The 261,218-nt window shown below is 51.5% G+C and overlaps 4 protein-coding genes across 4 annotated transcripts; 3 read left to right on the forward strand and 1 right to left on the reverse strand.

The window, feature by feature from the left end:
* Positions 1–12,987: 12,987 nt before the first annotated feature.
* LOC118079525 (homeobox protein not2-like) lies at positions 12,988–18,061 on the forward strand. The gene is given in 4 exon segments (XM_060279109.1): positions 12,988–13,116; positions 13,118–13,294; positions 14,929–15,162; positions 17,894–18,061. Coding segments are annotated over 4 exon segments (708 nt in total).
* Positions 18,062–74,519: 56,458 nt separating this feature from the next.
* Positions 74,520–131,016, forward strand: RAB11FIP5 (RAB11 family interacting protein 5). Its single transcript, XM_035103746.2, has 6 exons — positions 74,520–74,993; positions 102,940–103,382; positions 105,068–105,809; positions 115,820–117,841; positions 125,737–125,911; positions 126,820–131,016. Exons 1-6 carry the CDS (start codon positions 74,608–74,610, stop codon positions 127,033–127,035), a joined length of 3,984 nt encoding a protein of 1,327 aa, XP_034959637.2. The 5' UTR covers positions 74,520–74,607; the 3' UTR covers positions 127,036–131,016.
* Positions 131,017–133,485: 2,469 nt separating this feature from the next.
* SFXN5 (sideroflexin 5) lies at positions 133,486–221,268 on the forward strand. The gene is made up of 14 exons (XM_035103695.2): positions 133,486–133,584; positions 140,572–140,640; positions 160,477–160,554; positions 169,319–169,345; positions 170,266–170,320; positions 172,956–172,981; positions 176,447–176,500; positions 180,695–180,751; positions 181,327–181,392; positions 183,832–183,922; positions 185,588–185,703; positions 190,168–190,253; positions 198,000–198,117; positions 215,436–221,268. Exons 1-14 carry the CDS (start codon positions 133,528–133,530, stop codon positions 215,511–215,513), a joined length of 978 nt encoding a protein of 325 aa, XP_034959586.1. The 5' UTR covers positions 133,486–133,527; the 3' UTR covers positions 215,514–221,268.
* Positions 221,269–226,890: 5,622 nt separating this feature from the next.
* On the reverse strand, positions 226,891–243,394 carry EMX1 (empty spiracles homeobox 1). Its single transcript, XM_035103731.2, has 3 exons — positions 243,010–243,394; positions 234,392–234,576; positions 226,891–227,058 (listed from the first exon to the last, which is right to left on the reverse strand). The coding sequence occupies exons 1-3, from the start codon at positions 243,392–243,394 to the stop codon at positions 226,891–226,893; spliced, it is 738 nt and encodes a 245-aa protein (XP_034959622.1).
* Positions 243,395–261,218: the final 17,824 nt, after the last annotated feature.

A 261,218-nucleotide genomic window follows, 5' to 3' on the forward strand; every position in this document is an offset into this window, starting at 1 on the left:
GACCTGGGTGGCAGCGGGCAGGGGGTGCGTGTGTGTGTGCTGTGGATCTGGACCCATTACAACTCAGATCTGGATCCTGCCTCTTGCCGAAGGCAGCATTTGGACTGTGCAAATGCTGTTGCTACAAGCTTGTCGCGAACTCTGGCTAGAACAATCAACGTATGAACTAACTAAAAACCACTTAGCCGCCTTTGCCTGGTTCTCTGTTGTGGAGGCAGGGAGGAGTTGCTGCCCCTCAGTGCTGGGGGGCCTGGGAAACTCCGGGTGCTTGACATCCCATGGCTGCCACCTTTGTGGTACTTTGTGAGACAATCACTGACATTCTCCTTTTGAAACCCAGCACCCCCCCCCCCAACCACCTTTGGCAGCAATCCCTCCTGGTCAGGAGCAAAAGCAGCAGAGGGGACCCCCTGGCCACTGAAACAAGACTTGGGCAGCGTCACAGCTCTCTCAGCTTTGGGTTTCCTGCACTGCAGGGGGTTGGACTAGATGACCCTTGGGGACCCTTCCATGGTTTGCTTTGCCGCTCTCCCTGCCACCTGCATTTTCTCCTTCCCTGTCCCCCTCATCCCTGGGACCTAGTGAAACCCAAGCCAAGGGGACACTGTGGGGCTCAATGTGGCTGTCCTCCCCCTCCCCCCAATATCCAGCCTGGCCTTCCAGATGTTGTAGGCTTGAGGAGGCTGGTCCCTCAAGCCCCATATTCCCTCCCCTATAAAATGGAGACCACTCTGGAGCAGGAGCAGCAGAGGGAGCTTCACCCCACTTCCTCCCCCCCCTCAATACACACAACCCCCCTCTCCCTCCCTCCCTCCCTCCCTCCCTCCCTCCCTCCCTCCCTCCCTCCCATGGCTCAGGGGCTGAGGTGTGACTTTTCCCAGATCATTACATTTTTCTAAGGCTGCAGAAAAGGAGCAGCCACCTGAATCCCATCCTGATGGCCTCCATGGAGGTGCAGAGGGCTGCCCTTTGTGATGGGGAGGAGGTCTGGGTCCCACAACAGAGTCCAGATGGAGCCCAAGCAGAGCCTGGCTCTGAGAGAGAGGGCCCCCCCCCCGAGAGGGAGCCTCCTACTAGTGTTAAAAGTGCAAGCGAAAAGTGTCCAGGCAACAGTGCCTCTGGGCCTGCGTTGAGTGCTTGAGCCTCCCCTGGAGCTTTTGCCAGCACACCTAGGACCACGGAGGGGGGAGGGGGAATCAGAGGAGCACATTGATGCATCTCTTTGGGGCATTTTCTACCCTGCCTTTCTTCCACCTGAAGGTGGCGTAAGTGACCCTGGCCAGAGCTGGGTGGGTTTCGTTTTGATGGATGGATGGATGGATGGATGGATGGATGGATGGATGGGCTTTCTCCCAGGGCAGAGTAGAGGGGCTGCATCGTACCTGTGAGAACCATCTGGCTGCTGGAGGGGTTGAACCCCAGCACCTCTTTCCAGGGGGAGCTGCCTGTGTCTCAGAAAGAGAAAGCCAGCGTCTCAAAGGAGAAGCCTCCCCAAGGAGCAACTAAAGATCTTCTTAATTACCCAAGGAGCAACTAAAGATCTTAATTAATTACTTAATTGCTGCTAGATATTGTGACCCCAAGGACTGGCTAGGACAGGGGTCTCTCTCTCTGTGAGTTTCACCCAGGTAGTCCGTGGCATGACTGTGAATTGGTGGCTGAAAGTGGGAGGTGGCGGATCTATCGTGCTAGACATTTCTGCTTTTGTTTCCTCTTCTTCTTTGACGATCACTGGTAGCCGAGTCAGATTGTCTTCCATAAACACGGTTATGGAAGTGAATCCGTAAGTGACTGTGGAGGCCAGTTCTGGATTCATCCTTCCACAGTGGGGACACTGGTTTCCGGGCAGGAGTTGATCACGGTGAGGGTTTGCCAAGCGTGCCTTCCTCTTAGCGCATTTATCCCTTTTGTCCTGAGTTCGAGTGTCTTCAAAGCCCATGACACCTTTGGTCAAGGCTGTTCTCCAGTTGGAGCACTTACAGGCCAGTGTTTCCCAGTTATCAGTGCTTATACTACATTTTTCTAAAAAATTGCCTTGAGAGCATCTTTAAACCTCTTTTGTTGCCCACCGGTATTTCGCTTTCCATTCTTGAGTTCAGAATAGAGTAGTTGTGTTGGAAGATGATAATCAGGCATCCGCACAACATGACCAGCCCAACGAGGTTGATGTTTAAGAACCATTGATTCAACACTGGTGATCTCTGCTTCTTCCAGTACACTGATTTTAGTTCACCTGTCTTCCCAAGTGATGTGAAAATTTTCAGAGACACCGTTGATGGAATCTTTCGAGGAGTTGGAGATGGCGTTTATAAGTGGTCCATGCTTCACAAGCATACAGTATTGTACAGGTAGGACAATAGCTTTGTAAACAAGCATTTTGGTTTCCCTGCGAATGTCCCAGTCCTCAAACACTCTGCACTTCAATCGGGAGAAAGCCACACTCACAGAGCTCAGGCAATGCTGGATTTCGGCATTAATGTTGGCCCTTGTGGAAAGATAACTGCCCAGGTGGGAGAAGTGATCGACATTTTCCAACGTTACACCACTGAGTTGGGTTTGTGACGCTGCAGAGGGGTTATTTTGTACTTGTTGGTGCAGCACTTTGGTTTTTTGGATGTTGAGTGATAGGCCAAGCTTTTGTAAGCTTCTTCGAAGATATTTAGGATGGTTTGGAGGTCATCCTCTGAGCGTGCACACACTACGTTGTCCTTTGAGCAGCCTTTGGTGATGCTTTGAAACAGCCATCATCCACCTGGCCCCCCTCCCTGGATGGGGCTGGTGGCAATTGCAGTCCTACAATGTCTGCAGGGTGGCTAGTTGGCCAAGGCCGCTCTCAAGGCACAGCTCAGTGGCAAAGCATCTTCCTTGGAAGGGGAAGGTCCCTGGTTCAGTCCCCACTGGCGTCTCCTGGTGGGAGACAAGCCTGCCTGAAATCCCAGAGAGCCATTGCTGCCAGTCAGAGCAGGCAATCCTGAGCTAGATGCACCCAGTGGTCTGGGCGTTCCCTGCTGCCGCTACCCAGCCCTGGGGGACTGTCTGAGCCCCATGGCATGTGCACCCCTTGGTGGAACTGGCATGATTGGAGATTACACCCTGGAGCCTGTAGGGAGCTGCTAATCTCCTCTATTAAACCGGGAGGAAGTGTCCAAGCGGAGCAGAACAAGGCCCTGGCAAAATAATCCCCCTGCCCTCATCAAAGGGGAGAGCGGAGGCAGCGCAATTGGATTACGTGAGCGGCGGGGAGCCCGGTGCAGGGAGGAGATCTTTGGGCAGCCCGGCTGAAGCGGCCCCTTTGTTCCTGCTGCCCTCTGAGCCAGGATTAGCTCCGGCCTCAAAGAGCCCAAACAGCGCACATGTCTTCAGGTGTGGTAGCCGGACCAATGGCACTCTGGGAGCGAGGTTTTTGGGGGTGCCGGGAGATTGACTGCGCTCAGCCGGGGGTGAAGAGAAGCCACTTCGGATGTCTTAATAAAACTCAGCTGGGGACAGGAAGGGCAGGAGGAAAGCAGGAACTGCCTGGGCCTCGCATGGGGAACCACAGGCCAGCACCATTCTGGATCCCTGGCGCTTTGGGTCGCTGGACAAGGGGATTTGCACAGACGATTTGAAGCGCAGCACACCACAGAGGCCCCTATAAAATGCTTTGCGAGATCCAAGCGCTGTGCGCATGAGCCACAGAGGCGGCCCGCGACTTCTGGGGTGGAGGGGGGTCCTGAGCAAGTGGGGGTCTTCCTGCTGGGTCAGGCAGGAGCGTCAGGGCCTGCTAGTTAGAGAACTCCCCTCCATCTCTCGGGGAGGGGCTTTTAAAGGTCCCTTTGGCTGCTATAAAAAAATGTTGGGAATGGAGCAATTCCCCACATGGATTTCTTTTATAGTGTGCAGCTTTCCTTTCGCTGTGGGGGAATGAAAGCAAAGACGTGGCGAGAGAGTTCTCGTTCCTGCCATGTGTGACCGCCTCTCCCCTCCTCAAAACAGACACCTGTTGTTATTATTGTTGTTGTTGTTGTTATTATTATTATTATTATTATTATTATTATTATTATATTATGCCGCCCCTCAGCTGCTGATCTCAGGGCGGTTCACAACATAAAAATACAGTATAAAAAAACCCACCAAATGCATGATAAAAACAAGAAGAAGAAAAACCCGAACAACAGCCCCTCCCATCTAAAGGGCGAGAGGACCCAGAAAAGCAGCCTCTGCCAAGCCTGAACGGGGAGAAGGACTTTCCTCCCTTCCGCCTCCCGTGTCTGCAGGGGGGGGGGCATGGCCAGCCCCTCCTTGTGTCTTATTTTACTCCATGCGGGTGGTGGGTCATCGACGCGCAACAAGCGTCTAACTTTCTACCTCCTCTGTAAGAAGGCGCTATATCCCCAAATACCAGTTGCCGGAAACCTCGGTAGGGGAGAGAACATACAAAAAAGCCTGCTGGATCAGGCCAGTGCCCCATGGATCCTGCCCTCAGCAGGGAGAACCAGATGCCCCAAAGGGAAACCTGCAAGTGGGATTTGAGTGTGAGAGCGACTCCTCCTCACTCCTTGGGTTTCTGGCAACTGGCATTGAGAAGCATCGCTGCCTCTGGAGGCAGAGCAGAGCCATCCTGGCTGGGAGCCATCCATAGCCCTCTCCTCCTCCGTGAATTTGTCCAGTCCTCTTTTAGAGGCATCCAGGTTGATGGCCATTGCTGCCTCCTGTGGCAGGGAGTTCCGCAGGTTATCCATGCTCTGCGTGAAGAAGGGCTTCTTTCCATCTGTCCTGAATTCCACAAACAGTAAGTGTTTGTGTAATGCAGAGTGGCAGTGTAGCACAGCTGGATCCACCCCCACCACAGAAAAGGATATAAGGTGGACCACAAGCTGAACATGAGTCCACAGTGTGATGCCGCAGCAAAAAAGCTAACGCTCTTCTAGGCTGCATCAACGGAAGTCTAGTGTCCAGAGGAAGTGAAGTCAGAGTCCCGCTCTCATCTGCCTTGGTCAGACTACACCTGGAGTGATGAGTCCATTTCTGGGCACCCCGATTTAAGGATATGGACAAGCTGGAAGGTGTGCAGAGAGGGGAGGGCGACTGAGGTGATCAAGGGTCTGGAGACCAAGCCTGATGAGGAATGGTTGAAGGAGCTGGGTATGTTTAGCCTGGGGGAAAGGAGACTGAGAGGTGATATGAGACAAGAGCCATCTTCAAATATCTCAAGGGCTTCAAGTTACAAGGAAGAGTCTCCAGGTAAACGTCGGAAAGAACTTTCTGAGGGCAAGAGCTGTTCAACCGTGAAACGGCCTCCTTCGGGAGATGGTGGCCTCTCCTTCCTTGGAGGCTTTTGAGCACAGGTTGGATGGCCATCTGCCATGGATGCTTGCGCTGAGATTCCTGCACTGAAGGGGGATGGACTAGATGACTCTTGGGGTCCCTTACCATTCCATGAGTCTATGATTCTAACCCCCTGTGTGTGCGCAGGGGAGGCCCAGAGCTCGGGGCTGCTGGGCACATCCTTTACACATGTTCAGAAGGTCCCAGATTCATCTGTCCGAGTTCCCCAGTTGGCAGGATCCACCCTCTCTGCGGATGCCGGCAGGGACTGGACCTGGAACCTTCTACATTTCAAACAGGTGTTCTGCCCCCAAGCCAGCCACAATGGGGCAGCGACCAGCCCCTCCGGCCCCACAGCTGCACCTCTTGATTTAATAAGCAGGCGAGGACTAGCAGTGGAAGAGCATTAAACGAAGGGAAGGCAGACAAAGGACTCGCCCGGCCGACAAAGATGCGCCGGGGCGGCTCTGCTCTCCCGCGGCCCCTTTGCTGCAGCGATTAAGAGCGCACCGTCATTGTTGGGGCCCACAGATAAATCCCTGCACAGCCCCGCCGCTGATGCGATTGATTCCCCCCGCAATTGGTGATCCTATTGTGGCCGCTCATTTGCCGGGGAGGGGGGAGTCTGGGAACCCCTTTGGGAACTTTCCTCTGGTCATTAGTATCCCAATTAGATGGGGGGGGGATGCGGAGAGGGAGACAGAATGGAAGGCAGCCCTGGGATTAGCGCCCCCACCCCACCAGCCGACTGTACTCCTGCCAAATCTGCAGCCATGTTGGACATTCCCAATTAATTCCCCCCCCCCAATTTAATCAAGTAAGTTCCGGAGGAGGGGCCTGCTCATCTCCCAATTTTGTACAGTCCCATCAGCATGGGCGTAGCCAGGATTTTTGTTGTGGGGAGGGGCAGGCCTTCTGTTGGGGGGGGGCAGAACCTTAGTTTGCTATGCATTTTTATTGATTTTTATTGATGGGAGGGCTGCTCCCCCTTGGAGCGTAGAGGTGCAAGGAAGCAGGCATGGGAGGGGCCGGAACACTTAGAAACCTAGAATTGTAGTGTTGGGAGGGACCCAGGGGCCATCTAGTCCAGCACCCTGCAATGCAGGAATCACAACTAAAGCATCCCTGACAGGTGACCAGCCAACCTCCGTTTAAGAACCTCTGATGAAGGGGAGTCAGTTCCACTGTCAAGCACCCCATAAAGGTAAAGGGACCCCTGACCATTAGGTCCAGTCATGACCGACTCTGGGGTTGCGGCGCTCATCTCGCATTATTGGCCGAGGGAGCTGGCGTACAGCTTCCAGGTCATGTGGCCAGCATGACAAAGCCGCTTCTGGCGAACCAGAGCAGCACACGGAAACACTGTTTACCTTCCCGCCAGAGCAGTCCCTATTTATCTACTTGCACTTTGACATGCTTTCAAACTGCTAGGTTGGCAGGAGCTGGGACCGAGCAACGGGAGCTCACCCCGTCGCGGGGATTCGAACTGCCGACCTTCTGGTCGGCAAGCCCAAAAGGCTCAGTGGTTTAGACCAGGCTTCCTCAACCTCAGCCCTCCAGATGTTTTTGGCCTACAACTCCCATGATTCCTAGCTAGCAGGACCAGTGGTCAGGGATGATGGGAATTGTAGTCTCAAAACATCTGGAGGGCCGAGGTTGAGGAAGCCACCCGTTCCCCCATACCCTCAGAAAGCTTTTCCTAGCATTTCTGCCCCTGCCTGGCTGGCATTAGGAGTTTCACTGAATTCTCCCCAGTGGGACTTGAGTGGGTGAGCAGGAACCCCCCCCCCCATTAAATCAGGAGCTATTTCATGCTTCCTTCAATATGCCCCCACAGCCGCCTTATATGCTGAGGGTTTGGTGATAACCTGCAATCACTAAATTAATCAATCTGTATCAGTTGTCAACCAGAGCGAGAAAGATTCCATTTCCACCCTGATCTCTAGCGGGAGGGATCCCATCTCAAGAGTTAATGGATTTAAGTCTGTGGCCCAAGATGCCAGCTCCTTTATTCCAGGGCAGGCTGCCAAGGGAAGAGGGAGAGGTCAGAGATTTCTGGCCTTGAATTAACTAACCAGCTAACTTAATTAACCAATTAATTAATGGCTACCCACACCCTTGCTCCCAGAGGATCCCAGGAGAGCAAAGAAAGGACAAGAGGAAAAGGGCCAGGCTATTGCGGGGGGGGGGGGGCCTTGTTTTTCAGCCCTACAGACCCAGACAGGCAATACACAAACCAGGCAGCTTTGAGAAATCCATTGTCAAGGCTGATGGCTTTGGATGGCCTGGGAGATCTCCTTTCCCCCCTCCCACCTGCTGGTCTCATTAGCACCTGATAATCAGAGCATCCTGTGAAATAATTCAATTGGGAGGTGGGGCAGGAGGGGAGGAGAGAAGCCTCCACTTTTCTTACAATGCAGTTTAAACCCACTGTATCCTTATAGCAGGGGTGGCCAACTCCCAAGAGACTGCGATCTACTCACAGAGTTAAAAACTGGCAGTGATCTACCCTCTTTTGGGGGGTTTAGGTCAAAGTTGCTGAGCTTTTTAAAAGGGGAAGCCCCATTTGGGGTCAAAGTTGTTGAGTTTTTTTCAGGGAGGAGGTAAAATGTTGAGCTTTTTTTAGGGGAGCCACAGTTGTTCAGCTTCTTTGGGGGGGAGCCAGTGATCTACCAGTGATCTGCCACAGACGTCCAGGAATCTTTCACCGAACATGGGACTTGAACCCATGACCCTGAAAGTCTCATGCTCTACCAACTAAGCTGTGCCTGAAACCTTGTCATATCCAGGCTCAATTGCCGAGATCACCTGCAGAAGCATCACTGATCGTTCTCCGTGTTGGCAACAAAGAGAAACCGGGCCTTTGGGTCATGGGCCCAGTCCTGTGGAACTCCCTGTCACTGGAGATTCAGCAGGCGCCTCCTGAGCCAACCTTTTAAATGCCTGCTGACAACTTCTCTATTCCGCCTGGCCTCTGCTGGCAATTAAGAGCATGCCCCCTACAATTGTCAACTGATATCTGATTTAAATTTTGTTATGGTTTTTATTGTATGGTTCTATGCATTATTATTATTAACCACTTTGATTTTTTTAATGGCACAGTTGCATACTGTTTTTTAAATAAATACATTCTGGTCCTTTCTACTCAGTGCGGTGAGATTTTATGTCATATAGTTTCAGATTTACAGGTCTCTCTCCCAGCGCTGTCTAGAGAAATATGGATGCCATGATCTTAGTTTGGGTGCTATTATTTAATAAGTATAGGTTTTGTACAACCTGCCTTTGATCTGATAGATTATGAATTGTTCTTGCTATTGATCATTTGTCCTTAGGATTCTATAATGACATGAAAAGGAAAAAGAAAGTTATGACTTCATTCATTGGCTGAAAATGTTGAAAGGGTGGATTAATTAAATTAATTAAAAACTATTCACATGCCACCATGTCATAGAAAATGATTAAACTGGTTTAGAACAAATACATAAAACAACACAATAACAACAATTAAAGAAAGTAAAACCAAACATCAATTCATCATGGTGGAGGACGTCCTCTTAGTCACCTGCAATGGCCTAGGCAGGCTAGAAAAGCTTTCAGCAGGCCTGTAAAAGTTGGCACAGAAGGCGCCTGCTGAATCTCTGGTGGCAGAGAGTTCCTAGGGACTGGGCCTATAGCAGGAATGGCTCAGCTTTTCATTGTTGTCAAATGAGCCTCACCAACTCAGGCAATAACTAAGGCGGCTCCTGCAGGTGATCTCAACGAATGAGCTGGGATATTAATATTATTTTTAAAATTTTGTATACTGCCTGTCATCCGAAGTCCCCAAGGCTGTCTTGGGCCAGCTGGGGGAAAGGAACCTTATGGGGAGGGTCCGCTGCTGTTAAACTTTCAAACTTTGCTTTATTGAGCTGGAGAGATACCTAGAGGCCGCAAGCGACTCCTGCCCCCCCCCCTCCATACAAGCCAAAGGTTCTCCCTCCTGGGCTGATTAATGAGCCGCCACCCCCCCCCTCAAATTAGTGTTGTGTGCTTGGCTAATGTGTCCTTTTTTAAAAGCTGGGGATTTTCACCCCCTGGTAATGATGTGGGAAATCTCACAGTAGCCAGCAAGCTGGGCCACCTGCGCTGGAGAGATGGGGCTGGAACCCAGGGGGGGGGCTTGTCTTGCTGCAGAAGGAGGGCCAGGCTTGCCCCCACCCCAAGACCCTGCCCCTTCATTCTCGTCATTTGGAGAAGTGGGGGGGGGGTTAAGGGAGCAGAGGAGACCTTCAAGCAACAAGTCCCGCTTTTATAAACAACAACACCGCCGGACCCCCCCCCCCCCCCCGCAAGCAAAGTGTCCAGGAGTGAAAAGCATTTCCTGGTGGTTCAGCTGAAAGAATAGGGGCGCATTAACATTCCAGGCACCTTGACAAGAGATGAAAGGGCCGGGAGGACCAAGGAAGCTGGCTCTCCTGCCTCCAGATGTTATGGTGATGGGATGCCTGAAAGGAGCGCTGTTTTGCTGAAGGAAGACAAAGATGCTTGGCCACTTCAAACGCTTCTAATTGATGCTAATGACTATTAGATGGAGCGGGGTCTTGTTCCCCCGTTGAGGAAAGGAGAAGAGAGCATTTTACAATCCCCAGCCTACAAAGCCCTATTTGGTCCACCTCCCCAAGAATGTGCCCCCTCATCCCAGATTTTGCCTTTGCCTCCCCCCAGCGAGGCACCCAGCTGGTGGCATCCACCTTCTTGGCCCATGAGAAATTTCACACCTAGCCTTCCCCCCCTCCTTTCTCTCCATCCTCCCAGCCCCCAGGCTCCCCACGGAGAAGGGGCAGGGAACAGGTCCCCTCAACTGCCAGGAGGAGAAAGATTTCCTTGCAGGGGATGTGTTTGTTGGGGAGGGGGGGGGAGAGCTTCCAGGGCATTTCCGCAGCCTCCCAGCACCTGCACCTTGTGACCTATAAGAAACATTCTGGAAGACGCTGGGATGTGGGGCACATCTCAGCTCGGGACAAGGGTCCCTGGCACCCCTAAAATAAATATTGGTGCTCCAAGCCATCGCCTGAGGTTGCTTCTCCAGTTGGGGCAGCTTTTGCATGGAAACTGTGTGTGAGAGAGATCAAAAGGGGGGGGTTCCTAAAGTTCTGCTCCTTTAATTTACTATCATAACGTTGATATATACTGCTTGGTTGTAAAATGTGGCTTGTATGAAGTTGTATATAAATAAAGAAAGAAGAATTAATAACCCCACACAATGTTACTACTGCTACTTTCCAGGAACACTGCAGAACGCAGGGTAAAATCCAGCACTTCTCTGGGCTAGTAACAGGCCTGGGGGAGCCTGGTGCATCTTCCCAGGGCAGTACCAAATGTGGGTGCCTGAGGTTTAATGGGCCTTACTCCCAGCTGAGTAATAATAATAATAATAATAATAATAATAATAATAATAATAATATATTATATCTGGATTGTGCAGGATTGGAGCCTTGCATTCTTGTCAAGGGACAAAAAGGTTCTGAACTTAAATACAGTATAGACAGCCCACAATGTTGACAAAAAGGGGGCATAAGACCAAACAACATAACACAATTAATTTCTTTGTAAGATTACTCTATAACCATTTAAAAAAAACCCTCTGTGGTTATGCTATTGGGGCAGAACACAGAAAAGTGGGAGATGTTCTTTTGGTTAGTTTTTGTTACTGAGCGATTAGGAAAAAGACTGACCTCAAAAGCAAAAAAGAATGAAGAAGCTTGCAGCCATTTCTACCAACTTCCTCTATCTTCCCAACAGCCCTGTGAGGTAGGATAGGGTGGCCCAAGGCTGCAGGGGAGCAAAAGTACTTATGCATTGAGTCTTGAATGTGAAACTGCACAGTATTTTTGCAGCGCATGAAAGCTTGTGCACTATGGTAATAAATTTGTGAGTATTTAAAATACTGCCGGTCTCATTTTGTGGTGCTGTTTTCCACGTGTTCCTTTTTGTGGGAATCAGGGGCCCTATTTGGGGAGCTGCACCAGGGCCCCCACCCTCCTTAATCCAACCTCCATTCATTATCTTCCTGCAATCCCTTTCCCATAAGCTGACTCTTTAATAGGATCACTATGCAGATCTAAAACCTTGAAATTCTGCTGATAGGCCATTGATGCCTGCAATTCTCAAATGTTAAATGGCTAATTGGCAAACAGAGATCAGGTTTTTGTTTCCCCCTAATGCACTGCAAAGCTTTAGTTATGTGTCTTAACAGGGGAGTGGAATGCTTCTTTCAGCATTCCTGGTGTAAAAAACCAACCAGGTTATGAAACTTATTTCGGTGTGAACACACCAGCATTTAAAGCCGCAAGCCAGTGCATATTTTCCCGGGAGTAGGAAACCCCATTGAATGCAGAGACATAAAAATCTGAATAACTAGATACAACATTTCACCACCTGCCTTGCAGTTCTGGGCACATTTACTTAAGAATAAGTCCTATTCAGCTGAGCCAGAGGCTTTCATAAAGGCTACATTGCCCTCAAGGAAAAATGTCCTGGCCGATTGTGGAAAACAAGCTGTAGGATGCTGACACCTTAATAACCATTTTTGTGACCTCATTGGTTTTGGCTCATTTCTTTCTAATATTCCTAAATTGCCAACAAGGACGTCACTGGGGTGGCAAAGAACAAAGAGGATGGCAAGAAACATGGATATTATTTATTTAATGTGTTATCCTGCCCTTCATTCATAGATCTCAGGGAGGTTCACAACCTAAAATTACAATATAGAAAACACAAAATGCATAATAAAAATTAAGAGCAAAAACAAAACAGTAAACCCCACCCCCCAGGTATGAATCTCCTCGCAGCAGCCTCCATACACCTACACGTTGGGCCCTTACAAAATCCGGATTAGAGCGCAGCGCCTGCATGCTTTCGTTGTGATTCCTGCACTGCAGGGGGTTGGACTAGATGACCCCTGGCTCCCTTCCAACGCTACAATTCCGTGATTCTAGGAAAGGCAACTAGGGTGCCAGGTGCCAACCAGGTGGGTGCAGTTAGCATTCAAAGGCCGACTGCTCTGGTCCCAGCCCTTGTTCTGGGGGTGCCACGGGGGCGCAAAGCGCTTTACAGGGCAACTACTCCGGCGTGCGTTCCGCCAGCGCTTACTCGGAGTAGACCCATGGAAATGCATGCCGTGAGCGCAAGCTTTGCAACACGGGACGCGACAGCCACAACATCCAGAGGACAGCCCTCCCTTCCTGACTCGCTTCGGCTCTGCCCCCCCCCCCGGGGGGGCTGGAGAAGGGGAAGCAGGTCCCTGCCCCGCGGAGCCTACAGTCTAGCGGGTGCCCGTCCGGGAAACGACGGGGCAGCGGAGGGCCGGGAGAAGCAAAAGCCCAGCGAGACGCCCAGGCAGGCAGGGCCGCCGTCGGGCGAGCCGCTCGGGACGGAGAAAGGGGGTCTGTCGGGGGCGTCGGGCTGCTGCCGGATTTGCGCGCCAGAGGCGTCTTCTCCAGCCGCCCCGTCGAAGAGAGGAAGCCAAGCCCGACGGCGCGGCAGGGAGCAGCCGGGGGGGGGAGTTTTCCTCGACGGCGCGGCCCCCGGAGGCTTCATCCCTGGCCTGGGCCACGCCCTCCTTGTTGGGACAGGGCACGCCCTATAAAGCCCCCGTCGCCTGCGGCTGGGCTACCTCCCCTTGTCCGCCCCGTCGCCAGCATGTTGCAGAGCCGGCCGCTGCTCTTCTCGGCGCTGGGAGAGCCGGCCGTCGAGGCCACCCGGGACCCACCGCCTCCGCCGCGGAGCCGTTTCGACATCGAGTCGCTGCTGGCCAAGCCGGAGCCGCCCCGTCGGAGCGCGCCCGGAGCCAGCGTCTGGGCCGCCGCCGCCGCCTCTCCGGGCGCGCTGCGCTTTGGCTGCGCCCTCCGGTTCCTGCCGGTCCCCGCCGTCTGCTTGGGCGAGAGGCCCCCTGCGCTGCTCCCGCTGCAGCCCCGCCAGTGCGCCCCGACCGGCTGCAGGAGGCCAGGTGAGAGCCGATTCGGGGAACCCGGGCAGGGGGGCGACGGGAGTGCGGGCGGGGTCAGGCGTGCACGTGGGAACAGGCATAAGAGCGAGCGAGCATCTCGCGGGGGCATCTTGTGGGTGGGCGCCTTTCCCGACGGGGTGTCGTCTTAGGACCGTGCTCAGGTGTAGACTGCCTCTGACTCTGGAGGCTCAACATTGAGCCGTCCTGCCTGTAGCCTCTGAGGGCCTATTGCGTAGCCGTCCTGACGAGGGATTTGGAGCGAGGTTAGAGAAGGCTGCATGGAAGCAACGACTCTCCCAGGGCAATTAATTGCCCCTCACTTTCCTTATTGCAAGAAAGGGGGAAAGCCCAGGTGTTTCTGAAAAGTGTTTCTGGTGCAGGTATGGTTTAGCGGTTTGTGTCAGACAGGGACCTGGGAGCCCAGGGTTCAACGTCCGGCTTGCAGGGCAACATTTGATTTTCCCAGCCTAACCTCCCTTCCAGTGTTGTTGGCGGGATTAAACAAGGAGGGGGGAGGACCATGTATAGGGCAGATCTACTCAGAAACTAATAAAGCGTCAGGGCCCCAATCCTGGAGGGGGCCTGAGAAGCAAATTTAGTCCACATTGCTTAAATTTTTTGGGTTTGGTAAACCCAATACGAGTCCCATTTTTTGTTGTATATACTGTATTATTGTATATATTCCCCAACTCTCTATAATTACGTAGCATACATTTGCTGGTGTGCTTGAATCTGCTTTGGAAATAGATAGTGTCTACTCCAAAGTATTGAACCGAAGGGGGCTTCCCCCAGGTGAGTCCATGACTAGCAAAAGCCCAACTGGGACTCATTGGGGAAAAGCAGACTCTGCCTCTGGCCCGCCTTCCTGGACTGCAGAACAAGGCGTTGGGGTCCAGGCAGGCAGATCAAATTGCACCAATTCTGCTTCAGTAGTGCTGGCTGCTCATTCCTTCCCAAGCTCGTAAGTCAGGCAAGGAGTTTAATTGTTCTAAAAGGCCATGACAAACTTGGCTCAAAAGGTCCTCAAACCCTAAAGACCTCGAAAGCCCTGAACGGTTTGGGACCAGTTTATTTGAACGCTGTCCCCCTTCCATGCCCCGTATGCCCACAGGAGCCAGTCTCCAGCCCCTAGGATCATCTGAGAGAAATCAGGTTCAGGGGTGCCGAAGGGATTCTCGGGGGATTCTAGAACACTGTATGTGGATTGGGCCCATATGCAGATTTGCATCCTCTTTGGCAGGTGGAATGGAGGGTCCAAGAATAAATCCGTGGCCATCTAGCTCAGCATTGCCTGCACTGACAGGCAGCAGCTCTGCAGAGTTCTGGGCATGGCTATGCTTTCTTCTGTCTTGCCCAATTCATTGTCCCGCAAGCCGCCTTGGTGTTGCTTAGAAATGAAAGCTAGCCTGCCAATGATTTTACAACAAAGCAGCAAATTCCTTGCTGCCATGTGAATGCGGGGGGGGGGTTGCGGGGGGCCACAGCTTGGATGTCCAGTGTCTGTCAGGGCTCATTGCAGGGCTCTACAAGTCTGTGGTTCTATGACCTTATTTCCCTCCCCCCCCCTACGCTTCTCCCAGGCTAGTCGCTAATCTGGCTTGTAGTGTATTTTCCCTTGACACCCGTGTCACAAGGATGTCTCCCCCTTTGCCGTTCCAGAGCTGGAGTTTGCTCACTGTGCCCTTGCTGGTTCCCTGGGGGCTCCCCTTTCGTGGAGATCAGGGGTCCCCTGCAAGACCAAGAGGGTGCGGACCGTCTTCACGCCAGAGCAGCTGGACCGGCTGGAGAAAGAGTTCCTCAAGCAGCAGTACATGGTGGGCAACGAGCGGGTGGACCTGGCCACTACCCTGCACCTCACAGAAACCCAGGTAAGCAATGCCGCCCCCCACCCCCACCCCGAACTCACACAGCAAGGCCAGGAGCAAGCGCAGCATCTTAACAAACAGAAGGACATCCCTCTTTCTGTGCTCCTCCCAATGGAGCTGGGGACAGGTATACCCCTCCCTCAAGTCGTTTACGTACATACTGTCTTCTCTTGTATATTATTTACTACGAAGCTCTTTAGTGTGGGAATGTTCAGGGTGGCAGGAGAGGACATATTGTTTATTAATATCCTTCCTAACTTGCGCTAGCAAGTTCCTTTACTTAGCAGAGTTTCACATTCCCCCTTTTTTACATGCGCAGCAGATAGCTGGTTGCAGGCTCGTGTGAGCCTCTCGCTATTACACAACTCAATCTGTCTCAGATTGAATTGTATGTTTCTATAAATTCCCTTGAATCCCTCTTAAAAGAATGAAGACGCCAGCATCTTTTTCAAAGTCAATACAAGAAGTTGACCTACATCAGTTCACAGTTGGATTCCTTAAGGCAGACTTAGTTACAAATATGTGGATGTGGACCTACCCCATATGGGGGAATAATCCCAGTGCTTCTGCTAGCTGAGAGCCAGCAGAGCGGTCCTAGCTAAAAGCTGGTCCAATGAAGAAGTCGAATTTGCTGCCAAGGAGTGTGGTGGAGTCTCCTTCTTTGGAGGTCTTTAAGCAGAGGCTTGACAGCCATCTGTCAGGAATGCTTTGATGGTGTTTCCTGCTAGGCAGGGGGTTGGACTGGATGGCCCTTGCGGTCTCTCTTAACTCTATGATTCTATGATTCTAAGAAGTAAGTAAAAAAGAGGGAGGTGTGCTGTGTGACCCATCCTTTAGTTACCTGCACAGGTAAGGTCATGTCCACCTTTAAAAAGGTAAAGGGGCCCCTGACCATCAGGTCCAGTCGTGTCCGACTCTGGGGTTGCAGCGCTCATCTCACTCTATAGGCCAAGGGAGCTGGCGTTTGTCCGCAGACAGCTTCCAGGTCATGTGGCCAGCATGACAAAGCTGCTTCTGGTGAACCAGAGCAGCGCACGGAAACGTCGTTTACCTTCCCGCCGGAGCAGTCCCTATTTTTCTACTTGCACTTTGACGTGCTTTCGAACTGCTAGGTGGGCAGGAGCTGGGACCGAGCAACGGGAGCTCACCCTGTTGCAGGGATTCAAACCGCCGACCTTCTGATCAGCAAGCCCTAGACTCTGTGGTTTAACCCACAGCACCACCTGGGTCCCCACATGCCCGCCTTTAGTCACCTGCAAAGGAAGGATGCTCTAGCCAGGAGGAACATGAAGTTTCAACTGGCTGGACCAAACATTCCCTTGCATGTCTTCTCTGGCATTACAAGCAATGTTGTACTTGACTGCTTCCAGTGGGTTACATCCCACATTTAGCGACAAAACGTCGGATTACTGGAGCTCTGAACCACTTATATGTCACAGAAGGACTCTTTATTACTGTGTTTGCAATTATTCAAGAAAAAACCTATTTTGGAACCTACTTTTGCCATTTTTATGGACGTTTAGTGTTTGTTTACCAATAGTTGCCTTGGTGATATGATCTTGTGTCGACCGCAGTAGTCATTGTATCACCACCCTGCTCCTTGTTTTATTGTTAGAATCATAGAATCATAGAGTTGGAAGAGACCACAAGGGCCATCCAGTCCAACCCCCTGCCAAGCAGGAAACACCATCAAAGCATTCCTGACAGATGGCTGTCAAGCCTCTGCTTAAAGACCTCCAAAGAAGAAGACTCCACCACACTCCTTGGCAGCAAATTCCACTGCCGAACAGCTCTTACTGTCAGGAAGTTCTTCCTAATGTTTAGGTGGAATTTTCTTTCTTCTAGTTTGAATCCGTTGCTCCGTGTCCGCTTCTCAGGAGCAGCAGAAAACAACCTTTCTCCCTCCTCTATATGACATCCTTTTATATATTTGAACATGGCTATCATATCACCCCTTAACCTTCTCTTCTCCAGGCTAAACATACCCAGCTCCCTAAGCCGTTCCTCATAAGGCATCGTTTCCAGGCCTTTGACCATTTTGGTTGCCCTCTTCTGGACATGTTCCAGCTTATCAGTATCCTTCTTGAACTGTGGTGCCCAGAACTGGACACAGTACTCCAGGTGAGGTCTGACCAGAGCAGAATACAGTGGTACTATTACTTCCCTTGATCTAGATGCTATACTCCTATTGATGCAGCCCAGAATTGCATTGGCTTTTTTAGCTGCTGCATCACACTGCTGACTCATGTCAAGTTTGTGGTCTACCAAGACTCCTAGATCCTTTTCACATGTACTGCTCTCAAGCCAGGTGTCTCCCATCCTGTATTTGTGCCTTTCATTTTTTTTGCCCAAGTGTAGTACTTTACATTTCTCCTTGTTAAAATTCATCTTGTTTGCTTTGGCCCAGTTGTCTAATCTGTTAAGGTCATTCTGAAGTGTGATCCTGTCCTCTGGGGTGTTAGCCACCCCTCCCAATTTGGTGTCATCTGCAAACTTGCTCTACTCTTAAGAAGCGGCATCCTGTATCAAGGACAGACCCAGGTGATCAAGGGCCTGGAAGCCAGGCCTGATGAGGAACGGTTGAGGGAGTTGGAATCATAGACTCTTAGTAGAGTTGGAAGGGAGCCCAAGTCAGACGGGCAGGGGGCATCCTTGCGCACTGATGCTGTTGGGGTCGGGACAGGATTGGTTCCTGGCTTGGCCTCCTTCCACTTTCTGCCCTTCTGCCTTGCAGGTGAAAGTCTGGTTCCAGAACAGGAGGATCAAATGGCGAAAACAGAGCCTGGAGCAGAAGGCTGCCAAGCTCTCACAGTTTGGGGGTCCACAGCCCATCCCCCAGGGGCTGCCAGAGGAGGAGGACAGTGGCGAGAATGAGGAGGGGGACGTGGACATCGAAGTGTAGCGGTTGCTGCCCCAGCCAAGGACACCACTTTCGTTTTATTTCAGCAGAGTTGGCACCTGCCTCCTCGGGAGGCCAGGACTTGATGGCGCCCCCGTGGACACCCCCAGAGCCACCTTGCCTGATCCACCTGGGGGCCTTTGGATGCAAGGCGTGGTCTTTCTTCGTGTGCACACTCATTGCCTGGCTCCATCGGGTGGCATTCAGTGAAGGGCTTCTGCTAGGACTTTGGGCTGTGAGACAGAACTTTCTCTCTCTCTCTCTGCACCCCTAAATCTGTTCTGGGGATTCCCCAGTCCCTGTGGACCAGAGCTGGGTGGGGGCAACAGGGAGAAGAGGCAGGGGGTTTTGCATTGCGCAACCAGAAGTCCTTGCACTAGTGGAAGCTCTTGGTTGCATTCCACCCATTGCGTCCTGCTCACTGCCTCTGGGCACTAATATGGCACCAGGGAGCTGGTCAGCAGGACCCACTGGAGCATGGAGGTTCTATTTAACTAGCCAGCCCATATCCAGTGTCAGGATCGTCTTCATGAATCCATGAAATGATGTATACATTAATCCTGTGGCAGTGAGTTCCATAGGTCAGTTATATATTGCTGTTCTTTCGCCACGAAAGCACATGCTTTAAAGAGCTTAGTTTGGTATTCTGAATGGGCAGGCCTTGTGGCTGGATTTGGTTTGCTCACCCAGAGCTTTGAATTATATACCAAGCCTCCTGAATCCGGTGCCAGAGCAGAGGGCAACAGGGCAGACCTTTGTCCTCCAGGGCAACAATTGTAGATTTGGCCCCGGAGCTTAATGCAAACCTTGGTGAATGTTTGAAATCTGAATCTAATATCTCAAAGTTGTAGCCATTAACATTACACCAGGTCCAACCATTTTCCTTACGTAGCTCAGGTTTGTCTGCACTGACCGGCAGCAGCTTTCAAGGATTTGAGATGGGGAAGATTCCCAGTTGAACCCGTGACCTTTTCAAGCTAGCAGATGTTGTGCCACTGAGCCGCAGCCCTAAACGTTCCCTTCCTTGCTAAGTTTGCCACAGAGTCCGCCGTTTCCTCGGACTGGTGATTCAGAGCTTCTCGGCAATCTCAGGGTATAACTGATTGTGCCTCTTCCTTTCTTGAAAAAGCAGGACATTTTAAAACGGCTGGTTGCAAATCATGGTATTTATTTATATAGCAGTAGCTGCACTTTTTAAAGTAGAAAAAGATATAATTTAATTTATTTTTTCCTCTTGTGGTTTTTGTGTGTGTGTTTGTGCCATTGATAAAATCTGGTTTTATAGGAAAGCAGAAAAATAAAAACTCTATATGCAAATCCTGTTCTGTCCCAGAGGCAATGTCACGGGAGTCTGCTGCGCTCATGGCTATGATCCGTGGCAGCAGTCCTGCACACACCGCCAGCAAGACCTGAGGTCCGCATGCCAGACCTGACTGCCCCATGTTGCTCAGGGCTCTTTCTCCCCTGTGGGCCAAAGTCACAACAAGCATCGGTTTCTGTGCGACTTACGGGCTGCATCAAAGCCTTTGGAACATGTGAAGATGAATGGAGGTTATATCTCCCGCTAGACACATACCTGGTCATGCCACCTGGGACTGAACTGGGCACCAGGCAAAGCAGGTCTTCTGCGCCCGAGTTAATGGTCCCACCTGCCCACCCACCCCAATCAGGAAGAGGCACATTTTTTGCCTCTCTGACCATTAGAGCTCTCCAGGAGCTCTTGGGAAAGAGAAGGGACCTTTCACAGCTCTTGCTACTTCACCCCCTAACTGGAGGTGGTGGGGCTTGCACCTTGGGCAGGCATCACACAACTTCTGCCTTTGGGCTTTGCCCCTCCAGGGTGCCCTAGGGAGCCATTGCCCCAAGTCAGCTGCTGCCCCGTTGTGGTGTCCGGGTGCTGCACGGACCTGGAACAGCCATGTCTCTGCCTCCTGTCCATCTGCACCTCAATGGACCGTTGGCTCTCCAGCTGCTTTGGGACTACAATTCCCATCATCCCTGGCCACTGGTCTTGCTAGCTAGGGATGGTGGGTGTTGTAGTCCAAAAGCAGCTGGAGATCCAAGTTTGGGAAACACTGAATCCTGGGAAGCCTTTATGTGCCTCCTTCCCATCAGAAATCCCAAAAGTGGCTCTCATAAAATAAATGTTGGGCATTTTTTTTAAAAAAGAAAAAGTTAGCCCTTAGCAGTTTTAAGTGCATTGTCTGCTCAGGAGGCCTCTGCCCACTCCTGGCTGGGATGACCTTGCGCCAGGAGTCTCTCCGCTGCGCATCTCCCAGCTGCATTCCTGCAATGTGCTGCTGTGTGCGGGCCTTTCTTTACAGTCTGGGAGCTGCAGCTGGCACAGAATGCTGCGGCTGTCCCTGTGATGTGCTGAGGATCAATAGGCAGGGTACTCAGCTGGAAAGCAATGCGCAGACTGCCAATGGGGCACGGTGCCCAATTCGAGGTGCTGGTGCCACTCTACGAACCCCTCAACACCTTAGGACAGGGGTTGGCAAAGTTTTTGTGGCTTGGGCTGGTTCACGGTCCTGCAGATGCTGCGGTGGGCCAGAGTGTGCGCGGATGCATGCGCAAATGCTATTTCTGGTGCTCCTGGCATGGAGGAGGCGTGCACAGCTTCCCATTGGCTGCAGGAGCTCTGAGCAGGCGGCGGGGGTCCATGGGCCGGTTAAATGAGCCACTTGTGGCCCATGGGCCTTAGGTTGCTGGCCCCTGGCTTAGGACTTGAAGGAGCCCCATCTCCAGCCAACCTGAGTTTCGCCATCTGCAGGGAAGGTGCACCACAAGAGGCAGGGCCTTCTCAGTGGTGACTCCCCTGCTATGGAACTTCCTTTCTGCAGAGATGATCCGGTTCCCCACAGTGTGTTCATTCAGGCAGCAGCTGAAGACGCATTTATTCTGACAGGCCTCTGGAGCAGAACAGAAGGATTTTTGGGAGTTTTTTGGGTAATAGTTGTGAATTGCGTTTGAAATGGTTCTTATACGGTTTTGTTGTCACTGTTGATTTTGTTAAGTGCTTTGGGACGCTTGGTGTTCAATGAAATGGGGGACCAGAGTTCAAAACGCCACCTGGCCACAAAGGCCACTGGGTGATCTCTCAGGCCAAGTTACCTTGCAGGGTTGTTGTGACGGTCGAGTAGACCTGGGGGAGAAGGCATGTTTGCCACTTTGAGCTCCTTGGAGGCACTGTGGGATAGAAACGTGTAAGAATAAATCATGCTGATTATTACGGTGTCTTGTATTTTGAATTGTGGCTCTGTTTCCACTTTTCATGCTGCCTGTGTCTTGTCCCAGTATGTCCCAGTTGCAGCCACTGCCCTCCCACACTCCTGCCGGCTCATGGCAACTGGTCAGGATGCCCACGGTGTGCAGGTGCCCATTTGGGGGGCAGAACAGCAAGGGCAGGCAAGTGCCCTCAGGTCCTCCTGCTCAAGGCTTCCCTCTGGCCTCTGGGAAATGGGATGAGGGTCTCATCCAGCCATCAGGCTCTTCCTTTGTTCTTTGTATTATTAATTTTTATTGCACTTTAAAATTTACAGATAAATATCTTTTCTCCTACATTTACGTACATAAGTCTATTTTTCTATACATGTTCATATCCTTAATATAATAAATGACTTTCCCCTAACTCTTTTAACAGCTTCACTATCTCTCTTTATTTCAATTTCTTTTGTACTGTGTTCTAGTATACTTTCAACCTTCTCTTTATATAGGATACCTCCTCTAATTGTCTTTTATTTTGTGAAATTTACTCTAGGCACACCCAAGTTTTGATTTGGGAACCGTGTTTACACACATAATTTTTGAAACAATCCCATTCTTTTTTAACCCTTAAGTTCGAGTGATTTCTTCTTGCTTCTGTCATTTTGGCCTACTCTGCATATTTGCACACTATCGAATCCCCTTTGCAATATTTGGCAATTAACACTCGAGCCGCACTCGTTTGCTTTCTCTTGGGGTGTTTATGGTCATAATAATCCTGTGTTCTTATGCTGTTATTCTTACGTTTGTTTTTACCCTGCCCTTTTCCAGAATGGCACGCAAGGCGGCTTGCAACACATATAACATACCAAAAACAAAACCATGATAAAATTATCTTTCATCTTGAGAGCACCTAAATGAGGATGAGGAACCCATGCCCGCCCTGTGTGCATTTCTTTTCTCCTGCCAGAATATTCAGGTGAACTCACCTGCAGACTGGCAGCGGAGCCAGCATGCAATTGGCTGCTCTTCCATCCGTCATGTGAGCCGCAGAGCTAGGAGGAGGCGGTCTGGTCTGAGGGCTGGGCTGTGGAGACACCTGCTTCTGTTATCTGCATCTCCTCCCTCAGGTGTCCGAGACGGAATTGCAATTTTGAAAAACTGCATCTGTGGCGTTTATTTTTTTTTTTATGCATCGTAATAGCCAGAGCGGTGTTATCATCTCGGATCGTGCATTTATTTTTTAAAAAGCTCCAGGGATTTGTGCCTTTGGACTTCCATCTTTAACGCTCGGGCCCATCTGACAATTCTACCTGAGCGTGGCTCCGTTGTGCTGGCTGGAACAGAAATGGGAGCTCACCTGAAGAAGGAGCACTTTGGTTTGACGGCAGAGGTGGGGTGATGGTGGTAGGAGCCAGCCTTGCCCTCCCTAAATGGCAGCCCCAGAGCTGGGGGGGGGGGGAGAGAGAATAATCATTGGGACAGGCAGGCTGGCATGATGAACCCGCTGGGAGAGGTTAGGGAGCTGTGGGGTTGCCATTTAAACCAAGTGGATGCCCAACTTGCCAGGGCTTCTTCACTTGTGTTGCAGGGGGTTGGACTAGATGACCTTTGGGGTGCCTTCCATATCTACAGTTCTGTGATTCTGTGAGTGAGGGCCCAGGAGGAGAAAGTGCAGGCTCCTCAGGCATCTCTGAGAACATAGAATCATAGAGTTGGAAGAGACCACAAGGGCCATCCAGTCCAACCCCCTGCCAAGCAGGAAACACCATCAAAGCATTATTGACAGATGGCTGTCAAGCCTCTGCTTAAAGACCTCCAAAGAAGGAAACTCCACCACACTCCTTGGTAGCAAATTCCACTGCCGAACAGCTCTTACTGTCAGGAAGTTCTTCCTAATGTTTAGGTGGAATCTTCTTTCTTGTAGCTTGAATCCATCGCTCCGTGTCCGCTCCTCTGGAGCAGCAGAAAACAACCTTTCTCCCTCCTCCATATGACATCCTTTCATATATTTGAACATGGCTATCATATCACCCCTTAACCTTCTCTTCACCAGGCTAAACATACCCAGCTCCCTAAGCCGTTCCTCATAAGGCATCGTTTCCAGGCCTTTGACCATTTTGGTTGCCATCTTCTGGACACGTTCCAGCTTGTCAGTATCCTTCTTGAACTGTGGTGCCCAGAACTGGACACAGTACTCCAGGTGAGGTCTGACCAGAGCAGAATACAGTGGTACTATTACTTCCCTAGATCTAGATGCTATACTCCTATTGATGCAGCCCAGAATTGCATTGGCTTTTTTAGCTGCTGCATCACACTGCAGACTCATGTCAAGTCTGTGGTCTACCAAGACTCCTAGATCCTTTTCACATGTACTACTCTCAAGCCAGGTGTCTCCCATCCTGTATTTGTGCCTTTCATTTTTTCTGCCCAAGTGTAGTACCTTACATTTCTCCTTGTTAAAATTCATCTTGTTGGCTTTGGCCCAGTTGTCTAATCTGTTAAGGTCATTTTGAAGTGTGATCCTGTCCTCTGGGGTATTAGCCACCCATCTCAATTTGGTGTCGTCTGCAAACTTGCTCAGGATGCCCTCAAGCCCATCATCCAAGTCATTGATAAAGATGTTGAATAAGACTGGGCCCAAGACAGAACCCTGTGGCGCCCCACTAGTCGATACTAGTGTCATTCTGTTCTTGGGGACAAAATAGGGCAGGACTCAACACTTTCCTTTCCCAATGGGGAGCCAGGTGTGGGGGGCACCGTTGAGGGAGGGTGGCACAAGCTATGTGTGGCAGGAGCTACAGCAAACACAAACAGGGTGGAGGAGGCACAGCCTCCCCTGGTTGCTCTGCTTTGATGGCAAAGACATCACAAGTGATAACTTGACAGTTAAATTCCTTCCTTCCTTCCTTCCTTCCTTCCTTCCTTCCTTCCTTCCTCCCTTCCTCCCTTCCTCCCTTCCTCCCTTCCTCTCTCTCTCTCTCTCTCTCCCCCTTCCTTCCTTCTCTCTTTCTCTCACCCTTTCCTCCCTCCCTCTCTCCCTCCCTTTTTGAAATGTAAAGGTAAAGGGACCCCTGACCATTAGGTCCAGTCGTGACCGACTCTGGGGTTGCGCGCTCATCTCGCATTATTGGCCGAGGGAGCTGGCGTATAGCTTCCAGGTCATGTGGCCAGCATGACAAAGCCGCTTCTGGCAAACCAGAGCAGCACATGGAAACGCCGTTTACCTTCCCGCTGTAGCGGTTCCTATTTATCTACTTGCATTTTGACGTGCTTTCGAACTGCGAGGTTGGCAGGAGCTGGGACCAAGCAACGGGAGCTCACCCCGTCACAGGGATTCGAACCGCCGACCTTCTGGTCAGCAAGCCCTAGGCTTAGTGGTTTAACCACAGTGCCACCTGGGTCCCCTTTTGAAATATACACATATATATATTCATTTAGAATGCAACAAATGTAATTAACAGGTGCCAAATAAAGGGGGGGGTCAAACACAATAATTAATATGGCAAGGTTCTAAGTAACCCAAATGGGTTTACACTGCTGTAACTTATTATTCCAGTATCTTATCCATTTCTCAATCAACCCACTGTCTTGTCTGCCCTCTCCGCTTCTCATACGATGTCCCAGATTTCAGTTACCCACCTCATGGATGGTGGCATTAATTCCCTGTCCTCTGTTCTTTAACATAGCCAAATACTTTATTGTGGGTAAAGTATAGCCAGTTCAGTGAAATTGCAATCCTCTGGGCTGGGGATCGACCTCTCCTGGGAAAGACGAGGCATGTTTCTGTTCCGCGCTGGCACCAGCAGAGGGCTCTCTTTACCTGCGAATGCTGTGCAAGTGAGCCTTTGCAGCTGGATAGCCTCTCCCACAAGCTTCCACCAGGACAGATGCCATAACTCTGGAAGGGGGGGGGGACACGGCTAGGAACTGGCCGGCAAATGTGTTTGACACTCAGGGGGCTTTCTAACCACCCGCAATATCTCAAGGCCGGCCTCTCCCCATATGAACCTACTCAGACCCTGAGATCATCATCTGAGGCTCTCCTTCGTGTGCCTCCTCCTTGAGAGGTCCAGAGGGTGGCAACACGAGAACGGGGCCTTCTCTGCAGTGGCCCCCCGTCTGTGGAATGCTCTCCCCAGGGAAGTTCGCCTGGCACGTTCATTGTACACCTTTAGCAGGCACCAGGCAAAAATGTTCCTTTTTAACCAGGCCTTTGGCTGATTTGATTGACATCCAACACCCTTTTAAAATGTGGATTTTTTTTTGTAATACAGTGGTACCTCGGTTTACAAACACAATTGGTTCCGGAAGTCTGTACTTAACCTGAAGCGTACTTAACCTGAAGCAAACTTTCCCATTGAAAGTTCTAGTTACAGGTAGGTAGCCGTGTTGGTCTGAGTCGAAGCAAAATAAAAAAATTCCTTCAGTAGCACCTTAAAGACCAACTAAGTTTATATTTTGGTATGAGCTTTCGTGTGCATGCACACTTCTTCAGATACACTTGAAACAGAAGAGTCAGGCCCTTATGTATATACAGAGGGTGGTGGGGGTGGGTGGGAATGGGTGATGGGCTGATGGGAGTGGTAAACCTGTAGATGGCTGTTAACGACTGCTGATGACTGCAATTGGTCATACCAAAATATAAACTTAGTTGGTCTTTAAGGTGCTACTGAAGGAATTTTTTTATTTTCCCATTGAAAGTAATGGAAAGTGGATTAATCCGTTCCAGACAGGTCCGTGGAGTACTTAAACTGAAAATACTCAAACCGAGGCGTACTTAAACCGAGGTATGACTGTAATAATGATGATGATGATACCACTCTGGGCAGCTCACAACAGATCTTAAAACATCACAAAAGCATCAAGCATTAAAAACTTCCCGACACAGGACTGCCTTCAAATGTCTTTTGAAAGGCAGATAGTTGTTTATTTCCTTGACATCTGATGGGAGGGCATTCCACGAGGAGGTTATTGGGTTGTTGTTTTTATTTTGATTATGGCTTTTGTGGTTTTATATTTTGATTTCATTCTGTGAACCGCCGCAAGTCCTCCGGGTATAGGGAGGTATATAAATTCTAATGGGACCATTAATTCTAATGGGACCATGGCCACTGGTCCCATCACCTCCTGGCAAATAGAAGGGGAAGAAATGGAGGCAGTGAGAGATTTTACTTTCTTGGGTTCCTTGATCACTGCAGATGGTGACAGCAGTCACGAAATTAAAAGACGCCTGCTTCTTGGGAGAAAAGCAATGACAAACCTAGACAGCATCTTAAAAAGCAGAGACATCACCTTGCTGACAAAGGTCCGTATAGTTAAAGCTATGGTTTTCCCAGTAGTGATGTATGGAAGTGAGAGCTGGACCATAAAGAAGGCTGATCGCCGAAGAATTGATGCTTTTGAATTATGGTGCTGGAGGAGACTCTTGAGAGTCCCATGGACTGCAAGAAGATCAAACCTATCTATTCTGAAGGAAATCGGCCTTGAGTGCTCACTGGAAGGACAGATCCTGAAGCTGAGGCTCCAATACTTTGGCCACCTCATGAGAAGAGAAGACTCCCTGGAAAAGACCCTGATGTTGGGAAAGATGGAGGCCACTAGGAGAAGGGGACGACAGAGGACGAGATGGTTGGACAGTGTTCTCGAAGCTATGAACATGAGTTTGACCAAACTGCGGGAGGCAGTGGAAGACAGGAGTGCCTGGCGTGCTATGGTCCATGGGGTCACGAAGAGTCGGACACGACTAAACAAATTAGAATCATAGAATCATAGAGTTGGAAGAGACCACAAGGGCCATCCAGTCCAACCCCCTGCCAAGCAGGAAACACCATCAAAGCATTCTTGACATATGCCTGTCAAGCCTCTGCTTAAAGACCTCCAAAGAAGGAGACTCCACCACACTCCTTGGTAGCAAATTCCACTGCCGAACAGCTCTTAGTATCAGGAAGTTCTTCCTAATGTTTAGGTGGAATCTTCTTTCTTGTAGCTTGAATCCATTGCTCCGTGTCCGCTTCTCTGGAGCAGCAGAAAACAACCTTTCTCCCTCCTCTATATGACATCCTTTCATATATTTGAACTTGGCTATCATATCACCCCTTAACCTTCTCTTCTCCAGGCTAAACATACCCAGCTCCCTAAGTAATAATAATAATAATAATAATAATAATAATAATACAACTGCATAGGCTAATTCAGAACATTTGCTACAAAGATGAAAGCAGCCTCCCTTAATCTGGTGACCTTCAGATGTTTTGGAGGACAACGATTATCCTCTTCCCCGGACAGCAGAGCCATATGGCACTGGGGCTGATGGGAGTTGTAGTTCATAGCATCCCGAGGGAGCCTGATTGAGGTTGGCGCGATTCAAGGGACCCAGTGCCAAGTGGGAGGAGACCCCAGGGGTTGGGGGGTCGGAGGCTCCTGTCCTCTGAGCCACATGCAAAAGGCTGGAGTATTTGGGTCTTTCTAGTTTGCAGAAAAGGCGAGGCAGAGACAACATGACAGAAGTTGATAAAGTTGTGCGTGGCCAGAGAGAAGTTTTCCTCCCTCTCTCGTAACACTAGAAGTCATGAGCATCTAGAAGCAGGAGTCCTGGCGAAAGGAGAAAGGGTACCAAAACTCATGGGCTATGCAGAAATGGCAGAACTTAGCAGGGAAAAAAGAAACCAAGGCAACAAACTCTTTATAAAAGAATGGAAATGGTTTATTGAATATGTACAAATAAATTGGAAACAGACATGGGCAGGATCATTGCAACAACCTGCAGCTTCAGAAAAGTAAATAAAGCAGATGGATAGAAGAATAAGTTGATTTAGAATATGCAGGAAATGCTAAATATGAATTGAAGGAACTGCAGAAAGAGGAGGAAGGAAGCCGAGGTTTGAAATGTTGAAAAGACGGTAAAACTATCAAAATGTATATAAACTGAAAATAATAAAAGAAGAAGAAGTCGTGAACATCGAATGGAGCTGAATGTTGGAAGATCCAGGGCAGGTACGAGAAAGACCATCTCCAGGCAGGGCAGAGTTTCCCTGTGGAGCTCCCTCCCACCTGGGGTGCCTTGGAAAGAGGATTGGAGGAGAGGGTCTGGGGAGGGAGCGTGGCTTCTGAACACCAGTTGCTGGAGACCCCAGGAGGGGAGAGGGTTCCTCGGGTCCTGCTTCTCCCTTTGGGGCGTCTGCTTGGCCCCTGTGAGAACAGGATACTGGACTAGGTGGGCCATGGGCCTGATTCTGCAGGACTCTTCTTACATTCCTGTGGGGCCACCTGTCCCTGGATGCTTTAGTTGAGATTCCTGCGTTGCAGGGGGTTGGACTAGATGACCCTCAGGGTTCCCTCCCAATTGTATGATTCCGTGATCCTCTTTGCACTCAAAGCTCTCCAGCCTTGCCATTGCTTTCAATGAGTTCGCTTCGCCCAGGCCTGGAAGGGGGTATGGGGGGGGTCTCACCTTTGTCCTCCTGCATGAGCCCCCCTGCCCCTAAGCAGGGCTCTTGGGCCTCCCTGCCTGCCTCTGGGGCCCCTCCCTTCCCCTTTGTGCCCTTTCCACGGCTCCCGGGACACCAGCTGGGCCGGACGGACACGGAGGGGCTGGAGGGAGGGGGCACCCGGTCCATCTGTCCGGTCTGGAAAGTCATTGCCAAACGTGGCGAGGAGACGCCCTCAGAATTGAGAGCTGGGGATTTCCAGGCTTATTTTTCAACAGCTGCCCCCCCCCCTACATTGCCGCTACATTGCCCCTCTTAATCTTGGCTACAATTGCAGTTTGCTGTGCAAACAGATCTGGGCGCAGCATCATCCGAAAGAGGTCATTTAAAGGCACCCAGAGGAATGCTGGGTAATCTGGCGAGTGAATGATGGCATCACTAAAGCAGGATTGAGGCGATTTTCAGAGCAATTGCCCTTCAATATCCCTAATCCTGGGCTCTGAATGGGGTCCTTAACTCTCTATATTATTCCAGCGTTATTCTCTATTGATTGACTGTTAGGAAGGGTCAGAATGTAAATAAGAATTGTGTGCAGGAGAATCGCCCAGCCTGATTGCTTTCCTCCAAGGGGCTACGGCTCCTGTCAGTCTGGCCAGGCCAGCTGCGGCCGGAAAACCACAGAGGGGGCCAGTGCCACCCCTTGCCCAGCTCTCCCATGGCAGGCCAAGTGGGGCAGGGTTCAGGTGCCTCTGCTGGGCAGAACAGGCGGGTGGCCTGATGGCAAGAGGAAACAGAAATGCTGGCCTGGTTTCCGCAAGCCCACCCTTCGCTGGAGATGCCCCCACTTTTGATCAATGTGCCTTTTCATAGAGTTGGAAGGGACCCCCAAGGGTCAAGTAGTCCAGCCTCCTGCAAGGCAGGCTTGTTTCCTGCTGCTTCAGAGGGCAGGACCCGAGTGGACGGATTCAAAAAGCAATGATGCAAATCTTTTCTTGCCATATGCCGCCTTGAGCGGGGTCTGAACTATGGAAACTCACCAGACCCATGGCGGCAGCGGTGGCACCCCCTCCAACATGAAAATAGGGACACCCTAAGGAAAAGGGACACGGGTGGCGCTGTGGGTTAAACCACAGAGCCTAGGGCTTGCTGATCAGAAGGTCGGTGGTTCAAATCTCCGTGACGGGGTGAGCTCCCGTTGCTCGGTCCCAGCTCCTGCCTACCTAGCAGTTCGAAAGCACGTCAAAGTGCAAGTAGATAAATGGGGACCGCTCCAGCGGGAAGGTAAACGGCGTTTCCGTGCGCTGCTCTGGTTTGCCAGAAGCGGCTTTGTCATGCTGGCCACATGACTTGGAAGCTGTCCGTCGGCTCCCTTGGCCAATAACGCGAGATGAGCGCCGCAACCCCATAGTCGGTTGCGACTGGACCTAATGGTCAGGGGTCCCTTTACCTTGACCTTTAAGGGAAAAGGGGACATTCCGGGACCAAATCAGAAACCTTGACGGCTTCTGTAAATCTGGGACTGTCCCTGGAAAACGGGGACGCTTGGAAGGTCAGTGGTGGTGCGCACCAGGAACCCAACGTGCATTTTTCCCGCCCCAGGGGTCAGGCAGCTCATGCCCACCCTCCCCACCACCTCTGGCCTGGCAATCTCCCTGCCCCCCCCCCCGCCACCTGCCACGGATGCCCACCTGCCCAGCCATCCATGCCAGCCCTCGCCTGGCAGGTATCTCTGCCCACCTTCCCAGCTGTTTCCTCTTTGCTTCCCATTAGACGCTCATGATCCATGCAATGAGGCCTCATGAAGCCCTAAAGAGCCGTTTAGAAGGGAAAGGGAGCTGCCTCCATCTCTTTCGAGGTCAGAAGCCAGGCAGGAAGCTTCACTGGGAGGAGGGGGCCGAGGCGCCGTTTGTCCCCTGGTGAAACAATCATACTAATAAAAATATTTCCTCCATTTCCCTTTGCGAGATTAATGATAAACTGTCCATCCCCTAAAAGAAAATGCTGATAACACTTCTAATTTTACTTCAAGGCTAGGAAATGCCATTTCTACGCAAAGCAGGTCCGGCGGGTGGGAAGGGGGGGGGGGGACACGACAAAACTGCCACAATGAACAGAGCGCCTTTTCCCTCTTCTTCCCAGGCAAGACTTTGATAGAATTTTCTCTCTGTTTTTTCATATTATTATTATTTTGTTTTAAACTGGAAAGGCCCCCGGAGCTACAGGCAGGGGCACAATAAAGCAAAATCATATTTTAGTCAAAATAGGCAGGACGGCGCTTGCAGCCAACTTCCAAATTAGCATTTTGAGGGCAAATAGGCAGCCAATTTGAGATAATGAGGCCTGATTATTCAATCCAATGAATGTTAAATAGGGAGACGGGGCTCTGACGCCTTATCTCGGCCGCCTTCGATTTAGGTTAGTTTATTTTTAATCGTTTCACATTTTGAACTCTTCATTTGTTCTCCAGCTCCCCCCCCCCCGTCCCTTTGTGAACGGAAGAAGCTGGGGGTTTACTGAAGCGCAGGTATTTTGCATGGGGAAATTGCTACAGAAGGACCCTTCCGGCCAAGGATGGAGATTGAGGGCCCCCCCTTCTGTCCTCCCTACATCCCCCAGACCCCTTGGCACTCTGATCATCACTCAGTGGGAGCAGATAACTTTTCACCCATCATTTTTCTCCGTCTCCCTCTCTCTCTCTCTCTGCAACTTGGATTCCCCCCTGAACCCGACCCCGTAGAAATCCTCTCCACCCAAGCTTCTCTCCTCGCCTCTTGGTACCCAACACCCACCTGCCTGGAGCTTCTTCACACAGGTGTCCTTGGGAAGTGAGACATCCCCACCACAAGGCACCCCTGAGCTGAGCTGCAGATCATCCTGCCCAGGCGGAGAGCAGGGACCAGTCGGAGTCTCTGTGTGTGACCCAGAAGGAAGGGCCCCTCGCAATGACCTGGGTGGCATCTTTGGCCAGGGAGGAGGGTGTCAGGACCTAAGAATACCCCTGCAGGATCCGGCCAGGGGCCCATCTAGCCCAGCATCCCGGGAGATATAAATGCAATATATACGTAAATCAACAAAGAGGAAGCACAAGCCGAAAGGGCACGGCAAAGGCGGGTTTGGAGATGGCGCAAGAGGAGCAGAAGACTCCTTCCTGGCTGTCAGAGAAGTCCGGCCAAGAAAGGTGCCCAAGAAAGGTGCCCAATGGCACGGAGGCCGGACAGGCGCCTTCCAAGAGACCTTTGCAGGTAGAAGCAGCCAGGTGTCCAGCTCCTGAGGACGTTCTGTAGGGGCTGATGCTGACCTCTCCCAAACGGACCCCCCCAAGATCCTCCTGTGCCCTTGGATTGCGTTCTTTGAAGCTGCCCTGGAGTCTGGGAGGGGCACCTCAGGCCTTTGCAGGATGAATGGAGGAATCTGGGACAGAAAGAGGACAAAGGGTTCGCCCCAACCGGCAGCATCCACATTGCCCTCCTCCCTGCCTCTTTCCTGCCCTTCCATTGCTCTGTGTTCGAGACCTCTCATTCCACTGGCGAGAGATGAGCCCCCATCAAGGGCAGGCCCCGTGCGAGGGACATGCCATGGCCGGCGCCAGCTGTGCTCGGCTGACCTGTCAGGGATATGCCAACGCCTTGCAGTGATTTTAATATCTGCTGCTGGAAACCTCTGGAGGGGAGAGTGCTGCTCCTGTGCTTGAATCCCGCTTGCACCTGGTTGGCAACTGTGAGTACAGGTGGCAGAACTGGATGGGCCCCCACAGGTCTGATCCAGCTGGCTCTTTGGAGGTTCCTATGTTCTCAATGTGCAGCCAGGCTGGGAAAGGGCTGTCTGGTCTGCACATTGCATTCCTCCTTATCTTTCCAGATCCTGCCATCCCTTTGATGTGCTAATGGGGAGGAGGCCTGTTATTCTCCCTGGCAAAGCCTGGGCACCAAGGGGCGTCTCCCCCCACCCACCCACCGCCGCCACCTTCCTTGGTCTTGCGGTCAAATGCCGCCCCCCCATCTCATCAAGCCTGGGTTAATATTCAACGACAAATGACCAAAGTGATGTTGCAACAGCCGACGACCACAGTGTGATGCAGCGGCAAAAAAAGCTAAGGCAATTCTAGACTGCATCAACAAAAGTATAGACAGGGGTCAGCAAACTTTTTCAGCAGGGGGCCGGTCCACTGTCCCTCAGACCTTGTGGGGGGCCAGACTATATTTTGAAGAAAAATATGAACGAATTCCTATGCCCCACAAATAACCCAGAGATGCATTTTAAATAAAAGGACACATTGTACTCATGTAAAAAATGCTGATTCCAGGACCGTCCGCGGGCCAGATTTAGAAGGCGATTGGGCCGCATCCGGCCTTCGGGCCTTAGTTTGGAGACCCCTGGGTAAGAAGGTAAAGGTAAAGGACCCCTGGACGGTTAAGTCCAGTCAAAGGCAACAATGGGGTGTGGCCCTCATCTCACTTTCAGGCCAAGGGAGCCAGCGTTTGTCTGCAGACAGCTTTCCGGGTCATATGGCCAGAAGGACTAAACTACTTCTGGCACAACAGGACACTGTGACAGAAACCAGAGCACACAGAAACACCCTTTACCTTCCTGCCACAGTGATACCTATTTATCTACTTGCACTGGTGTGCTTTTGAACTGCTAGGTTGGCAGGAGCTGGGTCAGAGCAACGGGAGCTCACTCCGTCGTGGGAATTCGAACTGCTGACCTTCTGATCGGCAAGTGCAAGTGGCACAGTGGTTTAGACCACAGCGCCCCCCCGCGTCCCTTTCAACAAAAGTATAGTGTCCAGATCAAGGGAAGTGATGGAACTGGTCTATTCTCAGCCACCCTACCTGCCCCCAGGCCTAGAAGAAGAAGAAGAAGAGTTTGGATTTGATGTCCCGCTTTATCACTACCCGAAGGAGTCTCAAAGCGGTTAACGTTCTCCTTTCCCTTCCTCGCCCACAACAAACACTCTGTGAGGTGAGTGGGGCTGAGAGACTTCAGAGAAGTGTGACTAGCCCAAGGTTACCCAGCAGCTGCATGTGGAGGAGCGGAGACATGAACCCGGTTCCCCAGATTACGAGTCTACCGCTCTTAACCACTCCACCACACTGGCCTATCCCACAGGTCCCAGAAAGTAAGAGACTGGAGTGGGTGCCTCTGGGATCCTATTCACTATATCTTCCATGTGACAACCCTGTAAATATTTGAAGATGGCCATTGCATCATGGGATGCCTGAGCTGAGATTCCTGCATTGCAGGGGGTTGGAATGGATGACCCTCAGGGTCCCTTCTGCATCTCCTCTTCTCCAGGCTAAACATTTTGATGCAGAAGCTGCCTCTGACTTAACAGGTCTCCATCCTCCGCACACAGCCTGGTAAATTAGACTTGCAAATATAATTCTTGCAGAAGCATGCCGCTCTGGCGGGCAACTGACAGCATGCAAGGGCAGGCAGAAGGCGAGGCTTTCGGCAGGGCGGGGGGGGGGGGCAGAGGCAGGTTCAGGACCTCTACCTTGATGCTGGCCCTGCCCTGACCCTGACGCTGAGCTGGTGGCCCCAGGGGCAAGGCATTAAGTGGTGGTAACATCATCACCAAGGAGACCTGCACCCCTTCCACGCTCCCCTCTCTCTCAGCAAACAAAGTGGGATCAATTCAGAGTCAAATGCAACCCTGGATGATATCGGCCTGACTTTGGGAGGAGTTGCTGGGTGGGTGGGGGATGGGGGAGTGGGGGTGGGGGTTCCACCCACCCACCCACCATTCTGGAGTCCTGCCAAGAGAGCAGCAGTTGCAGACTACAAAGAGGGGTTGGCGTTCTTCCCCAATGGAGGGTTTTTTTACCCAGATGCCAGGGAAGGAGGAAGAGGAGGGAAGGTGGAAAGAGGTCCCACGGCAGCAAAGTACACTTTGAGGCCTGAGTCGATGTCCTTCCCTCCCCAAGTCATAAAAACGTAATAAGTGCCTGCAGGATCAGGCCAGCAGCCCATTTAGACCAGCAGCCTGTTCTCCCAGTGGCCAACCAGGTGCCAGCAGGATTGGAGCACAAGTGTCCCCTCGCCTCCTCTGGTTTCCAGCAACTTTTCAGAAGCGTTGAAAATGGATAAATGAAATAAGTAGGTTGGGACACAGACATACGCTCCTGGTTGCCTAATACTATATATTGTTACCACACCAACCTCTGAGCGCCGAGAAATTCCAGGGCTTCCAGGCGCTTATGGAGGGCTCGGTTTCCTTGGAATGAGGGACAGCCGAGAGCGCTGGCTTTGGGCTTTGTGGTTGATCTACACATATAGACAACCTGAGCCTAGGATGGAGGGGCTCCCAGCATCAGCACCCCAAAAATGTCTTGCTTCTCCCTTCGTCCCAGCCATGGCTTCTAGCAGAAATCCAGCATGGCTCTGTGTCTCCGCTAATGCCTGCTTCTAGCTCCGCTCTCACACCACCTTCTTAATGGCTTCTGTTCTTTTCGACTCCCAGCCAGGTGAGGCGGGGGGCAGGCCCATCCATTTACCTTCTGGCGCAGAGCAACTTCTTTTGTGATACTCAAGTGGCCCCTGAGAAAACTGCCATAGACTCCTCCATTGGATTTCAACCCTTGCTGGATCCAACGTTGCGGAAATTACAAGGGACGCACCCCCAAACTCATAGCACCCCCTCCCCACACACCAGATTTTCTGTGGAAGGAGTAAATCTGGATTAAATGGGGGCAGGAGAATGGGCTGGTGTTTTGGTGCGGACATAATCATGGACATGATCCAGCCATACGCTACTCCATCTATGATTCTCTAGCCCCAGTAGGAGAGCTCCTGGCTTCTCTTAAACTTATTCGGAAAGTAAGTGGAGCAGAGAGCTATCCTTTGGCTGGATTGTGACCTCCCCCCTCCCCGCCCACCTGCCCGGTTTCAAGGCATTTTAATTAGTCCTATTTTACGCCTCCTTGTTAGTGGTTTCAGGCACACTGACTGATTTCACTGCATTGTGTTCTCTCGAGAGATTTAACATATATTTCCAGTATGTCACCCTGAGCTCAAAGTGAAAAGGCGACTGACACGTTTTTTTGCAGAGAAACCAAGAAACAGAATCCTTTGCAGGGGATGTGCAAATGGTTGATGGGCGTGGGGGGTGGGGGGGATGACAGGCAGAGGCATGAAAGCAGGTGGCCCAGGAATCATGGGACTGTAGAGTTGGAAGGGACCTCAGGAGTCATCTAGTCTAGTTCAGGGGGCCCAGGGCAGGTCATGTGATGCCCTGGCAGCATATTGCCAATTCTCCTGCCTCCTACCACCTGCCACGTGTGGTCCCTTGAACTGAACAGAATACTTCTGTGGATGCAGCCTAGAATAGCGGTAGATCCCCCCCCCCCCCGCTGCATCACCCTGTTGACTCACATTAAGCTTGTGGCCCTAGTTCCTTTCCACATGCACTGCTAGTAAGCCAGTTGTCCTCCATCCTATATTTGCACATCTGGTTCTTAATGCCTAAGTGCAGAGCCTGACATTTGTCCCTATTGAAATTCATTTTGTTATCTTGTGCCCAGTTCTCCAATCCGTTAAGGTCACCTTGAATCCCGATTCTGTCTTCTATGGCATCAGCTACCCCTCCCAGTTTGGTGTCATCTGCAAATTGGATGATCGTCCCCTCAATTCCTTCATCCAAGTCATTTATAAAGACATTGAATGACAATGGGCCCAGGACAGAGCCCTGTGGCACCCCACCAGTCATTTTTTTCTAGGGTGATGAGGAACCATTAATGAGTCCTCTTTGGGTTTGGTCAGTCAACCAGCTACCAATCCACCTAACAGTTACCTCGTTCAACCCACATTCTACCAGCTTCCTTGCGAGAATATCATGGGGGACTTTGTCAAAAGCCTTACTGAAATCAAAATGCATTATGTCCACAGCCCTGAGGAGTGAATCTTAGGACTCTGGTGGGAAATAGAGTTCCTGGGCCTTGGAAATTTAGGACTATAAGGTTGGAAGGTGTGGGATGCCACATCACCATAGCAGTCAAGTTCAACATTTCCTGTTTGCCCAGAGTGGACACGCAGGGGGATGTTACTCCAGGCAGGAGGACTTCCTGTCACACCTGGTCTGGAGCATCCTCCCCCTGCGTGTGACCAGGTAGATGGGCCTGACCCTGGGAGACTCCATAAAAGGGCTGGTCACGCAGCCATCTTCCCTTCTTCTTCGTTTTATTCCATCTTGATGCTTTTGCTGTCTGCTGGCTCTCAGCCAGCAACACATGGGCTCAATCCCCATATGGGATGAATCCACACCCTCTTCTGTAACTGCCTTCAGGATCATACTGCGAACTGAATGTAAGTAAACTTCTTATCATTACTTTTGAACGAAGACTGCTGTGCCTTTATTCTTTTTAAGAGGAGACAAAGGGGATTTACCAGGAACGATCCATTCTGGGCAAGCCAGACTGACTCGCTTAACTCAAGAGATTCAAACAAATCTACCAGCTAGCTCCCTTCAACATACAGGGGGATGTATTCTGGTTCAAGCAGACATGACAGGGTGGCATGAAAAGACTCCTCCGCTCCTTGAGTTCTTCCTCTTCTTCTGTTGCCTGGCCAGTGCCAGGGACGGGGACCAGTCCAGGAAAACGTGGGCACCGATTGTTCTCGGAACAGGCCTCCTCGAAAGAGTTAAGGCAACGCTTCCGCGGAGAATATAAAAAGACAATGAGGAGGCAGGCACAGGCGGCGGCGCACAACCCTCCGCCATCTGGTGCAAAGAAAGCCAGGAAAGGATAACGATCCAATTAGCACTTGGAGATGCCACTTTGCAGACTACAAATCAGTTGAGCAACAGCCTCAGGTAAGAAGCTCTCGCCAAGGAAGTAGCAACATTGCGGGAGCAAGGAACACTCTCCGATGAGCCGAGGAGAGTGGCTCCGGCGCATGGGCGGGCGAGGGCTGAGCATGCCCGGGAGCACTGCAGGGCCTCTTGCACCAATGCTTCTGGCTGCCGTCCAGAGAAAGCCGCCTTGAGCCTCAGGAGGCCGCTGGTCCATCTCAGCTCTGGGATGTCTACTACACGGACAGGCAGCAGCTGCCCAGGGTTCAAGGATTGAACCCGGGGCCTTCTGCGTGCCAGGCAGATGTGGACCCCTCGGCCACAGCCCTCTCAGCCTGTGTCTCTCTCATGGATGCTTCAGCTGAGATCCCTGCATTGCAGGACTGGATGACCCTCGGGGGTCCCTCCCAGATCTGCAGTTCTATGATTCTATGGCTGAGCCCTGCCAGAAGCAAAGGCCTTGGGGGGGGGCAGTGGGAATGTGCGCCTTCCCTGCTGCTCTCAGGTCCTGCTGGTGGGCTTCTTCCCATGTGGGAACAGGCTCCTTTGACCCAGCCGCAGCCACAGGGATATTTTCATGCTCTTGGGAGCTCAGCGCCTGCCACCTTACAAGTTGCCTCATTTGCTGTGGTTGGTTTCGCCTGTTTTTGAGGAGGTACTTTGTCGTTCATTTTAAAAAATAATTTTTATTGGCTTTTGTATAAAATAGCATAAAGTAGAGAGCAAGTGTAGTGTAAGAATTAGAGCATTGCACTAGGGGCCTGGGAGACAAGGGTTCGGATCCTCCGCTCATGCTCTTTATTCAGCTCATATTCATCAAGGAGAAGAAGAGAAGACGAAAATGGCTCTTTTCCCAAAACCATCTGCTTATATACATTATTTACACAATGGGCCTTGCGTGATTGGCTACTTCAGGGCTACACCTGTGGGCCAATTATATTGTGGATTGACTTCTGCCTGCAGCCTGATTGGCTGCTCCTACAGGCCAATCAGGTAGCAGATTCACTTCTGCCAGCCGCCTGATTGGCTGCTCCAGCAGGCCAATCAGGTTGCGGATTCACTTCCACCTGGAGTTGGATTGGGTAGCTCCCGCTGATTCTGAATCCTATTGTTCTAGGATTCAGCTCAGTACATAACACCCCTCCCCTCTAAGTTCCAGTCCTGCCCGGGAAGTTGCATTCGTAGTCCCCAAGGTCTGCTGGCCGCCTCCGTGTGCGTTGTGGCCTGGGGTGTTCCTTGGTCAGGGGTTCTGGTTCTGGCTCGTGTTCCGAGGCTGCTGGCTGTGCCGGGGCTGTCTGGTCTGGCGCCACTGAACCACTAGGTTGTGACTCTGGTTCCGGTGTCCTTCCAGCCTCGGGGCGCCCCTCTGTGCCTACTGCTTCTGCTTCCCCTGCCCACCCCTCTCGCTCTACAGGCCTCACTGCCCTGCTTTCCCCTTGGGACCCCTCTGTCCCGCTCTCCTCCCGGGTTCCTCCTGGGAATCGTCGCCGTAGCTGGTCGCAGTGGCGGCGCCAACATTGCCCCCCTTCCGTTAGTACCTCGTACGACACGGGACCGGTCACCTTGGTGACTGTGGCGGGTACCCATGCTGGGCCTGCCCCAAAATCCTTTGCATACACTGGGTCCTGGGCCACAAATGTCCGGGGGTTCCTGCCTTTCCCCACCACTACCTCATCCTGAGCTCTGTCGGGGTGAAGTCGGTCCAGTCTAGTTGCAAGGCGCCGGCCCATGAGTAGTTCAGCTGGGCTCCGGCCCGTCGTTGTGCTTGGGGTGCTGTGCTGTGCTAGAAGAAATGCGGCAAGGCGGTATTCCCAGTCCCCTTGTGTTATGCGGCGGAGGCTGTCCTTGGTGGTCCGCACCATGCGCTCCGCATGGCCATTGGTGGCAGGGTGGAATGGTGCTGAGCGGATGTGGCGGATGGCGTTCTGCGCTGTGAAGGTCTGGAACTCCTCTGACGTGAATGCGGTTCCATTGTCCGAGACGAGGGTGTCAGGGAGCCCGTGGGTTGCAAACAGCTTACGTAGTACCCGGATGGCTGCCGCCGTAGAAGTGGACGGTACCAGTGCGACCTCCAGCCATTTGGTGTAGGAATCCACCACTATGAAGAATGTTTTTCCCTGGAAGGGGCCAGCGAAGTCCACGTGCAAGCGTGACCATGGATGTCGGGCGGACTCCCAGGGCTGGACTGGGGCCCTTGGGGGATCCGGGCGGGATTCTTGGCAGGTCTGGCAGTTTTGGACCCAGGCCTCTATCTCTCTGTCAATCCCCGGCCACCACACATAACTCCTGGCAAGGGCCTTCATCCTCACTACCCCTGGGTGTGTCTCGTGTAGGGCTGTGAGGACCCTTTTGCGGAGGGGCTGGGGAACAACAACCCTGCTTCCCCATAACAGGCACCCCTTGTGGGCCGACAGTTCATGTTTGCGGTTTGTGTAGCCAGCGAATTCTGGCCCGGGGCTGCTGCTGGGCCATCCTCGCCACACCCAGTCCAGGACCCGGGAGATGACCCTATCTTTTGTGGAATGGTGCGCAACTTCTTGTGCCTGAATGGGTCGGTCGGGAAGCAGCTCCAGGGTCATAACCTCTTGCGCAGGCGCTGGGTCGGGGCCTGTTTCTGGTAGTGGTAGCCTGCTGAGTGCGTCTGCGTGGCCCATCGCCTTCCCAGGGCGGTGGATTAGTGCATACTGGTAGCCGGCAAGGAAAATTGACCACCTGAGGACACGTGGAGACAACACTTGGGGGGTCTGCTTCTCGGGGGCAAACAGGCCAAGCAACGGCTTGTGGTCAGTCACTATGGTAAAGGGCCGCCCGTACAAGAAATCATGGAATTTTTTTACGCCCTTCACGATTGCCAGACCCTCCTTGTCAATCTGTGAGTAGTTTCGTTCGGCTGCAGCAAGCGTCTGGGAGAAGTATGCCACCGGCACCTCTCTTCCATCCGGGAGTTGGTGTCCCAGGACAGCGCCGATGCCATAGGGAGAGGCGTCGCATGCCAGCACCACTGGCAGCCTCTCGTCGAAGTGTGCCAAGACCGAGTTCGAGACGAGCAAGTCCTTGACTGCCTGGAATGCGGCCCTTTGTCGCTGGCCCCACACCCAAGGGGCCCTTTTATCTAGGAGTCTGTGTAGGGGCTCCGCTACCGCTGCCTTATGGGGAAGGAAGGCATGGTAAAAGTTCAATAGTCCCAAGAATGACTGAAGTTCGGGCTTGCTCTTGGGCGCTGGGGCCTCACAAATGGCCCGTACCTTGTCACCGGTTGGATGGACCCCTTCTGCGTCCACCTTAAATCCCAGAAAGTCCACCTGCGGCACTCCCAGTAAACACTTTTCCCGCTTCACCTTGAGGCCCGCCGTCTGGAAACGGTGCAGGACGGAGCGGAGGCGGTCCTCAAATTCCTCTGGTGTGGGCCCGGCGATCAGTACATCATCGAAGAAGGGGGTGACGCCAGGAATCCCTTTAAGGAGAGAGTCCATTAGATTCTGGAATATGCCTGGTGCCACGCTAACGCCAAATTGCAGCCGCTTTACTCTGAATGCCCCTCTGTGCATCACAATCGTCTGAGCCTCTGCTGTGGCTTCGTCCACAGGCAACTGTTGATACGCTTGGGCCAAGTCCAGTTTGCCAAAGATTTTTGACCCAGCCAGGGTGGCGAGGACATGGCTGACCACTGGCACTGGGTATGCATGGGCCGTGAGAGCCTTGTTTATGGTGCATTTGTAGTCTGCACAGATGCGGACCGAACCGTTAGGCTTGACGGGTGTGACAATTGGAGTTTCCCAGGGGGCGTTGGGCACCGGCTCCAGCACTCCTTGCTCCACGAGCCGGTCCAATTCCTCGTCTATGCGGGGTTTCAGGGCGAACGGGACCCGGCGGGCCTTGTGCCTGATGGGTCGTACAGCGGGGTCTAGCTGTAGGGCAATGGGGGGTCCTGTATATCGTCCCAATGCCCCATCGAAAACCCCTGGAAACTCTTTGCATATGGCGTCCACGTCCACTTGTAAGCTAGTGCGGTTCACCCCGGTAACGGCTAGCCCCAGAGGTCCAAACCATGCCAGTCCCAGTAAGCTAACGTAGGGGCCCTTAACTACCAGCAAGTCCAATTGTTGCTTTCGCCCTCGATATTGCACCCTGAAGGTCCCCACCCCCATTGTAGGGACCTTACGTTTCTGGAAGTCCCGGAGGGTGAATGGGGCCGGCCTTAGTTTGGGACCCCCATTAGGGCACAGTTCCCTTAATGTTCGGGCCGAGATTATGGATAGAGTTGAACCCGTGTCCAGCTCCATGCGGCATGGGGCTCCCTCTATCTGTACCTCTATATAAATTTTCTCTGTGCTGGGATGGGGCAACTGGAATACCTGGTAGTCCGTGATCTCCGTCGAGTTGCCTTGGTGCATGGTGCCGTGTGACCTGGGGCTCCTGGGTCGGTCATCTGATGCTTGTCGACGGGTGAGTCGAGCCCGACACACCCGGGCGATGTGTCCCAATTTTCTGCACTGCCTGCACTCTGCGTTGCGGAAACGACAGGTCCTCCTCTCGTGGTTCTCCCCGCAGCTTGCACAGTTCCCTCCTTCTCGTCGAGGCTGCTGTGGTGTGTGTGCTGCTTGAGTGCGCCGCTGTACTCGGTGTACTTCCTCCCTGTCAGATTCGGATTCGTCGGTGAGGTCTTCGTGGTAGACCCTCGGTTGGGATGGCGGGGCCGGTCGTGCCTCTTGCGTTGACCTCTCGGCGGCTTCGGTTGCCAGGGCTTCCTCCAGAGCAATCTGGAACGTGAGGTCTTTTTTGGCGTAGAGGCGTCGTTGCAACATCTCGTCCCTCAGGCCACCGACGAGGCGGTCACGAAGCATGTTCTCCAACTCTGAGAAGTTGCATAACCGGGCGGCTTGGCGGAGGGAGGTCACAAACCCAGTTATGGTTTCCCCCGGGGCTTGCCGCTTTGCGTAGAAGGCATTTCGGCAAGCTACCACCGAGGGCTGTGGTGAAAAGTGCTCCTTCAGCCGTTCCATTATTGTTTTGTAAGAGACGGTAGCGACATCTCTAGGTGCAAGGAGAGCCCGGGCGATTTCAAACGTCTCCTCTCCACAGACGCTGAAGAATGTCGCCCTCTTCATGGCATCGTTGGTGACTTCTTTCGCTTGCAGGAGGAAGTTGAAACGGGCGGCGTACCCTTCCCAGTCTCCTGATGCTGGTTTGAATGGCAAGAAGCTGCTGTCGGTTGCCATTCTGGGTTCCTTGGGTCCTGGAGCTGAAGCCTGGATGCACGGTGCGATGCAGCGGTGCAGCAGGTGGCGGTGCTGCGGTGCAGTGCGTGGTGGCGGTCAGCTCAGCAGGATCCCACCTTCGTCGCCAGTGAAATATACTCGGAGTCGAGAGTGAATTTCATGCTCTTTATTCAGCTCATATTCATCAAGGAGAAGAAGAGAAGACGAAAATGGCTCTTTTCCCAAAACCATCTGCTTATATACATTATTTACACAATGGGCCTTGCGTGATTGGCTACTTCAGGGCTACACCTGTGGGCCAATTATATTGTGGATTGACTTCTGCCTGCAGCCTGATTGGCTGCTCCTACAGGCCAATCAGGTAGCAGATTCACTTCTGCCAGCCGCCTGATTGGCTGCTCCAGCAGGCCAATCAGGTTGCGGATTCACTTCCACCTGGAGTTGGATTGGGTAGCTCCCGCTGATTCTGAATCCTATTGTTCTAGGATTCAGCTCAGTACATAACACTATGGCTGAGCCCTGCCAGAAGCAAAGGCCTTGGGGGGGGGGCAGTGGGAATGTGCGCCTTCCCTGCTGCTCTCAGGTCCTGCTGGTGGGCTTCTTCCCATGTGGGAACAGGCTCCTTTGACCCAGCCGCAGCCACAGGGATATTTTCATGCTCTTGGGAGCTCAGCGCCTGCCACCTTACAAGTTGCCTCATTTGCTGTGGTTGGTTTCGCCTGTTTTTGAGGAGGTACTTTGTCGTTCATTTTAAAAAATAATTTTTATTGGCTTTTGTATAAAATAGCATAAAGTAGAGAGCAAGTGTAGTGTAAGAATTAGAGCATTGCACTAGGGGCCTGGGAGACAAGGGTTCGGATCCTCCGCTCAGTCACGAAGCTCGCTGGGTGTGACCTGGGGGCTCAGTCGCTGCCTCTCAGAGCAACCTACCTCGCAAGGTTGTTGTGGACGTTAAATGAGGACTAGGACCCTGGAGACCGGGGTTCGAATCCTCCAGGCAACCTTGGGAGCTAGTCACTGCCTCTCAGGCTGACCTACCTCGCAGGGTTGCTGCGAGGAGAGGGAGAACCACATGCCCCACCTTGAGATGGGTCGCTGGCCTGATACAACGAGGCTCCTCTGAGCTGGCTCTGTGAAATTCTGCTTGCGGAGAAGGATTGATCCAGAAATATTCCCAAATAACTCTGCCCACACCAGTCACCCCCCCCCCCCTTGGGCATTTCAGAGGTCTCAGGGACCATGTTTACAGGTGCCACATAACCCCCTTTCTGCGCTGGTAAGGACTCGGTTGTTTAGTGTGGCAGCCTCTATCTACCCTGTGGAACTCCCTGCCTATTGAGATTTCTGCACCTGCAAAAAACGTGGAGGTAATTTTAATCTGTTTTGGTATTTTAACTTTGGCATGTTTTTAAAGTGTTTCATTGTGATTTTAAGTTTGGTTTTCTTGCAGCATCTTTCCGCCAACAGCTTTAAGGTTTGTTTGTCTGTTTATTTACAATCAAGCGGTGAGTAAATTTTACGAGACAAGCAAACACAGAAGTCCCTGGCGTGAGCAAACAGTCCTCCAGCTGCTGGGGTCCATTTCTCTGGGGATTTGGGGGGGTTGTTGTGGGTTTGTTTGCGGTGGAAAGTGGAAAGCGAAAAGGCGCCTGTTGGACGAGGCGAGAGGGAAGGAGGAGGAAGGGGGGAGACGGTGCCTGGCAGGCGGCAAGGGGCAAGTCGAGGCAGGGAGGGAGAAGAGAGAAAGAATACAATTACCGGGAGAATAGCAGAAAGCAACAGAGAGCTTGAGATACGGGAAGGAGAAAGATAATCGGAAGAAAGAGAAGGAGGCGCAATCGGAGGAAGGAGAAATCAAAGGGAGATCATGAATAAAGATAGAACAGGACGGCAGAGGCTGAATGCATAATGGGATCTCGGTGCAAATGCCGATAAGGGACTCCAAGGACCACTTTGGGATGCCCCCCCCCCTGTGGCCGCACCATTGCAGCCCCTCGCCCGCCCATTCCCATAGTGCAAGGGCACCTGGCAGGAAGGTGTCAAACGTTGCCTTCCTGGGGGCAGAGTGGGGGTCACCCCCCTGAGCCAAAGGGATCAGGCCTTCCATGCGCAGTGGGCGCCAAGTGGGTAGCAGCAGGCGCGGAGGAAGGGGGGTGCAGTGGGTGCAGGCCGCCCCGGGTGTCACCACTGAGGAGGGTGACAAAATGCAGTGCACCCGAGCCACACATCACTCCTAGAAGAGGCGCGGTGGCTTGGGTGCATGCAAGCTCCGCGCTGCCCAGACGGTCCCCCCCCCCCAGCTGTAGGGCGGCTGAGTGGGAGGAGGCAGGCAGACTCCAGAAGCCCCGTGGTGTGCCCCGCCCCCCTATGGGCAACTCGCCCCACCCCTGGGTGTGTCGCCCCAGGCGCCCAAGCGGCTTCCTCCGCCACTGGGTGGCAGCACCTGCTGGAAGCGGTGGGATTCCCAAGAGGCGGGGGGGCAGCGGGTGGGGGGCACTGGAGGTGCTAGTGACTTCCAGATTTTGAAAAGCTGGTCTCACTGGATCGAGTCTGTTTCACTGAACCAAACTAAATAGTTTTAATTGGACTTAAAGTGGAAGGAATGTACAACTAATTGTTACTGCTTTGAATTTTTTTGGTTGGATTATTATCTTTCTTTGTGGGTCATCCAAACCGCTGTTCTAAATAATGCCTTTTGTGGGTTAGGGTAGGGAGCCCTGGGGGTGAGTTCCTGGAACTGAAGGCGGCAGGGGCCCAAAAAACATTTGGGAGCCCCTGACCCAGCCGCATTTTTATGCAGTGCCCTCTCACCTCCCAGGCAAGAGCTAACTCTGTTGGCTGTTTCGGGGCCCAAAAGAGTGTAATAATAATAATAATAATAATAATAATAATAATAATAATAATAATTTATTATTTATACCCCCCCAATCTGGCTGAGTCTCTCCAGCCACTCTGGGCGGCTCCCAATTGAATATTAAAACAATACAGCATTAAATATTAAAAGCTTCCCTAAACAGGGCTGCCTTCAGATGTCTTTTAAAATTAGGATAGCTGCTTATTTCCTTGACATCTGATGGAAGGGTGTTCCACAGGGCAGGCGCCACTACCGAGAAGGCCCTCTGCCTGGTTCCCTGTAACCTCACTTCTCGCAATGAAGGAACCAGCAGAAGGCCCTCGGCGCTGAACCTCAGTGTCCGGGCTGAGCAATGGGGGTGGAGACGCTCCTTCAGGTATACTGGACCGAGGCCGTTTAGGGCTTTCAAGGTCAGCACCAACACTTTGAATTGTGCTCAGAAACATACTGGGAGCCAATGTAGGTCTTTCAGGACCGGTGTGATGTGGTCTCGGCGGCCGCTCCCAGTCACCAGTCTAGCTGCCGCATTCTGGATTAGTTGCAGTTTCCGGGTCACCTTCAAAGGTAGCCCCACATAGAGCGCATTGCAGTAGTCCAAGCAGGAGATAACCAGAAGGCACCTGCTGCTGGGTAGCAATAGGCAGGGAGTTCCACAGTGTAGCTGTTGCCACGCGAAAAGATTGACTTCCTACAAATATAGAGCAGGTATCATGTGGCACCTGTGGCACCGATTCCTATGACTGAAGTGGTTGAGTGGGAACATGTGAAGGAAGGGAATCTTGTACCGTGTTTCTCACATTTTAAGACACCGTCTTATATTTATTTTACTCAAGAAAATAAGCCTATGGCTTATTTTCGGTTGTTGTTGTTGTTGTTGTTTAGTCGTTTAGTCGTGTCCGACTCTTCGTGACCCCATGGACCACAGCACAAATTTTTTTACTAACCGGTAAGTTGCTGCTGCTGCTCAAGCGCCGACAAAGCGCCTGGCAGCGCTGCGCAGAGCGCCCCGAGCCGCTGGAGGAGGATTCAAAGTGCTACAGAGCACTGCTGGGTCCCACTGACTCAGGGTGCTCCGCGTGGCGCTGCTGGGCGCTTTGTCGGTGCTTCAGCGGGGCCCGCAGCACGCACCGCGTGGAGTCCCGAGCCAGCGGGACCCAACAGCGCGCACCACTGAAGCGCCGACAAAGCGCCCAGCAGCGCCACGCGGAGCACCCCGAGCCAGCGGGACCCAGCAGTGCTCTGTAGCACGTTGAAGCCTCCTCCTCCTGCTGCGGCTCGGGGCGCTCTGTGCGGCGTTGCCGGGCGCTTTGTTGGCGCTTCAGCTGGGTCCTGCTGGCTCGGGGCTCCACACGGCGCACGCTGCTGGGTGTTTTGGCGAGGCCCTCCAGAATTGCACTTAGCCCTACGGCTTATTTTCGGGGTATGTCTTATATTTTTTCAACGCATGAAAATCGTGCCATGGCTTATTTTATAGGCATGTCTTAAAATGTGAGAAACACGGTAGGTAAACTTTTTCTCGTGGGTAAAATTCTATTTAGATATCTAGAATGCTGATGAGCTCTCCCACCCATGTTTATTGCTGGTTTTAAATCTCTCTCTCTCTCTTTCTCTCTCTTTCTCTTTCTCTCTCTCTCTCTCTCTCTCTCTCTCTCTCCAGTGGTACCTTGGTTTACAAACTTAATCCCTTCCGGAAGTCCGTTCTTAAACCAAGGCGTGATTTCCCATAGCAGCGGGGGACTCAATTTATGGAGCACACTCAAGAGGAAGCGAAACATGTTCTGCTTCCAAGGCAAAGTTCAGCGGTCTTAATCCAAGTTGTTTATAAGCTAAGCTGTTCTTAAACCAAGGTACCACTGTATATATATATATATCATAATTTCATTGCTTTGTGCTTTGTGAACTGCTTTGAGGGTTTTGACAACCAAGCGGTAGATAAATTTTATGAAACAAATCCAATAAAATAAAAGTTTTACATGGGGATGGGAGCGGAGGAGGAGGGGGAGCTGCCTTGCCAGACCTAGACCATTCTTCCTCCATCTTCTCAGGTGTTGCCTTCTAGAGCTGGGCGATAAATCGATACATCGCCCAAAACTGCTTTGAAATGTGATACTGGTTTCATAAATTTTGGCCTGGGAATATATTGCAAATCATGATGTGTGTGTCTGTGTGCTATGCAAACATCACAATATGGGGGGGGGGGAATGTGAAGCCAGCCAATGATTCTGCATAGCTCCATGCTTATTTCAGACATTGTGATACATTTATCACTATCTTCAGATGTTGAAAACCAGATATTGCCCAGCGCTGCTGCCGACCCACAGATGTTGAAAACCAGATATTGCCCAGCGCTGCTGCCGATCCAACCGTCCTGGATAGCTCAGTCGGTGAAGCGTGGGACTCTTTATCTCAGGGATGTGGGTTCAAGCAAGCCCCACACTGGGCAAAAGATTCCTGCTGCATGGCAGGGGGTGGACTAGATGACCCTCAAGGTCCCTTCCAGCTCTGTGATTCTTTGATTCCAGACAGGGGCCTGGAGCTGCCCTTGGGCATTGGATAGGGTGCCTTCTGCAGGTCGAGCAGGTCTCCCCCTGACCCTCGCAGCGTGAGCCACCCTAGAGGGCAGCCCCCTCCTCCTTCTCCTCCCCCCCCTTACACAGGCCGGGCTGCAGATCCCCCCCCAGCTTCTCCCCACCCTCCCTGCCATGGGGTGCCAAGGACACGGCCTTTGCTGCAGCCCGAGAGCTCAGCTCGGCCCAGGCATTTGAATTCTGTCGGTGGAGCTTCATCTGGCATTATGGAAGGGATTATAGATTACGAATGCAAACAGGAGGCAGGAGACCTGGGCCAGCGCTCTGAATAAAACATGGCGTGTCCACCCGCCTTTGTCTTAACGGCGGCGACATGTGCTAATCCCGGGAGGGGGGGGGCTGCTTAACTTTCAGGGGAGTCACCTGTGTCCTTGAAGGCCCGTCACTCACTCTCCCTAAGCCTCCCTCGGTCACCCAGGGAAGGTGGCTGGCCGTGAGCTAAACATCCCTATAAAGATGACGATGGAGACCAAGGACCAGCCTCCTCCAATGCTCTCCATCGCCCCCTCCCAGACTTGGCTCTCGTTGCTGCTGCCAGGTGAGCACAGCTGAAGTGTTCAAGAAGAGCCCGGCGGCTGCTGGCCCTGCGCAGGTGGCTCCCTCAAGGCCAGCATCCTGCACTCCCCAGTGACCAAGTGGGGGCTGCGGTTCGGGAAAGGCCCGTGGGGCTCCCCTGCCCCAGGCTCCCTCCTCTGAAGCCCCAGAGAGCCACTGCTGCCAGTCAGAGCGGACAGTACTAACCTAGATAGACCAACAGGTCTGAGTTTTGCTGCAAGGCAGCTTCTGGTGTCCCCCAGCCAGCGTGACGTCCACAAGTAGGTCATAAGAACACAAGAAGAGCCAGCCGAATCAGACCGGGGGCCCATCCAGTCCAGTCTCCTGTTCTCACAGTGGCCAAGCAGATGCCTATTAGGGGAAAGTGGCAAGCAGGATTCAAGCACTAGAGCAACTCTCCCCATATTCAGAGGCATATACCGCCCCACAGAGTGGAGGCAGAGCACAGCCATCGAAGTTCAATTTCAATTTATTATTTATACCCCGCCCATCTGGCTGGGTCTCCCCTGCCACTCTGGGCGGCTAAGTTAGGGGCCATCCATCACTCCTCCATCCATTTGTCCCATAAAGAGAAGGTTAAGGGGTGATAAGGTGCTACACCCAATATGCCAGCAAATTTGGAAAACTCAGCAATGGCCAGAGGATTGGAGAAGATCAGTCTACATCCCAATTCCAAAGAAGGGCAGTGCCAAAGAATGCTCCAACTACCGCACAATTGCGCTCATTTCACACGCTAGCAAGGTTATGCTTAAAATTCTACAAGGCAGGCTTAGGCAGTATGTGGACCGAGAACTCCCAGAAGTGCAAGCTGGATTTCGAAGGGGCAGAGGAACCAGAGACCAAATAGCAAACATACGCTGGATTATGGAGAAAGCTAGAGAGTTCCAGAAAAACGTCTACTTCTGCTTCATTGACTATGCAAAAGCCTTTGACTGTGTCGACCACAGCAAACTATGGCAAGTTCTTAAAGAAATGGAAGTGCCTGATCACCTCATCTGTCTCCTGAGAAATCTCTATGTGGGACAAGAAGCTACAGTTAGAACTGGATATGGAACAACTGATGGGTTCAAAATTGGGAAAGGAGTACGACAAGGTTGTATATTGTCTCCCTGCTTATCTAACTTATATGCAGAATTCATCATGCGAAAGGCTGGACTAGATGAATCCCAAGCCGGAATTAAGATTGCCGGAAGAAATATCAACAACCTCAGATATGCAGATGACACAACCTTGATGGCAGAAAGCGAGGAGGAATTAAAGAACCTTTTAATGAGGGTGAAAGAGCAGAGCGCAAAATATGGTCTGAAGCTCAACATCAAAAAAACCAAGATCATGGCCACTGGTCCCATCACCTCCTGGCAAATAGAAGGGGAAGAAATGGAGGCAGTGAGAGATTTTACTTTCTTGGGCTCCTTGATCACTGCAGATGGTGACAGCAGTCACGAAATTAAAAGACGTCTGCTTCTTGGGAGAAAAGCAATGACAAACCTAGACAGCATCTTAAAAAGCAGAGACATCACCTTGCAGACAAAGGTCCGTATAGTTAAAGCTATGGTTTTCCCAGTAGTGATGTATGGAAGTGAGAGCTGGACCATAAAGAAGGCTGATCGCCGAAGAATTGATGCTTTTGAATTATGGTGCTGGAGGAGACTCTTGAGAGTCCCATGGACTGCAAGAAGATCAAACCTATCCATTCTTAAGGAAATCAGCCCTGAGTGCTCCCTGGAAGGACAGATCGTGAAGCTGAGGCTCCAATACTTTGGCCACCTCATGAGAAGAGAAGAATCCTTGGAAAAGACCCTGATGTTGGGAAAGATTGAGGGCACTAGGAGAAGGGGACGACAGAGGACAAGATGGTTGGACAGTGTTCTCGAAGCTACGAACATGAGTTTGACCAAACTGCGGGAGGCAGTGGAAGACAGGAGTGCCTGGCGTACTATGGTCCATGGGGTCACGAAGAGTCGGACACGACTAAACGACTAAACAACAAACAACAATGATAGCCATGTTCAAATATATGAAAGGATGTCATATGGAGGAGGGAGAAAGATTGTTTTCTGCTGCTCCAGAGAAGCGGACACGGAGCAATGGATTCAAACTTCAAGAAAGAAGATTCCACCTAAACATTAGGAAGAACTTCCTGACAGTAAGAGCTGTTCGGCAGTGGAATTTGCTGCCAAGGAGTGTGGTGGAGTCTCCTTCTTTGGAGGTCTTTAAGCAGAGGCTTGACAGCCATCTGTCAAGAATGCTTTGATGGTGTTTCCTGCTTGGCAGGGGGTTGGACTGGATGGCCCTTGTGGTCTCTTCCAGCTCTATGATTCTATGAACTCTCTGTGGGTCCGTTTGCCACGAGGCCCCCATGGATTGCAGCCGGTTGGCATCCTTCTGTCTTGGGAGACAAAGGAGGAGGGGGGTCTTTGGGGGGTGAAGTCAAACTGCGGGGAAGTTGCAGCCCCTGCTGCGGCTGCAGAGGCCGATGCAGGAGAGACATGTTTTGTTGCAGAGGAAGGCACCCGGTTGTGCTGCCGCAGATGCGCCAGGGCGTCTCTGCTCTCGGCACTCCTCCCAGCGGTTCAAGATGCCCCCCTCTTGCAAAAACCGGGTCATCTCAGCCTCTCTTGCAACCGCTGTTTTGCTCTGGGAAAGAGGGGCTGCTCATCCTAGACATGCTTTGGGGTCAATGCAAATAGGGTAGAAGAATTTACTGCCCGCCCCCCCAGTGAAGGGAGAACTTGGACACCATGGCTGGTAGCCATTGAGAGCCCCTTTCTCCGTGAATTTCTCCTGTGGCAGTGAGTTCCATAGTTTAACAATGCACCGCATGAAGAAGTCCATGAAGCTTTGTGTCTTGATAGAGCAGAAACCAGGGAGTTCTACCGGTGTTTGTAGGCAAGGGAGAATTTTGGGGGAAGGTCCATCCATGACCCAAAAGCTGCAGGAGCTGCTCTGTCTCCTCAGAGTCACAATGTTCCTTTGCTGTTTGCTCCAAGGTGTCTCCTATCCTGTCCTGTCCTGTCCTGCATTGCAGGACTAGATGACGCTTGCAGAGGAAAATATTGCCATTTATCTTTTGGTGCTTGAGTTTGGTTCCAGCTGGGGCCAACAGGTACCTAAAACGTGGGTGTCTCTCCTTTGCAAAATAAAAAAAAATCCTTCCAGTAGCACCTTCGAGACCAACTAAGTTTGTCATTGGTACGGGCTTTCGTGTGCATGCACACTTCTTCAGATAACTGTCTTTTGCAGTCGCTGAAAATCTCTGTGTGTGACAAGGTGGGTGCTAGTGCTCAGTAGAAGCCTCTTGGGAGACAGGCACACACACACACACACACACACAGAGAGAGAGAGAGAGAGAGACAGACAGACAGACAGACAGACACACACACACACTCCGAAGCTTTTTTTTTTTTTTGCACAGAGAAGCCAGCAGGTGGCAGCAGCCATCCACCTGACACCCTCCTTGGGTTTCTGCTGGGGGGGGGGGCAGGAGAGAGAAGAGGGAACTGGCCATCAGCAAGAGGCGAGAGCTGAACAATCAGCACCTTGCAGGTATTGGCTCAGCTTAGGTAGCAGTCAGGGAGCATCACCACAATTCATTTGTGTCCGCAGAACAGCTCTGAGGCTCCCAAAGCTCACCGACTGGTCTTAGCAGAAGCAGGTGCAACTATTGCTGCTGTCTCCCCTTCCTGGCGGGGGGGGGGGGGGGCAGAGGAAACAGGTGTAGGTGGTTGGCACAGGTGCTTCCCCCGCCATCAGATTGCACTGCCAAGCAGGATGAGTCTGGACCCTGCAGACTCCCTAGCTAGCTCCTGGGGGGGGGAGGGCTGCCCTGATGGAGGAGCCCCTCCCTTGCGATGATGCAAAGAGAGTGCTGTGTTTAGGGGGTGGGGGTGGAGAGCTTCTGCTCCCAGCAAAGAGTCAGGAGGAGCCTGGTGGTTTGCCTTGGGGGGGGCTTGGCTCCCAGCCCCTCTCGGCACTCAGAGAAAAGGGCGCAAATGGATACGCAAGCCTTTGGGCACCTGGGGAGGGTTTGCAGCTGAGTGGGGGGGGGCAAAGACATGGGTCCTGGCCGTGATGGAGCCAGCGAGGCTTCCGAATGCCAGTTGCTGGAAACGGCAGGAGGGAAGAGTTGCTCTTGTGTTCGAATCCTGCTTGTGGGCACCTGTCTGGCCACCGTGAAGACAGGATGCTGGACTCGATGGGCCATTGGCCTGATCCTGCAGGCTTCCCTTATGTTCAGCTGCAGAAGTCTAAGCCGCAGCCTGATTTCTATCCACGTGAGGGGAGGGAGGCCTCACCCTCGCTGCTGCGCCCCCACCCACCCACCCCCCTGCGCAATCCCCAGGCACCTTTTCTGGGGCTCCCGAGTGGAACAAACGTCCCGCTGCCCCAGGAGATGCAAGAAAAGGGCAGCAGGGGACATTAGGCCCCCAATGGCTCGGTCGAGGGAGATGGCCGAGATAGGGCAGGCTCTGCCATTAGCCGGAGCCCAGGAAATCGCTCCCAAGCCCCGGCCTATCGCACTGCCATCAGGCCTCTCCCCTGGGCGGCAGCCCATTTTTTCCATGGAGCAGAGATGAAGGCCCGATAAGAGCAGGAGCCCTCCATGCACATTTAGCCAGAGAATGACCTCTAATGAGCGGGACCTGGGGGGGGACCCCGTCCTGCCCGTGCTCTTAGGGAGGGGGCACTGAGCCCGGGCTGCCTGCTGGGCTGCCTTCTCCAGTGACCTTGCAGGGGGGGGTGCCTGCACCAGGCTTGGACGTGCCAATGTCCTGTTCTAAAGGATTCCATTATTTGCTTCATGAGCCTCATTGGGGACGCTTAACATTCCTTAATCAGGCTCTCCTGGCTTAGGTGTGGCTGTTCCTTCTGCGGGGACAGGTGCCACCAAGTGCCGCCGGCCCAGAAGCGAGGCCTCCCCCTCCTCCCTGACCTTCAGCCGTGTCCTTTATAGGGCAGCGGCTGCTGGTGGAGTGGGGTGGGGTGGGGTGGGCACCCCCTTGGGACGAAGGCTAGCTGCATCTCCAGGGCAAGGCGGGCAAGGCATTCGACAGGAAGAGAAAGCCCTTGCTTGCTCAGTGGGGCACGGTTGAGCTGCGGAACTCCCTGCCGCAGGACGCAGAGACAGCCACCGTCTTGGAGGGCTTTGAAGGAGGATGGGGCAAATTCATGGAGGGGGAGAGCATTGTCGAGGGGGAGAGCATTTTGCCGCTGGAGGCAAAAAAGAAACGGCTGCCCCACATGGCCTCCTGCCCCACCCCCTTGCGTCCTGCACACTCACGGCGATGATCGTTTTCTTGGCTTCTCAGTTCAATTTTGATTGTGAGCTCCTCAAGGTCTTTCTTTGTTTATAACGTCACGTTGTCGCTCGCACAAGGAATACAAGGATGTGACCGTCTGGCACTATCACCGTCACTGATATGAATTAAAAGCCCCCACTTGCCATCAGGAGAAACTGTGGAGGAGAATCTGGCCCCTCTTCTCTTGTGAGGGTAATGGGACAGTTTACAGCATGATCCATACATGGCCAGGGGGGAGAAAGAAAGCACCACTGAGCTCAGCTGGGCTTAAAGGTCAAGGTCAAGGTAAAGGGACCCCTGACCATTAGGTCCAGTTGTGACCGACTCTGGGGTTGCGGCGCTCATCTCGCTTTATTGGCCGAGGGAGCGGTGTACAGCTTCCAGGTCATGTGGCCAGCATGACAAAGCCACTTCTGGCGAACCAGAGCTGCACACGGAAACGCCGTTTACCTTCCCGCCAGAGCAGTACCTATTTATCTACTTGCACTTTGACGTGCTTTCAAACTGCTAGGTGGGCTGGAGCTGGGACCGAACAATGGGAGCTCACCCCGTCGTGGGGATTCGAACCGCTGACCTTCTGATCGGCAAGCCCAAGAGGCTCAGTGGTTTAGACCACAGCGCCACCCGCGTCCCTCAGCTGGGTTTACTCAGGGGCAAAACTAGGCTTTATTTCACCCGCTGGGTCAAAGACCCAGTTCGGCACCCCCACATTTGCATAGACACACCCACACAGGCCGGGAGCCTCAATGGGACCTCTCTGGAGGCTTTGCCCAGGGCTAAAAAAACCCAGCTATCCCCCCCCCCAATAGCTTACTCCCAGGGAAGCAGGTTTGGATTGTGGCCTAAAGGAGCCCAAACACACTCATCTCTCAGAAGAATGGCAACTTAAACTGATGGAATATGTGCAGCATTTTTACATGAGTAGAATGTGTCCTTTTATTTAAAATGCATCTCTGGGTTATTTGTGAGGCATAGGAATTCGTTCATATTTTTTTTCTTCAAAATATAGTCCGCCCCCCCCCCCAAGGTCTGAGGGACAGTGGACTGGCCCCCTGCTGACCCCTGGAATAAGAGGACAAGAAGAACATTCATTTAAAGAAGAGTGGAAAATGTTTATTGGAAATATGGGGGGAAATTGTGTACACTTGAAAACATTGGTAGCATTAAGATAAATTCAACAGTGTAAATAAGTTTCGATGGATGTAATAATGGAATACAGAATGGTTTGGTTTATATAAAATATGCAGGGATATGATATGTAAAATGAACCATGGGAAGAGAATAAGGGAAGTCACTGACATTTTAAGGTTGTATAAATGAATATTCTAAATTGTAAAACAGAAAATTTAATAAAAGATCTATAATCTATCTATCTATCTATCTATCTATCTATCTATCTATCTATCTATCTATCACACCACACACTCGTCTGTCTGTCTGTCTGTCTTTTCCCGAATTTGCCACAGTCAGTTGGCAAAAGGTTAAATGGCTCTCCACTTTGTGTTCCTTGATCTGGAGTAACTTCCACCCAAACTCCCATTTCTCTGATATGCAAGCATGGAAAGGCAGATATTCTACCCTTTTAGTTAAAGGTATGCCGGGGGGTGGGGTGTTCGAAGGTGTTAAAGGGGAATGAAGCCCACGAAGTGACTTTGGATACAGAATCATGGACTTGCAAGTTGGGGCCCAAAGTGTAATTCTGTCCAGCCCCCTGAGCTCCTTGGAGGGAGGCTGGGGTGGCTCTGGCTCAGCCCGGCTGGGTGGCTGGGACTTCCCTTCCCTTGTCAATTTCACCCACTAGAGGTCCCTCACGCTCTTTGAAGACCAGCCGCCACAGAAAGCCACACTCAGGGATCCACTCGCTCTAGGAAGCTGCCTTGTATTCAGTTGTGACAAAAACAAACCCGTGTGGCAATTCAGAATAATCTGCTCAAATATAGCTGTAACACGTGGCTAGTGAATATAGTAAATGTGTTGTTAGTAGTAGTAGGATGTCATCCAAAATTTACAATTCATCAACTTCAAAATAATATATATGTCAGTCCATAACCAAGAAGTAGTCAACGAAATGAAGAGCTGGCGGGGCGGGAAACACCACAACCCCTTTCGATGGATCATGTCCAAGATAGACAGCTCTGTATATCCAGATTGAATCAACTGTTTTGAATAAAAATCTTTGACAGCAAATAGTTTTAGATAGAATATCCATATAGGTAAATGTAGTAGTAGTAGTAGTAGTAACAACAACAACAACAACAACAACAAATATATACCCCACCCATCTGGCTGGGTTTCCCCAGCCACTCTGGGCGGCTTCCAACAAAGATTAAAAATACAATAAAACATCAGACATTAAAAACTTCCCTGCCTTCAGATGTCGCCTAAACTCTAGATAGTTGTTTATTTCTTTGACATCTGATGGGAGGGTGGTCCACAGGGTGGGCGCCACCACCGAGAAGGCCCTCTGCTGTGGATACTGTGGATCAGAGCTCACTAACCAGTGTAGCTAACTGGTTAGTGAGCTCTGATCCACATTTACTACTTCTTGGTTATGGACTGCCATATATATTATGTGATCATAAAAGTCAGCATGGGTTTCTGAAAAATAAGTCATGTCAGACTAATCTGATCTCATTTTTTGACAGAATTACAAGCCTGGTAGATGAAGGGAACGCTGTGGATGTAGCCTATCTTGATTTCAGCAAGGCCTTTGACAAGGTGCCCCATGATATTCTTGTAAAGAAGCTGGTAAAATGTGGGCTAGACAATGCTACCATTCAGTAGATTTGTAACTGGCTTACTGACCGAACCCAAAGGGTGCTCATCAATGGCTCCTCCTCATCCTGGAGAGTAGTGACTAGTGGGGTGCCACAGGGTTCTGTCTTGGGCCCAGTCTTATTCAACATCTTTATCAATGACTTGGATGATGGGCTTGAGGGCATCCTGAGCAAGTTTGCAGATGACACCAAATTGGGAGGGGTGGCTAACACCCCAGAGGACAGGATCACACTTCAAAATGACCTTAATAGATTAGACAACTGGGCCAGAGCAAACAAGATGAATTTTAACAAGGAGAAATGTAAAGTACTACACTTGGGCAAAAAAATTGAAAGGCACAAATACAGGATGAGAGACACCTTGGCTTGAGAGCAGTACATGGGAAAAGGATCTAGGAGTCTTGGTAGACCACAAACTTGGCATGAGTCAACAGTGTGATGCAGCAGCTAAAAAAGCCAATGCAATTCTGGGCTGCATCAATAGGAGTATAGCATCTAGATCAAGGGAAGTAATACTACCACTGTATTCTGCTCTGGTCAGACATGTCCAGAAGAGGGCAACCAAAATGGTCAAAGGCCTGAAAACGATGCCTTATGAGGAACGGCTTAGGGAGCTGGGTATGTTTAGCCTGGAGAAGAGAAGGTTAAGGGGCGATATGATAGCCATGTTCAAATATATAAAAGGATGTCATATAGAGGAGAGTGAGAGGTTGTTTTCTGCTGCTCCAGAGAAGCGGACACGGAGCAATGGATTCAAGCTACAAGAAAGAAGCTTCCACCTCAACATTAGGAAGAACTTCCTGACATTAAGAGCTGTTCGGCAGTGGGATTTGCTGCCAAGGAGTGTGGTGGAGTCTCCTTCTTAGGAGGTCTTTAAGCGGAGGCTTGACAGGCATATGTCAAGAATGCTTTGATGGTGTTTCCTGCTTGGCAGGGGGTTGGACTGGATGGCCCTTGTGGTCTCTTCCAACTCTATGATTCTATGATTCTATGATATTATTTTGATGAAGATTGTGTTCAGTTGGACAGGTGGTCCAACTAGTTCAGAATTATCTTCACTGGCTAAAAGCTGCTCTCAGTGTCTCGGGCAGAGACTTCTCATCCCCAGAAGCCCCTGGAGAGGCAACCTGGGGCCTGCTCTGAGCAAACCGGGACTCGAACTCGTGGTGATTCCAAGAAGCTGGATGTTGGAAGATTCAGGACAGAGAAAAGAAATCCCTTCTTCACACAGCGCAGTTAAACTGTGGAACTCCCTCCCCCAGGAGGAAGTGATGGCTGGCTTTAAAAGAGGAGGAGATGAATTCATGGAGGAGGAGAGGACTGTTGGTATGTAGCTACTAGCCCAGGTGGCTACGGTAATTCTCTGGCTCCACAGTGGGAGGCTGAAATGTTTTCTGATTCCACTTTCTGGACGCCACAGGAAAGGCTTTGGGCTTTTGGTGCAGGTTTCCCATCACGAGCATCCGGTTGGCTACTGTGAGAACAGGATGCTGCCCAAATGGGCCATTGGCTCTTCTGAGCAGGGCTCCTCTGAAGCTCTAATGTTCTCCAAGCTCTGCCCCTGAGCTGCATCTGATGAGGCCTCGGGCCAGTGTTGAAAACTGAGGTATGGAAGCCAGGAGCTCCATGGCACCTTGAGCCGAGGTTATGGGCGCAACAACGGAACATCTGGATGCCCCTTTATTTTTAAGAAGAAGAATACAAAGCTGAAAATGAACTGCAGCTAAAATATTATGTCCATTTTTCACATGGTCTAGTCCTTCTGCTGCCCACCCCCCTAATACTCTTAAGAGGGTCTCTTCTCCAGTCTTCAGAGAGTAGCTGGAAGTGGGGAGGCATAAAAAGGTCCTCCTTTTCTTCCAGCAGCGGCCGTTTTAATCTGAAATCTTAGGTGCAGGGCTGCGCCCAGGGCTCAGAAACCTCTGGCGCCGATTAAATTCCCTGTCGCAAAATGCGCCTAGAACAGTGGGAGTTTCGAGCAGTGCTCTGGGCGTGGATGGCATGGCGAGGAAGGAAAACAACCAGCCACATTTTAAATGCTCTGCTGCAAAGCAGCACTTGTTTGGCTGCAACTGAAGAAGCCTCAGGGCTGGGTTTGCTAGCTGCCGCCCCCTCCTGGGGTGGAGTTGAAGAAGGGGAAGCCTCACCCTGGGGTTGGTGGTGGCTGTGTTTCAAGGAGATCACCTGCTTGAAGGTTTAAGCCAGGGGTAGGAAACCTAAGACCCGTGGGCTGGATGCGGCCCAATCACCTTCTCAATCCATCATGGACGGTCCGGGATTCAGCGTGTTTTTACATGAGTAGAATGTGTGCTTTTATTTAAAATGCATCTTTGGGATATTTGTGGGGCATAGGAATTCGTTCATTCCCCCCCCCCCCAAATATAGCCCAGCCCACCACATGGTCTGAGGGATGGTGGACTGGCCCATGGCTGGAAAAGGTTGCTGACCCCTGGTTTAAGCAGAAGAAGGGGAAGAGACCCCAGGAGGATGGGGAACCACCAGAAGTGCCCCATCAGAGCATCTTGGTAAGAGGCCGTGGAACATAAGGAATCCAATGGCCTTTACACAATTAGGGTGTGTGTGTGTGTTGCACAGTACACCCTTTCCCTGCCCCAAGCAAGACTTTTTGCAATAAAAGCACCCATCGTTCTTTGGTTGCCAGGATGGGGGCGCATCAAAGCAAGTGGTATCATCACCCACAGCATCTCGCCGTCACTTTCATTGGCCTGATCCAGCAGGCTTTCCCTATGCTCTCATGAAAGCAGTTGAATGACCCCGGCCTGGATCCCTCTCCTCTCCCTCCCCCCCGTTCTTTTTAGGGACCCTCACACACACCCACACCCTGGGAGAGCGGTGGGAGATTATCTGCAGGGCCCTGTGGGCTCCTCTCAGCTAGCTGGACCCTGTCAAGGCCATGGGGGGGGTCTCCCCTCCTTGCCTCCCTTCCGTGAAACCCCCTGGACTCATTTCAGCAAGCGAGGAGCATCTCTGGGACTCCCCTCCCTTCCCCTCCCCACCCCCGCCTCTGACTGACAGGTCAACTGCTGATGCTGTGATAACTAAGCCCAGCCGCCTGGTGCAATTATAAAACAAGCCCCCTCCCCAGGCCCTCAGGGGCATGAGACGACCCCCCCCAGCAGGTGCTGCAATGTGGGTGGGTGCAGGGAGTCACCTCTATTAACCTCTTTCTGGCCAACTAATTCTCTGATGTAATTGAAGCGAGGGGGGAGCGGAGAGGGAGGGCTCAGTTACAATCCCAGTGTGGGGCAGGAGCGAGGCAGGTGCCCCCTGGCCTCTCAGCAGCCCCGACTGGGGTTCCCATAGGGCCATTTCCTCCTCTGGGACACAACCTGCCTACTTGCAAGAAGGGCAGTTGCCTCGGTGCTTGCTCCCTTCCTAGGATTCATTATTATTATTCATTATTATTATTGCAAATTGCAGCAGAAACACGGAAAACTGAAATTAAGAAACCCAGAGGGCAAAAACTGAGCAGACTTGGGGGTATATTTGATTCACTTATAAACTTAACCTTTCCTGAAAGGAAACTTGGACTCGCTTTATAAATAGTGACAAAACTGCTTTAGGGAGAGAGTGTGTGTGTGAGAGAGAGAGAGAGGGGGGAGGAGGAGAGGGGTCTTTGCGATGCCACGGATGCCCAGCCCATTGGCACTGCCCACTGCCGGCTTCTGCCGGGAAGTGGCAGCAACAAACAGTGTCTTCTGAGCTAGAACTGGAACGAGAAAGAAAGAGAGAGAATGGAGAAGGTCTGGGGCAGATCTGCCTTTTTATCTAATTCACTTCTTAAAAGAAATCAGCAGAATTTATTCAGTCATTGTTGGAAACAATGTGGGAGAAGAAACCAACGTTTTATTTATTTTTTATCGCGGTGTTTTTAATCTTGTCTTTTTATCTCGTGAACCGCCCTGAGATCTTTTGATGAAGGGCAGTATATAAATTTAATTAAATAAATTAAAAATTAAAACCAGCCTCCCCCGCCTTACAGAAGACCCACTTGTCGTGGGAAGAATTCTGCACTGTGCAGTGCTTGTGGAATCTTGGCTGGAATGATTGCCTGCCATTTATTTCACTAGTTAGTTGGTAGAACAGCACCTGCTGAGTGACAAGGCCCCAACCGACGGGTGCCTTGGGTCGTCTGGCTGCCTTTAATTGACAGTTTGATTTCATTGCAAGGAGTCCCTGTGCAGGTTTGGGGAGATGGCTTCCAAGCCTTGCTGTTGTCTGTGGCACCCACCCCTATGGAGGTATAATTGGGGGACGGGAAGAGGAGAGAAGGCATGGCTGTATGGGCAGAGGGGGGGCCCATGACGTGGGGGAAGGGAGGGAGCGGAGTTTGGTGCCAGCAGCCCAAAAGGTGAGTTGTCGGTTGCCCCTCCCCCATGGGCCAAGGGGCCAGATGAAGAGGAGCCACAAAGGGCTTGGTGAGCAGACCCCCATCCGCGTCAGGGAAGGGAATATTGTGGCTCGCCAGGGAAATGGGGGCCTGGCAGCAGAGGGTGCTGTTGGACTTCCTGCCTGAATGCGGCTTGGTCAGAGCTCAGAGGATTGGAGAAAACTGGGCTGCTCTAGAATTTCAGCAGGACAAGACCCCTAAGTCCAGCTGTCCTCTTATTCCCACCCAATGCCTAGGGGGGAATTTCTCCAGCTGCCCTTTGTGGTGGCAGTCGCTGAGCAGGAGGGCAAAACCTGTCCCTGTATGAAGTGGGGGGGGGCTTCCTTGCACAACCCCAACAGGCGAAGCTGTGGGAACACCCTTGAAAGCAGCTGCACCCAAACATTGCATAATGTGGTTTGGGGGGGGGCAGAGTAAGTCAAAGCAAAACAGTAAAAATAATAATTGTTGTTGTTGTTTAGTTGTTTAGTTGTGTCCGACTCTTCGTGAGCCCATGGACCAGAGCACGCCAGGCACTCCTGTCTTGCACTGCCTCCCGCATTTTGGTCAAACTCATGTTCGTAGCTTCGAGAACACTGTCCAACCATCTCGTACTCTGTCATCCCCTTCTCCTAGTGCCCTCAATCTTTCCCAACATCAGGGTTTTTTCCAAGGATTCTTCTCTTCTCATGAGGTGGCCAAAGTATTGGAGCCTCAGCTTCAGGATCTGTCCTTCCAGTGAGCACTCAGGGCTGATTTCCTTCAGAATGGATAGGTTTGATCTTCTTGCAGTCCATGGGACTCTCAAGAGTCTCCTCCAGCACCATACAGTGGTACCTCGGTTTATGAACACAATTGGTTCTGGAAGTCTGTTCATAAACTGAAGCGTTCATAAACTGAAGCGAACTTTCCCATTGAAAGTAATGGAAAGTGTATTAATCCGTTCCAGATGGGTCCGCGGCGTTCATAAACCGAAAATTCATAAACCGAGGTGTTCATAAACTGAGGTTCCACTGTAATTCAAAAGCATCCATTCTTCGGCGATCAGCCTTCTTTATGGTCCAGCTCTCACTTCCATACATCACTTCCGGGGGAAAATAATAATAGCAGAACAAAAAATTGTTCCCAAATTTTGGGGGGCTATTGCCCCCTTGGTTTGATTAATTCCTCCCCAGTGCCCCCCTTCCAAAATTCCTATTCAGACTAGCGGTTTGCATGACCCACTAATAAAGGTGATAACGCGTTACAATTCAAAACAGAAACAATTAATTGCAATGCATTCAAAACCCAGTTAAAACTATGTACTGTACTTTAATGGATTAATTCAACAAACTGGATGAACCCAATCTAGTGATCCCCAAGATCTGATCATCATTTGCACCTGCAGTGAATCCCTGCCCCCCCTCTTAGCACCCACCCACCCACCCACCTGGTAATTCCTCCACCCACTCTGGGAACCACGGTTTCAAAGTACATTTGAAGCACACTCTGTCCCCCTCCAAGAAGTCTTCTTCTTCATCATCATGATCATCAATACCATGGGTGGGCAAATTAAGGCCAGGGGGCCGAATCCGGCCCAATCGCCTTCTCAATCCGGCCCACGGACGTTCCAGGAATCAGCGTGCTTTTACGTGAGTAGAATGTGTCCTTTTATTTAAAATGCATCTCTGAGTTATTTGTGGGGCATAGGAATTTGTTCATTCTCCCCCCCCCAAAAAAGAGAAATATAGTCCGGCCCCCGACAAGATCTGAGGGACAGTAGACTGGCCCCCTGCTGAAAAAGTTTGCTGACCTCTGATCAATAAGTTTATTGTACTTGCCAAATGCCACAACAATTTCATAGAATCATAAATCTAGTTACAGGTAGGTAGCCGTGTTGGTTTGCCGAAGTTGAAACAAAATTTAAAAAAATCCTTCCAGTAGCACCTTAGAGACCAACTAAGTTTGTCATTGGTATGAGCTTTCATACACGAAAGCCCATACCAATGACAAACTTAGTTGGTCTCTAAGGTGCTACTGGAAGGATTTTTTTTTTATTTTGTATAGAATCATAAAGTTGGAAGGGACCCCAAGGCTCATCTAGCTCAACCCCCAGCAATGCAGGAATATGCAGCTGCCCCATACGGGGATCAAACCCACAACCTGGGCATTTTTAGCACCCCAACCAGGCGACAATTTGCCGGGCTACAAACCATAATTTAAAACATACAGCAATAACATAAAGCAAACAGCAGTAATAGGAAGTGAGAGAAATTGGAGAGAGCACCCACTAAGCCCAGACGTGGCTCAACTTCAGATGAAACCTCCGGGTCTCCAAAACAATTTATAGCAATGACATCTCTCTCTTTCTTGAGAGAGATGACATTGCTGTGAAGCGCCACTTTGCGTGTTGCAAAGCTATTGGCGTCGCTCAAGAGAAGCCGAGCCGTTTCTGCCGGAGTGCACCTGCTTCCGTACGTAAGCGAAGATTTCAGAAATGCAAAAAGAGCTCTGGGCCCTTTCGCTTGCTCAGGGCTGCCGGGAGTTGCAACTGTGGGAGGGATGAGCTGAAGTGCCCAGAATCCTTTGAGGGGGGAGGAATGTGCTCCTGCCAGCCAGAGGCAGCATCCCGGCTGCACAGGGAGCAAGCCCTGCATTGTCCAAGGCCAGGGCTGCTCCCAGTGGAGCCAAAGAGCTGAGCACTGCACACTCTGGAGGGAAGGGCAGGCAGGCACCCTCCTGCTGGGTCGGCACCCAGCCCTGCCTGCCTCCTCCTGCCTTTTGCTTTGCCTTTCAGCCAGGGGCGAGGGGCCAGCCAGGCCCCCACAGAAAACCCACCCAGGGCCATCAGGTTCAGCCTGCCTCCTTCCTTGGCTGAGCTCTGTCAGTTAATTATGCAACTAAGGTAAAGGTAAAGGGGCCCCTGACCATCAGGTCTAGTCATGTCCAACTCTGGGGTTGCGGCACACATCTCGCTCTATAGGCCAAGGGAGCCGGCGTTTGTCTGCAGACAGCTTCCAGGTCATGTGGCCAGCATGACAAAGCTGCTTCTGGCGAACCAGAGCAGCGCAAGGAAACGCTGTTTACCTTCCCGCCGGAACAGTCCCTATTTTTCTACTTGCATTTTGACGTGCTTTCGAACTGCTAGGGAGCTGGGACCGAGCAACAGCTCACCCCGTTGCAGGGATTCGAACCGCCGACCTTCTGATCAGCAAGCCCTAGGCTCTGTGGTTTAACCCACAGCGCCACCTGGGTCCCTATAATTATGCAATTAACGGCTGCTAATTCACACTCTGCTGCTGAGTGTGCCTCTGCAGACTCCTTTTGCATGGTGAGCAGGGGGGGAGTAGCTATAGAGGAAGCTTTCAGGCGCCCGCTTTTGCAGGCTCAGAGCGTGGCTGCGCTGCATTCGCTTCAGGGCTGGGCTGTAGCGTCCCTGCTTCGCAAGAGAACAGGCAGCCATGGCAAGACTGCCCGACTTTCCCTTTTGTGAGCTTGCCAAGACCAGAGCAGTGCCTCTCGGGATTTCCTGCCCACCGGACCAATTGCACGGACCAGCTTCTATTAGGTATAAACCAGGGGTTAGCAAACCTTTTCAACAGGGGGCCGGTCCACTATGCACCACAAATAACCCAGAGATGCATTTTAAATAAAACGACACATTCTAACGACACACACTGATTCCCGGACTGTCCATGGGCCGAATTTAGAAGGTGATTGGGCCGGATCCAGCCCCCGGGTCTTAGGTTGCCTACCCATGAGCCTCTTGGGCTTGCCAATCAGAAGGTCAGCTGTTCGAATCCCCGCAACGGAGTGAGCTCCCGTTCCAGCTCCTGCCAACCTAGCTGTTCAAAAGCACGCCAGCGCAAGTAGATAAATAATAGGTACTGCTGTGGCAGGAAGGTACCGTAAACGGCATTTCCATGCGCTCTGGTTTCTGTCACGGTGTTCCATTGTGCCAGAAGCGGGTTAGTCATTCTGGCCACATGACCCAGAAATCTGTCTGTGAACAAACATCGGCTCCTTTGGCCTGAGATGAGCGCCACAATCCCAGAGTAACTGTCAGGGGTCCTTTATCTTTACCTTTAGATGCAATAGGTGAAGAGCTACCAAGATAAGAGAAAATACTTTTTATGTATGCAACGACGGCAGCGAGAATGCTACTAGCCCAGAGGTGGAAGGAAGGAGAAGGACCAACAGAAGAAGAATGGCAGAATGAGTATGATATATTTATACCCCCCCCCAAAAAATAATCTGGTTGGGTTTCCCCAGCCACTGGGCGGCTCCCAATCAAATAAATAAATAAATAAATAAATAATAATAATAATAATAAATAGGGTTGCCTTCAGATGTCGTGTGTGTGTGTGTGCGTGCGTGATCCCCACACTGCAAAACACAGGAGCCTTGCAAGTTTCTAGGCCTCTGGGCCAGAAACCCAGGAGCAAAGGAACACCGCCCTGCTCAGAGTACCTGCAATGGCTGGATCTCACCTGAGCACAGCAGGTTAGACCTGTAAGGATGAATGTCCCTCTACCTTGAAGGGCACCTCCCTTGCCTAGTTTAGGAGGTGAGGACCAAGCGAGAGGCAGTGGCCAAAAAGACCTGCTGTGCAGAGTTCCTTTGAACAGAGAATCACAGAGCTGGAAGGGACACCCAAGGGTCCTCTAGTCCACCCCTCCCCCCACAAAGCACCACTCGGCACCTGATCCACAAGGTCGCTGTGGGCGTAGTGGTGCCCTCCCTGGGCCTCTGCTCCTCTCCAGGGAAAACATTCCTGCAGCTCCTTCCAGTTAAGCAGCTGTCAGCAACAAGGAATGTTTTTCTAGCTGAAAATGCTAATTTAGGCTCTTCTTCTCATGTCAGCAGCAGCAAGGGAGGGGGCTCAGTGGAGGGAAATAGCTTCTTCTAGCTTTCTTCTGGGCATATTTGGGAAGTAGTTGAATATTAACTTCTGCCCTAATACCCTTTTCTCAAGAGTGAATGAAACTTCGTTTAAAGTGTATCCGCTGGAAATTTGGCTGTTCCTTGAATTCACCGAATCATAGAATTGAAGGGTTGAAAAGGACCCCAAGGGTCATCCAGTCCAACCCCCTGCAATGCAGGAATCTCAGCTCAAGAATCCCTGACAGATGGTCATCCAACCTCCGCTTATACCCGAAGGAGCGTCTCCACCCCATCATTCAGCCCGGACACCGAGGTCCACTTCCAAGGTTCTTCTGGCGGTTCTCTCACTGCAAGAAGCAAAGTTACAGGGAACCGCCGAGACCACATAACACCGGTCTTGAAAGACCTGCATTGGCTCCCAGTACGTTTCCGAGCACAATTCAAAATGTTGGTGCTGACCTTTAAAGCCCTAAACGGCCTCAGTCCAGTATACCTGAAGGAGCGTCTCCACCTCCATCACTCTGCCCGGACACCGAGGTCCAGTGCCGAGGGCCTTCTGGCAGTTCCCTCCCTGCGAGAAAGTGAGGTTACAGGGAACCAGGCAGAGGGCCTTCTCGGTAGTGGCACCCACCCTGTGGAACGCCCTCCCACCAGATGTCAAAAAGAAAAATAACTACCAGACTTTTAAAGGACATCTGAAGGCAGTCCTGTTTAGGGAAGCTTTTAATCTTTAAGAAATTAGTATATTCTAATATTTCTGTTGGAAGCCGCCCAGAGTGGCTGGGGAAACCCAGCCAGATGGGTGGGGTATAAATAATATATTATTATTATTACTATTATTATTACCAGCCTTCTCAGTGGTGGCACCCTCCCTGTGGAACGCCCTCCCATCAGATGTCAGGGAGATAAAGAATTACACAACTTTTAGAAAACATCTGAAGGCAGGGAAGTTTCTAATGTCTGACATTTTATTATTTTTTATATTTTGCTGGAAGCCGCCCAGAGTGGCTGGGGAAACCCAGCCAGATGCACGGGGTATAAACAATAAAAGTGTTATCGTTATTATTATTAAAAAACCTCCAAGGAAGGATACTCCATCACCTCCCGAGGGAGTCAGTCCCACTGTCGAGCAGCTCTTACTGTCAGAAAGTTGTTCCGAATGTGAAGTGAGAATTTCATTTCTTGTCACCGGTATCCATTAGTTTGGGTCGTCCCCTCAGGGGCAGATGAGAAGGGTCCTATAGATCCCCCTAGATAAAGACATTTTGGTCCCAACTAAAGAATTAAGCATTAAGCATTAAGGCAAATTCAATGGTGGATATATAGAACAGGCTCTAAAAATGTTGGAAGTGTAAAGAAAAAGAGGGTATGTTTTTACATATGTGGTGGAATTGTAAAATAATCAAGAAATATTGGGAAATGATATATAATGAAATGAAAAAGATGTTTAAGATAACCAGAAGCTTTTTTATTAGGCATTTTATTTGGCGTTACAGGTCAAGACCTGCCCAAAGAGAAGAAGAAAATTTTCATGTACGCTACAGTGGCGGCTAGGATCCTGCTCTCCCCAAAGTGGAAAAGCGATGAGATATCAACCAAAGAAGAATGGCAAGACAAACTTATGGACTATGCCGAAATGGCCGAATTGACTGGGAGATGAAGAGACAAAGACAATAGAGGCTTTGAAAAGGAGTGGGAACCATTTACAATGTATTTACAGAAATATTGTAAAGAAATGAACTCACCAGCAGGATTTGACTAAACACTTGCAATTACCAAACAGAATAAAGGACCTAATTTAGAGAATAGAGTATTAAGGTATAACCAAAAAGCAGGGAAATGATTATGCAAGTTTTGATGGATGTAATAATGGAATACTGAATGGTTTAGTTTATATAAAATATGCCGGGATCTATGGCATGCAAATTGAACAGTAAGAGCTGTTCGGCAGTGGAATTTGCTACCAAGGAGTGTGGTGGAGTCTCCTTCTTTGGAGGTCTTTAAGCAGAGGCTTGACAGGCATATGTCAAGAATGCTTTGATGGTGTTTCCTGCTTGGCAGGGGGTTGGACTGGATGGCCCTTGTGGTCTCTTCCAACTCTATAATTCTATGATTCTATGAACCATGGAAGGAGAAGGAGGGAAGTCACTGATATTTGTAAATAAGTTTTTGGATGCTATTTGTCCCTCCAATCCCCTTGTTTCCTTGGAGGCTTCTGGCATTTTCCTCAAGTGCCACCCTCTCTCTTGACTCTCTCAAACCTCCTTCTTAACCCTCGCCTTCCCAATGACTGTTCAGGACTGCCTTGTGCTTGCAGCTGCGGACAAGGGCTGCTTCCTTCCACCTGTGAACAATCTCCAAGCAATCTGCTGTGAGGCTGCTCTGCTCCCTGCCTGGAGAGGGAGGGGCGGTTGCTGGCTGCTCCTAAAGGGCCCACCCCTGGCTAAGGTGAGGAGGAGGATGGCACTGCCTAGTGGTTGGAGCTGTAAGCAACATTCTGCTCCCGGGGTCCTCTTTCCCCCAAGCTGAGTGTCGCACAGCACTCCATGGAATAATGCAGAGCTGCGTTTGGTAAGATCCCTGCAAAAGTGGCCGTGCAGAATTGGTGCAGGGATTCAGAAGCTGCAAGGCTCCCTCCTCAAAAGCCACCACATTGGGAGAGAAGGGAATGTGAAAGCAATTTTGAAGAGGAAGCCTGCAGGCCAAGCGCCCGTCAGGCAGACCTGCCCATTGCAGGCAGCTCCCTCTCAAGTCTTCCCTGCTTCAGAAAATGCAAAGGAAGCATTGCTTAAGCAAGGAGGTTCCCCCCCCCCCCAAAAGCCTGGAATTTTCCGACGCCCACACTTTACTTTAAAAGCACCCCAGATTTATTTCAGGTCCACACCAGCCCCAAAGCGATGGCATAGAGCAGGCATCCCCAAACTTCGTCCCTCCAGATGTTTTGGACTACAATTCCCATCTTCCCTGACTAGCTAGGGATCATGGGAGTTGTAGGCCAAAACATCTGGAGGGCCGCAGTTTGGGGATGCCTGGCATAGAGCCAGTTTGCTTTGCACAGCTAGGAGCCAAATATGTTTCTGAGTGGGCTTTTGGCAGGCCTCCGCTCCTGAAGAAAACACCTTGCAGTTCGAATGAAGGTCGCCAGCAAAGGAGGCAGGAGTGTTGGCTTCCCAGAGGGGTGCCATGAGGCAGTGAGTTCCCTGGATTATTTTTTGGGGGGGAGCCATCCAGGCTCAGCTAGAACTTCCTGCAAGTGAAAGGGTCTCCGTTTAAAAAGTGGGCTTTGCTCGTTAGTTTGGAGAGGGGAGCCTTTTTTTTTAATGGGGGAGACCTTTTGAATTCCAAGCTCGAATCTGGCATCACCTATAAGGCAGCCTTGCTTCTGTGGAGACCCACAACCCTCTCCTCCCTTCTGAACCCCAGGCCCAGGGGCGGGGAGGCTCTTGTGTTCGAATCCTGCTTGTGGGTTTTCCCCTGGGGCATCTGAGGGGCCCCTGTGAGAACAGGATGCTGGACCAGACGGGGCACTGATTTGATCCAACAGTTCAGAGTCAGGAGCTGGTTGGGAGGAGCAGGTTCAACCACCGAGCAAGAGAGATTGGAGGGGGAGGAAGAGGACCCTCTATGGTGAGCAGGCCCCAGAGCGCTTGTTGGTGGCTCAAAATGCCTCTTGTTCTCCTGAACCCGCTGGCTGTTTGGAGGAGGAAGACATCTGATCCCTGTGGCAGGTGCCCCTCAGCTGATCGCAGGGGAGCTGGACATGTCCTTGCCCGAGAGAGGCAGCTGCCGCAGAGATGATCCTGTGTGGGATTTGCCCAAATTGCTTTCAGCTGGGCCAGGGTGGGGGGCTCTGTGGGAGAGGCAGGGGGGGTGGCCCCAAGGCTTTGCAGCTTGACAGCGGCATCCGAGAGAATGGGGCTCCTGCAAGGCTCCAAAGCCAAGCTAAGAACGTGGGGGGGGGGAGGCCTCCTCCCTCCTCCCACCCAGCTTATTATATACATTTGCCCTTGGCTCGAGCCACACTCCTTGGACCAAGACTCACGGCTCCAGAATTTGCACCAGGCATTTCTCCAGCTGCAACACCCCCGGAGCGAAGTGTATGTATGTATGTAGATGCAGCATCGAGGATCCACAGCCCTACGCCTTCCTTCGTTGTGAGTGGCAGGCCGCTCCTGTCCAGGCACGTTGTCCAGGCGCTGGTCACCTCCAGGATAGATTGCTGCAATGGCTCAACTAGGGGCCTGCCCTTGGGGGTCAGTCCGGAAGTGGCAGCCGTTGCAAAATGCAGCTGCTTATCTGCTCACCGGGGCAAACTATGGCCAACACGTCTCCCCACTGGGAAGAGTTGCCTGGGCTTCTAATGAGCTCCTGGGCTAAGTTCAAGGTGTCATTTTGGGTGCATAAATGGGCCTTAGAAAGCATTGCTAATAACAAGGCCAGTGGAAGTGATGATATTCCAGCTGAACTATTTAAAATTTTAAAAGATGCTGTTAAGGTGCTACACCCAATATGCCAGCAAGTTTGGAAAACTCAGCAATGGCCAGAGGATTGGAGAAGATCAGTCTACATCCCAATTCCAAAGAAGGGCAGTGCCAAAGAATGCTCCAACTACCGCACAATTGCGCTCATTTCACACGCTAGCAAGGTTATGCTTACAATTCTACAAGGCAGGCTTAGGCAGTAAGTGGACCGAGAACTCCCAGAAGTGCAAGCTGGATTTCGAAGGGGCAGAGGAACCAGAGACCAAATAGCAAACATGCGCTGGATTATGGAGAAAGCTAGAGAGTTCCAGAAAAACGTCTACTTCTGCTTCACTGACTATGCAAAAGCCTTTGACTGTGTCGACCACAGCAAACTATGGCAAGTTCTTAAAGAAATGGGAGTGCCTGATCACCTCATCTGTCTCCTGAGAAATCTCTATGTGGGACAAGAAGCTACAGTTAGAACTGGATATGGAACAACTGATGGGTTCAAAATTGGGAAAGGAGTATGACAAGGTTGTATATTGTCTCCCTGCTTATTTAACTTATATGCAGAATTCATCATACGAAAGGCTGGACTAGATGAATCCCAAGACGGAATTAAGATTGCCGGAAGAAATATTAACAACCTCAGATATGCAGATGACACAACCTTGATGGCAGAAAGTGAGGAGGAATTAAAGAAGCTTTTAATGAGGGTGAAAGAGGAGAGCGCAAAATATGGTCTGAAGCTCAACATCAAAAAAACTAAGATCATGGCCACTGGTCCCATCACCTCCTGGCAAATGGAAGGGGAAGAAATGGAGGCAGTGAGAGATTTTACTTTCTTGGGCTCCTTGATCACTGCAGATGGTGACAGCAGTCACGAAATTAAAAGACGCCTGCTTCTTGGGAGAAAAGCAATGACAAACCTAGACAGCATCTTAAAAAGCAGAGACATCACCTTGCCTACAAAGGTCCGTATAGTTAAAGCTATGGTTTTCCCAGTAGTGATGTATGGAAGTGAGAGCTGGACCATAAAGAAGGCTGATCGCCGAAGAATTGATGCTTTTGAATTATGGTGCTGGAGGAGACTCTTGAGAGTCCCATGGACTGCAAGAAGATCAAACCTATCCATTCTTAAGGAAATCAGCCCTGAGTGCTCCCTGGAAGGACAGATCGTGAAGCTGAGGCTCCAATACTTTGGCCACCTCATGAGAAGAGAAGACTCCCTGGAAAAGCCCCTGATGTTGGGGAAGATGGAGGGCACTAGGAGAAGGGGACGACAGAGGACGAGATGGTTGGACAGTGTTCTTGAAGCTACGAACATGAGTCTGACCAAACTGCGGGAGGCAGTGGAAGACAGGAGTGCCTGGCGTGCTATGGTCCATGGGGTCACGAAGAGTCGGACACGACTAAACGACTAAACAACAACAACAACAAAAGCCCCCTGCAGCTCACGAGACCCACCGGGAGACCTGAAAGGTTGTCTCCCCGCTGCTCTGGCCAGTCATTCGCTGCGCTCTTCAGGTCCTGTCTTCTGCTGTGCACAATGCTGAAATTGGGCCTTTCTCTTTTTATAGTATTTTTAATTAATTTTCCATTAAAAGCATCCTATCAATAACAAATCAAATCAAAATCCAATTCAAGAAAAAAACACAAAAACACACACACAAAAATTACCAAATTACAACCCAGTTACAATTTGTGTTGTGTCAGCTACCCTTTGGAAATACTACTACTACTACTAATAGTAATAATAATAATAATAGATGCACTGCACCTGAAAATTCAAGGCTGTCACATCAGTGGTTGGCAGTCATAGAATCACAGGACTGTACAGTTGGAAGGGACCAAAGGTCATCTATTCCAGCCCGCTGCAACGCAGGGAATGAGCTTGCATTCTATTTTTCTCTTGCTGATATATAGGCAACATGTATTTGAGCAGGATTTGACTGCCACACATCTCTGGAGGCAAGGAGTGAGCTGGTCTCTTAAAGGGGCTGCAGCAACAGTTTTAAGTCTGCTGCTGGCTCTGCAGATAGGGAAAAGGGAAAAGGCTTGCACTGCCCGGGGACACCCCCAGGAATGTGTAGCCCCCGCTTGAGAAGTGCAGCATGAATGTGTTTTCTGCGACCTGGCACTGGAGCTTGGGGAAGTTCTCTGCTGCCATGAACACACTCGCCCGAGGGAGCATTGCCCAATGGTTTCTGCTTTCCCACTGAAATCTCCTCCTCTGGGCTGAACTCAGTTCACTGCCAGCAGCCCCCCCTCTTGTGGTATAAGATGGGGGGTCATGTCACAGATCTACCATTAAAATATTTCCCCATAAGCAATTTCTCCAATGAATCCCCCACCTTGGATAAGAAATAGCTTAAAAGAGGAATAGTGTAACTGTAGAGTGGCACAGCAGAGGAAATTTCAGCTTCAACTCCCAAGACCCTGCATATAAGGGAGGGGCCAAATTTGGGCTGCTGTGGTGTGTGGCATGTAGTATTAGGGCTGGGGTTGTTGTTGTTGTTATTTTATTTACTATTACTATTATTACCTTGCCCAAGGCGACTTACAACCAAAGGCAGGGAGGGAGATATATTGATAAGCTGGAAGATATATTGATAAGCCTGATGAGGAACAGTTGAAGGAGCTGGAGGAGACACGAGAACCATCTTTTAAGGAGATGGCTCCGTCAGTAGAGCACGAGACTCTTAATCTCAGGGTTGTGGTTTCAAGCCCTGCATTGCAGGGCGTTGGACTAGATGACCCTGGGGGTTCCCCTTCCAACTCTGTGAATGGTCCTGTTATTCTGTTATAGCTGAAGGGCTGCTCACAGGGAAGATGGAGCGAACCTGTTTTCTGGTGGCTTCTCCAGACTGGAAGACACGAACCAATGCATTCGATTACAGGTAGGTAGCCGTGTTGGTCTGGGTCGAAGTAAAATAAAAAAATTCCTTCAGTAGCACCTTAAAGACCAACTAAGTTTTTATTTTGGTATGAGCTTTCGTGTGCATGCACACTTCTTCAGATATCTTCAGATATCTTCAGATATCTTCAGATATCGAGCAGAAACTCGATGCATTCGAGTTACAAGAAAAGGGAAGAACTTTCTGACTATGCGCCAGCCATTCCAAAGTGGAATGGCCTTCTTTGGGAGGTGGTGGCTTCTCCTTCCTTGGAGGTTTTTCCACATAGGTTGGATTTGTGAGAGATGCTTGAGCTGCAATTCCTGGACTAGAGGACCGGGGAGGGGGGAGTCCCTTCCAACCGCCCAGTTCTACGATACTATGATTAAAATATTCCAAGAAATCAATAAACGGGCCTCTCTGTGGCAGTCACTGGAAAGGGCTCCGGGGGCGGCCATCCCACAAGAAGTCTGGTCTGTGCCCCGCCAAACCTCCATCTAGGCTAGCCCAAGCTGCCATTCACCAGGCGAGACCCGAAGGAGCGCTCCGCAGTACCAATGAGGCTGCCCAGGAGCGCTTGGCTGGGGGTCGTGTCCCCCCTCCGAGCTGCTGCTCCTGCTGCACCCCCCACCCCACCCCCTCCCACGACAGCCCTGCTGGGCCAACCACGCCGGGATTGGGGAGGGAAGAGCTGGCCGCCTGCCAGGGGCCCATGGGATTCGCGGCGCCGAGCCCGGATTCTGCAGAGGCGCACCAGCGGAGGTCCGCGTTGCATTGCCAGGGTTGTTGCAATTGCAAAGGCGATCGGGGCAACCCGTCATTTGCATCTCCCCCTCCCCGGGGGGTGGGGGGTGGCGCTTGGATCCTGCAACGGGCTCCTGGAAGGGAGGGGGCGGTGGAGAGAAAGAGCAGAGGCGTTGCCACTCCAGCAGCCCCCTCGGCTTGCAATTGCAAGCGCAGCAGGAGCGGCGTCTGCAGCAGCTGCCGCCGAGTTGCCCGCGCGTGCGGCGGCGGGGCGCGAGGAGGAGCCTGCGGAGGAAGGAGGGAAAGAGGGAGGGGAGGAAGGAGGGAGGGGCGCGTCTTGGCCAGCAGCGAGCCGAGGAGGCCGGCCCGGCGCCCGGATAGACCGACGGACGGACGGACGCGGAGCCGCCGCCGCCGCAGAGGCCCCGACCTTGTCCGCCTTCTCGTCCTCCTCCTTCGGCGGCGCCCGCGGGGATGAGCCGGGTGTCGTCGTCGGTGCCGGGCGGGGCGGCGTCCCCGCCGTCGTGGCTGCCCAGCCACGTCCAGGTGACGGTGCTGCAGGCGCGGGCTCTGCGCGCCAAGGGCGGCCCGGCGGCGGGAGACGCCTTCGTGGCTCTGCAGCTGGGCGGCCAGAAGTACCGCACGCCCGTGGCGCCGCAGCGGAGCGGGCCGCGCTGGGCCGACGAGTGCTTGCTCCAGCTGCCGCCCACGCCCGGCCCCGACGACCACGCCGACGACCCGGCCCTCCTGCTGCAGATCACCGTGTGGCAGCGCGCTCTCGTCGGCACTGACCGCTTCCTCGGACGCGCCGCCGTCCCGCTGCGCCAGCTGCTCCAGCGAGGCGGATCCCATCCGGACCAGTAAGTGGGGCTGGGAGGCGACTTGGCGAGGGGGCCTCTGAGCCCGCACAGAGGGCGACTCTCTCGCCCGGGGACGGGGAATGGCTCACCACCAGGACCAGGAGTGGGGCGGGTGCTTTCTTGGGGGCTGCAAGAGCGCCCCTGAGCCCGTGCAGAGCGCCCCTCCGGCGCCCTGCGGGGTTTTGCCTGGGGGCCTGCCGTACGCGAGCATGGGCCGAGCGCCGCGGGAGCCGAGGGCGAGGCAGGAGCGCCGCTCCGCAGCCGCCGTCGAGTTGAAGTTCTGCAGAGCAGACTGCATGCAGGGTTGAGCTCCGGGTGTGCAGATGGGGCGGAGGAAAGAAAGGGGGCAGAAGGCCAGGTTGGAGGAGGCCGGGGGGGGGGGCGTTGCTTGGACGCCCAAGGTCTCCAAGGCCAAGCAGGGCGAAGTCGACAGCAGCTGCCCCAGCAGGAGATGCGCCCGCCCGGATTGCTGCCTCCTCGCTTCCCGGCGGAGGAGAATTGCAGAGTCACGCACGCTTTTTGCGTCCGGCCCCTGCAAGGAGAGCTCCTTGCACCTCGCAGCCCCATGGCGGGCTCTCCCCCCCCCCACCTGGGACCCTCCGGGTGCAACTTTTGGACTGCAACTCCCATCAGCCCCTGCAAGCACAAGAGGCAGCGGCGGCGGGGGGGGGGGGGCGGTAGTCTGCCATAGGGGTTCGCTGGGACGCACAAGGCGCCTGGCCCAAGCCAAATGCTGTTTTGCCTGTGACCCTCAGCACACCTGAGCTTTGTGCGTCCAGTGTTGGAACATTCCGGACAGAGAGAAGAAAGTCCTTCGTGCAGTGCGTAGCTGAACTGTGGAACTCCCTCCCACAAGAGAGGAGGCAGCGGTGGCCAGCAACCGCTGTAGATGGCGTGAAAAAAAGAAGATGAGACAAATTAATGGAGGAGGAGAGAGCTATTGACGGCAACTAGCCACAGGTGTAGAACCTCCACAGTCCGAGGCACTGATGCCTCCAAACTCCAGTTGCTGGGATTTGCATGGGCAGAGTGCTGTTTGGCCTGTGTGGAGACCAGGATGGTGAGCCAGAGGGGCCGTTGACCTCGTCCGGGAGGGTCTTTGGATGTTTTCCCAAGGGGTGTTGAGGACGGGACTGAACTTTCCTGCGTTTAAGGAGCCCAAGTGCAGGATTCCGCTCGCCCAGTTTTTGTTCTCTCCCGCAAGCGCAGCAGCCCCTTCCTTCCCCCCTTGTGGTTCTTCAGGTCTTCAGAGGGATGGTGGAACATGGCATTGACATCGTGAGAACGTAACAACCTCGGAAGAGCCTGATGGATCAGGCCTGTGGCCCGGCCAGCCCAGCACCCTGTTCTCACCAGAGGGAAACCTGCAAGCAGGATTCGAACACAAGAGCAACTCTCCCCTCCTCCTGGGGTTTCCAGAAACGGGGATTCAGAAGTATGGCTGTCTCTGACTGTGGAGGCCAAGCAGAGCCATCCTGGCTAGGAGCCATTCATAGCCCTCTCCTCCTCCAGGAATTTGGCCATCGCTGCTTCTTGTGGGAGGGAGTTCCATAGTCGAACTGTGCGCTCTAACTATGCAACAGACCAAAGCAGTACCAAAGGTCCAGCCAGCCTCGATTTCCCGGGGTGAGAAGGGCTTCCTGCAGCCTTCGAAAGGCTTGTTTTGGGGAAGGAAAGCAGGAGGTTAGCACTTCTCCCCCTCCTGCTTCCTGAAGCAAGGCCCTGTCCTGGTGAGGCAAAGCTCTTCTTGCGGGGAGGCCTAAGCGTGTCAGCCAAGTGGGGCTCCTGGTGCGCCCCCCATGCCGGGAACCTTGCATGGGATCTCTTGGGGTGGGGGAAGGGAATGGACTCTAGACATTCTCTTGTGGCAACCGTCACCTAGGTTTAGGGTGCCTGATGACTGGCTTCTATGTCTGAGTTTCTAACCCTGGTATGAATGTGTTGCAAACCGTTTAGAGACACCCCCCCCCAAAATAAAGCAGCATAGAAAGGAAATTAATAACAACACCAACTGCAAATTTCACAGGGGAAGAACAGGGCCCAGACATTCCGTTGTGGCGACAGTGATAACCTACGTTCAATATGCCCTTGGGCGATTAGCTCCTTTCTGGTGTGGAAGAGCCCTTTGAGGGAGCCTGAGAAAGGGCCAGAGTGGCGCTGCCTGCAGGGCCCAGATAGGACCAAAGGGAAGGACCTTCTCCTCAAATACAGGATGGGGGACACCTGGCTTGAGAGCAGTACATGTGAAAAGGATCTAGGAGTCCTGGTAGACCACAAACTTGACATGAGTCAACAGTGTGATGCAGCAGCTAAAAAAGCCAATGCAATTCTGGGCTGCATCAATAGGAGTATAGCATCTAGAGATCAAGGGAAGTAATAGTACCACTGTATTCTGCTCTGGTCAGACCTCACCTGGAGTACTGTGTCCAGTTCTGGGCACCACAGTTCAAGAAGGATACTGACAAGCTGGAACGTGTCCAGAAGAGGGCAACCAAAATGGTCAAAGGCCTGGAAACGATGCCTTATGAGGAATGGCTTAGGGAGCTGGGTATGTTTAGCCTGGAGAAGAGAAGGTTAAGGGGTGATATGGTAGCCATGTTCAAATATATAAAATGATGTCATATGGAGGAGGGAGAAAGGTTGTTTTCTGCTGCTCCAGAGAAGCGGACACGGAGCAATGGATTCAAATTACAATAAAGAAGATTCCACCTAAACATTAGGAAGAACTTCCTGACAGTAAGAGCTGTTCGACAGTGGAATTTGCTACCAAGGAGTGTGGTGGAATCTCCTTTTTTAGAGGTCTTTAAGCAGAGGCTTGACGGGCATATGTCAGGAATGCTTTGATGGTGTTTCCTGCTTGGCAGGGGGTTGGACTGGATGGCCCTTGTGGTCTCTTTCAACTCTATGATTCTATGATTCCTGAGTCAGGCCCCTGGCTCCATCTAGCTCAGTGCTGCCTACCCTGGCTGGCAGCAGTGGCTCTCCCTGGTTTCAGGCAGGCTCCTTTCCCAGCCCTGCCTGGAGATGCTACCAGTGCGGATGGGAGATGGACTCCCCCTGAGGCTGTGGCCCCGCCCCACTCTGGGGCTCACATCACCAGCCTGTAGCCTTCCTGCAATAGGGGCTGTTTAAATATCCTTTGCTGGTGACCAGCTGAGTTTCGGGAGGTAAAGGAGCTTCCTCTCGCTTGCCTGTCAGCTGTCTAATATTTAAAATTAAAATAATATTTACTATATATACCCCGCCCATCTAGCTGGGTTCCCCAGCCACTCGGCGGCTCCCAACAGAATACTAAAAACACGATAAAACATCAAACATTACAGACTTCTCTTAACAGGGCTGCCTTCAGATGTCTTCTAAAAGTCAGATCGTTGCTTATTTCCTTGACATTGATGGGAGGCCGTTCCACAGGGCGGGTGCCACCACCGAGAAGGCCCTCTGTATTGGGAGCACCTGTGTTTTGCAAGGGAGATCCGTTCCTCTCCCTCTCCCACCTGAGGAGCCGCCTTGATCCGAAGGGGTGTTTGATGTGCAAAACGGATCGTGGGAGACAGGAGAAGGCGGCTCTGACATCCCTTCGGGGAGCTTCTCAAAGACCTGGCATAGCTCAAAGGAAGTTCTTGTGACCCAAATACTTTGTGCAGGTTTGCTTCACTCGCACAGCTCTGCCCAAGGCTGATAGAAATTCTACGCAGCGATTTCTTCTTAGAAAAAGTAATGCTGAATTCTGTGCCCGGTGCCAAATGTTGGAGCTGTGTATACGTACGCACATGACTCCCACCATAGTCCAGGTCTAGGAGGTGCTTCTGGAGCTCAAGTAGCCAAAGGAAGTTGACTCCCTATGGGGCAGGCGTGTGGGCCATTTCTGCTCCTGCCCTGTGCCTGCTGACGCTTTTAGTGAGACCCTGCTTTTGCCCTGGGCACCTCACTGCAGGAACGTTGTTAATTTGGCTAGCAAACTGCAACGTGCAACCTCTTTGGGTCTCTGTGTGCCCCCCCCCCCAGTGACGTGTGTTAATAATATCTTAAGGGTCAGGGGCTTCCAGGCTCCTCGTTTGTTTCCCCAAGAGATGTGGAAAGGCCTGTTTGTGGGACCCCCATGGGAAGGTTTGGGAGTTTGCAAGGCCCATCTTGCCTTCATCTGATTGGGGGCTCATTGGCAGAGCACCCAGCTTCAGTCCCCAAGGCCCCCCTGCCTGAAACCCCAGAGAGCCTCTGCCAGTCAGTGCCTGGAGGCAGTTGGAGGATGGATGCTAGCTAATGGATTGAGGTTGAATCCTGACAAGACAGAAGTACTGTTTTGGGGAAACAGGGGGCAGGCAGGTGTGGAGGACTCCCTGATCCTGAATGGGGTCACTGTGCCCCTGAAGGACCAGGTGCGCAGCCTGGGAGTCATTTTGGACTCCCAGCTGTCCATGGAGGCACAGGTCAATTCTGTGTCCAGGGCAGCTGTTTACCAGCTCCATCTGGTACACAGGATGAGACCCTACCTGCCCGCAGATCTTCTTGTTATAGTGGTGCATGCTCTGGTTATCTCCCGCTTGGACTACTGCAATGTGCTCTATGTGGGGCTACCTTTGAAGGTGACCCGGAAACTACAACTAATCCAGAATGCAGCAGGCAGACTGGAAACGGCTGCCGAGACCACATAACACCGATCTTGAAAGACCTCCATTGGCTCCCAGTATGTTTCTGAGCACAATTCAAAGTGTTGGTGCTGACCTTGAAAGCCCTAAACGGCCTCGGCCCAGTAGACCTGAAGGAGCGTCTCCACCTCCATCGTTTTGCCCGGACACTGAGGTCCAGCACCGAGTGCCTTCTGGCGGTTCCCTCCCTACGAGAAGTGAGGTTACCGGGAACGAGGCAGAGGGCCTTCTCGGTAGTGGCACTTGCCCTGTGGAACGCCCTCCCATCAGATGTCAAGGAAATAAGCAACTATCTGACTTTTAGAAGACATCTGAAGGCAGCCCTGTTTAGGGAAGCTTTTAATGCCTAATGCTTTATCGCTTTATTATTATCATCATTAATTCTGTTGGAAGCTAGGGAAACCCAGCCAGATGGGTGGGGTATAAATAATAAATTACTACTACCGGTACTCGGTGTGCCAGTGGCCTGACTCTGTATAAGGGTGCTTTGTACGTTCAGAGTCAGTTGTGTTTCCTCTGCCATTGTGGAGTCCCTGGTGCCTCAACTCTGTGTGTGACTGTGAGAGTAGACCTGAGGGCTTCCTCTTGGAACCCCGAATGCCCTGGAGCCCACCATCTGCCTTGTGCTTGCAGCGAGCATGTTGTCTGTGGTGTCTCCTGCACCAGAGATGGGGGGGGGGGCTCGTGTTGATGGGCTAGCTGTGGCCCTTGCCCTGAGCTCATGCAATTCCTCTCCGGCCTGGGCTTCAGTGGGAGGAAGGGTGTAATCCTGGAAGCCATTGGTCAGTGGCCTGATCCAGTCCCACAAAACCTCTCCTTCCTTGGAGGTTTCTAAGCAGAGGTTGGATGATTTAGCAGAGTTTCCTGCATTGCAGGGGGCTGGACTGGATGACCCCCGGGGGTCCCTTCCAACTCTTAAGATTCTATGATTCTATGTCCGGCCATCAGCAACAAGCGTGCGTCAGAGCCAGTGCCCTGCTGAGTAAGCAGCCAGTTGATCTCTCTTCCCTGACTTGCACCTGGGCTTCCTGTCTGGAGGGAGAAACTTAAATTGTCTTTAGTCCTTCAAAAGGCTTTAAGCTCACTTCCTGCCTCCCCACCTCTAGCAAGTATCTCATGGCAGCTATTAATTGGAGGAATGCAGACAAAAACATAGGAGGAAAACGCCATACTTGACAAGGCAAACCCGTAAGCAGATTAAAACACTAGCTTCTGTTTGTAATGTCAGGCATGTTCTCCACTTGGGCGTGGGCTTTTAGGAAGGGGAGTGCCTGCATTTTGCAGGGTGGTGCTTGGGGAGCCTGGGTTGAGCAGAGTGGCCCTGCAAAATGCACCCCCCATCCATGCCCTCACCCACAAGTTCGTAGAACTCCTGGCTGCTTTGGCATCAGCAGACTGGGGTGGAAAGAGGCATGCTTGCTTGCCCTTGCAACCAACCCCTGTTCCTCCATTTACTCCTGACTCAACAAAAACAGCTTTCCTGTCGGGTTGGCCTCCCTGCAAACCAGTCAAGGTTTCCATGCGACCAGATGTAAACCTCCTTCATCCTTTGCAAGCAGGTTTCCACCAGCTCATCTGCCTGGTTCGGTTTTGCGTTCTCTCCCTCAAAACATACCCTGCGTGTGTTTTCCTAGCATGCGACCTGTTCCTTTCCTGCCTTGGTAGCGCAGGAGTTCGTCTTGGGTCCTGCTTGCTCTATTATAATAATAATAATAATAATAATAATAATAATAATAATAATAATAATAATTTATTATTTATACCCCGCCCATCTGGCCGGGTCTCCCCAGCCACTCTGGGCGGCTTCCAACAGAAGAATAAAACACAATAATCTATTAAACATTAAAAGCCTCCCTGAACAGGGCTGCCTTCAGATGTCTCCTAAAAGTCTGGTAGTTGTTTTCCTTTTCGACATCTGTTAGGAGGGCGTTCCACAGGGCGGGCGCCACCACCCAGAAGGCCCTCTGCCTAGTTCCCTGCAACTTGGCTTCTCGCAATGAGGGAACCGCCAGAAGGCCCTCGGTGCTGGACCTCAGTGTCCGGGCAGTGTCCTTGGCGTGGACCCAGTGCATCCCTGGCATGTGGCTGCCCAGCTGACGTGGGCCTGGTGCGCAGCCTCTGCCTCTTGCCCGCCTGCGTATGGAGAGGGGCTCGTGGTGGGAGTAGCAGTGCCACTCGGGGAATGCATCTGTGTCAGGTGGGGGGTGGGTGGGCAAGGGAGCCCTCGGCTTCCATCACAAAAAGGTGGGCTTGAGGGCCCCAGCCGGCATGCCTGTGGTCAAGGGGGATGGCCGGTGGAGTCCAGCAGCTGGAGGGCACCAGGAATTTATTGCTTTGGTTTTTAATTCTGCCTTTCGTCTGTTAAGACGCAGAGTGGCACACAGCACATAATCCCATAAAATACAAAAGGCCCCCTAACATGGAATTTGAAACCCATGCCGAAAACATCCTATGGTGCAGAAAGTCTCCCCAACTCCTGCGTGTGGCCCCCACCCTCCTGCAGCGGCCAAAGCCTGAGTGAGTAAAAACACTTTGAGCTGGTGATGGCAGGATGGGGGCCTTGTTCTAGGAACCGCTTCCGTTCAGCAACAGCAATGGTAGGTTGGCGGAGAGGGGAGAGGGCTCTTGCGCTCTGGTCCTGCTTGCGAGTTTCCCGCAGAGGTATCCAGCTTTGAAATTTGCCAAGCGCATTATGCACCCGGCTATCGGCCGCTTGTGACCACGCAAAGAATGCCCGGGCGCCCAGCGTCCCCACCCTCTGGAGGCGCATCCCTGGGGATCATTGGATTCTAGACTGTTTTCAGAACCCCAACACCCCATCCTGTAGAATTCTATCTGCGATGTTTCATCTGCACAATCAGAATGAACTTCAGGAACCAAAAAGTCACCTGAAAAATACGACTTTCCAGCCGTCTGGGCCCAAAATGGCAACGAGGCCTTCTGCTTTGGCAACTGCCACCCTGGCGTAAGGTGCTATTTGGCACCCGGCTGCTATATACGAGGTTCGAACACGGGTGTCTGGTTGGCCACCATGGGAGCAGGCCCTGATTCCGCAGGTTCTCCTCGTGTGCGCATGCCATTCCTTGGAGGGGCTTCTGCTCTGACAAAAGGCTTTGAGGTTGTGTGTGTGGGGTGTGTGTGTGATTGTGAAGGCTCAGTTGTGTTTGGCCAGGAGGCTGAGGCCTTGGCATTTGGGCAAAGCAGGCTGGCGGCTGGCTGGCTGCTTGCCGTCTCTTCCAGCTGCCCCCTGGCCTGTGCTGCTGCTGGGGGCTCCTCAGTGGGAGGACTCTGGCCAGGCCTGCTTGTGGGTCAGGATGAAGCTTCCAAGCCGTGATGCTCAAGAGTTCTTCCCTTCTGCAGCCCAATGGGCTTTCAAGGTCTGCAGCTCCTGTCTGGCTCAGCAGCTTCCACAGGGATTGCTGTTCTGGCATTTTTGCAGTCAAAAGCACAGGAGCTGTTCCTTGAGACCCCCGGGTTGCCCACCACCAACTGATTAGCTCAGGGGTTCCCAACAAAATTTTCTCCAGGACCCCTCATCGAGCCGCTATTGTGACAAAGACACCCCCATTAATTCCTAATCCTAAAATTAAAAAGTGAGAGCCAAATTAAGAGTCTTTTTATATTTTATATTTATACGTTTTTTACAGTTACAACAGTGTACTCCATCAGTATACAGTTAGTTTTAATTTTCAGTTCTTAATGAGATGAGTTAAATCTGTCCTTTGAGTCCATTATTTCTGAAATATTAGGTTTGTTTACAAACACTACTGTTTTGCAAAGAGGCAGCGTGCGCCAGGGAGGAGGGAGGGGAATGGAGAGGACAGGGTACCTGCGCAGTAGCGCACAAATGAAGCCGACGCGCGCAAAGCATCTTGGGGAGGTGAGCGTTAGTAGAATGCGTGCGCTGCCTCTTTGCAAAACAGTAGTGTTTGTAGAGCGCCACCTAACGGCATACAGCAGAACTACTGCCTCTATCTAATTCTAGTTTTGCGCTAGACTCTGCTCATGCAGGAAGCGGCCAAAACAAAAAATCTGTTATCATACGAAATATATTTAATATATTTTTTATTCTAATAGCATCTTGCGGACCCCTCTGGCATAGCTCGCGGACCCCTGGGGGTCCGCGGACCTCCTGTTGGGAACCACTGGATTAGCTAATACGCTGGCCTGATGGGTTGAAAAAGTGGTGATCCAAGGAAGGGGTTGGACCAGATGACCCCTGGGAATCCCTTCCAACTCTATGCCCCTGTAGTAGGTATTGTTGGGGCTGGGATATTGTTTAGGGATTTTTGTTGGGGGGTGGTTGCTGTTAATATTTTTTGTATCTTTGTTTTATATCATTATTTATGTGGAAACCTTCAGTTTGGTTATGGAGTTTGTGATGTTTTATTTATTGTTTATGACTACTTTCGTCATGCGTTTCTGTAAGTCGCCGGGAGCACGGCTTGAACTCTGGAAAGGCTGCCTACAAAAAGATGTTTGTGTGTGGCCACAATCCATTTCACCAGATGACTCTGGTCTAGGGAAGCTTCTGCTGTGACACATTCCCTGCTCTCTTAAGGCCCTGCCCGGGACTCTGGGTTTGGTGTGGCTGCGATTCTCCTGACTTCCTCAGTGGGCTAATGGATCCGGTCCAAATCTTTCCCCAGCCTGTGTACCGGGAAAGTGGGGCATGCCCCTCCCGGCTCTCGCCAGCCATCGATTTCCCTTGGCACACATGCAATGCAATGCGGAATATTTTCTTGGCAGGATTTGCACTCGGGGGAATCCCTTGCACTTTAAGTCTCCTGACCGGCAAGGCTCCCGTGGAATGTGGAGGGTGGTGGTTGCCTTGAGCTGGGGGGGGGGATGACTGAAGTAGCCCCCTCCCCAAATGTGGCTGGTCTCTGCTTGCCTCCTTGCAATTTCTTGCCCCCCCCCCCAATGCGTGAGCATCATAAGCCAAGTATTGATGTGCCTTTGAGTGCTGCAGTTGATGGCGAAGTCCACCAGACCTGCAGCTTGTTTGCGTTTGGGGGCTCCAGAGAGTCTTAGGCTGGCTCTCTGACCATCATCTTGCTAGGCTGGGATGTGCGCACATGCGCTCCTTGCAGGGTGGATTTGATTTAAATCAAACTGATTTAAATCACGATTTAAATCACTAGTCAGTAAGGCTTGATTTAAATCATAGTTTTCTACATAAAGACTAATTCTTGCTGGTATAACTTGAATATGCAAGTAGATGAAGATTTTTAGAATAACAACTTTTCATATTAGTTTTTTATCCCCAGTTTAATGGGTTATTCATATTTGGACAACTTTACTGTTGTACTTAGGAAGGAGAAAAATAATCGTCACCTTAATAATAACAATTTAAATAGATTTATTCAACTGAAACAATAACATTACAGCATATGTTATTTGCTTAAACAAACATCCATGTTTGTTAACTAATTTGGCTAAACAAAAACAAAATATATATATTTTAAGAAACTTAGACTGTCAGCCCAGCCTACACATGAAAAACTTAAATACTGTCCACTCCAAACAATCAGAAAAATATTGTTTCTATTCTATTCACTGAACTTCTTGAAACTTAGCACTGAAGGGGTTGATTCTGTATTCATAGGTTTGTAGAACAATAGTATTAAGGTCTTTTTCTCAACTCTGTTCATGTTATAACATTTTTGCTGTGAAGAAGAGGAATGTGATCTCTGCTGAGTCAAATTCAGTTTTGAGAACTGCAAAAGTAAACCAAGCATCTGTGATAATATCTTGTAGGCAGAGAAACTGCCCAATAATCTTACAAAAACCTCTGGAAGAGCCTGACATTGTGAATGGATTAATGGAATTTATTTACCCCCAAAATTAAACATATATAACCTTATTCTACATAATTAAAAAAACTAATCTTTATTTCATGATGGAATAACCTTTGGGTGGTAATATATTTTCCTCGAAAAGCATTTTATTTTAAAAAATCCAATTTAAATCAAAAAAATTGATTTAAATCAAAAAAATCTGATTTAAATAAAAAAAATCCATTTTTTTATTTTTTTAAAAAAATCATTGATTTTTATCCACCCTGGCTCCTTGCAACCGACCTTGTGGCCGACTGTAGAGACAGTGCGACCCACTTGCAATCATTTGTGAGCAGAAAGAAATGGGCCTTTTCAGCTTCCTGGACCGGCAGCCGGGAGGCCGTTCTGGCCAGAGGCTGAGGCACAACTTGCAAGCCGGAGTTTCAGCCCACCGAGGTTGCTCTTTGAGGAGTGATGAGTTGTGCATAAGTCAAATAAAGTTAACCCCTTCCTATGGGGTGAAGAATCAATATTTAATTAATATTTATGGTATCTGAGGAAGTGTGCATGCGCACGGAAGCTTATACCCAGAACAAACTTAGTTGGTCTCTAAGGTGCTACTGGACAATTTTTTTAATTTTAATATTTATGTGTTATTAAAAGGTGTGTCTTGCACCTTTCCCTTGATGTTATAATCGAACCTAAGTAACAGCAAAATGCTGCTAGCACTAAAGGAAAGCTAGAGGGTTGGGCAGAGGAGTAATAATGATTCCACCCTGAATTCCTTCTTAAAGGCCACTGATGCTTGAAGACAGGACGGGTGGGCCTCCTTGCGAGGGCATTCCACAGTTGGGTGCCACTGCCCGTTGTTCCTACCCATTGCCCTTCAGGTTGCTGCGGCTGTGAGCCCAATTTCGCTTGGTGTGGGTAAGTGCGGAGATCGGTCAGGGATGCTTAATTTGATGAGTGATGTAAACACCCGCTGCATAATGTTACGCCGAGCTGAGCTGAACTGACTTATTGCAACTTAATCAACTTGTGCATTCAGCCAAGACGGGACTAGTACAGTGGTACCTCGGTTTAAGTACACAATTGGTTCCGGAAGTCTGTACTTAACCCAAAGCGTACTTAACCTGAAGCGAGCTTTCCCATTGAAAGTAATGGAAAGTGGATTAATCCGTTCCAGACGGGTCCGCGGAGTACTTAAACTGAAGCGTACTTAAACCGAGGTATGCCTGTACACGCGGTCTCTGCAGGTGTGCCATGGACCCCCTTCATCCCACGTAGCCTGGCTGGTGGGTGGGGGTTTGAGGGGGGAAGCTTTAGTCCAGCAGCTTCCAGGGGGCACCATGTTGGCTCCCCCTGAGCTAAGATGCATTTTGTACCCCTCCTGAGTCATGGCTGCTTCTCCATAGGCTGCTGGTTTGTGTTTTTCAAGACATGTCTTTTATGGTTGTGTTATCTAATCGACAACGGGGCGATCTCCTGCTGCTCTGTCCCAGCTCCTCCCAGCCTAGCAGTTTGAAAGTACACCAGCTCAAGTAGATAAATAGGTACTGCTGTGGCGGAAAGGTAAACAGAGTTTCTGTGCGCTCTGCCACTCGTCACAGAAGCAGTTTAATCCTGCTGTCCGCATGACCCAGAAAACTGTCTGTGGACAAACGCCGACTCCCTTGCCCTGAAGTGAGATGAGCGCCACACCCTCTAGTCGGTCACCTTTGACTGGACTTAACTGGCCACGGGTCCTTTACCTTTCTTTTACCTTGTTATCTAATACCTGAATCCTGAGCATTTCCTATGAAATGAGAAGGTGGGACTAAAAATTAACCATAAATAATGCTTCCAGAAATCCTATTGAGGGCATTTGCTTGGTGGGTCTGATGTGGTTTCTACCCAAAAAATGCATTATCCATTTTTTTCTGTTTACACATCATACGTTTCCCACCATACAAAATTTCTCTACAGACTTCCCAACCCAACAATCTGTGGCATTCTAGATGCACCTGATTTTGCTGCACATCCGTTAATTTTCTCCTTCCAACTCCTTTGTTGGCTGCCCCTCGCCTGGGAATGGAAATGTCCTGCTTCTGAGCCATCCCTCTGCCTGGTCCCTGGCCTTGGCTGCTGCTGGCGCTGGCGCTGGCCTGGCCGCCTCCTTGTTTTGACCCAGCGTGAAAGATCTGCAAGGGCTGGAGCTTGGCAAGCAGAGCCAGGCTGTGTCTGCAGGGAGGACGAGTGGCCTTTCTGGATTTCGATCTCCTCCTCCTCCTCCTCCTCCTAATGGGGCCGTTGGGCAGACTAAGGTGCTTCCTGTGTGTGTTCCTGTTTCTCATTTTGCAAAATGCGTCTGGCTGGCAGAGCCAGAGAAGTGGCAGAAGCCCGGTCTTGGAGAGCAGCTCGCTTATTCCCCTCGCGTGGCGAAGGGCTTTGTCTGAACTGTCAAGAAGATGGATTGAGTCTCCACTGGTAGGGAGCGCTCCCTAAGAGCACTTTGGAGGCGAGAGAAGCAGCCTTTGCAGCCTCCTTGGGGGGGGTTCCGAAGGGACCCCGGACAGGGCTTCTCCCGAGCATCGGGGTCCCTTCAGAATCTGAGAGCCCAAGGCGCATCAAGGTGGGCCCAGCCTTGGAGAGGGACCACAGCCGATCACATCAGTTGGCAATTGATGACCGCAATAGTCCTCTGGCAACGAGGACCACGTGGAGTGTGTGGGGTGTGTGTGTGTGTGTGTGTGTGTACCCCCATTTGCCCCTTGCTCTTGCCCCTGTGTTGGCAGGAGCAGCTGATCCTTGCAGAGTCCTGGGTGTGCCTGGACTCAGCTTCCTCATCCTGCCTAATTCTCTGCACCAAAGTTGGGATTGAGGAACGGAGGGAGATGATTTTTGCAGCATCCGACCATGCGTCCATCATGCTCAGGTCTCACCCCTTGACTGCCAGTGGCTCTCCAGGAGACACTTCTAGCACTGCCAGCAGATGCTTCTGGGGACGGAACCAGGGCCCTTCTGCATGCAGAGCAGGTGTTCTGCTCCTGAACTACAGGGGGGGGGCTCCCCTTATCCAGGCACCAGCCTCTTGGTCGCCCTCCCCCAATTGGTTTGCACACTGAGGGCACTAATGCGCAGAGGGCACCCCAGTTGGAGGCAGAAATGCTTCTGAATACCAGCTGCTGGGAGGCACAGGAGGGGAGAGTTCCTAAAACCAGAGAATTGCAGAGTTGGAAGGGACACCAAGAGTCATCTAGTCCAACCCCCTGCAATGCAGGAGTGGCTCTTGTGCTCGGATCCTGCTTGCAGGTTTCCCATAGGCATCTGGCCGGCCACTGGGAGATCAAGGTGCTGCGCTCGATGGGGCCTTTGTCTGATCCAGGAGACTCTCCTTATGTTCTTTTTTGGTATAATTTTTTTCTATTTTAGAATATTCATTTGAACAACCTTAAAATATCAGTGACTTCCCTTCTCCTCCTTCCATGGTTCAATTTGCATGCCATAGATTCCTGCATATTTGACACATACTAAACCATTCATTGTTCCATTATTGCAGCCATCAAAGCTCATTTACTCTGTCAAATTTATCTTAATGCTGCCCACGTTTTCAAGTGTACACAATTTACACCCATATCTTCATTAAACATTTTCCAATCTTCTTTAGAGATACGGTATTCTTGTTCTCTTATTCTATATGTTAAGTCTGCGAGTTGTGCATATTCCATCGGTTTAAGTTGCCATTCTTCTTCAGCTGGGACCTTGCTTGTTTTCCGTTTTGGGGCTAAGAAAACGCCGGCCACAGGAGTGGAATACATAAATAGCCTGTTTTTGACACCTGGAAATTTCCGTCTGAATTTTCCCCAGCAAAAGGGACTCTCTCTTTTTTTTTTTTTTTTTGAAAAGTACTTTTCAACATTTGTTTCCGAGTTCTTCTGTTCTTATCCCCAAGTCCCCCAGCCTTCACTTGTTTTCGTCCCCATGATCTGTTGACCCAGCGCTGAACGGCTGCATCAAAGAACACCCCCCCACCCCAACACTGGGCTCCTCTCCTCTCCATGTTCCCCCTTTCAGCCCCTGGGGGAGATGCCTCTGGGGGAGATGGAAGGCAGCGTCTCCCTGCATTTGGGGCCAGGGAGTCTGGCTTCCACTGCGGGAGGCAGTGCAAGACAGGAGTGCCTGGCGTGCTCTGGTCCATGGGGTCACGAAGAGTCGGACACGACTAAACGACTAAACAACAACAAAGTCTGGCTCAGAAGAGCCTTCAAAGCTGCGAGAGGAGCCTGCTGGGCGATGGGCTGCTCCCCTCAGCCCTGCCTGCCTGCCTGGGGGCACCCTCCCTCCAGGGCCCCTCCTGTTCCTCTTTCCTTCCTCCTGGGGTCCCTGCAGGAGGATCCTGTGGGTGTCGCCATCGCCCTCTTCCTTGCCCCGCTTGGGCGGCTGTGGTGCAATCTTTGCACGGGTGGCGGAGGCTGCTGTTGCTGCAAGACCTCCTTTCCGACTCTGCGGAGGGATTTCCTGGCGCTGTCGAAACCCACAATCACCCAGAGAGATCTTGGGGCGAGGGAGGGAATCGGCACTCGGAAGCCTTTGAGCCGCTTTCTCCCCCCCCCCCCAAATTATTTTTATTTATTTTTCAGCAATACTTTTCAGTACAATCTCTCTTCATATATAATACATTTTGGCTTTTTAGGGCCATTACTTACAGAAAAATGAAATAAAATAATCTATTAAACATTAAAAGCCTCCCTAAACAGGGTTGCCTTCAGATGTCTTCTAAAAATCTGGTAGCTGTTTTCCTCTTTGACATCTGATGGGAGGGCGTTCCACAGGGCAGGCGCCACCACCGAGAAGGCCCTCTGCCTTCAAACCTTCCTTATGATTTTCTATTTTCCCATTCACATCTCTGCGTTTTCACTACTTAACCATTGCATTTATACCATCACTTTTAAAATACCGGTATATAAATTCCATCACTGCAAATATTTTTATATCTTTACTTACAAAGCTTCTTACAAACCTGCTAACGTGTTTAATTGAGTATGATTGTCAAATATTTACAAATTTAATCCAGTCTTTGATGAACTTCTGGTCTCGCTGTTCTCGGATTCTTCCTGTCATCTTAGCCGGTTCCGCATACGCCATCAACTTTGTTAACCATTCTTCCTTTGTCGGTAATTGCATCCACTTCTGTGCTAGTAGAATTCTTGCCGCCGTTGTTGCATATTGGAATAATTTAATATCCTGTCTATTAATGTCAGTACCTACAATTCCCAATAGGAGAACTTCTGGTTTTTTAAAATATGTATATTTCAGCATTTTCTTAATTGCATTATATATCATGCCCCACAAGCATTTCACTTTCTTATATTCCCACCACATATGAAAATAGGTTCCTTCCTTTTCCAACATTTGTTATCTGACTTGTAAAGCCTTTGAGCCGCTTTCTGCCCCAGGACGGCTCCTGGGATTGCTGCTATCACGAGGGCCTGGAGATCTTCCAAATGGGGACATTTTCCTCAGCTGATGCTACAAGTAAGCCTGAGCTAGGGTGGCTATCATTGCTGAAGGGTTAACCCTCCCCTCCCCTCCCCTTGTGGGGGGGACTTTTTGTTTATTTTAACTTCAAAAAGAAGCTTTTAATTCATTTTGGCAAAAGAGCTGAAGGGTTAACTTGAGCCAAGGGGCAGCTGTGTCAGCACCAGAGCTCCACCTGAATATTCCTGCATTGCGGAGGGTTGGACTAGATGACCCTTGGAAACCCTTTGGATGCTACAGTTAGTTCTGTGTCCTCCCCATCCTCATTTCCTGGCTCCCTGGAGTGGACAGTGCTCTTGACTAGGTGCAGCTGGCTTTTTCTGAGCCGCCGAGTATTGTTTCTTGCACGGGGGTTCAGTTCTGTGGGTTCCACAAAAACCCCATATCCCCAAACCTTTGGAGCCCCATGGCTAGTGGGTGAAGAGGGAGAACCCGTTTCTCTCCTCCTGAGCATGGCAGTGACGCCTAGGAGGTGGAGTCGGGGCTGCTCCTCCCACGCTCCCTTCTCATAGGCAGCAAGTCGTCGCTTGATGTTGCAGCCGGCTGGTGATGGCACAGACCTGCCCTAGCTTCTCTGGGGAGAAGTCTCCGGCTGAGACTTCTGCATTGCAGGGGGCTGGACTAGATGGTCCCTGGGCTCCCCCCCACCTTTGAAATTTGATGATTCTCTGCTCTTGATTTGCGTTCTGCCTCCCTGCCAGGGCATTGAGTAGATCTCAGTTTAGGAATCCTTGGATATTTTCCTCTGATCTTTTGGGATGTTGACTTCCTTGAGCACATAAAGCCCCCCCACAAAGGCAGGACAAAGGCCTGTGGTGCGGGGGGGGGGGAGGGAACCTCCACCTGCAGGGCCAACCTTTAGCAAGTCCTCTTGGGGGCAGGTCCTGAAGAATCATAGAATCATAGAGTTGGAAGAAACCACAAGGGCCACCCAGTCCAACCCCCTGCCGAGCAGGAAACACCATCAAAGCATTCTTGACAGATGGCTGTCAAGCCTCTGCTTAAAGACCTCCAAAGAAGGAGACTCCACCACACTCCTTGGCAGCAAATTCCACTGCCGAACAGCTCTTACTGTCAGGAAGTTCTTCCTAATGTTTAGGTGGAATCTTCTTTCCTGTAGTTTGAATCCATTGCTCCGTGTCCGCTTCTCTGGAGCAACAGAAAACAACCTTTCTCCCTCCTCCATATGACATCCTTTCATATATTTGAACATGGCTATCATATCACCCCTTAACCTTCACTTCTCCAGGCTAAACATACCCAGCTCCCTAAGCCGTTCCTCATAAGGCATCGTTTCCAGGCCTTTGACCATTTTGGTTGCCCTCTTCTGGAGACGTTCCAGCTTGTCAGTATCCTTCTTGAACTGTGGTGCCCAGAACTGGACACAGTACTCCTGGTGAGGTCTGACCAGAGCAGAATACAGTGGTACTATTACTTCCCTAGATCTAGATCAGGCACCCCCAAACTGCAGCCCTCCAGATGTTTTGGCCTACAACTCCCATGATCCCTAGCTAACAGGACCAGTGGTCGGGGAATATGGGAATTGTAATTCAAAAACATCTGGAGGGCCGAGTTTGGGGATGCCTGATCTAGATGCTATACTCCTATTGATGCAGCCCAGAATTGCATTGGCTTTTTTAGCTGCTGCATCACACTGCTGACTCATGTCAAGTCTGTGGTCTACCGGGACTCCTAGATCCTTTTCACATGTTCTGCTCTCAATAGTAGCCCCTCTCTCTGCAGGGGCTTGTAGGGAGTGTTCAGAGTCAAGTGGATGCCACAGTTTTCTCTGAATGCTGGGGAATTGCAAGTGCGGAGAGGTCTCTTGTGCTCACGTCTCGCTTGTGAGTTTCCCCCAATGGCATCAGAACCAGGTGCTGGACCACAATCTCTCTCTCTCTCTCTCTCTCTCTCTCTCTCTCTCTCTCTCTCTCTCTCCCTCTCTCTCCCTCCATTTCTTCCAGGCCTCAGGTCCCCTCTTTGCCTTGTGTGTGTGTTTGTAACTTGAAGCCTGTCAAATCACCGGCTGCCAATGCTGAACGAGGGTTGGCATCCTCTTCAGGGCATTCCAGGCCCACCAGGCCGGACTCTGCTTCTCCCTCCCCCCCCCCCATTCCTGGCATTTCCTCTGGGGGCTCAGGTCTGGCTGCTGTTTTGCCTTCTGCAGCACCTTATTCAACAGGTGCGTCCCGGTTCCCACAGTGCCCCCCTTCTTCTGGTGCTTGGGGGGGGGGGTCATGCAAAGCCTCATTTTCCCACGGCGCTTCTCCTCCCGGTCATATTTGGTGCTAAGCTCCAAAGCCCAGGCATGTGAGCAGACAATGGGCGGCTGTTCAGGGCTTAAGGCACTTGCGCCTCGGCTCTGGCGGGGTGGGGTGTGGTGGGGGGAAGGCCCCCCCGACTCCGAAGGGGGAAGCCCCCCGCCTGCGCTCAGATTCTGTGTGTGTGGCTGTGAGCCCCTGGACGTTGCAGGAATGGCCTTGACGCTGCTGGGGGGGCAATTGGACCCTAGTCTTCACCCTTGTGCACCTTTGGGAGAAGAGTGTGCCTGTGTGTCTCTGTGTGAGTGTGTGCATGTCGTATGGGCTGCTGCTGCTGCTGCTGTAGACGTGATCTCTGCTGGTGGCAGGAGAAGGTTTGCAAACTGCAGGAAAGAGGCAGGCCAGAGCCCCACTCTTGCGAGGAGGAGGAGGAAGAGGAGGGCCAGGGGGGCTGCTATGGCTGAGGAAGGTTCTTCCTGTGAGGCTTGAGAGAGGCTCCATCAAATCTTCTGCTGAGCTCTCCAAGAGCGGCTCCCCCCGTCCCCCCCCCCGGCTGCCCTGCCCCACCCAGCATGTGAGAGTTTGTGTGGGTGTTTGCAGAAAGACTCCCTGGAATGCCCTGGAGGCCGTTTCTGCTGCCTTCCTTCGCCCCCCCCCCACCAGCTGCCAGTTGGGTGTGTTGCAAGCAAGCACCCCTCCCTTCCTGCCCCCCTTTAATTTTTTTGCTTGGACTATCTGCTCACCAGCGTAAGGAGCCTGCGCACTTTGCTCTGAGGTCAGCGGTTGGTTTTTTGCTGAGAGCAGCCTATTTCGGCAAGGAGGGGCCCAGAGACTGGAGGGAGGGGGGTGGGCCAGCTAGCGGCCAGCTGCTTCAGCTGCTTCACCACCCACCCCACCCCAGTCTGCCTTCGGACTGAGCAGTTGTGGAGCTGCCCCCTTCGGTTTCAAACTTCTCCCACTGTTTGAGAGCACAGGAGAAGGCTTTCGAGGTGGGAGGGGGGTGTATTTGAGGACGCAGGGTTTGTTTCCGAACTCTGGCTGCGTTCAGATGTCAGGCTAAAACCACGGTTCATCACAGGGGTTTGCCCAGTCCCGCATGGGGTAACTGGAAGAAACAAAGATCACCAGTGTTGAAGCAATGATTCTTCAACCTCAACTTCGTTGGACTGGTCATGTTGTGCAGATGCCTGATGATCGTCTTCCAAAGCAACTACTCTATTCCGAACTTAAAAATGGAAAGCGTAATGCTGGGGGTCAACAAAAGAGGTTTAAAGACTCTCTCAAGGCAAATCTAAAAAAATGTACAGTAGTATAAACACTGACAACTGGGAAGCACTGGCCTGTGAACGCTCCAATTGGAGAAAATAATAATAATAATAATAATAACAATAATAATAATAATAACAATAATAACAACAACAACAACACCATGCCCATCTGACTGGGTTTCCCCAGCCACTCCAGCCAGAATATTAAAAACACAATAAAACATCAAACATTAAAAACTTCCCTAGACAGGGCTGCCTTCAGATGTCTTGTAAAAGTCCGATAGTTGTTTCTTTCCTTGACATCTGATGGGAGGGCGTTCCGCAAGGTGGGCGCCACCACCGAGAAGGCCTTGAGGAGGAGGAGGTGCATCTGGCCCTTGACCTCAAGAGGATTCTGGACCGGCCACGGCCCCTTCTCATGGGGAAGATTTCCTCTTCTGCAGCATTCAGACCTGGCAGGCGGTGGTTAATCTTAATTATGGCTTGAAATGCGCTGAATTAGTAAACAGCTTCTGCCGGGGCAAACCACAGCTTGCTGCGCTGTCCAAATGCAAGAAGTCTCTCTCGATAGACCACGGGCGGCTTCCCATCGTGTTCAGTGGGTTGAGTAAACGAAAATTGGCAGTTTCCGCTCCATATTCCGTTTTTGCTGGACTCCTCCGATATCCCTACTCTTAATGCAAGATCCCTCATTGCTTGTTTGTTTCGGTGACAGAAAGTTCTTTAAAAATACATATATATTAGGTTTTACAATTTTATCAGCATCACAATCATCATTTCAAAAACAAGATAATCACGAATCCTAAAAAAACCCCCAAAACCCATGACTTCCCTCAACTTTCCGTTTCTGGTTTTTTGGCATATTGTCTACCTGCTTGTTGGTTAATTCTGATTCTTTAACGTTTTAAAAAAATAATTCTTCTGCTCATCGTTTTAACATCCTATTTCTATTCCTAAGTTATTTTGTTAATTGCAAGTGTTTGATCAAACTCTGCTGGTGAGTCCATTTCTTTACATTGATTCTGTAATCCTATATAATAATGTCCAAGTTGTCCCTGCGTCCAAGCTGTCCCGTGTGTCCCTGGGTCACTGCGCATGTGCCCCAGAGATACAGGGATTGGACAGCAGAGACTGCGCGCGCGCACTCTCCCCCCCCCTCTGCCTCCTCCAACCGCCGCTCCCGCCGGACACCGCCTCACTGCAGGGCACGTCAGGGAAGCGAGGGTGGAGGCCGGCGAAGGCCTCCTCACAACCCTCCCTGGCCGTGAGGAGCGGCGGTTGGAGGAGGCAGGGGGGGAGAGTGCGCGCGTCCTTCCTGTCGGCGGCTGGGGGAGAGGAACGGAGGAGGAGAACGCAGCGCTTTCTCCTCCTCCGTTCCTGTCCCCCTGCCACCGACAGCAAGGACAGGTCCCAGGGTTCGGAGAAGCGCTGCGCAAGCGCTTCTCCGAACCCCAGGATGTTCTAGCGCCCGTTATTAAACGGGCTGAAATACACTAGTTATAACATAAATGGTTCCCAGTCCTCTTTAAAGTCTCTATTGCAGCGGTGTCCAAACTTCTTTCAAAGAGGGCCAGATATGATGAAGTGAAGGGCCGTGAGGACTGACCAAAGGGCCACCATAGTTGTTAAGCTTTGTTTAGGATTGAAGTTGAGGGTTGTTGGTTTTTTTAGAATTTTACCCCAGGAAGTAAATTGCCACGGGGCCGCATTAGGCCCCTGAAACGGACTTTGGACATGCCGGGTCTATTGTCTTTATCTCGAAGTCTTCCCGTTAATTTTGCCATTTCAGCCTATTCTATCGGTTTTCCTTGCCACTCTTCTTTAGTCTAATTTCAGTACTTTTCCATCATTGCGAGAAGTGAGGTTACAGGGAACCAGACAGAGGGCCTTCTCGGTAGTGGCACCCGCCCTGTGGAACGCCCACCCCCCCAGCAGATGTCAAGGCAATAAGCAACTATTTTACTTTTAGAAGACAACTGAAGGCGGCCCTGTTTAGGGAAGTTTTTAATGTTTAATGCTGTACTGTTTTAATATTCAGTTGGAAGCCGCCGAGTGTGGCTGGGAAAACCCAGCCAGATGGGCGGGGTATAAATAAATTATTATTATTATTATTATTATTATTATTATTATTATTATTATTATATGTCCTTGCCGCAGTTGTAGCAAAAACAGTTTTTTCTTCTCTTTCGTGATGGGAAGGTCTGCAAGGTGCCGTCATTCCGTGGCCAGGGCTGTCTTATCTTTCTGTCTGTCCATCCGTCCGCCTGTCTGGCTACCTTCCCCTGCCTGCTTGCCCACCCCCTGCAAGGTGTGCCTTGCAAGGCGAAGGGGCAGAGGGCGGACTTGAGAGTTGGTTGTGGGATCACCAACCTGCCAGTCTCCCCCGGCTGCCTGGCCCTGTGCTGTCCTTTGTCCAGGCTGGGGGCCAAGATGCCCCAGGGACCTCGGGGCGAAAGAGGAGCTCTGGGTGTTTATGCCAAGCAGAGAAGCGGGTGCAGGGAGGGGGCAGGGAGGAGGACCCCCGCAGTGCTGCTCCTGCGGCAGAGGGAATCCACAGAGGGGCGCCTGCTCCTGCCTCCCGCGACCCAGAGCTCTGCAAACAGATCTGTTCCAGGGTGGATTGGATTCAGATCGATTTAAATCATGAGTCAGTAAGACTTGATTTAAATGAATTTGTTTTGTTTTGTTTCAGAAAGACTCATTCTTGCTGGTATAATCTTAATACTGACAAACAGATGAAGGTTTATTATTTTTGGAATAATAAATTTTCTGCGTAGTTTTTACAGTGATATCCAACATTACCGATTTGTTTAGGGTACAGTGGCCCCCTTGGTTCTCAAGCACCTTGGAACCCAAACACTGCAAACCCGGAAGTAAGTGTTCCGGTTTGCGAACTTATTTTGAAAGCTGAATGTGCTCGGTTTTGAGCGCCACACTTCCGTCTTGAGTGTTACACTGAGGTCTGTCTCTTTTTGCTATTTATTTTGCATTTTTGTTTTTGTAGCTCTTTTTTTTGTTTTGTTTTTGTGACTGTGTGGAACCCAGTTCAGCTACTGATGGATTGATTGTGGGACTGCAGGACATTCTTTATTGCTTTCATTTTAGGGATCAGTGGTCTCGTTAGATAGTATAAAGTTCATGTTAAATTGCTGTTTTAGAGGTTGTTTCTAAAAGTCTGGAACGGATTAATCCGCTTTGCATGACATTCTGTGGGAAAGCACGCCTTAGTTTTGGAACGCTTTGGTTTTGGAACAGACTTCCGGAACGGATTAAGTTTGAGAACTAACCATTACATAGACAGATAATTATGAAATTATCGTGAGGTTCAATCAGCTAACTGTTTGGACAGCTTTTCTGCTGTACTTTATTGGAAGGAGAAAAAAAAATCATTTCCTTTATAGCAATTTATTTAACTAAAACAATAAACATTATAGCATATGCATCCATGTTTGTTAACTGATGTGGTTAAACAATTAAGAAAAAACTTTGATTGAGTTTTAGCAAACAAATCCTTCTTTCCTGATGAGTAGCCTTTGGACCATAATGTAACTTAAATAGAAAAGGATCTTTAGAAAGATTTTTCCTCCAAAAGCATTTTTATTTTAAAAATGCGATTGAAATAAAAAAAACCCTATTTAAATCAAAAAATTGATCCCCCCCCATCTGTTCCCAGGAGCCCAGTGACAGAAGCAGACATCCTGTTGGAGCCAAAGGGGAGGCAACAGATGCTCTGAGTCAGGATATGGCAGGGGGGGGGGAAGATAAGAGAAAGAGAATCGCCCCCCTGCCAGACAGGTGGTTGCCTCTAGGCCTGGAGGGGAACCTCTTCCAAGCACCGTAATTACCCCCCCCCCCTTTGCTTTTGCAGGAAATGCAGCCAAACTGTCACATATGGAAAGCAATTTCTTTGCAGGGTTTTATTATTTATTTGCAGGGGTTTGCGGTTTGCTTGGGGGGGGGGAAGGGTTGTCGATTCCCTTTCAAGAGCATGTTTGCCTTGTTGGGGCATCTGAGCTGGGCCAAAGTTTCTGGGGGCAGCAGGCCAAGGATCCACCCATCCTTTGCCGGGGGGGGGTGGGGTGGGCAAAAAGGTCAGGGGGGATGACGGCGGGTTTTCTTAAATAAAACAAATACCAGCCTGACTTTGGTCTGCGTTCCTGCTGCTGGCTTCTCGTGGTTCTGCTTGTTTTTCGAGGGGACGGAACCTGAATCTAGTGTGCGTTTTGCATGTGGACAGACCTGAGCTCAGTCTGCAATGAAAGAAAAAGAAAAGGGGGACGGGCGGATTTGGTGTAGCTGCTCTTGGAGAGACCTGTGTTTCTGCTGGTCAAAGATACACAGCCTGGCTGAAGCGGACAACATGTTTGTTTTGGCAGCCCAGGGTCTCCACCCTCCTCGGAGTGGAAAGATTTTCCCTGACTCACCGGCTGCCCCTGTTCCTGGCAGGCTTTTCCATGGGGAGGGGGGGACTCCTCTGGGCAGCTGCTGCCCTGTTTTCGCTCTCCTGGGTCCCTGTTTTCCCCGCCTCCGTCTTGGGCTGCCGCAGATTTCTGCAACGGGGCTCCCTGTCCTTGGGGACAAGCGAAAGCCGCCTGGAAGGGTGGGTGGTGTCTGTGTTGGGAGCTGGGGATGAGTCTGGACGGCTTCAGATCTAACCACTAGGTTAGATTGCTGCAACGCATCCTATGTGGGGCTGCCTCTGGAGACGGTTCAGAATGCAGACGTCCGATTACTCACCATTGCAAGACGGCTTGAGCATAGAACGCCAGTCCTGGCCCGACTGCATTGGCTGCCGACTGGCTTCCGGGCGCAATTCCAGGTTCTGGTTCTGACCTATAAAGCCTTAAACAGCTCATGACCGCAATACCGTGAGAAGGGCCTCTCCCCATATGAACTGTCCTGGGCTTTGCATTCATCATCTAAGGCCCTTTTCATGTGTTCATTCCACATGAGGTCCAGAGGGTGGCAACACAAGAACGGGGCCTTTTCTGCAGTGGCTTCCTGTTTGTGGAATAATAATAATAATAATAATAATAATAATAATACTTTATTATTTATACCCTGCTCATCTGGCTGGGTTTCCCCAGCCACTCTGGGCGGCTCCCAACCAAAGATTAAAAACACAATACAGCATTAAACATTAAAAACTTCCCTAAACAGGGAGGTGTGCCTGGCGCCGTCATTATATTGTTTTAGGCTCCAGGTGAAAATGTTCCTCTTCTCGAGGCCTTTGGCTAATGAAAGAATGTGTGTGTGTGTGTGTGTGTGTGTGTTGGGGAGTTGTTGTTTTGCGGCTGTTATGTTATCTATTTTGTGCTTTTGTACTTCAAAGCGCCCTGTGATATTCAGGTGGAGGTTGGTATATAAATGTAATAAATAATAAAAATAAAAGAGGATTCATGGAAGGAGGGAGGGGGCTATTGGGGGCTCCCAGCCACACTTGCTCTGCTGTGTTTCCACAGCGATGCTTCTGAAGATCAGCTGCAGGTGGGAATTGCAGGTGCTCAGAGATGCTCCTGGGCTGGAATCCTCCTTGCTTGTTTCCCGCTGGGGCCCCTGTGGGGACAGGATGTTGGGCTAGATGGGCCATGGGCCTGATCCAGCTGGCTCTGACTACCTTCTTATGTTGTCTGTGCTTCTGGCCTGCAGCGTGCTGACCCCTGGAGGGGAGCTGGGCGGCCCTCGCTGTCCATTGCCTCGAGTCATAGTCCCAAACAGCTGGAGGACGTCAGGTCTGTGTGTGTAGGAAAGGAGAACTTGCTGAGAGCTGGAGGCCATTTGAAGGCCCCCTGACTGTGGCGGCTGGACTGGGGAGGACTCTCCTGCCTCACAGTCCTTTCGGGGGGGGGGGTTAAAGGCCTCTTGCAGTCTGTCTTCTGCTCCCCTGGAAGGCTTGGAGTCCCTTGGTGTGATGGCCTTGGTGAATGAAATGGATGCTCTCCTCTGCCCTGACCTTGGCTGTTCCCACCTGTCCTGACCTGGCCTGAAACTGGATCCAGTTCTCCTCTGCTCAAACAAAAGCTGAAGAGCTCCACTTCTTTGGCAGGATATTTGGCCCCACAGCTGGAGGCAGGAAGGCTTGGGGCTGCCAGTTGCTGGAGACCGTGGAGAGGGGGGTCCTGCTTGCACACTTCCCAGAAGAGACAGCTGGTTGTCTACCATGAGACCAGGATGCTGGGCTGGATGGGTCCATACATTATTCTGTCTAGGATTCCCATGGCAGCTCAGAAGCTCAAGGGGGGGCGCATGTCTTTTGCTGCGCACGATGAATCAACTGGCCTGATGGCCACATCCGTTGCCAACCTGGCGCCCAAAAATTTCCATGTGGTCGCAGTCGGACCTGCGCCCTAGCAAAATGTGCCCAGGGAATTTCAAACACTGCAGGGGGGGGGGGGGAGAGAAGAAGCTAGAGCCTTGGCTCTCCCAACTCCCAACTGTGGGGTCTCCAGCTGCACTAGAATTCCCATCATCCCTGACCATCTGGTCCTGCTAGCTAGGGCTGATGGGAGTTGTAGTCCATCAACAGCTGGCGTCCCAAGTTTGGGGGATCCTGCCGCAGAGGAACCTTGTTTCAAAGAGCTCGCTGCAGTCAACTGTGCTGGGAGGGGGGGGGGGCAGCAACTGCCAGGACCTCTGGGGCGCTGCGAGGTTGGCGTACGTGTGTGTCTTGGGTACCCAGGTTGGCAAGGGTGTGTCCCAGCTGCACGGTTTGCGTAGCAGGACCTGGTGTGCCAGGGGAAGGGGACTTCCTTGCGCTGGTCCCAAACCTCTTTGAGGGGTTTTTTTGGGGGGGGGCTGGCTGGCGTGGGATTCAGGAAACGCCTGGACAATTTGCCAAAGCAGCCAGGCTTCCAATGAGCCAACAATGGTCTTTGTAGCAAGGAACAAAGGAATGATTTCTACAAATAATCAAACACGGGAAAGGCTTCAGGCCTCCCAGATCAGCGGCGAACCAGTTGTGGAGCGCATCCTGCCTTTGAGCAGACCATGGAGCATGCAGGGGCTCACGCAGCGGCCGTGTCCCTCTTCTCTTCCACCCCACACCCCCCCCCGCTTCCTGTGTTTCGGAGGTGCTGCTTCAGCATATTTTGTTCCTGGAGCTTTGGGGTGAAAACTGCTTGCCTTGCACCCTGGGAGGAGCAAGAGGCTGCTGGGGCTTGTGGTGTTTTTGGGTTGTGAAGGACGTGGGGTTATCTCAGGCAACACCCAGAGGAGAACTTGGGGGGGGGATTTGGAAATGGGACACACGAGAGCAGAAAGGGGGGCTGCATTCTCACGAGAAATCTGAAATGGGAATTGGTCTCCACTAAGCGACAGCAGTCCAGTAATTCAGCAGGTCCAGTCGGGATAAAAGCAGCGGAAGAAAAATGACAAAATAATTGCAATAGAGGAACTTTTTGTAATGAATAAAGATGTAACGCAGGAGAAAAGGTTTGAGTAAAAACACGGTGGTGAGGGTAGGAAGTCAGCTTATGAAATGATGTAATTACTTGACTTGAAGGTTGTTGTGAAAATATTTGGAAATTTTAATAACAGTTACACACACACACACAGAGAGAGAGAGAGAGAGAGAGAGAAAGTTTTGTTTTGTTTTGTGCGTGTGTTGCAATTTTCATTGCTTGTTTGTGTTTACCACATTGCACTTTTAAAATCTTACCTTACAAAAGAATACTGCTTCTAATATGCTTTTAATATTGAGCTTTAAATTCTTGTGACCCGCCCTGCGACCTTGGGGTAAAGGGTGGGTAAGAAATCGAGTGATTCTTTTTATTTGGGTTCCCAGGGCTAGGCAGTCAGGTGGGTCTTTCTGCCTTTTGGAATGTGCTGCCACATGAACATTTATTTGTTCATTTCATCAAATCAATACCCTGCTTGGTTGTAAGAAAAACAACAACCTCAGTTTGCGAAAAAGAAAGAGAGATAAAACAATAATTTTAATCGAGAGGCATTGATAACGATTTGAGACTTTTAAAAAGCTAAAATAACCATAGACTAAAAGAAGGTGGAAACTTCCTAAACATCTTGGGTGGGCTTGACAAAAGAAGGGTGTTTGTAGCAAGCTCTGAAAAGAGGGACAGTGAAAGTTCTTGGTGTCAAGAGGCAGGGAGTTCCAGAGGGCGTGTTTACGCTCAGAGATTTGAGTTCTCAGTAGTGGCACCCGCCCTCCCACCAGATGTCAAAGAGAAAAACAACGACCAGACTTTTAGAGGACATCTAAAGGCAGCCCTGTTTAGGGAATCTTTTAATGTTTAATAAATTATTGTATTTTAAAACTTCTGTTGGAAGTCGCCCAGAGTGGCTGGGGAAACCCAGCCAGATGGGTGGGGTATAAATAATAAGTTGTTGTTGTTGTTGTTATTATGGACGGATCCTGGGGGGATAACCGGCGTCTGTGAGTACGGGATGGCAGACTAGGCGGGCCCCTGGCCTGCCACATTTCTCATGAGTTTCTTGCCCCTTCCCCCCTCCCGCAGGTGGTACAAACTCCAGTCCAAGCCTGGCAAGAAGGAGAAGGAGCGTGGGGAAATTCAGCTGAGCATCCAGTTCACTCGCCACAGCCTGACGGCCAGCATGTTTGACCTGTCCATCAAGGACAAGCCCCGGTCGCCCTTTGGGAAGCTGAAGGACAAGCTCCACGGCCGGCAGAAGTACGACCTGGAGTCGGCCTCGGCCATCGTCCCCAGCAGCAGCGGGGCCCTCGATGAGGACTTTGGCCTGGCAGGCAAGAAGGCCAAGGCCAAGGGCGGCTTCTTCTTCAAGAACAAGCTGCGCAAGTCCTCCCTCACCCAGTCCAACACCTCCCTGGGCTCCGACAGCACCCTCTCCTCGGCCGGCAGCCTAGTGGGCATCGGACCCTCCGAGGCGGGCATGGTGCCCTCGCCCAGCCGCCACAGCAGCTTCTCCACCGACCGCTCTGGTAAGAGGGAGGGGGGCTGGTGGGATATCTGGTCGAGGGCGATTCCTGCATTGCGGCGGGTTGGGATAGATGACCTTGGGGGGGAACCTCCCGATTCTGCAATTCTGCGATTAAGTAGAGCCTAGAAAGGTGCGGTACTTAGCTGAGAAAATACAGCTACAGTCGTACATCAAGTTGCAAATGGGATCTGTTCTGGAGGTCTGGCCGCATCCCGAGGAATTCACAACTGGAGGACTGCTTCTGCGCATGCGCACGCCACGGTTTAGCGCGTCTGCGCATGCGGCGAAACGTTCGGGTTTGCCGCGTTCACATCCCGAAGTTTACGTATCCAAAGGGATACGTAAATTAATTATTATTATAATAAAATACGTATCCAAAGGGATACGTAAGCGGAGGTACGACTGTACTTTAAAATCACATTTTAAATAAATAAATAAATAAATTGATATAGTGCCCTTCTTCTTCCAAAATCACGGGGCTGTTTACGACATAAAAACACAAAATGCATAATATAGTATTTAAAAAACAATAGTCCCAGCTCCCAGACATGTGAAGAAGGCCATAGATTGAATGGCAATGTTTTCACCTGGCACCTAAAGAGATTTAGTGTAGGCTCCAGGTGAGCCTCCCTGGGGAGAGCATCACCCAAGCAGAGAGCCACCACTGAAAAGGCCCTGTTCTTGTGTGGCCTCCCTCCAGACCACTCTGTGAGGAGGGACATGGAGAAAGGCCTTTGATGGTGATGGCAGGGCCAGGTCAGGTCATGTGGGGAGAGGCATATTTGAGAGAGAGCATAGAATCATAGAGTAGGAAGGTACCTCAAGGGTCATCCAGTCCAACCCCCGCAGCTTAAAAATCCAGGACAGAGGGCCACCCAACCTCTGCTTAAAAACTCCCAAGGAAGGAGAGCCCGCCACTCTCCGAGGAAGCCCTTTCCGCTGTTGAACAGCTCATACAATCCAAAAGTTCTTCCTCTTTAGTTGGAGGCTCCTTTATTGAGACTTAAATCTATGGGTTCCGGTCCTGCCCCCCAGAGCTTGCTCCTCCCGACAGCCCTTCAGGTATTTGAAGAGGGCTCTCATCTCTCCTCCTAGTCTTCCAGGCGAAGCATGTCCAAGTCCCTCAGCAGTTCCTCACAGGGCTTGATTTCCAGACCCTTGGTCATCTTGGAAGTAAACATGCAATGTGACTTTGTAGGGAGCGTAAGGAGAGCCTGGCCAGAGCTGGATCAGGCCACAGCTTCTGGGAATCACAGGTGGCAAGAGTCCTGCTTTGGTGCTTGCCCTTTGGGCATCGATTCGGCCAACGTGAGAACAGGAGGCTGGACTAGAAGGGCCACGGGCCTCATCCAGCAGGTTCCTGTGCTTCTGTGGCACTGGGCTCAGCCCCTGTGGGAATGAGAGGCTGGACGAAATGGGCCCCCTTTGGCCTGATCCTGCTGCTGAAGGGCTTTTTGTAGGTTCTTACCCGAATGCTCCATGAGGCCCCCTCCCAGACGTTGAACAGGGCCTGGAAGAGGGTCTCCTTAGGGGTTTTTTGGTCGGTGCCTCGAGCCTCCTTCCGGGATCTGTTGCAGCTCAAGAGCCGGGAAGGGGCAGCCCCAAAGGGGGTTGGGGGCCTTGTGCAATGCAGGCGGCTGGCCCCACCAATGACCCTTCCTTCCCCTCCTCTGTCTTCCTCTCCAGTCAGAGACTTCCTGCCCTCCCCGAAGCTGACCCACAAGAGGGCCTTCAGTGACGAAGCCTCCCAGTCGATACAGAGCCTGAAGCCGCAAAATGACCCCCTCTCCCGGTCCTCTCTCTGCATCAATGGGAGCCATATCTACTGCGAGGAGCCTACGCCAAAGCCTTCCTCCCTCTCCGCGGCGCCTGTCCCTCAGGGCATCGCCGCCAGCAAGCCCCATGAAGAGGCCTGTGGATCCGAGCCCCCGGCCGCCCCCGAGCCGGACCTGCCGCCGTGGTCCAGCGGCATCTTCCCGAAGGGGCCCCCCAAAGACCCTCCCCGTTTCATCCCCTCCCCTCCCATCCTGGCGGCCCAGGAGGAAGACAAGCTCTCGGTCAAGACCATCGCCCTCAACAAGCACCGCGTCAGGGCCAGGAGGGAGGAGGAGGAGGCGGCGGCAGCAGCGGCCGCGGCAGCCCTGCACGCCGAAAGCAAGCCCATCCAGATCGCCACGCCCATGGTCTTTTCCGGGGACGTCCGGAGGGTGAGACCCCAGCAGGAGGAGGACGAAGCGGAGGAGGAGGAGAAGAGGCTCTCCAAGACCGGCTTCTTCCGCCGGGGGAGCAGCAAAGAGGGCGGCGGGAAGAGCGGGGAGCCGTCCCCCCGGGTGGTGGTGGCGGCCGGAGAAGAGAGGGGCAGGAGCAGGAACAGCAGCAGCAGCTGGTTCAGCCTCCAGGATGCCAAGGAGGTGCCCCCAAAGCCCAGGTGAGAGGTGGGCCAGGGAGCGCAGCTTGTTTGTCCGTGTCGCTCTAGAACCAGGAGGTTGTGGGTGGGGGGAGAGCTTCTGTCCCGCCTCTGTTGTTGCCTGTGTCTGCCAGGGAGGAGGGTGGGGCTGGGAGGGGCAGGTCTGTGGCCCCGCTCTGTTTGCCGCTGCATCTTGGCCCTTTGTGCCGTGCCCGCTGGGTGCTGTGCGCTGTGCAGGGGGCGCAGAGCCTGTGGAAGGGGCCTCCAGCCCTCGTTCAGTGGGTCTGGGGAGGGGGAATTGGGGTGAGGAGGCTGTCCTGGCGCAGTTGGGCTTGTGGCTAAGAAAGGCTTTGCTGAAGCAGGTCTTGAAGAAGGCTCCGGAGAGAGGAGAAAGTAGCAGGCAGAGGGGGAGATGCTCCCCTAGGGGTGAACGGAGAGAAAGAAGGCCGGGATCCGCAGACGGCAGATCTCCCCAGGGAGGCTTTGCTGCTGGAGGGGCCCGTCGTGTGGAGTTGCAAGGGGGAAGTGGGGTATCTGGCTGCTTCTCTGCCAGACGCGCTCTTGCCCTCCTCCCTGCCAGGCTCAGATTCGCCAGCTTTCCTTTTTAGCAGGGCTGGAGGAGTTTGCAGAGTCGGAAGTGGAGCCAGCCGGCAACGGGGCCTTCCTCGGAAGCGGCTCTGCTTGGCTCAAAAACCTGGTTTTGAGCATGACATGAACACCGCCCTCCTTGTCACTTTCCACACCGCTCCTCTTAATTCATAAGTATTTTATAAAGCGTATACACCACTTGGTTGCAAAAAAACCAGCAATGACCTCTGTGTGGTTTGCAAAGAGAGTAAAATAAGGGGGGGGGAATAATAATTGGCAAAACTGGTGAATAACGACAATTTAAAACATTTGTTTATGAAATAAATCAGCAATGAGCTGAAAACCGATTAAGACCCGCGTCAACTTCCTAAACTTCTGGGGCGTTGCGTCGCTCCCTGTCCCACCGAGAGCAAGTGTGGTGGTGGTGGGGGGAGGCTTAGCCACCCTCTGAGCAGAAATCCAGCTTTGGTCCCCGGTTGCCCCTGGAAGGGCTCCTGCCCTCGAAGGTCGCAGATCTCTTTGGAGCCGTGGCAAAGGGTGTGCTTGTGTGGGGCGTCACTTGGCAGTACAGAAATCTGCTAGGGCAGGAGAGATGGCTCTGCTTGGGTGCTCTGGCTGACTTGCGCCTAGGGATGGGCCAGTGTGGGTTCCGGTTTCCGCCTGCAGGAATGGCGGACCTGTTTTCCATCTCTCTGACCTTCGTAAGGAATTTGGCGGTTGCTAGGGGAGTAAATGGCAACCCCCTACCCTCTCCGGGGGTTACGGAGAGGGGCCGCTGGCCCGCGATGCCCCCAGACCCACTCCGACTGTTTTTGGAGTGGGGGGAGCTTGGGCTGAGCACTTACGACGGCCAGGACTCCCGGACGCTAATCTGCATGGCGGGGATTTCCATGGTTAAAGAAGATAATTAGGCTTAAATCTATGGACATACTTCAGAAGGAGGGGAAGAAGCGCTGTTTACTGCTGAGAATTTTATGCTGCTGAGCGAGAGGAGTCAAAGAATGTACGGCATCTGGAAGAAGGATTGATGGGGACGGAGCGATAAGGGAAGCAAGTTTTTATTTTTTCTTCATATTGTTGCCTCGTATCTTCCCGGACGCGATGTCCTGGCTTGTTTGGAGTGAAAGAGAAGCAAAAGACTGTGTGAGTTGAACTTTATAGCTGTTGTTACTGAGCATATTTCTTAAAGATGTGAAGTTGCCGATGAGAAAAGCCCCCCCCTAGTCAGACGGAAGGAGTTCTGGACGCGTTCGGAGGATTTATGAGCTGTGACGCACTTTAAATTGGAGCAGCGACCTGAAGCTAAGTTCAGCTATAGGGCAAGGAGATCCATTAATTTACCAAGAGTTCATGGTTGGATGTTTGGGTCTCCTGCCTGAAAAAGCTGTAAATTCTATAAAGATAAATAAATCGTAAATCTTCATGGCTATGAGAGAAAATGAAAGTGATTTGAGCCTTTTAAGATGGCGCTGCTACTCCGTCGCAACAGGGAGCTCCACTAAGAAGATTTATGGGGAGGCTGGACTGATTAACTCACACAGGAGAAAGAACATCTGTGAAACTTCGTTTGACATTTATCTCAGCAGCTGGAACAATCGGATGAAAGTGGAAAACATCTAGGTGACTGTAAGGGGAAGATTTGGAATATTATGAGCTTGGAGGACGATTTGAACTTTAGAAATAAGACGGCAGTGGACAGTTGCGAGGAATTCCCAATTTCTTGAAGCATGGGAACCCAAAAATAAATTATTTAGATGATTTGGCATAACATTCGGTTTGATTGATATATATATGTGTATAATTTGAAATATTGAATGTGATATAATTGGTTTTAATTGGAAAATTAATAAAAATATTTTTTAAAAAAAAATAGGGATGGGCCAGTGTGGATCATGACCCCTGGGAATGGCGTGCCTGTCGGCCAGAGTGGCATCTCTGAGGATCTCAAGGCAAAGGGGAGCGAGGTCACGAAGAACAGATAGGGCAGGCGCTTTGGGGTGTAGCTGGTGGAACCTGTGGATACGTGAGATTTGGCGCTCTCTAGGTCCTGCGGCCTTGGGGGGCACCCCAGGGCACTCTGAGCCATTGGTCCCCAAGTGGGCGCTTGGCTCCGTGTTGCCATCGTCTTCTTGCCCGAGACTCGAGGCTCCTGTCTAGGTGATCAGATGTTGGCTGGGGTTTGGCTTTGAATGCTGCACTGCCCTCCAGTTGAAACTCGTTTGATGACCCCATCTTCTTTTGGGGGGTGGGGTTCAAGGCAGAAGTGTTTGGCCAAGTCCATGGTCCGCTTCCATGCAGCCTTGAGGACAAAGTCCTGTCCCCGGGTACGGAGAAGAGCAGGATCTTTTCCTGGTGCCAAATCTCAGGTTTTGTTTTGGGTGATGGCGGCGTCAGGTGAAGGCCCTCAGCCCCGCTGCCCTGCTTTGACGCTTTCCTTCTCTGTCCCGAGGCAGAGATCCTTCAGGTTGGCTGCATTGCGGGTGACCCTCTTGCTTTGCCCTTTCTTCCACTGCAGCCACCACATGGGGAAGTTGCTAAGCGGAGTCTTTCTTCTGCACTCCGATGCAGCTGTACCGAGCATGCTGGGGGAAACGGCCGAGCGCTGCCGCCCCACGGTGGCTCAGGCAGGGTGGCCGAACCTGTGCAGGCCCTGAGTTGTCACCTGCCCTAAATTTCTGGAGTGGGGCAGCATTTAAGTGGGTGGGGGGCGTGCCTAGCCCTTTCCCCCTGCAGCCTCTGCAATCGGTACAGCTGCACTGGAGTGCAGAAGGGGGTCTTTCTTTGTTTCTGGCAGTGGAGGGTGCCTTGCTCTCTCACCTTCTCCTTCAGTTGTGGGCCTGTGGACCCCTCGGGTTGTGTGTGTGTGTGTGTGTGTGTGTGTGTGTGTGTGTCGACGGTTTGAGAGCCACCCTCTCCTGGGCCGTAAGGTGCATTTCTGAGTATCCGCATCTCATGAAGAGCAGCCTGAAGGGCGCAGAGAGAAGAGAGAGGGAGAGAAGCTGCTCTTTGTCTCTGCTTAGGGCTCCGCCTTGGTGCCGCTTCTGCCGTCCTGTCCACCAGTGAGATCCAGGCCTGGGGGGCAGCTGGCCCCTTGGTCTCTCCCCAAGCCAAAAACTGTAGCGATGAAGCCGAGAGCGCTGGAGGTTATTTTTGGAGCATGTGTCGCTCTGGCGCATGATGAAATGCTGACTGGAGCATGTGACACGCAAATAGGGCTTGGCACACTCAGACTTTCGGCTGGCGTGGTTCCTTTGACGTTCCCCTCCCCCTTGGTGGGGTTGTGCCTTCTCCTGCAGAAGCAGAGGGGCTGTTGTGGCTCTTGGGATCCCCTTCAGCTGAGGATTGGGGGGCCCCTGGGGGATACACGGAGGTGCCCTTTCTTCTCCAGTGTTTGGCGACGCAAAGGAATCACAGTACTGTCGAGTTGGAAGGGACCCCTAAGGGCCATCCAGTCCAACCCCCAGCAATGCAGGAATCTCAACAAGAGCATCCATAACAGACGGCCTTCCAGCCTCTGCTTAAAAGCCTCCAAGGAAGGAGAGAGTCTGCAATCTCCCGAGACTGTTCCGCTGTCAAACAGCTCCTACCACCAGGAAGTTCTTCCTAATATTTAGTCAGAATCCCCTTTATCAAGAACAAGAGTGAATCTTGGTGGCCCACTAAAGACCAGCAGATGCAAAAAGCATATGCTGTACTTTATTTCTTATTATATACCGCTATGTCATTTAAAAAATAGATCAAAGTTGTTTGCAGCAATAGAACATAAAGCTGCACAATAAAAACTAGATAAAAAAGTTAAAAGCAGGTTAGTCTACGGTTAGTCACCGTAGAAGGATGTGTTCTTAATAGTGAGCATAGGCCCTGAACCAGTTGCTTATTTATAGGGGTCAATGGAAGTTAGAATCATAGAATCCTAGAGTTGGAAGAGACCACAAGGGCCATCCAGTCCAACCCCCTGCCGAGCAGGAAACTCCATCAAAGCATTCTTGACATATGCCTGCCAAGCCTCTGCTTAAAGACCTCCAAAGAAGGAGACTCCACCACACTCCTTGGGAGCAAATTCCACTGTCGAACAGCTCTTACTGTCAGGAAGTTCTTCCTAATGTTGAGGAAGTTAGTTCTGTGTGCTCTGAAAACTACACGCAGATGCTTGGCTTAATTCCGTTTTCCCTGTGTGCCCACCTTGTGGAGGCAGAATTTGCACGCAGGCTAAAGGACAGCCACCCAGAGCTCTCTTGCTTGGGATTCAAGGAAGGGGCCCGAAAAAGCCTGCAAACAACAACAACAACAACAACAACAACAACAACAGCAGCAGCAGCACTATTATTTATACCCTACCCATCTGGCTGGGTTTTTCCGAGCCACTCTGTGCTTACAGCACATAAAAAATTGTAAAACATACAGTATTAGACATTAGACATTTCCCAATAGAGGGTTGCCTTCAGATGTCTTCTAAAAGTCAGGTTGTTGTTTATTTCCTTGACATCTGATGGGAGGGAGTTCCTCGCTTCTATCCCATTGAGAGTGAAAAGTTTGATGCTGCCCTTGGTCAGAAGCAGTGCCTCCCGGTTGCGTCCCAGATTTTGGTGCCAGCTCATGTTACCCCTGCAGTGGTGGCAGAGGAGGCGAAAAGGCTGCTGTAGCAGAAACACAGGCCTGGTCTTGTGACTGCGATGCTGCGACGCTGCCTGGTAAATGTCCCGTGAGAAGCAGCCTTATAAATTTTGCAAATAATAACTAAAATCAGACGGCGCGAGTTCATTGCAATGGTACCCCACCCTGCTGCTGTCCACAGGCCGAGGGGAGAGAGGGGTCATCTCTGTGCAAGACAAACCTGCTCACGTAAAAGAGGGTTTTCATTACGCAACCGAAGAAAAAGCTGGTGCAATTCTAGGCTGCATCCACAAGTCCAGTGTCGCACTCTCTTCTGCCTTGGTCAGAGCCAGCCTGGAGTCCCGTGTCCAGTTCTGGGCGCCACAATTTAAGAAGGGTGTCGACAAGCTGGAAGGTGTGCAGAGGAGGAAGACCAAGATGATCAAGGCTCTGGAAGCCAAGCCTGATGAGGAATGGTTGAAGGAGCTGGGTATATTTAGCCTGGGAAAGGGGAGACTGAGAGCCATCTTTAAGTAGCTCAAGGGCTGTCATATGGAAGAGGGAGAAAGCTTGTTTTCTCCGATTCTGGAGGGTAGGACTCGAACCCATGGCTTGAAGTTACAAGAAAGTCGATTCCGACTCAACATCAGGAAGACTTTCTGACAGTAAGAGCTCTTTGACAGCGCCCCCCCCCCATTGGATGTCAAGGAAATAAACAACTACAGTATCCGACTTTTAGAAGACATCTGAAGGCAGCCTTGTTTAGGGAAGTTTTTAATGTTTGAAGTTTTTTTTCTGTTTTTAATGCTCTGTTGAAAGCTGCCCAGAGTGGCAGGGGAAACCCAGCCAGATGGGCAGGGTAGAAAAGAAATAATAATAATAATAATAATAATAATAATAATCCGACAGTGGAGCGGTCTCCCTCAAAAGGTGGTGGTCTCTCCTTCCTTGGAGGTTTTTAGGCAGAGTTTGTATGGCCATCTGCCTTGGATGTCTCAGTTGAGATTCCTGCATTGCAGGGGGTTGGACTAGATGACCCTCAGGAATCCCTTCCAAGTCTACAATCCACAGTGCTATGAAAATATTTTGACTCTCCGTGACCATGAAGGTCCTGTGAAGTGGTCCCTCTTGAACAGCCATCTCTTTGTGATCATCTCTTTGTGATCTGCCGTGCCATCGCGCAGAATGTCCTCTCACCAAGGTGTAGCCACAATCCGTATCTGGGGTTAGCAAAGGGGGTGTCTGATCAGATAGATTTCCACAGCCACTCTGAGCAGCTCCCAACAGAATATTAAAAACGCGATAAAGCACCCAAGATTAGAAACTCTCCTAAAGAGGGCTGCCTTCAGGTGTCTTCTAAAAGTCTTGTGTGGACGCCAAGGAGATAGGACTGAGAGGAGACAGGAGAGCCACCTTCAAATACATGGAAGAGGGAGGTAGCTTGTTTTCATAGAATCATAGAATCGTAGAGTTGGAAGAGACCACAAGGGCCATCCAGTCCAACCCCCTGCCAAGCAGGAAACACCATCAAAGCATTCCTGACAGATGGCTGTCAAGCCTCTGCTTAAAGACCTCCAAAGAAGGAGACTCCACCACACTCCTTGGTAGCAAATTCCACTGCCGAACAGCTCTTACTGTCAGGAAGTTCTTCCTAATGTTTAGGTGGAATCTTCTTTCCTGTAGTTTGAATCCATTGCTCCGTGTCCGCTTCTCTGGAGCAGCAGAAAACTGCTGCATCACATTGCTGACTCATGTTAAGTTTGTGGTCTACCAAGACTCCAAGATCCTTTTCACATGTACTGCTCTCAAGCCAGGTGTCCCCCATCCTGTATTTGTGCCTTTCATTTTTTTTTTTTGCCCAAGTGTAGTACCTTAAATTTCTCCTTGTTAAAATTCATCTTGTTTGCTTTGGCCCAGTTGTCTAATCTGTTAAGGTCATTTTGAAATGTGATCCTGTCCTCTGGGGTATTAGCCACCCCTCCCAATTTGGTGTCGGATCCCTTCTCACTCTCTGATTCTACGATTGTGGCCCAATTCTGCCTCAATTGGGCGTTTCCAAGTGTGTCTTTGGAGCGTGGCCCGCTGTTCTGGAGCAACAGAGCCGTGTTAGAATTTGGGGACAGCAGGCAGAGTTTGGGGGAGAGGTTTAAAGCAGCCGGACGTGGGGCAGAGCAGGTGGGGCAGCCATTCAGAGGAATCTCAGGTTGTTTTCAAGGATGAGAAGGAGGAGATGGAACTCCCTCTGCTTTTCCCTGCCAAAGATGCCTGGAATGTTTCCTCTCCTGCCTGCCTGGGCTGACCAGGTATGCCTGGAATGTAGCTCTGACTGGCCTCATCTTGGGCTGCTGGGCCCTGCGGGTGCCAGACCCAGAAGGCAAAGTCAGCCGGACACCTGGGTTCCTTTGTTCCCTGGGCAATGCCCTGTGGATGTGCATTGATGCCCTTTGAGGGAGGCAGCGGCACTGAGCAGAGAGAAGAGAGCCTGTGGGTTCTCCTGGCCATGGGGAAGGGGCCACGTGAGTTCAAGGGGTCCCCATTGAGAGAGGCCACTGTGCCTGGACCAAGGGACCCCCTCCACTGAAGAGTAAGGCCTGTTCACATTTGGGTGGCTCTCGTGAGAGGTCCCCGCGGAGGCAGGGCTAATCCTAGATTAGTAAAGGTAAAGGGACCCTTGACCATTAGGTCCAGTCGTGACCGACTCTGGGGTTGCGCGCTCATCTCGCATTATTGGCCGAGGGAGCTGGCGTATAGCTTCCAGGTCATGTGGCCAGCATGACAGAGCCGCTTCTGGCAAACCAGAGCAGCACATGGAAACGCCGTTTACCTTCCCGCTGTAGCGGTTCCTATTTATCTACTTGCACTTTGACATGCTTTCGAACTGCTAGGTTGGCAGGAGCTGGGACCGAGCAACGGGAGCTCACCCCGTCACAGGGATTTGAACCGCCGACCTTCTGATCAGCAAGCCCTAGGCTCAGTGGTTTAACCACAGCGCCACCTGGGTCCCTAATCCTAGATTAGAACTTATCATAGAATTGTAGAGTTGAAAGGGGCCCCGGCGGTCATCTAGTTCAACCCTCCGCAATGCAGGAACCCTGGATTCGAACCCATGACCTTAAGATGAAGAGTCTCATGCTCTACCAACTGAGCCCTCCAGCTGCCGCCTGCCTGCCTCCAACCCTTTATTTATTCATTTTTATAGAGTGGTAGAGTTGAGGGGACCCCAAGGGGCATCCAGTCCAACCCCTGCAATGCAGGAATCTCATCTAAATCACCCCTGGCAGATGGCCATCCAACCTCTGCTTGGAAAACCTCCAAGGAAGGAGAGCCCTCTTCCTCCCGAGAAGCTTGCGTTCGTACTTTGCCTCCCCCCCATTCATTTAAATCCCCACAACAACCCTGTGAGGTAGGCCGGGCTGAGAGGCCCTAACAGGCTCATGGACTGGTTTCTCCCAGACCCCAGATGCCCCTGAAGCTCTCCTTCAGCCCCTTGGAGAAAAAGGGGGGAGCAAGAAAGGGGTGAATAGCCCTGGATTGCTGCACTTCTGCAGGGAGCTGCTTACCAAGCGGCATTTGCTCTGTGCTAGGGCTGCCATCTCCCTCTAGCGTCAGGCAGCCGAAGCGCAGCAGCCGCGGTGGCTTTGTGGAAGAGGCCGAGGAACCAGCTTGGGGGGAGAAGGGGAGAGGCCTGTGGAGAGCCCCCCCCCCAAAATCTCCCTGGCTCCCCGTTCCTTGCTTGGGCACCCCCTTCTGTGCCTGAAGGAGGGGGCTAGAGAATGGGGGTGCTCAACTCCCAGGGTGAAGGCCTGGAGGGGGCCTGAGAGTGAGTCCAGCCCCTTGGCTGAAGGTCTGGGGGTCTGGCCTGCGCCTCAGTGGGGACCCCCTGCTGCAAGCTTCCCCGTCACCCATCATGCCCCCCCCCAAGTCTGCAGGTGTCTTTGGGTGCCACTGGCGACAGCTGCATGAGCTGTGCCCTACATGCAAAACACAGTTAGTCCGGCAGGCAGGCTTTTCTTCTGTGCAAACTTGGGGAAAGGAGCTTCCTTCTAGACTGGGGCCCGTGTCAGGGCGTGCCGCTTGGCGGTCCTCATTCCCGTTTCTGGCCCTCCTGGGGCTCTGCTGCTGGAGTCCCGTTCTGGCCCTCCCCCCGACTGGGATAGATGGAGGGAGGGGCAGGAGTGGAACTGGGGGGGCTCTCTGCGGAGCGCACCCCAAGATCGGGAGCGGGGTTGTGAGTTGGGGTGGCTCCCTGGAGAGAGGGACCCGCAAGAGAAGAGGTGGCTGATTCCTTGGTTTTTGCCAGAGGTGTTTCTCTCCTTTGACAGTCCCAAATGAATGTCAAGTGTCTGCAGTGCACCGTACGGCATGGGGGGGGGCACGTGCATTCAGTTGGGGGGGGGGGTCAGCCTGTGCCACCCCCATTTATTTCCCCTGCCTCTCTGCTTGTTCCCTCCACGCTTTGGTTTCATTTTTGTGCCATCCTCCTTGCCCTGCTTCAGCAAAGCCTCGTTCTCCCCCCAGAATGTGCCCTGGCGTTTTCTGCTGCATCTCTCTCTGTGTGTGTGTGTGTGTTTGGGTGAATCCAGATTACCCCATGGACCATTAACTAGGGTGGGGGGGGGAATCTACTCTGTCTCTCTCCACAGCCTGAAAGTGCCTGCTAAGGTATAGACACCCCTCAAGCTCTGAGACGGCTCCTCCTGCCCTGCCCTTGCCCCCAGCCCCATTGGCTGGTTCTGCCCCATTGCAGCCCCCCCCTCCCCGCCCCTGCAGAGACAGCCGCCCTTCCTGTGAGGACCTGATCCTGGCTGACCAGATACTAAACCTGCTTCCCCTGCTCGCTTTCTCTCTAGTTCCCCGGACCACCCTTGTCTCTCTGAGGATCAGGACCCCCCTCCCTTCGCCACAGCGGGAGACTTGCCGCCCGAGGCCCAGAGCGCCAGGACCCCCGAGGCGCCACCCCCGTCTCCGCCGGCCTCTGCCAGGGCCCCCCCGGAGTGGGACGACAGCTTTGACGCCTTCGCCACCAGTAGACTCCGGCCGGAAGCTCTGAGGGAGCCTCTGCCTGCAGGGGAGGGGCTGGAAGGTGTTTCGCACCCGGAGGCCCGCCTAGCCGGGAGACAGGGGGAGCCTGGCCCAGGGAGCCCCCATCTGCTGAGCTGCCCCCCTGAGCAGGCGCTGGGAGGAGCAAGAAGAGAGAGCTTGGGGGGCCAAGCCTTGGGCCAGCCCTCTGAGAGCGAGGAAGGCCCCACTTCGGGAAATGACGCACCGGCAGAGCAGGCCCCGGAGGACAGCGGGAGCCCCTGCCCCACCTCGGATGATGTCTTCTTGGAGGAGAGGCCCCCTCCGCCTCAGAGCGCAACCACCGGAAGCCCCCTGTGCGGAAGTGGCCGGGCCCCCCAAGCTGAAAGTGGGGAGGCCTCTGCGGCCGACACGCCTCGCTGGGACGCCGTGGGGCGAGAGGAAGCGGCCCTCTGCTTGGCACCGGACGAGGCGCCTGATGCCAGCCTGAATATAGAGGAGGCCAGAGAGATGCCAGGCTGGGTGGCTCAGGGGCAGGCCGAGGGACCCCCTCGGAAGCCCCCAAGGAGGTTTGTGCCCCTCAGCCTAGAGGAGGAGGCCGGCCAGCCCGCCTGGGGCATCCAGGAGAGGCGGCAAGATGGGGCAGCTGTGCCCGAGAAGCTGGAAGTGCCCGCAGAGGGAGGCCCCCCCATGGACGAAGGGAGGCCTCTCCCAGTGGCCGCCTCCTCCTCCTCCCTGGCGCCACTGGTGATAATGGGAGCAGGTGGCGTCTGTGCCACGGGGGGCCTTGGGCTGGCAGGCGACGGCGCCGAACCTGCGGAAGATAATGAGCTGAGGGGCCGAGGCCTCCCTTCGGCGGGGACCCCGGGGGCCGAGCAGTTCGAAACTTGCCCTACAGATCTCTCCTTGGGCGCATCAGGCCTGTCTGACTCCTCGGTGTGGCAGGCAGGGGCTCCCTGGCCGCAGGGGCTCTCGGAGCTGGGGTCGCTGCAGACAGCCAAGGAGCTCCCCGCACGCAAAGAGGCGGGGGACGGGACCCCCCAGGACCCACGGCCCAGCCCATCGGTGCTATTCTGGACGGCCGTGGAGGAGGAGCAGCCGCCATCGCAGGACTCGTGGCCCGAAGGACGAGGGCGAGGTCTTGGGGGGCCGGAGGAAGATTTGCCGCCAGGAGAAAGAGGGGCTCTCTCCTTCCCCGAGGGGGACCCTGCACGAAGCCCCCTCAGCCAGAGCCTGCCTGCCACCTCGCCCCCTTTCCCCACAGTCTTAGCAGGCGGGCAGCTCAGGCAGGCTCGGGCGGGCAGCTCGCTGAGCGAGTCGGAGCTGTCGTCCAGCTGGTCAGACGACCGGGTGGTGGACTTCAAGAAGGCTGACTTTTGGCAGGCGGGCAGGGAGGAGCCTCGGGGCAGCTGGACGGACACCGCCCTGGCCCCGGGCAACCCCTTTGCCCCCTGGGCTGGGCCACCGCAGCCCCCTTCCCCGCAGAACAACCCCTTTGTGGAGAGGCCTTCCGACCCGGCATCCTCGGAGGCGGCTGTCCTGCCCATTTCCTGGGTCAAGGGTCTGGGCGGCCCGGAGGCTGCCCCTCGCGGCTTCTTCCTTGCCCACCCCTCCGAGGACCAACCCGCCGCTGCCCCCTTGACTTTCTCCACGCCTTCGCTGGAGGGGGCTGCCCACCCCAGCGACTTCCTCTTCCCTTCTCCCGTCCTGCACCCTGACCTGGCCAAGGGCTCCGCTGTGGCGGCCCCCACCCTTGCTCTCCCGCGGCCCAGATCCGCCTCGGTGGCCTCTTCATTTTCGCCCGTGGAGGCGCCACAGCCAGAAGAGGCGCCTCCTCTCCCGTGGACGGCCAGGTGAGCTGGGCAAGGGGTGTGTGTGTGTGTGTGTGTGTGTGTGTGTGTGTGTGTGTGTACGCACCAGGTGACCCCCCCCCAAGCCCTGGGTTGGCCCTCCCTCTGCCCATGGGAATGCTCATGGGACCCTTCCCCACAGCACAATCCTACTCCTTGCCCCCCCAAAATCTGCATGGCATCTTTTCATGCCCCCTCCATGGCTTTTTATCTTTGATTTACCCTTTTCCTCCTCTTTTAACGGCTGTGACTACCGGTAAATCCCTCTCTTCTCTCCTAGCTCCACGGAAGGGATGCCCCTTAGAGCAGCAGCAGCTCCTGCAGCATGCTGGAAGCGAAGGGTCGGTGAGGTGGGGCAGTCGCCCCAATTCTACCACTTGGCCTTGGCAGGGGAAATGTGGGGGGAGGGGGGTACGTTCCTACTCCGTACCCCCCACCCTCCCACCCCAGAGTGGTACGATCTCCTCCCATGGTTTTATTCACTGTGGAAGCAAAATTTGCATACCACTTAATCAAAGAATCATAGAGCTGGGAGGGGACCCTGAGGATCATCTAGTCCAACCCGCGCAATGCAGGAATGCAAAGCTGCCCCATCCGGGGATCGAACCCACAATCTTGGCATTATCAGCACCACGCTCTATCCAACTCATATATTCACACCCAAACTGTCATAAGGTTTATATAGCAGATCTTTAAATGTGAACTCACTTGCTGGCCATGATGGTTTCCAATGGTTCTGTTCCATCTATCAGCTTTGTCTCAAAGGGCGGAGGATATGTGCAGGAACCAGGAAAGAATCTATTTTTTTTTTTATGCTCCTCTGCAGCAGCATTTCTTGTAAAAATGGTCAGGGCACAAGATTTCCCCAAAATGCAGGCACATGTTATTATTATTATTGCTAACTGTATTAATTGCATTTATTAGTTTCTTTTTTCACAAGAAGTGATCCAAAGCGTCTTACAAAATGATGCATACATTAAAAGAGCATTGTGACTTGGAGTAATCTCCTTTTCTCTTTTGGAGCAGCGATTCCCTTCACCTCTTCACATGACATGCCCTCCCTTAACACATTCCAAAATAACAGTTTGATTTTTGAAGGCCTTCCTGGACATGGGAAAACTTGGATCTCTGCAGATCGGCCTCAGAGGGAAAAGGCTTGTTGTGATAAAAATGGATGGGGCCCCCTGCACCCATTGCCAGCCAGTCTGGTAGTTAGCAGCGATTGCGTCATGAGAGATGCCCGTGGTCTCCATAGCACAGAGAAACGTCTGCCAGTTTTTGGCGGGCCTCTAGGTATGCCCCTATCCAGACAGGGAGGGACAGCTTGGCTTCAGTGCTATAGTAACCTCTAGGTTAGAGGACTGCTGCGTTCTATACGTGGGGCTGCCTTTGTAGGTTGTTCAGAAAATGCAGAATGCTGCAGTCAAATTGCTGGCAGGGGTGTGTGCGTGTGTGTGTGTGTGTTGGTGGTCTGACCTCGTAAAGCTTGCCTTAAGTCAGCTGAGCTCAGTTCATTTCTGAGCTCAATTCAAGGTGCTTTTTTCTCTCTATAAAAACCTGGTTCAGTTCAGGTTCGCATTGAGAGAGGTGCTGTGTGCGGACTTTGAGATGTTTGTCTGAAGCCCATTTCTAAATGCCCCTCTCCAAGAGAGGTTTAGAACAGGAATACCCAAACTCTGCCCCCCCCAGCTGTTTTGGGACTACAGCTCCCATCATCCCTAGCTAACAGGACCAGTGGTTAGGGATGATGGGAGTTGTAGTCCCAGGTTTGGAGTCCCCCCCCCCTTGAAGACTGCCTGGTGCCTACTTTAATCTATTTTGGGTGCCAGGTGAAAACTACCCTCTCCTCCCAGCCATTTGTTGGCACAAGAGGTCCTTTTGCTTTAGCGGTTGGGACTGCTCTGAGCTGCTGATCATTTCTTCAGAGGCTGGCTTACGATTCTCGTTTTAGAAAATAATCTCTCTTTCAAGCTGTTGCAAGTCGCCCAGAGACCGCTTGGTGTCAGGCGACTAGCAAGTGAAATGAAGAATACTAACACCGTGGCCAGAGGGTCTGCTTTGGTTTCACTCCTATTCTTTGTCCATCCAGAGAGTAATCTGCCTTAAATGATCCAAATGAACTTGATGGGAAAGAGCTCTAGAGGTCCGTGATGATTAAATTCTGTGGGACCCAAAAACCGCTGCCTCCTGCGTGGAGCCACTGTTTGTACCCTTTTGGGGTGTGCCTCCACATTCCAGAGAGCTTACACTTTTGGGAAGCGGTTTTTTTGGGGGGACAACGACAGGTGCCTTTGCAGTTTAACAAAACATTTTTGGGAAAGATGCACAGCAAGAAGCATGCTTGGCGTCATAGTGTTCCAAAGTGTTTTTCAGACCTCTTCTGGGTAATCCTCCCAGCCAGGCAGATGACGACAACAACAACAACAACAACAACAACAACAACAACTTGTTTATACCCCACCTATCTGGCTGGGTTTCCCCAGCTACTCTGAGCGGCTCTCTGCAGAATATTAAAAACACGATAAAACATCAAACATTAAAAACTTCCCTAAACAGGGCTGCCTTCAGATGTCTTCTAAAAGTCAGATAGTTGTTTATTTCCTTGACATCTGATGGGAGGGCGTTCCACAGGGAGGGCACCACCACCGAGAAGGCCCTCTGCCTGGTTCCCTGTAACCTCACTTCTCGCAGGGAAGGAACCGTCAGAAGGCCCTCAGAGCTGAACCTCAGTGTCTGGGCTGGACGATGGGGGTGGAGACGCTCCTTCAGGTATACTGGTTAGAAGTCACTGTATAGATTTTCAAAGGCTGGCCAGTTACGTGCAACACATCTGAGTCCAGTTAGTGCAAAATGCAGCAGGTGACGCTGGCTAACTTTTGGTTTCAAATGGCAGCTGAGACATATTCAAGGTGTTGAAATAATCCACCAGAGATGCTGATGATAGCTGTATGTTCCAGGATGCTGGGCTAGGAAAGCTTATTGTCTGATCCTTTTGTCTTCCTAATGGCTTCTGCTTGGAGCCATTAATGTGTCAGACTCTTGCTGCTTCCTCACAGGTAGAGTTGTTTTCATCCTACAAAAGAGTTGAAAAGTGGCTCATAGCTTTATCATAGAATCATAGAATCGTAGAGTTGGAAGAGACCACAAGGGCCATCCAGTCCAACCCCCTGCCAAGCAGGAAACACCATCAAAGCATTCTTGACATATGGCTGTCAAGCCTCAGCTTAAAGACCTCCAAAGAAGGAGACTCCACCACACTCCTTGGTAGCAAATTCCACTGCCAAACAGCTCTTACTGTCAGGAAGTTCTTCCTAATGTTTAGGTGGAATCGTCTTTCTTGTAGTTTGAATCCATTGCTCCGTGTCCGCTTCTCTGGAGCATCAGAAAACAACCTTTCTCCCTCCTCTATATGACATCCTTTCATATATTTGAACATGGCTATCATATCACTCCTTAACCTTCTCTTCTCCAGGATAAACATACCCAGCTCCCTAAGCCGTTCCTCATAAGGCATCCTTTCCAGGCCTTTGACCATTTTGGTTGCCCTCTTCTGGACACGTTCCAGCTTGTCAGTATCCTCCTTGAACTGTGGTGCCCAGAACTGGACACAGTACTCCAGGTGAGGTCTGACCAGAGCAGAATACAGTGGTACTATTACTTCCCTTGATCTAGATGCTATACTCCTATTGATGCAGCCCAGAATTGCATTGGCTTTTTTAGCTGCTGCATCACACACCCTAGATTTAAGCCTGCAACGTAAAAATAGCAGCAGTGCAGAAACCGACTATATTAGAATTTCTCGGGTCTTTAGAACCGCAGTGAAGTTTGCCGAGGTGTTTGCCTCCATTGCCAGCAGGTGGTGCTGTTGCTGCAGAGATCTCTCTGAACTGTCTCTGGAATAACGCCCCCCCCCCAACCTGCTGCATTGGCTGGGGGAGACCCCTGAGCAGTTTAAGGTTGGGGGTCTTCGGCCTGGAGCCCTGCAGAGGCTGGTGCTGGGCGGCTCCTTCTAAGACTCTCCCCACTGTTGGTCTGGGCTTGTTGGAGGTGGGGGGCCTGCAGCCTTGTGGGGCTGCCTTTCAAAGTTGTGAGTCGGAATTGGGGGGGGGGTTCCTGCCAGCGCCTCCTGCAGGAAAACCCTTCTGCAGTCCGGGACACACAAGCCTCTTGCCAGGGAGCCTCTCTCTAGCTGTTGTTTGGCAGCAGTGCCTGGATGCAAAGAAGCAGGAGGACAGATTTTTTGGGGTGGGGGTGGGTGGGAAGCAGGGATACATGCCAGCAAATTTCTGGGGGAGGGCTAGGTGGTGTTCAGGGTCAGTTGTAGATTGTAGTGGATGATTCTGATTCACGGAGAAGAGGGCTACGGGTGGCTCTGCCCTGGCAGCCCAGTCGGAGGCAGAAATGCTTCTGAAGACCAGTTGCTGGAAACGGCAGGAGGGGAGAGTGTTTCTCTTGCGGTCGGATCCTGCCTGCTTGTTTCCCTTTGGGGCACCTGGTTGTCCACAGTGAGGCCAGGAGGCTGCCCTAGGTGGGCTCCATTGGGCCTGACCCACCAGCTCCAGGGGCCACCCCATCCACGGTCTTCAAGTCTTGTAAAATTCACAGCACTAGGGAGCTGCTTGGTCACAAATGCTTCGGTTGCGATTCCCACACTGCAGGGGGTTGGGCTGGATAGCCTTTGGGGGCCCCTTCCCACTCTACAGCTCCGTGAAACTCTCTATCTGAGAGAGGGGAAGAGTAGAGTCCGTTTGCTTCTTGATGGCTGTGCGGGGCCAGCCAGTTCCAGGGGAAGCGAAGCTCTCTTCTGCTTGATGTCCTGGGAAGTCACTGTCAGCCGTAGCAGATCCTTCCTGCATTGCAGGGGGTTGGACTAGATGACCCCTGGGGTCTCAACTCTACAACTCTGTGATTCCATGTTGCGCTCGGTGGATCCATGCGATCTGGGGGGGCAGCCTGTGCTGCTGAAGGAGGAATGCTCAGGCCCCAGGATGCGTGCGAGGGAAGGAGAGAGAGAGACACACGGCTGGCCAAGGCCCTTGTGTATAATTAGCAGGTGAGCCTGGCGTGGTCAGAAATGCAAGGGGCTCGAGCGCAGAGCCTTGCAAATTGCAGCGCAGGGAACAAAGAAAGTGCCGGTGCTGTTGACAAGAGAGTTAGCAGCCCGTGTCAGGGAGCGTCCTGGGGTTCCACATCTCTAAACCGTCCTTTGCCTATGGCTACTGCAGCCGTATGGATGCATTGATCTACTTTTAAAAATATTTCATTTGCAACAAGGATACATAAAACCATGCCGTAAAAACCATATAAACAGTTAAAAACAGGTACCAGTTAAGCGTTGTGGAAAGAGGCACTCTCGATTGCCTGCACAGGCCTAGCAGCGTAGAAAAGTTTGTGGCAGGCGTTTAAAAGTTGGCCCAGGAGGCACCCACTGAATCTCCGGTGGCAGAGAGTTCCGAAGGACTGGGTCAGTGACACGAAAGGCTTAGTTTACTTGCTGTTGTCAATGGAGCCTTGCCAACTTGGGGAACAACCAGCTACGCTCCTGCAGGTGATGTCGGTGATCCCTGCAGATAAATGATCTCCTGCAGGTGCTCTCAGAGACGAAGGCGGCGGGCGACATTGATTTGTTGCTGGCATCCATCTGTCTTGAGAAACAATGGAGTGCTCCTCCGGGGACGGTGTTAAACAGTTGAACACTTGCTGCATTGGATGAAGCGTCTCATCCAGCTTCTGCCTGGCTTTGCCTGCTTTTAGCTCCAAGGAAGCCACAGCAACGGTGTTGGCTTCCTGTCTTGCACTCCCTGCTCTCTCTCTTTTAGAATAATTTTTCAAAATTCATGTTTGCTTTTAACATTTATCATCATACACAAATCTTAATCACTTTGCAAATAGGATTCTTGGAATCCCCCAATTCCCTCCACCCTCCGTGGTTTCCCCAGATAGTCTTTTCAAACTGCATCTTACAATGCTCTCCATATTTTCTTAAATCTCAGTTTTTATCATAATTCTTGCTTCACTGCAAGTGTTTTTTTAAAATCCTGCCGACGTTTTAAGCTGTTTGCAAATGTTCTTTCAAGTAACTTATAAAATTTCCCCATTCTTTATTAAATTAAAATTGTCCTCTTGATCTCTGATCTTCCCAGTCATTTTTGCCAATTCGGCATAGTCCATCATCATTATCAGCCGTTCTTCTTTGGTAAATTGTCTTCCTTCCATCTTTGGGCAAGTAGCATCTGTAAATACTCTCTTTAGATCCTTAGGTATTTCTGTACCTAAAATTCCTAACAAAAAAGCTTCAGGGTGTTGTTTGTTTTTAACAAAGAAATACTTTATTAAATTATTACAATTAATACAATTCCATCCCATACAATAATACCATAAAATACATTATAATTTTCCCACTACCAATTCCTGCATTCCCTCCCCACTCTGACTTCCCTCCCTCACTATACTGACTTCCAACACAGAACAATGTTTCAATTTTGTGCATTCTATTTTCTGTACAATTCTATATCCTAGTTTTTCCAATTTTATTATCTTAAATATCTTCCCATCTCTCAATCTAAGCATGCTAGCACATCATCCTTTGTGTAATGTTTCATCCTATATTCCTCATAACATTTCCATTCCTTTTTCAATTATCGTTTTGGTTGATTTCTTATTGCTGCCGTTAATTTTGCCATTAACAAATGCTCACTTACTTTACAAATCCAATCATCCTTTGTTGGGACCTTTTGTGTTTTCCATTGGGCGGCTAGAACTACCCTGGCAGCTGCACTAGCGTATAAGAAAACCTTTTTTTCCTTTTATTTAGGTATTTCTTCATTCAGTAATCCTAACAGATATGTTTCGGGGGTTTTTGTTACTGATTTTTTGTCATAATTTTCTTCATTTCCTCGTGAACAATTATCCAAAAAAATTTCCTTGCATTGCCACCACATATGTAACAATGTCCCTACTACTTTATTGGTTTTTTTTGGGGGGGGGGAGTGCAGAGGATTTTGGCTGTGGGGGAGGGTCAGGTTTGCTTGGAAAGGGGGCTTTGTATTCCTGTCTTTGCAAGGAATTGGTGAGAGTTTCCTTCGGTGTCCAGTTCTGGGCACCACAGTTCAAGAAGGAGACTGACAAGCTGGAACGTGTCCAGAAGAGGGCAACCAAAATGGTCAAAGGCCTGGAAACGATGCCTTATGAGGAATGGCTTAGGGAGCTGGGTATGTTTAGCCTGGAGAAGAGAAGTTTAAGGGGTGATATGATAGCCATGCTCAAATATATAAAAGGATGTCATATAGAGGAGGGAAAAAGGTTGTTTTCTGCTGCTCCAGAGAAGCAGACACGGAGCAATGGATTCAAACTACAAGAAAGAAGATTCCACCTCACCATTAGGAAGAACTTCCTGACAGTAAGAGCTGTTCGGCAGTGGAATTTGCTCCCAAGGAGTGTGGTGGAGTCTCCTTCTTTGGAGGTCTTTAAGCAGAGGCTTGACAGGCATATGTCAAGAATGCTTTGATGGTGTTTCCTGCTTGGCAGGGGGTGGGACTGGATGGCCCTTGTGGTCTCTTCCAATTCCATGATTCTATGATTCAGTGGACAAAGATGGAGGAGGGGGCTGGGAGGAGGGGAGGCTGGACAAGGAAGAGCCACAGTTGCCTGCCTTCCTCCCTCTTCCTCTTTTGCTTTTCCTTTGACATTTTCATTGCTTCTATCTTCTAGGAGTTTCTCCCAGGGGGCTTTTGGCTGTGTCTCCCCCACCCCTTCGGCCTCATGTGTGAGTGTGTGTGTGTGTTTTTTTGGGGGGGGGCTCTTGCTGTGCCAATCCCTTGGGGAGGGGGAGATGCTGTTCTCTCTCCTGGCCAGGAGGTGAGCCTGACTCAGCTGCCCCTGCCGCTTGTTTCTTGCAGCCCCCACCCCGTGAAGCCCATCAGTAGCTCTCCAGGGCCAAACACTCCTCGGGAGGAGAAGGAGGAGGAGCAGAGGCCAGCGGGTAGCCTGACCCCTGTCCGGAGTGGTGGCCAGGAGCGCGAGCCGGCGGGAGGAGCACCCACCTCCCAGATGGAGAAACCGGAGCCCAAAAGGGTAAAAGGGGATGGGTGTCAGGGGGGAGTGGGGTGGGAGGAAATGCCCCAAGGGTGACAGAGGTGGGGGTTCTTTCCTGGGGGGGGGCCTTCCAGTATCCTTGCAGAAGAACCTTTAATTTGAAGTGTGTCCCTAAGAACCGAAGAAGAGCCTGCAGGACCAAGCCAAAGGGAGCCCCCCCAGTCCAGCACCCATGGGAGACCCGGAAGCAAGATTCAAGCCCAAGAGCCCCCTCCCCTCCTGGGATTCAGAAGCCTGCCTGCCTGCCTCTGACCGTGGACACAGAGCCTAGCCCACGTGGCTTGGAGCCCCTGAGGCTCTGCTCCTCCATGGATCGGCCCAGTCCTCTTCCCAAGCCACCCAGGTTGCCTCCTGTGGCAGGGAGTTCCATAGTGTAACCCTGTGCACTGCGGGAAGAAGGGACTTCCTTGCATCTCTCCTCTTGGGCTGGTACATTATTTCTGTGGCCCCTTGGGATTTCCCTTCGTTCCTGCCTCTGCCATTGGGGCCTTCCTGCCTCTGCTTTCTCTTCCTCGAAGGAAGACCCTGCTCTGACAGATCCCCAAGTGCTCGCCTTTCCCAGGCCCAGTTCCTGGAAGCCCCCTGGCCGCCTCCTGCTGCCCCACCAGAGGGCCCAGCTGGAGGCAGAGCAGCCTGGCTTGGCGTTCCTGGGGGTGGGGGTGGGGGGTCTGAAATGGGCCCCTTTGGCCTGATCAAACAGCCTCTCCTGGTGTTCCTAAATTTCAGCTCTGTGGCCTTTTCTGCCTCCTGTGAGGCATTATTATTATTAATTATTAATTATTATTATTATTATTATTATTATTATTATTGCTTGCTGGTCCTTTTCCTGATGGAGAGAAAGGTCTTGCTTCTCCACTGACCACAGCCCCCCCCTGTCCCCCCCCCAGGACTCTTCCACGCTGGATCCGTCCGCCAAGTATTACCACCTGACGCACGACGAGCTGATCCAGCTGCTGCTGAAGCGAGAGGCGGAGCTGAGCCAGAAGCAGGATCAGGTCCGCGAGCTGGAGAACTACATCGACCTCCTGCTGGTGCGAATCATGGAGCAATCCCCCAGGCTGCTGCAAATCCCCCTGGGAGGGGAGCCCAAGGCAGCCAAATAGCGCCCCCACCCTCCTTTCCCCCGCCACACCTCTCACCCTGCAGCCCTCTCTCCTGGCTCAAGGCCCCCCTGGAAGGAGAGGCCCTCCCTTGGCTTCCTCACCTCTGGGCCACGGGGGATTGTGTGACGCAGCCGGTTTGGAGCAAGAGGCCGTTCTCTGGAGAGACGCTCGCCTCCCGCCCTGCAAGCTTCCCAGTCCATCGCAGCCCCCGCAGTTATGCCCAGGGCTCAGATCTTCTCCCCGTCCCCTGGGTTAGTGACTCCAGCTGGCTGTTGGCTCCCTGTCTGTGGTGGTGGTGGGTGTTCCTTGGAAGGGGGTGGAGGGAGAGCAGCCCGGGGGGAGTCAGCCGACGTGGCCGAAGGATGGACTTCGAAACCAGGGAGATGGATTGTGCAGTAAAGACCTCCTGGTGGGCCGAGGGCACGTGCGGACCCCACCCCTGTGCTCCTTGAGGACTAGCACCGCCGAGCCTGCGCCAACCACTCGGTACCTCGCCAGGTTCACCTGCCCCCGTTGCAACTCTGCTCCCTGCAACAGCCCTGGGGGCAAGAGAGGGGCTGCCTTGGACTTGGGGCGCTGTTCTGGCTCAGCGCCCGGCACGGTTTTCATTGCATGCTGGAATATGTTGCAAGCCGTCTCCGTCTCTGCCTGCCTGCCCGTCCTTTTCCTTCTCTGCTTTGGGTGGCAGCAGGGACTTGGCAGGAGGGCACCACAGTGGCACCTCGTCCTTTTTGCACCCCCCTCCCCGCACCTGCTGCGATAATCAGAAGAAAAACAGTGTGCCTTTTCTTTCACGGGGAGGGCAAATGCGCTGAAGCAGGCATCTTCTCCAGGCTTGTGCGCTGCGTAGTTCGTAGCGACTCCTGCGCTGCAGACCAGAAGCACACGGGGGAATGTCCTCAGCCAGGGCAGGAGAGCTTTGGCGTCATCGCCAGAAGTCCTGGGCGAAAGTCTCTGAGCGCCCAGAGGAAGGAGAACCCTGCTCCTTAGCGGGTGACCAAATGGTTCCTGCAAAGTGGCTTCCTGCTCTGGGTTTCCTTCTCAGCCCTGGGGGTGCCCTCAGGCCTTGCAATGTCTCTGCTTTGCCTTGGGGTGCCCTGGCCCTTTCCTGCCCCAGGAGGAGACCTATGCAGCCTGCACTTCCCCCCCCCAACACACACCTGGCACTTTGGGGGATGGTGATGCCTCCATCAGGAAAAGGACCAAGGCGCCAGAGGCGGCAGCGCCAGCCCTCTGTTCCATCCCTTGCGCATCAGGAGTCTCTCTGCCCTTAACAGTGGGCCATGGATTTTTTCTGCCCCATAGCCCTGGCTACCGGTCATCCTGTGGCCTCAGCTTGACCTCCTTTCCTGGTCCAGAAGGGAGGCTGCGGAGAGTCACCCCTGCTTCTCCCAGGGCTGTGATTGTGGACCATTGAGGCTTTCCTTACTCTGCCCACCCTGGGAGTGCTAGATCCCTCTTCTCTCCCCACCCCCTGCAATGGCTGCAGGGGGGGGGCTTTCCTCCTTGCCCCCCCCACCTACAGCCTCCCGGCCAGCTCGCCCGCCAGACACAACCTCCTCTTCCCTCCCCCTTAGGCTGCTCTCGACTTGACCAGGGCTAGCGAACGGTGGCGGAGCAACTCTGGCCGGCGTTTGCGTTGCCCCTTTGTCCAGCTGCCTCCTCCGTGGGTGATGGAGGAGCCCAGCAGAAAGGCTTCAGGCCCTTCTGGCCTTGGCATGGCTAGGAGAGGAGACTATGGGCAAGGAGGGGGGAGCTTCAGGGACCCATGAGGTGGGCTGAAACAGGGCATCCTCAGTTTGCCTGTGCAGGAGAGGGGCAAGCCTCTTGGTTGCCTGCCTGTGTGGAGGCCTCCATGGCCTCCTTTCTGCAGGCTTCCTGCTGCTGAGCTCCGGCCCCGGAGGTCTCCTGCCTCTCCCCTGTTAACTTTGAGCTGCCCGGCCTCCTTTCTCTCCCCAGGGAGCTGGGGCTGCAAGGTTCACCCATCGACTCCTAGATCCCCAGATCCCGGTGCCAAAAATGCGCAGCTGCCTTCCTTGCTCCTTGTCCCCCTCCAGAAATTGGGATGCTGCCCCCCCCCATTCATTGCCTGGAAGCTTTAAAAGGGGGAGGAGATCCGGCTGCCCCCATCCCTAGATAGTAGTTGTTGGGAAGGATTTGCAGGGGCGTGTTTTGAGAGGGCGGGGGAATATTTCTGGATTTGCAGGGTCTTCACTTTCGAGGGTGGTTCTCATCAACAGTTTGCCTCCACTTTTCTCACGTTCTGCCAAATAAGCCTCACGACCCCGTAGCAGGTTCCTCCGATCCGGTGCCCTTCAGAAGTCACGGGCTGCAGCTCCCCTAAGGCTTTTGGCGGGGGCACCAGGTTGGGAAAGGAGAAATGTACCATTCAGTATTTCCTGGGAGTTCTGCCTCCAGGCAAAGTTTCCTTGCAGTGTTCTGCCTGGGGTTGGTTGGTTTCGTTCAATGGTTTGCCTGGGCTTCTCTCCTGGCCCCAAAGGGCCCCCTGGCCTGTGCCAAGCAAGCCAAGTCCCAAGGAGAGCAGTGTTAGTTGACGTCTTCCTTCCCTTTGAGCAAGTTTGGGAGCACCCCTGCCCCCCCCCCGCGTCCCGCCCTACGGGTGAATTTTACTCCCAGTCGTGGGGTTCATGCTGAGGTGCTCACTTGTATTGAGTCTCATTGGGTGATGTTTGGTTAAAAAGAGAAAAAGAAAAGCTTGTTATGTTTTAAGCACTTTAAAGGAAAAAATAAATAAAAATAAAACGGTTGAATTTGTTGCTTAGAAATTCCTGGCTTGCCTTTTTATCCCCATGCCCCAAATCCAAAGGTTGCAATAACCTCAAATGCCCCATACGTAAATGGGGAGCTCCGAAGTTGTAACGCTAGAACTCGGAGACATACAATGGAGCGGAATGTTGGAAGTTTCAAAACAGGTGAAAGAAATTACGCAGCACAAGAGTTAAACTACGGAACTCCCTGCCACAGGAGGCAGCGATGGCCGCCAACTTGGATGGCTTTAAAAGAGGTTCTTAAACTAGAGATGCCACGGGTTCCACCCCACTCCTTGGAAGGGTGGCAGAGTGAGGAGGGGCCAGGCCAGGCCCAGCCTCTGCTGTTGTCTTTGCAGAATTGGGGGGGGGGTACCTTCCATCCTGCTCCTTGCTTGTCCCAACAGGAAGCACCCCCACCAGCGACTGGCGTGTCTCTGTGTGACGGGTCTCCTAATTCCTCCCAGCTGGATTTGTGCAGGCGGGGGGGGTGGGGGTTCCCACCCTGATGGCTCTCAGCAGGTGCCCCTGTTGGGCTGCAGCTAATCCAGGGGGATGAAGGGCTGAGAGGGAGGAACGAGCCCCCGCCCAGAGTTTAGAAACTGACAGGCCAAATCGCAGCTGAACAATGCGAGCAGGTGGTCAAGATCAGGGGGTGACCTGCGAGAGAAGCAGGTGCTCAGATCCGGGATGCCTGAACACGCCTGGGCATCGGCCGAGCCCAGCGCCCCCACCCAGCCCGCTTCACCCTTTTGTCTGGATGAGGCCACAGACACCCCCTCCAATCGCTCTGTTTTCCCAGGTGCACAGAGATCCCTGTTGACACAGCCCCAAGCCATCTCTTCCCCAAAGGATGCTTTCCCACAGGGGTCGTAGCACCCCCCTCCCTTTCCAGAGGGCTCAGCTTTTTCGGGGTGGGGGGAGAGGGCACAGTGCCCCTTCCCACCCAAGACTCCACCCAAGAGGCTCCTCCTCTTCTAGCAAGGCACCCGCAAGCACCCACAGAAGACCATGGGATGAGGTCCCACAAGCAGGATCCGAGCACGTGGTCCTCTCCCCTCCTATTGCTGCCCTCCCCCCATAAAGGGAATAATCCCTTTGCTGACTTTCTCAGGGGCTCCTGCTTTTCTCTTGTTTTTTCTCTCTCTCTCCAGCCCTTTTCTGGTGGCTGAGAGGAAGGGCAGCGGCTGTCCTCAAGTGGGGACATTGAAACACAAAATGCCGCCCTCCTAAAAACCACAAGTAAATTGAGCTGGGATGCTGTTTATTAAGTATTATATTATATATTTGTTTATATCCTGCCTTGCCCCCCAAACAGACTCAAGGAAGTTTACAAATAAAACAGAAACAAAAAACAACAACCAGTGAATAAAATACAATTAAACCATTTTTATTATTCTGTACCTTGTTATTATTCTTGAAAATAAAAAATGCACCAAAAAATAATAATAAACAATTTAACATTAATATATAAATACAGATAGTGACAATTAAAACGTCACAACATTAGCACTTTCCTTTAAAATAGTTCCCAAAAGCTTGTTATATCTACATGCTTCTAGCTACCATCCCAAACATACCAAACAATCCATCGTATACAGCCAGGCCTTACGTTACAACCGCATCTGTTCCAACTCTACAGACAGAGAATCTCACCTAAGAGATCTACAGCAAACCTTTTTAGAACTAAAATATCCACCTGATGAAGTTAAACAACAGATCAACAGAGCCAGACAGATACCTAGAGAGAACCTGCTGCAAGACAGACCCAAAAAAGAAAATAACAGAACACCACTAGTCATCACATACAGCTCCCAAGCTAAAACAGTACAACGCATCATCAGAGATCTACAGCCTCTCCTGGACAATGACCGCTCCCTTTCTCAAGCTCTGGGAGGAAGACCTTTCATTGCCTACAGACAGCCACCCAATCTTAAACAACTCCTCACCCACAATAATACAACCACCAGACTTAACATGGACTCTGGTACCAGAGCCTGCAATAAACCCAGATGCCAACTTTGCTGCCACATACACCCAGACAACACCATTACTGGCCCCAACAACATCCAACACACCATCTCAGGACTATTTAATTGCTCATCCTCTAACATTGTGTATGCCATCAAATGCCAACAGTGCCCTTCAGCTCTCTATATTGGACAAACAGGCCAAACCCTACGCCAAAGGATAAATGGACATAAATCTGACATCAGGAACCAGAAGACAGAAAAACCAGTAGGAGAACACTTCAATCTCCCAGGACATTCTATACAAGATCTCAAAGTAGCTGTCTTACTACAAAAGAATTTCAGAAATAGACTGGAAAGAGAAGTTGCTGAATTGCAACTTATCACCAAGCTCAAAACCATGGAGGGACCTGGTTTGAACAGAGATATCGGGTTCTTATCTCATTATACATGATAAGCGATCTTCAGCCATCTCAACCCTTGCTTTTTCATGCAAAACCATTTGCAGTCGTTTGCAGTCATCAACAGCTATCAGTCAGTCAATCACCCATTTCCACCACCCTTCTGAGTGATCCCCCCTCCCCATCCCCACCCCTCCCCACCCCTTCTCTACATAAGTGCCTGGAAACTTCCATTTCACTGTATCTGAAGAAGTGTGCATGCACACGAAAGCTCATACCAAAATAAAAACTTAGTTGGTCTTTAAGGTGCTACTGAAGGAATTTTTTTATTTTGCTTGTTATAATTATTTATGATACAATTTCTTAGCCGCCTTTACTTGGGAGCTGACAACAGATTAAAACTCATTTTCCAGGCCCAGGACGGGGTCCCGGACAGATGCAGCTGGAGCGCAGGGGGGAGAGGGAGCAGCAGTGCCCCCCCCAGCCTCTCTCAGTCAGCTTGCCCAATGGTTACGGAGGACGGAGGGAGACATGGGCGAGTCCGCTTCTCTCCGAGGCTGTTTCTGGTCCCTTCCTGCCTATCCCGAGCAACGCAGAGCTCACTGGCGGGACCAGAAATGTAAAAAAGAATGGGAAACGTCCATAATGTGTTGGCACAGTTTCTTTTTTCCAGTTTTAGGAATTAGGATCCTTGCCGCTCCTGTGGCTCCTTTTGTACTGCTTTTTGATGTATATTTTATTTTTTATTTCTCTTTTGAAAACCAAATAAAAAGATTATTAATAAATAAAAAAGAGGATTGAGGGCACGGGAGATGGAGCGAGCGTGTTTCCTGCCATTCCGGAGGCTGCCCGCGAGGGATGCTGGAGCTGCCATCCCTGCATTGCAGGGGGTCGGGCTGGATGACATCTGTGGGTCCCTTCCCACTCCAGGACCCCGTGATTTCGGCAGGCAGCCCGGCCCTCCCTCCTCCTCTGGCTCATGCAGCCGCAGCAAAGCCCCTTGGGCCGCCCGCTGCCGTCTCTTCCTTGCCCGGCCAGCTGCGCGATGCCCGGGCTCCTCTCCTGCCTTGAAACTACACTTCCCACCATTCCCTTCGCGCAGCCCGAGGCGGAGCGACGTCCGCAGACGGGACTCCATTTCCCGTCATGCTTCCTCCCGCGTCGCAAGGCAGCTTTCCCTCGCAGGGCGGCCGCGGCGGCGAAAGACTACCTGCCCCAGCATGCCCTGCGGGAGCTGCGGTGGGCCTCGTCCAATGGGAGGCGGTCCTGGCGGTGAGCGAGGGGCGGTGCGGCGGAGGGGGCGGCGCCAAGCGGCGAAGGAGATTCTCTGGCTCCCAGTGGCGCCGTAAGGGGATGGCGGAGAGCGCGGGCTTCCCGCCCTTCCAGCTGGGAAGGCCTCGCTTCGAGCAGGTGGGCGCCGCCGCGTCGCGAACCGACGGAGGATAACGGGGAGGGGGGTGTCTCTGAGGGCGGGGGGGTCGTCGGTGAAGAAGCGCCTGCCTCAGCAAGCGCCGCCCCTCGGCTGCTACCCGCGGGCGCTGATTGGGCCTCGGCGACGCCACTCGCCCTCTTGAATTCCCGCCCTTTTTTGCTGGCTCCGAACGCCGCCCCGTGATTGGCGCTCGCCTTTCTCGGTGCGGCCGCCTGGAGGCGGGGCTTCTGCTGGGCTCTCACCTAGGGAGAGCGGCGGCCGGCGGGACTCCCCGCCACAAGGTGCGACGGCCAAGGGCGGACCCCGTTCCTGGAAGCGGTGGGTGGGGGCCGCCTGGCATTAAGCGGGTCTCGTCCTGCGGCAGCGAAGTGGAGCCTCCCGGCTGAGGGGCAGTGTTTCTCTAGGTGCGCGGCGCTGGGGCGGTGGAGGCTGCTTGTGAGTGGCCAGAGGCGTCTCTGGAGCCTGGGTTGGAAATGGGGGCCTCGAGGCCGGACTTGGTGGTCAGATCCGGCAGGGGGCTTGCGCAGGGTGGGTGGGTGCTGTTCAGTTGCTCACAAGGCACTTTCCACTCTGAAACCCTCGCAGTTGAAACTTCGCTGCCCGTGCAGTTGCTTTATCCATCTTCACCCAAGAAAGGAGATCTCTGAAGAAGTGTGCATGCACACGAAAGCTTTTACCAGAACAAACTTAGTTGGTCTATAAGGTGCTACTGGAGAATTTTTTATTTTTATTCATTCCAAGAAAGGAGTTTTTGCCTAAACATTAGAAATAACTTCCTGGTGGGAAGACAGAGGAATGGACTCTCTGAAAAGGTGGTGGTGATGGCCTCTCCTTTGTTGGAGGCTTTTAAGCAGAGGTTGGATGGCCATCTGTCTTGGATGCTTTAGTTGAGATTCCTGCACAGCAGGGGGTTGGACTGGATGACCCTCAGGGCCCCTTCCAACTCTTAAGATTCTATGATTCTAAGGTACTTGGGGAAGAAAAAGGCAGCAGTTATTGTAGCAGGGGGAGAGCTTGGATCTTCTACCCGCCCCTCCATCTTCTGCCAAAGCGTAGCTGAGAAACCTTGGCAGTCCCTCGTAAGTGGCATTGTTTATACATCTGTATAGGACAATGCTTTTATTTAGTTAACCAAAATAGCATGGAGGCATTTGATGTACCCATGAAGCACTCCCAAGCAGATGTTCAAACCGTACCCCCCCCCACCCTGAATGCTTTGCAAGGTTGCAGAAGGACGTGGGTTTGCAGGCAGTTTATTTGGGAGGGTCCTATCCCAACATCATCTGCAACCTTGCAAAAGATCCCAGCCAGCTCCTATCAAATCAGTGCAGGGCAGCAAAGGGTTAAGGGGTACCTTTAAGGCAGGGAATGCATTCTGCTGGTGGTGAATTTCTAATTTCTAATCTCTCTAGCACTCTCTATTTAGTGTTTTTTTTTGGGGGGGTGCTGCCCATAACTGCACCCATAGCACTTTGAACAAGTCCCCCCTTAGTTGTTCATAATGTACAAATCTTTGCTGAGTTCTGTTCCTTTTTAGGAGCTGCAGAATTGGGGTTCAGCATCTGAGCCTTCATGCTGCCTCCGCTCCGGCCATTGCCTTATTCACAACAAGGAGGATTTTTTAGGAGACATTTCCGGAAAACTGTGCCTAACGTTCAGTTAGTATATGTATTTACCTTGGGATGCTCATAAATGCCATGTTGCCCTGTAGGGTCAAAGTCCCAAAGCAATAAGTGGATCACTCAAAACATCATTGCATTTCCTCCTGACCTTCAAAATGTCTGAAAGGACCTGGTGGATTTCCTTTAGACAACCCTCATTTCGTCATACGGGACTATTTGCTTCTCGCTCTGGGCTTCTTTTGGACCTTTGCCCGACTTTTCTGGAGGGCAGCTGAAAGCCTTCCTTGCACGTAGAGAGGCCACCAGCCGTGGCTGTGAAGGATTTTCACTTCCAGGTTTTGGATTTCTGAATAGGTAGAACCAGGACGGAGAGCAAATCCCATGGGAGGTGGTGGGTTGGATTAGACAAAACTTGCTAGGATGTAGCTCTTAGATATCATAGATTTAATTGGAGAAAGTTCATATTTGTGAGAAGTGCAAGGGATAATTGAATGCCATTTATTGTTACAACTTATTTAACATGATCCAAGAAGATTTATAATGTGGCAAGTATAGATTTTTTGGATTAAAAAAGAATCACAATAGCCATCGTTATTCCCATTCTTGAGAGTCCCATGGACTGCAAGAAGATCAAACCTATCCATTCTTAAGGAAATCAGCCCTGAGTGCTCCCTGGAAGGACAGATCGTGAAGCTGAGGCTCCAATACTTTGGCCACCTCATGAGAAGAGAAGAATCCTTGGAAAAGACCCTGATGTTGGGAAAGATGGAGGGCACTAGGAGAAGGGGACGACAGAGGACAAGACGGTTGGACAGTGTTCTCGAAGCTACCAACATGAGTTTGACCAAACTGCGGGAGGCAGTGGAAGACAGGAGTGCCTGGCGTGCTCTGGTCCATGGGGTCACGAAGAGACGGACACGACTAAACGACTCAACAACAACAACAACAACAACATTCCCATTTTACAGATGGGGAACTGAACATGAGAGTCATTGCTTGCCCAACTTCCAAGTCTGTGGGGAATGCAGATGCCTCTGTGTTCAGCTCTCTGGCCATTGGGCAACACCGGGCATAAGCAAATTTGGCCCTCCAGAAGTTTTGGGACTACAACTCCCATGATCCCTAGCTAACAGGACCAGTGGTCAGGGATGATGGGAATTATAGTCCCAAAACATCTGGAGGGCTGAGTTTGCCTATGCCCCTGGGCAACACCAACCCTCTTTCTGATAAATAAGGTGGGGAGAGGATGTTGTAGCATTGCTGAGGTTTTCATGTATCGGCAAGCTCCTTTAGTGTTCCTGCTGCTGTGGAAAGGCTGCAAGTTGCTTATATCTTGGAAGAGAGGTTAGCCCTCTTCTGCAGTCCGGGAGGGTCAGTGAAGTCTTGGCTTCTTCCTGCCTCTGAGGGCTGTGAGCCCAAGTCCAGTGCGCTGGTCCCAGTTCCATTAACCTCAGTGGTTCTGGTGCAAGGAAGAGCAATAGCCCTTCCCATGGGTGTAGTGCACTCTTGAGTGTGTGCATCATGTACATCATTGCAATAATCCTTAAAATAAAAGTTAGGTCAGTGTTGTTATCCCTGTATGAGGTGGAGTGGGGAGAATTATGGGCTTGCCTATGACCACCTAGTGCAGGGGGTGAGATACAGGCTCAACAGGGCTGATAGAAAATAGAATTACTGTATAGAGTTGGAAGGGACCTTGGGGGGTCATCTAGTCCAACCCGCTGCAGTGCAGGAATCCTTCCCACAGCTGTCCCTGAGTGGTCTCAAACCACCAGCCTTCTGATTAACAGTCAGGCACACGGACCCATTATGCCAGGGTGTGCTGCTGCTGAAGACCACTGGCCCAATCCTGGCAGATTTGCCTAGGACTAGCTGATTCCTTGGATTTTTGCAACGAGTGCTGGACTAGGCAGCTTTGGCCTTGGCCTGATCCTGCAAGGTGCTTCTCATATTCTGGAGTAAGAATGCAGACTCAGAATCTCTGGGTGCTGGTTAGTTATGCCTTTAGTGTGAAAAGAGCCAAGTGCACATTCTTGATTTGGGACCTCAAGATGTGTTTGCGACCCACGAGGATTCTAGAAAAAAAAGCCAAGGCAGAATGTGAGGCTGGAGTTAGGCCACCCCTGTCCTTCACCAGCTCCCACATTCCTGGCAGGTGTGGGGTATTTATTACTATTTGCAAAACTGCCAACTTCAGGAAGAAATATCATGGTAGTGAACAGCATGGAATCAATAGTACAATTGCATCCCTAAAACAAGTCGTGGAAGGCCTCACCCTTCCAGCTGAACCGTAAGAGACACACCCTGTCCTATGGCTGCCATTTCGTGGAAGCGGCTTCTTCTCTGGGAAACAAGGCACAAATGGAAAGTGCTTTTTCTTACCCCTGTCAGCATCCACCTGAGTGTCTGCTGAGATCGCAAGCAGCCCTGGCAGCGCAGAGCTGCTGCTTAGATTCCGCTCTCACCGCCATCTCCAAAAAAAAAGGATATTTGGCCTCTTGGGGCGAGGAGACCTACTTTCTTGCCTGCAGAAGCTTGTACGGTACTCGAGATGCAAAGGGAGGCAGCGGCCAGGAGAAGCAGCCCTGCCATGCAGCTGGTTGGGAAATCTACGCGGAGGCTAAATCTTTTGGAAGGCACAGTTGGGCTTCCCTGCTCCTGGGAGTTCCATTGTGCCCCAGAAACAACACAATGCAATCTGAAATGTAAAGCCCTTGATACAGATTTGAAGTAATAATAATGATAATAATAATAATAATAATAATATATTATTTATACCCCGCCCATCTGGCCGGGTCTCCCCTGCCACTCTGGACGGCTTCCAACACGCATTAAAATACATTAAAATATCACAGATCAAAACCTTATCTAAACAGGGCTGCCTTTAGGTATTTTCTGAATGTCAGGTAGTTGTTTATCTCTCTGACCTCTGATGGGAGGGCGTTCCACAGGGCAGGTGCCACTACCGAGAAAGCCCTCTGCCTGGTTCCCTGTAGCTTTGCTACAGTATAAATGCCACTTAGCTTTGGTTAGACTGCCCAGGAGCAGCAAAGTTTTAGAGGTTTTCCTGCCACACCATTCCCTTGCAGATATCCCTGGAAAGGTGACAGACAGACCTTTGGGGAGGGGGAAAATGTGCAGAAAACTACGGTGGCTGGCTTGTGCATTGCATTGCCCTGCCTCCAGGCTTGAATACTTGCCAAAAGCCCATTGGTTAGGGTCAGGGGGTCCATTGTGGACAGAGAACCACCTTGGGCAGATTTAGGACCCAATGCTGTGCTTTGAAGACTCTTCTGGTTGAGATTCAAGAGTGCTTATGCTGCGCTAGAGAGACTTGGCAAGTTAGTCATGGCCCGCAAGGGAGAAGGACAAGGAGGCAAGGGGGGAAAGCTAACTCACTTGTCCGTACTTAAATAACAGTCCTTATAAAGACCAGCTGGCACAGAAAGAGCTCATGGGCAGAAGGCGGCAGGTGGAGCAGGCCTTTTGGCAAAGCATGGTGGGGCGAGCCCTGCCTCCCCCCTTTTCCATTCAGGCAACCTGGTGGCATGGCTGTGACCAGGTAGCAGGGGAGGGGAAGCAGTCCTTCCCACCTCTGAGGCTCAAGGCCTTGCTTATTTCACTCATTCTCAAAGCAGGACATGGAGGGGGGGGGGCTTTCCTTTGTGATGCATTGATCAGGAGACCCTCTGCAGGCTGTGTGGAAGTGCTGCTTTCCCACCCTCTGGACCTGTGGCTGAGTCTGGGGGTGAAATCCAGGGGTCTCCCCCTGCCCTTGGGCCATGCGCAGGAGCAGGCCTTTGGTGCCAGTTGGGGGTGCCAGTTACTTTGGGTCATTTCCTGATCAGACGGATCTCATGAAATGGCCAAGTGAGACACACCCATGGGGCACCTGCAAAGTGTGAGGAATGCCTTTCCTTTTGGGCCAGGGGCTGGGGCGGCAAGAGTGGGCTTGGGGACAAAGGGCACAGGTGGCAGGAGCAGGCTCCATGCTGCGTAGGACAGGGAGCTGTACCAGCCATCAGAGTTGGCTGTATCCTGACAGGCATCAGGTACTGTATTGTCTTCTGCTGCATCTCTGCCCAAAACTACTTTATTTTATAAAAAGATTTTTTTAAAATTAGTTTTGTTGTTCGTAAGTGAGCCAAAGCTGTTCGTGTGAGGGGGAGAAAAGCCGGAGGTGTTCCACACCAATTATAATGGTGGCTGATTGATTGAACAGAGTTTTCCCTCTAAACTCTTCATGCTTGGTCTGGGCATGGGAGGGAACGAATGTCACTGTGGTTCTTTGTGTGAAGAGAAGTGCAGGAGCCTCGGAGTCAGAACACACCCAAGTGGCTCACGCAGAGGGAGACTGTGGTGCTTGTTTGGGCTTGGGTGGGTGAGGACTGTGCCACTTTTGTGCTATTCCCAGTGCCTGGCAGCTAGTAGGAGCATAGAATGGTGGAGTTGGAAGGGACCCCAAGAATCATCTAGTCCAACCCTCTGTAATGCAGGAATCACAGGTAAATATCCCTTGACCAGTGGCCATTCAGCCTCTGCTTAAAAACCTCCAAGGAAGCAGAGTCCACTACCTTCTGAGGGAGTCTGTTCCACTGTCAAACAGCTCTTGCCCTCAGAAAGTTCTTCCTAATGCTTAGTCGGAATCTCCTTTCTTGTAACTTGAATCCGTTGGTTTGCATCCAGCTTCCAGAGCAGGAGAAAACAAACTTTCTCCCTCTTCCATGGGACAACCCTTGAGATATTTGAAGATGGCTCTCATATCTCCTCTCAGTCTCCTCTTTTCCAGCCCAAGCATACCCAGCTCCTTCAAGCGCTCCTCAACAGGCTTGACCATCTTGGTTGCCCTCCTCTGCACACCGTCCCACTTGTCAACATCCTTCCTAAATCGTGCTGTCTGTCCAGAACTGGACACTGGACTCCAGGTGTGGTCTGTCCCTCCTGCCTGGGGACGTGTCATATGCTGACAGCTTTCCCAGTGGTATCATCATGGAGGGAGGGGAAGAAGGCTATCGATGGCTCTGCTCTGCTCTGCCTCCACAGTCAGAGGCAGCAAGGCTTCTGAATGCCCGTTGTTGGGGACCACAGGAGGGGAGAGGGCTCATGCACTCAGATCCTACTGGATCTATTCCCACAGGCAACTAACTGTTCAACCACGATGAGAACAAGGTGCTGGACTGGATGGAGCTTTGGCCTGATCCTGAAGGCTCTTGCGTTCTTATCCTCAGCGTGGAGTGATGGGAGGCAGCTGGCCTTTTTCTGAATTTCCAGCAGTGAGAGAGAGGGTTAAGAATGCCTTGTGTTACCGCCATGTCTGAGCTCTGTGCCTTTCTGTCTTTGCAGACTTCGTTTTATGGAAGGTTTAGACACTTCTTGGACATCATTGACCCCCGCACCCTCTTTGTCACTGAGGTAATGTGTGAGCATGCGTGCGTGAGTGAGGTTGCTGGGTAATTCTCTGGCCTCGTCTTCAAAACGATGATGATGATTCATTTCATTTCTATACTGCTTTATATGTTTAATTTAAAAATCCCAAAGCAGTTTGCAACCCACATTAAAACACGAAATAAAACAATCTAGCACAAAATGCTACTGAAGAAAGTCACATATAAGGTACACATTCAAAGCGACGTATTTAACAAGAAACTAAAACATTCTCTTAAAAGATTTCAAAATGAAACTTTACAAAGGAAATCAACTCTAGAATGCACGTTTAACGTAGAGAAATTAATAAAAAATAAATCTTAAACATTTCAAGAGAAAACATTGCTATAGGAATTCAAACATGAAATGCACATTTAAAACAGCATAATTAGCAAGAGAATCAAATATGGTCTTAGGCACAGAACATGATGCTACTGTGTTCCTAGGAAATCATATGTTTTAACTATGAGCTCCGATGCCTGGCTTTACAGAACCAACATGCAGGTGCCAGGAGGTATGTGGGGAGACACTCCAAGATGTGCAGAAGCACTAAACTAAACAAAAAACCTGGGAAACCCAAAAGGGTACCAGTGAGAACTGGGCACACTTCTGCCAGCTGTTTGAGGGGAAACCCCAGGCTGTTGGGGTGTGTGGGTGTGAATCCTGGAAGAGCTCATGGTTGACTGGAACCTTGAGCAGGAGCAACTCCACCACACGGTAACTCTTGCTGTTCTTGTTGTTATTACACTTTATTACCTGCCCTTCACCCTTAGGACCCAGGGCGGGTTGTAACAATTAAAACCCAACATTCATATTGCTGGCATCCGGCTGTCTCGGGAGACAATGGAGGATTCCGCCTTTGGGGGTGAGGTCAAACCGTTGGCAGGTTGCAGCCCCTGCTGCGGCTGTAGAGACAGACATGCTTTGTTGCATCTGGGGCAGAGGAAGGCAACCGCTTGGGCTGCTGCAGTTTCTTCTGACTGGCTTCAGGTGCTGTGGTCATCTAAGACACAATATATTAAAAAAATGCAACATAAATATACAAAAATAACGTGGGTCCTAAAAATATACACCTCAAGTATATATTGAAGAGGGTGAAGAGATGCTTTGGAAGCTGTGCAATGAAGCTACCAGGGACACCTCTGTGGGGAGGGAGTCCCATAGTTCAGGGGCCACCACAGAGAAGGCCCTCTCCTCCCTGGCCACCCTCCCCAACTTCTGAACTCAGAGGAACAACCAAAAGGTGCTGATCTTAGCACCTGAGAGGGTCTGTAGGGAAGGAGGCGGTCTTCCAGGTATTTGGGGCCTGAGCCATTTAGGGCTTTGAGTACCTTGAATTGGTCTCGGGTATAAGCGGGCAGCTCATGCAGCTGTTTTAAAGCAGGGGTGACGTGAGATCTAAATGGAAACCCCGCCAGTCATCTGGCTGCTGCATTTGGGACAGGTTGGAAGCTTTTGAGTCCTCTTCAAGGGCAGCACCACATAGAATGGGTTGCATTATTCCAGTCAGGAAGTTACCAGAGCATGGAGTACAGAAGCCGAGGAAGCATCTCTGTCCAAAGGGGGGCAAACCAGTTGGAGCAGGAAAAAAGCCACTCCAAACCCCTGACACCGGGGCAGAAGGACCTGAGTGCTCAGCGCTTTCCAGGGAAGAGCCACAAGAAGAACTAGCAGAACAGAGTGCAGACCAGGCGAGCAAGGGGATACAGAAGCCCACTTTCCCAATCAAGGGAAGTCATCAGGCTATGCTATGCTATTCTATTCTGACTTGAAGCAAAATAAAAAAAATTCCTTCAGTAGCACCTTAAAGACCAACTAAGTTTATATTTTGGTATGAGCTTTCGTGTGCATGCACACTTCTTCAGATACACTAGAAACAGAAGTGTCAGACCCTATATATATATACAGAGGGTGGTGGGGTGGGTGGGAATGGGAGATGGGCTGATGGGAGTGGTAAACCTGTAGATGGGTGTTAATGGCTGCTGATGGCTGCAATTAGTCCTGGGCTGAGGTGCTAAAGAAAGCTTGATCATGCATAATGAGATAAGAATCCGATATCTCTATTCATCCCAGGTGCTTCCATGGTTTTAAGCTTGGTAATGATTTCCAATTCAGCAACTTCCCTTTCCAGTCTGTTCCTGAAATTTCTCTGTAATAAAACAGCTGCTTTGAGATCTTGTATAGAATGTCCTGGGAGATTGAAGTGTTCTCCTACTGGTTTTTCAGTCTTATGGTTCCTGATGTCAGATTTATGTCCATTTATCCTTTGGCGTAGGGTTTGGCCTGTTTGTCCAATATAGAGAGCTGAAGGGCACTGTTGGCATTTGATGGCATACACAATGTTAGAAGATGAGCAATTAAATAGTCCTGAGATGGTATGTTGGATGTTGTTGGGGCCAGTAATGATGTTGTCCGGGTGTATGTGGCAGCAAAGTTGGCATCTGGGTTTATTGCAGGCTCTGGTACCAGTGTCCATGTTAAGTCTGGTGGTTGTATTATTGTGGGTGAGGAGTTGTTTAAGATTGGGTGGCTGTCTGTAGGCAATGAAAGGTCTTCCTCCCAAAGCTTGAGAAAGGGAGCTGTCATTGTCCAGGAGAGGCTGTAGATCTCTGATGATGCGTTGTACTGTTTTAACTTGGGAGCTGTATGTGATGACTAGTGGTGTTCTGTTATTTTCTTTTTTGGGTCTGTCTTGCAGCAGGTTCTCCCTAGGTATCAGTCTGGCTCTGTTGATCTGTTGTTTAACTTCATCAGGTGGATATTTTAGTTCTAAAAAGGTTTGCTGTAGATCTCTTAGGTGAGATTCTCTGTCTGTAGAGTTGGAACAGATACGGCTGTAACGTAGGGCCTGGCTGTATACGATGGATTGTTTGGTATGTTTGGGATGGTAGCTAGAAGCATGTAGATATGTTTGTCGGTCAGTTGGTTTTCTGTATAAGGTGGTGTCTACCTACCTGTAACTATTCTGACTTGGTCAGACCACGCCTGGAGTCCCGTGTCCAGTTCTGGGTGCCACTAGCTGGAGTGTGTGCACAGGAGGGCAACCAAGATGTTCAAGGGTCCAAAAGGCAAGCCTTATGAGGAGCGCTTGAAGGGGCTGGAGAAGAGGAGACGGAGAGGAGAGAGGATACCTAAAGGGCTGCCCCATGGAAGAAGGAACACACTTGTTTCCTCCTGCTCTGGAAGGTAGGACTCAGAACCAATGGCTTCAAGTAACAAGAAAGGAGATTCTGACTCAACATCAGGGAGAACTTTCTGACAGCTGTTCAACAGTGAAACTGTCTCCCTTGGGTGATTACGGACTCTTCTTCCTCGGAGCCTTTTAAGCAGAGGTTGGGTGGCCATCTGTCTTGAATGCTCGAGCTGAGATTCCTGCACTGCAGGGCGTTGGACTAGATCACCCGTGGATTCCCTTCCAACTTTCTATGATTCTGTGATACGTTACTGCAACATCCCTTCCTCCAAGCTCTGTGACTGCAGAGCCCTGGCAAAATATCACACACACACACACACACACCGATTAAAAGCTAGACCTGCTGCTCACAATAGCTGTCTCTCTCCCCACTCTGGTTTCTTCCTTCTATGGCAAGCTTTGGGAGAAAAGTTTCAGTTTTTGCGGGCACACTTCTTAACAGAGTTTTCTCAAGGTTTGACTCTCCAAAGAGTCCCTTCCACATATTAACCACCCTGTGAAGGTTAGACCCAGGCCACCAACGGAGCTTCAGGGCTGAAGGGGGGTTGAACCCTGGTCCTCATCCAATGCTCTTAACCACTACCCCACTCTGGCTCTTGTGCAAGTTGCCCTCCTGCTCAGATTCAGTATTTTGCAGCTCTATCTGTACCTCTTCTGCCTGAGGCAGCCTGGCTGCGTGAGCAGCTGCCGCTTTGAAGCAACCATTCCAGAGTCCTTTCCTGCGCAGACAATTTGGCTCCTGAACTGACCATTTACTTTATGAGGATATTATAGTCCAATTCACTGCGCGCCAGGTTGAGAACATCCCCGGCAGGGATTTTATTTGTGCTTCTTCCACAATTGATTGGTTTAATTTGAGAGCAGGCAGCTAAGATGGATAGGATGGGTTTCTGCGAGCCCTCTTTGGGCACCCGCCCGAGAAAACTGCTGTTCGGAGGGTGTAATGCCGGCGATGATGGCTTCGTTTATGAAACACAAGCTGCAGTGAAATCTGTAATCAATTTTCAGGGATGCGTGCGGAAGGCGAGACGTGCTGTGGCAGGGACACCTTTGCTTGGCCTGAGAACGGCCTGAGCCTTCAGGAAGGTGAACGGGAGCAGGGGCAAGGGGGTCCTCTCCCAGCCGAGGCAAACCCCACACAGATCTGCTTGGGGTGAGCCCCTTGTGTGGCGAGGGGCTGTGGCTCAGCAGTAGAGCATGTGGTTTGCATGCAGAAGGTCCCAGGTTCAATCCCTGCCTGAAATCCAGGCATAACTACTGTCTGTGCTCTGGTAACCTCTTGGTTAGGTTACTGCGATGTGTTATGTGTAGGGCTGCCTCTGAGGATGGTTTGGAAAATTTCACTGGTGCAGGATTAAGCAGCCAAGTTGCTCACTGGGGCAAGACGGCTTGAGCATCTGACAGTCCCACTGCTCTGGCTGCCAATTAGTTTCTGGGTCCAATTCAAAGTGCTGGTTTTTGAACTATGAAGCCTTACATGGCTCAGGACTGCAATAACTTAAGGGCTGCCTCTCTCTGTATGAACCTACCTGGTTCCTGTGATCGTCTTCTGAGGCCCATCTTCAAGAGACTCTTCCGTGAGAGGTCCAGAGGGTGGCAACACAAGAACAGGGCCTTTTCTGCAGTGGCTCCCTGCTTGTGGACTGCTCTCCCCAGGGAATGCGGCAGTTGCCTTCATTATTCACCTTAAGGTGCCAGGAGGCCAGCCCAAGAGCCACTGTTGGTCGGAAGAGACAGTAGTGGCGCTCGAATCCTGCTTGTGGGCTTTGTAGAAAAGGCCTGTGGTTGGTCCCTCTGAGGACAGAATGCTGACCCAGCAGCCTCTTCTTATGTTCTTACCAAGCTAAGCTAGATGGGGCAACAGTTTGACCCAACCAGAAGGCAGACGCCTAGGTTTCTTTGCACTCTTTGCAAACTGGTGACATCTAGTCAGGCAGCGAGAGGCCCTTGCCCACCCTCCTTTCAGCAGAAGAGCACTGCACTGGTGTTTGGGTTCGCCTTCAAGACAGCTCCCTTGCAAAGTTGTTTCCTACCTTTCGTTGGGAGAGAGTAGGCCACTCTGCCTCCTAAGAAGGATCTGCCTCTGGGACTGGAGAATGCTGTGCTTTTCTGCATTCTTGCTCTGCTCTCGGGACCACATGGCACCCATGCCGAGACAAAGGGGCCGTTCCTTTCTTTCTGCTCCTTTGACGTTTCCCCCATCCTGGTGTTAACATGACTTAAGAGCCAGCGTCGTTAGGGAGCCTGCTTTAGCACTTAACTAGCACTTTACATCTCCAAGGTGCTGCTCAAACATTAATTAATCCTCACTGTGAGGTAGGCACTAAGTATTACATTATGTTATAATTGCACTTTGCAGTGAGTAAACTGACAAAAATTAAGGAGAAGTGCCTCGCCCAAGAAATCAGACGGCAGCGATTGCAAAGCTGGAAGGAGAGGATTCCCCCTCGCTGCTCAGCCGCTTTCTCCCTCCTGGGTACTCTACGGCTGCCAGTGTGCAGGCGTTCCCGTCCTGGAGGGCTCTTTCTACGGCGAGTAAAGGAAACAATTGCCAGGAGAGGAAAGCCAAGAACCAGGGAGAAATGGCTGGCGTCTCCATTGCACATTACATGTGGAAAGCAGATTGCAGTTCTCTTTCTTCCATGGAGGGTGGGGGGAGTGGAGACTCTGCAGGGGTTATTGGACTCCAAATCCCAACACACCAGCAGCCAGCATGGCCAATGGTAAGCAAGGGTGGGATATGTAGTCTAGCAACGTTCCCGATCCCTGATGTAGTGTAGGCTGGAAAAACCACAAAGAGCCTTGTGGCACCCAGGAGACACGTTGCCAGTGGCATAAGGCATCTCCGTCTCACGTCATGCCAGGCTTCTGATGAAGCAGACTCTTGCAGCAGCAACAGCGTTGGCCAGACATCACCAAACTGCGGCCCTCCAGATGTTTTGGCCTATAACTTCCATGATCCCTAGCTAACAGGCCGGTGGTCGGGGAAGATGGGAATTGTAGTCCAAAACATGTGGAGGGCTGAAGTTTGGGGATGCCTGGTGTTGGCCGTTGGCAATTTTCTGGCCTGTAAGAAGCCACGAGACTCTTGTTTGGGGTCATGCACATTTCTTGCAGCACAAGACTTCCAGGGACCAGAGCACCCTTCATGGGGTGGCTCATTGGGCAGTTCTATGTACCCATGTCAGTGCAGAGAGAGAAATCATGGAAGGTCAGGTGAAAACGCAGAGCAAAAACCAACGAGCACAGGCTGGACTACACCAAAGCTTGACTGCGTGACCATTCCTAACGGCAGGAACAGATGATAAAACAAGCAGCCTCACATTGCGGAGATGTTTAGCATCTGGGAAGGGCTAAGGAACCATTATCACAGCCAAGAGTCACAATTCAGCTCAGGTGGCCAGAGATACTTATGAGCTGACTAGGCTTTCTGTGGGCGAATGGCTCCTTTGCAAGGTCGTAAGTGGGATGTGAAGAGGTTTGAAGGCTTGCTGAATAAAGATACAGAAGCACCAGCAAAGAAATATATAAAAGGATGTCATATAGAGGAGACGAGAAAGATTGTTTTCTGCTGCTCCAGAGAAGTGGACACGGAACAATGGATTCCAACTACCGTGTTTCTCCTAAAATAAGCCATACCCCGAAAATAAGCCATAGTGATAGGCAGTTTAACCTTGTTAAACTGTACCATACTTAATAAAAAAAAATCCCCTGAAAATAAGCCACCGTGTGTTTTTTTGAGGAAAAATAAATATTTTTGGAGAAACACGGTACAAGAAAGAAGATTCCACCTCAACATTAGGAAGAACTTCCTGACAGTAAGAGCTGTTCGGCAGTGGAATTTGCTACCAAGGAGTGTGGTGGAGTCTCCTTCTTTGGAGGTCTTTAAGCAGAGGCTTGACAGGCATATGTCAAGAATGCTTTGATGGTGTTTCCTGCTTGGCAGGGGGTTGGACTGGATGGCCCTTGTGGTCTCTTCCAACTCTATGATTCTATGATTTGTTTGCTTAGAAACCAATGTGCTCATTTATTTTGTTGTTTACCTGACCTAGGGCAGTTCCCCATGGAACTTGCAATCAAGTTTGGAAACCGACCAAATCGTTAAAAACAAGAAATGTCCAACCATTAAACCAATTCCATACCTGAAAAAGTCAGCACCAGCTTCCATCGGGGGAAAGTGCGCTGTTTATGTTGCAGCCTTTTCTGCACATTGGTTTGGCAGGACTTTTGAGCAAATGTGCATCAGAATGGGATGCAAATCTCACGGAAAGTTCTCTTCCGTTGCCCGTGGTGGGTTTTTTTCTTAAGTAAATGGAAGGGTTTGGGGAGCGTTCATGTACCAGACAAAGAAGCAGCCTCTCACACAGGAATATTTGCTGGAGCTGCATGCAGATTCGACCCAGATCTGAATGCACACACCATCTATCCACACTGCATTGCTTTGAGCAGGGTGTTTATCTAGATGAATTGGGCTGTGTGTGCAATTTCAAAGAATCATAGAATCGTAGAGTTGGGAAGGACCCCAAGCCTATTTAGTCCAACCCCCTGCAATGCAGGAATCTCAACTAAAACATCCATATCTCAGAGCCATCAAGCGATCGGTGCAACGGTAGTTGGATTGAGATGCCCTTTCATACATTAATTCCAGAGATCTCCCAAGGAGCAGCTCTGTGTGGGAGCTGTTTGGGGTTGTGCCTAGAGGTACCAGACTAGAGGTACCAGATTCCTGGTTTGGTCTGGCGGCCCCTGCGACCTTCTCCCAGGGGCCAAGTCCTCCTTCTCCTCCCTCTCAGCTATGGAATCCCCGACAGATGGATAAATGAATCTGCAACTGCTCTCTTTCTCCCTTGTCGCCCTGGCAGTGCAAAACTTCCAACTTTCTGAACTGATCAAGTTCCCTGGCGCAGGCGGAAGCCTTGCCCACGTCCTGGCAGGTGTGAGACTACAGGGCTTAAAATTAGGCCTTTAATTGCTTGTAATGAAACTCTGTTGGGGTAGCTGAGGAGATCAGCGGATATTTTTGCGAAGCTAATTTGGTCCATGTGACATTTCCTTGGACAGATTGCTGCTAACGCGCAGCAGGGACTGTGGCGGCTGAGCGAGCCGAGAGGCTGCTGCGCCCGAGAGCAGAAGGGAACAGGATGTGTCTTCGCTTGGTCTTCTCAGACAATCCCTCTGGACCACTGGCCTGAGCACGGCAGGCGCTTGAGAAGTCTGATGCAGTTTGCACAGGGGAGCCTCGTAGAATCATGGCCTCAAGTGGGTTCCCCTTGCCTCCCCTGGATGCTGGGCTCTGGCTCCCTCTCTCTCTCTCTCTCAGGGCCCCTGGAGGTGCTTATTTCGCAGGGGCCCTCCAGTGGCGCACTTACTTTTATTTATTTGTTGAATTTATACACTGCCCTATACCTGCAGGTCTTGGGGTGTTTCACAGGTCCTACACTGCACAGTTACTCGTAGTCCCTAAACTCATTAAGAGAAAGGCTACTTCAGTGCAATCCCATGGATTTCTACTAAGTCCCACTTAGTTCAACGAGTCTCTCCCCAGGTATAGGATTGCAGACTAAGCCAGCTGCTTAAAGTCTCTTAACTTGCAACAGTTGGGTATGTAGTAAACAAAACACAATGCTATTAAAGTACAAGTTAGCCAAGCAAAGAGGTGGTGCCATTCACTAAAATAAAACAGAATAAGACAATCAATCAAAGCATTTCAGAAATACCGATGTTCGGGAATCTAGCTAAAGTTGAACTTATCCTGAAAGCTACTTAGGAAGGACAAGAGGCCAGACCATTTTAAGGTAGAGGATTTCAGCTGATAACATTTGGTGCCCTGTGTTTTTTAAAGCACATACAAAATAAGACTTGTTAAAATACCCGTTCTGCATTTGTAAGAAGCGGGTCGCTTAGGGAGGGGCCACCTGCACTTTGGAACTCCCTGCCAGTTGATATGCTGTACTCCTTTTGGCGCCTACTAATAATGTTCTTGTTTAGACAAGGCTCTCTGGATGCTTAGCAATCTCATGTGAATTTTAACCTGTTTTAGTATTTTAACTTTTTGTATGTTTGCTATAATTTTTAATTGATTTTGGTGTTTTATCTTCTTGCAAACTGCTTTGAGGGTTGGGGTTTTTGCGGTATATGCAGTAATTTTATGCAATAAATAAGTAAGTAAATAACATGGCGAAGGAGCCTGGTTATGGAGGATGCTGGCAGCTTCTCCTTTCCATTGGTGAAAGGAGGCGAGGTGCTTGGCTGTGGAGAAAAAGTCGGCTGCAGCAGAGGCCTGGGGAGGCTCCCGGAGGGGCCTGGCAGCTCTGATACAGCCCCCAGGCCACTTCTGGGGAGAGAAGAGGGTGAAGAAAGCCCAGCACCTCCTTTCCATCAAAGGGGGAGTCCTGCTGCTGGCGAACATCGCGTCCTCGCGGCTGGCACTGCCAGAACCTGGACCCTGTCCCAAAAGCAGGCCCCCGGAAGTGGGAGCACCCGCTGCTTCTTTTCAGCTCCATCCTCTGTTGAACCTTCTTTGCTCTGGACTGGTCCCTTTTATCCTTTTGGGGTTTTATTTTTGACTCTCTGGTGCCAAGGAAGGGATAAGGTAACATACAAGTGTTTGAAGCAGAGATTGAACATGGTTTGCATGTGCCATTTGTCCTATTCAGAACGATTGGCTTTGGCCAGGGTTGTTGTTAACAGTGACTACAAAGGATTCCTCAGTTAAGGTGGGTGGGGAGGGGGGGTAGAGGACAGGACCATTCATTTATTTGCAACCCCCCCCCCCCCATGATTTCATTCAGAGGAGCACAGTGTGCCATGTAGATCCCTTGCAAAGAAGAACTAGGTAATCCCAGCATGGAAACCATACCAGCAGCAAGTGCAAGGAGCTCCCCGAATGCTAAGCAGACCATTCTTGTTTGCTTTGCTTTTTGTGTGGAACTGGGTCACTTCCCTCGGCTCCTTAGTTACCGTCCACTCACTTGCCTCTCTCTCTGCACGGGCACAAACAGCGCCAGAAGGATTGTCAGTCCTTCAAAATCTACCGTAGGTGTGTTGTCAGGGGCAGGTTCTGGCTTTCCTCCTCTAGATCTTGGGTCAACTGGTCTCTTTCACTCCCTTTTATTTTATTGCAAACTTTTCCGTGCCTTTTTAAAGTTATTTTGTGTCGGGAGCTGCATCTGGTTTAAATGGGAGGAAAATATTCTCACTTTTGTGGCAGGGAAGGAAAGGGCCAGCACGGTTTTCAGCTCCATCCCAATCCTCCCTCCCTGTGAAAATTAAAATCCAGATTTGCTACTGACGTTTCTCCTGGAAGGAAGCAACCGCATTGTAGTTTATCTCGGTTAAGAGGCCGTGTCTGCAACAAGCATGGGGCCGGGAGGAGCCTTCCTTTCTGCCGGGGCGTGGAGGATGCTAGCAGTGTGCCCTGGCAGCCTCATTGCCTGACCCTCCTCTCTGCGTGTGCATGGGTGCAAATTGGAGGTCTCTCTGGGGACTGCTGTCCAACGGCCTTGGAGGCGATGCTCTCCCCATGCTCTGCAGTCAGCTCCAAGCCCTGAACCTGAGCCAACTCCCAACTGGGAGCCCCTGCAGCCTCCAACTCAGTGCCCAGATCACTGCTGCATCCAGGGGGTCACAACAGTGCCCCCTCTGCCCTTCTTGCCCTGGACTGTTGTGGCTGCCTTGCAGGAACTTGTCTGCAGAGGCAGAGTGCAGAAGCAGCATTGCTTAATTCCCTCCTGCATTCCTGCTAGGAAGTTGATCTCCCCGGCCAGCACGGAACTGGAATATTGCTGTGTGTCTGGGTACAATGTGCTTGGCATGTCACTTCTGCGGGTTAGTCTTCGATTAGTCTTCCTTCAAAGAAAGGCTCAACAGCTTGCGGTGCTAATCTCTTAAGGATTTGCCCCCAAGGTTCTGTTGGCCTCTGAAGGCAGGAGGACTCTTGGAGGGGTCTGCCAGTGAGGGGTCTGTCTTTGCCGCAAACAGGGTTGAACGGCAAATGTATAGCATCCCTCCCCTCCTATCTCCAATATGAGATCTCCTACCTGAGATCTTCTTCCAGTTTTGCCTAATTTGGTTTGCCAAGAATCCGGAGTCTGAATCGGGCCCTTCTGTGTGGTGGCCTCACCAGTGTTGCACAGTGCCCTGTTTTTACAGAAGGTGAGCAAAAGGGAAAGGGCCAAAGCGTGGTGGCAGACCATAGAGACAGGGTCCAAGGGACCATTGCTCTGACTTGGTATAAAGTAACGTCTTGGGTTCAGAATCTCAATTTTTTTTTTTCATAACTAGCTTTCAGGAGGACGTGATAGCACTAGATGCTTTGCAGTTTGTCGTTTTGGTCTGATGAAAAGCCAGCAGCGAATGTCTTAGGTTAGTGAGTGCCCAGGCGGGCAGCGCGTTGGCTGGGTGGGGAGCTGGGGGGGGGTCTGCTCTCATTAGCTCTCTAAAAAGCCCCCCTCTCTGCTGCACCTCCAGCTCTCAGGTTGGCACCCTTTTCTGCAGTTTCCCAAGCAAACTGCAAAGCTGCCTTTGATGTTGCAATGAAAAAGGAAGAAAGAGATCTCCGTGCAATTATTGGGAGCCTGAGAAAGGAGCAAGCTGGGTGGCAGGATGGGAAGAGAAGGCCGCCTCCTCCTCCTCCTCCTCCTCCTCCTCCCCCTCCCCCTCTTCCTCTTCCTCTTCTTCCTCCTCCTCCTCCTCCTCCTTCTGTGGGGCTCCAGTAGCTGCAGAAGCCAAAACCTTTGGAGCCAACTGGATTATTTTTCCTAAAAGGCATTTTCTTCAAAACTTGAAGTGAACTTTGATAAAGCAACAGCAGTGTTCAAACTTGAACTTTTGTGTTGCATCTTTTTTTTTTTTTACATTTAATGTAATTTTTCAGTGGGAATTGCTCAGTTGTAAATCCATTGTTAAGGGTGGATGCGGGTGGTGCTGTGGGTTGAACCACAGAGCCTAGGGCTTGCTGATCAGAAGGTCGGCGGTTCAAATCCCTGTGACGGGGTGAGCTCCCGTTGCTTGGTCCCTGCTCCTGCCTACCTAGCAGTTCGGAAGTGCATCAAAGTGCAAGTCGGTAAATAGGTACTGCTCCAGCGGGAAGGTAAACGGCATTTCCGTGCGCTGCTCTGGTTCACCAGAAGCAGCTTTGTCATGCTGGCCACATGACCCGGAAGCTGTACACCAGCTCCCTCGGCCAATAAAGTGAGGTGAGCGCCGCAACCCCAGAGTCGTCTGTGACTGGACTTAACGGTCAGGGGTCCCTTTACCTTTAAATCAATTGCTGCAAGCTGCCCTAAGTGCTGACTGAGGCAAGGAATGCATAATGCATTCTTACGCTGTTTAATTCAAGAAGAACCACTTTGAATCTCTGGCTGGATGATGGAGAGGAAGGGGACAGGAGGGCTTCTCAGGAGATCACAGTGCCCACCTGCTACCCTTGAGGCTGTCAGGGCAGAGAGACCTCTTGATAATTGTATATGACAGTATGGCATTTCCCCCATGGAAATCAGACAGGCACCCGACAGGCCTGATGTTGCTTCACTTGCTGAAAATGGATTGGTTTTGCCAAGCATTTTTAACTAATTAGAATCATAGAATTGGAAGAGACCACAAGGGCCATCCAGTCCAACCCCCTGCCAAGCAGGAAACACCATCAAAGCATTCCCGACAGATGGCTGTCAAGCCTCTGCTTAAAGACCTCCAAAGAAGGAGACTCCACCACACTCCTTGGCAGCAAATTCCACTGCCGAACAGCTCTTACTGTCAGGAAGTTCTTCCTAATGTTTAGGTGGAATCGTCTTTCTTGTAGTTTGAATCCATTGCTCCGTGTCCGCTTCTCTGGAGCAGCAGAAAACAACCTTTCTCCCTCCTCTATATGACATCCTTTTATATATTTGAACATGGCTATCATATCACCCCTTAACCTTCTCTTCTCCAGGCTAAACATACCCAGCTCCCTAAGCCGTTCCTCATAAGGCATCGTTTTCAGGCCTTTGACCATTTTGGTTGCCCTCCTCTGGATACGTTCCAGCTTGTCAGTATCCTTCTTGAACTGTGGTGCCTAGAACTGGACACAGTATTCCAGGTGAGGTCTGACCAGAGCAGAATACAGTGGTACTATTACTTCCCTTGATCTAGATGCTATACTCCTATTGATGCAGCCCAGAATTGCATTGGCTTTTTTAGCTGCTGCATCACACTGCTGACTCATGTCAAGTTTGTGGTCTACCAAGACTCCTAGATCCTTTTCACATGTACTGCTCTCAAGCCAGGTGTCTCCCATCCTGTATTTGTGCCTTTCATTTTTTTTGCCCAAGTGTAGTACTTTACATTTCTCCTTGTTAAAATTCATCTTGTTTGCTTTGGCCCAGTTGTCTAATCTGTTAAGGTCATTTTGAAGTGTGATCCTGTCATCTGGGGTATTAGCCACCCCTCCCAATTTGGTGTCATCTGCAAACTTGCTCAGGATGCCCTCAAGCCCATCATCCAAGTCATTGATAAAGATGTTGAATAAGACTGGGCCCAAGACAGAACCCTGTGGCACCCCACTAGTCACTACTCTCCAGGATGAAGAGGAGCCATTGATGAGCACCCTTTGGGTTCGGTCAGCCAGCCAGTTACAAATCCACTGAATGGTAGCATTGTCTAGCCCGCATTTTACCAGCTTATTTAAAAGAATATCATGGGGCACCTTGTCAAAGGCCTTGCTGAAATCAAGATAGGCTACATCCACAGCATTCCCTTCATCTACCAGGCTTTTAATTCTGTCAAAAAATGAGATCAGATTAGTCTGACATGACCTATTTTTCAGAAACCCATGCTGACTTTTAGTGATCACAGCGTTCCTTTCTAGGTGCTCATTAATTTGATTCAGTGTTGGTCCTTTCTTCCATATGTTATGATTCTAGAATTTTAAGACTTTAAAGTTTTATGGTGTTTTAATGATTTTACTGCATATCACCTTGATTTTTTTAATGAGTTGGTTTATTAAGATTCTTATAAACTAACAGACAAATGAAAATACTTGGATAGTTTTGCACAACTTGTGTAATTTATTCCAACAATAGAGCTTTTCTTGCTGTAAAACATATATCTAATTTTTTCTGATCTGAGAGGACTTCCTTGATGGAGATTTTCAGGAACTGTATATCTGAGGTCTTCCTTGGGCCAAGGGGTGATTTCAGTACAGTGGTGCCTTGCTAGACGAATTTAATTAGTTCCACGGGTCTTTTCTTATAACGAAAAATTCATCTAGCAAATCCCATAGGAATGCATTGAAAAAAATTTGAAAATTTTTTTGCCCATAGGAACGCATTAATTGAATTTCAATGCATTCCTATGGGAAACCGTGATTCACTAGACGAATTTTTCATAAAACGAATTTGTCTAACGAGGCAACCTCCACTCGAAAAATCCTTTCGTTAAGCGGAAATTTCGTTAAGCATCGCATTCGTTAAGCGAGGCACCACTGTATCTTAAACTGGGCCCCTCCACTCCCATGCCTTCCCCCAAAGGGCTTCCTGTGCAGCCAGGCCAGCTCTTTGGCACCTGCAGGATCATAGAATCATAGAATCATAGAATCATAGAGTTGGAAGAGACCACAAGGGCCATCCAGTCCAACCCCCTGCCAAGCAGGAAACACCATCAAAGCATTCCTGACAGATGGCTGTCAAGCCTCTGCTTAAAGACCTCCAAAGAAGGAGACTCCACCACACTCCTTGGCAGCAAATTCCACTGCCGAACAGCTCTTACTGTCAGGAAGTTCTTCCTAATGTTTAGGTGGAATTTTCTTTCTTGTAGTTTGAATCCGTTGCTCCGTGTCCGCTTCTCTGGAGCAGCAGAAAACAACCGTTCTCCCTCCTCTATATGACATCCTTTTATATATTTGAACATGGTTATCATATCACCCCTTAACCTTCTCTTCTCCAGGCTAAACATACCCAGCTCCCTAAGCCGTTCCTCATAAGGCATCGTTTCCAGGCCTTTGACCATTTTGGTTGCCCTCTTCTGGACACGTTCCAGCTTATCAGTATCCTTCTTGAACTGTGGTGCCCAGAACTGGACACAATACTCCAGGTGAGGTCTGACCAGAGCAGAATACAGTGGTACTATTACTTCCCTTGATCTAGATGCTATACTCCTATTGATGCAGCCCAGAATTGCATTGGCTTTTTTAGCTGCTGCATCACACTGCTGACTCATGTCAAGTTTGTGGTCAACCAAAACTCCTAGATCCTTTTCACATGTACTGCTCTCAAGCCAGGTGTCTCCCATCCTGTATTTGTGCCTTTCATTTTGTCTGCCCAAGTGTAGTACTTTACATTTCTCCTTGTTAAAATTCATCTTGTTTGCTTTGGCCCAGTTGTCAAATCTGTTAAGGTCATTCTGAAGTGTGATCCTGTCCTCTGGGGTGTTAGCCACCCCTCCCAATTTGGTGTCATCTGCAAACTTGCTCAGGATTCCCTCAAGCCCATCATCCAAGTCATTGATAAAGATGTTGAACAAGACTGGGCCCAAGACAGAACCCTGTGGCACCCCACTAGTCACTACTCTCCAGGATGAGGAGGAGCCATTGATGAGCACCCTTTGGGTTCGGTCAGTAAGCCAGCTACAAATCCACTGAATGGTAGCATTGTCTAGCCCACATTTTACCAGCTTCTTTACAAGAATACCATGGGGCACTTTGTCAAAGGCCTTGCTGAAATCAAGATAGGCTACATCCACAGCGTTCCCTTCATCTACCAGGCTTGTAATTCTGTCAAAAAATGAGATCAGATTAGTCTGACATGACTTATTTTTCAGGAACCCATGCTGACTTTTAGTGATCACAGAGTTTCTTTCTAGGTGCTCACAGACCGTTTGCTTAATGATCTGCTCTAGAATCTTTCCTGGTATTGATGTCAGGCTGACTGGGCGGTAATTGTTTGGGTCCTCTCTTTTCCCCTTTTTGAAAATAGGGACAACATTTGCCCTCCTCCAGTCTGCTGGAACTTCGCCTGTTCTCCAGGAATTTTCAAAGATTATTGCCAGTGGTTCTGAAATCACCTCTGCCAGTTCTTTTAATACTCTTGGATGTAGTTCATCTGGCCCTGGAGACTTGAATACATCTAAACTAGCCAAGTATTCTTGTACTACCTCCTTACTTATTCTGGGCTGTGTTTCCCCTGCTGAATCATCTGCTCCATATTCTTCAGGTCGGGCGTTTTTTTCTTTCTTGGAGAAGACTGAGGCAAAGAAGGCATTGAGGAGTTCTGCCCTTTCTCTGTCCCCTGTTTGCATTTCACCATCTTCTCCTCTGAGTGACCCCACTGTTTCCTTGTTTTTCCTTTTGCTACGGACATACCCATAAAAGCCCTTTTTGTTGCTTTTAACCTCTCTGGCGAGCCTGAGTTCATTCTGTGCTTTAGCTTTTCTGACTTTGTCTCTACACGTGCTGGCTATATGTTTGAATTCCTCTCTGGAGATTTCCCCCCTTTTCCATTTTTTGTACATATCCCTTTTAAATCTTAACTCAGTCAAAAGTTCTTTAGATAGCCAGCCTGGCTTCTTTAGGCACCTTCCATGTTTCCGTCTCATTGGTATTGCCTGAAGTTGTGCTTTTAATATCTCCCTTTTAACAAACTCCCAACCATCGTGAACTCCCTTCCCTTTTAGTATTACTGTCCATGGGATTTCACCCAGCGTTTCCCTAAGTTTTCTGAAGTCGGCTTTCTTAAAGTCTAGAATTTGGACCTTAGTATGCTTGGTTGCTCCTTTCCGCTGGATAATAAACTCCAGAAGAGCATGGTCACTCCCACCTAATGATCCTGCCACTTCTACCCCACTAACCAAGTCATCACTATTGGTTAGGACCAGATCTAAAATGGCTGATCCTCTTGTTGCTTCTCCCACTTTCTGGACAATGAAGTTGTCTGCAAGGCCAGTGAGGAATCTGTTCGACCTTATGCTCTTGGCTGAGTTTGACATCCAACAAATATCAGGATAGTTGAAATCCCCCATTACTACTATCTCACTTCCTTTGGAATGCTTGGCCATCTGTTCCAGGAAGGCATCATCTGTGTCCTCAGTTTGGCTTGGGGATCTATAGTAAACTCCCACAATGAGATCACTGTTGTTTTTCTCTCCCTTAATTTTGACCCAGATACTCTCAATTTGGCTTTGAAGTTTTAAATCCTGGATCTCTTCACAGGTATACATATCCCTAACATATAAAGCTACTCCTCCTCCTTTCCTGTTTGGTCTATTTCTCTTAAATAGATTGTATCCCTCTATTACTACATTCCAGTCATGAGACTCATCCCACCAGGTTTCAGTGATGCCTATTATGTCATATTTAGTTTGCTGTACCAAGAGCTCAAGTTCATCTTGTTTATTTCCCATGCTCTGTGCATTAGTATACAGACATTGAAGACCGTTGATCATTCCCCCATGTCTCTTATTTAAGGATATTTTCGTCCCACCACTAGGTCTGCATGCTGCTTGCTCCATTTGGTCCTTGACATTCGGATGATCATCTTCAGCATTTGATAGACTCCTACCTTCAGGACCACTGTCTCCCTCCCCCACATAAGTCAGTTTAAAGCCCTCCTGATGAGGTTTTTGAGTTTCGTGGCAAAAACATTCCTCCCAACTTTTGTGAGGTGCAGTCCATCACTTGCCAGAAGTCCATCTTCAAGAAACTGCAGACCGTGATCTAGGAATCCAAACCGTTCCTGTTTGCACCATTTGCGAAGCCAGTTGTTCACTTCCCCTATTTTTCCCTCTCTCCCTGGGCCATGTCGTTCAACTGGGAGGACAGAAGAGATGACAATTTGTGCATCTAATTGCTTCAACTTCCTGCCCAGAGCCTCATAATCATTTTTGATCTTCTGTAAGCTATGGCTTGCAGTGTCATTGGTTCCCACATGCACCAAAAGGAAGGGGTATTTGTCGGTGGGTTTTATGATTCCTTGCAGCCGTTCTGTTACATCTTCGATCTTGGCCCCAGGTAGACAGCACACCTCTCGAGACATCTTGTCAGGCCCACAGATTACTGCTTCTGTACCCCTCAGTATGGAATCCCCAATCACCACTACTCGCCTCTTCATAGGCTTGGTTGGGATTCTTCCATGTGCTGTCCCTTCCAAGGTTACCTGCATATTCCCAGAGGACTGACTTGGTTGCTCGTCTTCATATTCCTCATCAACTGTGATGAGGGAGAGATCCTCAGGTGGAGTCTGTTTCTCGTCTTCCATGAGCACTTCAAAACGGTTGTGTAATTCTAAGCACTCAGAGCGATCCCTGGGCCTTCTACTTCTATGAGTCACGTTCCTCCATACATCTGGCTGCTGTGTTGGGGAACTGACCTCCTCCTCAGGGAGATCCCCTGTCTCATCCTTGGTGCAGACAGTGTGCTCTGCTGCATCCAAGAAAAGCTCCAGCTCTTTAATTCTCTGGAGCGTAGATACACGCCCCTGAAGCTGCTGCACCTTCTCTTCCAGAAGGGCAACCTTGTTTTCTAGTAGGGCAACCTTGTTTTCTATGATTCTATGATTCTATGATTCTATGATGTCATATAGAGAAGGGAGAAAGGTTGTTTTCTGCTGCTCCAGAGAAGCGGACATGGAGCAATAGATTCAAACTACTGTACAAGAAAGAAGATTCCCCCTAAACATTAGGAAGAACTTCCTGACAGTAAGAGCTGTTCAGCAGTGGAATTTGCTACCAAGCTTGTTTTCTGCTGCTCCAAGGGATGAAGCAATGGATTCAAGCGGCAAGAAAGGAGATTGCAACTCAACATTAGGAAGAACTTCCTGACAACAATAGCTATTTGACAGTGGAATGGACTAGTGGGTGATGCAGTGTGGCATCGTGGTTAGAGCGACATGCCTGGCCATGAGGGTTCGAATCTTTATTGAGCCATGAAGCTCGCTATGCGACCATGGGCCATTCACTCACTCTCAGCCAAACCCACCTCACAGCATTGTTGTGGGGATTATGTGAGGAGAGGGAGAATGATGTTCTCAGTAGAGCAAAAGGGGAGATGTTAATAAAATTAAGCACATCTGGAAGGTGGTGGACTCTCCTTCCTTGGAGGTTTTTCAGCAGAGGTTAGATGGTTAGAAACCAGGAAGGCTTTAGCTGTGATTCCTGCATTGCAGGGGGTTGGACTAGATGGACACTTGGGGGCCCCTTCTAACTCTACAGTCCTATGATTCTAATCTACTGTCCACACTGGGGCAAAAATCAGGCAAACCACCCTATTGATATCAACCTCATTGTGACAGAATGCAGGCTGTCTCAGCTTCCTTTGACTTGACCATCCATAACAAATTCTTAGGACTGGGCGAAGACTGTGATTGACAACAATTTGGTGGGCGTCCTTTCCTGCTTTCAAGGAAAATACCACCGAGTTCAGCTTTTGCCACGTTATTTGATCTTGTGTTTTGGCCGAAGCAGGCCTGACCTTTGAGGGAGCCACGTGACCCCAGAAGGAAGAAGCGACATTTGGGAGCAGGAGCAGTTTTAAAATTCAGCTAAGTGCTGTCTTGGCCAACTGGTGCCCCTGGGTAGTTTCTTGACACCTGGTGTGAACTGTAGTTCCCCCCCCCTTGTGGAATAGCTGCAGCTAACTCTCCCCTCTGCTTGTTGTTTGTGTGCAGAGTCGTCTGAAAGAAGCTGTGCAGTTGCTGGAGGATTATAAACATGGGACTCTGCCCCCAGGAGTCACCAACAAAGAGGTAACTGAAGTGCATGAAGCTTTGTATGAGCTTTGCGTAAGCATAGAACCTACTGATCTGCTGCTATGAGTTCCATGGCCAAAGTGGGGTCTGTGGTCTACAGGCACGTCTGCATCTTTGAGGGTCAGGGGCCCATCGGATGTGCTCTCTTCTGCATCTGAAACCCATAATTTAGATCAAGACAAAGATGCATCTAGCTTAGAGCCAAATATTCTCCTCTGTGCGTTCTGATATGGAATATTTTCTGTATCCTACTTCACACATTACTCTAAGCCCTGTGGTATGTTTAACCCAGCCTAGAAGGCCAACCACGGTTGGTTTCCTGGCAAAAACCACATTGTGAAGCCATATTGTTGATTTATGGACCGTGGCTCGTTTTCACTACTGCTTAGCATTGTATCTGAAGCAAACAGCCTTGCTTAACCATGGTTTGTTTGGCTACCCCAGATGCTCACCAAGCCACAAAGGTGCAAAGCAAAACAGAGAAGCTTTGGAGGAACTGAGCTGCGGGGCTTCTAGAATCGTCCGTGAGACAACTTGTGGCTTATGGAAGAAGCCCTGGTTAAAACGGCACTATCTGTGTACACATCCAGCCACTGAATATTTGCCAGATATTAATTGGATGTTTTAATATGTGATGTTCATTGATGCTGTACTTCAGTGTTTTAAATTTCACACTTTATTTGACAGCTGACATGCAGTGGTATTTAATGTTTTGACAGTCTTTGTCAGGTTATGAAGTTTCATTTTTGACAGCTGCCAGAATCCAAACAATCAAAAGATGCCAAGAAGTCTATACTGTAATGTATTCGAGTTCTGAGTTCTGAGGTAAAGAAAGCCAGATTCAAAACTTGATTCAGGCATTGGACATTTCTGGTGATCCCATGTTTCTGCCAGGTTTTGTTTTGGCTCCCTCACATGCAGCCCAATGGCCTTCGGAGCTTGACAGTCCCCAACGCCTGGGAAATAGCAGGGGGCTGCCTCTGAATTTGGAGCTCCATTTTTAGCTCTCATGACGGACAAGCCTTCCCTCCATTGTTCTGTTTAATCCTCTTGAAACTGGTGGTCCCCCTAATCTCTTGTGGCAGAGAAGCATGGCATAGTTGCGTCCAGAGGTGTGAGCAAACTTGGTGCAAGGACAGCTTCACAATCAGAGGGGTCTTTATTTTTCCCTGCGTGCTGCCTGCCCCCTGTCCCCATCTCTATGGTGCCACGGGGGGCATGGTTTGGATTTCCTTCCACTGATAGTCTGGACATGACAAGTTGCTGCAGAGAGCATCTGGGAGAGGAGGCACATCCTTTCACTTTGCCATGGCTGAGCCGGGATTTGAACTTGGCTTTCTTGTGTCCACAACCAATGCTTTGTCCAGTGACCACAGACGTATTGGAGCAAAGTTATTTTCCTCTAGAGGAGAGGCTCATGCCCAAAGATTGACCTCCCAACTCCCCAATTCATGGTTCAGCCAGTTCAGGGTTCTTCACTACTGTGGCCAGGAAGGCCTCGTTCAGACAACTTTTGGACAACTGGGATGGAGACCTGTTGCATGAAAATCTTCTGCACCCTCCTGGGTGAGCCTCACCGCTGAATCGGCTGTGTAGAGGCAGCAGCTTTACCCTTGTTTAGTCTAACCTACCTGAATGTTGGAAAGAGGCCTCTTTGTCCCAGAAACAAGGGCTACAGGAGCAAGGAAGAATTGGGGTGGGTAGGATACGGAGACTTTGCCCGTGGGATGTGGGTGGCAGTTACGCGACGCCAGCTCTACACTTGGCGAGTGTCAAGGAGCACCGCCAGGAATGGTGCTGGGTGGCGGCTGTGAGCCAGTAGGCTGTGAGGGAAAGTGCCTTGCCGGCAGATGGGCTAATAAGTGTCTGGCATGTGTCAAAAGCGCAGAGCAGCTGGTGTTTGGGGAAGGCCCCATTGCAGGAGGGGTCTGCTCCTAGCGGGCATTGGTTCCTTCTGCCCACCCTCCCCTGCTCCCTTTCTTCCACTTGCATCTCTCCCCCCCCCCTGCAATGCTGTCAGATGACCCATCTGGCCCCCCCTGTCCCATGAAGGTGCCCGTGGGACCAGGTGGGCCACAGCCCCACAGAGAGCGCATCGTGAGCAGTTTGTTACAACAAGGGTTGGGAGTGACCAGAGGCCTTTGAGCGCCTGCCCTCGGCTCTGCTGCCTTGGTTGGAGAGCGAGCGCCTCCAAAAGAGGCAGCCCTTGAGCTCTTCTCTGGCCCTTCCTGTGCCAGGTGAGCGATTATGCGGGATGTAACTGCGCAAACGAACACTGGTCTCCTCCAACTCTTTAGTCCATGATGATGATGACGATGATGACAATGATTTGATAGTCACTTCGTTACCCAAAGGTCTCCAAGAGACTTTCAGCACCTGTAAAAACATAAGCATAGACACAGTGTACTATTTTTTTTAAAAAAATACAAAACCTACCATTCATTAAAATGTTTTTACACTATGCAAAAACAGAACCCTGGAGCAGCCACAGGAAGCTTGGGCAGCACACTATTAATGTGCAGAACATCTCCTGAGCCTGTTGTCTTCCCCTGCGCTGGATTTTGCAAGGCTCTGTTGCATTCTTCTTGTGGCTCTGTATTAATGTGATGCACAGCAGCAGTGTTAAATAAATAAATGAAATAATCCATCCACAGAACAGATCAAAACTTCGTGGTGGCGGGCCACTCAGCAACGGCATGGAAGCATTGTTTCTGCAGCCAGCTAGTCATTGCTACTGGAAAAGGTGATCCAAAGGGCTTAGAACGGATTGTTCGTGTCACAAAAGTGCACCGTAGTTAAGTGTATTTTATTTGTTGGGATTCTTAGCTAGGGATGCTCGGTTCTGTCTGTTCCCATCTCAGCAGTTCACATGGTTGCCTCCTCTGTGCTGAAATGCCAGGTGATGAGGCTGAGGGGAAGAAGGGGCAGCACAAAGTGTGTGTCAGCAGCTCTGTCCTCATCTGCCTGGAATTAGCCTTAAAAGTTTTTAAAGAGAGGCTGACTGGCCATTTGTCAGGGATTCTCTAGCTGGGATTCCTGGGTTGGAACCTACAATTCTATGATTTGATGGCATTGCTCCCCCATGTCTTACCCAAGCCACCTGGGATGGGATGCTGGGGGCAAGGAGAGATGGGATGGGATGCTGGGCTGGGCTGGGTAGTGCTACTTTCTTCGCATCCTGCTTGCTGGGGGGGGGGGGGCTTCCAGGACACATCTGCTGTTGACACAGTTCTCAAACAGAGGAGCCCTTGGTCTGACCTGGCAGAAGATAGCCGACTTCCCTCCTTGTCTGTTGGTTCCTGGCTGCTATGGAGGGTCTGAGCATGCTTGGGCAGGTGGGGATGTGGAGCTGCAGGATGGGCCCTGCAGCTCATTAATGACAGAAATTAATATGGGAAAATGCACCAGGCTCCTCTGCTGTAGAAGCAGCCCAGCCACCAGTGATGAGTGTCCAGCGAACAGCTTGCCGAGGAAGAGGTGTTACCCAATTCCTCCGCTAAAGGCTGCTCATTGGAGCTCATCCTTGTGTGCCGCTAATGATGGTAACAGGCTGTCGGCGGCCATCGCCAAGGTTTCCCAGCACTGCGTGGGCTGCCGTGGGGAGGAGGAAGTTGGCAGGGCCTGGGCTGCCTTCGTGGCTGCGGGGGCAACTTCTTGGCTCTCCTGCTCAGCTCCAGCTTTCTGTGATCCTCGCTTAGCAGAGCATTCAGAAAACGTGAGGCTGCAGCCTTCACAACCCTGGCCCCTTCCAGGTGTTTGGGGCTGAATCTCCCTTCACTTGGAGGGTCAGGTGGCCATTTCTGGACCGAGGTAGCCTGATCGGTGTTGTCAACTGATGGGTAACCTCCAGGTTGGACTACCGTGGTGTTCTGTTTGTAGGGCTGCCCCTGTAGTTGACCCAGATGGTGTGGCTAGAGAAATATTTCTCGGTTTACGCCTCTGCTGGAAGGATTGCATGGGCTGCCAATCTGCTGGTCCTGGTGTACAGAGCACCTGCTTTGGACCCCAGGTTACCTCCTATGTTAATTTCTTTGTGAAGCTTGAGAACTCAGAGGAAGTGCTGAATAGATGTCGCTCTTGTTTAAAGAGACAGTGAGCAGAAAATAATGACGGCAGTCTTTGAAACCTCCTTCCAAACCTCCATGGTCCCTTCCTAGGAGTTTCCCCCTTTGTGGAGGTGCCATCTGTGTTTGGAGCTTCTTTTTCAGCCCGTCCAAAGGACCTGCAAGATCAGAGGAGCCACCAAGCATGGCGTGTTGAGACATCCTGATAGAGAAGCATGAGTCTGGATGGCATTAGCTGCCTAGGGCTTAGTTTCTAGGGCTCTCTGGCTCACAGCTCAGCTTCTTGGCTCTGTGGAGATGCCGGTCAGGCTGGGAACTGGGCCCCTTCTCCCCCCCCCCCAGTAATAATTTCTGGGGTATTCTTCTCTCCCTTCTGAAAGATGAGGAAGAGGTGACATAATAGAACGCTTTTATCCCTCTCCCATAAGACTAGGGACACCCAGTGAAGCTGAATGTCGGAAGCTTCAGGGCAGATAATAGAAACGACTTCTTCATGCAGTGCCTTGTTAAACTATGGAACTCCCTCCCTCAGGAGGCAGGGACAGCCACCAACCTAGATGGCTTGAAGAAAGGATTCAACAAATTTACAGAGGAGAGGACTATCAATGGCCACTGCTGTGTTCATGCTTCTGAACGCCAGTTGCTGGAACTCACAGAAGGGGGGGGGAAGAGTTGCTCTTGTGCTGGAATCCTGCTTGGGGGTTAGCAAGAAGAGGCATTTGGTTGGCCACTATGCAAACAGGAGGCTGGGCATGAGGAGCCCTCTTTGGCCTGATCCAGCAGCAGCCAGGCTCTTTTCACCTTCTTATCATATTAACACTGCAACCAGGGGACTCCCCCATATATTTCCCTGGTGATTAGCCTAGGCTGGTCACTTAGAGCAGGGGTTAGCAAGGTTTACCCCACCTGGACCGGTTCACTCCAGCGGAGATCCCTCCGTGGGCTGGATCGTGTGCATGCATACTGTAAGCGCGTGTGCCCAGAACTTCCGGCGTCTTCGCATGTGCAGATTCGATTTCTGGTGCCACAGAAGCGAGTTCCTATGCTGCACTGTGCCAGTTTAGCGCAGTGAGCGGGCAGCTCGGTTTGGGGGTGGCTCGTGGGTAAACAACCCCTGTGTGCCGCTTGTGCTGACCCCCGACTTAGAGGGCTCCTTCCTGGCTCTCCTGTTGCAGCACTCCAGTCTATGTAGGTGCGGGAAACTTTACAGCTTTTGGCTCACAGTTATCAGATGAAGCATGTAGACAAATGTCTTCATTTGCCAGCATTTCCTCATTGAGGAGAGGGCCATTACGCCCAAGCTGTGCCTCCACAGCTGGAGGATCCTGCTTGGATCCTGCTTGCAGGTTTCCCTTGGGGGCACCTGGTTGGCCACTATGAGAACAGGATGCTGGACCAGATGGGCCATGGGCCTGATCCAGCAGGCTCTTCTGATGTTCTCTGGTGAAGATCTCCAGCCCATCCTGCTTTTTGCCTCGCTCTCCTTTAAGTCCTTTTAATTACTGCTCCCACCAGCTGCTGCAGAAGAGCTAAACAGAAATCGCCCCCCATTTAACACAAGCATGCCCCCCTAGGAAATGGTGTGGCTAGGCACTGCCACCTGCTGGCCTGCTCCTGGGGAGGTGGACTTGCTCTCCCCTTCCCAATCTCCAGCCTGCTTCCACCCAAGAGGAGGAAGGGGTGCTTCCTTGGGGTGGTGACTTCGCACCCCTCCTCGCCCTTGCCGAATGCAGCCTCCGCAGCTCTCCCTGCCTGGAGACGGATTCATCTCCCTTTGTGGCTGAAGTGCAAAGAGACTCTGCCACCCTAATGGGCAGGTATTTATTGCTGGGCTCCCCCTTCAATCAGGTTAGCAGCAGGAAGGGCTCCTCCCGCTGGCTCAGGCACAGCAGAGGACAGAGAGTCTGCCGGAGGCCAAACAGCATCCCTTTGCGGGGATAAATGGCTTTTCTTTTACACTGTTGATGAAGAGCGAAGAGGTCTGTTTGCAGTAAAATGGCACTTTTCACTTCCTCCCGCCTCGCCTAACGCCTAAGTATTACTCAGCCCTGAGCAAGATATAGATTGCAGGATGCTGGGACCTGCAGTCTGAGAAGCCCTTTGACAGCCCTTAGCGGGGCAGGGGTCCCCCATTAAAGGCCCCCCAGTTTGCCCCAGTTTGCCACAAGGTGGCTGGTGGAGGTGGCCAGGGCAGAGGGTGGTGTCCCTTGGGGATGGTCGGGCAGAAGACAGGGAGACCCACTGTAGGTGGTGCCAGGCGGGGCCACCTCATTCCAGCTTTGCCCCCCTCTTCCTCCCTGCTAAATTCCACAAGGGGCAACACAGAGGAGGAGGCTGGCAGACAGGGTAGCTTGAGGCTGGTGGGGCAGTGCCCCCTGCGTGCCTCCGAATGGACCAGCCTCCATGGCAGGGTGAGGGGCGCTTTGTTCCACCTTGTGAGCAATTGGGGACTTGACTGTGGGTCTAAGTGAGGCTGTGGGGAGTGGGGGAGAGAGCACCCGGCTTGCCGGAGTCCCACATTTCTGGGCCCGTGGCGAAGAGAAGGGGGAGATGTGAGCTTCTGCCTGCCTCATTCAGGTAGAGCTGCTGTGCCTCAGACTTTTGGCTGCCCCCAGTGGCTGTGGATTTGGAGGAATCGGGGTCCTGCCACTTTCAGGTTTCTTCAAACTGCATCGCTCCTTGAGAAGCTCCTTGGGAAGCCTTTCTCTCTGGCTGCCTCTTCCACGCCCCAGAGATCGGCAGGCCAGGCAAGGTGGGCATCTCTCTCCCTGCCCTTCTTTTCTAAAAAGGTAAAGGTACCCCTGACCGTTAGGTCCAGTCACGGACGACTCTAGGGTTGCACGCTCATCTCGCTCTATCGGCCGAGGGAGCCGGCGTTTATCCACAGGCAGCTTCCAGGTCATGTGGAGACGTAAGCCACTTCTGGTGAACCAGAGCAGCACACAAAAACGCTGTTTACCCTCCCGCTGGAGTGGTACCTATTTATCTACTTGCACTTTGATGTGCTTTCGAACTGCTAGGTGGGCAGGAGCTGGGACTGAGCAACGGGAGCTCACCCCGTCGCGGGGATTCGAACCACTGACCTTCTGATCGGCAAGCCCTAGGCTCTGTGGTTTAGACCACAGCGCCACCCGCGTCCCTTAGGAAGAACCCTTTCTCACCTGCATTTGCCTCCCTGCTGCCTGCAACATTACATGAGGATCATGTGAGAAGCACCTCCCTCTTGGGAGGTGTCTTGGGGGTCTGGCTCCCTTTAGTGACCCTTGTCTGAATCCCTTCTTGCTTCCTAGGGGAATGACGTGAGGACTAATTAATTAACGTTAGTAAAGTGTTGTTTGAGTGCATTTTTATTATCTTGTCACTTTCAGAACTTGACTCCATTAGGTTGCATGCTATTTTACATTGGAGTCAATCCATTGGTCCTGGCAGTCCCTTCTCCATGGGACTACAAGAGAGTCAGGTATTTGTTTTGCAATGCTGCAGGGGAGGTGGGGGCTGGGTGCTATGCTGCAATTCCCACCTCAGCTATTCCAAGTCCCGATGTCTCTCGAGTCAGCTACACTAGTCCAAATCTGCTGAATTGCTGGTTTAGGGTGCTAAAATTGAGGGTGCTAAAGCAGTCACCCGGAGGCCAATTTAATTGCAGTCAGTGGGACTTACTTCTGAGTAGACATGCCTAGGATTCCTCTGCTAAGAGGACTTTTTGGAAGAGTGCAATTGGTCATTCTTGAAAAGTGTTGTGCCATTTGGAGTGATGTGATTGCATTCTCTGTTATCTCAATACAAAGTAATAGAATCGTAGAATCGTAGAGTTGGAAAGGACCCCAAGGGTCATCTGGTCTCACCCCCTGCAAGGCAGGAATCTTTTGCCCAGCGTGGGGCTCAAACCCACAACCCTGAGATTAAGAGTCTCATGCTCTGCTACTTGAGCTGGCGGGTGCCAGGAGCCATTGAGGCAAAGGACTCGCCAGGAATGTTTTCTCTTCTTCTTAGAATTTTAACAAGAACCTCACACAGAAATCCTCACCTGGCGGGAGGGGTGGATGCATCGCCTCCCCTTGCATTAGGCCATCTCGGGGGGACGGGGGACGACGACGGACAGCTGACCCCTTTAAATCAAGTAAAGAAATAAAAAATACTTAACTAACTGACCAATCGAGTCTCAGATAGCTCAGTTCTGCCCGCCCCCCTAAATCCTGGCTACGCCCATGGGCAGCCTGTGCTTCATTTTTATTGTTTTAATTAAACTATAATCTGTTTGATTGAGCGTCAAAGGGTGGGTTTTCGTGGGGAAAGCTCTGGGCAAAAAACAGCAATGCTTGAACACGGAGCTTTTAAGCATGGGCCTGTGCCTGGAAAGGGCAGGGCAAAATGTAAGTGTGGCTAAGCACTTGGGCGCAAGTGCTGCTCAGGTGGCCCCCATCTTGCCAGCCACGGGCAATGGGAAGGCACAACTGCAGGCATCTCTCCTGCAAGGGTCAAGGACCACCCCCCATCTCATGGTTTGGGAAATGGTTTCCACAGTGAATTTGTTCAGAGGCAAACTGGGTTGTGGATTCCTGGCCTTGCACCCTGTGACCTTTTCCTCAGACATTTGTTTTGCATGTGCACCGACTCTGCAAGCTCCTGGGCTTACCTGACTGATCCCCCCCCCCGGGCTAACAAGCAACATTAATTATGTCTTTTTGTCTTTCTAGCTTTGGAAAGCACAAAAAATTAAACAGGTAACCCACTCTTTGCTTCTCCTTTATCCTCCTCCTCCTGCTGCTGCTGCTGCTGCCTTTTTGCCTTCCTGCAGAAGTGGCGAGTGCTGGTTGTCCTCTGCTCTGTTTGCCCGATGGGATGCCTGGCCTTTCCTTGCCCTGGGAGCTGCCCTTGGCTTCCCTTTCCCACTAGGGTCAAGGAGGAGACACTGCAGGGGCCCCAGACCAAGCCCAATTGCGGATCCAACAAAGGGTAAAGCAGCCTCGAGAATTCTCCAGGCACACCCCCTCTTTAGGCACCCCCAAGGTGTGGATCAGTTACTTGTCTTCTCATTTACAGCAGCTTTGCCTGTAAATTGAACAAGTGTGGACCTCCCCAAATGGAGTTTCTGCCTTCTGAAAGCCCTTCATTCCTGAGGCAGGCTGGGCTCTGCTTGTCCTGTTTTAAGCCAAAGGAGATTGGTTCTTAATTTCTAAAAGGAGAGGCTGGTGTGAGGTGCTTGGGGGGGGCAGGCAGGGGAGGGTCCTTGCCTGCCTTTGGGCCCTTCCCTCTCACCCTGGATCCTTGGGCAGTGGTTGCTTAGTGGCAAAGGAAGGACATTCTGTGCATGCTCAAAAGCCTTCCTATTTTCATATGGATTGGGGGGGGGGACAATTTTGCAGTGCTAGCCAGACCTGCTTGCGGTTTGTGCCTTTTGACCGTATGCAGGGGGTGGGGGAGGCAGGGTTATAAAGGAGGTCATGGAGGCAGGAGAACAAGTAGAGCAGTGAATATGTCACCTAGGACCACCTCTCTCTCACAGGGCAAAAACCCTCTGTTAAAGTGCCCCCCCCACCCCTGGGGTAGTAGGCAACCCACTTGCACCATGGCTGGGAGGGCAGGATTGGGGATAGCGCCCCTCCTCTTCCTCTCTACCTTCACTGTCTCTGATTTCTTGTAGGCCATCATCCATCCGGACACTAACGAGACGATTTTCATGCCTTTCAGAATGTCAGGTATGGCCCAACCTCGTAAAGAAGCACCTCTGTTGCAATATATCACCCCCCCCCAAAAAAACCCCAAGCAATTCTTTAAACAAAAATATTTTGTACTGCTCTTTGGATTCCCCCATTGTTACTTTAGGATGCCAAAACGGCTTTTGTGGACCTGCAAGCCCCTCACAATTAAAATAAAAACTTTTAAAATTATATATGTATTCTGTGCTACCATAATTTGTCAATTTAAATTAAACATTTAAAAAAAACCTTTGTGCTGAGCGTTCCTGCAGGCCCCCTGCTGTGCTTATGCAATTCCCACTGGCTTTTGTGGCCCCTGAGACCCCTCCTGATACATTTTTGCATTGCCTTAGAGCACAGTGTTGATAATGCCAAGGTTGCAGGTTCGATCCCTGTGTGGGACAGGTGCCTCTTCTTGCATTGCAAGGGGTTGCACTGGATGACCCTTAGGGTCCCTCCCAACTTGACAATTTTATGATTCTTGTGGCACATTAAAGACTAGGAAATTCATTTTGGCATAAGCTCTCGCGGACTCAAGGCCCACTTTGTCAGACGCAAAAGTGATGAAGTGGACTTCAGCCCACAAAACCTTATGCTGCAATAAATTTGTTAGCCTTTAAGATGCTGTGAGTCACTTTGTTGCCTTTTAAGATGGTACTGGCCATCTTTCCTTTTAAAGGGCTTGCATTAAAACTAATGATTCCCCACCCCACCCCCACCCCCAAAATTGCTGCCTGATAGCCTGGGGGTGCCTTCTTTGCTCACTGGAAGAGTTTTTTTTTAAATGGATTGATTTGACAAGTTAATTGGTTACATATTGCAGCCCTACTTAAAGGAATAACTAAGACAAAGCTCCCCCAAAAGTGTTTGGGTGAACCTTACCTGCCCTACAGCCTTGTGGCTGAGCCCTGGCAGTCTTCTTTCTCGCCCAGAGCCAAGCGCTGCATTGAGTGTGTGACTTGCAAGAACCACCACAAATAGCAGCTCCCTCGATCCAGACCCTCGCCTCCCCACTGGCATTGCATCCCTCAGGGAGAGAAGTAGTTTTGCTCATCATACAGCTACCTGGCACCTCAGATTTAACTCCCCTGGAGGTGTGCACACATGTGATGAGACTTGCGGTATCATTCCCTCTGCCCTGAGTCCGTTATGTATTTTAAGATTTTTATTTTGTCATTTTATGTCGCGAACTACCCTGAGATGTACGGGTGAAGAGTGGCATACAAATAATAGTAGTAGCAGCAGCAGCATACCCTTCAACATTTCTCCAATGAAAATAGGGACTTCCCAGTCCATAATGATAATTTTCCTAGTAAAATAAAAAAAATTCCTTCAGTAGCACCTTAAAGACCAACTAAGTTTTTATTTTGGTATGAGCTTTCGTGTGCATGCACACTTCTTCAGATACCTTCAGGTATCTGAAGAAGTGTGCATGCACACGAAAGCTCATACCAAAATAAAAACTTAGTTGGTCTTTAAGGTGCTACTGAAGGAATTTTTTTTATTTTACTTCGATCCAGACCAACACGGCTACCTACCTGTAACGATAATTTTCCTATTTGTAGCCCACACATCTTATGGGGTTGCCCCAGCCATCCTGGGCAGCTTCCAACATACAGGGTTGCCCTCAGATGGCTCAGGGGTTGCATAACTCCCTACCCTCCCAACATTTCTCCCATGGAATCAGGGACGTCCTCAGGAAAAGTGGGACCTTCCAGGATCAAATCAGAAACCGGGACGGCTTCTCTAAATCAGGGATGTCCCTGGAAAATAAATACACTTGGAGGGTCTGTTGTAGTAGTGCTAATAATAATAATAATAATAATAATAATAATAATAATGCCAGAGTTCAGGAGCGAAGGAGGGTGGGCAGAATCCTAATGTCACCTGAGACACGGGAAAAAGATAGTGCAGTTCTGGGCAGAGCCGGATTTAGGTTTGATGCGGCCCTAAGCTTCTGAGGGTAATGGGGCCCTTTATATGTCCAGCTGTTTTTTGTGTAGAATAGATGTTATATGGTAATTTATGGACCTAAGAGGTATCTCAAGCCATTTGCCATGCAACCAGTCCATGCAGAATGTTGGCACCCTCTATATAGAAAGGAGCAAACCAGTGATATTTTAGGGAGCAGGCCAGCAGGTGGGGCCCATGACTTACATCCTAGGAGCCTACACAACACTGTCGCTGTAAGTAGATTTTATTTTATTTGTTTTTTATCTTATATTTTGGAAATGTACATCCAGTTTTTTCCCTTTAGTTTTTTTTTGGGGGGGGGCAAGAGAGTGGGGCCGCAAACTATAGCTTGTTGAGCTTATACTTAAATCCGGCACTGGTTCTGGGGAAGGGTGAGGTCTTTTGTCATAGAATCATAGAATCAAAGAATCATAGAGTTGGAAGAGACCACAAGGGCCATCCAGTCCAACCCCCTGCCAAGCAGGAAACACCATTGAAGCATTCTTGACATATGCCTGTCAAGCCTCTGCTTAAAGACCTCCAAAGAAGGAGACTCCACCACACTCTCTTTCCTCTGCTCTGCACCTGAGGTATCACTTGCACTGGACTATAACCCTATTTTGGGGTGATGGAGTCTCTCTCTGTATATACTAAAATATGGGTTTTTTTCTTCTTCCTGTAGGTTACATTCCTTTTGGGACACCTATTGTGAGTATTTTAGCACCTTCGTGCTCCAACGGTGCTTGGCTTTCATGTTGGGTGCAAAGTGCCCCGTTGGCCTTGGAGGGGCAGCCTTTCCATGGACACTCAACGTGCTGCCCCTCTGCTGGCATTGGGGTGGGGGGAGGAAGGAGACGGAATGGCCCGCCTTGGGTTGGGTTCAGCCTGGCAAGAATCCACTTCCTTTCTCTCTGCCACGCTCTGCTTTCTTCCCACTCCTCACCCAGCAAGGGCTTCTCCATCTGCCTGAAGCACTGAATGAAGGAAGAAAGCTGTTAGAAGTACAGTACAAGGGACATTTTCCCCTTGGCCAAAGTCAATGGGGTGAGGCAATTGGGGAGAAATGGGGGGTCTGGATGGCAGAATTTGAGGTTCAGAAGTGGATGCCATTTCTGGACATCAAGGTGTGCCTTTTGTTTTAGGGATGGAAGTGGCTCAGTCTGATCCAGAAATATTTCTTCTTAATGAGAAGCCCTTCTGGCCTTGGGCCTGAGACCCAGCCTGAATGCCTGAGAATAATTTCTTATGGTGAAGTAAATAGGGAGCATCTAAGAGAGATGTGAGGAGGGGTCTCCCCAGTGTCCTAAGACTGATTGGTCTTGTCCCCTTAAGTATATAAAGGATCAGACCATGGGCAGGCAAACGAAGGCCAAATCCGGTCCAATCGCCTTCTCAATCCGTCCCACGGACGGTCCGGGAATCAGCGTGTTTTTACATGAGTAGAATGTGTCCTTTTTATTTAAAATGCATCTCTGGGTTATTTGTGGGGCATACGTAGGAATTTGTTCATATTTCCCCCCAGAATATAGTCCGGCCCCCCACAAGGTCTGAGGGACAGTGGACCGGCCCCCTGCTGAAAAAGTTTGCTGACCCTTGGATCAGACCCACTTTGTCCAGCATCCTGTTCTCACAGTGGCCAGCCAAATGCCGGAGCAGAACCGGAGCTCCACAGCCACACTCTGCCCTCCTGTGTTTTCCATCATTGCCTGCATTCAGAAGCCTTGCTGCCTCTGACTGTGAAGGGCAGAGCACAGCCACCCTGGCTAGGAGCCATCAATAGCTCTCTCCTCCTCCATGAACTTGCCCAGTCCTTTTATAAAGCCCTCTGGGTTGGCGGTCATCCCTGCCTGGTGTGGGATTGACAGCCACAGTTTAAAGCATCCTTTTCCCGGAGGTCCCTCGCAGGAACTTCCCTTACGGCTCAGGTCTGCCCCCCCCCCCCGGTCATCTGTGCCACCCTTAATACCACCTGAAACCAGCTCCCCCGCCTTCAGTCCCGGCAGAGAGCCTCCTGGTTGCTCTGCCCTTCTGCTCCATTCTTCCTCAGCTCCCCCTCAGTTATTCTGAGGCTTGAAATCCTCCCTTGGATGCATTCTGGGCCACATTGGTGGAGACATATGGCCCTTCCTGTAATGATAGATCTTGGGGAGGGGCTGGCATGGCTCCCAGCACAGAGAGGGGAAAGGTGTCCTTATTTATGTTTAACATTTGGGTGGTAATCTGTAATTAACTTTGCAAAAAGTTAAACACAAATTTTGAGTTAGCGATCAGGTTGACACCAAAATCGGCCCGGATCCAGACCTGTCAGAGATGCTGAGAGCTGTCAGCAGAGCTCAGTTTTGTGAGCTGCAAATGATAAACTGGAACCCCTTGTCATAAAGCAGAAAAGGAAAGGGGGGGGGAAACCGATGTTCAAATGTTACATTTTAATTTTAACATTTATGCCAATTGATCTGTGAAATGTAGTGACATAATTGGCCGTCTGCTCTCGCAGTCTGAGTCTCAAACTGAGCATACTGGGAAGAAGCGGGTGGTGATGGAGGGAGTGGGACTGGGAACCCCCTTCCCTCTTCCCAAGGCGGTGTGGGTCTCCATTGCCTCCACTTCAGGGTGTGCTAAACCTGGGGCCAGCATTTGCCTCCCTCCAGAGGGAGAACTGGTGGCTCCTTGTGCCTAGAGTGGAGGGCCTGGGGCCAGAAGAACCCAAGAACAACCATGCAGCAGGATCAGGCCATGGGGGAACCCATCTGGTCCAGCATCCTCATGGTGGTCAACGAGACACCCCCAAAGGAAGGAAGCCCACAGGCAGGACACGAGCCAGCGGCAATTGCTGGAAACCTCAAGAGGGGAGAGGGCTCTTGGGCTTGGATCCGGCTTGTGGGTTTCCCACAATGGGCAGCTGGTTGGCTGCTGTGAGAACAGGATGCTGGACTAGATGCACCCCCTGTTGGCTGGATCCAGCAGGGTTCTTCTCGTGTTCTTGCGATGTATTCCATAGTTGAACAATCTGCCGCTGTGTGAAGCAGCAGTTCTTCCTTTGGGATCTCTCCTGGATCTTCACTGGATAGCCCTGAGTTCTAGTCTTACCCCTTTTCTCCACTGCATCATGTTAGACTCGCCTGCTATGTCTCCTCTCACTTGCCCAGCAAGCAGAGGGAGGACAGGAAGGTGCACCAAGCAGATCCTGGTAGGGTGGAATGAGACTGGCTGGCAGCCAGGCCAGGCCACCGGAAGACGGGTCTGGGAACATCCTGGGAAGAGGAGTGGGCGGACCTGGCTGTGTCCTTGTCTCATTCAGGAGCCAGAGCTCTTTGCCCTGGATCTGATAGACCTGTTGGGGTACCGGTTTGAAAGAGAGAAAGGTTACACACATGCAGAGTGGCAGGGATCTGGCACTCCGACCAGCCACACACAGAGGCAGTGATGTGGAAAAGCCCCACCTGTCGAATACCTGCCAGGTAGAAAAGTACGGGAGACAGGCTCCTCTCCCTTAGGACTACGCCTGGCTTGGAGTGGCCAGGGCTCTTAGGCTCCCCCCCCCAAAAAATCTATGTCTGTGTTTTCAGTCTGACTTCCGTGGGGGGGTGTGCATCACCTTAATGTTTCTGGCCCATCCTGATCTCCAGGGCAGGTGAGAACAGGAACTTAAGGAGCAAACCTGTCTGCATCTGCAAAGGAATTAACATACTGTCCCATGGTGCAGCCATTTCTGGAATACTGGAGGGGGGGGAGAACCCTCCCAGTTTGTTTTGCTCCCCACTCTCTTGCGCCACCCCAGCCAGTAATTAGAAATGGAGCTGCTGCATGTTCCTTGGCAGACTCCTTCCCATAGGGAGAGCACTTGCACCCCATGCGCCTCTTGCAGGCGACCCACTCTCAGTCGCTCTCTTCTCGCCATCCTCACAGCCCCCTCTTGCTCCTCTGCAGCCTTTCCTTGCTTCCCTCAGGCTCCTCCTGGGTCCACCTGTCCCAAACAGAGATTTAATGCCCACTTGGCTTTGTTCGTCTTTCTATGGCTTCCTGCTTCATGGTGGAGCTTCTTGGCCGCCCTTGGAGAAGGGCAGGTGGGGCGTTTTCAGTTGCTGTTGGGAGAGGCAGTTCCATCCCTCCCCAAATGCCCAACTCCACCCACCGTCTTCCCTGAAATCTCTCCCCCTTCTTCCTCTCTCGCAGGTTGTCGGTCTCCTGCTGCCAAATCAAACGCTGGCATCCACCGTCTTCTGGCAGGTAATGACGACTTGCTGCCTGTCATCACTGTGCTCAGAAAGCCTCACTTCTGTTCATCGCTGCACTCGAAAACACAGGCAGAATCCCAGCTTTGAGCTTTCTTTTGGCTTGTGGGATGGGGAGGCTGGAGGGAGGCCGTCGTTTTCTGTGGGTGGTGATGGGGGAACAGCCCCTTCGGCAGTGGGCTCTCTTTCAGCGAGGGGGCCCCTTTAAGAGGAAATAAGGAGAGCCCTGCTGGATCGCACCGGTGGCCCATCTAGTCCAGCCTCCTGTTCCCACAGTGCCCACAAGATGCCCATTAAAGGAAACCCCTAAGCAGGACGCAAGCCCAAGAGCATCGTCCCCTCCTGCTGCTCCTAGCAAATGGTATTCAGAAGCATTGCTGCCTCTGAGCGTGGAGGCAGAGTAGAGCCATCATTTGCATCCCTTTAGCCAGGCATGGAGAACCTTCAGCCTACAGGCCCCAAAGGGCTTCCATAGGAGTCCTCCCCTTTCCTCCCCAGCCAGGCTCACCTGCTGTCACACCTGAGGTCGGTTGTGGGGCAGGTCAACCTGCAGCAGCAAAGGAAGGCTACAGAGCCCTACAATTCTATGACCCTGTACAGTTGAGTTGGGTATGTTTAGCCTGGAAAAGAGGAGACCGAGAGGAGATATGACAGCCATCTTCAAATATCTGAAGGGCTGTCCCCTGGAAGGTGGAGCAAGCTTGCTGTCTCCTGCTCCGAAGGCTAGGACTCGAACCAATGGCTTCGAGTTACAAGAAAGGAGATTCCGACTAAACATTAGGAAGAATCTTCTCATGGTGAGAGCCATGGGCGTACCCAGGATCAAAACTAGGGGGGGGCAAGGGGAGGGGCCAAGGCACGGAAGGGGAGGGGCCACAAAGTGGGCGGGAACAGCGAACTCGCGCTCCGCCGGGCTGTGCCCCTCCCCTTGCCCCCCTTGCCCCTAGAAGCAGGGCTGGTGGGCGGAGGCGGAGTTCAGCGTTCCCGCCCGCCGCGCCGCGCTCCCTGGTTCCCCGCCGCGCTTGGCCTTGCCTGAGGGCGCGCCGGGGAGCTGGAGGGAGGGTGCGGCGCGGTGCGGCGGGAATGGCGAACTCGCGCTCCGCCGGGCTGTGCTCCGCCTCTGCCCACCAGCCCTGCTTCTAGAGTAGGGCAGCTGCCCTAACTTGCCGAATGGTGGGTACGCCCTTGGTGAGAGCCATTTGACCGCAGAATGGATGACCTCAAAGGGGGTGGACTCTCCTTCCTTGGAGGCTTTTAAGCAGAGGCTGGATGGCCATTTGTCAGAGATGCTTTAGCTGAAATTCCTGCATTGCAGGGGGTGGACTAGAGGACCCCTGAGTTCCCTTCCAGCTGTACAGTTCTGTGATTCTATGAGAGTGGGCTCCTATTTGTTCCTCTGCTAACACAACCTATATCTGGTGCCTTTTCAGTTTGGTGCCCAATGCAGGCCCCAAGGGGAGCCGATTCCTGCTGCCACCAGGGCTTGCTTTCTCTGCTTGTGGCCGGGAATCTGCAGTGGAATAAGGTCTTTAGCTATTATAATCTTAGCAGCAGTTATAACTGGAACATTTTGAATTCTGAAAGATTTCTAGGGGCACCAGCCACAGAACGGTTGCCCAGGGGATGAGAGGCATAGCACACAGCCAGAGAAAGGAAGCCATGGGTCGCTCTCCAGGGAAAGCCCCTTTGATGCAGCCCAAATGGACACCCCCCCCCCCGGTGGATGCTGTGCATCCTTAAGGAGAACCCGAGTCCGAAAGAGCTGGGAGGCAGCAGGCTGCTCAAAGGTTATTCCCTGCCTCCCCCAGTGTTTGCTCTTGTGAATGGTCTGGGCCTTTAACCACGGATCCTGCCCTTAGTGCCAGATTTTTGTATAATTATGGCATGCTGGATGGGAGAGCCCTCAGCATAAATTGCATTTCTGCCTAAAGATGTGAGGATCACAAAGGAAGGGTGAGCATCTTGATGGGGGCAGGAAATCTCTTGGGAACTCTGGAGGTTGTTCCTTGGAAGCTCTTCCACAACAGGAAAAAAAAATTGGAGAATTTTCAATGCAAAAGATCTTTTTTCAGCGCACCTGCCTGGCTGTGTCCCAACACCCTCAAAGGGTCCAAGCAGGTCTGCATTCCAGATGACTGTGGATAGCAGATAGCAAGCTTGAAGTGCTGTGTTTCCTTGCACTGGACCGAGGTTCCTGGTACTCTTCCTTTTCCTTTCAATCAGCAAGTTCCTAGCCCTCATGGTGGTGGAGATGTGCTTGGAAGTGTGTGGGCAGTTCCTGGTCAGGTGGGGAAAGTCTTAAGACCTTTCCCTCTCCATAAAAAGAGGAAATCAAACAAACGGAGTATGCTTGGCCTGGATGTTGCTGCGCTTGGCATTGAGAGTCAAGTAAAGGTAGCAAAAGAAGCATCGTGCCTACCTTTGAACTCTGTCCAGAAAGTCTGGAGGAAATGTGGCCTCTGCAGAGAGGGCCTCCTCTTTAGACAGCTTCTTGTTCTGCCCCCACTCTGTAAAGTTTTCCCCTCCCCTCCTTTTCACTTTTGCTGTCATTGCCCTTCCTCTCCCTCCCCCTCCTCCCTCCGGTTTTCTCCCCACCCTCTTCCTCCCTCCTCTCTGACTCCTCTCTGTTTCTCCCCTTCTTCTCTCCTCTCAGCCCCGTTTCCCAGGTTCTGCCCGGCAACTGGAGAGGAACAGAGAGAGAGAGAGAGAGCAGTGCAGAGCCAGGTTTTAGGGTGCAGGTTGCAGCCCAGGTCATGTCAGGGCCCCAACGGAGGTAAGCGCCACCCAGAGCAGCTCCGCAGGGGATGGAAGGGAGCCCCCGAGGCCTTGGCACCGGCAGAAGCTGGGCTACTCAGGGACACCCCCACCCCAAAACACACCCTCCGGCACATCTTTCCTGGATGTCAGGGGTGAGGGAAGGCCTGACTTGTCTATTTATTTATTCCAGATACTTCTATATAACACTTAATACCCAAAAGCAGTGCAGTCTGCAAAAGAAGGGCAAAAGGAAATACCAAGCAATGTCTAAAACCACAAACCTGTCTCATCCCCAATACACCAGCGCCACCTAAATCAGTGAAATCTGGGGGAGGCAAGAACTGAGCAGCCCAGTTTGAGAACGTCTTAGAAGTCCAGTAAAGGAAGAAAGGAGCCCTCAGGTGTCATTTTGAAGCCCATGGCAATGGAGGCCTCAAGGGCTGGAGCCACCGTCAGAGAAGGCCCCCTCCTGAGAAATCATTAGATAGTGATCCTCTGTGTCTCCTCTGAAGGCTCAGGGGGGAAGGGGGTCAGCTAGGTATCCAGGACCTTCGTTGTTTGGGGGCTTATATGTCCTCAATACCATCTTGAACCTGGTCCGGCATCTAACTGGCCGCCAGTGCAGTTCCGCCTCCAGTCGTGGCAAAATAGGTGCTTAGCACCGCAGCCTGCTGAGTTCTGCACTGGCTGCACCTTCTGGGCCAAGCGTGAGGGCAGCCGCACATCATGCGCATTGTGCCGTCTGGTTGTGAGTTTATAGGCGCATGAACTGCAGTGGCCAGACTGTCCCTGTCAAAAGAAAAAAAAGATGTATCAGGCGGCTTCCTGTGTGCCAGCGAGGGAGTAGATTATGGTGAACTGGACAGGACCCTGGTCCGACTCTGGAGGAGAAGGCAGCGTCTGAGATGGCAGGGGGTTCTCTTCGGGTGCATGTGAGGGCAGGGGGCTTTATTGGAGCCCCTGGCAGCCACAGTGGGGAAATCTGTTTACTGCAGGAGCCCCTGTGGCCATGCAGCGCTGCCCCCTCCCCCATTTCCCCAGCACAAGAACCCGGTTGGGAAAGACTGCTGCCCCTAGGCTGGAGGAGCTCTGGCCTCGCGGGGTCTAAGTTAGCAAGAGAGGTTCCAGAGTGTGCACTTCAGGTGTGTGTGTGTGCGTGCGTGCGAGAGAACAAGGGAGAGGGTGATGTATCTGCCAAAGGTGCCCCTCTCTGCAGGGCTTGTTCTTTCGTGGATACATAACACCATTGTCTGGATTTGATAACAAAAACTTCCCTTCCCAGCGGTAGCCATAATTGGAAATGCTGCTTTCCTGCATGTTTGCTATAACTCCTTCTTTTCAGCAATTGTGCTACTGTTGCCTGCCCACCCTCTCTCTCTCTCTCTCTTTTAACCAGCTGTTTGTTCCTGTTTCTTTCTGTTTTGTCCTTTAGTGGTTGAATCAGAGCCACAATGCCTGTGTCAACTATGCAAACCGAAATGCGACAAAGGTAAGAGGTCGTTTTAGGTGTGCGCCCTTTTCAAGGAAGGTGATGTACGTTTCTCCCCTGGAAAGCGCTTGGCCTGTGCCTCTGGCCCCCACCTGATCCCACTGGCCGGGGGCCTACAGCCAGCCGAAGGCTCCTGGATCAGAGCATCGGCTCTCAGAGATCAATCCTCATGATTGACAGCAGGCTCAGTTGCCGTGGATTGGATGAAACAGCTCATCAGGGATGGCGCAAGGGCAGAGCCACGCCACTTGCGCCACCCCTGAGACCTGTAATGTGTTGCCTTGTTATATCTTTCAATTCTGTTCATTTCCTCTTATCCTGTTTGTGGGCCCCATTGTTTTTTTGTGCTCTTTGGGGACCCCTTCCCTGGTGTGTCTGCAGCATGCACACAGGTCAGAACAGGTGGGGCACAAGTTCCTCTGGCACTGGCACAGTCCCATCTCTCCCCTCAATCTACACACACACAGAGCATGCCTGGAGGACGCCACGTTCTTCCTCTTGTTTGCAGTCCCTGTGAGCTGGGCCTGAGGTGGCCTGTTCTGGCTGACCTGTTGCTTTTCTTGTTCTTCCTGCAGCCTTCTCCAACGTCCAAGTTCATCCAGGGCTACTTGGGAGCTGTCCTAAGTGCTGTCTCGATCGCAGTAGGTAACCCTTTCGTCTTCTCTCTGTCAGTGTGCTCTGACCGCTGGGCACCTGGGTTAGCTCTGGGCCCAGCCTCTCTGGATGGCCTCCTCTGCCGGCTGGCGCTCTGTGCCTTTGCACCTGGCGCCTCGCAGGAGGCATTGCCAGCCGTGGCTGCACTCTGATTCGCTTGCCGAGGCCTCCCCATTGCCAGGGCTAGTCATTATTCAGTTTCTTTGAACTGCTAGCTCTCAATGGGTGAGAAGAGTCTTGCCCTGGAGAACAGGGTATGTGATTATGTTTCTCAAACAGGTGTTTATGCCACACCTTTTGTTCTAAAAAGGAAGAGGTGGGGGGCTGGAAGAGAGCGAGAATGGCCTGCTTCTTTCTTCCCCAGATTCGGAGGCCTTAGGCCTCATTAAATGCGCTCTGATGTCAATTAGCAGCAAATCACCTCCTAGGGTGATCCCATTAGGACTAGATGACCTGAAAACAAGTGCCATTCCCTCCTCCCAGTGGCCTGCAAAAGATCTTGTATTAATTAAAAGCAGGGTTAGTGCACAGTGCACAGCCTGCCCTGGGCAGCAGACAGAATGCAGGGAGCTACTGGTGTCAGAAGAGGGCCGGGAGGGTTTCCAGGTCATGGTTCTTGCACAGAAGTCAAGAGCGGCAGCTGCAAACGTCAGTCACAACAATAAGCAGTTTAGAAAAGTCAAGAAGCCTCGAAGAGCCATGCATGGGCTTGCGAGTCAGCTGGATAAGGAGGCGAGGATTCTGTAGCACAGCCTTCCCCAACCTGGTGCCCTCCAGGTGTTTTGGACTACGTCTGGGACGCATAGGAGGCGTTGTCTATCTGGAGGGCACCAATTTGGCAAAAGCTGCTGTGGCCCATATGCCAACTCCGTATGGCAGGAATGGGGAACTGGATCTGGCCCACGGGGTGGGCATTTCCCCCACCTCTCCCAGGCCACCTCTGACAGGTGCGTGGGGGAAACCCCCATCTCCTAATCCTAGCTCCTGTCTCTGGAAAGGTGTCTCTGTTTCCCGTGAGCAGGCCAGGTCTTGAAGGGCGCCCCTTGGGGGGGGGGTGGCCTCCGGCAATTCTTCTTCAGAGCCATAGCAGGCGACGTTTCTGAGTCTGCAAATACAGAAGTCAGGGTTGGCGTGGATTCAGGGTCGGAGCACCTCTTGCAAAAGCCTCCCCCTCTTTTCTGCTTTTCTAGGTGGCCCCAAGCTCCGCAGCAATGACACACCCATGGGCCCCATGGAGGGCGGGGAGGGGGTGGCAGTCTGTGCAGCTGCCTGCTTCCTCGTCCCCCTTCCCTGCCCTTGTTAATTCACTGCCAGGTTCTCTTCTAGGCTCCTTTTCTGCATTGTCCGCTGCCCCCTTCCCTCTCCACCCCCGGCCATTACACCCCCACAGCGACACCATTTTTCACCCTCCTGTCTAGGTGAGGGCACCCCTGTGGCTTTCCCTAATGCTTGCTCCTTCGCCTTGATAATTGTTTGCGAGGAGGAGGAGCAGCGCACAGGGGCTGCGTTGACAGCCTGCGAATTTGCTGCGATAGCCCATAATCAGGTTGAGATGGAGAAGGCGGCCACCCACTGCCCTCGGCCCTCGTGTGGCCACTTAGCGCGGGAAGGAGCCCTCCCGCCTGGGGTGGGGTGGCCTCTGGGGGCCAGTCCTTTCAGCCCCAAGGGCCTTGGTCTGGCCTTTACACCTTTGTGATGTGAGCCTCAAAACAAGCCCTAAATCCTCCCTCTCCCCTCCCCACCCCCGGCACATCAAAGTCCCCTGTGCCGGAGGAGACCCTTGTAGGCATCCCCCACTTCCCTGGTTCTGGCCTGGGAGAACACACACGCACATACATAACGCAAGAAACTTTAGTAAAATAATTTCCATTCCTTGAATCTTGCTCCCAAGTTGAGGATCTGAGAGGCTGGATTTTAGCCCCTCTCAACATATGGATTGCTTTTTGAAATTTTTTAGATTGTTTTAACATTTGCTTTTTTGAACTGCATGTCGTTTGAACTGTGCAGATCACCCAGAGGAGGTTGTTCATTGATTGATTAGAATGACTGATTAGAATGACTCCGTGTTAGGAGCTGGCAGGGTCCCGGAAAGTGAAGCCTCTGGTTGTGACCAGGGTTGTGACCAGCAGCAGATGCCTGGGCTTGTTCTGTTTTGTTATCTTTTGCTATTTAACTGAATGTTTTACTGATGGCTTCTCTTTGTATTTTTTGATTTAAATGTTGTATACACATTCCACCACTCCACCACCCTTATTGTGACCTTATGGTGTTTTAGGTAAACTGCTTAGGGATTTTGCATATTAAGCGGTCTTTGAATATTACCTATGGTGGTGGCCTGTGGGGTTGGGCTGTGGCTACCATACTTTGCCCCCCCTCCTCCCCGGCTCTCCTCAGGACTTCTCTGCCCCTCTTTCCTTCTCCTGCAGGTGGGCCTTAATGTTCTGATCCAGAGAGCTAATCAGTTTACTCCGGCCACCCGGCTCCTGATCCAGAGATTTGTGCCATTCCCCGCTGTAGGTAAGGGGGTGTATCCTTTCCCCCCCCTCTCTGCTTCCGTAGAGAAAATGGTGTGCTTGGAAGGGCAGCCCCAAAAGTGCCATTTGGCCCAGAGTGCAAATTTGCATATGCTAATTTATACACAAAGGTGCAAATTTCTACCCGTTTTCAGAGGAAAAGCAAAATCTGGCTTCATCTTGCTGTCGGGGCTTAATTTACCTCTGGTCAACTTAAGAAGATGGAAGAGCCAGAACTCCTAGCTTCACAAGAAAGGGCTCACTCAAATGAACAAAAATGAATATAGCAAAAGAAGAGCTTTCTTTGAGCTTTTCCATGCCTCTGCTTGTGTTGTTAGTATTGGTCATTGGTTTGTTTTACGAAAAACAGGAATAAAAAAAAAGCTATTTTAAAAATACAGTGTGTGGCTGGGGTTTCACGGGCACTGCCCGCCTGCCCTGGTGGCAAGGAAAACAAATTGCATCGGGTGGCTTTGAAAGGGAATTGGACCAATTCACGGTGGATGAGGCTGTGCCTGGCTTCTGCCCGTGTCGCAGGCAGCCTTCCTCTAAGTGCCAGTGGCTGGAGAGTGCCAGTGGGAGGGAGTTGTGGCTGTGGGGCTCAGGCCCTGCTTGTAGGCTCTTCCCGTTGGGGCATCTGGTTTTCCCCTGTTGAGAATAGAGTGCTGGGACCCAGGTAGGTCCCCTTGCTCCACCTGCAGCTGGGTTCTTTAGCACGTGCTTATGTAAGAGTCCTCCTTGTTGCATCTCAGGATGTCCCGATGGTTTGGGTGCTGATGCTGGTGAGGATTCCATAATTGTATGCAGGAGGCAGGCAAGGGGAGAGGGATGCTTACCTGAACCAGGTGTGTCTCTGGACCCCTTTGCACCTGGGGGGTGGATGGGAAAAGGTGGCCTCTCTGTTCTCTGTGCAAGGCACTTCGAGCAGGAGGAGGAGGAGGAAGAAAAGGAGGAATGACCTTCCTTGTGTTGCAGGAATTTTTAGATCAGATGTGCCCCTTTTGAGCCGTTCATCAAGAGATCAGCAGCATCAACAAGAAAATGTTTCAGATTGTGAACTAAGTCCACTGGCCTGAGCAGCCAGGGCAAGGGGTGAGGGGGGATCTCTGTCAGATTGTTCTATTATTATGCCAAGGTGTTAAGAGAAGGAGCTTAAGCTGGAGTCGGAATTGATTGAGGGCCGGCAATTAATTTGCTCAGCCCTTCATTAGTTCTCTGCTTCTTTTATTTGTGTACTGACATGCTTAATTGTGTGCCAGGACTCTGGCCATCTTCCTGCTAATTGCCGCTTTGTTATTCTGGGGGCCGGAATCTCTCGCATCAGAATCCTGGGCAAACCAGTTAATTAAACTTTTCCGTTATGAAAAGATAGGCTTTGAAGATTTGCCTGAAATGCCCACCGATCAGGCTGGGCTAGGCGGAACCAGGCCAAGGCAAGAGGGTCTGGTCTGTTCCGCTGTCAGAAAGTTCTCCCTAACGTTTAGTCGGAAGAACCTACTGACGCTAAGAGCTAATGCTCTACCTAAGATTCATGTGTTGAAGGAGGTTGGACTGGGTTACCTTTGGGGGCCCCTTCCAACCCTACAATGTATGGCTCTAAGATTCTGGCACTCCTAAATGCAGGTAGTGAGCAGGAAGAGACTGCACTCTCCTTTTCTTCCTCTCGCAGCCAGTGCCAATATTTGCAACGTGGTCCTGATGAGACACATGGAGCTGGAGGAGGGGATTGACGTCCTGGATAGCGATGGGAACACGGTCGGGTCTTCCAGAATTGCTGCCAAACATGTAGGTGCCGTGGGATTCCCTTGGGTGAATCGGGATCGCTTTGGCCCCTGGATTCATGCACTGGGAGGGGTGGGGGGTGGGGTAGGCCAAGAAGGATGGAGGAGGAGGAGGAGGAATCCGCAGAACGCAGATTCCAAAGCAGACTCACTTGATCTGATCCTGGCAAACCACACCAGGACCCCACTTTAGAATCCGCAGTCCTGCTGGTCCTTGATGAATTCATCACATTTCTATTTCACTTTCCAGTCAGACAAATCCCAACACAGCTTAAAGGTAAAGGGGCCCCTGACCATCAGGTCCAGTCGTGACCGACTCTGGGGTTGCGCGCTCATCTCACATTATTGGCCGAGGGAGCCGGCGTATAGCTTCCAGGTCATGTGGCCAGCATGACAAAGCTGCTTCTGGCAAACCAGAGCAGCACATGGAAACGCCGTTTACCTTCCCGCTGTAGCGGTTCCTATTTATCTACTTGCATTTTGACGTGCTTTGGAACTGCTAGGTTGGCAGGAGCTGGGACCAAGCAACAGGAGCTCACCCTGTTGTGGGGATTCAAACCACCAAACTTCTGATCAGCAAGCCCTAGGCTCAGTGGTTTAACCCACAGTGCCACCCGCATCTGTGTACAAAACAATAAATGGCAATAGCATAATAGAGCATCACAGGTACAGCATAAATCATATTATGTATAATTAACAAATCAATAAAACATTATCTTAAAACAACATTTACAAAACAACAACTTAAAAATAAGCTAAACGCTACTATGTTCACGTGCATGCACACACAATCATGCTCCCCCCCCCCAAATAGCTCAAAATCGATCGCTCTGTTCAGTCTATTCAGTCCATTAAAAGACCCCTGCACATCCATCGTCCGGGAGGACTCTGATCCGATGGAAATAACAGAGCTAGATGTTGACTTATTATGCAGTGGTCCAAGGGCTCTGTCGCTGCCTCTGCCCTTCTTAAAACTGTTTCTCTCTCCACACACACTTTTAGAAGGATCCGAAAATCATCTCTGCCTGGGTGTGTTTAGCACGCATATCTTCCTGTCACCATGTTTTATTTTTATTTATTTGAATGGAGCAGGAGAGCAATCCCCCCCCAATCCTCCAGGCAGACATGTTTCTTTCCCACCCGCCGCCTGGACAGTTCCCTCTGAGAGTGAGGGAACACCAGCAGAACCTCTCGCTCCCAGGGAAGGGGCCTGTGAGCAGCTGGAGGTTTCTATTTATTTATTAAAAATATTTATATACCACTATTTCATAGCGGGAGGGGGGTTATTGGATTGCTTTTTTCCCTTGTTTTTATTATGTTTTTGGGGTGGGTGGGTGTTCCTTGTGTTTTTATGTTGTGAACTGCCCTGAGATGGAGTGTGCTTTACTTACTTACTTACTTACTTACTTACTTACTTACTTACTTACTTACTTGAATGAATGAATGAATATCAAAGTGGTTTACAGTAAGGCATAAAGCCATACAATAAAAACCATTTAAAAAAACTAAAATTAGCCACTGTGGAAGGATGTATTCATGACCTGCATAGGCCTAGCAGAAGTTTTCAGCTGGTGTTTAAAAGTCTGCACAGAAGGTGCCAGCTGAATCTCTAGTGGCAGGGAGTTCCACAAGCCAAGGCTCCATGCTTTGTTGTTGTCCAACAGGCCTGGCCAACCTTTACACGTGAGGTTCCCCCTGCCTGCAGAGGGTGTCATGCGGCAGGTCGAAAGGGCAGCGTGCACGAGCTTTCCTTTTGCATTCACACACAAGCATCTAGCCAGAGAGAAAGAAGAGAGTCTTTTCTGAGCCATGCGCAGTTGCCCCCGCAGCCCCCTCTGGTGGTCCTGTGCAGGCAGAGCAGCGTCCGAGAAGCAAAGCGCTCTTGTCTCTGCGCTCAGGAAGAGGGAACTCGTCTTGGGGCCTCTGGGGAGGCAGAGCAGCCGCTCTCGGTACTTCCAGGTGCACCCAGAAAAGCCCCCTTTGCTCCCCTCTATAGTTGCCCAGGAAGAACAGGAGAACCTCAAGTACAACTCCAGGCTGGCAGAGAAAACACGCAGCTTTATTTTTAATTTTTTTAATTTTGAAAAAGTGAGTGGGAGGAAACTGCAGGACTTTTTAACCCCCGCCTTCCTGGAATTAATCAGCAACTATCAGCCCTGCCTCTGGAAAGATGCGCCAGCTGTTTGCAGGCTGCCTCAAACACCTGGCTGCTTTCCTCAGGAGCCTCCTGAACCCGGCCATCTGCACACAACTGCGCTGGGACTTTCCCTCACGTCTTTCCCTTGGCACTTCTGCATCCCCAGCTTGTGCCTGAGAAAAGCCGCGTGAAGCACAGGCGCATTTGACTACTTTTGACTTTGCCAAGAATAATAATACCGTAATAATAATATATTCATATGCCACTCATCTAAATAATCAGTCAGATGGGTGACATATAAATATTTTATCTATTTGCCATTGTGTTGGGTGGAGGGCCTGAGCCCGAAATAATCCTCTTCCAGCACCTTTTCCCTGAGAGGACAACTGACACCTGTCCGAGGAGAATCCACGCAAGCTCTTTCAATTAGCCGTGTTTGAGGAAGTCATGTGACTACCACGCAGGCCTCCTGCTGCTCCTTTGCCCCAAACCGCAGCCTCCCAAGGCTGCTTTTTCTTTTCACAAGTGTTGGGCTTTGCTGCGTGCAATGCTGGGTTCACTGCTCACTTGCTCATGCTGCCTGAACCCATCTGCTCGCCAGGCACCATAGTAGGTTTCACACTGGAAGGACAGATCCTGAAGCCGAGGCACCAAGACTTTGGCCACCTCATGAGAAGAGAAGACTCCCTGGAAAAGACCCTGATGTTGGGAAAGATTGAGGGCACTAGGAGAAGGGGACGACAGAGGACGAGACGGTTGGACAGTGTTCTCGAAGCTACGAACATGAGTCTGACCAAACTGCAGGAGGCAGTGGAAGACAGGAGGGCCTGGTGTGCTCTGGTCCACGGGGTCACGAAGAGTCGGACACGACTAAACGACTCAACAACAACAAAAGCCTTTGTTTGGCGAGGAGGGGGAGGGAGGAGACTCCTGCTGTGGACCCGGGTGGAAGCGGAATAGGGTGATCCGTCCCCCTCCCCTCCCTCACCCGGCCAGCCTTCTGTTTCTGTAGCCTGAGACCAGGACTGTGAACTGCCATCGGAGCTGAGGGTGGCCATCGGCATTCAGAGGTGGCCTGTATGAGCAGCCCGGGCCCCTGGAGCAATGAAACACACGCCAGGCCCTTACAAAGGGTAGCAGCTTGAGAAGCTTCAGGGTGAAGGCTCTACAGAGTTTGGGCTGCAGCCTGAGCATGTTCGATGCTCAAGTGCCCACACTGGTGGCACCTGGTTTGGTAGGCAGAACCGGCTCTGTTACAGGTGCCACATAATATCACCACCTTAGAACAAATTTACACCACCAGGTGCCATAGAAAAGCACTAGATATATCAAGAGATCCAACGCACCCTGGTCACCATTTCTTTCAGCTCCTGCCATCGGGATGGAGATATAGAACAATGCAGGCAAGAACGAGCCGTCTCAGGAACAGTTTCTTCTCTAGAGCGATTCTGGCCTTAAATGGAAAGCCTGGACTTTGAAGTCATCTTATTTTACTTGTTATTTTGTATTATATTTACTGTTTTTAATTAGGTTTTTATAATTTTGGATTATGCGGAATGCTTTATCGGAGTGGATGTAGCAACCGAGTAATTTCGTTGTTCCCGCAAGGGGACAATGACAATAAAGATATCTTATCTTATCTTATCTTAAAAAGGTAAAGGGACCCCTGACCATTAGGTCCAGTCGTGACCGACTCTGGGGCTGCGCGCTCATCTCGCATTATTGCCCGAGGGAGCCGGTGTATAGCTTCCAGGTCATGTGGCCAGCATGACAAAGCCGCTTCTGGCAAACCAGAGCAGCACATGGAAACACCGTTTACCTTCCCGCTGTAGCGGTTCCTATTTATCTACTTGCATTTTGACGTGCTTTCGAACTGCTAGGTTGGCAGGAGCTGGGACCAAGTAACGGGAGCTCACCCCGTCACAGGGATTCGAACCATCGACCTTCTGATCAGCAAGCCCTAGGCTCAGTGGTTTAACCACAGCGCCACCTGGGTCCCTATCTTATCTTATCTTATCTTATCTTATATTGCTGCTGGCATCTGTCTATCTCCTGGGGTAAAGTCAAACTGCTGTGTTAGCACAAGCCAGGGCAGCGTGTCTCTTGCCCAAAACCATAAAACATGATTTTAGTATTGTATGTATGATGTAAAGACTATGTTTAAAGAAACAGACCCTTGGTGGAATATAAACGTCTTGTTCTTCTCTTTTGCCCTTGGGAAGTTCTGTATAATTGCATACAGAATTGTGTGCGATGAGTTTCTGCTTCAGTCTGCGCTCGAAGTGACTCTTTCTCTTTCTTCTGGTCCCCCCCCCCCCCGTCCGCCACCAGGCACTGCTAGAGACGGCCCTGACCAGAGTGGTCCTGCCAATGCCTATACTGGTTCTACCTCCCATCATCATGTCTCTACTGGAAAAGTAAGTGGCGGCCGCCTGGGGTGGGGCAAGGGGCGATGCTCGGAAAGGAAGGGACGGGAGGAGGGAAGGAACTCCCCTCCCCTCCATGGCTGGGGTCAGAGGAGTGGTGGCATTGCCCCTAAGAGCAAAGGGCACTCTAGAGCCATGGAATTGTGAAGGGAGCCCCAAGGGACATCTAGTCCAACCCCCTGCAATACAGGGATTTCTGCTTTTCTAACTTCCCCTGGGATGGCGGCAGCCGCTGCCTCACAGAGCCCTTTCCAGAGACTGCCGCAGAGCAGCCCATTTCATTCTTGCTTTGGAGTATTTTGATCATTGAATTGTAGAGGTGGAAGGGACCCCTCAGGGTCGCCTAGTGCAGTGCAGGAATCACAACTTGACAGCCCCACCCTCCTGAGAACCTCCAAGGATGGAGACTCTGCCCCCTTCCAAGGGACATCAAAGCTCCCTGCCTCCCTGCCGCCTGCTGTTCGGGCTGAGCGAGCGCGTGGATCAGAGCCTCCCAGGAGGGAATGACTGGGAAGGGGTGTGAACCCAGAACCACGGCAGCCTTTAGGGCCTGCAGCAGCCTTTCCCAGCCTGCTGCCCTCCAGAAACTTGGGACTTCATCTCCCATCAGCCCCAGCCCTTCTGTGAAGAGCAACGGGAGCTTTTTCCCAGGGGCTTTCTGCCTGGAGTGGGGGTCTTTCTGGGCCCTCCTTTGCCCGACCACATCTTGCTCAGGCAAGCCTGTGCCAGCCAGCCATGGAAGGCCCACGATCCCCTTGTGCTATTCCTTGACAGGCAGCACAGAGGGTGACGCGTTTTGAAAGTAAATTATAATTACAAATAGTTCCATCATTTTGAAGCAAGTATTAATTAAGCCTCCCTAATTAGCTGACTGATTGAAATCTGAAATGGGCAGAGAGCCGGGAGATGATGTCTAAAGCGAGGAGTCAGCCAGTGCAGAAACCGCACCTAATGGATAAGCTGGAAGTGCCCCCCCCCCACGTTCCAGATGTGGTTAAACTGGAATGAGAGAGAAGTACGCTCTTGACAATGCCCAGAGGCACTCTTCACGCGCACAGGGGCTGAGACCCAGCGTCCTAGGATTTGTCCTGAAAACGAAGCACATTTCGCTTCATTGGTTATTTAACCAAATTTACGCCTAATCCCTGCCCCTTGCAAAAAAAGCCACAACCCAAAGCGGATTACATAAATCATAGAAAACATTCCTAAGAAAATGCAAGTGAAATCAGCCAGACTCTAAGAAACAATTTTGGAAAATCTGCTGTGAGGCACCGCTGCTGCAGGTGGGTCTGCTGGATCAGGCCAGTGACCCCATCTAGTCCAGCATCCTGTTCACCCAGCGGCTGACCAGACGCCCCAGTAGGAAACCTGCAAGCAGGATTGGAGCCCAAGAGCCACTCTCCCCTCCTGGGGTTTCCGGCAACTGGAGCAACTCCCAGTTCTCAGTCCGAGGCCTCAGCAGTTGGGGGCTGCTGTGATCTTCCTTCCTGGATTGAAGATCAGTACAGATCCTGATGATCCTTGCAGTGGTGAAGGTAGGGGTCTCTGCTTCAACCCAGCAGCCCCTCCCTCCTTCCAGCCCCCCTCCCTTTACCTCTCTCCATCTGGAGGTGCCCAAGGCCTCCTCCATCTCTCAGGCTTCCTCTTTCCCTCCCGCTGTGCATTTCAGCTCCCGGAGACGATGTTCCTTGTTCTCCCGGCTGCTGCATGTTGTTCCCACGGGTGGGCTTCTCTCCTGCTGCTCGGACACTCCAGGGAAGCTTCCAGCCCAGCCAGGCAACATCTATTTTGAGCTGCCTGCTTGGCGTGAGGACTGCGCCTGGCGATGCTCAAGCTGGAAGGCGACAACCTTCCCCGCAAGCCCCGTCCGTTGATGCTTGCGTAGAAATCAGGAGGCTCCTATTTGAGGAAGCCCACCACATCATGCGTGGGGAGTCCAGGTCCAGCACATGATGGGAAAATCAGCCTCATGATCTCCCTGTGAATGGCTCCAAGATCAAAGAATAGGGGAGTTGAGAGGGACCCCAAGGGTCATCCAGTCCAGCCCCCCGCAAGGCAGGGGTCACAGCTGAAGAATCCCTGGCAGGTGGCCACCCAATCACCATTTATAAACCTCCAAGGAAGGAGAGCCCACCTCCTTCCGGGGGAATCTGTTCCACTGCAAGTAAATTGAGAAGGAAACATTTCCATCTTGAAGAAGTCTAGGCTTATTCACTAGCTGGAGTCCTCTATCTCAAGAGGAGTTTCTGGTGGGGAACCTCCGGCCTGGGAGCCAAATCCCCTCTGTCTGGCCCCCAGCACTCTCCCCCGGCCACATCCTTCCCCATGCCACCCCAAGTGTTTTTGCCTGGCTGGAATGTGCCCCTCCCACCACTGGCATGCCCCCCCCCCCCCGGAAGGTTGTCCAGAAGGGGATGTGGGCTCAAAAACTCTCTCCCCCCCCCCCTAAGAATTTAACCCCAAGGTGTCCTGTGCGGTTTGGGGTATGTGTGTGTTCCCCAACTTCTTCCTTATGCCACGGGGTTTAGACCCCCGTGCCGTTTCTCTGTTCTGGATAACTTCCTGTGCTCGTTGCTGGCAGACTGTGATTCCTGCACTGCAGTAGCTTTTAGCTAGATGGCTCCTTGGGTCTCTTCCACCTCAATAATTCTATGATTCCAGCCCTGCAGCAGCTGCTTCTGTCCAAACGGGTCTTTGCTCGCTCTCTAGCCAGCGGTCTGTGGGGAAGGAGGAAGGTCCACCTGGTGCCCTGTGCCCTCTCGCCCACCCTGCCCCTTTGCCAGTTTCCCCCCTGCATAGGAATCGAGCCATCGGTGGCAGCTCTGTTTAATATAAACATGACACTTTCCCGCCCCGCCCCGAATCTGTCAGTTTGGGGGCCTTCGGTTAGCTCCTGTCATATTTAGTTTAACATCTCACACCTTCTCGGAGGCAAGCGCCATTCTGGAGCACGAAACCCGATAACTCCTTCGGAGTTCCGAGAGCAACTTCCATATGGAAGACTTTGCAGAGCCCCCTGAAAACGCCGGCAGCCAGCTGCCACATTATGCAAAATGTGAGCCACAATTGGCGATGTGCTGAAAGTTGAATGAAGGTGTATTTGCAAGATCTGCGAAGCGCTGTGTCTGCGGAGCAGGTGTACCGCCTGCATAACTTTTTGTATGTGTGTCATCGTAGAGGAAGCAGAGACTTCCGATTTTAGACTCGCTTGCCACCGACAGCAGTCTTAGGTCTTGCCAGGCCTGAGGATGGACCCCCCTCCCTGCAGCAAGGGCCAAAGCCTGGCAGGAGCAAGCCTTCGAGGCAGCGGTGCTGAGGATCAGAGTGGGAATCACTAGCCGCTGGGAGCGCTTGCAAGAAAACAGCGGCCCGGCCCAACGCAGGCACCAGCAAAAGGTTTCTGGATGGGTGGACTGAGTTAATCTGAGGCAAGGAAAAGGGGAGATTTAAATCCAGTTTCCCATCAGTGCTACATCATATATTCCCCAAACAATGGTGCAGATATGGCCACCATAACCATGTTTATTTACAAAAAAAGGGAGAGCATTATTTACACTGCTGCTTTGTTCTTACAACCAGACGTTGCATGTCTTTGTTCTACCCATTGATGGAGTTTATGAAAACTAAGAATATAAGGGTAGCCTTCTGGATCAGGCCAGTGGCCCATCCAGTCCAGCGTCCTGTTCTCACAGGGGCCAACCAGGTGTCCCTATGGGAAAACCCACAGGCAGGATCCGAGGGCAAGAGCAGCCCTCTCCCCTCCTGCAGTTTCCAGGTATTCGGAAGCATTGTTGCCTCTCGGCTCTGAAGGCAGAGCACCCCTTTCCCCTGTGAATACTCCCTCCTGAATCTGCATGGCATTCGACACAGGATCCCCACCCACCCCGGAACCACCATCGAGTAGAAGCTCCACACTGGTGCCTGTTTTATGCATGGTCCAAGTCACAGGTCTGCCAGCACTGCCATGGCTCAAAAGATCCTCGTGGATCTTTGTGGTTTTCAAATGGCATGCCAACAAAACAACAAATCACAGTATGCCTCTGTAAACACAGAGGTGGCCTGTGATTTGATTACAGTTTTCAGGAGAATCCATTGCCACCATTAGGGGATCTTTAAGGATCTGTGCTGGATCCATGGGGTTGTGCCAAACTCAGAATCTGTTATTTTTACTGACCCTAGTGACCAATGAAAACTTTACTTTAGTGGTAGTCTTTGGGGATCCCATATAAAAATAGCGCACATTCAAGAGAACCAGTTGTTGTTGTTTTTTAACTGGATCTGACTTCTGACTTCTTGTCACGTTGTGGCTTGCCACTTCCCCATGGCCGCCATATTTGTGGCAGTGCCCACAACACTTTTTCAAAGTGTCAGATATGCCCACAGGCTCAAAAAGGGAAAAGGGGAAACAGAGATGTGGGGCAAACCTGGATGCTGCTACCTTTGCAATTCTGTAACTTCTCCTGCATTTCCACCAAAGAAATGGTGGCACCCAGATCTGTGCTCTGCATCCGGGCCGTCAGACTTTTCCTTAATCTTAAAGCATCAAATTCACTGGGGGATGCCTCTGCTAACAAGGCAGCGGCCGCATCCCAGAGGCAACAAGTGTGGGGAGGCTGTTCCCCCGAAGGACGCAGCCTTGCTCTGGTTCCCCTCTGGGGCAGCCGTTTGGGGCTTGCTGCAACCGGGAGAGCAGAGATCTGAAGGCAGGGAGCGGGCGGCCCTGGCGGTTAATTGTGAGCCATTTAGGCTGAACTTTACAAATGGTAGGATCTGAGTTCCCAATTAAGACATTGCACTTCATGTGTTAATTAAGGTTTTTTCTTTAAATCAGGCCACAACTCCTCTTAATTAGGAGGCTATAGCCATTGTAATTTGAACTGGTCTGAGTTTAAAAACACCCATGGCGGAAGTCGCACCTGGGAGCCGCAGCCAGTGAACACTCTAAATTGGTTTCGTTCCCTGGCGGTGATTATGAGGAGCCCAGCAGGGCCGTAATTAGAAGGGTGCAGCCTCTGGAGGGGGAGCAGGAGGGGGTTGAGCGAGGAGCGGGCGCTGCCATGGCTCCCAGCGAGATGGCACGGGCCAGTTTCTCAGCACCAGCTTTCTCTCAGGGCGGAGCATGCTTTGAGCACATGGAAAGTGCTTCTTCATGCTTTGAGCCCCAAGGAAGTCCTGCTTTGCACAGCACATGAACTATGGAACTCGCTGCCGCAGGAAGCAGTGATGGCTTCAGGATTCATGGAGGAGAGGGCCATCAATGGCTACTAGTCACAGCGGCCATGCTCTGCTTCCACAGTCGGAGGCAGCCATGCCTCTGATTATCAGTTGCTGGAAACCGCAGGAGGGGAGAGGGCTGTTGTGTTCAAATCCTGGCCGCAGATTTCTCACAGCCACTGTGAGAACAGGATGCTGGCCTAGAGGGGCCACTGGCCTGATCCTGCTAGCCCTGGCGCATTGCGGAGGCCCAGATCCGCAGCTGCCGCTGGTGCTGATTGGGGAGCTGGGATGCTTGGCGAGGCTTGACATTGCTCAGGGGGACACCACCGGAGAGCCCGTGTGGCCTAGTGGCTAGAGCAGGGGTCAGTAAACGTTATCAGCAGGGGGCTGGTCCACTGTCCCTCAGACCTTGTAGGGGGCTGGACTATATTTTGAAGGGGGGGGAGAGAATGAATACCTATGCCCCACAAATAACCCAGAGATGCATTTTAAATAAAAGCACACATTCTACTCATGTAAAAACACGCTGATTCCCAGACCGCCTGTGGGACAGATTTAGAAGGCGAATGGCCCGGATCCGGCCCCCAGGCCTTAGTTTGCCTACCAAACTAGAGTGTAGGACTAGGACCTGGAAGAGACCAGGGGTCAAACCCTCCCTCGGCCATGAAGCACGACCTTGGACCAGTCGCTGCCTCTCAGCCTGACCAGCCTCCTCCTCAGAACCCTGAAGGTCAAGGTTATCCATGACAAGGACATCGGCAAAACCAAAAGCTGGGACTTTCAGCTTCAAGGTTGTTGTGGGGGTTAAGTGGGGAGGAGGAGAACCATGTAGAGTGGTACCTTGGTACTCGAAAGGCTTGGCTCCCGAACAAATCAGCTCCCAAATGCTGGAAACCCAGAAGTGTTCCGGTTTGCAAATGTTTTTTGGAAGCCGAATGTCCGACGCGGCTTCTGCTTGAGTGCAGGAAGCTCCTGCAGCCAATCAGAAGCCGTCGAATGGGAGTCGAATGGATTCTTGGAATGGATTAAGTTTGAGAAGCAAGGTACCACTGTACATCACTTTGATCTCTCTGGAGAAAGGTGGTCTATAGATGTAAAAAAAGAAAAAGAAAGAATCTTAGCTAACTTAACGGGCAGGGAGGGCAAGGGGATGGTCAAATTCTAGATGTGCAACAGGAAGAGAGGGGTGAGGGTGCTGCCCCCTCCTGCCTGACGCCAGCCCACTTGGTGCCATTCACACAGCCACATGGATTCTCTTTTCAAAGCACTGGCAAACTGAGGATGCAGGTTAGGTTTAGCTCTGCAATGAAGCCACCAGGAGATGGCGGGTTGGGCTGCAAAGCAGAGACGCCGTCACAGGGATCTCTTCAGCAGGTGCCACGCTCTGCTTGCCCAGCCCCACATGTTGTCACGGACTGGCTGGGCAAAGAGGAGTGGAGGAAGGCACACCAGCCAGGGAACCCCAGTGGGAACCCACGGAGGAAGAAGGCTCAGGGCCAGGGGACTGGTGGTGGGAAACAGAGGAGAGGTCAGAGGGGAGAAGAGAGGGAGGAGGTGCCGGATGCTGAAGGGGCAACAGGGTTTGGTGAGAAGGAAGAACCTGTGACAGGGAGCGGTTCAGACGCCGAGGCTGAAGCAGAGGCACAGGGTCCAGAGACTGCTGTAGAATCCAGGGAGTCTCCCTCTCCGGCTGCGACAAGCTCCCATCCCCTCTGGTCTCCAAAACTCACAGGGTAATGAGAAGAGCAGAACAGAGGTGCCCAGGCACAGTTTGGGACTGCTTGGGAAACATCCGGGAGTGGAGGAGCCTTAGAGAGGGTGGAAGACAGGGACCTTCAGTCCCTGCAACTGCTCCCTAGGGGCAGAGACCTGCTGGGAAGCATGCTGAGACCACTAGGCAGAGTTGTCTGTTTGTTTTCTTGAATCAAGAGTTAACTTCACTGACAGCGGAGATCTGCTTCCTTTCTTGCTGACCTGTATCTGACTCCAGCCCTGACTCCAGCTCCGCATGGCCATGGGGCCAGCTGCATGCCCTTCAGTGGACCAGGGAGCTTGGGAGGAGGGAGCAAGGGGCGCAGAGTCCCGGGAGACACACAGTGGGAAGAAAGCCTGCCAGTGGTCTCCAGCCATGAGGGCAACCCTCTCCTTCCACTGCTGGAGGAGGTAGGATGCCTCTGAGCCCACTTGGCTGGGGGGGGGGTCAGGTGTGGGCTTGGGGGGTCATCTGGCTGGCCACCTTGAGAATAGGGTGTTGGACGAGATGCCCTCCGCACCCCACCTTTGGCCCCATTCATCTGCAGCTGCGAGGCTCTCCTGGCACCCTCATGTTCAGTCCATAACTCTCTTCGCACCTACAAGCCCTTGCAATGTATACCTGAGCTTCTATGCAGCTGCGTCGATCCCATTTTGCAGGCAGGTGTTGCTGAGTCGACGCTGCAGAGGCAGCGGTTGAGGGGGGGGCGAGGAGGGATCTCCCTGCTGTGCTTGCTGGTCTCACGACAACAGCCCTCCTTCTTGCAGAACGGCTCTCCTGCGGTCGCGGCCCCGGATGGCCCTCCCTGTGCAGAGCCTTGTGTGCCTTGCTGCCTTCGGCCTGGCGCTGCCCCTGGCCATCAGCCTCTTCCCGCAGATGTCTGAGGTCAGTGTCACAACCGCCCCCCTCCTTGCGGCGAACGGATGGGCGGAAGAGAGCAGGCTGGGGTGGAAGGACCTGTGCTCTGTAGAGGCACTCTGCATGTGCTCTGGGGAACCCTGTGCTTTCTGGTAATTTTGTGTCCTGGATCCACTGCCCTCTGCCAAGGGTCTGTTGCAGGGGCCAGCACCCAGGAAACCTCTGAGTGCTCCCGGCTACCTTTTCCCTCCCTTGACAAACACAAAGAGCTGAAGGAGGAAGCTGGAAGAGGAAACACTCTTTCCCTCTTCCCCTTCCAGCTCTCTGTGCTTTTCAAAGTTCAGATTAATACTGCTGGATCTGACATTTACCCAGATCTTTTGGAAAAGCCAACTGGGTGTGTGTGTGTGGGTGCCCTTTCTCTCCTTCTGTATCTCTCTGTGTGGAGGGGTGATTTGGGGCAAGGGGGAGATAAATGACCAGAGCTGGGGGCACCAATGGCTCTCACCCCAAAGTCCAAATGTGTCCACGGGCCTGAGAAGATTGGTGGCCTTGGACTGTTGGGTGCCTAAGGTGTGGCAAGCCACTCTTGCTCTCTCTTCCTCTCCTGGCACGGTTCCACTACCCCTCTGGACCTGTGTGATGTGGGTGCCTCGTGGGTCCCATCACAGACTCAAAACAAGCCGAGGGAGGGAGGCACAGAAGGGGCACCTGCCACCCCAGCCACAGCTTTGAGACATGCTTCTTCTAAATGCTATTATTTGGGGAGACCCCCCCGCCCGCCCGCTTTTAACCAGGAGCATCATGTTAGTTGACCGTTGGGTTTTAGAGGGTTACCAAGAGGACGTGTGCGAAACACTCGGAAGACCCAAGGCGTGATGTGGGAATGCTGTGGATACTGCTGGTTATTTCCTCTTGTTTGCAAGGTGCAGGCTGAATGTGGGAGAGGCTGTGGGGGGGGGGAGCCTTGCAGAAAAACACGCCAGAGGGTGTGCCTCCTTGCCTGTCCCTGAAGTGTGGCGCAGGCCCTCTCTCCCCACCGGGGGACCCAGTCACCAATGCACAGCAGGCACAAGCTGAGGCCGGGTGGTGGGCAGCTGGAGAGAAGAAAGCATCCAAAAGGGAGGGGGGAAGGAATCAGGCCCCCACGCTGCTCCCCACAGGGCGTGTGTCCTCCAACCCCAGCCCTACCAAGACCTCTGGGCTGCTCCCTCCCACCTCTCTTTGCAAGTCCTTCATGGGTTGCTGCTCTTGTTGTTTCTGGTCACTTTGCCTACCCTACCTGGTGGTCCAAGTGGTCCATTGCAGACTCCCCCCCCCTCCACTGTCCTGCCTGGGGGGGGGGGCAGTTGCACCGGCTTCAGTGCTGCTGCAGCAGTGAGAACCATCTTGAGAGAAGAATGTTCCCCAAAAGGGGTCCATGCTGGTTGGTGAGGCCACCTAGGAGGCTGCAAGGTCTTTTTGGTGATGGCTTCTTCAGAGTCAAGGCTTGGTGTGACTGTGACCCTACTGGAACAACAATATGCCTGCTGTATTTGATTTACATGGTTGGTTTTAGGGTTCTTGCATTGAATAGCTTTCGTCTGTTGCTTTAGGTCACCCTGGGGACCTTTGGGTGGGTGAGCAGAATGCAGATTTAATCAAACATAAATGGCGATGATGGTAATAATTATAAAAAATTGAAAGGGGGAGTTGAGACGGGGAGCCCAGAGTGTGTGCCGGTGGGGCAGACGGGAAAGAAGTTGTTCAGAAGAACCTCATGGCAGGTGCGGGTACCAGGTGTGGCTAACCAGGTGCCCCCCGGGGAAACCAACAAGCAGGACTCTCCCCTCCCGCAGTTTCCAGCAACTGAGATTCAGAAATGTGGAGGCAGAGCAGAGCCATCCTGGCTAGTGGTCATTGTGGCATGTAGCCACACATCGCCTTGTCTTCCATGCAGTTCCCCCATCGTCTTTGGAAGCCATCCAAGCTGGCGGCTGCGGAAGGGTTTTCATGTACTGCTAGGACCCCTGCCTTTGGGGGGCAAAGGCCTGGAGGCTGCCCATTCTGGAGCAGAGTCCTGATCCCCCAGCTGAAAGAGCCCTCTCACCCAGACGTGTGTGGAGCACCTTGAGTGCCAGGCTCGTGTCAGGCTCTGGTCTGAAGAGGGAGGCTTTAAGGGATGGCGTGAGGCTCTGGAAAGGCTGAGAGCCTCTCTCCTCCTCCTCCTCCTCCTCCTCCTCCTCCCCCCCCCCTGGTTTGGATGGGAGACAAGCTGTCTCTGCGGATGGGGGTTTGCTCCCAGCTGAAATTCTGTTCCCTGCACAGGCTTCCTTCTGGATCTCCAGGCCAGGAGGGGGGAGGGCGGGGGGGGGAGAGAGAGAGAGAAATAGCTCCCTCTTTCCCAATCTGTTGGAGCCGCCATCTTGCTGGCAGGGCGCCATTGGAAAAGCAAAAGGTTAATGAGCTAATAATTTGCGGCAGTGGGGGTGGGATTGCAGCAGTGGCAGCAGCCGCAGCGGCAGGGAGAGAGGATGACAGTGAACCAGCAATTACTAATTAGATGCAGTTTAACAGGAGGAACAAGTGACATCTCCTCTTCACCAACTGTCAATAATTAGCGGATCTGGTGAGGCTGAAATGTGTCCACAGTTAAAAGGCTGCTTTTTAATGGAAGGGGGGGGTGGAAGGGACTCGATAAAAAGAGCCGCACGGAGGTCACTGCCGTGGTCCCCGAGAAAGATCTCCCAATCAGGCAGGAGAACAAGGATCCTCTAGGAGCTGCCGCTGCCTGGGGCGGGGCAGGGGACACAGTGGCAGAGGTGGCCCCTGTGGGAGAGGAAGCCAGGGAGGGGGGGGGAGCATTGGTTAAACTATGGAACTCGTTCCTCCAGTTTAAAGGCAGATGAGACCCATTGACGGAGGAGGAGAGGGCTATGGATGTCTACTAGCTATGTTTGGAGTCAGCGATGCTTCTGCAAGCTGCTTGCTGGAATCGGCGAGAGGGCTGCATGCTGGTTTCCCATGGGGGCATTGGCTGGCCACTGGGAGGACAGGAGGCTGTACTCGGTGGGCCATTGGCCGAAAACATGAAAACATTAGCAGGATTGCAATAACACTTGCGATGCAGAAATTACTATGGACAAAATGGAGAGACTTGGAGGATGAAATAATATGCAATTGAAAAGGTTGGCGTTAAAACCCATGGAGGGGAAGGTGGGAAGTCTAGAGATTCGGAGAAATCTCTAAATATGGGTATGTATTTGGTAATGTTATAATTCTACACTTGTAGAATCAAATAAAAACTATTTCATAGATGGGCCATTGGCCGGATCCAGCAGCCTCTTCAGTTCACTTCCATTGTGCAGGAGAGCAGTGGCCAGAGTGAGTCCTTGCGCGTGAATGTGTGGATGAGGACTGTAGCTCTGTGGTGGAGAATCTGCTTTGCATGCAGAAGGTCCCTGGTTCCATCCCCAATGGCAGCATCTCCTCTGTGAAACCCTGGAGAGCTACTGCTGCTGGTCAGAGTAAGGAGCACAGAGCGGGGGGGGGGGGGGCCAATGGTGTATAGACTAGAGACCACAAAGGTTATTTATCCACAACAGGCATCTGTCCACCGGTAGGTGGGTAGCTCAATCAGAGCATGAGACTCTTAATCTCAGGGTCATGGATTCAAAAGATGCAGGGGGTTGGACTAGATGACCCTTGGGGTCCCTTCCAATTCTATCATTCTATACTATGAATTATGAGTATCATTTATTTGTGTAGCCGAAGCTATGAAAAACAAAATACATAGAACAGAATAGAATGCATTACACAGTTAAAATAATGATTAAAACCGGGCATTCTGTCAGATTAACTTTTCACCCCACAAGCCTTCCTTCTTAAAATTGCCTCTCTGAAGGCAAAGCAAGCCACTCGTCCAGAAGTGTAGGGGGAACCTCTCCCCTGACGAAAAGTTAGAGACCCACTCGATCTCCCAGCTTGGGGGAGGGGGTTTAACTCTTTGAGCAAGGCTGCTCCTAAGTCCTCGTAGATTGGACACACCAGTAAGTTGTGGGGTGAATCTTCAGGCACTTTGCCTCCTCCCCGTGGGCAAACTCTCTTCATAAGGGGTCGGGTGATGGAGTCCTTCAAGTGTGGCAGAGCACATGGACTGGAGCCGCAGCGCTGCCAAGGCTTTTCTCATTTGACCCGTGTGATGCTGGCCGCACAGTGGGGCCGAGGGGTCTGAATGAATAGTTGGAGGCAGAAATGTGATCGGCACAAAAGCCATGTTTTAAAATATGAGAGTTCACGTGGCCAGATGCCAACTCAAAGTCTGTCAAGCTCCGTTTCCAAAGAGAGACCACGTGGGTCAAAAACTGGGTTCTCTAACTCCTGTGCTTCCTTCTGTTGCCAGCAGTCAAAGTCTTTCTTTCCAACCACAATTCCACAAGCCTGTCAGATGCCCAACTAGAGTCCAGGCATTTTATTCTGCAGAGTTCTTACTCTGACTGTCATTTAGCAATACCTCCCCGGGGGGGGGGGGAGAGAGAGACTTGATAAACTCCCCTGAAAAAGTCTTGGACATTTCAAGAGGACCCGATGGCCTTTGGCTCTTCCTCATGCATTTGTGTGTGTATAGACATATCTTTGTTCTTTTTAATATTTTGCCACCACATTTCCGGTCTTGCCCCTGTGGCCATGAGGTCCAGAAACACTTTGGAAAGCGAAGGCAGCCTGCTCTCGAAGGCGTCAGAAGAGCTTGTGTCCATTGCAACTATGCTAGCTTGTGTCCATTGCAACTATGTTCTGCTTGAGAAGCCTGGAGTTGCTTCCGATGGTCCCCGAGGCTGTGCTGTATGTAGCTGGTGCCCTTTTCGAAAAAAAGAAAATTAGTGACCTTTATTTATAAACTGACCTTCAGCACAAAAACTCCCACAGTGGCAAACAACTTAATTTAAGGAAAAACAAATACAATGAAACAAGGGTTTATGACTCCATCTGACAGAAGTCGGCAATAAGAGGAGAATTTGTACTGGGGAGGAGGGCGAAGGAGGAAGAGATTCAAAGTGCGAGGAAGGAGATTCTGAAGCAACTTCGGGATGGCAAGAACTGCTCAACAGTGGAATGGGCAGCCTTTTAATGTGGTGGACTCTCCTTCGTTGGAAGTTTCTTAGCAGAGATTGGGTGGCCATTTGTCAAGGATTCTCTGTTTGTGATTCCTGCATTTCAGGGGGTTGGACTAGATGACCGTGGGCGGCCCCTTCTGGTTCTTGCCATTCTGTGACTGAAGGCGCATCTAAAACCAAGAAACTGAAGTTTGCCCTGCTCAGTCCCACGAAAAGGGAAGAGGGATGCTCCCGAACCACAGCATCGTTTAATTCAAAGCATTTTTAAATCGTGCTGTTCAGTTGAAAATAGGCTTCCAGGGTGGCGTAGAAATAGCACGAAGCCCCCACTCTCAAGCTGACAGGCTAAAAGGCATGACACAAAAGGAAGCACGACCAGGAGAGAGGAGGAAGGGAGCAAACTCGAGGCACTGGTTCTTAGTTACAGCACTTTTGCAGTGACCAGCTGGAAGGGAAAGAATAGGAGATGAGCTGCCAAGAATTTCCTCGGAGCTGATGGTGAGGCGCTGCCCTCTCCTCTCTCCCCTCTCCTGCCGCCTGCTGGGATGCCTCTGCCAGAGAACAGGAGAACAATAAAAGAACAATTCTGCTGCTGCAAGACTCCCAGCCGTTGTCAGCAAAGTCCAGCAGAACCACACAAGCCCAGCTTGGGCCTGCTAAGAAGTAGATTCCAGCACCAGGCTCATTTCAGGGGGGGTGGGGAGCAGTGGCATAGCCGGGGGACGATCACTCTGCAAGGGAAGACTTCCCTCTCTCTCTCTCTTTCTCCCTGTGCCTCTGGACTCGTTGAGAAGGGCCTTTGAAACAAGGCAAGCAGGTTCTGCAAGAGGCTCAGTCCAGGCTGAGCCCCCCCCCCCAAGCACTGAGCCTGGTCCCAGTGTTGGCGTCCCTTCTGAAGCAGAGAGAGGCTCATCCGGTGGGTAACTGGAGGCCAAAGGGGTCAGGGGAGGGGAGGGGGGCCCTCTTGTGTGGCTCAGGAGGGTTCAGCAGCCGGATCCGAGCCAGATCCAGTTTCCTCCTCCTCCTGTTCGCTTAGTTCCTTGCTTCAAGTATGTAAACTATCTGCGTTGCAAGCCCCTGCTAACCAGCCCCTACCGCCCCCCAGGTATGTGGGGTGCTGGTGGGCATCAAAACATTCCTCTTTAACAGAGCCTTCACTTCCTGGTGCCTCTAAGCCATTAAGAGTCCTACAAAAAACAAACAACCTTGTAGAGGCTTGAAAGCTGCTCTTAGGAGGGAGGCACTTTGGCGCAGGGCGGGTGGGCGGTGGGTGGAGAGGTGCTCAGGCTGGGATGTGTGTTTTATGCCACCACCCGCCTTGCAGCTCCCTGCCCCTAGTCGTTGTTTTACTTCTCTGGAACCCATCTCAGACACTTGCTCTCTTCCCACTGCCGTTGCGGGCTGTGCCTCTGCCCATGTGCAGAGTGACGTCCCAAGGGCAGGGGCAATATCACCTGGGCTGGGCAGTCATCTCTGCCGCTGGGGGCTGTGCTTGGTCCCCAGCCCAAAGCAAAAGGCATAATGGAGATCTGCAGATGCTTTGACTGAGCAGCAAAAAAGAAAGCTAATGCAATTCTAGGCTGCATCGAAGAGGTATAGTTTGTCTAGATCAAGTCATGGGACCTCAGACCACGTCTGGAGGGATGTGGGCACCCCAGTTTAAGAAGCATGTTGACGAGCTGGAAGGTGTGCAGAGGAGGGAGACCAAGGGTCTGGAGGTGGAATGCTAGGAGGAGCTGGATAGGTTTAGCCTGGAAAAGAGGAGAGACGAGAACCTAAAGAGCTGTCACATGGAGGAGGGAGGGAGGGAGGGAGGAAGCTTGCTTTCTCCTGCTCCAGAGGGTAGGACTCAACCCAGTGGATTGAACTGATTACAAGAAATGTGTTTCGGACTAAACATCCGGGAGAGCTGTCTGGTGGTGAGACTTCTTCCACGGTGGAATGGACTCCCACAGAAGGTGGTGGACTCTCCTTCGCTTCAGGGTTTTAAGCTGAGGTTGGGTGGTCATCTGTCAGCTGAGATTCCTGCATTGCAGGGGGCTGGACTAGATGGCCCTGGGGGGCACCTTCCAACTCTAGAACTCTGTGTTTCTATGCAGGGCTTTTTTTCTGCCCAAACTCACAAGCACTCCATTCTGGCCCCACCATTGCCATTCTAAGAGAACAAGGGAGGCGTTCATGGTGAGTTCTGGCGCCTCCTTTTCCGGAAGAATAGCACTGGTTCTGTGATTCCCGACAGCCAGAGCAATTAAGACCCTCCACAGACTGCGCCTCCATCTCGCTCCTCATCCGAGGCTCAGGGCTCCTCGACACGGCTTCCTGCCCAGTGTCGGAGCAGCAGGCTGGCTTGGCAAGCAAGCAGCCGTGGGGGAAGCAGGAGAAGTGGGGCTGGCTACTAGGCAGCCCCATCTGCCACTTCCCTCCTCAAGACCCGCTGCTGCCGCAGAGCCACTTGGGCCTGGCCTGCTCCTCCTCTGCCGTGGGGCTGCCTCTCCCTGCCTTGAAGCAGTAAGGCCTTGAAGCAGGAGCCGTTGCTTCTGGGCTCCGTGTGGGGCTGGCAAGATCCCTGCAGGCACGTGTAGGAGCCCCCTAAGAGGCTTCCCCTGCAGGCAGCTTGCCACGGGGTTGCCATCACCTGGCCCCCAGCCTTCCTCTCTAGCAGCCACTCTTAGTTTATCTGATAGTTTGTTTTTTGCATTTATACCCCCCCCCCGAGGTGCCCTAGACAGCATCCCTTTCCTCCTTGCCCTGATGTAGTTGCCTCGGGGCAGGGACTCGGATTTTTGGTTCCTTTTCCTCTGCAAAAGGCCATGTATGCTGATGACAAATAGTCAGGATTTATTATTATTACGTATTAAGAGAGAGAGAGAGAACAATTCATTGAAATGGCATTGGCCAGTCATTCACCTGAGAATCTCTCTATTCATTGGCCTGTGAGAGTCTTGCTCCATCTCAGCCCCTGAGGGTTGAAGACTTGCTCCGCTGAATCAACCCCCTGTTCCACCTTGGCTCCCGTCATTCCCCTCCCAAGAGATGTCCAGGTGTGTGTGTGTGTGTGTGTGTGTGTGTGTGGCAGGGCTACTTGCCTTATTTCTGTTGCAGACGCGGTCGGTTGTGGCATTCGCTGCCACAGCAATTGGGGGGGGTGCTGATGCTGATGCTGCAAAATGTGAGTGATGGAAGTTGCTATTCCTCCCCACTCTCTCTGCCCCTCCCCAACTTCCAGCATCCTTCAACACTTTGGGAGACAAGCGCACTTTCTGAAAACACTGTTATTCATTTGTCTCCAAGGAAAGCTTCAGCTACGCTTGTGTAATTAACCCTGTTAAACTGACATTCCTCCGTAAGAAGGGAATACCTGCGTTCTGCTGAACACCACAGAAAGGGCCTTGGATGGCCAAGAGAAGGGCATTTCTGATGGCAGCTGGAAAATTCTTATCTTGAAAGTCAATAAATATATATATATATTTAAAAGAGAAAGGAAATGGGAGAAATGGCAAGGAGCACAAGCTGATGCAACTTCCTGGGCGCTGGGCCTCTGGTTTGTGGAGAGAGGCTGGCAAGCTGACGGAAACCATTCTTGTTTCACAGGAGCCTTGGATGCCCCAGGCCTTTATGGGAAAGGAGTTGGGCTTGGCTGGGGTTTGTTAGCAGTGCTCTGGCAAAGTAGATTACCTTTCGAGGGGAGCTTAGCAGCGCCGTCCTGATTCAGTCTGTGCCTGCAGTGTGCAAATGAGTGTTACATCTGCCTGGTCCTCTTAGCCGTCCGCTGAGCTGCAGTAAACATGCCTGGCTTAAGATGTGTGAAGTAACCACTGTCTCGTACTTCGACAAGCTTTTGAATGTTTGTTTTTTTTCTGCGCCAGAATATGGTGGACATATTGGGGCACTGGTTCGTTTTGAGTGATTCGTTCCACTTCCCAAATCCTCCAGAAGGGAAGATATTTATTTCTTTTAACCATCCTTACCTGTCTACTGACTATAAAATGTTTTGATACTTTGAGCGAAACTCTTTGGAAAGGACCCTGAAGGGTGCTCTGGTCCAGCCTGGAATCCTCTACCCCAGAGATGGGAAACATTTGAGAACCTTACAAGAACTCTGCTGGATGAGGCCAAAGGGGCCCATCTAGCCAGGCATCGTGTTCTCACAGTGGCCAAACCAGATGCTGCAATGATAAACCCATAAGCCGGACGTGAACTCAACAGAAACGCTCTCCTCCTGCAGTGTCACAAATGTCATGATGGAAACGCTTGGTGCGACTTCGTGTACAGTTCTGGGCACCTCATTGCAAAAAGGATATTGTAGATCTGGAAATGGTCCAGAAAAGGGCAACCAAAATGATTGAGGGAGTGGAGAAGCTCCCATGTGAGGAGAGGTTGCAGCATTTGGGCCCTTTTCGTTTAGAGAAAAGGTGGGTAAGGAGAGGCGTGATAGAGGTGCATGAAAAATCATGCATGGTTTGGAGAAAGTGAAGAAAGAAAAGGTTTTCTTCCTCTCTCATAACTGTAGAACTCGTGGACATTCAATGAGGCTGAATGTTGAAAGGTTCAAGACAGACAAAAGAAAGTTTTATCTTCTTCACGCAGCGCAGAGTTAAACAGGGGTGGCCACCAAATTAGATGGCTTTAGAGGAGGATGAAGCAGATTCATGGCAGATCAGGCCACCAGTGGCTACTAGTTGCGATGGCTAGTTTTCTCCCTCCTCTGTCAAGGTGCCAGTTGCTGGGGATCCCAAGGGAGGAGAGTTCTGTTCCCGCTCTCGGGTTCTGCTTCTAGGCTTTACCTGGGCACCTGCTTTCCCTACGTTCTTATCGAAAGCAGGAACAAGAGATGCCTTTGCTCGGAAAACCCGCAGCAGAGGAGGTTCCACGAGCTGTTCTTTGAGTGATCCCAAGCCCTTCCTAAGTCAGGAGACACTGAGGTCCAGCTCCAAGGGCCTTTTGGCAGTTCCCTCGCTGCGAGAAGTGAGGTTACAGGGAACCAGGCAGAGGGCCTTCTCAGTAGTGGCACCTGCCCTGTGGAACGCCCTCCCAGCAGATGTCAAGGCAATAAGCAACTGTTTTACTTTTAAAAGACAAATGAAGGTGGCCCTGTTTAGCGAAGTTTTTAATGTTTGATGCTGTACTATGTTGTGTTTTTAATATTTGGTTGGGAGCCACCCAGAGTGTCTGGGGAAACCCAGCCAGATGGGTGGGGTATAAATAATAAATTATTATTATTATTATTATTATTATTATTATTATTATTATTATTATTATACTCTTAAACTCAGGGTCATGAGTTCAAGCCCCACGTTGGGCAAAAAGATTCCTGCATTGCAGTTCCTTCCAACTCTGCAGTTCTATGAAACCGCCCTTCTCAGGATTGGCAGAAGTCCTGTGAGCCCAGCCCCAGCTGAGCCGGGCTGATGTGTGGAGGCCTCTGGTCCAGGTTCCTGAGGCCTTTGTTGTGCTGACACAGCCCCCGCTCTCCGCTAAGCCCTTCAGTGCCTTCCTTTTAACACCTTGCACCTGTGGGACTTTCATGCTCAGCTGTGCAAGCTGAGATGGGGAAGCTCCCGCGATCTGCGCTGCGGAGGGAAAGTGGAGAGGCTGAAAGCTCCCAAGGAACATCATTCATCCCTCCCAAATTCACTGCTTCGAAATGTCAAACATGGGGAGATGATCAAAGCCGAGGCAGGAAGAAATGAGGGGCCCCGTCCCCTCTGGAGCAGGTAATTGCCCTTTAAAGATCTCTGAGCCTGGCAGATGAGGAGGGGGGGCAGCAGAGGGGGGGGAACCTCTCTGACTGGCCTCCTTTCCCATGGTGACCAGAAGGCCAGGTCTTGCAGGAGAGGGAGAAAACAAGAGCATACAAAGAGCCTTCTGGATCATGCCAGTGGCCCGTCTAGTCCAGCATCCTCTTCTCACAGTTCCCCCCCCCAGGTGCCCCATCTGGGAAGGACAAGAGCAGCTCTCCCCTTCTGTGGTTTCCAGCAACTGGTACTCAGAAGCTTTGCTGCCTCCCCTTGCTGTTGCTTCTGGACTCTGGCAGCCCCATGAGATGCTTCCACTCCGCAGACAACGCAGAGTGCCAAGGCTGAAAGAGACCCCAAAGTCAGCTTGTCTAGACCAACTGCTGTCAAGTCGGGCCCTTCCTGGGCCACAAGTTTGGGTGGCTCCCCACGCCCCACTTCCCCTGAACTTGGTTGGCTCTCTCCTTTGGGCCCCTGCAGCCAGAGTCGCCCCTTTTGCATTGGTCTCTCCCCCCCCCCCATCACTTGCTGGTAGGGAGCCTAGTCCCTTCTCCTTCAGAGAACCTGCCTGCCTGCCTGCGCCTTTCTCCAGAGGTGGAGCATCAAGCCCAGGCACAAAGCCCCCGCTCTCTGGGGTGCACATGGCAAAGCAGCCACCCCAAACACAGCGTCTTTCTCCTCCTCCCACAGCCTGCCCTGCTTGCCTCCACATCCCCAGAGGCCCCTGTGGAGGTGGTGCCTGTCTGAAGACACCGGCAGGTAGATGAACCCATTTTCTGATGGGGCTTAAGCACTCCCACCATCCCTGACCACCCTGGAGAGCTGCTGCCGGTCAGTGTGGACAATGCTGGTCAAAGGGAGCCAGTGGCCATGCCTCAGTTGGGTCTCTGCCTGCCACCTTGGCCCTGGGCCCTCTTGCCCGTGGGTCTTTCCAGCCAGGGTGCCAGGTCTCTGCCCTGGAGGCCCTGGGCAATGTCACAGAAGCCCCAGCCCAGCCCACTTGGCCTCTGAGGCGAGAGCCCCCCACGCCCTGAGCTTCTTCTGGCAGCTTGGAGGAAGGAGGAGCTGCCCCTTCCAGCTGCCAGCAGAGGGATCTCAGCCGCAGCGCCTGGAGCTGCCTCCTCGTCGCTCCCTTGTACCTCTCAAGATCTTTCCATGTTCTGCTTTGTGTTCCAGTAAGAAACGAAATGGTGAAGTTGCTAATAATGGCTCTAAGAGAAAATATGCTACATCTGTTATGGATAGCAGTACAAAATTAGCTACTCACACCTCTGACACCCAAGATGTCTTCACTTAAAATACCCGTTGGCTTCCTTTACATAACTTGCTGATTATATTTAAAAGAAATACAATTTTGCAATTACTCCTCTTTCTGGTGCGCATCATTTTCTTTTTATGTTTATATATTTCTCCTTCATTAGTGCAGACTGAAGGGTGATTAGATCCCTTCAAACATTTTACAGAGGTTAAACGTTGATTAAGATTTAATTATTACTGTAAATAGCTTGGAATGACATATGGTGCAAAAACCTGACATATGTGCATTTGAATAAATGAAGTGCTATTTCCCAGGATGCACCGGGAACTGTTTAACAGCTTTGCTGAAGGGTTATGTTGCACCTCATGTTAAGACTGCTTGGATGTTATATTTTGTTGGGTTTCTGCAGCTGAAAGCTAAGAACAGTTTTTCCAGTTTTTAAAAACATTGAATATTTTAAATACCTAAATTGTTTTGCACAATTTTTTGCTAATTTGTCTAACTAGGTTAAACATTTTCAAAAGCATTTAGGTTTTCCCATGTTAGGTTCCTAGTATTGTGTCAGGCTTGGCGCCGGAGCCAACATACAGGACTTCCGATGTATTAAATTGAACTTATAAACTACATAAAATGTGTGGTCGCAAGATAAAAGTGCAAGTGAATCGTTTTTTTGAGTGACGTGCTGCAGGACAGGAGGGTGAGATTCCTCCAGATAACAAGAGGTGTGTGGCGTTTTTATAGATTCTTGAGAAGCACTTGGAAAACAGAGAGAGAATAATTTGCAGAGATGGAGAGAGGAGGAGGGGGGGGGAAGAGAGAGAGAGCACTCAGAGCATGTTGGCGAAGAGACCCCTGCGATATCTTCGCCCTGCTGTGGAGGCAGCATTGATTCAGTTTTTGAGAACTGTTCGACAAGAAGTTTAGATATGGGGCATTGTTTTCCTGGGCATTTTTGCACACCACCTGCCACTCAAACGGGGAGGAAAGGGATGTCCCCTCTTCACCTGGCTGACACACCTGTGGGCATGGTCTCAAAGGGCCAGTGCCATCTTGGGTCAATTTAGCATCCCAGGCACATTAAGAACAGGCGCATAGCAAGGGAGCAGAAGGGCGCCCCTGGCTCCAGTCTGGGGGGCAGCACCGCTGGCCCGCCCCTTGCCTCCTCCGACAGAGCACGCCCTGCCCTCACAGAGCTCGCCCGCTGCCACAGCCGCCCTCACACGCTGCCGCAGACGGACTGCGTAGGCCTGGTGCGTGCGTCATGATGTCATGACGCATGCGTCAGGCCGCGTCATGACGTCACGATGCACGCACCAGGGCGATCTGCGTATGTACCGCCCCAGGCAGCCAAGCAGCACCGTTCGCCACTGATTAATCATAGAATCATAGAGTTGGAAGAGACCACAAGGGCCATCTAGTCCAACCCCCTGCCAAGCAGGAAACACCATCAAAACATTCCTGACTGATGGCTGTCAAGCCTCCTCCAAAGAAGGAGACTCCACCACACTCCTTGGCAGCAAATTCCACTGTCGAACAGCTTTTACTGTCAGGAAGTTCTTCCTAATGTTTAGGTGGAATCTTCTTTCTTGAAGTTTGAATCCATTGCTCCGTGTCCGCTTCTCTGGAGCAGCAGAAAACAATCTTTCTCCCTCCTCTATATGACATCCTTTTATATATTTGAACATGGCTGTCATATCACCCCTTAACCTTCTCTTCTCCAGGCTAAACATACCCAGCTCCCTAAGTCGTTCCTCATAAGGCATCGTTTCCAGGCCTTTGACCATTTTGGTTGCCCCTTTTCTGGACACGTTCCAGCTTGTCAGTATCCTTCTTGAACTGTGGTGCCCAGAACTGGACACAGTACTCCAGGTGAGGTCTGACCAGAGCAGAATACAGTGGTACTATTACTTCCCTTGATCTAGATGCTATACTCCTATTGATGCAGCCCAGAATTGCATTGGCTTTTTTAGCTGCTGCATCACACTGCTGACTCATGTCAGGTTTGTGGTCTACCAAGACTCCTAGATCCTTTTCACATGTACTGCTCTCAAGCCAGGTGTCACCCATCCTGTATTTGTGCCTTTCATTTTATTTTATTTTTTGCCCAAGTGTAGTACTGTGTGGTGCTGGAGGAGACTCTTGAGAGTCCCATGGACTGCAAGAAGATCAAACCTATCCATTCTTAAGGAAATCAGCCCTGAGTGCTCACTGGAAGGACAGATCATGAAACTGAGGCTCCAATACTTTGGCCACCTCATGAGAAGAGAAGAATCCTTGGAAAAGACCCTGATGTTGGGAAAGATTGAGGGCACTAGGAGAAGGGGACGACAGAGGACGAGATGGTTGGACAGTGTTCTTGAAGCTACGAACATGAGTTTGACCAAACTGTGGGAGGCAGTGCAAGACAGGAGTGCCTGGCGTGCTATGGTCCATTGGGTCACGAAGAGTCGGACACGACTAAACAACAACAACAACAACAACAACAACAACAACAACAACAACAACAGTACTTTACATTTCTCCCTGTTAAAATTCATCTTGTTTGCTTTGGCCCAGTTGTCTAATCTGTTAAGGTCATTTTGAAGTGTGATCCTGTCCTCTGAGGTATTAGCCACCCCTCCCAATTTGGTGTCGTCTGCAAACTTGCTCAGGATGCCCTCAAGCCCATCATCCAAGTCATTGATAAAGATGTTGAATAAGACTGGGCCCAAGACAGAACCCTGTGGCACCCCACTAGTCACTACTCTCCAGGATGAAGAGGAGCCATTGATGAGCACCCTTTGGGTTCGGTCAGTAAGCCAGTTACAAATCCACTGAATGGTAGCATTGTCTAGCCCACATTTTACCAGCTTCTTTACAAGAATATCATGGGGCACCTTGTCAAAGGCCTTGCTGAAATCAAGATAGGCTACATCCACAGCATTCCCTTCATCTACCAGGCTCGTAATTCTGTCAAAGAATGAGATCAGATTAGTCTGACATGACTTATTTTTCAGAAACCCATGCTGACTTTTAGTGATCATAGAGTTTCTTTCTAGGTGCTCACAGACCGTTTGCTTAATGATCTGCTCTAGAATCTTTCCTGGTATTGATGTCAGGCTGACTGGGCGGTAATTGTTTGGGTCCTCTCTTTCCCCCTTTTTGAAAATAGGGACAACATTTGCCTTCCTCCAGATTAAGAACACTCTTGGAACCCCGAGGCTCGGTTTGGGTACCACTTGGCCAAGAAAGTTGACAGACTGGAAAGGGGGATATGGAGAACTTGGGTGTGTACACAGCCCAGAGTGGGGGGGGGGGCAAATTTAAAAGTGGGGAGAGTGAGGTGCACGTATTTAAAAAAAACCAGATATTTCAATGCAAGGCATGGGAGGGGGATTGTTCTCCCAATTTGCTTTCTCCACCTCCCCACAAAGAATGCTACTCTGACTGGATGATTTATACTTCATTGCTCATCTGCTCCGATGCTTTGAACTTCTTGTAATTTAATCCTGTTTTGTAATTTAATCCTGTGGTTTTATCAACCTGCTCTCAGCTGAGAGGTTATACAGATCCCTCCACACCTTGTTTTTGGAGATCTTTTTATTTAAAAAAATCTGGAATGCTGTCTGTTTTACCTACACTTGATCAGCTTCTCCTCTTGGCTCAGCATCCTCCTCTGTCATTGTTGGAGGATCTCTGAGACAAAGACCACTGTCCAAACCTCTCATGTCACCCCCCTGAACTCAGCCAAACCAAGACAGTGGTATTTGGTGCCAGGCCAGGGGAAGGGGTCCTTTTGGCATCCGGGGAGGTGACAGAGGAGGCCTAGTGGTCCTACGCAGCTGCCTCCTTGTGTTATTTTCTGAGGAGCTGCTGTCTTGCAAGGAAGGGGCTCTGCTATAATCTGGGTCTCGGGAAAAGCCTGCTGATAGTCCCAGATGGGGAGGTTCCAATGGTCCATCTGCTCCAAGACAATTTCTGGGTAATTAGTTTGCCAGCAACTGGCGGAGCCTTTTCCCCTGCAGAGCCCATGGTGTCTAAGCTGTGCTTGCCTCTCGTGTTCCTGGCTTGAGGGTTGATGTGCCCACTTCTGGTCTCCTTCGCCAACCTGGGAGTGAGAGTTGTTCTTCCCTTGCTTGCCCTGAATTTGCCGAGGAGGCTGAGGGCTGCTTGACATCCTGGCTTCCATGCGTCTTGAATGCCTGTCTCCATCTACTCCTTTAAATGTTGGGCTGGCCTCTCAGCCCACAGGACCAGGGTGGGACAGTTCTATGTAGCAGCCCGCCTTGGGGGCGCCTCCTGTCCCACATGTGCCCCTGCTGGCAGGCAGCTCTGAGCATGAGAGGGCCACCAGGGCCACCTCCTGTCAGGGACTGGGTGGATGAGGAGGAAGGCTGGGAGGTCCCAGACGGGGAACCCGCTCTGAGGGAAGCCTCAGAAGAGGAAGGCTCAGAGCCAGGACGGGGGGTGCTGGGACACGGAGGACAGGCCAGAGCAGGAAGCAGGGCAGAATGGTTGGTGCTGAACAAGCAACAGTCTAGAGTGAGTGAGTGAGAGAGAGGAAGAAGAGGCAGAAAGCACTGCAGACACAGGGCAGGCAGCTGAGGTGGAGGTGGAGGCAGCAACAGATTCACAGGAGCTGGGCAGCCCTACTGTATTCAGCTCCCCTCCTTCCTTGTCTCTGCTGGGAGAGAGGGTGCCATGGGCCTGGCGGCACTAAATGCCCAACATCTGCTTGGTGCCACTTGGGTCTCTGCCACACCTGGCAGCTATCCAATGGCCACAATGGCTCTGCTCTGCCCCATGGCTGGAGGCGGCCGTGCTTCCAAATGCCAGTTGCTGGAAGCCATGGGACAGAGAGGGCTCTTGGGATCAGATCCTGGTTGCAGGATCCCCACAGGCATCTGTGGCCAGTTACAAGGAAGGAGATTCTGACTCAACATCAGGAAAAACCTTCCGACAGTAAGAGCCATTCAACAGTGGGGTGGAAGGTGGTGACCTCTCCATCCTTGGAGGTTGGATGGCCATAGATGCCTTCACTTGAGATTTCTAGTCATAGATGCCTTCACTTGAGATTTCTGCATTGCAGGGGGTTGGACTAGATGACTCTCAGGGGCCCTTACAACTCTAAGATTCTGCGTTCTTGTTGGCCACTGTGAGATCAGGATGCTGGGCTGGCTGGGCCCTTGGCCTGATGAAGCAGCCTCCTCTCTCCATGTTCCTATGTGCTGATCTGCTTCTCCTGACCTGCCTGTGTTTTTTCTCCCTCCCCTTTGGCAGATTGAGACGTCGCGCCTTGAGCCCGAAATTGCCCAGGCTACCACCAGTGAGACCCTTGTCTACAACAAAGGGTTGTAAGCGGAAGCGGAGCTGCCGGGCGTGGGAGACGGAGAGGCGTGGAAAGGAGAGCCAGGAGGAAGGGAGGAGGACTAAGACAATAGAAGGAAAGAGCTGGAGAACCTCGTAGCATCTTCCCACCCGAGCGTAAATTAACACTTTCAGAGACCCAGCATCTCACGTCGGTTGAAAAGATTAATATTTAAAGTTTTAAATTAGCGACAGTAACGGCACAAAGGAAAGCATGCCAGGGAGGGAGGGAGGGAGGGAGCCGAAAGCCGACATGCTGAATCCGCAGCAGAGCCGTGCAGAGGGGGGGTTGTTGTGGCCCCTTTCCGTGGCTCCGCTCGGCTCTCATGCGACTTCCCCCCCCCCCAGCCTGAGGAGCTCAGCCTCTGCCGCTCTGTTCGGTTCTGCACAGCAATGAGCCCCCAGCGCATGACTTAGAAGAATTAGGTAGGTAGGTAGGGCGTCTTGATAATCGTACTCTTTCGATTCCGTGTCACTCTTGCACCAGTCGATGTGCACCACTCGCTTTGATTCTAAACAAATAACACGGCCAAGGTCGTAGCTGACACGCAGCACCCACATCCCCCACCCCCCCGGCCTGAGGACTGCCTCGACACTCCACCACATATATATATATCTCTCCAGTGGGTGAGCTTGCAAGTTAAATTTGCCCTGCTCTAATTGCAGCCATCACTTGGTTGGTCGGAACGTGTGAAGCTCCTGTGGTGGGTCTCCACGGATCGTAGCAAAAAGTGCTGTTTGCAGGTTGCCCTCCCCCCATTGTGGGACGGGGGGAGCTTTCTGGCCAGGTGCCCGATGCGCAGCCATCGTCCAGGGCTCTGCCTACACAATGAGGTCGTCCGGCCTTCCTCCCCACTTGGCAGCGGTGGAGGTGCTTGGGGGCACTGCTCAGCCGCTGTCCCTCCCTCTCTTTCCACCAATGCCTCCCTGCTTCCTTCCCCTGCTGCTTCAGCCCAGATGCCCCCTGCAGTGCCATAAAGGGAGGGAGGGAGGGAGGGAGGGCAGGGAGGAAAGGCAGGGCAGGTGCTCTTCCAGAGGCAGGAGGGAAGAGTAGGTGGCAGCCGTCAGCAGGGAGGGTCACTGGATGGCCCAGAGGAGGAGGCAAACTGCAAACGGTTCTCTGCTGGAGAAGGAAATGCCATTGGCTTCATTAACCCTAGTGAAGAACTTTCTGGAGGTGAGCAGCCTTGTTTGACAGTGGAACAGACTCCCTTGGGCGCTCCTTCCTCGGAGGTTTTTAAGCAGGGCTTCTGAGATTCCTGCATTGCAGGGAGTTGGACTACTTGAGCCTTGAGGTCCCTCCCAACTCTACAATTCTACGATTCTAACGTGGTGGAACTAAGCCCAGGGTTTCCATTGGCAGCGCTCCATAGATTTGCACCACCAGAGAGAACTTTGTGACCCCAGGCAGTGCCAGGGGTGCCAGTCTGCAGTGCTTGGCCCAAAGCAGGCTGCCAGCGCTGGAGGGGTCTGCTTTGACCCCTGGAAAGGGTTGGGAAGCAGGGAGGAAACGTGCAAGGAAGGGTGGACTGCTGCTCTTGCTGCTCACCTTCACGACTCTGCATTTGATTAGAGGAAGAGGAATATGCAGTGGTACCTCTACTTACGAGCTCCCTCCGCCATCTTGGATGCGGTTTAGATAGGATTTTTTCTACTTACGAATTTTTAGATAGGGTTGCTTCGACTTACGAATTTTTCCTCCCAATGCATTCCTATGGGATTCGACTTACAATTTTTTTCGACTTACAAATGTGCGTTCAGAACGCATTAAATTCGTAAGTAGAGGTAGCACTGTATTAGATTTTGCACCACGGAAGAGGCAGCACACACAGCCAAACAGTCACTGAGGTGGGGGTTCAGTGGGTGCACACACTCTGTGTGCTGAGCGGTTGCCTGGGGGGCTCCCCACACATACCGCTGGAGAGGGGCCAGGTCAGCGAATCCCTGCCAGAGATCTCCTCTGCAGCCAATTCCCTCGCTCTTCCTAGATTCCTTGAAGTTTGAACCCTCTGCCTGGTTCCTAGGAGGAAGGAGGGAGGGGCACCCACAGCCCCTCTATGGGGTGGGGCCAGGTGGCCCTGAGGATCCCTTCCAACTCTATCTATCCTCTTCACTGTGTGCCTCGCAGGTGAGCACCACCAGGCGCTAGTCTGGGAGAGGAACAAATCAGGGGGTCTCTTACGGATTCATTGTTCCAAAAGCATTAAGGGGGTCAGATTTCTGGGCTGGGGAAGCAGCCACCTTTCATCAGAGATGTCAGCAATTTCAGGGAGCCTCAGTCTCAGGTGACCAAATGAGGGATGTGGGTTGTGAGTCACGCAGAGGATGGTGCAGAGATCCTCAAAATAACACACTTTACACTTTTCCCTGTGTATATCTGCAGGTCTGAAGACCTCCGAGCACTTTAGAAAGGAGCCTGCGGCAGCTGAGAACATAAGACTAGACTAGGTGGGCCTTTGGCCTGATCCAGCAGGCTCTTCTTAGGCTCCTTCGTAACGCAGTAAAATTCAAAACAATTACCATTAGCTGCACATTTATTCAAAACCTAATTAAAACGACTTACGTTTAATTAATTCAGCAAAGCAGATGAACTTGATCCAGTGATACCAGCTTTTCAAAGCCTTCACACCTCCAGTGCCCCCATTCTGCCCCCCTACCTCTTAGCACCTCCCAAGGCATTCCACTGCCCCGGGAGGTAGGAGTGCCCGTTTTGGGAACGGCTGATCCAGATGTTAATATGCTTTGAAATCTCAACAGGTTCCAATGTGGGGTTGAAATGCAGGAAATCCTAGAACGGTGGAGTTGGAAGGAACATCTAGTCCAACTCCCTGCAAGGCAGGCATCACAGATACGTGGTTTTTTGTCCTAGGCAAGTCCCCTGCTGCCCTCCCACCCAGCCCACCCCGTGCCTCCATGGGGGGCTGTCAGGAGGGAGGCCTTGGAACTCCCATAGGATCAGAGGGATCTGCCTTCCACTGAATGAGGCCGTTGGTCCCTTGAGCTCAGAGTTGCCTGCTCTGCACTGACTGGCAGAGGGATTGAACCCAGGACCTTCTGCATGCCAAGCAGGGGCTCTGCTGCTGAGCTACATGGTCCCTTCCTGTCTCCCACCCACCCGAATGGCGAAGTTTCAAGCACTTCTTGAAAGGGGCCCCTGTGAATCCCATGGCTCTTTGAATCGTAGAGTTGGAAGGGACCCCTAAGGGTCTTGTGGCCCAACCCCCTGCAGTGCAGGAATCTCAGTCTTTGTCCCGGTAAGTGTTTCCTGCTGTCGAGTAGCCCCCTTTCCCCTGCTGGACCCCTTGGACAGAGGAGGCCCTGATCCTGCTTTACCTGGCCCCCTTCCTGTGTTCTTGGCCGGGAGCAAGGGCTGTTTCCCTCCCCCTTCCCTCTTGGAGAGCAAGCAGATATCTGCTTCCCTCTGTCGGGGCACCAAGCGAAGCCTGAGCCAAAGCCCACAAGGGTCCGCCTAAAGGCTAATTAATTTTCCCGTCTCCCCAAAGGTACAAAGGGGAGCCTGGGATCTTGGGACGGCGGCGGCGGCGTTTGGTGTTTTATCATTTCCCATAATTGGGGAGGCGGGGGAGGGGGAGGAGCCCCCGCCAGGGTGGGTTGCTCACCTCCGCCGCCCGTAATAATGAGATGATCATCCCTCGTAGCTTTTAATTAGAACCGAGCAGCTAATTGATTTCTTGGGTATGTTAATTAAGAAATAATGAGGACGGCATTGCAGCAGGAAGAGGCGGCAAAGGGTTGGGTGTTGGGAGGAGGAGGAGAGGCCTGCGAGGGTCCCGGGGGTATCCCAAAAACCTTTGCCATTCCAGCCTCAATGAGTTAGGTTTCCCAAATTGCAAGGAAGGAGATTCCGACTTGAACATCAGGAAGAACTTTCTGAGGGCAAGAGCTGTTTGACTGTGGGACAGACTCCCTCAGAAGGAGGGGGCCTCCTGAAGCAGAGGTTGGGGGGCCACCTGCCAGGGGTGCCTTTGCTGAGGTTCCTGCATTGCAGGGGTTGGAGTAGAGGACCCTTGGGGATCCCTTCCAACTCTAGGATTCTGTGAAAGGAGGGTCCAACTAAGCTGGAGGAATAACTTTCTGACGGTAAAAGCCGTTCAACAGTGGAGTAGACCCGCCTTGGAAGAGGGTGGACTCTCCTTCGGTGGAGACTAGAGGGCCCTTGGGACACCCCCACCCCAACTCTACTGCTCCTTGATTCTATTATCCACGGGGAGAGGCTTCCCCCTCTTGCCCACACTCCCTCCCACAAAGACCCCCCACCATTGGCACTGGGGGGAGGGGAGGTTGACCTTCAGCCTGTTCTCTCCAGAGGCTGTGCGTGGGCAGGATGTGTGCGGAGAAGCCAGCCCTCTCGCCAGCCAGAATATCTGCCTGCCTGCCCCCTCTGGGGGGAGGGCCAGGCCAGGCCCCCCCATGGCTGACTTCCTGGCAACTTACAGGGGACCTGTGTGCCCTCGGAGGAGCCCAGGGGTGGGGTGGAGGCCAGCCTGCAGGAAGGGTGTTGAGCATCATGGAAGTGTATTTGGGCAGCAGCGGAGGGGGGACGCACTTGTGAATACGCACCCGGGGGCTGGGGGATTGGGTGCAGCAGCTCTCGCCTCCTTCCTGGAGGAATTCCTTTCCTTCACCCATTCAGGTATCATTTGGCATGGAAGCAAAATGTAACCTTTTCATTTGAAAGAAACAAAAACCCATTTATCATGGGATTGCATGGAAAGGGGAGCCAAGAGGCAGCCCCAGAATGCCTGTGTAAGTTCTGTCTGGCCCCCAAGGGCCATTAATCTCAGGGTTACGCAGGAGCCATGGATCCAGAATCAGGGAGGAGGGGAGGGACAAGTTCTTCCATTGTTTCCTACCCATTGAATTCTTTTCCTGGGAGTCCACCACGAAGCCGTATGCCAGAGAGCTTGGGGGTGGGGGCATCTCAAACCGCCACCCCACCCCCACTGCACATGAGCCCTTGCCATCCTTGGCTTGTGGCCCTTTTCCTGCATTGCCCATCCCTGGTCACAATGTTCTCAGGTCCATGGGTGCTGGCAGCCCTGTGGGAGCAGCCCATGCGCAGGAGAGGACCACAACTCTTGCAGGAGCCCAGCCATCAAGCGGAATGGCCTGCAGACCCTGGCCAGGCAGGTCCCACCTAGGTCAGAGGGGACGCACTGTGGACCTGGCTGGGCTCTGGCCTGGCCTGGCCTGGCCTGGTGGGACTGCAGCTCCCCAAGAGGCTTGGCTGGCCAGGCAGGGGCTGCAGGCAGAGTTGAGGGCAGCATTGCGCCCAGGGCCTGAGCCTCCCTGGGCCTCAGCACCTGGGTTCCTTCTGGGGGGCCTTAGGTGGCCCTTGGCACCTAGATTTGAATGCACCTTATTGCTGTCTCCAACTGGCACTTCTCTCCCTTGTCCTGCTCTGAACTCACTCGTCTTCCAGCGACTCTGATCACCTGACTGTCTGAGCGCAGATACCTCTGTCAATGCCAATCCACTTGGAAGTGTGCACAGTCTCTTTTTAACTTCCTCAATAGATTTATTGACCGTGACACTTTATGTAACACTTCTAAATGTCTGGAATAAAAATGACACAGCTAAGTGGCTCCTCTCCTGGTTGGTCTGTAGCTCTTTGCTCATGGGTTGTGTGTGGTGTGCCCCACCTGGGCCAAAGTGGGCAGGTAAGTGCCTCTGGGAGGGTGGGGAAGCAATGGCTGCTTCCCCCACCCCACCCCACCCCATGCCTTTGGCCGCTGACCTAGATGCTTTTTCAAAGAGGCAAATGAGAGAGATTCACGGAGGAGACAGCTATCGATACCCACTAGCCGGGATGGCTATGCTCAGTGCCAGTTGCTGGAAACCACCCAAAGGGAGAGGCCTCTTCTTGTGCTCAGATTTGCTTACAGGCTTCTCATAGGAAGCATCTGGGTGGCCACTGGGAGAACAGGAGGCTGGATGATTTGGGGGCCGCTTGGCCTGATCCAGCAGGTTTGTCTTTATGCTCGTGAGATTAATTTTACCACACCTGCAGGCAGGACCACCTCTGGCCTGCTGCTCCCTCTGAAGGCGGCTCTGCTGAGATTCCCAGCACACGTCCAGAGTGTCACCTGCCTTTTATCAGTCATCCAAGGGCACTTCCAGGCCCGGCGGAAGGCAAATGTGTTTTGAGACAGCCTCGGCCTGGACATTCAATCCCTGGCGCAGGTGTGAAGCCCTCCTCAACCATAAAGCCCTCTGCATACCTGCCATACCTGCAGAGCGCCAGCTGTTCCTGCAGTGGGGGGGGGGAGGCCTCTCTTCTGCCTGATGAGTGGCAGGAGCATTAGACCCCTGGCCTTGAAAGAGGGAGTCCGGGCAGAGCAGCGGAGGAGGGAGAGCTGTCATCCCTACTCCACGATGGGGGATCTGTGTCAGGAAGCCGGCTGTGTTGTCACCAGGAGGGGCCACGGGGGAGCTCGTCTTCCCTGAGGTCAGAGGTGGGGACGCATGACACCCTCCCACCCCTACCTCCGCTGAGTGGCAGGGCTCAACAGGCGGAGGAGGCCATGCAGAGGCAGCTGCCTGCTTTTAGAGGAAGTCCCTGACGCTCCCCTGGGAATGGATCCCTCACCTTCTAAGTTCCAGTCTCAAACAGGAGGAGAGGGCCAGGGCCTGGTGCTCATGCTCAGCGCCTTCCCCAAGTGTCTCCTGCTTGCTGCAGCTTGTAAGAACATGAGGAGAGCCTGCTGGATCAGGCCCAGGGCCCATCTAATCCAGCCTCCTGTTCCCACAGTGACCAACCAGTTGCCCAGATGAGAAACCCTCAAACAGGACACAAGCACAAGAGCAATTCTCCCCTCCTGTAATTTCCAGCAACTGGCATTCAGAAGCATCGCTGCCTCTGGCCGTGGAGGCAGAGCAGAGCCACCCTGGCCAGTAGCCGTCGGTAGCCCTCTCATCCTCACCCATGAATGTGCCCAATCCTCTTTTAAAGCCAATCAAGCTGGTGGCCACCATTGCCTCTTGTGGGAGGGAGTTCCACAGTTCCAACCAAGCTGGCTTAGTCTTGTCCACAGAATAGAAGATGGCAGGATCCCCAAGGGTGTGATCTACAGGGAGCTGGCTCAGACACCAGGTTCATTGGCCAGCCAACTCTGCGTCACAAAGAGGTCTGCAAACAGGGGTCCCAACTTGAATAAAATACGGGGGGGCTGGTAAGTCCTGCCCCACATAATCAAATCACATGGCAGGGTGCACCCTCGCTCTTTGAATGGCCTAGCCCCCTCAAACATTTTAGGGGGGGGTGGCAAAGGGAGCTTGGTCCCTAGGAGTTGGATCCTATGTCTGCAAATGAGACATGGTGGCCAGCAACATCAACCCCACTGTGTGGAAATCCCTTGCAGACGACCGCAGTCCCTGGAGACAGGAAGGCAGGTTTTGCATCCACAGCAGTGAGAAGAGGAGAAATGGCCGCTGGGAGGAGTACAGAGAGAAGAAACGCCCTGGTGCATCTGCAGCAGCACAACCGGACACCTTCCTCTGCCCCAGCTGCAACAGAACATGTCTCTCCTGTATTGGGCTCTACAGGCGCTGCAACCTGCCAACTTCACCCCCCCCAGGGCCCCCTCCTCCATTGTCTCCAGAGACAAACGGATGCCATCCTGGCTCGCTGTGGGAGGGAATTCCATGGTTTAACTAGCTCACTGCTGCCTTGCAGAAGGCACGAGGGAGGAGGCTCTGCTCCCTCTGCCCACACACACCTGAATTGGGTGGTGTGGTTCACTAAGGGAGGGGTTGGCAGGGGAGTAGAGAAGGTGGCTTTTGATTCAGAGCCGCTGCTTCTGCTCAGATCCTAAAGCCGCCTCATGCACAAGCACCACTGGCAGGGCCTTGGCAAAACCTCCAGGCTGCCTCAGGGGTGGCCTGGATGTAGGAACCTGCTGCCTTATTCTGCAACTGGAGCCCAGCTCCTATCGCCTCCCAGAGATTTGCTGTCTCAAGGCATTTCCTGCAGAAAGGAAAAAACACCCAGGTTTAAAGTCCTTTGCACCTTTGCAAACTGCTGCGCTTCATGCGCCCCTTACAAAAAGCAAGGCTTCTGGCCTGGGGGCCTGCGGGGAGGCTTAGTGCCAAAGCTGCCTCAGGCTCTTCAGCTGGGCCTCTCCAGAGCTTGGCCCTTGCCCTGGCCTGAGGCCATCCTGGATCTTATTCTCAGCTCATCCAGGAGGACATGTGCCCAGGTCCTGCCCCATGGAACTCAGGTGAGCCAGAGGAACACGGCCCTTTCTCTCAGGAGAACAGGCTCTCTCTGCTCACTCCCCTTGACACAGGAGTCTTCAGCTGCTGGTTCTCAACAGCACACTGGAAGGGAGGGAGAGAGAGAGAGAGAGAGAGAAAGAAAGAAAGAAAGAAAGAAAGAAAGAAAGAAAGAAAGAAAGAAAGAAAGAAAGAAAGAAAGAAAGAAAGAAAGAAAGAAAGAGAAAGAAAGAAAGGTCCCCCAAATGATGCTGTTTGGGGTGAAAGAGACCACCCAGGTTTGAAGATTGTTGCTGTATTTTTAGGACTCGACTTATTTCTGATTGCCATTTGCTTGAAACTGTTTTGAATATTGTGCTTTAATGGTGGAAACTAACCTGGGACCTTAGAGTGAAGGGCAGGAAAATAAAATAAAATAAATAAATGAATGAATAATAAAATATAAAATAATAATAATAATAATAATAATAATAATAATGATGATGATGATGATGATGCATACCCACAGCTTCCCCTTTACTCACCTCCATTGCCCGCCCCACTGTGGGCTTCATTTTCTGTCAGCAGAGCCAAGAAAAGCAATAGTGCCACCTTCTGGCCACCAAAGAACTAATCACGCAGTGCATTTCAATACGTTCTGTGTTGCTCAATTAAAACGCAGCTTCCAGTGAAGACCAGGAGGCTGGTGGAGGACGTGCTGAGCATTCTGGAACAGCCTTCCTCAACTTGGAGCCCTCCAGGTGTTTTGAGCTGCAGCTCCATCAGCCAAAGCCAGCAGAGCCGCCATGACGGATGGGCATGCTGGAACATGGCGCTCTCCGAAACATCTGCAGAGCACATGGCTGAGGAAGGGTGATCTAGGAGAAGCATGAATATCAGCGGAGGCCCTCAGGGAGGGAACACAACAATCAAGAAATACCCATCCACTTTGCACCCCTCCAGGGGAATGAGGACGACCCCTTTCCTCCTCTGGCTACTGCCTCTCTAAGGCCACCAGGCACCATCAGGGCCAGGTTCATTATTGACACATAAAATCACAACCAACAAGTTCCCTCTTCATGTTTCCATATAAGGACATGGTTCAGCTGCCATGGTTCAGTACAGACTACTGCAACTTGCTCTCTTGGACTGGTCTTGAAAGAAGTCTGGGAATTGACGCTGGTTCAAACACGCCGATAGCTGGGTCTAGGTGCCCTCCAGCTGTTCTGGGTTACAACAGTGTGCTGGCTGGGGCTGAAGGAATTGTAGAATGGTAGAGTTGGAAGGTACCCTGAGGGTCTCTAATCCAACCCCCTGCAATGCAGAAATCTCAGCTCAAGCATCCATGACAGATGGCCATCCAGCCTCTGCTTAAAAGCTTCCAAGGAAGGAGAGTCCACCGCCTCCAAAGGGAGCCCACTCCACGGCTGAACTGTCCATTCCACTTGTAGTCCAGAACATCTAGAGGGCAACCTGGTTGGTAAAGGCCAATTTCGAGGATCGCTTCCAAGCCTAATTCATGGTGCTCTTCTGGCCCTTAATAGCCAGGGAGCTGGATAGAAGAACAGGAGAAGAGACTAGTAGATGTGTGTCCTATTTAGTCCAGCATCCTAATCTTGCAGTGGCCAACCAGATGTCTAGGAAAACCCAAAAGTGGAGAAGATGATATAGATAGGTAGATGATAGATTAGATAGATAGATAGATAGATAGATAGATAGATAGATAGATAGATAGATAGCTATCTTCCATGCAATGGCCCTCGTGCCAAGGCCACCTTCTCTGTAGCAGGTGCTTGGCTTGATAGGTCAATGGGGCATTCGGCCAGCAGACAGGTGAGGCGCCCAGTCTGAGGCCACAGAGCCCTCTAGCTGGCATGCAGCATCTCTGCGTCTCCCGGCTGCACCCTGGTTCTGCCCATCACAGCCTCTGTGCACCCAAAATGAGGGCACCCCTGCTCCAAAATAAGACAGGCTTAGAAGCCTCTCTGGATTCGCAAACCCAAAGTCATATGCCAAGAAAGGAGATTCCAGGTAAGCGTCAGGAAGAACTTTTAGAAGACATCTGAAGGCAGCCCTGTTTGGGGAAGCTTTTAATGTTTAATAGATTATTGCATTTTAATGTTCTGTTATGTTGGAAGCTGCCCAGAGTGGCTGGGGGAACTCAGCCAGATGGGTGGGGTATAAATAATATATTATTATTATTATTAATTATTATTAATTATTATTATTATTGAGTATAAGAGCTGTTTTGTAAGCTGAACTGGCTCCCTCGGAAGGTGGTGGATTCTCCTTCCTTGGAGGTTTATAAAGAGAGGTCAGGTGGCCACCTGTCAGGGATTATTGAGCTGTGATCCTGGCATCACGGGGGGGGGGGGTTGGGCTCAATGACCCTTGGCGCTCTTCCCTTCTATAGGTACACCCCAGAACCGGAAGTGCTTAATTCCTACCTTGAAAATTATCTCAGGAAATTATCTTTGCCATGCTTTCCTAAAGGCTTGGAAGCACATCTGGGATGTCTGCAAAGGCTTGTTTCCACCAGTTCCTGCAAACAGATTCCCCTCCTGCACGGGAGCTGGCTACGATAAGGCGACATGTTTCAAACCCATGTTGTTTTTATTACCGCACAGTAACACACACTACATCTGTTGCTATCTATGACACAAGGGATATGCACACACCAAACGCAGAGACACTGAAGAATAAATTAAAGAGAAAATGGGTTTGCTGCCATTAGAAAAATAATAGTAAATCCAACCGAAGCCCAACAAAGACAGGAGGAGTGTGCAGGGCATGGGTCTTGGTGGATGTGTTTATTTGCTCATATGGCTGACGGGGGACTTCCTTGCTGGAGCAAGAGGAAAAGCCCTTCCTTTTCCTGGAGCCGAGACAGCCTCCCACCTCGGCCATCCTTGGCCATTAAGTGTATTCCCTATCCCCACAGGCGGCCCCATGGGCTGGAGGGCTGGAGGGAGCCCCAGGGAGAAGGGGCTCCGAGGCGAAGCGCGTTCCCCCACGCGTGGCCCACGGAGGACAGCCCACGCATGGCAGTGGGAGGCTGCCCTGTCCTGGCTCAGTCTCCAGAGTTGGTCCCCCTCCCTCCCCACGCGGTCCTGTCCGCAAACTGTCTTGCCAGCAGCCTCCTCCAGCCTCCCTCCTAGTCGTTGGACGTGACGTCAATGTCTTCTCCATTGGATTGCTTGGTGGCGATCCGCCATCGGTTGATGTGGTGGGAGCCCTTCTTCTTCTGGTCCGACTCTGGGCCTTCCTCTTCCAACTTCTGCCTCTTGTATTTAGTCCTCCTGTTCTGGAACCAGACCTTCACCTGCGGGAGACACAAAAGCGGAAGAGGCTGAGCAGCTCAGTTTTCCAAGAAAGAGGCAGAATTCTTCACCATACAGTGACTCCAGTTGTACACTTATTTGAAACTGAAGACATCCCCATGCACTGCAGAGAGAGAGAGATGGTGTCTATTATCGGCCACCAGGGATGTCATGGCCAGTCACTGGGAAGATTTAGTTGGGGGCTATGCTCTGAGCATGGCACAGCAAAGTGTGCGTATTCACCCTATTGGGAAAACATGCCTGTAAAGGAAAGTAGCAAGAGGACAAAACAAAACGAACATTTTTAATTTTTATTTTGCAATGTGGCATGGTTTTATTAAGCATGCAAAGGATGACTCGCACAATTTGAACCTGCATCTAGCATTCAGAAGTCTTTGATTGACGTAATGAAATACAGGTGACAATCCTCTCTCTGCTTATACGGTTCTCTAAATACACCAATGTATAAGCCCAAAACATTGTTCTCTGTTTTTTGTTTGTTGATAAGAAATGTTTAAACCTGCTCCTAACAGTACTCTCCTCCCCACGCCCACCGATCCTGACCACTCTTTTGTTTATTATATATTTTCATATTGCTATTCATATTGTTATTTAGCAAGTGTGTTCTTAAGATTTGTAAGCTACATCGCACAATTTTTCTGAATCTTTGTATTTCTTAAAACTGATAAAACTGCAAGCAAGCAAGGAAAGAAGAAGTGGAAATGGAGCCAGGAAATTAAGGCCGGGGGGTCTCAATGCACTTTAGAAGTTTTTCTACTAGTTTATTGAAGTAAGTAATTAACTCCTCACTGTCTCTAAACTTGAGCGCAAGAGGCTGGATGGTTGCCTGCCTATTTATTCATACAAGATATTTACTCCAACCTACCCTAGACAATCAAAGCAAGTAAGAAATGTTATGTATTTGCTTCATTAAAATTATCCACTGTATGGTTGGGGGGGGGAACCCAACACCTCAAAGTTGTTTACAATGAGAATAAAGCAATAAAGTTATCAGTAAAAGCAGTAAAGGCAACTCTCTAAAACGTTCAGAATCTAAAACCAGCAATCGGCTAAAGATGGATTAAACATCTGGTTGGACTTGTCCAAACAAACATGTTTTTATTAGGCGCTGAAAAGAGTACAGTGAAGGAGCCTGTGTGATATCAAGAGGCAGGGAGTTCCACAGTGCAGCTGCCGCTACACTAAAATATAGATTTCTTACAGCTATTGTGTATTGCGAACTAAAACTCCACCCACACAGATTTAGTGGCATGGAGCACCTCTTATCGAAGAGGCTGCCTCTGCTTGGACAAGGATGGAGGGCGGGTGGCCAGATGGACAGGCAAACAGCTGTCCTCAGAAAGGCTGCAGAGCAACTTTTAAAACTTGACTTCCAGGAGCATTGTGGAGGTTGTCAGAGAACACAGAGTAAAGAGACAGCCAATCAAAATGATGGGGGAATGTAATACAGAAATATGTTTGATGGTGGTGGTGATGGCTGCTTTAGTTGGGATTCCTGCATGGCAGGGCGAGAAGACCCTCAGGATCTCTTCCAACTCTATGATTCTATGCTCTATGTTAGAATAAATGAAAACAGCAGCTCTGCTTTTGCTGTTGAGAGCAACCTGAGCACCCTTTGAAAGAAGGCACCCTGGGCACTTCCAGATGGGATTTTTGTGTGTGCATCCCAGCAGCTCGTGTATGAAAGGTTAATATATGGTGTCATCATCACTGAAATGCCAGGCTGTACTTTTTGCTACATTTAATCCAGATTTTCCCATGCTCTGGAAAAAAATGTAAAAACGACCCATCGTACACCCTTCGTCATTGCTGTGTAGAAGCTCAAGAAGAAGAAGACCCAAATTTTTGTATGGTCAGTTTGTCACGTGTGGGGTGACCTTTCCTTCTCATTCCCCCACTTCCTTTTGCTCCTCACCTGAGCGCATTAACACAAGAGTCCCAAGCCATGTTGTTCCCAAAGGATGCAAGCTCCCCACTGAAGCCACATTTCAGAAACCAACTCAGTTTGCAGGATCTACACGCAGCATTATCTTGGAGAGGGTCATCGCACTTCCTCTCTCGGTCTTTAAAAATAAAGAAATTAACAGGGCATTCTGTGCATGACTTAATCAAATGATCATAATTTTGCTGCAGATTGAGATACCTAATATCACTTTTAAGAACATAAGGAAAGCCTGCTGGATCAGGCCAATGGGGGGCCCATCCAGTAGCCAGTCTTATCGCTACCACAACCAGCCGCACATGTCAGTCATGCAGCTGAAGCTGAGTCAATTGCCTAAGAAGGGCTACTGAGTCCCTCTCACCAAGCAATCTCCCACACTTCTGCCTGTCCTACAAAGCACGGGTTCAAGTGGTTTTCTGTTTTCCCTGCGGCTTTCCCTGGGAAAACCTGCTCTTTAGTGCTGAATTGGAGTGAACATCAGTTGGATTTTGTAAGCTGCTTTGATATTTAAAAAGCTTATTGGGCAGATTTTTTAAAAATACTTAAGTAAATTCACAATGCTTCAAACTCCTGTGCTGTGCTTCCTCCAAGTTACTACAAAGTCTGTCTGTCCTCTGCTATTCCAAGTTCCAGCCGCCTGCCTAGCAATGGAGAAGGGATGTGTTTTCCTTCGCCAGCACAGCCAAAGGAGTTTCTTCCCCACCCGAAAAAAAACCCCAGAACAGAACCTTCAAATGACGCCAGTTCACTTTGAAATTTAACTCCTATGTCCTTTTTTACTGGCGTTTTAAAATTGCAAATTCATTAAGAAAAATCGGGGGCACAAGGAGAAAACCAAGCTCACATTAACAATACATTTTTGCATCAGCAAATCCATCTCAGTTTACACAAACAGATGAGTACATGCCATCCAAATGAGCGAATATGTATCCAGGCTGATGTTTATAGAAAGTGTGTTTAAATGGTCTTCAGACCACTGCAGAATAGACTGAGTATTTTTCCTTCCAGGCTCAAAGTGTAAGTCACCCATCAGAGCCCATACAATCCATTCTGCTTCTCTGCATCCTGAGCCCATTAACTCAAAGCACAGATACGGTACCAACCATTTCAAAAGACTTTCCTTATCTCGCCCTTCCTGGCAGATCAGCCTTGGGAGCGCCTGGCACACCTTTTAGCAAATTTCCGGAGTGAGTGTGCTTGCAAACTCTGATGCAGCTTTCAAAGCAACAGGTTTTGCACAATAACATTAAATAAAATAAAAGGGACACATATTAAGGTATTTTGACAACATGAAATGCTAAGGCACACATACTAGACTGCCAGCTTATGAGCACAGAATTGTAGGCTTGGAAGGGACCCAAAGGGTCATCTCTAGTCCAACCCTCTGCAATATAAGCTGGCCAGACATTCTTCTTTTTCTCTTCTTTGCCAGCCCTGAGCAGGCAGCATCCTGACACAGACAGGGAGTGCAGATGGTCCATCCATCATTGTATGGAAGGAGATGCCACCAGGCATTGCACTGACCTGAGGGATCGTGGTGCTGTTTTCAACAAGAGCCCTCTACGGCCACATAAATTCTGCCTCCTAAAAGGTGTCAGGTTTTCCTCCAAGTTACAGACATGATTACTTCCTATTTGGGCAGTGGGACAACGCAGGTGGCACTGTGGTCTAAACCACTGAGCCTCTTGGGCTTGCCGATCAGAAGGTTGGCAAGTCAAAGCCCCGTTGCACAGTCCCTGCTCCTGCCCACCTAGCAGTTCAAAAGCATGCCCAAAACTGCAAGTAGATAAATAGGTACCACTCCAGCGGGAAGGTAAACGGCGTTTCTGTGCACTGCTCTGGTTTCGCCAGAAGCAGCTTAGTCATGCTGGCCACATGACCCGGGAAAACTGTCTGCGGACAAATGCCAGCTCCCTCAGCCACTAAAGCGAGATGACCACCGCAACCCCAGAGTCGCCTGCAACTGGACTTAACTGTCAGGGGTCCTTTACCTTTTTTAAATAAAAAAAATTCCTCAAGTCAAAACAACCTGCTCATCAGCCTTCAGCAAACCCAACTGCATCTAGAGAAATACGTGTCATATATAACCAGTAATGTTGAAGTAAATTTTGAAGCGACAGAACTCATCACGAGAGTCCCCTGCAGCCCCACCCACAAGGGGAGTCCGAAAATGCAGGCAGTGTTTCTCCAAGGCGTGGCAGTACATAACGTAATAGCCAATTGAGTAGGTTCAGCGCGACTGTTGTCCTCCCATATTTTCCTCACACAGGTTCAACCTGTAAAACATGCTGAGCCAAAGATCACTGACTGTCCGGCTGAAATGCAGCATTTAGTAGCTGTTAATTAGAAATGTAAACCATCTTGCAAAGGTTGCCATTTAAACCGCTAGCATGAAGCAGGAATCCTACCAAATAAAAGGAAAGTGCCCAGCCATGGCTAGATGATTTTCCTCATTCACATCGTTCCTCGATGGTTGTTTGTGGGAAACAATATTAAAACTGGAAAGCCTCATTCTCACCTCATGTCCAACACTCTCTGCCCAACACTCTCAGTCACTCTGCTTTCTGTCCAGCTGCTCGAGTGTCAATCCGAGCCTTGGAAAGCACAGAGAGCTGAGAGAGGAAGTGAGAAGGAGTGTCCATTTTCCAACTTCCTTCTTAAGTCAATGTATCTTTCCAGTGGGGAAGGAGTAAGCACATTTGCCACTTTGTGAAAAGTTTGGCACAGATTTGCATCAGCCCCCATTTCTGGTGCAAGGAATTTTTCTCTCATTGACTTTGATGGGAGGGGTGGCATTAAAAAGTGGACTGCTTCAATCTGCAGAATTGGCACTTTTCCAGGTGCCACAGAATACCCTCACCACATCTGTAAGAACTTGGTATTTTAGTGTGGCAGCACAGCCCCGTTGGAACTCCCTGCCTATTGATAGCAGTCAGGCACCTTCTCTGTGCTCTTTCAAGAATCTTCCAAAAACATTCTTATTTAGACAAGCCCACGCAGACGTTCAGAAAGAAAGTATGTGCTTTAATTTATTTTAGTCTGTTCCATTGCTTTCTGTATGTTTTGACTTCCTGCATGCTTCAAATTACAGTTGTAAAATTGTTATAGTGATGGTTTAATTGCTTTATCTTTTTGCTAAACCGCTTGAAGCTTTTTCTACAATCAAGAGGTATATAAATTTTGTGAAATAAATGCATAAATGAAAATAGCTGCCATTGCCTCTCCAAGCTCCCTGCCCTTGTCTCCCTGAGAGCTTATAAGACATGGTGTAACACAAGCACTTTCTCACCAGAACACACCACTGCCCCAGAAGGCCACAGCTAGGGCCACATGGGGAGGAAAGGCACTTTGCACAAACAGCTTGACTCTCCAGAACCCCCAGAGGCGCATCGCTAACAAAAAGAGCTCCCTTGCTTTGGGAATCCAGCAGTGCTCAACCAAATCTGGGCAGGAAGCCCACAGTCAGGGCACAGCTAGCATGGCCAGGAGCCACAGATGGCCTTCATCAGCTAGAACAGGGGCTCCCCAACTCTGGTCCGTGGACCACTGGCGGTCTGCAGGATCCCTTCCTTCAGTCGGCCCACTGCATGCCTGTGGATTTGTGGCTGAAGCCGGGAGACGAATCGCCCATCCCCAGCACCCTGTTGGTTATTCTTGTTATGGCTTCTTTTGCTCATTATATTGTATTGAGTGGAATTCAAGCTGCGATGCAAAATATAACAAACAAAAGAAGCAATGCAAATTACAAATCACAGAGCATCTAGCCCAGCATATTGCAATTGTTAAAGGGGCACAAAAATCATTCAGTGGCCCATCCAGACTCCCAGAGATCTTCAAGTGGGGGGTGGGGCGGTCAGGGAGTTTGGGAACCACTGACAGAGAAGGTGGCTGGGTCACAAATGTTTGTGTGTGCAGTAGGTCAAAGTTCTTAGAATTAAAATATGGATTCCAATTATCATAGCTGCCAAGTTTTCCCTTTTCTCATGAGGAAGCCTATTCAGCATAAGGGGAAATCCCTTAAAAAAAGGGATAACTTGGCAGCTATGCCAATTATTGATTTTTAAAAAAGAGAAAAGAAATCCCACAGAAATCCATCAGAAACAGGCAGTTTGCACAGTTCTTAGAAATGATGGAAATAGTGTACAGCCTTTGTGCAATATTTTTTAAAAAGACACTTTCTCTTGCATTTAAAAAGACACTTCATGGGCCTGCAAGCCTGAAGAATATTGTTCCCGTTTTGCAGGGAAGGAGCCAAGGCTGGAAGCGAGTTGGTGAGCCCAGGGCTCAGAGGGGGCTCAACCAAGCACCCCTCCCTGCGCATAGTCCACATGCTCCGGGCTGGATTCCACCGTCAAACAAAACCACACCAGTAGCAGCAGCAGGAGGAAGGGGCTCCAGCAGGGTGTCCGTGTATATGACAAGAGGCCAGGCATTTGCCCTCTGGGACACGACAAGGGAACTGTTTGAAAGAGGAGACAAGGAAGGGGCTGCCAGCACAAAGCACATGCACCACCAGCCAGGCGAGCAGAACCCACGTCCAGAGAGACTCCCAGAGATGCTCACGGCAGGCGCAGCCTTCGCTCACCAAGCTCCAGATGACACAAATTACAAGCTGGAAGGTGTGCAGAGGAGGGAGGGGGGCCAGGGAATTGGGCGAGAGGACCCTCGGGTCCCTTCCAACTCCACAAGTCTATGGTTCAATGACATGTGCACACACACACACACAAGTGGAAAGCCAGTCGGGGTCCAACGGGATCCCTGCGGCAACCTCACTGGGCAGAGGCCAAACGTCTCCTTCCTGATGATGCAGGCAGCGCCGACACGTTGGAACTCACTGCACGGTTTTCGTTACCTGCTTAAAACATTTTTCTTAGGCAAGCCTACCCAGGTGCTAGTGAAGGTTTTCATCTGCTTTTAGCTTATTGCTGATTTTATCTTTCGAGCTGCTTTTACTGATAATTTTATTGCTTTGTTCTCCTTGTAAACTGCTTTGAGGTTTTTTTAAACAAGCAAGTGGTGCATAAGGGTTATGAAATAAATAAATAAATAAATAAATAAATATCCATCCCGCTGCGTCCGACATTTCTACAATAATGGGAATCCCCACCACTGCCATCCTGGTGGGAGCAGCTGTTTGAGGGAGGCAAAATGTTGCAACCTGGAGCCCTTTGCTTCCTTAAAACCAGCAGCATTTTAACTCCTGGCCTCCAAGCCTTCATTGTCTGAAGACATGAGGAGGAGAGCCAAGTTCTGCAAGGGAGCCTCGGGGCAGGACTGGTCCTCTAATATGTGAGAGAACCTATGTAGAAAATGGGACCCCCAAATATTATTGCAAAGAAAGAAAGAAAGTGTTTTGCATGCCTAGCACTCACCTGGGTCTCTGAGAGGCTGAGGCTGCTGGCCAGCTGCTTGCGTTCTGCCCCCACCACATAGTGGTTCTTCTCAAAGGCCCGCTCCAGTCGCAGGAGCTGCGAGGGTGAGAAGGCCGTGCGGATCCTCTTGGGCTTCCTGGCAAAGGGGCCGTGTAAGAGCAGGCTCTCCTGGGACACTTCGCCACCTGAGGAGAGAAGGCTGAGTATTAGGGTCCACTCCACAGTGTCAAAAGCCATCTCCCACCTCCTGCCTCCACCAGACAAGAGCTCAGCTATGCAATGAGCCAAACTACCAACAGATGCAAAGAACAAACGAGGAAGGCCAAGTGGATGAGAGGTCACCGGATGGGCCTGGACACCTGATCCCAGACACTTCCACTCCTGCCCCAAGTATAAGCACTGGCATTTGTAGTCCTCTAGTGGAAGAAATTGGAGAGAACACTGCTTGGCGGGACCAGGCCTCCATGAGCTGCCTTTGTGGCCTCACCCACTCCAATTTCCTCCTTGTTTTATTTCCAGAAAGGAAGCCGCTCCAACTCAATTGCAGCAGCAATTGCTCTGTGAGCGGGGCTTGAATGAGGCAGGCTGTGGTCTTAGAGCTGCAGCCACATAGCCTCTACAGGGAGTTCTGCAACGGAAACCTTTTAGGAGAGACAAAACGGCTTGGGTCATCCTCACTTTGAGGGTCAATGGGTGTGGACACACAGACCTGCCTTTGGCCGACTTGCTGGACAAAGCAATTAGCTCACCAGAACCTGAGAAGGTGCCCTCCCCTAAATCAGCATTCAGAAATGGGGTTCTTTGCAGCTAGAGTGGAAAGAAAGCTACCGCAAAGCCCAGATCCAGACAACGTTTATTAATGTTTATTATTCATTTAAAATGTTTCTGGATTGCCCTTGGTCAACAGATTCCAGAGCAAGGTACAAAAGCGTAAATAAAATTAATTCATGTAACAAAAATAATTCATGCTCTTAATGATCAAATAAGCAGAAGAAAACAAAATATAAGAGAAAACGAAAAAGGCAGGACGGGACCCAGTTCCAAAAATCATCTGTAGTCTAAAATGCCTAGGTCTTCAGCCAGCGGGGAAACCAGGGAGCCCGGATGCACAGCTCAGCAGCTGGGAGGGGTCCTGGGGGTCCATTTGTGTGCATGCATGAAACAGAACCTTCCCCCCCCACACACACACACATCCTCCAAAAATGCACACATGCAAAAGTAAGGCTCAGTTGCAGAGTCCCAGTTACAAATTACTTTTTAAAGCGGTTGACGGAAAAGCTGAAAAATACCCTCCCGTACTGAAGGTAAAATAGAGGAGAAAAGAGAGAGAGCAAATATCCACAGGGTTGAGTCGGCTCTACTTGAAAGGAACAACCTGAATCTAAAGACTATTATTCGTTTGTTCAGGTTTAGGATAGCGGTTCATGCCCACCCACCCCCACCCCGGCTCCACTCCTGCAAGTGGCATGTGGAAGAATGGGGCGCTCGCTGCATCATTCTTCCCAGCTAAGAGATCTATGTGCCACAAGAGTTGACACAGGGCTCTCTCAAGCCAAAGACTTTCGCTTGCCTTCTTTGTCCTCTTGCTTAAAGATGCAGATCATTTTTGCCCGGCTGATCTGGAGATGGAGTGGCCTGGGAGCTAGGTGGCATTTCCCCACCCCCATTGTATACATTTTTTAAAATTTTAGATTTCAGTTTTTATTAATTTCAATTCTGTTAATCCCTACGAAACACACACATTCCGTTGTTTTTACTTTCATTATTTGTAAAATGATCATTATTATTTATCCAGCATGAATTAATGGAGTCTGAACATATTCATCTTTGGCTGGACCATGCCCTTTTTTTAAAAAAAACTGCTTTTTATTATTGTGTTTTAATGTTGTAACCTGCCCTGGGACCTTGGGGCGAAGTGTGTGTGAAATAACAACAACAACAACAACAACAACAACAACAACAACAACAACAACAACAACCCATTAACAGGCGGCTACCGTGTGACCCAGGGGCCTTTCTGTGTCTCTGTTCTAGTCTTCCATGCAGAAAAATAAAATCTCATGCCATTAATCTCCAGAAAGAAAAGGGAGAGAGCAGCCCCTGCCTTCCTTTGGGGGCTCCCTCTGCCCAGAGTGGCTCCCCATTCCCTGAAACTGACTGTGTGCCGCATAAATTCCATCGAGCACGAAAAATGATAATCTGTGGCTGCTCAGAACGGGCTCTTCACAATGCTGGCGACCATTTTTATGCTTCATAAACCTCTTTGCTTTCTTTAGAAAATGGGTTAATCAGTTTTATTAATAAAGAGGGGGGAAATTAAATACTAAATGAATTATAGAGAAATGACCTGATGCACACTCCAGAATAATAAATTCCAAATACACAAATTATGCTCTAGCACCATATACTAGATTTCCAACCAAACTTCCCATCAGGAGTTAGAGTGAATTCATTGGGGAGAAAATGCTTTGCTTTTGGAAACTAAAAGGAGGGTTCTGCCGATTTCGTCCACAGAACCCTCAAATGTCCTCGCAGCAGATGAACAAATCTAGAAGCATTCCTTTCTGAAGGACACTTTGCCGACACTGAGATCCACGCTCCTTTTGTGTGCACAGGGATCACCATCCCAAGTGGTTAATTTAAAGCAGTGGGGGGGGGACAGGTTTTGAGAAATGATGGCTGCTGTGTGTCTGGGAATACACTGGACTGGGCTGGAAAGGAGGGACGACTCAAGTTTTTCTTCTGAAAGTGCATTTGTTTTGAGAGAAACTTAAAATAGGCTTAGTGCGAGAACATCTTGGTTGAATAAGCAGTTCATGTGCTACTCAATTAGAGTTTGTCCACTGAGAAGCTTTCCTCTACAGGCCCCCCGGGATGGTGGGAGAAGAAAAAGACCCCTCTCCTCTGTGCAGTGGTCCCTGTTCAGCTTGTGGGGCTGGCAGAGGGGGAATTCACCCTAGAGCCTGGCAAGTATTGTTTTAATGGGTGTCCTGCCCCCCAATACGCCCTAGAGATTAAGAGATCATCTCATCTAGAGCGTAGTGTAATGATGACAATCTATTGTAATTTTATGTTGTGAGCCTCCCTGAGATCTACAGATGAAAGGTGGTATACAGATTTAACAAATAAAAATAAATAAATAAACCAGGTTATCATAATTCTTGCTATTTTTTTGTAAGCTTAAACCTGGCGAGTGGCAAACGAGCTAAAGCCCCTCCTTTTCAGATTTCCAAGTCTGGATTTTCTACCTCCCAAAAGTCCCTTCTTTCTATGGATTCATTTATTCTTATTCACTTCCTAAATTCAAAACCTCTCACTGTAAGTATCTGAATACCATGCAGTGAAAAAGAAAATAAAAGCACCATCAAATCAATTATAAAACCCAACATTTCGAATGGCACGAACTCAGGCTCAATTTATTCAGTTTAATAGTATTAATAATTGGTAATAATAATAATAATAACAATAGCAGCAGCGATAATTAAATTTCTATACCACCCTTCATTCAAAGATCCACTGGGCAGTTTGCAACATTAAAAATGCAGCTTAAAATCTCCCTGAAATAAAAGAGTCTCGTCTAGCCTTTCTAAATACCAAGCAAAGTCTTTTGGACAAGGAACCTACAACCCTGTTGTGATACCACAGAAAAAGTTGGAGATCTTACAGGCACCTGCTGCACTTCTGACAGCGAAGGTGGTGCTCAGTCCAAGACACACACACACACACCCCCCAAAAGACCTGAGGACTCGCTTGGGGAAAGGCTGCTTTTAGGAAACAGTCGCAGGATGGTGAAGTCGGCCTGGCAATGCCCACTGCTTTGCCAGCCACTGATGCCTTGTCTTGCAGGGGAGACTCGCTCTCATTGCCAGAGCAAACAAGAGTGTAGATTGCACCAGCCCTGGGAGGAGAGACTCCAGGCCTATTTCAGGAGGAAAGTTTTGTGCTGATCAAGGAAGTGAAAGGCAAACCACCAGCTTCACCATCATTTCACATCCCTTGCCTTGCGCATCGATCCCACGCCAAAGCTCAGCTGTATCATTTGCCACAGGTGACAGTTAAAGCGTCCACTTAATTCCCAAGTTAATAAAAGCAAGGAGCTTAATTTTTGCAGGAGAGTTAGTTAACAGTGATGGTGATAATTTATGACACAACAACAGTGCAGGACAGAAGGTGTGTGGGGGGGGAGGGTCCTCTGCCCAGAAAGCATAAAAAACCCAACTAGGGTGATGAAGGCCAAAATGTCACAGCCAGACACGCACACAGGTCCTTCTGGAAAAACCCAAGTGCCATATTCAATAGCAGGGGGGAAAAGCCAACAGCATAACGATCAATTTAATCAGTGGCGACTGGCTGCTCCTGAAGGACAACCCAACAATTGCTTGGATGAAGGCACAGAGCAAGGCGGGCAGTTGTGGGGTAGCGGCTGCCCAGTGAGGGGCTGGGTGACCTCCTCCCAGGGACTGCAGCGTGGAGTCTTGATTTTGGGACCAGGATTTTTTTTGGGGGGGGGGGTAAGAGGAGGAAGAATAGACCTGCCAGGCTGAGAGGAATGGAGGGGGGAAGCCAACTCCCCCTGCCCCCCTCCCCCGTTTTAAGATCCCAGAAGGCTTTCTCAAGGGGAAAAAAATCACTGGTGAGACCTTCCTAGGTTTTATAGGGCTCAACAGGTGCTGAGAAACATCAGGAAGAAGAGCGAGGGGGACAGAGACACAACAGGAAGCCTTGGAGGGAAAGGTCCCTGCAGATGAATGTGGATGCGTGGTTTAATCTGCTTTTAGTTTACTGCTGATTTTATCTTTTAAAGAGTTGTTTCTACTGATAATTTCATTGTTGTTGTTGTTGTAATAAATAATAATAATAATAATAATAATAATAATAATAATAAATTATTTGTACCCTGTCCATCTGGCTCGGTTTCCCCAGCCACTCTGGGCGGCTTCCAACAAAGATTAAAATACACATTAAAAACTTCCCTAAACAGGGCTGCCTTCATATGTTTTCTAAATGTCAGGTAGTTGTTTATCTCTTTAACATCTGGTGGGAGGGCATTCCACAGGGCGGGGGCCACCACCAAGAAGGTCCTCTGCCTAGTTCCCTGTAGCTTTGCTCTTTGTAAACCGCTTCCAGGGTTTTCTCCCTGTCAAGAAGTGTGTAAATTTTATGAAACAAACTGAAATGTTGGTCCAGCGCCCCGGGGCTGCTTTGCGAAGGCAGCTCTCTCTCCTGGCCGCTGATGGAAGCAGATTCGGTGACCTCCGTTCCCCAGGTCGGAATAGGAACCGGACGGACCCATCAGACCTCAGCATCCAGGAGCCGCTACCGCTTCCATGTCTGCTGGAGGCCTGGCCGGCCAGGGGCTCCAGGCTTCCAAAGGACGGGAGGCCCCGCGCGGCTCCTCAACAGCCAAATTCGCCCCGGACCAGAAGAGCGTCTGGCCGGCGGCAACTTCGCGAACCGAGCAATGATTTTGCGGGGCTGGCGAGAGAACGCAACCCCGCAGCGGCGGCGCTCTTTCCAGTCGCGATCCTGATGGATTTGCGCCCTCCGAGGCACAGGAGCGCGTCCAGGAAAAACCGTTGGCCCCGCTGCAGCCTCGTTCCCTGGCTGAAGTGCTAGGGGGCGCCGCGGGGGCTTAATCCCCTCCTGGGCGCGGAACAAAGACCCTTTGATGGGCCGCTCTCCTTTCACGCGCCGGCCGGGGATGGGAGCGAGACGCGGGCTGGATTTGCATTTCCAACATGGTAATGAGACGCGGCCTGAGGAAGGACCCGTCGGGGGGCGGGCACGGGCTGCTCACTCCGTCCCGGGCGGGCCAGAGCCAAAGCCTCACGCTCTCCTCCGAAGGAAGGGCCTTTGGCGGGGAGGGGCGGCTAACGGCACCAAAGAGCCGTCCAGGCGAGGCCAAGAGAAGGCGGACGCGCCGTCGAGGCAGAAGCTGGGCAGCGCCTGGTCCGGTCGAGGCAGGATCGCTGCTCCGGCCTTGGAGGGGGCGGCCGGGGGGGACGAGCAACCTTCCGACATCCACCTCCTCCTTTGCTCCCTGCCGTTCTGAGTCGGAGCTGGTCTGCGTCCCGCGAAACCTGCCCAGATTTGGGGCCAAATCGACCCCCCCTTCCATTCCGGTCCCAGAGAGGTCAGCGCTACCTTCTTCGTCTTTCCGCGTTCCGCGCTAGATTCGGGTCGGGCTCCCCTTTTTCGCGAGGCTCCGCAATCAAGCTTCGTTGGTTTCATTATTCGAAACAAGGATTTGCAGAATCGTTTTTTTCTGCGGGGACTGGATGACTCCGGAGTCACGACGCGGAGGTCCCACGTTTTCCTGCCTCGATATTTAAAGGATACAAAATAAAGCTACTCCTCCCGCCTCTTTGCGGGGAAACCTGAGGTGGAAACGGCGGGTTTCGTGAAAGGGCATTTCCTGGGCAGAAAAGCCTCGCGCTGCTCGCCAAGTTAAAGATCTATTCTATTCTATTATTTTAGGTGGATCCTTCGTTTCCTATATTTCTTTCTCTTTCCACCTCCTCCCTCCCTCCACATTTTTTTTAAACGGGTGACACAATCCCGTCAGAATTCTGCACTTTCGAATCTCGTGTATTTCTTTAGGAGATTTCAGCGCCTATTTAAAACGAGATAAGCTTAAAAGAACTTAATTTATCGCCCCGCGACTCAAAAATCAGCGCCCCTTGATTTCAGGATCGCGGTTGTGGGCCGAAATACAAAACATCTCGCAATTAAAGTTGCGCCGGCGACGGGGATTTCGGTGCCGAATATTTCCCCTTCGTCAAACTTCGAATTGGCGACGGCGGAGGTCCAGGTTTCAACCGGGACTGCCAAGAAAATTCCCGACTGGATTGTGGGTTTCAGAAAAAGTTCCGGGGCAAACGGATTGTTTTCCCTTTGTTATTCTTTCCTCCTTAACCAGGTATAACTCCCCCCTTGCGCGCACACACCGGCTCCATCCATGAGAGGGTCCCTCCAGCCCTGGGAACGGGAAATCCAGGCCGGGGGAGGTGGGTGGGGTCCTACAGTCCGCAAGATTAAAGGGTCTCGTTCCCCCCCCCACTTACCTGGAAGAAGGGTCCCTCACCCCCCAGGAAAGTGGAGGATAGAAGAAAATATAATCGTATTATAGCGAAACAAAAAAATTGAGAATTCTGCCATTCTCAGGGTGAGTCAAGAAATTATTTCGGCGTCTTTATAATTTATTAACAACCAGATCCAGAACTCCCTAGAGATAGGAGGGGAAAGTGCGATTTTCAGAGCAATTTATTTCGGAGAGAAAGGACGTGGAATAGGACCCCCACCCCAACCTCGCGCAACTCATACCCACCCCGTTCCCGAAGGCCAAGAAACCTTTCGCCGTTTTCTTGCATTTAATTGTGTTCGACAGAATATTTGGAGGACAGAAAGCTGCCAGATCCAGGCAAAGGGCGCCGTCGTGGGGGGGCAGGGGCGACAGGCAGCTCCCTCCCTCCCAGCTCTGTTCGTATTGCCTCTCTGGCCCCCTAGAAAGAAGCGGGGAGGCGCGGAGCAGATTCCAGCCGCGAACGCGCCCGCGCCCCGTCGGCAAATGTCCCAAAGGAGGGCGGGCTGAATGACCGGAGGTCTTTCCATTCAATTGACTTTCGTTTATAAGAGGAAAAATCCTTCTTAAAACCAAGACGCGAAAGACCGTGAGCATCGAACCTTCTCTGGAACTTCCAGGCCGGCTTGCCTGACAGAGGCGGAAGGTTCAGGGCCACGTCCGACGGAGGACCCTTCCGGGCTCGACTGGCAGCCGAGAGGCCTCTCGAGGGAAGCCCAAGGCGGCTGCGGAAAAACGGCGAGCCCGTGACGGGAAGAAAGCTGCAGGTCTGGGGACTTTCTGGGTAAATGGGCCACGGCAGCAGCAGCAGCAGCGTCCGCAGGAACGCCGGCTTGCCTGGCGTTGGAAGCGCTCTGGCTGGCCTCTCGACTCGACCACAAGGGGCCTGGCTGGTCTCAGCCCCCTTGGGTGCCGCTGTGCCCCACAGTGAAGGCCTTCTGCTCTCTCGCCCCCCCCCCCGCGGGTCAGTCTTGCCTTCCCATTAAGCAACGGCCATCCTTGTCCGGAGAGCTGGACTTGAGGACACTGCTGACCCTGGAAACCCGCCCCTGACTTGTGGGGGGGGGGGCTTAGCCGTGGAAGAATCCTCGCCAGCACGGCAAAAGACCTATGGGACCACGAGCGCCTGTTTAGCTAACCGATCCGGAGTCAAACCAATTGGCCAGTTTGGCTCAGGGATGGCTGGAAGAGTCCCAACACGGGTTGGCAGCCGCGGCTCTCCAGCGTTTCACACTCGGGCTTGGGACTCTCCCAGCCATACCTGGAGACGCCATTCGGTCTTGAACCTGGGACCTTCCGCATGCAAGACAGCTGCCCTGCCCCCAAGCTAGCAGGGCCCTTCCGCTATTGAAGCTGCGAGGTGGATTCTCATGTCAGAGTCGGTGGGCGGGGGTCGGAGGGCTCCTACCCAGCGCCCAACACGCCCGAACCAGGCACCCCCAGACCTAGGCCTCTCTTTCGGCGCCCTCCCTTTCTCCCTGGACTCTGCCACCGCCGCTCCTCCGCCTCCCTCCCTGCCCCAGCGGCCCGCCCTTACCTTGGAAGCGATGCCCGAAGAAGCGGTTGCGGAGCACCCACGGGTAGAAGTTGAGCGGGTCGCGGGGCTGGGCGCCGAAGAAGGGGTGCGGCGAGGGCGGGAGGTGCGAGGTGGCCAGCTGGGGCGGGTGGACAGCCAGGGCTTGCGGGTGGCTCACGGCCTCAGGGAAGAGCAGCTCCGGGCTGCTGTAGAGAGAGCGCCCGGCGGCGGCTGCCGAGCCCTGGAAGCCGTGTGCAAAGGCCTCGACGGCGGCGCTGGCCGGGTAGCCGAGGGAGGCGGCGGCGGCCGGCCGGAGGGGTTCTTCGCCTAGAGGGTGGCTGTCCTTGCCCACCAGGGACTCGATGGTGAAGCAGCGCTTGGCCGCCGTCGCCCCCGGCTGGAACATGGCGCCCGACGGGGCGAGCGCGAGCGCGCGTGTGCACGGGGCGCCCCGGGCGCGGGTGCAGGAGGGCGCCACGACGGTCGTGCCGGGCGGACGGGCGGATCCAGCGGCGGCGGCGGCAGCAGCAGCAGCAGGCGGGGGAGCCTCCCGACGGCCCGGCTGCCAGCGAGAGCCAGGCGGGCTGGGCCAGGCGGGGCGGCTCCGGGGAGAAGGAGGAGGCGGCAGCGACAGCGGCGCCACGGACACTCGCGCCCGTCCCCACGACGCGCACTCACCCCCGCCGCTGCCTCCGCCCGCCCCATCCACCCGGTGCGCAGTGGGCGCGCTCCTGGGCGAGCCGTCCAGATAAGCCGAGTACCTGCCGGGCCGCCCCCTCTGATTGGCCAGCCTCACCTGCCCCGGGGTTGGGGAGGGCACGTGGGAAGGGGAGGGCGAAGGGGAGGAGGGAGCGGGGTCGCCGCCAAAAGGCGGAATGGAGCGCCGGGGAGGCTGCGCCGTCGTCGCTCTGGACCCGCCCTCTGCTCCCCCTCCCTCCCCGCTGCCTCAGCCCCCTCGGAAGAAGAAGAAGAAGCGGTGGGGGCAGAAAGAAAGCCTCCCGGAGCTCTTTCGCCGTCTTCCCGTCTCCGTCCGATCAGCACCTGGAAGGAACCTTTCTCGACGTGGAACTGGAGGCAGGTAGGCGGTGCCCCCTCGCCAGAAAATGGGGCTTGAAAACGCTGGCCTGCTCTTTCTCCCGACGACGTTGGCACCCGCGGGTTCTCCCTTCCTTAAGCCCAGTTGGGCAGGAAGCAGGTGGGCTTGGGGCTTATTTTTTGCTGGGGGTGGCCTGGGCCTGAGTCTGGTGTGGAGCCCCTTCCCTGATCAGGCTGCTCCTTGGCGCCCCTCTCTCCCGCTGCGAGGCTTCGTGGAAAGTTCCGCGGGATCTGCCGGGGCGCCCCGGAAGCTTCTCCGGAGGGCGACGCAGATTGTTTCCTCCCCAAGCTGGAAGGGGCGCGGGGAAAGCCGTGGGGGTCCCTACGCAAACTTGCGCGGACAGCCGTGGCTTTTTTTAGGGTTCTCGGCGAACCAACCTGCCGCCTCCCTTTCCGATGCCAAGAACGGCCCTTTCTTTCGCTCAAAGGGCCTCAGCGGTCCGCGGAAGACACGCGTTCTTTTCGCGGCCCTCCCAGGGGCGGCTCTGCCTTTCTTCCTTTCCCGGCCCCGACGCCTCTCCTTTGGTTCTGGAGCATACGCGCCCCGAGCTGGATGGAATCCCCGAAGGAATCCCGTTCTCTGCGTGGGGACCCTTCTTGAGTGCGCCCCCCATTTTGCTTGGAAGCCCGAGGCTACCGCGAGATTGGCGAGGCCGGCCCGCCCCCTCGGAGTCCCCCTTGGGCTGAGCTGTTCCTTTATGGACCCGCAGGTGCTTCTGGAAGGGGGGTACCGGGAAGAGGGGGGCAGGCAGCTCTTGCGCTTTTTGACAGCCTTGAACTTCGTGAGGCAGCTTCGTCCCTCGAGCACCCATTTTTGGGTTCTGAAGGGGGAAAGAAAGAAGGAAGCTTTGCGAAGGGATGCGGGGTGGGGACGGACTTTTAGACAGAATTGAGAGGCGCCCGACGCCCGCGGAAGCAGTGCAGAGGCGGAGAGCGGAGCCTGGAGAGCTGCGCCAGGCCAGCCGCGGAGGACGCGGCCGAAGCCGTTAGCCGAAAGCTGCTCTCGGGAGACCGAGGCAAGATCCACGCCGGGCTGGAAAGAAGGCAGACAGGCGGCAAGGCGAGGGCTCAGCGGGGCAGAAGCGGGAACAAAGGCGGAGGGGGCCGGGAAGGGACACTTTGCGCGTGTGAGTGAGTCTCTCCTTCACCCCGAGGAATATATTTTACGGGGTCCCAGGCTGGCACTTCTCCTCCACAGCCGAAATGCTCTTTCCGGGACGGATGCCCGCCTTCCCCGGCTCCGGGCCTTCCTGTCGCCGTACGGTGCTCCTCGACTCGGCCCAGGAGAGAAAGGAAACCGAAGCGGCAGCATTTACGGTGAATAGGAAGGGGCGCTATATCTGCCCCCCCCCAAGCAGCCACACACAGAGGAGGATAGTACTGTAAAGAGCTTGGCTATATTGAGGGGGCGCATTAGGGGCAGGGGGAGCGAAGCGGCCGGGTAGGTCTGGCTTGGGAAACGTCGCGAGGCGCTTAGCGAAGGGGACTTTGGGGGCGTTAGATGGCAAAAACCGATTCAGACATCGAAGGGGGAGAAGCAGGGAAGCGCCCCACGGGGACCCCGGCCTCTCTTTGTGCCGAGGACTGAGCTGCTCCTGAAGGGATCCAGGCCTCCAGCTCCTCTCTTGGGATTGCGGAAGCTGGACCCCCGCCCCCATGAACAAGGTGAGCTAAGGGAGCTAGTTACAGGTAGGTAGCCGTGTTGGTCTGCCGTAGTCGAAACAACATTTAAAAATTCCTTCCAGTAGCACCTTAGAGACCAACTAAGTTTGTCATTGGTGTGAGCTTTCGTGTGCATGCACACTTCTTCAGATAGCTATTTCTGGGAGCTATTTCCCCTTTAATCCGAAATCAGCGCTGAGCTCCATCCGGATCCTGTCCATTCGCGTTTCTGTCCTTCCCAGTCTCTTTCGCTTTGCAGGACTGCCAAGGAGCCGCCTCGAGGTGGCGGGCATGGCGCTGGCCGGGCAGGCTTCGCCCGCTCCCCTCTCCCGCTAAGCAGTCGGTTTCCTCGGCGTTTCGCGGCGCGGCTGAAGCAGCCCCGGGAGAAAGGAGACGGAAATCTCTTCCTCGGGTCGCTTCTCCGGTTTTCTCTGGCAGAAGGAGAGGAGGTGCCTCTTGCTGCGGACAGAGGAGAGGAAGAGCAGTTTGAAGCCCTCCGCCCCGGACTCTCTGCTTGTTGGCACGTGAAGGGTGGCGGCGTTGGAGTGGAAATCTCCAGCCAGGATCCGGGACATCCGAAGAGGGAACCGCCGCGGGAGACCAGAAGTCTAAACCCGGTGAGTCCGAGGAAAGACGTTTTCAGGGCGGCTCCTTCTGGAAGGGGAACCCCCTCAGAGGAGCTCACGGATCTGGGGGCTGGAAGCGACGCCCAACTTGAGGGAGCCGTTCCTGAGCTTCGGGTCTGACAGGGCACCGCCTGCCCGACAACTTTGCGGCCCGCGGTTGGTCCGATGCAAACGATCCTTTTAATAATCAAAGGAGAGTTGAATTTATCTGGAGAAAGAATGAGAAATCAGGAATCAGCGGGGAAGCACAGATGTCAAGAGAAATAATAATAACAATAATTTTATTTTAACCAAGGACAAATGAATAGAAGCTGTGGGCGAAAGAGGCGAGTGTCCAACAGGAGCGACCCTTCCAGACGGGGATCGGGGTCCTTTACGCACACGGCGTCCTTATGGCAGCCTCCCCAGGACGTTGTTGTGGTCAGAATACCAGCCTTATTCCCCCCACCCTGCGCCATTATTTAATCCGGATTTATTCTTTCCGAGAACACATTTTTTAAAAATCCTGTTGCCATCGACACATTTGGGGTACAGTATCGGAATAATCTGTTTGCAAAATGAAGGCCACTAGCCCCTATTTTTTTCCTATTCCATCCCGAAGAAAAGGCGACCGGGCTGGTGGGAGAGGTTTTTGGGGAGGGATGGGGGGTGGGTCTCCGGGTCCCGCTCCGCCTGGCTTCTGGTTCCGCGCTCCAGGCGGACGCTCGGCCTTCTTCTGCGGCGCCCGTGGGGGGGGGGGACCCAGATGCCCTGGGACGAAGTCCTGGGCTTCTCTGCAGCTTTTGCCATGATCCGGCACCAGCCGCTGCTTCGGGGGCTAAGATCCACCTTGGGCATTTGGGGCGCTGAACCCGCGGAGGATTGTTCTGCGGACAAGTGGATCCCGAATACTCCAAACCATTCTTTTATTTAGTATAAGTGGCGTGCTCTTCATCTCCTATTGCACCACTCGGGAAATACCTATGTTATAATGCCTAAATTCAACAGGTCTTGTGAATTCAATGGGGCTTAAAGATCGCACTGCCCGTCACTCTCTCTTGCCCGACAAGTACCGCTCTCGGTGAGCTGACGACACCCAGCTTTTGAGGAGACTGCCCTCTTTTACTGGCTGATGATCTGGGAGGGGGCTTTTTGCGAAAAAAATATGGACGGGAGCGATGCTTTTCATTAATTTTAAATCCGTGCTTTCCCGTCTTATAGTTGCTGTCTAATGTGCAAACCAGTTTAAGCGATCTTTTTAGTGTCCAAGGGAAACCAATGTTCCATTTTTGCTTGCCTGGATAAAGAAGAGCAAAATGCAATTGCGGGTGGCATGGAAATGCCGCGCGCGGGGCTGGTCTCCGGTCCCCCTCCCCGCCCAGGAGGCGGCCTGGCTTGGCCCCACCGAGCTGACCCATGCGCGACTCAGTGAGTTCTTCCTGAGGAGGGGCTGCCTTTTCCTTTAAAAACTGCCAAACTGTCAGTCACTCGAAGCAAACGGTCCTGCTGCTGCAGAGATTCTCTTGGATATTTTTGTCCCCATGCTGTGGCGGGAGACTCGGCAGGGGTTCCTGGATCATGATCTAAGGGAAGGCTTCTAGGGGACCCGCAGGAGGCTTAATTGGGAAGAGGATGGAATAATAATAATAATAATAATAATAGCAACACATTTTTTTTAAAAAAAATCCTTCCAGTAGCACCTTAGAGACCAACTAAGTTTGTCATAGGTATGAGCTTTCGTGTGCATGCACACTTCTTCAGATAAGAGCAACAGTTATTAAAAAAAGAAGTACCGCCGTGGTAAATGCGCAATTGCAAAATAATGTGCTAATGATTTTAATAGTAGCAGCATTAGCGACAATAATAGTTATGAAAAATAAGGTGCCGCAGTGGCAAAATGTTTTGAATTTTTTTTTAGCTGGCTCCAAGAGGCCCCCGCAAGACTAGCCCCGGATTCTCCCAAACAAGTTCAAAGCGGATCTAGAAGAGGAATCCAGCGCGAACGGTGCATAGCTGCCAAGTTATCCCTTTTTTTAAGGGAAATTCCATTATGCTGAATAGGCTTCCTCGTGAGAAAAGAGAAAACTTGGCAGCTATGGAACGGTGCAATAGCATCTCCATAGCTGCCAAGTTTTCCCCTTTCTCACGAGGAAGCCTATTCAGCATAAGGGAAAATCCCTTAAAAAAAGGGATAACTTGGCAGCTATGCATCTCTGAACTTGAGCGCCACAAGGAGCCGCACAGACCCAGCCGCTGCCGGGTGAGAAGGAAAATAAGCAACCGCAGCCGTAAAAACAATTTTCACCCGAACATTTATTTATTTATTTTTAAGTGTGGAAATGAAATAAAGGACTGGCGCGTGGCTGCGTTTCTCCTCCCAACAACCTGTGAAGAAGGCTAGACTGAGAGAAAGAGCCAGACACTCTGGCCTGGTGCAGGGCCCTGTTCTGGGGGTCTCTCTCTGTTCCCCCTCGGAGCCCTCCGCCTCTGCCCGCTTCTCCGCTCTGGGAAGGACCACCGAGCCGTCTCGGCTCCGGAGCCCAGCTTGCACTGGGGAGCAGCGTCGCCCTGAAGAGCCCCGACCCCGCGCGCAGAGACAGGCGGATGGGAACAGAGGCGGCGCCTTGCTCTGGGCGCCTCGCCCTTGGCCCCAGGCTTTCCCGGCGGGAATTGCAAAGAGGGAGGATTGCCCCCCCCCCCCCCCCCAAAGATGCGCCCAAGCCCCGGAGTATCCGGAAGCGAGGGCAGGCAGGCCCGGCCCCTCAGAACGCTTTATCTGGGTGTACGTGTTACTGAACTCAGTAGGATTTCTTTTTTAAGTAGCGTGGCAGAAGTTTGAGCTTCGGAGCTTATTTATTCTGCGCCCCCCTGAACCCCCCACCCCACGTTTGTTTTTTCAGGAGACACGTGTTGGCGTGTGGGCGTGCGTGCGTGTTGCCTGTGTTGCCGTCGTTGCGACTGGCTCTGGCCCGGGGCTGGACTTCAACAAAAGGATGTTCTGAATGTTTCCAAGTTTGGGATTTTAATGACGCTTGCAGCTGCCGTCATCACCTCTTTTGGGGACGGAAAGGAAAACAGGAGGGTGGCAATAAGAAGCGGGAGAGATAAAAACGCAAAACGGGGAACGATATCTTCATGGCAAGGGAGGAGGCCTCGGAGGGCCCAGCCCCCCCGAGACTCCTCCGCCCCAGCAGCCCCGGGGTCGAGAGCTGTTCCTGGGCCCGGCCAGGCACCCAGTGGTTTTGGCCGCACCGCCGGGCAGGGGAACCTCGACAGACTGGCGCTTCCCAGATAGGAAGGGACCCCAGGAGGCCCCGGTTCCAGCACGGACGTGAGCGCAGCACCGGAAGCCCCAGCCCGAGAAGAGCCTTCTCCTGAGAGCCGCGGCTCCGTCGCTTCGGAAGAAATGCAGAGGCCGTCGGGTATCTCTCTGCGGCAGGGCGGCGCTTTCCACAGGCGCCCGTCCTTCTTGCTGCTCATCGCGCCTTCTCTCCTGCTCGCCGCAGCCCCAGAAAGCTCCTCCAACCCCATTAAAGTCCCATTGAAATCTCAGCCTTGGAGCTGCCAGAGCCCCGGGCAGAAGGGGAAGCGCCGCCTTTTGGAAAGGCGTCCACCCCGGAAAGGCGGAGTATAAACCGAGGCAGGCAGGCAGGCAGGCAGGCAGGCAGGCAGGCAGGCAGAGCTGCTCGTTTGGTGTCCAGTCCTCGCTCCTTGCCTCTCTGGCGGTTCTCTTCTAATAGCGGCTGAGTGGCTCGGATGACACTTTCTCTTCCTGCCTTACAGGGGGCGGACTAGATGTCCTTTGGGAACTCTACAGTGCTATGATTCCTCTCGGATTTGGAGCTTGCCATGACCCGGGAACCCAACGCAGATACAGCGCACCTAGAGAGCCGACGGGGCGTCCGAGGCTCCTTGAAGGTCTTCCTCTTTTCCAGCAGCCGGTGGAGCTGGAGAAGGAGATCCGGAAGTCCAAGGCGAGCTTCTGGTTCCTGTAGGTCGTGTTGGGGCAAGCGGCTCACAGGGAGCTGTCCCTGGTGCTGCCCGGCGGCGAAGCGTTTGGGGTTTCCAAGCCAGGCGGAACCTGACCCGAGGTCTCCGTGGCCACTGGCTCAGGGAGAGGCGCGGCTCCCTTCCGAGAGTGGCCTTGATTTCTCGCCTTTCGGAGTCCACGTGAAGCCACTCCAGGAGAATAACCAAGTCAAGGCACCATGGAAGATCTTAGGGCCTAGGCGACTCCCATTGAAAAGTATCTGGGTCCTAGATAAGATGACGGGAAGAATTTGAAAGTGACGGGACCAGAGGTTCTTAGAAGATTGGAAAAAGTTGAGAACTATTTGAAAGATAGCTGTAAACAACAGATTAAGCTAGTAGGACTACAAGAAGTTCTGTAAGGAGGACTATATGAAATATTGCAGGGGAAATTTAGGAAGGACATTGAGCTATGGCATATTTATAATAGTGAAGATAATGAAATATAAGACTAAGTGATGAAGAGGGGGAATCTTCAGGAAGTCTAAAATTGTATAAGACAGGAATGAATGTAATAAGATGTTTGGAAATTATATGCATGTGTGTGTGTGTGTGTGTGTGAGTGTCCAAGTGATGGGCGAGACCTTTCTCTACCTGAGACTCCGGAGACCCGCTGCCAGTCGGAGTAGACCTACCTGGGCCAGATGGGCAGCTGGTCTCACCTCAGCCCAAGGTAGCTCCCCAAGTCCCCATGCAGCACCAGGAAAACAAATGCACACACGGGCTGGGGAAGAGGGCGCCCTAGCTCAAGGTTCATTGGCTCCGTGCCTGAAACCCCGGAGAGCAGCTGCCTGTTAGTGTAGACAGTACTGGGTTGTATGGACCGATGGTCGAATTTGGGATAAGGCATCTTCCTGAAAAGTAAACAACATCTCTCATGGAGTCCAGGGCCCTGCCAAGGAAGAACGAGACGTGTCTGTGCACGTGGACATTTGCAGGGATAAATCCAAGGCAGCTTTTACTAAAAATTAAAGCTCCCCCCCCCCCAAAAAAAACCCCAGTTCTGACTGCCCTGGGACATGTAAAACAATGACCAAGGAGAGAGTGTTTCTGAGCGCATGCAAAGTGCCTTCTCCTTGCCACTGAGTGACCACAGCCTGGTCCTCGTCTCATCTACCTAGGATTAGGGGCGGGACTTCTATTCAGAGGGTGTGGCCTACATGTGCCGACGGTCGTCCCTTCCCCCCCCTGGTTCTACTCAGGCTGCAAGTGCCATGGTGTGGGGAGGGGCTCCCTCCTCTTCCTCGATCGGGGAACCCCGCGTGGCCCCCCTCCTGCTGCCTCTGAGGGGAGCGTGTCCCCTCCAGCATCTCCTGGGAATGGCCTGAGGGGCCCGGGGAAAGCGTGATTCATCTATTTATAATATGCTCATGCCTTGCCGTCAGAAAGGCAAACCCGGCGTGTTTCCATTGGAGACTGCTAGGTGCGTACAGCGCTGACATTCACAATGAGAAAAATAGGCAGGGAAGCATCTTCACAGCAGTTTTATTGTGTTAATAAGTTTGGCGTCTATAAGCAACATATGTAAATGGCTGATATACTGTCTTAATGCCATTTAACATTATGTTGCTGAGGTGCGCAGGAGCCAAGTTTGCAGCATTTTTGATGAATCTGGAGGGAGCTGCCAATTCCTGCAAACTTTTTCCATCTCTTCGCGCAAGCAAGTTAACAGTCTGCCTTGCCAAAATGGGGACTGACCCCCCCCCCCCGTATTTATCCTTTTCTGGCAATGTGGGTGGGCGGGCACATCTTGTGCCGTCTCAAGGGGTCTCATCCACTATCCACTTTGGGGGCACCTCCTCTCAAGCCAGCGTGGATCTAAATAAGACGTTTTGTAGAAAATAGGCCTTTGGAGATATAGGGTGAGCTTTCCAAGGGAAAGGGGGGCAATGGCCAGCTGTGGCTTTTCTGTTTGGATTCTGAGGCTGGGAAAATTCATTCTGAATTGGCTTTTTTCCTGGTTGCCTGGTCAGAAAGGTAGAACCAAAGAATTGTTGAGTTTGAGGGGACCTCAAAAGTCCCCTAGCCCAAGTCCCTGCAATACAAACTGTTCAGATGACCTGTTGATGGTGATCTTGAGGAGGGGTGAAGAGGGGAATGTATTCAGTCACAAGTAATTAGGAGTGGATGTGTGAATTAACCCTTCAGACAGGATCTCAAAAGGTTTGAGTGTTACTTTTCTTTGGACAAACAGTGTTGAAAGTGAAGCAAGCTTTTGAGTAGGACAGAACTCTGTTGCTAATTTCCCACAAGGAGCTCAAGGTGGCACATGAGGTTCTCTCCCTCCCTCCCTATTGTATCCTCACAACAACCCTATGGGGTAGGTTAGACTGAGAGACTGTGACTGGCCCAACTCTAACCACTAGGCCTGAAAGGCAGGCTGGGAAAGGGTGCTGGATAAAATAGCCTTATTTATACTGGCTGGAGGTGCAGTTTGTTTGGAGGGCACCAGGTTGGTGAAGATTGATTTTAGGATTAGGGGCGAGCACAGCAAGGTCACCTCTTTTTTCCAAGAAGGGAGAACTCCTGCATGCTCCAAATTGCATGGAATTTAAAAACAACAACAAGCCCGCCCCAAAATGAAAACCTTGAATTATATAAGTTATTGATCCTGCTGGTTATTCACAGTGGTGGCATGAGTCAGGGTCTGCCCAACTGTCAAGGAACTCAATCAATCCCTGGGCAGGTGCATTCTGAGACGCACCTGGAAGCAGGTGCAACCTGAGAGATGTCCCAGGGCTCTGCACAGGAGCCTGGAGGTGCACTCCAGCATTCTCCAAAATATTGGCTTGCGCAGAGCAACGTCTGGGGCATCGGAGTGATCTGGGCCAGCCTTGGCAAGGGTCTGGTCTACATGAGGGCGTTGTCTATATGGACAATTATCTTCGGCTGCTCCTGAAGACAACTATCCAAAGGGTTAAAGTTGGCAGAATTCAAAACAACTCTTTGGACCAATACAAAATATTATTTTGCCCTCCCTCTCCCAACGGTGGAAAATTAAGGGCAATCCTCCTTCCGCTCCCGTGTTCCTCTGGATAATGCAATCACTAGAGCTCTCTTCACCTGCTGGAGTTTCAGATGGATGTGGCAGGTTGAAACAGGGGGCACTGCTGAATCTCTATGGGCAGAGCATTGCACAGGACGGGCAGTGGCACTAAAGGCCTAGTTTCTTGTTGCTGTCAGGTGAACCTCGCCAGCAGTGCTCCTGCAGTAGCTGACCTGGGATAGAAGGGTTTAGGTGACGCCTAAGGTACTCTGGAGGGACACGGGTGGTGCTGTGGGTTAACCACAGATAATAATAATAATAATTTATTATTTATACCCCGCCCATCTGGCTGGGTTTCCCCAGCCACTCTGGGCGGCTTCCAACAGAAAAATAAAGCACAGTAATCTATTGAACATTAAAAGCCTCCCTGAACAGGGCCTAGGGCTTGCCAATCAGAAGGTCAGCGGTTCAAATCCTTGTGACGGGGTGAGCTCCCGTTGCTCGGTCCCTGCTCCTGCCAACCTAGCAGTTCGATAGCACGTCAGAGTGCAAGTAGATAAATAGGAATCACTCCAGCAGGAAGGTAAACGGCGTTTCCATGTGCTGCTCTGGTTGGCCAGAAGTGGCTTTATCATGCTGGCCACATGACCTGGAAGCTGTACACCGGCTCCCTCGGCCAATAATGCGATATGAGCGCCGCAACCCCAGAGTCGGTCAAGACTGGACCTAATGGTCAGGGGTCCCTTTACCTTTACCTTTAAGGTACTCTGGAGCAAAGGACAATGTAAATCAATACAGTACAAGGACCTTGAATGTGGCTCATTAGTAGTTGGCCAGATTACAAATTGCATGATGGCTAGATAGTTATGAACAGGGGACTATGATGCAATATCCTCTAAACTTTTGTGGTGGGAAGGGGAACCATAGAAACAACTTAATCTCTACTTCTTCCTGTCACTACACACTCTTTTTCCTACCTGTGGGGGTGGGGGGAGGATGTTCCAGAGAGTAATCTCCATTTTGAACTGGACTACGGGTATTTGTAAGGATTATTGCCTGCCTGGTTTTTCATCACTGTGTATGTTGAATCCTGGAAAGACTGTGATGTGAGTAAACATTGGATTTTTTTATTTACTTAACAGTCTGAGAGTGATTTCTTTGTTAAGAGGGAAACATAAATGGGAGAAGATAATCCCAGTCTGCCTAAAGCATTTTTGGGTATCATAATTGTTCTAGAAGGTTATGCAACCTTGCTCTAATATAGCTTCTAGAGATAAGCTGCTCACGGATGGTGACTTTAACCCTGCTGAAATAGATATTTGCATTCTCACACAAGTGAGAAAGAGGAAGAATAATTGCTAAATAAAATGTTGCCAGTTATGTTCCCCTATAAGTATTCTGGCCACTCATTCTGCAGCAGCTGCAGCTTCCAAACCAAGTTCAAAGACTTCCCCACATACAACACATTGCAGTAACCCAACCCTGAAGTTCCCTGCTGATGGACTGCAGTGATCAGGCAGGTCTTCATATCCACACCTTCAGTAATGTTTGCAAATCTTAAGGTAATCAGTTGATCCAACAAAAGCTGCTTCTGTTCTGCTCCTGCAGGACTGAATGAGTTGTAAGCCCCCTAGTCTGAGACTGGGAATGTCCGAGGGGGGGGGGATGCACAGGCCATGAGCAAAGAAGGGAGACTTTGGAGTGGCCCAGCCATTGAGCAGCAGGAGAGATCTGTGCAGCAATCAAGTCCCTCCCTGCCCCAATGTAGGTGTGCACAACTGCGCATGCATAAAGGTCCCTGCCTGCGCATGTGCCTGCCAGGGGAATGTCAAGAACCTCCGGCACCATCCCTTGCTGGCTCCCTGCATGCATCCTCATCTCAGAGTGGTAAATACAAGGAAAATATGTCACTGTTAATTCTCTCTTCTTTCTCTCCCTCTCTCTCTCTCGCGCACAAGTTAATTTATGTTGAATTTACAATTCCTAGCAGTCATATGGATGGCAGTCTCCCAGCCCCTGATTAGGGTAAACAGATTTTTGCTCCATATATTTAGACACTCCATATTGCTTTCAGGAAATGTGCACATTTGAAAGGCAGAGACTCACCGAGGGCCATATCCTGCCATCATACTTCATAGGTAGGAAGTGCAGTCATAGGAGACGCAGGACCAGGGCCTCCCTCTAGGCCAGGGGGCCACAAATGCAGCCAGCCACCCTGGCCAATGGTGCCCCAGGAAAGGCAGTGGTGGGGAGGGGGCACTGGAGAAACCTGCCAAACGGACTTTATCAATGCTATTTCTGAAGACTGCGTCTTATCTAGTAGCAAAAAGGCCTTTCCAGAGGAATTCCAAAATTCTGCAGCCATAAATTCAAACTTCTGCTGCGGTATTAGTAATAAGAAGGATGAAATATACCACAGTTTTACAGAGTAGTAGAAGACAAAGGTCCTTGCTTCCAGACTACTGAAAGTGCCCCTGAACAGGAATTGTCCTTATTATAATTTATATCCCACCCTTTCTCCCAAAGGAGCCCAGGGCTGCAAACAACAGGAGATAAAAGAATAAAGGCATCTTTAAAAGAAGAGAAACAAAATTAAAGTCGAAATGTTGAGCCTGGTCAGTGGAGAATGCAGGCATCATCAACAGAGATGGAGAAAAGGTTGTGGGGGTGAGAGGAAATAGGAGCAGCCAAGTCTTGGACAGAGGGCCTTTCCTCCTCTGGGCACATCAGACAGTGGAATGTGTCGACTTTGGGGTGTTTTGCAGCTGGCCAGGGCAGTCAGCTGCCCCATGGATTACCTCCACATCTTCTCGTCTGCATTATCCTAGGCAGCTTTCTTCACACAGGATGTTTTCTCTGCAGCTGCTTTAGAAACATCCAGGGACACAAATCCTGTGAAAACAGGACCATTGTCTCTCTCTTGCCAAAGTCACACATGTTTGGAAGCTACAGCGCATCATGCTTTCCGAACTTGGCTCACTGTGTCATGAGAGATGTGCCATTTTCATGCAAGGGTACACGTTGTCACCTTATGATGGAGATGGATTGAGGATTAACTCTGGAAATGTAAATTTAAACCTCCTGTTGCACTCCCCTGAGGGTAAACAGGCTGTGAATCCCTTTTAGCAAAATAAAAACACTTATGTGCTTTTGCAGCTTGCTAGAAGCTAGGAATTAGGAAATTGTACCTTTTTATCCCAGTTTATTTGTGGTCTGACCTTCCCTTCTTTATCCTCATTGCTAAGAATGAACCACATGTTTTAGGAATAAAAAACACACTGTTTACTTACATTTCAATGCAGGCAGCAGATACATCAAAGCAGTATGCAGGGAAAAGCACTTCTTAGTTACAAAATACAAAATTAGTTTCTGAAATGGAGTCTGGGCTCTGAGTAGAGGCCAGGCGTGTATGTCTGCTCACACCACTGGCTTGAAAGGAGAGAGAGAGCTCAGACCGGAAGTTTCTTTTGTTAGAAATTCCCGCCAAAGCATTAAGAAAGTGAGCTCATGCAGTTCCTTCTATATTGATTCAGGAACTCTAAGCGTGTCAGTCCCTCCTGTGTCTGTCTGGCAATCATGCATTTGTGATTTTGACTGGAAATCCCACACACCCCAGTTCAGTTCCATATGTATAGGGGGCTCATTTTATTGTGTCTCTGGATTGGGATTTCCCCTCTCCCCATTCTGAGCTGAGCTGGTGCTGAGTTGGACCGGGGGGGGGGGGGGCTTGGCTCAATGGCAGAGCACCTGCCATGCAGGCAGAAGGTCCCAGGTTCAGTCCCCACCAGCATCTTCTGGTGCGGCTGGGAGAGACTCCCTGCGTGAAGCTCTGGAGCCCCCGGACCAGTAGGTTGGATATGGGGGATTTACAATAAGGTGACTTCCTAGGATGTTCCTAGGATGGAGAGGGCTGAGGGCATTGTGAAGGGGTTGTGGTCCTCTGAATCACAACCAAAAGTAACATTTCACTCCAGGCAAGAGGACAGGCTACCTTGTCTGTCTGTCTGTCTGTCTGTCTGTCTGTCTGTCTGTCTGTCTGTCTGTCTGTCTGTCTGTCACACACACTCACAGGTCTGAGTGATCCTCCTGCTCTAGACTCAGGGAAACAATTAGCATTTAAATGGGATTATTTTGTAAAACATGGAGTGGTGGTGAGGAGCAAGCACATCCCGGAGCCCCTTCCCAGCAGTGGAGGAAGTTTGGCTGGCCTTTTCTTGAAGAGCCCCCCCCCTCCACGCCCCACATCCCCAAATAAGAGTCCTTGGGGTTGAGAGCGGGGAGACACCCCCCCCCTCTATCCCACAGAAATCCCGAGCTAAGCCAATCACCATCTCGGATTTAAATCCCCTCTTTTTCTTTTTTTTAAAGAAAATTTCACCTGCCCATCTCGCCTCCCCCATCTTCTTCTCCTTTTTCTATCCAAACTCATAATTAATCGCTCAAGGCAAAAGTAATGAATGTTAATTGGCCATCTGTACAAAGACTAATTAAAATCTACCATGCTGGGGATTAAAACATACCTATAGCAAGTGACTGAATTGAGAATGAGAGAGCGGGGAGGAGGAGGAGGAGGACTGAGAAAAAACAGCTGAAAGGCTCTTCGGCAACACACAGTCGCGCTGAGGTGTGAGATGAGCTGCAACTCCGGGAGCGGAGCGAGACGCCTCGGCGGCTGGGATTGTTGAAAGGGGGGGGGGGAGAAAGAGAGAGAGAGAGAGAGAGAGAGAGAGAGAGAGAGAGAGAGAGAGAGAGAGAGAGAGAGAGAGAGAGAGAGAGAGAGAGAGAGAAGTTGTTTCAGCCGAAATGCTTGCAAGAACAGTCTGGCTCGGTTGCAGAAGTTTCCACAGCAGAGGCTTCAGGATGGCTTGGCTTAGAGAAAAGGCGAGTGAGAGAAGGAGGAGGCATTGGGAGACTTTTGTGAGATTATGCGTGGCCTTGAAAAAGTGGAAAGAGAAAAGTTTATCCATCTCTCTCTCTCGGCTGGAAGATGCAGGGCGCATCAAAGGAAGCCCTCCTTCAAGCAGCGCAGTTAAACTGTGGAACTCCCTCCCGCAGGAATCTAGAAGGCTTAAATAGCGAATTAGGCCAATTCGTGGAAGCGAGGGCTGTCTCTTAGCCACCATGGCTCTGCCCTGCTCTCCACAGTCAGCGGCAGCAGCGCTTCTGAACCACGGCTGATGGGAAGCGCAGGAGAGGAGAAAGGCTGGCTGGCCACTCCTTGTGAGAAGAGGATGCTAGACTAGATGGGCCGTGGGCCCGATCCAGCAGGCCGCTCTTCTTATGTTTTTGATAAACGAAAGGGTGTGTGTGTGTGTGTTGATTTGTTTCTGAATTGCTTTTGCAGCAGCGCCCTGGCAGCGGAGCTGTCCAGCAGGTCCCCACCCCCACCCCACCCCTTCTCAGTCCCCAGCCGAGGATCTCCAGCGGCTCAGTAGCTTGGAAAGAAGGTGGAGTGAGTGGCTGGGGAAAATCCCCCCACCCGAGAACCTCCAGGGGGAAATGCCACCCCCTCGTGGCTTCACCATCGTATTGGCTGCACCACCAAAACCCAATTTAACCCAAACCCTGATCACTTTTTTATTTGTTGTTAACAGTTATATCCCTCCTTTCGTCTAAGCCGGAGCCCAAGGCTGAGTACATGGTTCTCTCCCTCCTCATTTTTATCCTCACAAGAGCCCTGCGAGGTAGGTCAGGCTGAGAGCTGCCGCGACAGGCCCCGAGGACACTCAGTGAGCTTCCTGGCCATGTGGGGACTTGAACCCTGGTCTCTCGCAGCTCCTAGTGATGTAGAGGTGTCCCCCCCCCCCAATTTCGTTGAAGGAGACTCCACCACACAGAAGGTGACTCCAGCACACGTTGCGATTATGTTTTCGGTTAACACACGCACACACACACACACACACACACACACACACACACACACCCGCCCCGCTTGCATCAATACACATATAAAAATACTTTAAACACAAAATAAAAAAGCATTTAAAACAGGCGATTCCACAGTAGGAAGAATGAAAAGTTTTTGATCTGCGGAGATTATCCATCGAAGATTAACCCCATGACTTGTTGAGTTGCCCAGTTTACCAGGAAATAAGGCTGCGATCCTAGAAATAAGTCCAAATGTACACAGCGGGTCTCACTCCCGCGTAAAGAAGCCCGGGAACCCGCCGCTCCTCCTTGTTCACGCAGTTCATGGGGTGTATCCAGAAAACAACAGCCTGAATTTCTGACGACCCACAGATGCATCAGTGGGCGCCAAAGTCTCTCTCCCCCCCCCCAATCGCGAGCGTTTCAGTGGCCGGGGGCAGGAATTAGGCGAGCCACTTGCAGCAGGGTGAAAAGATCACGAATTCTGGGCTTGAGATGATTTGGATAGGAAACACTGCGGGCATGGACGTCCGCAAGAGGGGAAGGCAAGAGGACAGCCCCCCACCCCACCACCAGCCCTAGATACCCAGTGTTCCTTTTTAGAAAAACCCAAACAGGAAGTTTGTAGCATTTGCAGAACCTGATCTGGGATGCAGCATTTCGATAAATGTCCAGGCACGATTTCGCCTCCTGCCCTCTTTGTTGATAAACCACCGAGCAGGTCTTTCTCTGTTTTTTTATTCCCATTCCCTCCCCACCGCGGAAAAATCCCTGCGAACCCCCAAATATGCAACCTCTGCTTCTGGAGTTTGTTTCGAATTACGCGCAAAGGAAATGCATTTACTGTACTAGTAGGAATAAAAATGCAACGAGGGCCAGCTTAACTTCGGCACTTATTTATAGCATTTGGTTTTCCTCCAAGGCGCTGAATCCCCCCGTCAGTCAGTGAGCTTCATGGTTGAGTGGGGGATTTGAACCCTGGTCTCTCCTAGGCCTAGGTCCTAGTCCGACACTCTAACCACTATGCAACCACTGGCACCTAAAGAGGTTTCTGCTATGTCTGGACCTGGTTTTTGTTTTGTTTTTTAAAGATTTTTTTAACATCAAATGCAACAAAGCAAAATGGCTTTTTTTAAAGAGGCGGGGCTGCCTGCCAAGTGATCAGTGCAGTCCGCAGGTATAACACCAATCACTTGGGGAGGGAGGCAGGCTTGACCCCGTCCGGGCGCAGCCTCGCTGTCTTCCCCGAGCTCACCTGGCAGCTGACCAGGCAAAGGAAGATGCCCCTTACAGCCAGCAGGTGGCGCCAACGTTGCCCCGCGGCTAGTAAACTTGTCTTTTGCGCAGAGAAACAAGCGGCTAGTCCTCAGGACTTAGAGAATCACTTTCGATGAGTTGCGATTCGCAACACGTCGTTTGGGGTCAAGAAAACGTTTCCAGAGATTCCTAGCAAGACGCGGGGAAGCGGGCAAGACGACAGTAGAAAAAGCAAACCGTCCTCCTCTCGAGCTCAGCGGCAGGCCTTTAAATCACCCTTGCTCCAAAAAGGGCGAGGGAAAGGGGTGCCTGGGTCACTGCCCCCCCTTCCCCCCCACCGACGCAGCGCAATTTCTTTTTCCGTGCCCAGGACATTCCTGCCGGTACGTGCGCCCTTCTTGCGAGCGTCTCCTTACGATCCAGTGGCCTTACCTGCAGCGTGGCCGACGTCTTGCTGGACGTCTCCGGAGAGAGGGGGACGTGTCCAAAAAGCCCCCACCCCTGTTTGCCGAAGGGCTCGACCGCCTGCCTTTGTGGGGTGGCAAAGATCAGGGCTGCCGCCATTCTGAGCTAAAAGCAATTCCGTTCCGTGCTCAAATCCCAAGCCAGGAAAATGCAGAATTCAGTGCCCTGTTACAAACCAAGCCTGATTTCAGCGGTTCGCTTTCGGGCCAGAAGAGCCAAAAATGTTGCTATTGACAGGGGAAGGAAGTTGCACTCAGGGCTAC

The sequence above is a fragment of the Zootoca vivipara genome, chromosome 9, assembly GCF_963506605.1.
Source record: "Zootoca vivipara chromosome 9, rZooViv1.1, whole genome shotgun sequence".
Lineage (NCBI taxonomy): Eukaryota > Metazoa > Chordata > Lepidosauria > Squamata > Lacertidae > Zootoca > Zootoca vivipara.

Bases quoted from the DNA above. Each gene is read 5' to 3' on its own strand.
- RAB11FIP5 (XM_035103746.2), top strand. From the start codon at position 74,608: ATGAGCCGGGTGTCGTCGTCGGTGCCGGGCGGGGCGGCGTCCCCGCCG. The intron at 74,994-102,939 runs GTAAGTGGGGCT...CCCCTCCCGCAG, and splicing joins GGCGGATCCCATCCGGACCA to GTGGTACAAACTCCAGTCCA. The intron at 103,383-105,067 runs GTAAGAGGGAGG...CTTCCTCTCCAG, and splicing joins CTTCTCCACCGACCGCTCTG to TCAGAGACTTCCTGCCCTCC.
- SFXN5 (XM_035103695.2), top strand. From the start codon at position 133,528: ATGGCGGAGAGCGCGGGCTTCCCGCCCTTCCAGCTGGGAAGGCCTCGC. The intron at 170,321-172,955 runs GTATGGCCCAAC...TTCTTCCTGTAG, and splicing joins CATGCCTTTCAGAATGTCAG to GTTACATTCCTTTTGGGACA. The intron at 183,923-185,587 runs GTAAGGGGGTGT...TTCCTCTCGCAG, and splicing joins TGTGCCATTCCCCGCTGTAG to CCAGTGCCAATATTTGCAAC.
- EMX1 (XM_035103731.2), bottom strand. From the start codon at position 243,394: ATGTTCCAGCCGGGGGCGACGGCGGCCAAGCGCTGCTTCACCATCGAG. The intron at 234,577-243,009 runs GTAAGGGCGGGC...TTCTCTCCTCAG, and splicing joins CTTCGGGCATCGCTTCCAAG to GTGGCGAAGTGTCCCAGGAG. The intron at 227,059-234,391 runs GTGAGTGCTAGG...TGTCTCCCGCAG, and splicing joins TCAGCCTCTCAGAGACCCAG to GTGAAGGTCTGGTTCCAGAA.